Below are 255,190 nucleotides of genomic sequence, written 5' to 3'. Positions count from 1 at the left end.
CCTGATAAAAGCTGTTGATCCGTTTGGTCCCCTATCTTGTCTGCTGAGTGGTTGTGCCACCCCTGCTCCTTATAAAAATGCACTGAGTTCATAGCACGCGAAATGTCCACAAGATGGCGATAGAACCAAATGTTTCACCCTGAGAATGTAACGTAGCTGGGGGTGGTGCCTCTTCAGACGGCTCTCATCCTACTTCTGATGGCTCGCGGTTTGGAGGCTTTTGAAATGATAATGAAATACATTTATGAGTGAGTGAGGGGTAGAGTTAATGAATTCGTGAATCAACTGATTGATTAATGTGATTGTGTATCACATTATATTAACCAACATAAAAAATTTAAGGCAACGCATCCATAAAAAACGTATTGATGAACAAGAATAAAGTTCGTCATTTAATTCATTAATGTTGGATTCACAAAAAAAAAGTGTATCTTATTAGGTTTTCAAAAATGTCCGTTTGTTTATTGGGTATAGAAAATGTGTAAAACGGGATAAAACTGCTGCAGGAAATATATAATTTAAATGGGTGACTGGATTTGAGTATAATCCATTTGCTTGGCATTTTAGTAGTTGTTGGCTACTACAACTTGGTTCCCCTTTCTCGTCAATTCAAAGTTTATTTCAGTGTGAGTTTACTTTAACATGACAGTCCGTGCAACTATTAGGTCTATGGTAAGCTATGCATTTAAACAATCACCGCAAGAATATAGTTAGAATGAAGATATGCATCCGTGAGTGCATATCAATGGGGAATGAGGACTAGTCCACTTCCTATTAGATCACATATCAACAACCACTTGACATTGAGAGAGAGGAAGTACAACACCATGTCATTTAAACTCAGCACAGCTAGGGACAGGCAACCATATGTACTTCATGCTGCAAAGACATGAAGTACATAGATAGCCCGACATATGTGTATGGACAATTCATTTAAAAAAATGTATGGTTTATCTCGCCAATAGTACAAATTATATTATATTCTGTAAAGTGAACAATATTCGATTCCAGATTAGGCGGTTCCTTATTTGTAGATATTTGATGATACTATTTGTACAACCGACATGCATTTCTCTCTTGTAGGCCAAAACTTTTGTCATGATAAATGAGATAAACGGCATTAATTATGTGAAAGTGAATCGATAAGAACCAAAAGCTTTCAAGCAACCCTAACATTGCAATTTCAACGGATATCACAATGTGTAAAAAGTAAGTTAAGTTGTCAAATGCTGCAGAAAATGACAAAATATAGTCACATAAAATGGATAATTGACGGATATAATTACATGTTCCATCTTTCAAAAATAACCCAAATTCGTTACATCATTTTTTTCTATAACCTAGGCTATCTGAATGGGTATGATAGTATAAGGAACATTCTAAGGATCATGCAAATATGGTTTGAGGTACGAATATGGGAGTAATGATATAACCACATCTTCAAGTTAAAATCCACGTTTTTAGTACTCAGCTCATCACTTACAAAACAACTTCTCAGGTGTATGTAGATGCATCCATAATGACATACAGGGGACAAATGAAGGATTAGAAAACTGAATAGCGGGGCTCAAGCAATTCACACATATTTATTTCTGCATTTTAGCAGCTTCAAACCAGGGAGTGAAATCCGGACAGGTTGTTATAGCTACCCAATCCACGGGGGTTCCATGTCTATTTAAAAGACCTCGGACCCTCCCTCTTCTCCTTTAAACAACATTATATATCACACACAGCATGCCAATGCGACCACGTCTTAATGAGCACTAAAACATTATCTTCTTAAAATGGGCTCATTCTTGTGTTTGCGTTCAGCCTAACTGACTCAGGCAAAGAGCGCACGCAAGGGAACGAACAGCGCTCACCAGAATTTCCCCTTTGGCAGTACCTGCTGATTGGGTCCTAAAAGCAAGCTGGTTTTAACTTTTAATATTTGGCTCCTGTGTTCTGCCATGACTAGTCGCAAAATACTGTTTCTCTAACCAAGCACTAGTTTTAGGACAAGGTGAGACATTTTGGTAAGCAGCGCAGATTGTTTCGTTTTTTCTCTCATTGAAAAACGAGTGTGCGCGTATGTGCGCGCGTGTATCTGGTGAAGATGTTTAGCGAAACTTTTTTAAGGATGATATACCTTGGATGTTTCCTGTTTCTTTGTGGGCTTACGCATGCCATACCAAGTTACCCTATCTGGTGGTAAGTTTACATTTCACTCTACTTTTAACTTAAATTCTGCAATATCATATGATTGTTATGCCTATCTGTTATTTCAACAGTATACAGTACTTTATGTTAATTTATTGTTGCTTTCAGTTCGTTTCTTTGAAAGGATAGGCTAATATCAGCATGTGGTTTCCAACACTGGGCACCCTGGCAATTAAGTTGTAGCCCATCATACCGGTCTAATTGACCCTGTCAACGGACAGTTGGTATCGACGTTAACAAGCTGAGACGGAATCGTGAAGATGGGTTACAAAGCTCGTCAAGTGAAATTGTATGAGGAAAAAAAATGCACTTGAGTCAATGACACTATTGATTTCAAAGTGCACACTGCGGAAACAAGGGTATAATACCGACACAGACTGGTTATGCAGAGTAAAACATTTTTTGTGCAAACTAGTTTCAGCATGATTTGATTAACTTAAAAAGAGGTCATGCTCCGTTCTGCTTGATTCAATATTCGATGACAGACATTGGCCTAATGGCAGGTGCAGAACACATTCGTTTATGAGAGAGGCAGTGGGAAAAGGGAAAGGTACATTTTTTGGGGGAACCAAAATGAATTATGTTATTATTTTAATGAGACTAATATCTAAAGAAAAAAAGAAGAAGAATAATGTGGAATCATAACTCAACAAAATACGTGCAGTATTATTATTACTTTAATTAGAAAATGTATACGCAAAATGTACATTTCCTAGTAATCTCAATGATTTTTTTCGATATCATGTAATGAATCCTTTATACACAAATTTAATAAATGGATTTCACTATTAGGAATATTAATTATTTCCCAAGTATTCAATTGAAATTGGCCTATCAGTTATGTTATCCAATGCAGTTGTGTAAACCCATGAGATAGAGGCTATACTACAATCATTTGGATATAGCCTCGGCCACTGATTCAGCCACTTTCAGCGATGCTTCATTAACTACAGTTTTATTTGTTCTCCGTAGCCAAATAATCAAATGACATTTATTGGTCTTCTTATGCCACTGATGTTGATCATTTCCCGAAACAGTCAAATTCCCTTTGACGTCTTATTGTGTTAAGCAGTAGGCCTTAGGAGAATGAGGGATGCCTTCAAGCCTTGAGTTGGGGGCCAGTTGAAAAATGAATGAAACCCAATTGCCCATTCCCAGATTGTGGAAATTAGGGTGGGAGTTTTTCAACTGGAATTTTCTTTTGATTCTAAGTAATCCATCGTTGACCTAATGTTTTATTTTAAAGGTAAGAGCTGTCCGTTGTAATCTCTTGACAAAATATGAACTGTTTTCTGAGTTATTGACTATTGAGTAGGCCTATTGCATGTTATAATATTATCACGATTGAAGTCACATTTGGAAATGAAGTAGATTGACTGACAGGCCAGTAGAGGAGCTTTAATTGATAGATGATTGATTTCTGTTGAGAAAAAAAAATGATGAAAGAAAAGAGTGGGATTTGAGCCAACTGGGCATTAGGTAGTCTGTTGGATAATAATAATAATAATAATAATAATGGAAATGAATAATGGAAAGGTGCAGTTGGAGGATAGGAAATTGGATGCATGTGAATTCCATTCACTCATCTTGAGGATGGATTTCATAGAAAGGCTTGTGGAACCCTCTTGTTGAACAACTCATCTTCCCTTGAGAGGGCAGACATTTGTTGGATTCTGCAGCTCAGAGGCATTAGAGCCTAGTGGGGCGGCAGGGTAGCCTAGTGGCTAGAGCATTGGACTAGTAACCAGAAGGTTCAAACCCCCGAGCTGACAAGGTACAAATCTGTCATTCTGCCCCTGAACAGTCAGTTAACCCACTGTTCCTAGGCCATCATTGAAAATAAGAATTTGTTCTTAACTGACTTGCCTAGTTAAATAAAGGTAAAATAAAAGAGCCAGAGGATAGGGAATGCTACAGAAAAGACACAGTCCTAGATCAGAGATCCTCAGTCCCAAGAAATTCACTACAGGTTTGCATCTCACCAATCACACACTGCATCCTTCAACAAATCAATAATTTCCTATTAAAGATGCTGTGTCCTGCACTTATTTCAGCTAATAGGTCTCCTGGTGGTAATACTGATGAGAATCTAATTACATGCTCAGCTGGACAGAAATCCATCATGAACAGTGGTGGGCTCTCTAGTCCTAGATCAGCACTCCTACTCTTAGACCCAGGGCTGGGAAAGACTGGCCAAAATCAGGATGGGTTTATTCTGTGGGGAGAAATCTAATGGTCTACTTCTGTTTTTCGCAAACCTCTCTTTGAGTATCCCCCAGACGTTCCCCTATTTGATCTATACCAGTACCCGATTCAACTGGTGATAATCATCAAGCCATTTATCAGCCGTTTTTATCTCAATATCAAATCATTTCTGGGTAACAATTAAGTTCCGTACAGTGATTGCTTTCAATTAAAAAAAATTGTCAAAAATAAACAAAAAAATAGCTTTTTAGCAAAGGGCAGTTTCTCAAACAATAATTTTGATAGGAATGTCTCGGAGTGCTCTGAGCGGGGAGGGGAAAACTGAAAATTAACTGTTATTGGCAGAGGTTTGGAACTACCTTTCTTATTGATCTATTAACTCATTTTCTGCATAGTTTTGGGGTGACAGGGTAGCCTAGCGGTTAGCGCATTGGACTAATAACCGAAAGTTTGCTAGTTCGAATCTCTGAGCTGACAAGGTACAAATCTGTCATTCTGCCCCTGAACAGGCAGTTAACCACTGTTCCTAGGTCATTATTGAAAATAAGATTTTTTTTTGACTTGCCTAGTTAAATACTAAAGGGAATTATCACCATTAAACAGTATTATTCCAACCTCATGTTGTGGAAATATATTATGAAAAACACAGGAAATCAAGTTTTTGATTGCACTGGGCCTTTACTGTGCCTTCAGAAAGTAATTACACCATTTGACTTATTCCATATTTTGTTGTGTAACAGACTGAATTAAAAATTGATGTAATAGTTGTTTTTTCTCTCACCCATCTACAGACAATAATGGCATAGTGAAAACATGTTTTTAGAAATGTTTGCATATTTTGCATACTTTGCAGAATCACCTTTGGCAGTGATTACAGCTATAAGTCTAACTAGGTAAGTCTCTAAGAGCTTTCCACACATGGATTGTGCAACATTTGCCCATTATTCTTATCAACATTTTTCAAGCTGGTTGATGATCGTTGCTTGACAACCATTTTCAGGTCTTGCCATATATTTTCAAGTATATTTCAGTCAAAACTGTAACTCAGACACTCAGGAACATTCATGGTCTTCTTGGCAAAGAACACCAGTGTAGATTTGACCTTGTGTTTTAGGTTATTGTCCTGCTGAAAGGTTAATTCATCACCCAGTGTTTGGTGGAAAGCAGACTTTTCCGATGGGATTTTGCATGTGCTTATCTCCATTCCGTTTATTTTTTTATCCTCAAAAGATTACAAGCATACCCATAACATGATGCAGACACAATTATGCTTCAAGATATGAAGAGTGGTACTCAGTAATGTGTTCTATTGGATTTGCCTCAAACATAATACTTTGTATTCAGGACAAAAAGTTAATTGCTTTGCCAATTTTTTGCAGTATCACTTTAATGCCTTGTTGCAAAAAGTATGCATGTTTTGGAATATTTATTTATTTAGAGTATTATGTACAGGCTTCCTTCTTTTCACTGTGAATGGGGTTGGTATTGTGGAGTAACTGCAATGTTGTTGATAAATCCTCAGTTTTCTCTTATCACAGCCATTAAACTCTGTAACTGTTTTAAAGTCCCATTGGGCTCATGGTGAAATCCCTGAGTGGTTTCCTTCCAGCAACTGTTAGGAAGGACACCTGTATCTTTGTAGTGACTGGGTGTACTGCTACATCATCCAAAGTGTAATTAATAACTTCACCAGGCTCAAAGGGATGTTCGATATCTCCTTGTTTCTAAAGGTGCCCTTCATTGCGAGGTATTGGAAAATCACCCTGGGCTTTGTGGTCGGATCTGTGTTTGATATTCACTGTTCGACTGAGGGACCTTACAGATAATTAGTTGTATGTGTGGGGTACACAGATGAGGTAGTCATTTAAAAATCATATTAAACGATATTATGAGTATTATTTGACATTATGGGGTATTGTGTGTAGGCCAGTGACACAAAATCTCAATATAATCCATTTTGCATTGAGGCTGTAACACAACAAAATGTGGAAAATGTCCAAGGGTGTGAATCTTTTCTGAAGGCGCTGTAAGTAGAACTAGCTGTGGCTACACAAGGAGAGGTTTGGGAAACACTGGTCTAATACAATGCTGACAGGGAGGGTTGTTCCCTGAGTTCCACCAGAATCAAAGTGACAGAGTTATGTACAAGCCACAGTACAAAGTCATTCACCCTCTCTTTTTTGATCATAAAAGAGCTGTCTTGTGAATTTCTTTTTTTGTGGGGCCAAGATTGTATCAAAACACCAGAACCAGTCATGATGACTGACAGAAGATGGCAGGCTTCCATTTGGTCACAGCAAACAGCCTCTGGCACCAAAATAAAGTCATCAACTTGTGTGTCTATGATTTGCTATTGGTGGGTGGGTCAGAGCACTGATTCAATCTGGGCAAGAGTGCAACGACGAAAGCGAAACAGAGGCGAGTGTGTCCAAAGACGCCGCTGAGCGTTCTCTGGTCTTATTGTGTCACCCCTACCAATACAAACAACGCTCGGCTGAATCTGCAACACCAGGCTATAAGGAGCTGAAGTGAAGTCACCATTGAACTCTGCATACTTTATGTTATATTGAGTTTTGATTCATTCTGGCTTAATGGAAACTAGATACCTCACTAAAGAGTGAGATAAGAAGCTAAAATATAGGCTTATGTTTCATGGTACTGTAACCTAAACCTCCTGCTGTGTTCCGGTCTAATTGGACCGATTTACAAGTTTTCTCTCTGAAAAATGTAGTTCAATTAATCTGATTGTCATACGGTTCCATGAGGTTCCATGACAAAATTGACCGGTCATTAGAAATGAATGGGTGAGACTACAATTAGTGTATAAAATTGAGTTCAGGCACATGCCCATTCATCAGATGGACACACTTCGTCTCCCAGAACCCCACATCCATGTGTGTTTGAGCACACACACCACACACACACACACACACACACACACACACACACACACACACACACACACACACACACACACACACACACACACACACACACACACCTCACTCCCCTTCTTGGCTTCCATGGCAACCCCCATTGGAACCTTTCCCCAATAGAATCTTTCCCCCACAGGAACCACACCTGTTGGCATTCTCACAATAAATCGCAACATTGTTTCAATAATATATTGAACTTTTCTCGCAGCTCTGGAACATAAAGCTTTTTGAGGCCTTGCTCAGAATTCATTCTGTGGCACAATGACCAAATTCTATACTGTATGTGAGGCTCTTGATCATATCTTTGATCATGACACTGGTGAGGAGGAGAGAGTCCTTGTTAAACTTTGACACAAAGTAGTCTGTGATAAATAGCACAATATGTTTCATCTGAGTATTTGTTATAGTCAAAATAATCCATACGTTATGCTTTTTTTTACTCAAAATTTAGTTGTATGAGCTCAGGTCAATGAGGCCTACGGCCATGAATAGCAAATAGAAGTTCACAAAAACTCAAGTTGATAAAAAGATCTAACACAACATTAGGTGATAATATATGTATTAATATGGATTTATAATCAGCTGTAATGGGGCGGTTATTTTAGACCAGGAACATAGAATTAATTAACATGAAACGAACACAACAGAAGGGTTAAACCAAATTTTTTTACATAACACCTTGCTATTAAACAATACGTGCCTTTTAACTCTTCTCACTAAACATGTCTTTACTTTTGCAAATAACTGTCAATCATCCAAGAACTGACATATTATTATGATGAAAAGTCACTTTGTGCAGGTTTGTTGGCAGAAGCTGGTGCCTGAACGCTGCTTGGAGTTAGAATGGTTAGAATGTACAATGGTGGAGGATTGGTGGAGGATTGGTTGAGGATTGGTGGAGGATTGGCTGAGGATTGGCGGAGGATTGGTTGAGGATGTGGATCTCGACCAACACAGGTTCATGTCTCTCTAACTCCTCGACCTGTCATGGCTCAGCCTGACTACACCCCCCCCCCCCCCACACACACACACACACACCGCACACACACACACACACCACACCACCCCACCTTAAAAGATAAATACCTGGAGGTGAAAGCTTGCCGCACATTCCTTTTCCCAAACGTGCTCTCTTGATGTCAAAGTCGGCTCCAAAGCCCCAGGGCCTGCAAGAGTAAAGTGGTAATTCTACGGTGCCCTGCTTGGGCTTGCTGAAATATGCATTAAACCTAGTCTGGATACATTTAAATGAGAGGTGGAAAGATCTATACTGTCTGAGACTAGAATCAAACATGATATCTATTATTTTCTCTTGTGTGTGTATTTCTGGTGATAACACGCAGCTACTGTTTATGGAGATGACACAGGCAAGGTTTCGATGAATCCTCAATTTTGGTTTTGCTTGAGTTTGTGTATCACCTAGAGGAAATGGTTTTGTCAAGTGGTAAGGAACAGTAAAGGAATATGGTATAAGACACATGATTAATTCTTTACCTTTGAGAAAATAGAAATAACCTTTGTAATCAGAATCCCTTTTATTCGCTAAGCTCATTCACACATACCCAGAATTGTACTTGGTGACATGGTGCTGCTGGCAGTCTACATAACCTGGTCTCAGAGCAAAACAAGTTATATTTGACAAAACTCTGTGCCCCTCCATTTAGTCTGTTACTTTACATTATGTTACATTAGCATTAGCCAAAATGTTAATGTTGTCTGTGATGAGGTTTGAACACCCTACCTTTGGGTTCCTAGAAGTTTGCGTTATACACCCACCCAGCCAACCAAACCAAACACTGAACTTTAGTTTCTAACCTACTGTCTATCGAACATAATATATCATACTAAACAGATCAAATAATGTAACATAATGTAAAGTAACATATCATACGAAATGGAGTAGCACAGATTTTTGTCAAATATAATATGTTTTGCTCTGAGACCAGGCTCTGAGACCAGGCTGGTAGACAACATATTATATTATAGAGACAGGAACAAAGAGAGGAATTTAGTTCACATTAGAAGTTAGATCTATGAATTACAAGGAGGAACAATTTACTAATAAATGAAAACATTTTGCATTCAACTTAAGACCACAAACTCCATATATCTTAAATGGAGTTGTACAGCATGTAAAATATGTATTTTTAGTACTCAATAACACCATGTACTCCATAGTCTACCTCTGAAATAAATCCATAAATCCTATGGTTGAAGCTTTCCCCACTTCCTCTCCTCCTACTTCCTAACAGTAATAGAGGTGACCTGAATCACTCAGCCTGTATAGGACGTCCTCAGAAGCAGAGCCAGTGTGAGGGCCATGGGTCTGACCGCCCTAGGGCCCACACACCTATAGGGGCCCTATAAAGGGCCCCCTGTTCTTGCAAATACAAAAAAAATCAAATAAAGAAAAAATATTACTTAACACTATGAATCATGGCAAAATGGATAAATATTATATCATGTATATATATATAATATAATTTAATCAAATCCTGGAATTTGTCTGAGCGGGTGTTGGTTATTTTATAAAGCAATGTGCAGCTGTGTCTGTCGCTATACCCCCTTGACGGGCCCCCTGCATGGCCTTGGACCAAAACGCAAATATCGGAAATACACCATTCTAAAGCTCAACTGATACGAGTGGTTTCATGTGACAGAGGTGAAAATCTCCATTAGAAACATTGAAAGAGGTGAAGTCTAAAGATGCAACTCGGACGTGTTGCTAATATGACTAAGATTGTGACTTTGGCTTCTGGGCAAAGAAAAAACGTTGGTATGAAAACCAATAGAACATGAGAGAAAGGTTGCCTTCAATGGCATGTCAGGAAGTCTTTATAAAATACAGATTTGCAAAATACAGATAGCTAAAGTTACTGAGACTTCTGCGCATGTGCGTGATTTTTGTTACATAGCTGCTGCCCACTCCATACCGTCTCTCCCTCCTTCCAGATTGTTTTATGTAGCTGAGCTCACAATGCTGACTACGTAGCTGCTGCTTCCCCCTCCTTGATCAGCCATTGTACGCCGTTGTCTGGTGTAGCCTACAAACTCCACGTTGTACACAAAAGACATGGTCAACATGTTCAAACTATCGTAGAAGAGTAGGCTATTAAGCATATGCACGATTTCATGTTATTTTTCAGGAGGGGAGTTAGGCTAAATGCAAAACAAACTTGCCCACTGTCAGACTCTGGTTACCAGTCCGGATACATGCTTGGCTGCCTAGAACCTTCGCTGCCCAGAGGTGGAACAGCTACCGTAGGTAGCCTACTCGTGCTGTACTTCCATGATTATTGAGAAGCTAAATAGCAGTTTAGAGCCTGTGTGTTTCTAAGACACAGATCGTTTTTTACCCCAATGCAAAACTCAAGTGGGGAGTGACACCTAATTAGTGTTGTAATGTTATTTTTTCATCATCATTGCAAACATTCGCTCAGCAGGAGGTAGACAGGCAGTCAAAGTAATAGTGTTCTTTTTTCAGTAACTGTGGCGAGTGGCTACAATATGGCAGCAACTATAGCCTACGTCATCACACAAAACAATTACTGTTTTTGCAATATGTAGGGACTGCTTCCTGCTTGTGCAACTGCAATATTCATTGCAACAGACAGAGAAGGTTGTAGCCTTCATAATGGGCTATATATTTTTTGGAATGTTCATTCAAATTGCCGCAGGGTTTTTTTTTCAGCTGTTTAGAAAAATAAGGCAGACATTGGCTACATCATCATGGTTAAGGAGAGGGCGAGTAAAGACAGAAACGTCAAAGGATTGGGGGAGTGTCAGCAGCTACATATAAAAAAATGGGTGTTTAAATAACACATGCGCAGAACATGATCCGGATCCTTAAATTTGAGAAAGAGGTTTCCGGAGTGGCCACGGCCTATACAATAATCCCCCAAATGTTTCTACGGTTGGATTTTGGCTAAGTCACTTTGAAGCAAGGTAAGACATCCATTGTAAATAGGCTAGGAAGTTAAACTTCCAGGGTTCAAACAGTTAATTATATCTTCTCAACATGCAGACTGCCTTCAACCAAAGCCAACCCTAGCCGTTAGGGGGCCCTCAGTGAAATCTTGTTTGGGGGACCCCCTACCTGGCGGGGAACATATTTTAGTGGCCCCGCCTCGATGGCGGAGGCGAAAACAATTACGTTTTTGAGTTAATTTCCTGCAATACTACACATTTTGCCATGGGGTATAGACAGGGCTCTAAAGTGCGACCAATTTCATTGCATATACAATGAAATATTTTGCTGTGCGACCTGAAGTTTTCATTTGGGAGCAACAGTTTCTAAAACGAAAATCAAATAAATTCAATGAGTAACAATATTTCGCCTCAACAATATTTTCTACTCTGCTCAAACAAGCTGTCACATCATGCTGTCAATTCATTCACTCAACATATTCTTCCAAAACAAGAACAATGCTGCTTTCCACATTGTTTCTGAAGATGAATCCATATGTTCTCTATTATACTATTAGTTTGTGTATCTTACTCTCTGCAAAACGGGAGTTAGTTAGCTAGTCTAAGGAAGCTGGCATGTGCTTAAAATAATGCTAATCGCTAACTAGCTAGCATTTAGCTAAATGCACTAGCTAGGGCAAAGCAAACGTTAGCTCTAATACAAGTTGCTACCAGTGGTGGTGTAGATCAGTATGTTGTCATCGTTGTCTAAATGTAACATCAATTCATATTTGACTAGAGTCCTCTGGGAAATACTGAACAACACTTTGGTTCCTACCCTTTCATAACTCCTACCTGGCTTTTTGATATGTTGTCATGCTAAACACCAACCATAGAATTAGAATAATCATTCTATTTCTATGATTCCAACAGTTCCAACAGTGGCCAATTTGACAGAGCTTGAAGAGTTTCATTTTTTTGTTGCACAATCCAGGTGTGGATAGCTCATAGTGACTTACGCAGAAAGACTCACGGTTGTTATCGCAGCCAAAGGTGCCTCTACAAAATAGTGACTGAGGGGTGTGAATACATATGTAAATTAGACATTTCTGTATTTCATTTTCAATACATGTTCTAAAATTTCTTAAACATGTTTTCACTATATCATTATGGGGTATTGCGTGTAGATAAGTGAGAAAATAAACACATTTTATACATTTTGAATTCAGGCTGTGGAATAAATCAAAGGGTATTGCTTCGTTGAGGTCAAAATAGCTCTTACAATATTTCAGTGGTATAAATACTTGGTAGAACTGTAATGCAGCTACCCTCTGAAAAAAAAATGATTCTATGGAAATTGTTATATAAATACCAGAATTCCTAACCTCCAATATTCTGTATGTGCAACTTGTTATGGTATTTAAGTTGTTTAACATTTGGTTGTTTAACATTGTATATATATATATTCGATTTCCAGAATATGGAAATTAAATGTTTTGGATATATTTTATTTCAGATAACATTATTTACATGTCTAATGATGTAATTTTGATAAAAATTAAGTTTGATATTTTGCTATGATTGTTGCTTTTTCCAATAGTTTATTTTTGGGGTCAAAATTATCCCAGTTATCTATGTATGTAAAATAGGCCCAGTAGCAATAGAAAGGTTGGTTCCTCCTAGTTTTCGCGCACGATTGCACGTAGAAAGGTTTTGCAAAGACTGGGTTTATAAGAACAGATGTTTGAGGAGCTGGGCAGTGTGAGCGTTCATTACGAGACAGGGTTTTTCCAATAGGCTCTGTATGCGATGTGCATGTGATAAATAAGAAACATGACGAACTAACAAAAATACACACATTTAATTCCACAAAATTATGCAAATGAACCTGTAGACCGATAAGCTTGACCAGTCAAATTTATTTTCAGCGGTTAACCAACTAATGGTTAACTGTTGACATCCCAAGTGATGATGCCTAATTTGCATTTATGGTCGGCCATATCAACTATTCATTTCTTTTTTTAATGATTTGGTCAGAATGGCGCCTCGAGAGCACCCCACTCCCTCTGTGCTGAGACTAGCGGCGCTCCTGTACGTCCCGAGACTTATGACTGTGTCTATTGTCCAGGCAGGTTCTGTTTGCCTGTCTGGCCTGTTCTGATCTGATCATCTACAGTATACACTCACACAGTAGTCATACAATACTAGCTTTAACCAGCTCATACATGGTCAAACAGGAATCAACAGGTAACACCTAAAATAGTACAACCATATTACCAGGCATGGGGAACAGCATAATGCACTACAAAAAGAAGCTCAGCACAATGGTGAGATAAAAACATATGCAGCAGTACAGTATCTATGTAGCTAGCTGGATAGGTTGAAACCATGCCGCTGTTTGTTTTCTTACACCTGCTGACCTCACTCAACACCCACAGAGACATTCACAGGTTCTTCCTGGCAGAACAGAACGTCTACAGGTCAAATGAAAAGCTGTGCCACTTGTTTTCCCTTCTTCCTCCCTCAGTCTTTCCCAGACAAGATCTTATCTGCTCACACTTGCGGAGGGGGGCTGTACTTGTGTGGCTGGTTTCACTTGGCATGGTTCAGAAGTCATCACATTCCTGCTCTACATGTTATGGCTATTAGGAGCAAGTGTCTGCGGTGGGTTGTGATGTGGACTCAGGTTTCTGTTGTGCGAGGTCCGCTGTGCTCAGCTTAGCGCCTTAGGGTGCAGATTGACAAGTGCCAAAGAGAGGTCCATTCGGAATAGGAGTTTCCTTGTTTACTGGCGTGCTTGCTTTCGCTCATATGTGTCGCAGACAACATGCAGGCCGTGAGGACTTGATATCCTCTCAGACACTTTTAGAGCCTGTTTCACCCCGTCTTTCTTTTTCGTATTTCTCATATATGATTAACCAGAGGTCTAGTCATGTCTCTGAGCCAAGGAAAATAATATGGGAAAGCCTTTAAAGTGAGCATGACACATTACTCCGCCATTTGCTTGGGGATATACTTTGGAAAGTACTAAATGGCTACACTTACTCGGTAACCCATTGACGTACGTAGGCTACAGACAAGAGGTTGAAGGCAGACGCATGAGACTGGGTGTATTCAGTTAAGCTTCATTTGTTAGCGCAAACAATATATCTGCTACGTTGACTTGATTTGCGACGCAAACGTCTGGTACACAAGGTCATCCTGTCTCTCAGGAATGACCTGGGTCTCGGGTTATCCAGTTGCAACAGTAACTTAATTAAGCGTTGCGATGATCGTACCAGTCGCGTCGTTATTTCCAAGGCAGCGTTTTTAAGTGTTTCCCAGGAACAAGCCCGCAGAGAGAACGATCGCTAAGTGCGTCTTTAGCCGTTTGTCGACACTGGTAGAATCGACAGAAAAGCAACACTGCTCTCGGATCAGCATTCTCCACTCCAATCTTACCTTAATATTAGATTATTCCACAGTACCGACGACGGATCAGCTCTTAGAGACGTATTATAATCTGTGGCTACAAATATTGAGGCGGCTTAACATGCTTACCCAATAATAATGCACTAATTGCACATGTCTTGTCACACATCATGAAGCATATTGAGGCAAAAATGACAGGCAGTAGCCGAGTGGCAAAAATAAAACTCAATATGATTTTAATATGATTGAAATATACTGTATAGGCCCATGTAGCCTATTTATCTTTTAATGTAGTTTTCTCGGGTTTTCATTTGAAGCATTATTTTATCTGTCACTTGTTTGTAGTAATTGAAAATACTTTGGCACTCTGTATTTGTAGTCAACTTCGTTCTGAAGTTATTGGAGCTTACAGTCAGACAGATGCCTAGCCTAAACATCTTGATTATATGTTTAATGGAGATCTTCTGTGAGTAAAGTCATGTGGAAGGGCAAAAAGCATCTAACGATGCACTTTAGCTGCTCTACAAGTGTCTGGATCACTCGTAGATGTGCAAACGTCTTTAAGGGCAAACGTTACTAACGAAGCCTCTGGGAAACAGTTCGGCTACTAAAGATACATCGTAAGATGATTCTAATGATGATCTCAACGCTACGAAGTCTCTGGTAAACCTCTCAGTGTAGAGTGATACGGTTAAATCATCTCTTTTTTAGAGTGGAATTTAGAAATGCCTGGGGTGAGACTCTGGCTCTGTATGTTAATCTCGTTGTTGTGATCACAGAGTGATTACTTCTTTTACATCGTTGCCCAGGTCAATAGATAGTGAGATAATTGAGCTGCACAAGTCCTGCCTGCTCCCACCTGCTCTGGCTTGAGGCCTACTGTCGGAGCCACGTTTGGGAGTGTCAAAAACAGTGAGCGGATATCCCTTCTTTATATGTACTTCATCTTCTTTTTGTCCAGCTCCTGTTATTTTGGATGAGTGTAAAATTCCCTTGTTCTACTGTTGGAGGTTGGAGCAGATCACTGTGCAAACAAACACTGCACTCTCTGTCTCTGTCATAATGGCTAAATCACTCAGACGTGGATCGCCAGATTACTGTCATCAATAGCAGCTTCAGCGAGGACTGAGTTTACTGCAGAAGGAGCTGTTGACTGGAGTGCCAACGAGGAACTTGTTGCTACTATGCAGTAGTTGCCTTGCCAATGACAATAGGAAGTCAGTTATTAGATCAAAGGTTATGTTGCGGTTGTAATATAATACGTTTTTATTCATGGTGAATGGATTAGTATAACAATCCCATTCAGAGAATGAGGTTTATCCAATCCTATCGTCTCTATGAGTTGTAATTTACCTGAGCTGACAATGATGGATAGTAATTGGAATGGAATTAACCCTAACTGTATGTGGTACTCCGGGAGAGGGTGAATGGAAATGAATGCATGGTGGCTAGATGAAAACAATGTGATGGATTATGAGGAGCAGAGCAGAGGAGCAGTGAGTGGGGAGTGAAGGAAAAATACTCTATGTTAAAAGCTTGATGTGGAAGTGCATGAGTGTGGTCTGAGTGTATCTTATTAATAGACTGTAATACATGGGTGTATACAGTTGGATCTCAACCAAGCACCTATGTTGTGAAATGGATAATCGAAGTGAAATATATTTGCTGTCAATGTGTCCAAAATAGTCCCCCCCCCCCCGTGGGGACAATAACGTGTATCAGCTGTGGTTAGACCATAGTGGCCATCATTTAATCTCATTTCATGCTCATGTACATGCTTCCTTTCATCCTCATTGGATGGTTGTCATCCTCCCACTCTCGACCCTCCCACTGACGGTAGTAGTCCACTAGAGTGGTAATACAAACGGACTGGAGCCAGATTGACTGGTGCGTTCTTTAGATCAAACAATTACAATTACAGCATGCTGCCTCAAAAGACTTCTTCAAAAGGACCACAATGACATAACATGGGATGACACAGCACCGAGAGAGTTGTCACGTTTCCATGGTTACGCGCGATGTTAACACCTTCATTGAAAGACACACACACAGACAGAAAGATATTATCAGAGAACAATCAAGTTTGCACTTGTTGCATCCCAGAATATCCGTCCTCAAAGAGAAATGGGGATGGATGGATGGATAGATATGTAATTAATACATCTGTCTGAAGTCTCAATGTACAGTTGTACTCTCATTACCCTAAGTCAAGGACCTGTTTAGCATGTGGACACTTAAAAAAAAGTGTGGTTTTCTGTAATAACAAGGTGGAGTTTCCAAGTTGTCAACCTAGAGGTCTATGAACCACTTTGGGTTCACGGGGGGACTTTCATCTTTCCTCGTGGCGCGGTTACCTTTGTGGAGTATAGCACTGGGACTGCGGTTTCAACCCACACAAACGCCAGGTGGCTACAGAGGGGATAGATAGAGGGATAAGGCATTGATGCTTAATGGTAACACCTGATACACACACAAACACACACACACACACGCACACACACTGCACGTACACACATAAGCACAACATACACACAAAGAAAGAGAGACACACACAAGTAGTCAGTATATCATGTCACTGCCTCCTCTCTCCCCATGCAGGTCCCTAGCGGTGGGCCACCAGTACTCGTCCCTGGGCTCCCAGCCCATCCTGTGCGGCTCCATTCCTGGCCTGGTGCCCAAGCAGCTGCGATTCTGCCGGAACTATGTGGAGATCATGCCCAGTGTGGCAGAAGGGGTGAAGATCGGCATCCAGGAGTGCCAGCACCAATTCAGGGGCCGCCGCTGGAACTGTACCACCATCAACGACAAGGCCATCTTCGGACCAGTGCTGGACAAAGGTAATGTATGGTACTATAATTAGCAGAGAATACAGGATACACTCATAAACAGTGGTGTAAAGTACTCTTGTAAAAACTACTTAAAAGTACTACTAAAGTAGTTTTGGGGGGTGTCTGTACTTTAATATTTATAATTTTGAAGACTTTTACTTTTACTTCACTACATTGCTTAAGAAAATATTGTACTTTTTACATTTTCCTTGACACCCAAAAGCACTTGTTACATTTTGAATGCTTGCGAGGACAGGAAAAGAGTGAAATTCACACACTTATCAAGAGAACAACCCTGGTCGTCCCTGCTGCCTCTGATCTGGCGGACTCACTAAACACACAAGCTTCGTGGTAAACGATGTCTGAATGTTGGAGTGTGCCCGTGGCTTTCTGTGCAAACAAGAAAATGGTGCCATCTGGTTTGCTTAATATAAGGCATTTGAAATCATTTAAACATTTACTTTTGATACTTAAGTATATTTTAAACCAAATACTTTTAGACAAGTAGAATTTCCCTGGGTGACTGTTACTTTTACTTGCGTCATTTTCTAATTGAAGTATCTTTACTTTTACTCAAGTATGACAGTTGGGCCTCCCGGGTGGCGCAGTGGTTAAGGGCACTGTACTGCAGCACCAGCTGTGCCATCAGAGTCCCTGGGTTCGCGCCCAGGCTCTGTCGTATACGGCCGTGACCGGGAGGTCTGTGGGGTGACGCACAATTGGCCTAGTGTCGTCCAATTTAGGGAGGGCTTGGTCAGTAGGGATGTTCTTGTCTCATCGCGCACCAGTGGCGGGCCGGGCGCAGTGCGCGCTAACCAAGGTGGCCAGGTGCACGGTGTCTCCTCTGACACATTGGTGCAGCTGGCTTCCGGGTTGGATGCGCGCTGTGTTAAGAAGTAGTGTGGCTTGGTTGGGTTGTGTATCGGAGGACGCATGACCCTCAACCTTCGTCTCTCCTGAGCCCGTACAGGAGTTGTAGCGATGAGACAAGATAGTAGCTACTACAACAATTGGATACCATGAAAAGGGGATAAAATAAAAACATTTTTTAAATAAAATAAAAAGTATGACAGTTGGGTACTTTTTCTACCACCATAAAACACTGCAAGCTAGCCATTTTTTGGACCAGTGCTTGAGGTAACAACATATCTTGAGAGAAAAAGACACTATAATAAAACAGTGCAGCCTTGGCATTTCTCCTGCTGGGCTACTCATCCACGGAACAGGACGGCTATGGGTGACAGCCTACAATATACATTTAATAACACTTGAGAACCAAGTCTTAACTGTGAGAGCCAAGTCTTCACTGTGAGAACCAAGTCTTAACTGTGAGAACCAAGTCTTAACTGTGAGAGCCAAGTCTTAACTGTGAGAGCCAAGTCTTAAAACCATTTGCTACATTAGAAAAAAACATTACTGTGCTGTATTATACAAGTGACAAACAAATGATTTTCCTGCATGAATTGAATACATGCAGTGAGTGTTTTCCCCGTGCCTGTTCCCAAGTTCTTGAAAGAATACTAGTGTACGGTAATCATTTCCTTGCCTGTCAATGTTGGTAATGCGTGGCATTTCAAATGAGAAACGATACCTAACCCTGTCTTGACTAAAACTCTACCATTCACTTTAATCAGGGCTGCAACTGGTGTTGATATTGAGGGGATAGAATAAGACCATTGTGTTGTAAGTTGTTGTTATATTATGTTGGTTGTTGAAAGATCAAACAAACAACTATTTTAACTCCATCCTGCCTCAGTTAGTGTGTGTGTGTGTGCGTGTGTGTGCGTGTGTGTGTGTGTGTGTGTGTGTGTGTGTGTGTGTGTGTGTGTGTGTGTGTGTGTGAGAGAGAGGAGAAGAGAGAGAGATAGAGAATCATATGCAATTAAAATCCTTGTTCAAATAGACTTGTGAGAGTCATTCAGCTATGAGCTGTTTGAACAGATGAAATGATGTGTATACACAATTTGGGTGGAGAATGTTGTCTTTTGTTGGAATTTTCTCTGGAAGGGAATCCCCTTCAAGGCTCCCCCTCTCCCTCCCCTCGGCTTCTATGTGAGGTGTGTAAAATAGGGATGAAGTCAGACCTTATCAATTAAATTCAAGCAGAAAATGACGTTTTCTCATTTCTGTTCAATCAAGTTAACCCGAAGAAGAAGCACCCATATTTTACTCTAAAAATGTTCATCCTTGTATTATTCAGCTGTGATATCATGAAGCTAGTGGATTCTCTGTCTCCACACTATTGCACTGTGACCCTGGGATTAGTTGCCTGTAGTCAAGGGAAGAGGGATGAGCAGAGAGGAGCATGGAGGGGTAATGGAGAGGAGAGGAGGAAGAGGAAAAAGAGAGGGGGGGTTCTAAACCTGTCAACTGGGTTTGGAAAAGACTGATGTTTACTAGAGTGGGATGTGGGGTTAGTTGGGGCAATTGCTTTTAATAAACTCTTGAGCCAGTTGTTACATTGATGGAGAAGGCTTGAGCTCAAGTAGGTGGGTAATGATAGGGGTTCACAGTCCCTGGCCTCATTGTGGTGTAAATACCTCCACATCACCCCCATGGCTTCTCTCCCTCCTTGTCTAAATTGCAGGGGCACTGGGTGGAAAGGGGAGGTGGGGAGAGATGCAGCCAGGCCAGGCTACTCTTTGGGTCTGGGGGGGGGAGTTTAGTAAATCATTTTGATTGGATTAAGGTCAGTGAAGCCCTTAAAAACGTGAGAGGTCAAAGTGGTTGGATTAAGTGTCTTTGTCAGGGTCCCGGGGAGAGTGACTGGCGGGGCTCAGGGTCTTTTGATAGGGCTTAGTAAGGGAGAAGTTTCTCATTTCATTTGCTTTGATTGATGCTTGTATTTGTCTGTGCATCGGGTCCATTGTCCCCCGGCAAGGCTAGAGTGTCTGTTCTGTTTGTCTGCCGAGCAGACGGATTTGTGTTTGTTTCCTCCTTAGGCTTTTTTTTATTGGGAGAAAGGCTGAAAGGAACCATAGGCCTCAAAAGCTTTGCACCTATCTGTCAGTTAGCCTATTAACACCAATCCCTTGTCTTAACCAGTTTATTGGCAGGCATCCCCCTGTGAACAGCTTCCAGGCAAAGCTGAGGAAAGAGCAGGACTCAAGTGTTCTCCTTCAGATACATAACCTACTGTATATGGCATCACTTAGGTACGGAAAGGATGACTGAAGGCAAATATGTGTGATTTAGAATGGATTTATACACTGAGGTTACAAAACATTGGGAACTTCTTACCTAATATTGAGTTGTACCCCCTTCTACCCGCGGAAGAGCCTCCATTTGTCGGGGCATCGACTCTACAAGGTGTCGAAAGCGTTCCACAGGGATGCTGGCCCATGTTGATTCCAATGCTTCACATTGACTGGATGTGCTTTGGGTGGTGGACCATTCTTGATATACACATGGAACTGTTGAGCATTAAAAACTGTTGAGCGTTAAAAACTGAAGCGTTGCAGTTCTTGGCACACTCAAACCGGTGAGCCTGGCACCTACTATCATACCCCCTTCAAAGGCACTTAAATCTTTTGTCTTGCCCATCCATCCTCAATGTTTGCCCAATCACCCACAAGCCAGACAATCCATGTCTTCATTGTCTCAAGGCTTGAAAATCCTTCTTTAACCTGTCTCCTCCCCTTCATCTACACTGAGTGAAGTGGATTTAAGGTGACATCAATAAGGGATCATAGGTTTCACATGGATTCACCTGGTCAGTCTATGTCATGGAAATGCTTTGCACACTCAGTGTATGACAGATAATACACTTATTTGAATAGACACACAGGTTATACTGAGTGAGTTATTGCTGGTTCTGGCAACAACCCATTGTACCAATCACACCTTCTCACTCACGCTATCTCTCCTTTTGTTCAGTACACATCAAACAAACAGTATCATGCAGATGTGCTGTTATGCAAACGTTCTACATAGTATTCGGGTCTATTTGGGTTTTGGGACAGTTTTCCATCATTTGTTTACATGAATGCATGTGGAACCATCCCTAACCGATTAGCATGACAGAGATTATGGGCAGCCAGTTATCTTTCTCCCTCACGTTAAACGGGGGCACTTCTCTCTCTCTCTCTCTCTCTCTCTCTCTCTCTCTCTCTCTCTCTCTCTCCCGCGCTCTCTCACTGTCTCGCTCTCTCTCCCTCTCTCTCTCTCCCGCGCTCTTTCACTCTCTCGCGCTCTCTCTCTCTCACGCTCTCTCACACTCTCTCACTCTCCTATCTCTCTTTCTCTTTCTCTCCCTCCTCTTTCACTCTCTCTCACTCTCCTATCTCTCTTTCTCTCCCTCCTCTCTCTCTCTCTCCACTCTCTTCTCTCTCCCTCCTCTCTCTCTCTCTCTCTCCTATCTCTCTTTCTCTCCCTCCTCTCTCTCTCTCTCCACTCTCCTATCTCTCTTTCTCTCCCTCCTCTTTCACTCTCTCTCACTCTCCTATCTCTCTTTCTCTCCCTCCTCTCTCTCTCTCTCTCTCTCTCCACTCTCCGCCCGCCCTGCCCTTGTCACAGGGCCTAACATACCTCCAGGCTATGTCTGCGTCAGCACTCATTAATTTACATTAACCAAAGTGTCAAAACATGTGCCGCTGGAATCTGTCTGTGATGAAAGGGGAGGCAAACTGTGCAGGTGTTCTCAGTTTGTGCGCGTGTGCGTGCGTGCATGTGTGTGTGTGTGCGTGTGCGTGCATGCGTGCGTGCGTCGGACAGGACAGGACAGGGACATTCGTTTGGAGAGCTTGTTTGGCGCACTTGGAGTAGGAGAAGTAGCCAAACCCTAGCCTAGTGTGACTGATAGAGTTGCTTAGAACAGGGAAGGCCAACAAGAGAGGACAGACAGTCACACGAACACAGACACAAAAGCTGAGTCTCACAGGTATAAACATGCACTGTTAGTCACACCAGTGGATTAAATGGAGAACGAAAGATATTGAGTGTCTTTCTGATAGGCTAGGTCTCCATTATGTAATACCTGTATGTGATGATATGGACTCACAATTAGCAATAATATGTGGTATTGTCCCGATTGTGAATTATAGTTCAGGTAGTCATTTCACAGTTGGACTTTATAGTACTGCAGTACTCTCGAGAATAATGTGCCACCGACAACCATAGTCACAAGGGTTGGAGAATCAGGATATTTTTACTTGATTGATGGACTGATACACAAAAAAAACTGTCTTAGATGGAAAATAAAGGCGGTGCATCTGCTTCTGTAATCTAGGTGTTCAAATGTCAATGCGTTAAAATGATGCACTTTATATGCTTCTCCTAGGTGCTTAATGCCTCAACTAAACCAAGCAGTGAAAAGGTCAGTCAGGGAATTCAGGTTATGACCCCTGACCTCCGGATGAGAAAGTGTTACAGTTTAGGATGTGCTAAGAGGGCCCTGCTTTTCATAAAGTGCATGTTTCTCCATGCTGGGGGAGGTGAGGTTAGCGCACCATAATATCATTAACTCTGGCTAAGAAAGAAAGAATGGGTGTGGTAAATGGAGTTGATGGGGGGACCTTAGCCCCGCACCCCACTGGGCACTGCTCGGAGCACAATATCTCCACAACCATGAGATTAAGCCGGGAGAGAAAGCGCTTTTCCCCATTCACACGCCCTTTAGATTGTTTTATTAAACCATTTGAATAGGGATTTCCCAGTCTGCCGACATGCGGGGTCTGGCCAACGCATAGTTCTCTGTTGCTATGACTTAACTTGGTCCCCACTAATCACTGGCGAGGGCAGAATTCATATAAAATATCTGGGGCCATTGTGGGGCTAATGCGGCGTGACAGTGGCAGCACAATAGGGGATTCAGCCCCCAGCAGGTCGTTGGGACCACTTGCCATGCCAGGGTCCGGCAAACTATGATAGGGGGGGGTCACAAGTAATCAGTCCACTTAGGCTGGGCACCCCCCGGCACATTCTGTTCCAGGTAAGCCCTGGTCTGTCCCACCCACCACCCACCCCTAGATGTCAGGACCTAGTTCTTTTTTTTTCTCAGTCTCTCCTTCTTTCTCTCATCTTGCCCCCAGAGGTCTTATTTTCCTTTCTTTTGGTCTCATCCCTCCATTTCTCCCTCCTCTCTCCTCCTTTCTTTGCTCCGCGGCATCAGTGTCAGTAAAGCTGTGAGGGTTTGACCCGTGGTTTATTGGCTTCCTGATAATCAAATCGAAAAGACAACCTCCCAAGCTTTCGACCATTCATACCTCCAACTACCAGCCACCACCTAGTGACTGCTTCAGGGTGACGGAACAAGAAGACGGTCAACATCAACTGCGCTGCCATTTGTAAAGTTCTATCTGTACGTTTCAACGGAAGACATTTTCTGATGAGGTCCAAGCAAATAGATTCGCCCTTTATTCTGTTTTTATTCTGTTTTCCCCATCCGCGGTATATATATATCACACAATTTCAAAACATTTTGAGCAAGGAGCAGCGAAGGATATTGGAGATACTGGGCATAAGGTTGGATAACACTTCTTTGGATAGTCCATCTATAGATGCTCAATAAACTCTCAGTAACATGTCAACTGGACTATAGACGTTCAACTAATCTATACTAGACTGTTAAGTGGTCCGCATCCTTCATCCTTCCCATCCGAAACGTTTTGTGCATATATTATGACGACACTTTGGTCACATTTTGTGACACGTTTTGGTATTAGGTCCATTTTTTTTGATGATGTTCGTGCACCCCCCAAATTCTTTTGGAGTACTTTCGGTAGCCGAAGCCTACGCCCCTTCATCGGTCATTGGTCAACAGTAGGGATTCTTCAATGAAGTGATTGTTGTCGTTCAATGATAGACGACTCGTTGTCATGCACATTTTTTCACTTAAGAAATACAGCACCAAGCATCTTAGTTCAATTAAAAATCGCATGAATAACATCTACTGGGCAAAAACATCAAAATGAATGACCGATTTCTTGACTTACTTACGATTAATTCTGACAATGTTGAGGAAGTGTATACTGGATACAGCGTCTCAAGATGGACAAAGTACCATAGGCACTTTTTTCAATTGAAATAAAATTAATCTTGTTTTTCAAGCGAAGGTCTTTTAAGGGAGTGTGTGTGCACGCTCATTCGGTTCGCCTAGCTGAGTTCGTCTAGGCACCAGCCGAACCGAAGCATGCGGAAGCCTTTCGTTTCAATGCTGAGATGCGACATCCCAGAGTAAACTATAATAGTGCTTGGTACAGTCCCGCTAAGGGAGGGTGTGATGGAGAATGGATGCCAGTAAACCTCTGTTGCATCATTGTTCTTAATGCCCCTTATTCCTCAAACTGGTTCAAACCTGCAGCCTGGGAGGAGCTCACACAGTACCTACTCCCCATAGTCATTTACTTATCTCCCCCCCCCCCCATAACTTGTTCACTCTTACTCTCCCCCCCAACTCTCTCCCTTTTTCTCTCTCTTTTTTCCTCCTCTTGTCCAACTCTCTCACTCTTTCTCTCTTTTTCCCTCCCGTCATCCTTTTGCTCTCCTTTTCCCTGTTCCTCTCGCTCTCTTCCCCTTCGCCTACCCTCTCTCCCTGGCTGTCTTTCTGTTCTTGTCATTGTGCAAGACCATACAAGACCTAAGCACATATATCCAGGGAATCCTTCCTGTCATAAGGGATCCTGTAAAAATCAGGGACAGTGGAACGTCAACGAGACCTCAGTGAAACATTGCACCTCATATTAAATGGTTATAGTTTGACAAGACCGACATCACCCCCCCCCCCCCTCTCTCTCTCGGCTTAGTGTTATAGTGTGAGGCCATTTTCCTAACCTTTCAAAAGCTTAATTGAGTCTGTTAATTATAGTCCTGTCAGGCCTGTCTCTTCCTCTCATCTCCCTGGAAGTTTCTGATGATGAGTCATCAGTAAACTATGTCAGACAGACAGAGACCTCCCTCCCTCTATCGCTTGCTCTCTCCCTCCCTCTCCCACCACACGCACACACACCCAAGACAGATGACTGTCCTCGATTGCTCAAGCAGATCAGATTGGATTGAATCGAACTGTATTGGCATGCCAATCAACATAGTCATACATTGCAGATTTTTATGACACTGTCTATGGAATGTATATGGATCGTAGCTTGATGGAGCATTGTTTCACGAACAAGCGTGGTCTAATGATTACGTAAATTGAATCTTTGCCTTGGTAGGGTTGATGTGTGACATTTACAGTATTATATAGCATTATACAGGACAGCACAGAAAAGTAGCAGGTGCCAGCATCATTGTTCGGTAGACACTGATCTGAATTCCTACGTGGTTTTTGAGATACATTAATGGGTACATTCCAGCAAAGTTATTGGTGACAATTTATCATTCGCTGCACTGCCATGGTTTCAGACCTATGGCCCTGTATGTAAACCATATACTGTAGATGGAGGATCTTAATTTGAGCTGGTTTGCTACAGCAGGAAAATAATCCTTCAGCAACAGGAAATGTGGATTATTATGATGGACATTGATGGACATTTATGATGGACGTTTAATGGACATGTTTGTAGGGGTTGATAAATTTCTCATCAGGGCAAATCAAGTCTGAAATTTCAAAGTGGAAATTGCAAACTTTAGAAGACTTTTTAAAACTGAAACACACTACAATTTTGCATTTCCTGCTTTGTGGGAAAATTTGCAGCCACAAAAGAGTGATCAAATTTAGATCCTACATCTGTATGAACTATACTCATTCACAAACAGAGATCCTTCACACAAGAACTGAGCTGCCTACAAGCAGCGTTGCGTAAAGACCTATGTGGTTGTTCACGTCTGTAAGAATGTACCCATACGATAGATATATAAATCTGACATCTACTTCTCCCTCTCTTTACAGCCACGCGTGAGTCAGCATTCGTTCATGCCATCGCATCAGCTGGTGTGGCGTTCGCCGTGACACGGTCCTGTGCTGAGGGTTCGGCCACCATCTGTGGTTGCGACACGCGCCACAAGGGTCCGCCCGGCGAGGGCTGGAAGTGGGGCGGCTGCAGCGAGGATGTGGAGTTCGGCAGTATGGTGTCCCGGGAGTTTGCAGACGCTCGTGAGAACCGGCCCGATGCGCGCTCCGCCATGAACCGCCACAACAACGAGGCGGGTCGAACAGTGAGACTTTTTCTCTCTCTCTCTCTCTCTCTCTCTCTCTCTCTCTCTCTCTCTATCACTGATTATATCCGCCTTATGGATTAAACATTCATAAAGATCCCCAAGTGTTAGACTTAACATTCATTAAATTAATTGCATCCCTGCGTCTATCTCTCCCTCAGTCTCTGAATGACAACATGTTTCTGAAGTGTAAGTGCCACGGCCTGTCCGGCAGCTGTGAGGTGAAGACATGCTGGTGGTCCCAGCCTGACTTCAGAGTGATTGGAGACTACATGAAGGACAAGTATGACAGTGCTTCAGAGATGGTGGTGGAGAAGCACAAGGAGTCCCGTGGCTGGGTGGAGACGTTGAGAAGCAAGTACAACTTCTTCAAACCACCCACGGAGCGAGACCTGGTCTACTACGAGAGCTCGCCCAACTTCTGCGAACCCAACCCAGAAACAGGCTCGTTCGGGACACGCGATCGCACCTGTAACTTGACGTCGCACGGCATCGACGGCTGCGACCTGCTGTGTTGCGGCCGGGGACACAACACCCAGGCGGAGAAACGGAAGGAGAAGTGCCACTGTATCTTCCACTGGTGCTGCTACGTCAGCTGCCAAGAGTGTGTTCGAGTCTACGATGTCCACACCTGCAAATAGATAGGGCCTCTGGCACCACTCTTTCTGCACCTCACCCCAATTTTTTTTTTTTTTAAGACTTCAACATATAAAACAAGAAGCTACTGTATGAGTCGGGCTCAGAGAACTTGAGAGGCTTTGATTTGACTTTGATCAAGCATTAACCGGCTATAGTACAGTCAGCTAATAGGCAAAAAAATATATAGCCGCCTGTCATGCGATGCGGTGGATTCAGCCCCTGTCTTAGAATGCTGAGGTAGTTCTAGAACACAGAGGTGCGCCCATGGAGGCTCCATTCAGACAAACAACATGATGATGTTGATGAACACCATGGCATCGATAGAGGCGAAAGAGGAGACCATTACAGAGTGGGCTGATTGTAGCCAAGGAGGGACTTCAAGTGATTTCCAGAAAGGTGTTTCAAGGTATTGGTTTCCTGACCCAAGAAAAGAGAACTAGGTTCTATACGGGCTATATAAACTGTGCTGTTAACAAGCACCATATTGGTGAATTATCTGTGTACTCTGTGTTGTCATCTTCATGTAGAGCAGAACAGCACTGTCTAAACCTTTGGGACACCATACAATCTATGATGAACATGTCATGTTTTTCTATTCCCACCTGATAGGCCAGCAGCAAAGTAAAAATTGGCTATATTGTAAAAATGTATGAAAACAAAATGTATATTTTTTATTTTAATTCAAGGTTACGGTTAGGCATAAGGTTAGCAGCATGGTTCAAGTTAGGGTTAGGTTTAAAATCAGATTTGAGGAAGATAAATTGTAGAAATTGGAGGGGTTTACGACTTTGCCACTTGCCCAGACAACAACATTTTTTGTGGTACTCTCTGCTCTCCACCCTCATGGTGTTATTTTTTAAATAAAATGCGTATGAGTTTATATATCTACAAAAAAAACAGCATTTCTGAGCTATGTTCTCAACTTTGTATTACCATAACCAGGTTTCCATCCAACAGTTTTAGTTGCTTGAAGTTCATGTCGGATATAAAAATGCAATGAAAGGCCTGATGGAAACAGCAAATTTGCCGGTAAACTTTCTAAATGTCGATAAAACAAAATACTTTAGACAATGTGCAAACTTTTTGTGTTGGTGAAATTAATCAAGCAAAAAAATGGCAGTGGAAATGTTTTTATCTTGGAGTCACGCGATGACTTGTTGCGTGGTCCTTCCAATACGACTTGGAAAATAATGCAATTTATTAGGCTACAAATTAAATCAATTATGATGAACTTCACAGGGGGGTGAAATTGCACTGTGATGAGCTTGATGGACCTTTCCAATAAATATCAAGATACTTATTCTGGTGACATGATGATCGATGCTTGGCTACAGTTTGACAAATAAAAATAATCTTGCTATTTTGTCCATGATAATCTCATCATGTAGGCTATACCCACATTGTATCTGCGAGCTGTTGGCTCGAGCACACGTGCCAATACGTGCCAATACCAGAGTGGTATTGGAGTTGAAAATGTGATGGAAACCAATTTAACTTGTGTGGGAATTCAACCGCGAAAGTATGCTTTATGTGCACTACGTCATCACGTACAGACTTTTATCTGCAACAAGTCAATTAGATGGAAACGCATATCTGGTGGGAAAATGTGCATATTTTATTTATGCAAGATTTTAGAATATTTGCATGAAAATCTTTAGTCAATTGGATGGAAACCTAGCTATTGATACACTCAAAAGCACATGTTCTACTCAACATTTGTGGTATTTAAGTGGAAACTAACTTTTCGACTGAGTGAATGGGATTTTTTTAATGTTAAATATAGATCTAGTGTTAACCTGTTACTAATGTTGGCGTTAGAATGCAATTGTACCTAAGTGAATGTTGGTTTTACATTTCATGTATTCTCAAATCCTCTGGCTTTTTTTATCTGTGGTATTAATTGGGATTATTCTGATCTCAAAAAGCACATGAGCACAAGTCAACCAAACAACAGGTTTGAAATTAAGAATATTAAGAAAGCAATCGACGTTTATCCCTATACAATGTACTATAAATGTCTCATCGGAACTTTGCCGCAAGAGGTTTGGCCACAGTACGGTCGATGATAAACACAAACGTTTAGCCCAAAGACAAATAACTTTCAGCTGGAGGAGCAGTTCGGTCTAAAGTGAGTTTGAAAGTTCAGCACTTGTGTCTAGTTGAAGAGTATGAAGCTTATTCTCCTCGTTTTTATCAGTGTTAGTAACGTTCACCGAAACACGGTGTGTATATCGCCACGTGGCCCGGTGCAGACAAACCCATGCTATTTAGTGTTTGAGAATGAACGTTTGTGAAAGGGAATTGCCCACTAGAATATTTTTTGTTGTTGTTATGCCCAATGAATGCACGTATGCTATGTTATCTGTAAGCTATTACTTATTGTAATCTGAAATGCTCCTCAGTGTATCATTTGTATGTCATGAACAGCAATCTGATGGCAAGTGGCAACCCAGCTGCAGTTGCTGTAAAACATTGACCAAAAACTGTGTATCTGATTCTGATTCCGGCCTTATTCTTTCTCCTCCAACCTTAGAAATAGCGGCATCACTGAAACTATCAAGACTTTTCCCTTTGTATGCTGCTAATTATTAACATGTATGTAGGTGCAGTGCCTTCAGAAAGTATTCATACCTCTTGACTTATTCCACATTTTGTTGTGTTACAGCTTGAATTTAAATAAAAAAAATTCTCACCCATCTACACACAATACCCAATAATCACAAAGTGAAGATATAATGGTTTAAATGTAGCGAATTTAATGAAAATGAAATACAAAAATATCTAATTTCCATAAGTATACACACCCCTGAGTCAATACATGTTATAATCACCTTTGGCAGCGATTACAGCTGTGAGTCTTTCTGGGTAAGTGTCTAAGAGCTTTGCATGCCTGGATTGTACAATATTTGCCCATAATTTTTTTCAACAATCTTCAAGCTCTGTCAAATTGAATGTTGATCATTGTTAGAAACAAATATTTTCGTAAATTCACTGTCTTCTTGGTAAGCATCTCCAATGTAGATTTGGCCTTGTGCTTTAGGTTATTGTCCTACTGAAAGGTGAATTAATCTCCCAGTGTCTGTTGGAAAGCAGACTGAATCAAAGGCAAGTTCAACATGGCTTCTGTTTGCAGGGAACATGTTGCCAGAGTAACAATTTCAGTTGAAAGATTTGAATGAACATTCAAAAATGTTATGGTGAAATATCAAACAGCTACTTTTTGTAAGGATTACTGTGGCTTTTTAGCGACAATATTCAACCTGAAAACGACTTAGCTATTCCTACTAAATATAGTAGAAAGTATACATGGCCTTTTCATTATTTTAGCGGTGTTTTAGACCTGAAACAGACACTTATGTTCGCCGCACACTATCTTCTCAGGCTGTTATCTAACGTTAACAAATGGAATATGTTAGCTAACATTAGCCAACATTTGCAAACTATTTCCATTATTGAGTACACCACAGCTTTTCCTCTAGGAAAACCACTATGCTTGAAAATATGCAGAGTGGTACTCAGTAATGTGTTGTGTTGGATTTGCCCCAAACATAACACTTTGTATTCAGTACAAAAAGTTAACTACTTTGCCCCATTTCTTGCAGTATTACTTTAGTGCCTTGTTGCAAACAGGATGCATGTTTCAGAATATTTTTATTCTGTACAGGCTTCCTTCTTTTCACTCTGTCAATTAGGTAAGCATTGTGGAGTAACTACAATGTTGTTGATCAATGCTCAGTTTTCCCCTATCACAGCCATTAAACTCTGTAACTGTTTTAAAGTCACCATTGGCCTCATGGTGAAATCCCAGAGTGGTTTCTTTCCTCTCCAGCAACTGAGTTAGGAATGACGCCTGTATCTTTGTTGTGACTGGAGGTATTGATACACCATCCAAAGTGTACTTCACCAAGGGGTTGGATACTCATTGGCTCTAGACATTTCAGCTCTTCATTTTTTATGAATTGGCCCAACAAAAAAAGAAGACTTTATTCCACATTGACTTTATGTGGTATTGTGTGTGACAAATAAAATCTCAATTTAATCCATTTTAAATTCAAGCAACAAAATGTGGAAAAAGTCAAGCGGTGAGAATACTTTCATAAGGAACTGTATGTTTATGTATGTTATTATTCTTTCTGTGAAAGAAAGTGTTTAGATTTAGTTCGAACAACAATGTGAAGATTTCTACTAATTCATTTTGCAAATAGACAGCATAGACATGTATGTACATTAACCAAATAGACATATTTTGATAAGTATTGTTTGCTATTCTTTGTTTTGGTTGGGGAATCATGCATTTACTGGTCCAACTGTGGATTCACAATTATGTAGAGCATTTGCTTAGATGAACTACTCATTGCTTGGACAAATCTGACACCTGTTTCACAGGTCTACTGTACATCAGTACACCTATATTATGTGAGATCAAATGCAAAACAATATTCATACCTTTTGCAGAACAAAAATTACACTACTGAACCTTGAATCAAGAGTTATGAAGACCATAAGGAGCTAAGAACTTCAGCAATAGTGTTGCTGGTTCCAGAAGCTCCTGAGAAATAGGAAAGGTTGATGGTTAATGAAATAGTCAACCATATATTTTCTGTCTCAGGCATGTGTAGCTCTCACCATCTCCATCTTCCATAGACTTTGACATCCCTCATACATTGACTGCTGTAATCCTGTTGAAATGAAAGGCCAGCCCCAGAATGACCCTATCACGGGTTCACATTACACGACTTTTTGACTATGATAAACTACTGAGCAACCATTGTTGATACCAGGTGTGCTTTTCTGCATTTATATTTCATTTAATGTTTTGTCTCTGTCTGTCTGTCTGTCTGTCTGTCTGTCTGTCTGTCTGTCTGTCTGTCTGTCTGTCTGTCTAAACAATTTGCTTATAAACGTTTTCTTATGGTCTTTAAATCCAAAGTTTTGTACAAATTAGTTTTTGTGTTTTTATGGATTTCTAAAGTCTGATGTTTTTATGATTATTTATTTTACCGTAAATGTATATATTAGTAAGTAAGTAAGAGTATATATTTGCAGATAAAATCATTTTTTTTCGAGACAGTGTCGTTACTTGTAGCACTGTAGCAGTTTTACCTCAATGTCTGTTTTAAAACTGATTGTACACAGGATACTGTTTGTCCTATTGTCTGTACTAGATTGATAGATGTTAACTTTATAATAACATAATAAAACAACATAAAAACTACAAACATGGAGTCACTTTAAATTCATTTTTTTTCTATATAGGCCTAGTCTCTTAGGGTACACATTTCCATGCAGAATGATTGGTAACAGTGTGGGTGGGGTACTTCCATGTCACCATCCTCTTTCCATCAACCACAAACGTGTTTACAGTGAACAAAAAAAATTATATGTAGCGTGTTGGTCTCATATTTTATGAGCTGAAATAAAAGATCCCAGAAATGTTCCATATGCACAACGTCTCTCAAATGTTGTGTACAAATTTGTTTACATCCCTGTTAGTGAGCATTTCTTCCTTGCCAAGATAATCCATCCACCTAACAGCTGTGGCATATCAAGAAGCTGAATAAACAGCATAATCATTACACAGGTGCACCTTGTGCTGGGGACAATAAAAGATGTGTAGTTTTGTAAACACAAGACATTGCCACAGATGTCTTAAGTTGAGGGAGCGTGCAATTGGCAAACTGACTGCAAGAATGTCCACCAGAGCTGTTGCCAAATAATTTAATGTTCATTTCTCTACCATAAGCCTCCTCCAACATTGTTTTAGAGAATTTGGAAGTATGTCCAACCGACTTCTCAACCACTGACCACGTGTAACCATCCACATCCGGCTTCTTCACTTGCGGGATTCTCTGAGACCAGCCACCCAGACAGCTGTTGAAACTGTGGGTTTGCACAACTAAAGATTGTCTGCACAACCAAATATTGTCTTGCACAAACTGTCAGAAACCGTCTCAGGGAAGCTCATCTGCATGCTTGTCATCTTGACGTCATCTCATCATCTTCCTCACTAGATCTTGACCTGACAGTAGTTTGGCATCGTAACCGACTTCAGTGGGCAAATGCTCACATTCGATGGCCACTGGCATGCGGTAGAAGTGTGCTCTACATGGATGAATCCCGGTTTCATCTGTACAGGGCAGATAGCTGACAGCACGACACATCCTCTTTTCATAGAGTTGATCAGGCTGTTTGTTGATTGTGGCCTGTGGAATATTGTCCCACTCCTCTTCCATGGCGTCGTGTGAGCGACGATTTACTGATGTCAACGTTGTGAACCGAGTTCCCCATAGTGGGGTTGGGGTTATGGTATAGGTAGACATAAGCCATGGAGAATGAACACAATTGCATTTTACCGATGGCAATTTGAATATACAGAGATACCGTGACGAGATCCTGAGGCCCATTGTCGTGCCATTGTTCTGCCACCTTCACCTCATGTTTCAGCATGATAATGCATGGCCCCATGTCATAAGGATCTGTACACAATTCCTGGAAGCTAAAAATGTATCAGTTCTTCCATGGCCCGCATACTCACCAGACATGTCACCTAGTGACCATGTCTGGGATGCTCTGGATACCTGTGTACGACAACGTGTTCCAATTCCCGTCAATATCCAGCAACTTCGCACAGCCATTGAAGAAGAGCGGGACAACGTTCCACAGGCCACAATCAACAAACAGCCTGATCAACTCTATAAAAAGAAGATGTGTTGTGCTGCATGATGCAAATGGTGGATTCTGATCAGGTTTTCTGATCCACGCCCCTACCTTTTTTAAAAGGTATCTGTGACCAACAAATGCACATCTGTATTCCCAGTCGTGAAATCCATAGATTAGGGCATACTGAATTTATTTCAATTGCCTGATTTCCTTACATGAACTGTAACTCCGTAAAATCTTTAAAATTGTTGCATGTTGCGTTTATATTTTGGTTCCATGTAGTTCTAGAGATTATATAGTCCTCACTGTATGTAGATATAGGTAAGAACAGTGAAGGCAGGTAAGAACAGTAAAGGCAGGTAAGAACAGTGAAGGCTGTCCTGTCACCACCCCATTCCTAAAAATGACGTTGACTCATGTAGAGGTGAAATCATGCTTGACTGATGACACCTATAAAAACAGAGAAAATATGTCACGCGGGACTAGGTGGGTGAGGGAGGAGTCAGGCGCAGAGAGCAGAGTGTTCCACAGGGAAAAGGATGCTCTTTAATGCGGCACAAAACAACAAGCCCACAACACAGGGTGCGGACAATAATATGGACCACCCAAAACACAGGGTGCCAGGTCTAGAACACGAACACCTCTACCTAACGCACACACGTAACACAAATTCAATCCCGCACAAAACAAGGGCGGTACACATACTTTAAATAAGGAAGCCCATCAAGCACATACTACAGGACACAGGTGAAACTAATAAGACAAAACAAACAATGAAAAAGTGATCGGTGGTGGCTATTAGGCCGGTGACGACGACCGCCGAGCACCGCCGGAAGAGGCGGGGGAGCCGACTTCGGCGGAAGTCGTGACAAAATAAACAAACAAAAAGACATCTGGCCGTTAAAAACAGATCACACTGTTTTCTTTCTCGCCTAAAATCTTATCATGTGGAGGATGGATGCATCTGGCATTACAAAAACAACCAGACAGGTCTCCAGAATACTGTTTTTTTCATTCACTATATTGCCGCATTGAGCATAGAGATACAGAAAAAAATCCAAACTTTGGAGAGAGGAGAAGATTGATCAATTTTGATGAAATAAAATAAAAAATGGACGGAGCTGAAGGCATCTATATCAGTTCTCTAATACTGGACTACTAAAGGCCCAGTGCACTACTTTTGTGAAAAAAATGTTAACCAAATGTATTTGAGTGTTTACCAGCATCTGTAACTTGAGTCTGATAATTATCAGACTCAACAAAAAAAGTGAATCTAATAATACTTGTAGAATATAAAAATAGTTGCTTGATATATGTTTTCCAGTTTCTTTAAATACTTTGCAAATGCAACTTATTTCTATGTGAAAACTGAAATGGTCTATTTACTTATTTTCCATAGACGCTCTTATCCAGAGTAATTTACATTGAGTGCATACATTTCCTTACTGGTTCCTTCTGGGATTTGAACCCACAACCCTAGCATTGCAAAGGCCATGCTCTATAAACTTATCCACATCATCACAAACCACTTGGTGTCTCAAAGCACTCAATTACTGTACTGGTCATTGTTTTTCTTCATGGTGATGGAAAGTCTGCAGGTACAAACCTAGATGACCAAACTATGAACAATAATGTACATTTACATTGTGGTTTGTAAGGATGGTCAATTAATTCTGCACAAAAAACTGGTTGTTGTCCATGTTATTTGATCGAGACGTTGATGTGGATGTTTTGTGTCTTTGCCCATAACTTTGCACTTTTTGACTCCAAATTGTTTGAAGAAGATTAGTCTCCTTCAAATGTTGCTCTTTGGTCGCGTTGACAACCAAGCACAATTCAATATCACGTTTGAAATGCAGTAAATAGCCTATTAACTTGACAACAAGTTAACAAATGATATGTTGGAGTCACATCTCCAACTCAACTCAACATTTAAGTTAAAGAGTGGGATTAAGCCAGTGGCACAGATGGAGCTATCCAAGCCGTATGTATACACATCTCCTTGAACTACTGCAGTGGGCCAAATGAGAGTCACACAGAGTGTTTCCTGGTAGTCTTTACTTTGAAACACGAGTATACAACCCACACACATAGTTATGGGCTCAAAAAAAGAAGACACCTGTACCGTGTCAGATATAGAGTTGAAATGACTTTGACTTGACTTTGCATCACAAAATTGCACTTCATATACATCACAGAATACTGAAATATAACAAAACCGTTTGACTTAGAAACACCGGATTTTCAGCGTATTATTTTTTTTTTTTTTGGGGGGGGGGTTAATTATGAAATTATGAAAAATATGAATAACATTCCAACCATGAGGCCACTAGAGGGCGATTTGGTCATTTGACTGCATGGAATGACCACATGTTGATATTTGGTTGCGTTGTCAACCAAACACAGTTTGGTTAAGGCTACAAACTGAAGTAGAATGAGCAACATATCCATGGCGACATTTGGGGGCTACTGTAACTATAATGTCATTTTATGTAATCATTGAAAGTATGCATGTTCAACATCGCAGGTCTGTGGGGTTCTTCACAATTGCTTTAATAATCTGCCCAGAATCTTGAACAGCATTGATCACGTGCACCATGTACTCAACTGCAGTTCAGGTACTTTGGTTGTTATTAGATGTGTACGTTCAGTTGTTGTATACATGAACAAAATATATGTCATTGTATTCCCATTTGAACTGTGTTGTGCTTTTAAGTTTTTAAAGTGCAGTGATACACAATTAGGTGACAACTAAACCTAAATAAGCCGGTCTACCACTGTCATGTCATCAGCATGATTGAGTTGGAGTCGTGCGTGGCCACGCAGTCATGGGTGAACAGGGAGTACAAAAGGGGGCTAAGAACACACCCCTGGGGGGCCCCCATGTTGAGGATCAGCGTGGAGGAGGTGTTGTTGCCTACGGTCACCACCTGGGGTCGGCCTGTCAGGATATCTAGGACCCAGTTGCTAACCCAGTTTTTTTGCATGGGCTGCATCTTAATCCACTGCATCCGCCGATGTCGGCCTTCCCGATCTGCGGTGGAAGGTGGCAGAGCAACAGCGGTCTTTGTCAGACCGGGAGACATCCCGAAAATCTGCCTTCTCATGAAAACGTCTGTAGTGACCGAACGGTTTGGACTAGAAACTATTCTCTAAAGCTAAGACTCTCACAAAAGTGTTATCTATTTTGCTCTAAGACACCCACAAGCTTCACAGGACTCACCTCTAGGTAACCTGGCAACAGCCGGTAAAAAATGTATGAAAATTAATAGGATTTTTTGGGACAAGGGTTACGCATGAAAAAAAATCCTGATGCTTTCCAATATCTGTCAGATACATTTCAGACACCTGAAATCATACTTCCTTTTGATAAATATTTTGACTATCTGTTTTGGCGTGTATGAATGTGTTATTAAATGTGTTTCTATGGGCTAAGAGCCGTAAGGCCAAATTCAATGTTTCATCAAATCGTTTTTTTAAATATTTTTTTTTACCTACAGGGATCATAAAATTCAATATCAAATATTGAAAGGATCTTTGGCATGACCATCTTAAAAAAAATGTATAAGTTAGCTTAGTAGACCCCTACACGTCATTTCATAAATATAATTCAATGTGATGCCGTTAAATCAATGTGGAAAACGGATTGTACAGTACACCACTGGGGCCATGCTTCCTGCCATCCAGGACCTCTATACCAGGAAGGTTAGGAGGAGAGGAAGAGGAAGGCCCTACAAATTGCCAAAGACTCCAGCTACCCTAGTTATAGACTGTTCTCTCTGGTATCGCACGGCAAGCGGTACACCCTCACCCCCATTTTTACCCTGCTGCTACTCTCTGTTTATTATCTATGCATAGTCACTTTACCTACATGTTCATATTACCTTAATTACCATGACTAACCTGTGCCCCCTCTCATTCACCTCTCATCTGTACCGGTTCCCGCCTTGTTACTGTTGTTTTATTGTTGCTCTTTAATTATTTGTTGTTTTTCTATTTTATATATATATATATATATATATATATATATATATATATATATATATATATATATATATATATATATATATATATATATATATATATACTGTAAATATATATATATATACTGTATATATATATATGTGTGTGTGTGTTTCTTTTACTTCAGTTTATTTTAGTAAATACTTTCCTAGCACTTATTTTTCTTAAAACTGCAATGTTGTTAAGGGCTTTTAAGTAAGCATTTTTATTCAGCACATGTTGTATTCGGCGAACCAGGCAGGTCCGAGATACTGTTGTGAAGAAGTTTAAAGCCGGATTTGGATACAAAAAGATTTCCCAAGCTTTAAACATCCCAAGGAGCACTGTGCAAGCGATAATATTGAAATTGAAGGAGTATCAGACCACTGCAAATCTATCAAGACCTGGCCGTCCCTCTAAACCTTCAGCTCATACAAGGAGAAGACTGATCAGAGATGCAGCCAAGAGGCCCATGATCACTCTGGATGAACTGCAGAGATCTACAGCTGAGGTGGGAGACTCTGTCCATAGAACAACAATCAGTCGTATATTGCACAAATCTGGCCTTTATGGAAGAGTGGCAAGAAGAAAGCCATTTCTTAAAGATATCCATAAAAAGTGTCGTTTAAAGTTTGCCACAAGCCACCTGGGAGACACACTAAACATGTGGATGAAGGTGCTCTGGTCAGATGAAACCAAAATTGAACTTTTTGGCAACAATACAAAACGTTATGTTTGGCGTAAAAGCAACACAGCTCATCACCCTGACCATACCATCCCCACTGTCAAACATGGTGGTGGCAGCATCATGGTTTGGGCCTGCTTTTCTTCAGCAGGGACAGGGAAGATGGTTAAAATTGATGGGAAGATGGATGGAGCCAAATACAGGACCATTCTGGAAGAAAACCTGATGGAGTCTGCAAAAGACCTGAGACTGGGACGGAGATTTGTCTTCCAACAAGACAATGATCCAAAACATAAAGCAAAATCTACAATGGAATGATTCAAAAATAAACATATCCAGGTGTTAGAATGGCCAAGTCAAAGTCCAGACCTGAATCCAATCGAGAATCTGTGGAAAGAACTGAAAACTGCTGTTCACAAATGCTCTCCATCCAACCTCACTGAGCTCGAGCTGTTTTGCAAGGAGGAATGGGAAAAAATTTCAGTCTCTCGATGTGCAAAACTGATAGAGACATACCCCAAGCGACTTACAGCTGTAATCGCAGCAAAAGGTGGCGCTACAAAGTATTAACTTAAGGGGGCTGAATAATTTTGCATGCTCAATTTTTCAGTTTTTGATTTGTTAAAAAAGTTTGAAATATCCAATAAATGTCGTTCCACTTCATGATTGTGTCCCACTTGTTGTTGATTCTTCACAAAAAAATACAGTTTTATATCTTTATGTTTGAATCCTGAAATGTGGCAAAAGGTCGCAAAGTTCAAGGGGGCCGAATACTTTCGCAAGGCATTGTACCTTTTAACCTAAAATCCAATAATATGCTGGTGTGTTGTGTTGATTTCACATTTATTTCACATCAGCTGACAACTCAACCAAATGTAAATCAAAAATAGACGTTGAGCGGATGTCTGCACTTAGATTCATCATGACATCTCTGATTTAATGATTTGCAAACAGCGACAGTTTTGTTGCAAACAAGACACACTGATTTACAGTGCCTCCAGAAAGTATTCATTCCTCTTGGCTTCTTGCACATTTATTGAAGATGAAATGCAGCAATATCTAATTTACATAAATATTCACACCCCTGAGTCAATACATGTTAGAATCACATTTGACAGTATATTACAGCTGCGAGTCTTTCTGGGTAAGTCTATAAGAGCTTTGCACACCTGGATTGTACAATATTTGGCCATTTTTTTCAGAATTGTTCAAACTCTGTAAAATTGATTGTTGGTCATTGCTAGAAACCATTTTTGACTGTTTTCTTTGTAAGCAACTCCAGTTAACATATGGCCTTGTGTTTTATGTTATTGTCCTGCTAAAGGGTGATTTAATCTCCCAGTGTCTGGTGGAAAGCAGACTGAAGAAGGTTTTCCTCTAGGATTTTGCTTACGCTTAACCGTTTATTTTTTATCCTGATGTCACAACTTCTGCCGAAGTCGAAGCCTCTCCTTGTTCGGGCGGTGCTCAGCGGTCGACGTCACCGGTCTTCTAGCCATCATTGATCCATTTTTCATTTTCCATTGGTTTTGTCTTGTCTTCCTACACACCTGGTTTCAATCCCATTCATTACCTGTTGTGTATTTAACCCTCTGTTTCCTCTCATGTCTTTGTCAGAGATTGTTTGTTTTTTCAGTGTTGTGTTATATTTGGTGCGGGATCGGGTCCTCGTACCCACTTTGTTTAATTTGTTACATTTAGTATTGGAGTTATGTTTTAGTCTGTTATTAAATAACTCCATTACACTCAGTTTGATTCTCCTGCACCTGACTTCCCTGCCACCTATACACACGACTCTGACACCTGAAACTCCCCAGTCCTTAATGATTACAAGCATACCCATAACACAATGCAGCCACCACTATGCTTCAAAATATGGAGAGTGGTTCTCAGTAATGTTTGGTGCAAATCCAATACAACACATAACGCTTCATATTCAGGCCAAAAAGGTTATTGCATTGCCCATTTTTTGTAGTATTACTTTAGTGGCTTGTTGCAAACAGGATGCATGTTTTGGAATGTGTTTTATTCTGCACACCATCCTTCTTTTCACTCTGTCAATTAGCTCAATTTTGTGGAGTAACTACAATGTTGATTCATCCTCAGTTTTCTCCTATCACAACCATTAAACTCTGTAACTGGCATCATTGGCTTCATGGTGAAATCCCTGAGAGGTTTCCTTCTTCTGCGGCATCTTAGTTAGGCAGGACGCCTATATCTTTGTAGTGGCTGGATGTATTTATACACCATCCAAAGTGTAATGAATAATTTCACCATGTTGAAAGGGATATTCAATGTCAGTTTTGTTTTTTTACCCATACGTGCCCTCCTTTGCATGACACTGGAAAACCTCCGTCTTTGTGGTTGAATCTGTGTTTGAATTCATTGCTTGACTGAGGGACCTTACAGATAATTGTAGGTGTGGGGTCCGGAGATGAGGTAGTCATTCAAAAATCATGTTAAACACTATTATTGCACACAGTGTGTCCATGCAACTTATTATGCAACTTGTTAAACACATTTTTACTCTTGAACATATTTAGGCTTGCCATAACAAAGGTGTTGAATACTAATTACCTCAAGACATTTCAGATTTTTATTTTGAGTTAATCTGTAAAAAAATATGAAAAACATCTCACCTTGACATTATGGAGTATTGTGTGTAGGCCAGTGACAGAAAATCTCAATTGAATCCATTTTAAATTCAGGCTGTAACACAACGAAATGTGGAAAAAGTCAAGGGGTGTGAATACTTTCTGAAGACAATATAGATTTGGAAAAATGTGATAAGATGAATGCCTATCTGCCCATTCTAAGACAGTCATTTTGGTAATTTGTGTGGTATTAAAAAAAGATTCTGCTAAGGTCTCCAGACATGTAAAATGACGTAGAATTGCATTTTTCTCTGACCCGCAAATACGATAATAGATGCATCCAATGCAAAGGAGATATTTTTGCCCCTGCTCTTGTCTGTGGTGGTCTGTGAACCCACAACCTTCTGGCAAGCAGCCCTGCACGCTATCAAAATGGCAAATTTGCCCTTAAATGCCTACAGGAAGAATGACATAGCTAAGGCTCTGGTCCAGGGCTCCCCAACCCTGTTCCTGGAGAGCTACCTTGATGTTGGTTTTCACTCCAAACCCAGTTGTAACTAACCTGGTTCAGTTTATCAACCAGCTAATTATTATAATCAGGTGCACTAGATAAGGGTTGGAGTGAAAACCTACAGGACGGTAGCTCTTCAGGAACAGGGTTGGAGAGCCGTGCTCTGGTCTCTCCTAGATGTTCTCTGATGTCCACTTTATGTTTTAATTATTAGTTGGGGTATAGGAGAGGGTCACTTGTTATTTTTTAAAGCATTCAGGGAGGGTTTAGTGAAAGGGCGATCATGGTAAACCTTTATTTCTCATTTCTAACAACGGTGGAAAATGTCTCTCTTCCTCCTCAGCTGTATCTTACCTGGTCAAAGTGACCCCCCCCCCCCCCCCAAGGCTTTGCACAACACTGCCTTCCGGCATGCCAACTGCCAAACTACCTGTTGACTTGTAAATGGGATAAGATGGATAAGATGCCTCACTGCATCGATGCACTGACTGGCTGGACAGACAAATGCAGCCAGCCTCAGTGGGTCCTTCACAATAACTATCTCAACAGGCAGACAAAAGTACATTGAGACTGAATGGACCTAATCTCCTGAGATGCCCTTTCATATGCCTGAAGGTCATTGTATCATCCATGGTCATCTCCTGCTGATGGGGGAGACTATAGACAACACAAAACAAATTAATAAAGCTGAATGCTTAAAATGCCAGAGATTAAAATCCGGATGAGTTGGTACAATTAGAATCTGGGAAAAGTCCACAAGCGGAGGGACAATGCCGTCGTTATCCTTGGCTTTTCACAGGAGAGAGAGAAAAAGAGAGAGGCAGAGAGAGAGAGGCAGAGAGAGTGAGAGAGAGAGAGAGAGAGAGAGAGAGAGAGAGAGAGAGAGAGAAAGAGAGGGAGAGAGAGCGCTTTGGGAGGAGAGAGCACTGATCTGATCTGGGGGTAGATAGATTAGAGAGGGTGATCTGATGAATAGAGCCCACCAGTGCTCCAGCTCAGCCCCGAAGCCCCGACCGGACCCCTGATACTCTTTCATACCCACAACAATGTCACCACCAGAGGCCAGGGCTCAGTGCTATCTAACCCCATTATAAAATAATAAGATTGATACACAACCCCCCTCTGAGAGGAATGGCTACAATATAGCCAGGCAACTATGATACCTATTCCTTTCTGTTCTTATTCATGTGGATTCATTTGTCTCCTAACTCAAACTGTATAGCTGGCTGTCATTCATAAGTTCTTCATAGGCCTGGGGGTCCAGCAATACATTAATTAATGAAGGAATGATGGCAGTTCATGAAGATTCAAGAAAGCACCGTTGTTTGTTTCGTACCATTCACTTGTGTGTGCCCCCTCAAGACGATAGCAGTTTTGCAGCTAGAGACAGAGTAGATTACTTACAGTCCAGACCAGTATAGCTCAGTCATTCCACACACTTTGATTCTTCCACTTTTCACATTGACTGAAAAGGACCCGAAAACCTAATGCAAAACATGAAACATCCAAACAACAGAGAGATCAGAGGACGGACAGAAACTCCCCTTCAGCAACACCGAGGGGGGAAATGGGCCCTTCCCTCCCTTCTCTTCCACCAGAGCCACCTAACTGCATTGTCACCCACGTGAGACGTACCTTGTTAGCAGATAGTTGCCAGAGGAGGAGACAGCGGCTCCAGCTATGAGAGCTGGCATCCTGACTGTGAGAACTTTGACACGGCTAGACCCTCAAGTGGCAAATCCCAATAACCATATAAATGGGAGACAATGGTCCTAATTGCAATCAGTGCCCTCCACCTGATTTGATTTCCTGTTTTTGCTGTTGTCGGATACAGAGAGAGAGAGCGAGAAAAGCCAGGGATTCACAATAGAGGGAGTCCCGTCCCCATCCCATGCATTTCAATAAAGCTGTGGTATTCTGGAGGGGTAGGTAGACTGGGGCATGATATATAGTGGTTGGGGTGCTGTGGTCGTCTGACACAAAGCCTGTCCTCTACAAGTGACATGATGCGAAACACTCCCACTGTCTAAAGTCACACTTTACTTTCAACAGTCCCAGGCCTTGTCTCACTTTTCTTAAAACCTTTTGATGTCCAAACAATGTAGCATGGATTCCTTAATGTCATATTTGCATATAGATCACATTGAGATGTTGTTATTGTTGTTGTGGTTGGCCTGGGGAGGGTGGTCGATGGCTATGGCTTTTGACAATGTTGTATTTATTGTTTTGCTAACACTGTACATCAGTGGAGGCTGGTGACTTGAAAAATGGAGGAGGGTGGGAGACCCAAAGTATTGGCGCGGGAACGCACGGAGAAGAAAAAGTGTTTAAAGAATCGTCAAAGACTAATTATTTTAACCTAAAGCATTTACTAAAGACATTTATAGTACAATGTTATGGGGAATTGGAATGAGAGGGCTACTTACACAGCGTTGGGAAGGGATCACAGCAGAGATTGAATGAGGGTATGAGGCATGAGTTGAGGTATTCAGGGGCTTGACTTCAGTGCAGGACAGGGGTTGAGGTGTTCATAGGATTCAGTGCAGGACAGGCTCATCATAAATGGATGGTGTTGGAGAAGAGGCCAACTCTTCCACTGATACCAGAACAGGATTTGACTGGGAAGACAAAAATTCAATAGCAAAAGACACTACACAGTTAGAATAAAGAGCTAAGAATGAATTAGTCCAAGCAAGGAGTAAAATCATTGGTGTGTAATAATGTGATTGTGTATGTGATTGACTCTACATACAGGAATGAGAGAAAACTAATACGGGTGCTCACAGTGCTTGGAGAGGAAACATTCAATGTGCCAGTGGATGAGCGGACACATGAGACGTGGCTTCAGTTCATGTCAGGAGAGAGTTGACACTGGTAGTGGAGTGGAGTGGTCATTACCTCTTAATCAGGGAACAGGAGGGGACTTAGCTGTAAATACAAATAGCAGATACATTCCATTACAGCAGTGCCATCGTAAGTTTCTCCATGAAGTTCAACTCAGACATCTCAAAATTCACAAAGTCAAACACAGAAAGCTCATCTCATCTTTGTATTGAAGTCAATATACCCAGAGGAGGACAGAAGCTAGCTTTCCTCTGGCTACACCATGGTGCTTCCCCAGAGAGTGCTGTTGAAGTTACTATAGACCTTCAATTATTTGGTGACATATGAGTATATTTAGTATAGTATTATCTAAAAAAGGATAAAAGTGTTTCACAATTTAGTGTTTCACAATTTATTTTAAATGAAATTTCACTGAGGAGGATGATCCTCCTCTGAGGAGCCTCCACTGCTACATACTGTATGTAATAGCTAGTATCCTAGTGTCACGGCTTTCGTCGGAAGAAGAAGAGGAGTCATTGGACCAAAATGCAGCGAGGTACGTGTTCATCTTTTTAGCTTAACTGGTTGAACACTGAATACAAAATAACAAAATAATAGCCGAAACAGTTCTGCAAGGTTCAACCAACACTAAACAGAAAATAACCACCCACAATTAACAGTGGGAAAACAGGCTACCTAAGTATGGTTCTCAATCAGAGACAACGAAAGACAGCTGTCCCTGATTGAGAACCATAACCGGCCAAAACATAGAAATACAAAACCTAGACATACAAACATAGAATGCCCACCCACATCACACCCTGACCAAACAAAAAATAGAAACATACAAAGCAATCTACGGTCAGGGCGTGACACCTGGTGCACTTATAATTCATAAGAGTGTCAAAGAAATGTTCATTTGATCATCTAAGAGCCTCTTCACACTTATTATACTTTTCGTAAAAATACCGTCTGCAACACATATAACTCAAATATAAACTTGCATACTTGCTATGGCGGAAGCGCATGCCACTAGCTAACAATTGCCCCCCTTGGAGCAACGTAGTGTAAACAGTATTGTCTGGTTAAGCCAACACTCCTACCGTATACATGGTAAAAGCAGAGCAAAGTTTTTTGAAACAGCTGAAATGTATTGACATTTTCCTAATACTTGAGACTTGTTTTAATGAGTTTTTACCTGAAATTGCAGTAACAGCCTGTTGCAATCTGAAATTGTCACAGTAGCTACCAGCTGCAATGATCCTCGTAAAACCATGGAAGCTCAGCCCCACCACCAAAAAACTTGTCAAATGTAGATCATACAAACAGGATATGTTTTTTCATTTGTAACACTGTGTGGTGATTTCAGAGGTGGCGCCACAGGTCCTGGGGTGGTGGGGGGAATTGTTTTCCTGGGGCCCAGAGTTTTTCCTGCCTCCGGACCTTAGTTGTAGCATATGACATAGTATTAAATTAGCTATAAAATATATATATATAAATTAAATGTATATGGGCTATGATCAGGTCATATGTTGTTAGTTTGTTTTACTCCTGGACAAATTTACACAGACAAAGAGACAACAACTGTGATTTGACAAAAACAAACAGAGCTTGCTGTTTGCTGGGTTACATCATGTAGGCCTTTGCATCAGCAGTTAAAATGGTATTCATACTGTATGTCATCACTATTGTGTTGTTATTGTTTGATTAAAAATGTCTAGGTAGACTAGCCACCCGAAGAGGGAATATACACCAAATGTGGTCAAATTTACATTTTCTCAGATCACAAATAAATGGGCCTATTTTAGGCTATAAATACATCGCTTAGGTTATAAAAACATGATGGTATGTTTCCCCTGGCCAGGCCCAGATGGGCAGCTGTGGTTGTTATCAGTAGGCTACAGTTGATCAGACTGAAGTACAGACTAGTAGTTGACAAATCACAAGGTATTTTATGTTATTGTATTATTTTGGTGGCGGGAATGAGCTTCCACATAAAACAGCTCCTTGGGGTGAATTCACTTAAACCCATGTTTTCAGCTGCAATTTGCTTTTACCACATGTAATGATTTGCATGATATTGATACAAATGAAGCCTGGTTTGTTGTAATGTTGTCAGGTACTTTTAGAGGGTTAATCGTTCGTGTTTGATAGGTTAATGTTACTTGATGAAGACTTGCTGTTATAGTAACTCTGCTTTTGTCTTGATGCTCAAATGTAATGAGTGTGGCCTTCAGACAGGAAAATAAACCCTTTAATTGTCTGCACGTACTGTACCTGCTTGTAAGTTGTTGCATTATTAAATAGTGTAATATAGTTTGGTTGTTTCATTCAAAAGTGTCATTTTGTTTTCCAGAAAACCTTCTGTCATTAGCTAAATTTCCATCCAATTGGCGACAGATTTTCATGCGAATATTGTAAATCCGCATAAAAACAATACGCGCATTTTCCCACTTGAGATGAGTTTCCATCAAAATGACTTGTTGCAGATTTAAGTCTTTGCGTGGTGACGTACTGCACATAGAAATACATTTTACGGCTATATTCCCACTGACAGAATAAAGAATAGAAGTTAAATGGGTTAAAAACACATTTTCAACTGATGGTTTTCCCACAATTTTGGGGGGAATTATATAGCGTGTGTGCGCTCTAGCAAAGAGTGCTATCGGCGCACTGTTGGCTAGAGCGTATTTATAGCCCACATTACGAAATTATTATTGAAAAAAGAGCGAGATGATTGTTATTTGTCAAATATCAGCCAAGCATCGTTTGATCCTGACACCATTTATTGGAAAGTAGCATCAAGCTCATCACCTTGAACTTTCACCACTCTGTGAAGTTCATCATCATTTATTCCATCTGTAGCCTAATAAACTGCATGTGTTTTCTGATGACTCATAGTGGGAGGACCACACAACATGTCATCGCATGATTATATCAACATTTGCTCATAAAAGCTTTTCCACCAACATTTCCTGCATAATTAATTTCATGGCACAAAACCATCCCACCTTGTCTAGCATATCTTGGTTTCTCATCATTTTGAAAGCTAACAGAAAAATGTTTCTATCAGGCCTGTCATTACATTTTTTTTTAACCCACATATACTTTACTTTCACAAAAGGTTAAGATGAAAACCTGGTTATTGTGGAACAGTTTGTCCTCACTGGCTCGTGGCTACTGTATATAAGGTCAATGTCAGCTGTGGACCAAAAATGTCACTGTATATATATATATATATATATTTTAACTGTGATACAGCCTGAGATCAAACCAGGGTCTGTAGTGACGCTTCTAGCACTAGCGACGCAGTGCCTTTAGACCGCTGTGCCACTCTAGATCCCCTAGTGGGAATGGGGCCTCAGATTGAATCACATCAACAATTCTACCTAACGAGATTAGATTTGGACCCTCGCAGATGGCATTACATAGCAACGGGACCAATTCCTGACATTGATCAGCATGTTGGGAAAGAATGTGTCAGTCAAAGTTCTATTGGTTTATCATATGTCCCAAACATCTGCCACAATGATGGATGTACAGAACAAGCTACTTGAATGTGTGGACACTTCGTTGTGGTTAGTATATTTTTTGATGTGCATGTGTGTTTCAGATCCAGTGCAAATATTGCTCCACATTCACTGAACTTCCACACACCAGCTTGGAGCAAAGCAATGAGTGACACGACGGCATGATTGTAGACTAACTCATTATTCTACACTTGTTAGGTAAACTATGTTGATAATGCTAGATTGAGGTGTGAGTATCATTGAGGCCTACAGTAAATGTCTTTAGAATACAGAAGTGCAAAAGATTATCACTTGCAAGCAATATAAATATATATATATATATATATATATATATATATATATATATATATATATATATATATATATATATCCAGTTGCACCAAGTCAAAGATGTGATTTCAAACACTTCCTTTAGGTTAAACGTAGACATGTGTTGCTTCTCACACAAACCTGATTACTGAGAGTTAACAGTACTTTAAGATAAACAATCAACACAATCACATTCCACCATTAAATATAGACTGTGCCCAGGGCCGAAATATTATAGAAGTATCTTCATATATTTAGGTTTATATGGTAACTTTTTACTGGATGGGGACTCAGTTGCTGATACAAATGCTTCTGTTCTGTTGCTGTGAAATATCTTATAGCTTTAGTTGTGGCAATCACGGCCCTAGCCAATTTAGTATTTTACAGCCATGGAGGGGAAACATGAGAAGTGTGTCACCTGCCCTGAATGAGCTGGTTGGGGCTATCCTCTGGCTTTCTACAGATGAGAGCAACAATCAGGAGAGCTGTGGCACCTGTAGACCATTCTTCTTTCTTTTGAAGTGCTTGTTGTGAACAAAGGAATTTTGCCACCTTTGTACTTTACAAATGTGGAGGATAATAGCAGGGCAGATGCTAATGATGTGAGATGTGTGTGTGTGTGTGTGTGTGTGTGTGTGTGTGTGTGTGTGTGTGTGTGTGTGTGTGTGTGTGTGTGTGTGTGTGTGTGTGTGTGTGTGTGTGTGTGTGTGTGTGTGTGTGTGTGTGTGTGTGTGTGTGTGCTACTGTAAAGGCAGTCTGAAGTCTGGTCAATGTGTGTGTGTATATGTATGTGGGGGGGTTGGGGGGGGTGACAAAAGGTCAGCTAGAACCAACGTAGGATGCAGAGCAGGGAAGTGGGAGCAGACATGATCAGTCACCTTTTCACCCCCTAACCTGAAGCAGTTCAACAGGTATGACTTGCATGGACAGGGTTGGGGATCAACTGATTGCATGTAATCTGATTACATGTTTTTTTACTGCAGTCAGTTACAGCATGTCACCAGCAAAAATATTATAATCAGATTACAGATACTTTTGAAAAATTAGATCACTACTTAATTTAGAAAGGATGTTTGCAAAAAAAAACACCATTCTGTTTTCTCAATGACATTAAATTCAGCATTGAAAAAAAGTGCAAGTTTAAGTTTGTCTGACCACAAGTCAGAGACCAATATGATGAAACACCAAATGTGTTGGATGGATCATTTTAGTCTTCTTCTAATGCCTTTTAAGGGGGAAATAATCAGATTACAGTACTGAGTTTGGATAATCCAGAAGTTACGTTACTGATTAAAATTTTGGAAAGGCAACTAGTAACTATAATGTATTACATGTATAAAGTAACCTACCCAACCCTGTGCATGGATTTCCTCTCAGTTGATCTTATCAATGTGGGACAACATGGGTTCATTCATGTTTTCAGTCATTCATTGAACAAGGACCCTGTACTGCAGCTCATGGCAGAGACGTTTCCTATTAAGATCACTTGCATCTGTAATAACTGGACAGGTTCAGATGTAGGATCTCTTTTGTTGATGATCATTTTCAGGCAAAGCAGGAAATGCAAAGTTTAAGTGTATTCAAGTTTTTAATAGTCTTGTAAAGTTTGTAATTTCCACTTTGAAAATTCAGACTTGAATTGCCCTAACAGAAAATGTATAAACATGTACAAAAATGTCTATTAATTATTATCCATATAATCATTCACACGTTCTGTTGCTGCAGGATTATTTTCCTGCTGTACCGAACAGGCTCAAATTAAGATCCTACATCTGTAAACCAATCAGTTACAAAAAATACACTGCGTAAAACACAACTAATATAGACATTTTCTGTGCTCTAAATCACCATACGAGACTACTTACAATACTACAGCAGGATTTATGTCAATTTATGTTTTAAAATGTCGTCAACACTGATTGTGTGTGGGAGCGTGCATGTGAGCGCGCACGACTGTCCTTACGGCTGTGCATAAAGTGTGTGTGCATGTGTGCATGCGTCTGTGCGTGTGTGTCCCCGATAGGGTGTATCAATGACAAGGTGACTAGCATGGGGAGTCCCCCAGTAGAGGGGTTATCATTAGCAGGGACTGGCGCTGGCCTCTGCTAGTTCCAGTAATTACCTCACAAAGGGCGCTGCCTGCCTTCCCACTGCTTTTCCCACACAGGCTCAGAATTCCAAGCTGCCCCAGACCTGCAATCTCCTTGGTTTTAGCCAGCAAATTACTGACAAGTCCCATTCTTCACAGCGCTGTAATTGCATTTTAGTGCTGTTTTTATTGGGGTGCTCCCCACTCCCAACCCCCCCCCCCCTCACCCCTCCCGTGCCCATCGGGGTGTCCCCCCTCCGCAGTCCCCATTGAGGAAGGGGGGAGGGGTTAACATAGATTGCATTATTTCTCATATTGGAAAATCTAAGAATGGAGGGAGGTACATAACCAAAAAGAGTCTTCCTTTTCTATTTCTCTCATCTCTTCTCAATGTCCCATTATCACTGATTGTCTTTCCACCATTGCCGGTTCTGACATTATGACATCACTGCTAAGTTAACTATTCGTCAGTTGCATATTTTCTGTCTAGAAAGTAATTGAAATGGTCATCATTTTTACATGTGTTTTTTTTTCAAATAAACTTTTTGCCCTATTTAAAATTGGCATTTAAATGTTTATGTCCTGGAAGTGTATGGGTCAGTCTGCTATTGACTGACTTCTTGTCTCATATCAAGCAATATAGTAGTAGCCGAGCATCTTGGCTTGTCTACAAGTGTAATCACTGCATGTTGTCTTTCCCAACCCTCCACATTATTCCCTCGGTGTTTTAATGTGTGGAAATCATTAGTCTCCATGTCAATACAAGCTCCGAGCAGAGAAAACACCTCATTATCACACTTAAACAGATCCAGTTGCATTCTTAGCTCTGCCGAGCTGTTCCTCTCCTTTCCCCTTTTTTTCTCTTCAATATAGTTACTTTTCTTTTCTTGGAAGAGGGGACAAATTCTCAACGTTCCAATGCCGGACAACCAAACAGTGGCTCGTTTTGAAATGAGAAAGGAGAAAGGGACGGAAAATGGCTAGAGGATTAGAGGATCTAGACAGGATAAAAGAATAAGAGATTCTTGGTGTGATCCAGTTTAGTTTGAAAGATGGAGGGTCTTAACAAGGATTTGAGACTTTAGACTGCTTTGTGCCATTATTTCCATCCGATGCAGTTTCATCTAAATTGTCTGCAGTTTGGTGGTCCGGACCGTGCAGCACACACACGGCCTCTTGTCATACCTGAAATCATATGCTAATTAGTTGCTCATTTTCACTCTTAAATAGATTGAGAAAAAAAACACACACGCACGCACACACACAGTTGCAAATATGTTTGCATTCCTTTTTAATTTGCTGTCCTTCTTTTGAGACGCAATTATAAAGGATAACAAAAACAACAACAACAGGAATGTAAAGGCCACGTTACACTGCCCTGTGTTCTAAGTCTAACACTTTGTAACACTGTAAGTATTGTATGACCTTGCTTTCCATTTTTCCATGCCAAAAAAGTGGAATAAAATGTGATACAAAGTATGTCCAGCTCTCCCGATTGTGTGCCGAGGTGCCCCAGGGTAGGAGCTGGTCATTGACTTAGGGAGCAGACCAATTCGTCTGTGTCATAATCTGTCCATCCCTCCCTCCAGCCACCCTCTGTCTATCAGTCAGAGCAGGTTGACACCTCTGACCCTGCTAAGTGTCTAATGGGTTGTCAGAGGGCTTCAATAAAGCAAAATGACAAGCCCTCTAATGCATTACTACTCGCGGAGCCGCAGTTCCAGCCAGCAATGAGAGGCTGCTCACCGTGGCCTATTTAGCCTTGAGGTACACAGGTGTGCTCCGCTCTGGAACAACACACACACATACAAAGTGGGGAAAATGCATCAAGCAACAGAATTCATGGGGTTTGGGAGAATACAGGTGGGAGAGAGAAGTCCTGTCTTGATAACAAAGAGTTGTGGTGCTGTTGATTCCACAAAATACACTGGCTGGATGACATGTTGGGAAGAAATCCCTGATTCAACTTCTGTCAGATGATTGTAGGTGTATTTTCTGCACTACCGCAACTATTTGGATTGTTTTAGAAACGACACTAATTCCAACACGGTGCACTGTCCAATTACCAAGATGACATACCAGATGTACTAAGGCTACACAATTGGCCCAGCGCCGTCCGGGGTTTGTCCGGTGTAGGCCATCATTGTAAATAAGAATTTCTTCTCAACTGACTTGCCAAGTTAAATTTAAATATATATATACACAAACAATAATCTCTCTCTCTCTCTCTCTCTCTCTCTCTCTCTCTCTCTCTCTCTCTCTCTCTCTCTCTCTCTCTCTCTCTCTCTCTCTCTCTCTGTGCGTGTGTGTCCAGACCCACTCACATTCACCCTGTCAGTCTGACGGAGGCTTGAATGAGGGTTGGTTACAAATCATTTGGCATTGATGTTGTTGAAGGCAGTAGGTACCTTTGATGCCACAGGCTTTCAATTGGCACGGGGTCTCTCTGCCCTCCTCAGTCTGTGAACTGACATGCTATTACATTCCAACAAATGATCTAGCCCAAGGTGGAACAGGTTAAAATCTTACCTTTGATGCCTCCTCTACAGAGTCTTTGATTGAATCATGGCAAACTGAAGGTACAGGGTGGGGCATCCTTTGTTCTTTCTCTAGTCATCATTCAGGTACTGTTCATGGCAGACGAACAGGGACAAACTTCAAACGGAGACCACTGAGAAGAAAAAACTAAATTCTCCCTCCCTCTTTGATTAACCTCAACTATTGTTGATAGTTTTGTCAGGTTTATGAATATTGGCCACACGATGACCTGAGTGCATGTTCTCAACTCAGAAAAACAGCCTATTTCTGCACACTGCAGCGGAGGTCAAACGGAGTCTGAAAAACGACTCCAAGAAATCTGACCCCTTTGGCCAAGAAATCTGACCTCTTTGGTAATGACACAGAGTGCCATGTGAACTCTCACACATTGCTCGCCAACACACACATCTTACATCATGGCCCACAATGCCCATGGTATGGTTGATAATACATGGCCCCGCTTCTTCCCGAGGAAGTGTATCATTGAAGCACTTGTCTCAATCATCCGTCACACATGTCCCTAGTAGATATCCCCCATGGCTCCAATGGCCCACACAATCACCCCTCATTTCCCCCATTCAGAACCGATGTGGAATTAATGTGGACCAAATTAGCGCCAACAAGAAAATGTTACTGATTAGTAGATACGTTCTACATGATATTATTGCTTCCTCATATATTCACAGACGTTAGGGTGGAGAATGGACTGCTTGCTGTCTTCAGTCCCCAAACATGTTCTAGAATAGGTGCTATTGTTTTATTGTCCTGTGTGGTCTGCATTGGCTTCTTGGTATAACTGTGAGAATCTTATCCAAACCCCTAAAGACCCAATTACTTTTGATGACGGTATTGCATTTATGGTGATACTTGTGTCCAGCAATCGGTTTACTTCATCATGTCTTCTTCTTTGCACAATTCGTCATCAAAATCTCATCGAAGATGAGGGTTCTCTGTGCAACGGAGCACCCTCAACGTGGTACCACACATTTTGTTACGCACCCAAGGCGGAGTATACTAAATGTTATGTAAATCCCCTTAACGACCTTTTCAGGCCACCGACAATCGCCACACAAAGGTGATTGGCAGCCGACACCATGGTTCACATTTATCCTTTACCCCGCACCGCCTCTCTCTATGGCGCCCCCTACTGTGAGAGGCGTGGGGTAGGGTGCCCAGTGGCGAATGTTGCCAACGGGGTAAAGCCAGCATGGATCCTCTCACGGCAACCATGTGGGTCGTGGTAATAATGTTCGGTTTGTTTCCTGTCCCACACACCCCATTCCCTTTTGGCCCGGGCCGATATTCCAGCACATCAGGCACAGAGGGAGGCATCCAATGCCTGTTCGTCTGTATTCCAGCATGGACTGGCCTTCTCTCACTCTATTCTACGGCTCACAGGGAAGCCTATTGGTGGCCCCATCGGACCACTCCACTCCATAATGTTTCTATTGTCATCATTATTATGATTTTAATTATTTGCCCCAACCTCCATCCTTGAACCCATGTCTAGCCCTCCCAGAGAGGGATATGCATGGGCTCCATCCATACACAGACTGTCTCGCTTCTCTAATGTCTCAAACTCTGAAGGACCGCTATGCATCTGCTGATGACAAAATACCCCACTGACACACACACACACACACACACACACACACACACACACACACACACACACACACACACACACACACACACACACACACACACACACACACACACACAAAAGTCCACTGTTCCCAAGCCCCTTACTGAGATTGTTTATTCTCTCCAGGCCTCATCTCAGAGGGGAGTACGGCTGCCCCCTACTGAGTCCCATACCCACTTCCTACAGCGAGGGAAGCCTGTTCTGTTCAGCCCGCTGGCCACCTTCCTCCATTCAGACACTGCTGACTAGCCCTGCCGACTCCCTGCCTGGTCACCCATAAATTTGCTTTGATTTGGGCATGAATGACTCAGCTACATGAATAACATATCCATGGTTGGTGACCTAAGCTGAAGACGCTACTTCAACGTTTCCCATGGTCATATGTAGCCTACAGCGGGTGTAATAGACAGTAACTCTTGGGGGCCTTGCTGTCCTTGCTGGGGCCCAGTCTCCTGTCACAATAGGATGATATGGGGAAGACATCGACGAGCGTGTGTGTGTGCGTGTGTGTGTGTGTGTGTGTGTGCGAGCGTATGTGCGTGCGTGTGTGCGTGCGTGTGTGTGTGCGCAAATTCGTATTTGTTTGTGTTTGTGAGTGTGTTTTTCCCGAAGGGCGGGTGTAAGATATACGCCCTGTGTTATCTCAAGTTGTAACAGGCTGTCCACACATCTGAACTGTCACTCTTTAGACAGCTAGGAAGCGATGAGGAAGAACCCCAACATATGGATGCGACCGCTCTTATGGAGCTGTATGACCGGACGATGGGAGGATGTCTGCAGGATCTCGCCTACTGAAACCAGGTCGTGGTATGTCGAAAATGAGCATTTATAAACTTTTTTTTATCTTACTTTCAGATGACTGTGTATATATGACAGGAATAACTTTTCTCCCACATACAGTTTGAAAATTAATAGATTTTACCCAAACAAAATAAAATAATTTAGCACTGCCTGTGGCATTTTGGTATTTCTATTCATGATGCAGTGAGTAATATTGATAAACATTGTTGATACACATGTTTTGATTGAGCAATTGATTGAGGGATAATATTAGATTGAAAAATCTATTTTCGAAAAAGTTGTCATAAATTGAGAATGAGGCTCATGCAGAATGAGGCACCAGTGGTCCTTTGGAGCTCAGTTGGTAGAGCATGGGGCTTGAAACACCAGGGTGGTGAGATTGATTCCTGGGACCACCCATACATAAAATGTATGCGCGCAAGACTGTAAGTTGCTTTGGATAAAAGTGTCTGCTAAATTACATATATATTATAACATACATAAATCCCCAATTCATATACTAGCTTTACAAAGACTATTTCAAGCATCAACTGCAGCTTGTTATTTTGTTATTTCAAAACCTGCAGGGAAATAGTGATTATCTGCTCTCACGTCCGTCCTTGTGGCATCTTGGCTTATAGACAAGATGAAAAAAATAAATATGTATATTTGACTGGATGCCATGCAGTTGTTTCCCCCTAACCCGACCTGTCAGACGTCATCACCTGCCCCTGTGCTCTGTCTTACTCACCGTGTCTGTAGATCAACTGACTGGGGATAAACAGTGAATTCGGTATTCAGTATTCAGACCCCTTGACTTTTTCCTAATTTTGTTATGTTTCAGCCTTATTCTAAAATTGATTCAATTGTTTTTTCCCCTCGACAATCTACATACTGTCCAAGCATAATATCAATTTTTGTATAATGTCACATTTACATAAGTATTGAGACGCTTTACTAAGTACTTTGCTGAAGCACCTTTGGCAGCGATTACAGCCTTGAGTCTTCTTGGGTATGATGCTACAAGCTTGGCCAACCTGTATTTGGGGAGTTTATCCCATTCTTCTCTGCAGATCTTCTCAACCTCTATCGGGTTGGATGGGGAGCGTCGCTGCACAGCTATTTTCAGGTCTCTCCAGAGATATTCGATCGGATTCAAGTCCGGGCCACTCAAGGATATTCAGAGATTTGTCCCGAAGCCACTCCTGCTTTGTCTTGGCTGTGTGCTTATGGCCATTGTCCTATTGGAAGGTGAACTTTTACCCCAGTCTGAGGTCCTGAGTGCTCTGGAGCAGGTTTTCATCAAGGATCTCTCTGTACTTTTCCCCATTAATATTTTCCTTGATCCTGACTAGTCTCCCAGTTCCTGCAGCTTAAATATATTCCCAAAGCATGATGCTGCCACCACCATGCTTCACTGTAGGGATGGTGCAAAGTTTACTCCAGACGTGACGCTTGGCATTCAGGCCAAAGGAGTTCAATCTTGGTTTCATCAGACCAGATAATCTTGTTTCTCATGGTCAGAGTCCTTTATGTGCCTTTTGGCAAATTCCAAGAGGACTGTCATGTGCCTTTTACTGAGGAGTGGCTTCCATCTGGCCACTCTAGCATAAAGGCCTGATTGGTAGAGTGCTGCAGAGATGGTTGTCCTTCTGGAAGATTTTCCAATCTCCACAGAGGAACTCTGCAGCTCTGTCAGAGTGACCATAGGGTTCTTGGTCACCTGCCTGACCAAGGCCCTTCTCCCCCGATTGCTCAGTTTGGCCGGGCGGCCAGCTCTAGGAAGAGTCTTGGTGGTTCCGAACTTCTTCCATTTACGAATGATGGAGGCCACTAAGCTCTTGGGACCTTCAATGCTCCAGAAATGTTTTGGAACCCTTCCCCAGATCTGTGCCTCGACACAATCCTTTCTCCGAGCTCTACGTACAATTCCTTTGACCTCATGGCTTGGTTTTTGCTCTGACATGCACTGTCAACTGTGGGACCTTATATAGCTTGGAGTGTGCCTTTCTAAGTAATGTCCAATCAATTGAGTTTACCCCAGGTGGACTTCAATTAAGTTGTTGAAACATCTCAAGGATGATCAATGGAAACAGGATGCTCCTGAGCTCAATTTCTAATCTCAAAGCAAAGGGTCTGAATACTTATGTAAATGTGATATTCTGTTTTTTATTTTCACTAGATTTGCAAAAACTAAAAAATTTGCTTTGTCATTATGTTGTATTGTGTGTCGATCGATGAGGGGGAAAAACTACGTAATCCATTTTATAATAAGGCTGCAACGTAACAAGATGTGTAAAAAGTCAAGAGATCTGAATACTTTACGAATGCACCGTATGTGGAGGGTGCGACTGACTGACTGACTGTCATTGGTTCCATTTGGAAGCAATCAAGACAAACAGTGTTTTGTTGCTGGGTGTGCTAAATTTGGCCTTGGGATGGGAATTAAGAAATCAGCCAAACTCTACCGGCTAGGAAGATATAGGAGTCACATAGCATACATTACTGTTGAGACCTCTGTTCGGTTCCTTCCCTACTGTCTGTCTAATCATACTCCTAGACCAAGCATTGACTTGTTGTTCAAATGTAAGCATTGTGAAATTCAAGCATTGCGATAGTATTCCTTATTCAGCCTGGTTTGGTTAATTAGAACCCCAATAACTGAATCATAGTATTGATGAAAGTTGTTTGCAAGACTGTGTAAAAGAACACGCTATGTTCCACAAAGAAACATAGCCTTCCCCCTATGTATAAACTTGACTTGGTGGACTTTTACATGAACCGCATTGTAAAGAGGAATGTTGGCGCCTTTTCGTGTCTATAAATATAGCCGTTCTGTTCTGGCCTTACAGCATGTTTGGATGTAACGACCGCAGTAATTGTAACTAATTAAAGCTGAATATTTGACTTTAAAAATAAACACAGCTATGTCAGAAACCAAAAGTAATGACAATGTTAAATCACCGTTTACTTGTATTGCACAGACCTGTTTGGTTGGAGATGTTTTGTATAAGGGCATTTCCATTTCCATCGAAAACGACACATGAGCACCATCATGTGATGTCAAATGAAAGCAAAGAGTCTATATTTTAGCATAGATACATCTTTCAACCTTTTTCCATCTTAAAAAGTAGGCAAGAGGTTAAAGGCTTTGATTTCTGAATAAACAGATGGATAAGAGGTCTTAGAAAACATCCAGCAGAAAGTCTTAAAATGTATTAGAAATACATTAGAGCACAATAATGTTGAAGCAAAGACCCCTGTTAACAAATATCAACACTTATATTTAGTTTTGGAGAAATTGTTTACCTTATGTAAGTTTATGAAATAACACTATTGCCTTGTGTCTTGTAATTCCATTACCAAAAAACACACATATCTTTAAGATACAGTTGAAGTCAGATGTTTACACTTAGGTTGGAGTCATTCAAACTTGTTTTTCAAACACTACACAAATTTCTTGTTAACAAACTATAGTTTTATCAAGTCAGTTAGGACATCTACTTTGTGCATGACACAAGCCATTTTTCAAACAATTGTTTACAGACAAATTATTTCACTTATTATACACTGTATCACAATTCCAGTGGGTCAGAAGTTTACACACACTAAGTTGACTGTGCCTTTAAACAGCTTGGACAATTCCAGAAAATGATGGCATGGCTTTAGAAACTTTTGATAGGCTAAATGACATAATTTGTGTCAATTGGAGGTGTACCTGTGGATGTATTTCAAGGCCTACCTTCAAACTCAGTGCCTCTTTGCCTGACATCATGGGAAAATCAAAAGAAATCAGCCAAGATCTCAGAAAAAAATTGTAGACCTCCACCAGTCTGGTTCACCCTTGGGAGCAATTTCCAAATGCCTGAATGTACCACATTCATCTGTACAAACAATAGTACGCAAGTATAAACACCATGGGACCACGCAGTCATTCTACCGTTCAGGAAGGAGACGTGTTCTGTCTCCTAGAGATGAAAGTACTTTGGTGCGAAAAGTGCAAATCAATCCCAGAACAACAGTAAAGGACCTTGTGAAGATGCTGGAGGAAACAGGTATAAAAGTATCTATATCCACAGTAAAACGAGTCCTATATCGACATAACCTGAAAGGCCGCTCAGCAAGAAAGAAGCCACTGCTCCAAAACCGCCATAAAAAAGCCAGACAACAGTTTGCAACTGTACATGGGGACAAAGATGGTACTTTTGGAGAAGTGTCCTCTGGTCTGATGAAACAAAAATAGAACTGTTTGGCTATAATGACCATCATTATGTTTGGAGGAAATAGGGGGATGCTTGCAAGCCGAAGAACACCATCCCAACTGTGAAGCACGGGGTTGGCAGCATCATGTTGTGGGGGTGCTTTGCTGCAGGAGGGACTGGTGCACTTCACAAAATAGATGGCATCATGAGGCAGGACAATTATGTGGATATATTGAAGTAACATCTCAAGACATCAGTCAGGAAGTTAAAGCTTGGTCGTAAATGGGTCTTCAAAATGGACAATGACCCCAAGCATACTTCCAAAGTTGTGGCAAAATCGCTTAAGGACAACAAAGTCAAGGTATTTGAGTGTCCATCACAAAGCCCTGACCTCATCCTATAGAACATTTGAGGACAGAACTTAAAAAGCATGTGGGAGCAAGGAGGCCTACAAACCTGATTCAGTTACACTAGCTCTGTCAGGAGAAATGGGCCAAAATTCACCCAACTTATTGTGGGAAGCTCATGGAAGGCTACCTGAAAAGTTTGACCCAAGTTAAACAATTTAAAGGCAATGCTACCAAATACTAATTGAGTGTATGTAAACATCTGACCCACTGGGAATGTGATGAAATCATTCTCTTTACTATTATTCTGACATTTCACATTCTTAAAATAAAGTGGTGAGCCTAACTGACCTAAGACAGTGAATTTTTACTAGGATTAAATGTCAGGAATTGTGAAAAATTGAGTTTAAATGTATTTGGCTAAGGTATATGTAAACTTCCGACTCCAACTGTATGTTCTAATTTCTTCTCCCTCATGAGGGAGGTTAATGAAAGTTCACAGAAGTAACAAGTAAAGGTTGACCTATCAATTAGTTTGTGTTTTTACTGATTTAAATCATTAAGTGATTAAAACTCGTAGGATTTACCAAAAAATCATTAACGGAATTACTGCAACTGACTTGGCTACAATGTCAAATAATAATGGTCACAAACTACAGTTTGATCACCTGCTACTGTCCTCTCTTCCACTGTTTTCTTTCTCTTTCTGTCATCTCGTTGTCAAACCAAGAGTGTAAAATTGTCTGGACAACTCCTCCCTCTCTTCCTCCCTCTCTTCCTCCCTCTTTCTCTCTCTCTCTCTCTCTCTCTCTCTCTCTCTCTCTCTCTCTCTCTCTCTCTCTCTCTCTCTCTCTCTCTCTCTCTCTCTCTCTCTCTCTCTCTCTCTGCCTTTCTCACTCTCCATTTATTGTCACCTCTCCCAGCTCTTAGTGACACCTACCCATGAGACTCCTCTTTTTCAATTTACTTTAACCAGCATCCTCACCCACTGAGCACTGACTGACACTGGACGTCCATGGACATTGAAAAGTAGTTGAAATTTGGTCAGCACACCCTGGCCTTAAAGTTAACATCAACAGACCGACCGGACTAAATCTGAACCTACTGTATCATAGACGTAGATTTCACAGGTTTGGATAGTACAGTACAGTACAGTACAGTACAGTAAGTAGATCAAAGTAGGGTACAGCACAATACAGTGCAATACAGCATAGCACTGAGTACAGTACAGCACAGTACTGTACAGTGAATAGAGTATGGTATAGTACAGTACCACACAGCACATAACACAATACAGTACATTACAGTACAGTACAGTGAGTAGAGAACAGTAGTATATCGTCCAATACAATACAGTAGTGCAGTACAATAAAGTAGAGTAAAGTAAAGTAGAGTAGAGTATAGTACAGTACAGTACAGTACAATATATTTTACTGTTCTCTGCTGTACTGAACAATAATCTACTGTACTGTACTGTACTCTACTGTACTCTGCTGAGCTCTAATCTGCCCTACCATACTCTACTCTGCTCTGCTGTGCTGTATTGTCCTGCACTGTACTCTGCTGTGCTCTGCTGTGCCACCCTGTGATGTCCAAACTTGTGACACATGAGGAGAATGACATTCATATCCATTAAGCATTTCTGTGTTGTACAGATCAAGGACCCATGATGTAATTCTGTTACCGTAATTGCATTACAGGATGTAAATCCACTTCACTTATTGTAGTTCAATAACCTCAAGGTGTCATGTCATAGCTGACTCCCCACTGTTTCTGCAGGAATCTAGGAATATTCATTTGGAGGAGATATTTAACAGAGTCTTTGGAAAACGTGGTCACATAAAAACCTGAGGGACATTTTACCATAATTGATTTTCTAATGTTTGCATCTGCACAGTTCTTCCACTAATTTCATTTTTTTCTCCAATTTTGCATTGGAAATTGTTCAAAGTAGTCCTTGTGCATTGAGTTGTACGGTTTGTTAAACTTTGAAATCAAAAAATGTTGTTTGGCACAAAGTGTAATTTCATTATCGTGGAATTGCCAATAAGCAGTCAGGAAAATACTAAATCATTTACTTGATTCAGTGTCTCACAATAAAAATAAAAAGAGCTCATTGCCCAGTAGTCTTAGCTAGTATTGTTAATTTTAAATAAGTGTGCTTTCCATTTTTTCAACTAGGGAGTCAACAGTAGCCTATTACCCAGTCACTTTTGAAGACAATCACTTATGTATGCAGTGCTGGGTTTATACCAGTAGGCTGCCTACAGCAGAAGAATTTACACTGAGTGTACAAACATTAGGAACACCTTCCTAATATTGAGTTGCATCCCTTTTTGCTCTCAGAACAGCCTCCATTTGTCGGGGCGTTGACTCTACAAGGTGTCGACAGCGTTCCACAGGGATGATGGCCTAAATCGACTCCAATGCTTCGCTCAGTTATGTCAAGTTGGCTGGACGTCCTTTGGGTGGTAGACCATTCTTGATACACACAGGAAACTGTTGAGAGTGAAAATTCCCAGCAGCATTGCAGTTCTTGACAGACTCAAGCCGGTGCGCCTGGCACATACTACCATACCCCATTCAAAGGCATTTTGTCTTGCCCATTCACCCTCTGAATAGCATACATACACAATCCATGTCTCAATTGTCTTAAGGCTTTAAAATCATTTTTCAACCTGTCTCTTCCCCTTCATCTACACTGATTGAAGTGGATTTAACAAGTGGCATCAAAAGGGAACAAAGGAAGGGAACATCACCTGGATTCACCTGGTCAGTCTGTCATGGAAAGAGCAGGTGTTCTTAATGTTTTGTACCCTCAGTGTATAGACAATGTTTTTCACTTGTTGTGATCTTTAAGATTTTCCAGTGCCACTGCCAAAATTAGTTAGCAGCATCATCTGTCAAAAACAGATACGTTCTAATTACAAACACTTGTGATGCTAACAACTGAAATCATCATGTTTGTTTTTGATAAAAGCTTTAGGCCTAAACCTGATCTTAAAGCATTTAGATTTGACCTACTCCAGTTTGCAATTTATCCTGTTGAAAAAAATCCAAAATTCAATATATAAGGCAAATAGATATTATTATTAGTTGGTCACTAAAGAAAGAGATACCTTTTTGAACATATTAGTACCCCATTTGAATGGGAATACATATAGAGGCTTAATTGTATAAAAAATGGCAGAGAGTGGACATGTCCCTGAAATAAATAGTGATGCTCTTGATCTTGGTCTCAAAAATAAAACTGAGATAAAGTGGGGCAAAAAAAGTATTTAGTCAGCCAACAATTGTGCAAGTTCTCCCACTTAAAAAGATGAGAGAGGCCTGTAATTTTCATCATAGGTACACGTCAACTATGAAAGACAAAGTGAGAAAAAAAATCCAGAAAATCACATTGTAGGATTTTTAATGAATTTATTCGCAAATTATGGTGGAAAATAAGTATTTGGTCACCTAAAAACAAGCAAGACTTCTGGCTCTCACAGACCTGTAACTTCTTCTTTAAGAGGCTCCTCTGTCCTCCACTTGTTACCTGTATTAATGGCACCTGTTTGAACTTGTTATCAGTATAAAAGACACCTGTCCACAACCTCAAACAGTCACGCTCCAAACTCCACTATGGCCAAGACCAAAGAGCTGTCAAAGGACACCAGAAACAAAATTGTAGACTTGCACCAGGCTGGGAAGACTGAATCTGCAATAGGTAAGCAGCTTGGTTTGAAGAAATCAACTGTGGGAGCAATTATTAGGAAATGGAAGACATACAAGACCACTGATAATCTCCCTCGATCTGGGGCTCCATGCAAGATCTCACCCCATGGGGTCAAAATGATCACAAGAACGGTGAGCAAAAATCCCAGAATGACCTGCAGAAAGCTGGGCCCAAAGTAACAAAGCCTACCATCAGCAAGGGCATTGAAGATGAAATGTGGCTGGGTCTTTCAGCATGACAATGATCCCAAACACACCGCCTGGGCAACGAAGGAGTGGCTTCGTAAGAAGCATTTCAAGGTCCTGGAGTGGCCTAGCCAGTCTCCAGATCTCAACCCCATAGAAAATCTTTGAAGGGAGTTGAAAGTCCGTGTTGCCCAGCAACAGTCCCAAAACATCACTGCTCTAGAGGAGATCTGCATGGAGGAATGGGCCAAAATACCAGCAACAGTGTATGAAAACCTTGTGAAGACTTACAGAAAACGTTTGACCTCTGTCATTGCCAACAAAGGGTATATAACAAAGTATTGAGATAAACTTTTGTTATTGACCAAATACTTATTTTCCACCATAATTTGCAAATAAATTCATTAAAAACCCTACAATGTAATTTTCTGGATTTTTTTTTCTCATTTTGTCTGTCATAGTTGAAGTGTACTATGATGAAAATTACAGGCCTCTCTCATCTTTTTAAGTGAGAGAACTTGCATAATTGGTGACTGACTAAATACTTTTTTTGCCCCACTGTATGAGGAAAGGAACAAAATAAAATGAAAGGCCAAGTTAGACAAATATTAGATATATTTGGCTCAGTCCTGCATAATTACAACAGTCAAACCACAACCATTTGGAAGAAAAACATATTGCAGACAAAACACAGCACTCCTTTCCAAGTGAAGACTACGGTGGTTGCCTGCGAAACCAAAATATGCTGAAAGGCTTTCTTCCCCAGGCATTTGGCAGGGCAAAACCACAAATTAAGGTTCCCGTAGTGAGAAAGCATTATGAGGAGGCTTCGCTGTGTGGTCCTCCACCAACCACAGACCCACTTTCTCCCCTGCTGCTCCCTCCCTGAGTCCCAGGCGCTGCCCTCTCTATTGGGGAAGAGGCAGACATGGTTGACCCTGGATATATGACCGTGAGTCTGAGGAAGTGAATTTGAAATATTGTTGGGGGCCACATTTTTGGAAATCCTGTCACATAAATACAGGCCTACGTGGAATGAACAACAAACTACAATCACAATAGTGTGAACTGAATTGTCTTTAGCAGACCTAGAGAATATCCCTATCCCGTCCCTTGGAAACCTTCAGCCTGAATGTATTTTATTTGATCTAATGCGTTTGTTTGGACAGGGGCAATGTACAACAAAAACATATGTCTCAGAATTGAGAAGTGTTGCATTGCACCAGATTTAGTTCATGTGAAAATGACTCTTTCCTACAACATACTTCCGTGTTCATGTCCTTGGTCTTTTGAATGGGCTTGATGATTATATGAAATTCATGAAGACGCGGTAAGATAAGATATATAAAACATTATATTTGCGTTTGTGGATGAATTTACTTCTGCCAGATGCCTTTCATTACGTTTTCCGCTGAAGAACAATGCACTACGTTTTTGCCCATTGAAGACCATTAAAAAAGTACAGAAAATGCAAAAATGACAAGGCTACTTGCCACGTTACTTGCATAGCGTATTTACATCTGCAGTCCCCAGTCCCCAGGAATTGGTTGCGCTACCCTACTCAGATGTTGCATGCATCAACCAATGGTTGCGTGCCACGTCATCGATGGTGTCATCGACTGACACTTGATTTTTATTTGGATTTCATGTAATGGACATGCACAAAATAGTCTAAATTGGTGAAGTGAACTAAAATAAAAATATTGTTTCAAATTTTTTTGAAGAAATAAAAAACGGAAGTGGTGCATGCATATGTATTCACCTCCTTTGCTATGAAGCCCCTAAATAACATCTTGTGCAACCAATTACCTTAAGAAGTCACATAATTAGTTAAATAAAGTCCACCTGTGTGCAATCTAAGTGTCAAATGATCTCAGTATATACAAACCTGTTCTGAAAAGCCCCAGATTCTGCAACACCACGAAGCAAGGGGTACAACCAAGCAAGCGGCAATATGAAGACCAAGGAGCTCTCCAAACAGGTCAGGGACAAAGTTGTGGAGAAGTACAGATCAGGGTTGGGTTATAAAAAATATCAGAAGCTTTGAACATCCCACGGAACACCATTAAATCCGTTAAAAAATGGAAAGAATATGGCACCACAACAAACCTGCCTAGAGAGGGCCACCCACCAAAACTCACAGACCAGGCAAGGAGGGCATTAATCAGAGAGGCAACAAAGAGACCAAAGATAGCCCTGAAAGAGCTGCAAAGCTCCACAACGGAGATCGGAGTATCTGTCCATAGGACCACTATAAGCCGTACACTCCACAGAGCTGGGCTTTATGGAAGAGTGGTCAGAAAAAAGCCATTGCTTATAGAAAAAAATAAGCAAATGCCAAAAGGCATGTGGGAGACTCCCCAAACATATGGAAGAAGGTTCTCTGGTCAGATGAGACTAAAATAGAGCTTTTTGGCCATCAAGGAAAACGCTATGTCTGGCGCAAACCCAACACCTGTCACGATCGTCGTCTTGAAAATGACCGGACCAAAGTGCAGCGTGGTGAGCGTACATTCTTTCTTTATTTTGAAATGTCGCCAACAAAGCAATAAACAAAAAAAAGGAACGTGAAGCTCCGTAAGGCTATGCATGCATTAAATGAAGACAACAACATACAAATGAGAAAATGAACAAAAGGCTGCCTAAGTATGATTTTCAATCAAAGACAACGATAGACAGCTGTCCCTGATTGAGAATCATACCCGGCCAAAAACAAAGAACCAGAAAGCATAGACTTTCCCACCCGAGTCACACCCTGACCAAACAAACATGGAGAATAAAAAGGATCTCTCCGGTCAGGGCGTGACAACACCTCTCATCATCCCGAGGTCACCATCCCCACAGTGAAGCATGGTGGTAGCAGCATCATGCTGTGGGGATGTTTTTCATCGGCAGGGACTGGGAAACTGGTCAGAATTGAAGGAATGATGAATGGTGCTAAATACAGGTAAATTCTTGAGGGAAACCTGTTTCAGTCTTCCAGAGATTTGAGACTGGGATGGAGGTGCACCTTCCAGCAGGACAATGACCCTAAGCATACTGCTAAAGCAACACTTGAGTGGTTTAAGGGGAAAAATTTAAAATGTCTTGGAATGGCCTAGTCAAATCCCAGACCTCAATCCAATTGCGAATCTGTAGTATGTCTTAAAGATTGCTGTACACCAGCAGAACCCATCCAACTTGAAGGAGCTGGAGCAGTTTTGCCTTGAAGAATGGACAAAAATCCCAGTGGCTAGATGTGCCAAGCTTATAGAGACATATCCCAAGAGACTTGCAGCTGTAATTGCTGCAAAAGGTGGCTCGACAAAGTATTGACTTTGGGGGGTGAATGGTTATGCACGATCAAGTTTTCTGTTTTTTTGTCTTATTTCTTGTTGTTTGACAAAAAAATATATTTTGCATCTTCAAAGTGGTAGGCATGTTGTGTAAATCAAATGACACAACCCCCCCAAAAAATCCATTATAATTCCAGGTCAAGGCAACATAATAGGAAAAATGCAAGCAAGCCACTGCTAATAACACGTTCACAATTTACTCTCTTTTGAAATGGAACCAACTCACACTTGAAAATGGGGTTATGAATAGAGTTGCAAGTCATGGAAAATGAACTCATAGATCTATTCTCGCAACCAACCCTGTCGTAGAGACATTATGTTCTCATTGCTTTTTCCATTGACACCATGACATCTTTTTGCTTGCTCACATTAGCCTCTATTGTCAGTGCATGCACACCTGTCTCACAGGCACACAGAGGACATTGTTTCGTAGTAAGTTAGTAAGTGGACAAGGTCTTGCCATGACAAAAAGAGAGGGGCAATTCTGGGCTGGGTTGGCTGGCTGGGCCTCTGTACTCCACCCCCATAATGGCAACAGCTGAGCTACCCTGGTCTCACCCTGAGACCGTGAGAAGACAGGCGTGATGAAAAGCCAAGTGTCTGGAAGACAGCCCTCAAATGCCCCCGATTGGCATTGCAGATCTGCCCACATGAAAATGCCTATGTGCCATTGTATTGTAAGCAACAGTGCTGGCAATATCAAGGGTAAAAGTGAGGTTCATTTCTCTACTCACTCCAACACCTGGGAGGCAAAACAGCGAGGGCATGTACAGAAAGAAACAAGGATGTTTTGTAGCGACAGCACCACCACCCAATGGCCTTCTTCTGAAAGTGCTTACATTATTATTTGTACACTAGAGTACTAGGAAAACCAACGTCCATCGGTCTGACAATGGAAACTTTGAATTGGAGTCATATTCATGTGTTTTATAACTGTATATGTTTTATAAACAGTGTATGTCTTGGTTAGCGCTACATAACTGCGTTCTGCCTTATCAGACATGTCCGTGTTGTATTGCAATGGCCTAGAATGGAAATATTGAAACAAAACCTGTTAACACATGCACAAACGGAAAGTCTTGCACTGTGCTTGGGTGTGAATAAAGATGAGCTGGGTCTCAGGTATGTCTTTTTAACCGTGGTCTGGATCTTGAGAGCACAGTAAGGCCTACAGAACTTCAAGTGACTTCACCTAAGGCCAGATAGGGTCTGTAGGCCTAGTCTACGGAAGTCTACGGCAGAATGAATTATGTCAGAGTCACAGGGGGTTGGTGACACCTTAATTGGGGAGGACAGGCTCATGGTAATGGATGGAGCGGAATGAGCGTAAATGTATCAAATACATCAAACACATGGGTTCCATGTGTTTGATGCCCTTTCGTTCACTCCTTTCCATCCATTATTATGAGCCGTCCTCCCCTCAGAAGCTTCCACTGGTCCGAATTAATTATTGCCCAATGCACTGAATGCAAACTTATTCTTGAGTATGACCCTTTTCAAAGTTGATGGGGTGCTGGTGTTATGTGCATAGTTATAAAGAAAAGGTTAGCTAGTAGCACTAGCAGTCCAGGAAGAGGACTTGTTTATAAAATAAATCTAAACACTTCTAAAATGGCACATCAATAGGTCAAAAAAATGTGGTTCAATACAATCCATCACAACCTATATTGGGATAGTTCATCCAAATTATAAAATTACATATTGGTTTCCTTGCCCTGTATGCAGTCTAGTGACAAGTTGGAATGGTAATTCCATGGTTTAGTTTGCCTGGTTGCCAAACGCTAACTGTTATGATATGGGGGGGTGTAGTTTAGTGAGGGAGTTCTATTAACCTAAGCCGCGGTGCACAGGTCTATGGCCCGTGACATGAACTGGCAAAAGTGGTGAGGGAGGAGTGCCCTTCTCAAAGTGAAAAGTAATCTGCGCCACTTGGTCCTGTTACCAACAAAACCGCATGGTGCATTGTCCAGAAAATGTATGTTTGAATGTTTTCTTTGGGTAGGCAGACATAGTGTTTTTTATCAAAAGCAATCACTCTTGCATGTGAAAACACAGAATCCAACTCATTACTCCACGTTCTTAAACTAACCTAGTCTACGTAATTTTTGTTTTGAGACAGCTTTGCTGCAGGCTTTGAACGGGGCACCTTGCTCAGGCATGGGAGGCAGCCCGGTTCCAAAATGAATGCAATCACCCAGTGAAAACTCCTCCCACCCAGTGGCGGCGTGTATTCATAGCTTTCAGAGGAAAAAAAGGGTAACACTTTACTTGACACCCAGCTTCATAACACATTATGGCAAGGTCATAACCATGTCATAATATGTAATAACAGCTGACATAACGTCTCAAAACATGTTATAATTTGGCCATAACACTGTCATGACACATATATTTAGATCTGTTGTGACATACATTGCATTATTTTATGGCTGGTTATAACACCTACATAAGAGTGTCAAAACACACAAAACTACCTCATAAGGCAAAACATTCCATTAAACCACAGCCTACGTGACAACAGTATGTTTTTTCTATACATTTAAAAAAAAATGACCATATTAAATTATCATTTTAATTGCGTAGACTGATGTCAGACATGCACCCACACCAGTGCTCTGTTGCTGATGGCTTTGACGAATGCAGGAGAAGATTTCATAAGCAGGACAAGACACCCTCTTTTTGACTGATGACTGATATAAGGGCTTGTACATGATAGGCCCATCTGGCTTTTATGATTGTGATGGACATAATGCTTCTTGACAGTGTAATAAAGTGTATTTTCTTAGTCCAAGTAAAGTGACACAGGATGGTCATAACGATTCATGACAGTGTGATAAAGTCTATTTTCTACAAGTTATTTAAAATATGATGAAAAAAACACGTCTGTAAAGAATGTTACAACAACGACAAAGGATTTAAGAAACAAACTTTTAAACTTTTAAAAGGAAACTTCTTGGCATGGAAAAAACTACTTTGAATAAATGTGTGTTTTCACAGTCTTATGTAGGTGTCATAACCAGCCATAAAATAATGCAATATGTGTCACAACATCAAATCAACTCCAACTTTATTTGTCACATGCGCCGAATACAATAAGTGTAGACCTTACCATAAAATGGTTACTGACAAGCCCTTAACCAACAGTGCAGTTCAAGAAAGAGTTAAGAAAATATTTACCAAATAAACTGAAGTAAAAAATAATTAAAAGTAACACAATAAAATAACAATAACGAGGCTATATATAGGGGGTACCGGTACTGAGTCAATGTGCGGGGACACAGGTTAGTCAAGGTCATTTGTAAATGGGTGAAGTGACTATGGATAAACAGCGAGTAGGTAGCAAAGAAAACAGTCTATGACTTGGGTGACTAGAGTCTCTGACAATTTTCTGGGCTTTCCTCTGACAACGCCTAGTATATAGTTCCTGGATGGCAGGAAGCTTGGCCCCAGTGATGTTCTGGGCCGTACGCATTACCGTCTGTAGTGCCTTACAGTCAGATTCCGAGCAGTTGCCATACGAGGTGGTGATTCAACCCGTCAGGATACGCTCGATGGTGCAGCTGTATAACTTGATCTGGGGACCCAAGCCAAATCTTTTCTGTCTCCTGAAGGGGAAAAGGTGTTGTCGTGCCCTCTTCACAACTGTCTTGTCTTGGTGTGTTTGGACCATGATAGTTTTGTTGGTGATGTGGACACCAAGGAACCTGAAACTCTCGACCCGCTCCACTACAGCCCTGTCAATGTTAATGGGGACCTGTTCGGCCCGCCTTTTTCTGTAGTCCACGATCAGCTCCTTTGTCTTGCTCACATTGAAGGAGAGGTTGTTGTCCTGGCACCACACTGCCAGGTCTCTGATCTTCTCCCTATAGGCTGTCTCGTCATTGTCGGTGATCAGGCCTACCATTGTTGTGTCGTCAGCAAACTTAATGATGGTGTTGGAATTGTGTTTGGCCACGCAGTCGTGGGTGAACAAGGAGTACAGGAGGGGACTAAGTACACACCCCTCAAGGGCCCCAGTGTTGAGGATCAGCATGGCAGATGTGTTGTTGCCTACCCTTACCACCTGGAGTCGGCCCGTCAGGAAGTCCAAGATCCAGTTACAGAAGGAGGTGTTTAGTCCCAGGGTCCTTAGCTTAGTGATGAGCTTCGTGGGCACTATGGTCTTGAATGCTGAGCTGTAGTCAATGAATAGCATTCTCACATAGATGTTCCTTTTGTCCAGGTGGGAAAGGGCCGTGTGGAATGCAATTGAGATTGCATCGTCTGTGGATCTGTTGGGGTGGTATGCGAATTGGAGTGGGTCTAGGGTATCTGGGAGGATGCTGTTGATTTGAGCTATGACCAGCTTTTCAAAGCATGTCATGGCTACCAACGTGAGTGCTACGGGGCGGTAATCATTTAGCTTGTCTGGTAGGCTCACGTCACTGGGCAGCTCGCATCTGGGTTTCCCTTTGTAGTTCGTAATAGTTTTCAAGCCCTGCCACATCCGACGAGTGTCAGAGTCGTTGTCGTAGGATTCAATTCAATCTCAATCCTTAATTGACACTTTGCTTGCTTGATGGTTCGTCTGAGGGCATAGCGGGATTTCTTATAAGCATCCGGATTATTGTCCTGCTCCTTGAAAGTTGCAACTCTAGCCTTAGTTCGATGCAGATTTTGCCTGTAACATTTGTATTTTGTATTTATTATGGATCCAGCAGCTACTCTTCCTTGGGTCCAGCAAAATGAATGCAGTTTAGACCATTTTACAAAACATTACAATACATTCACAGACTGTGTGCCCTCAGGCCCCTACTCCACCTCTACCACATATATACAGTACAAAATCCATGTGTGTGTATAGTATGCTATCGTGTGCGTGCGTGTGTGTGTGTCTACATTTGTGTTGCTTTACAGTCCCCGCTGTTCCATAAGGTGTTTTTTTAAATCTAATTTTACTGCTTGCATGATTAACTTGATGTGGAAAAGAGTTCCATGTAGTCATGGCTCTATTTAGTACTGTGCGCCTTCCATAATCTGTTCTGGACTTGGGGAATGAGAAGAGAACTCTTGTGGCATGTTGTGGTGTATGCATGGGTGTCCGAGCTGTGCGCCAGTAGTTCAAACAGACAGCTCTGGGGATTCAACATGTCAATACCTCTCATAAATACAAGCAGTGATGAATTCAATCTCTCCACCACTTTGAGCCAGGAAAGATTGACATGGATATTATTAATATGAGCTCTCTGTGTACATCTAAGGGCCACCCGTGCTGCCCTTTTCTGAACAAATTGCAATTTCCCTAAGTCCTTTTTTGTGGTACTTGACCACACGGCTGAACAGTAGCCCAGGTGCAACAAAACTAGGGCCTATAGGACCTGCCTTGTCGACAGTGCTGTCTAGAAGGTAGAGTAGCACCTTATCATGGGCATACATCTCCCTATCTAAGCTACTGTTGTATAAATATGTTTGACCATGACAGTTTTACAATCCAGGGTAACTCCAAGCAGTTTAATCACCTCAACTTGCTCAATTTCCACATTATGTATTACAATATTTAGTTGAGGTTTAGGGTTTATTGAATGATTTGTCCCAAATATAATTATTTTAGTTTTTGAAATATTTAAGACTAACTTATTCCTTGCCACCCACTCTGAAACTCTTTGTTAAGTGTTGCAGTCATTTCAGTTGCTGTCGTAACTGACATGTATAGTGTTGAGTCATCCGCATACATAGACACTCTGGCTTTCATCAAAACCAGTGGCAATTCATTAGTAAAGATTGAAAAAAGTAATGGGCCTAGACAGCTGACTTGGGTAATTCCTGATTCTACCTGGATTATGTTGGAGAGGCTTCCATTAAAGAACACCCTCTGTGTTATGTTAGACAGGTAACTCTTTATCCACAACATAGCAGGGGGTGTAAAGCCATCACATAAGTTTTGCCAGCAGCATACTATGATCGATAAAGTCAAAGGCCACAATGAAGTCTAACAAAACAGCCCCCACAATCTTTTATCATCAATTTCTCTCAGCCAATAATCAGTCATTTGTGTAAGTGCTGTGCCTGTTGAATGTCCTTCTCTATAAGCATGCTGAAAGTTTGTTGTCAATTTGTTTACTGTAAAATAGCATTGTATCTGGTCAAACACAATTTTTTCTGGTCAAACACAACTTTTGCTTCCCTCCAAGCATGAGGGCACACGCTTTCTAGTAGACTTAAATATGAGTGGCAATATCGTCCGCTATTATCCTCAGTAATTTTCCATTCAAGTTTGACTTTTTTCCAATAATTTAATTTGGGTGTTGCCTGTAATCCATTTGTAAATATATGGGTCATGACAGTTTTATAACCATATTATGACAGGTTATGACAAGTTATGTCAGCTGTTATGACATATTATGACAAGGTGATAAAGTGCTACCAAAAAATGTATATATTAAATAATTAATCTTTCGTGTCTCTGTGTTTCATAATTTTCCTTCAATTTGCAAGAGGTTGAATGTATCTCACAGGAGAAAGCACCAGAGTGAGTGAAATAGTGCCTCCCTGTCTCTGTATGTGTAGGCCATCTATCTGATGCTGTCTGGTCAAAAAGAGTATGACATTGTTGCCGCCCGTATCATTGAATGCAAGAGAAGCCAGTGAGCATTTGGCCTCACTTGATAAAAAAATATAAAATAATAGCCAATCAGCGTTGTGCTAAACCGAGCGTGCTCAGCTGTGAATGGTCCTGGCGCACCGAAAGAAAGTTTGGATTTGGCTTCACTCCAATCACATCACATCGAGACGAGAGCAACATGTCGTAGACAGAAACAACTCGAATTGTAGCATCTTGTGTTGTTGTCCACCAGTGGCTAGCCAGCTAAAATTGGTAGTTTCCTAAATTATCCATTGAAGGAGATAGGAACTTAGATTTAGACTTGTGGTTTTACTTCATTCTCAGTACTGGCCAATGACTATAATGGTGATTCTGATCCAACCATAAATTCTTACATTGTGCCCCTAGCCTGAGAGGATGGAAATTCAATTCGTAGCTAGCTAACGTTGCCCATAAAAGGAAGTTAAGCTAGCGAGCAAGCATTTTAGCCAGGTAGCCTAGGACAACAAAAATAAAAGTGTGTACTGTATGACCGAGTCATAGACTGTTTAATCAACATGAAAGAGAGAGAGGGTGGCATTGGCGTTTCTCTACAAGTAGGGTGAGTCAACAAGTTTTTTCTACTTCCACGAACGAACGCACGCACGCACACATACACACACACACACACACCACACACACACACCACACACACACAGAGAAATCCGAACTATCACGGCTCAGGAGAAGACTCAGATGCAGACAGTAAAAAAAAAAAGTTTATCACAAAAACAGGGGGCAGGCAAACAACAGGTCAAGGGCAGGCATAGGTCAGTAATCCAGAGCAGAGTCTGAAAGGTACAGAACGGCAGGCAGGCTCAGGGTCAGGGCAGGCAGAGGTCAGTAATCCAGGTCAGTGTCACAACGTACAGAACGGCAGGCAGGCTCAGTAGTGGAAAAACGCTAGTAGGCTTGACAAGACAAGGCGAACTGGCAACAGACAAACAGAAAACACAGGTATAAATACACTGGGGATAATGGGGAAGATGGGCGACACCTGGAGGGGAGTGGAGACAAGCACAAAGACAGGTGAAACAGATCAGGGTGTGACAAGAACCATCGACAGCCACATCATATTTAGCTTACATTGATTGAACTAAATTGTTTTTGGTATCTTTTAGTTGTCACTGTATTAGACTAAGCATAGGTGATTTGATGATGTTTAAATGGTGAAGTTGAACTGATGCTGGAATCATTCTCAGTGGTTCTAAATCAATAGTTTTTTAGTAGTTGGAAAATGTTGGAAACATTAACTTACTTGACCATGCTGTAGGTCATGTAGCTGTTTGTTACATGCATTATGCTTTGTGAACTTCACTGGACAGAGGTTGCTCTACCGTTTTGTGATGAAATAAAGGTTGCATTTATTCTGCCACTGGGTCTTCTTATTGTCAAGGCCTTTAGGCCTACATATGACGGTCGCAAGGAATATGAACTAGCAGGATTTATAGAGCAAACAATTATCACAACACATATGTTGTAACATTGCTTTTTTTGAGTGGCTTGGCTTCCCTAGTGATTTTACACACGCACCGCTACTGCTCCCACTGGGGTTAACCGTGGCCAGATAATCTAATCCCTCACTGTTAGCATACAGTTCGGCAAATCATCATCTCAGCTGGCATAGCCATGAGGCTGCTGGGTTTTTTTTGTGGTCATGAGGCCTTTCATTTTTTTTTTGAGTCTTTAGTTTGTCCATGCCTTCTGTATTTTTCCTTTCTATACATATGTATGTTTCATCACCATCTGAACAAATAACAATCCGTGTTGGGGAAGCTACTCAGAAAATATAGTTCAACAAGCCTCCAATTACTTCACACTGGAAGAAGTTTAGCTATACTAAAGCTACCCTTAGGTAAAATATACTGTAGTTTAAATGTAAATTATTTATGTAAATCTGAAATGTCATAGACTACAAATTACACAACAGAATGTGTAATTTAGCCTATGAAACACAAAAACTATATTTCGAGTGAGAATTAGGCAGGTCTGATGCAGGCGCCCGGCCTGCCACAAGGAGTCGCTAGAGCGTGATGGGACAAGGAAATCCCATCAGGCCAAACCCTCCCCTAACCCGGACCATGCTGCACCAATTGTGCGCTGCCTCATAGGTCTCCCGATCGCGATCGTTTGTGTTAGCAGTAGGCTAGTGGCTAACTTTTGCTATGGTTTGTAGCTTTTGTACATGGCATGCTGGTTTGTTTTTTGCCAGGAAGGAGTGGTTATCTCTGGGGCTTGGAGCGAGTGCATGTATTCGTTGCTTAGCGGTGAGCTAGTGGCTAACTGACTTTTGTCAGTTGATTTATTGGTTCGGTTTGGCTTACTGATTTTTTACTATGGGGGCGTTTCAGCCAACAGTGTTTTGTGCTGAGGTAGAAGATAGTTGGGGTTTTCTCAACGTAAAGAGGGATCAGTTAGATCAGGCGGCAAAAAGGATGAAATAGCAGAGGAGTTGAAAAAGTTAAATGTTGCAATGCTTTTGGGTGAAATGGAGTGAGTTGTTGCCGCCAGTTCTGGTGGATAGCAGTCAAGAGGAAGAATACTTGTTGGAAATAGCCAATTTAGAACAGGGAATGGCACTTTTAAAACAGAATGGAGTGAATGCCATAGAATGCCATAGAGCATAAAGGGGAGAAAGTTAGTTTGCCAGTCAGTCAGACAGTCGTGTTACGAAACCAGTTTCCAACTGTTGTCAGAGTGATGAGCTAGTTTCCCTAAGTGATCAGGTTTGGGTAGTCCCAGTGACAAGTCACAAAACACTGTTGGCTGAAACGCCCCCATTTGTGGGTCAATGGGCGGAGTCTCTCAAGGAGCGTTTTGTGGTATCCCCAGTGTGTGTTGTTACTCAGGGTCTGATGAGTGCTGATAGCAAACCAGATAGGGAGGAGGATGATTTGTGTCGGGACTTGGGGGTAACATTCTTTGCCAAACTAAACAGTGGTTCCAAGGAAATGTTTCTCGCTAGTGAAGGTGGTGATTTTTGTGTCTCTAACTGAGACCTTCTGGGCAAATATATGTGATGTAGTGTGCCCTCTGCAGGTTGAGGAGGAGGTTGATTCGGGTGTCAATTTAAGGGAGACATTATTTTTGGGGTTGAGTGACACTGGGCCAATAGGTTCTATTTGTGGTCTGAAAAAGGAGTTGGTTCCCCCAAGTGATCTGTTGAAGTCATAGATTGTCAGTGAGTATTTTGTTCTTTTATCTGAGATGTTATTTTCCACAGTTGAGGAGGTTGTGGTTACTCAGCAGGCTGAGCGTAAGATTGTTTGAGTGTCAAGTTTTGATTTACCTGACACGTTTCACATTGAGCTATGAGAGGGAGGAGATTCTTCTCAACCATGTTGTGAGGTCACGTTCAAGCTGACTACCATTGTCATGCTGAGTGAAGGAGGGTCTCATTTCATACACAAGCACATTTTCTTTCAGGTTTCCTCTGCTCGCCGCCTTTCCTCAATTACATTTTACATTTTTCAAAAGTAAGAGGGAGGACGCATGAGGTAAGCAAATGTAATTGAGAAAATACCCTAGTGTGGTTTCTGTTAAGGTGGAGGAAATTGAGGAGGATATGGCTAACAGTTCCCCTCCAGCGAGTGCTCAGGGTTGGAGAAAGGTTGTGGTCAATATTCACTTGTCCCTGGTGGTGGTTGCTCCAAGTCTCCCAGCTAACACATTTGGTTCCTTGGAAGTTGTGGGAATTCACGTTTCTGGTTTGCCATTGGTTCTGGGAATTAATCCATAAGTTTACTTTCTGGGAACGTATATTTTTAGGTTGCAAGGATGTTCTGAGAACGTTTTACTCTAGTTGCTTGAACGTTTACCTGGGAGGTTTTATTAAAGGGCAACTTAAAAATTGTTCAACTTCATATTCATCATCTCCAGCACCACCCCAACATCAACATACTGTATGTGAAAATGGTGAGTTTCTATGTTTTGTAGTAAAAAAGATCATTGGTGTGAGTCGTGTGATTTTAACCAATTGTGAGAAGGCATTACCTACTTAATTGCCGACCAATTGTCTACTAATTGGTTGATGATGTCATTGGAATTTTCACATAGAGTATGTTAATGTTGGGGTGGTGCCGGAGATGATGAAGTTGAACATTTTTTAAATTTCCCTTTAATTTACTGAGAATGGAAAATATAGGTTATTTAGATTTTTTTGTTTATAAGTTTCACTGAATGTTTCAATAAGACTTGTAATAACACTGCTAGCTAATCCAATGTTTACCCGGGATATTTGCATTGATCCCATTATTTTATTTTATTCTTATCTATTCTAATTTTTTTGCACTGACTCTCTGACACAGGCTTGATGTACACTCACTGGACTCTAACCACACACCATCACAAACTACACTGACACTCCAACATACACACACACACACACAAAACTATACAGCCAGCTGGTTTTTCAATACATTGTGCGGATAAGAATAAAGAACTCTCCGGGAAGAAAAAAGACAGAGGTGTATGTTTCATGATTAACTACTTGTGGTGTGATTGTAGTGTACAGGAACTCAAGTCCTTTTGACAATCGACCTAGAATTCATCACAATCAAATGCCGACCGCATTACCTCCCTAGAGAATTTTCTTCGGTTATCGTCACAGCCGTGTATATTCCCCCTCAAGACGATACCAGGACAGCTCTCAAAGAAATACACTGGACCAAGGGAAACTGCATATCCTGAAGCCACATTTATTATAGCTGGGGACTTTAATAAAGCAAATCTGGGAAAATGCTACCGAAGTTATATCAACACATCGTCTGCAGTACTCGCCCTTCAAAAACTCTGAACCCTTGTTACTCTCCCTTCCAGGATGGTTACAAGACCCGCCACCAACCTCCCTTTGGTAAATCAGATTACAACTCCATTTTGCTCCTCTTAACCTATAGGCAGATTCTCAAACAGGAAGTATCAGTGCGAAGGTCAAAACAACGCTGGTCTGACTATTTGGAATCCATGCTTCAAGACTGTTTTGACCACACGGACAGGGACATGTTCCAGGTTGTCTCTGAGAATAACATTGAATTATAAACTGACACGGTGACTGCGTTAATCAGGAAGCATATATGGGATGTTGTTCCCACTTTGACGATTAAAACCTATCCAATCCAAAAAACGTGGATATATTGCAGCATTCACACAAAACCATCACATTTAACCATGGCAAGGTGACTGGGAATAGGATCGAATACAAACAGTCCAGTTGTTGTCACGCACTGACCTTAGAGATCCTTTAAATTCTCTATTTGGTAGGTCAGGGTGTGACTAGGGTGGCAAATCTATGTCTATATTTCTTTGTTGGCCGAGTATGGTTCCCAATCAGACGCAGCTGTCTATCATTGTCTCTGATTGGGGATCATACTTAGGCAGCCCTTTTTCCCACCTTCAGTTGTGGGATCTTGTCTTTGGTTGTTGCATGTGTTGCACTCCTAGCTTTACGTTTGTTGAGTTGTTTAATGGTTTTTGGTGGAACATTTCAAAATAAAGAAAATGTACGCCTACCATGCTGCACCTTTGTCTTCATTTAATGACGAGAGTTACAGTTGTACCCTCCATAAGGCAATCAAACAGGCAAAATGTCAGTAAGGAGACAAAGTGGAGTCGCAATTCAAAGGCTCAAACACAAGACGTATGTGTCAGGGAATCCAGACAATAAGCGGATTATAAAGGAAAAAACAGCTACGTCGTAGACACTGCTGTCTTGCACCCGGACAAGAAAAACATCTTCTTCGCTCTCTTTCAGGATAACACGGTGCCACCGACACGGGCCGCCCCCGACGACTGTGAGTACTCGTTCTCCATGTCCGGCGTGAGTAAGACAGCTTCGAGACAGGATTGTGTCTAGGCACAGATCTGGGGAAGGGTACCCGAAAGATTTCTGCAGCATTGAAGTTTCCCAAGAACAAATTGGCCTCCATCATTCTTAAATGGAAGAAGTTTGGAACCACCAAGTCTTTCTAGAGCTGGCCGCCCAGCCAAACTAAGTACTTGGGAGAAAAGGGCCCTGGTCAGGAGGTGACCAAGAACCCAATGGTCACTCTGACTGAGCTGCAGTTCCTCTGTGGAGATGGGATGACCTTCCAGAAGGACAACCATCTCTGCACTACTCCACCAATCTGGCCTTTATGGTAGAGTGGCCAGATGGAAGCCACTTTGCAGTAAAAGGCACAACAGAACACTTGGAGTTTGCCAAAATGGACCTAAAGGACTCTCGGACCATCAGAAACAAGATTCTTTGGTCTGATGAAACAAAGATTGAACTCTGGTCCTGAATGACAAGCGTCACGTCTGGAGGAAACCTGGCAGCATCTCTACGGTGAAGCATGGTGGTGGCAGCATCATGCTGTGGGGATGTTTTTCAGCGGCAGGGACTGGGAGACTTGAATGATTGAGAGAAAGATGAACGGAGCGAAGTACCGAAATCCTTGACGCTCCAGAGCGCTTAGGACCTAAGGCTGGGGCGAAGGTTTACCTTCCAATAGGACAAAGACCCTAAGCACACAGCCAGGAAAATGCAGGACTGGCTTCAGGACAAGTCTCTGAATGTCCTTGAGTGGCCCAGCCAGAGCCCAGACAGAGCCCAGAGTTGAGCCCGATCGAACATCTCTGGAGAGACCTGAAAATAGCTGTGCAGGGACGCTCCCCATCCTGGATCTGCAGAGAGGAATGGGACTAACTCCCCAAATACAGGTGTGCCAAGCTTGTAGTGTCACACCCAAAGAAGACTCAAGGCTGTAATCGCTGCCAAAGGTGCTGAGTAAAGCGTCTGAATAATTACAGTACCAGTCAAAAGTTTGGACACACCTACGCAAGGGTTTTTATTTATTTGTTACTATTTTCTACGTTGTAGAATAATAGCGAAGACATCAAAACTATGAAACAACACATATGGTATCATGTAGTAGCCAAAAAGGTGTTAAACAAATCAAAATATATTTAATATTTGAGATTCTTCAAAGTAGAATGCCAAGAGTGTGCAAAGCTGTCATCAAGGCAAAGCATGACAACTTTGACGAAAATATATTGTGATTTGTTTAACACTTTTTTGGTTACTTACATGATTCCATATGTGTTATTTCATAGTTTTGATTTCTTCACTATTATTCTACAATGTAGAAAAGAGTAAAAATAAAGAAAAACCCTTGTTGCCGGCGTGCCAGGAGGGAGATTCCAAAATGTGGGAAGTGTGCAGGAGGGCATGGTACAGATGAATGTGTAGTTTCAGTGGAAAACGTTGTGTCAACTGTAGGGGTGCCCATGTTGCTGGAGATCGGAAGTGTCCGGTGTGAGAGAGGCAGAAGTCGAGGAGGATGGTTTGGTCAAGGGACCCTAAGAGGATCCTTGTGAGTAGTAGATCTGTGTTGTTGGTGGCGGTAATGCAAGATAAATTGGATGCCAACTGCCGTTAACCCTCACAGAAGAAGGTAAACCATTCTAGCCAATGAGAGGGCAGATACATGTTTGAACAACCACAGTGGTTATTGCTATCAGGAATCCTTGGGATGCCCCTACCCCCATTGAAGTTTTAAATGGTTAGGTAAGGCTTATGGCTAAGCTTGAGTTTAGGGTAAAGACATCTGAGGGATCCAGGGTTGCTCTAACAGGCATAACTCTGATATTTCTTTAATTTAAGTAGGCAAGTCAGTTCAGAAAAAAATCTTATTTTCAATGACAGCCTAGGAACAGTGGGTTAATTGCTTTGTTCAGGGGCGGGACAACAGCCTTTTCCTTTGTCAGATCGAGGATTTGATCTTGCAACCTTTCGTTAACTAGTCCAACACTCTAACCACTGAACTACCTGCCACCCCTCTAAAAATATAAGTGATTAAGTGTTTTTGTCTAAATGATGGCAGGATGTCACGTGTCCTACTTATATCAGTACACTCATAACAACCTGAGCATTACAACACGTATTTTTGATCAAATAACCCTCTTGTAACAAATAAGCCATTCGATATTTTGTTGACCAAATTCGACTCATTGATCTCCATACAAAAACTCCTTGCTTGGTGAGCGAAAAAAGAAAGAAAATCGCCATCTGCTGGAGAAGACAGACTGTAGCCCGAGTTTCCCCTCTTCCTCTCTGGCCATGTGCCAAAGGCTCTGTTTCGGCGGTTTCACGGAAGTAATTCCGGAAGCTCTGACGTGACCAAATAATAATCGCCATCTTGAGGAAGGAAACGCCTTGAAGAGGAAAGAATTGAAAACAACTGTAATTTATACTCTTGATGTTTGAATATGATAATAGTCATATTTTGCATGGTTTTTATTTGCTAAGTAGCCATATAACGTAAAATGGATTAATTTCATGGCGTCTAGCTAGTTAAAAAGTTCTGGAAAAAACGTGCCAGGTGGCTGGCAAGGCAAACTTAGCTGGGCTCCACTTGCTAACAAAACATCCAGCTAGCTAGCTTAGCTAAGTAGAGAGCTAATTTATAGCTAGCCGTGTATCTAATTTCAAATCACTGCAAGACAGTTTTGTACACGATGCTTGTCTTCCTTTACTCAACTGGCTAGTATATAAATGATTTGTATAACGCTAGATAGTTAACGTTACCTAACTGAAACAGTTGACGCTACCTACATGGTTAGCTAGCTCATTACCTTCATGTTGGAACTTTATCTTGCTTGCTTAAAAAATAACTTGTCAGCAAGTTTATAAACTAGGCATATTGAACAACTCATAAATGCTTCAAATATGGGTTAATCTATAATTGGCAGCGCAAAAATACACTGACTGTTTCGAAGCTGATTGTTTTTTCTCTTGTTCTCTAGTTTTCCTTCTGACAAAGTTGAGTCCCTCATCTTCACTATGGGGAATTTATTTGCAAGTCTCTTTAAAGCATTTGGCAAGAAAGAGATGAGGATCCTCATGGTGGGTCTCGATGCTGCTGGTAAAACAACTATCCTGTACAAGTTAAAACTTGGAGAAATTGTAACTACCATTCCAACTATAGGTAAGTAGTAGTACTGGTGTTATGTAGGCCTAAATGTTGTCAGCCCCGTTTGTATGTCTATAGTTTGTGTAACATTGAGACTTAATTCATTCCCTCTAGACATGTTCATGTGTTGCCTCAATTAGGTTGTACAGGTTATTCATATCTTCTCTCCTCCACTCAGGTTTTAATGTCGAGACAGTTGAGTACAAGAACATAAGTTTTACAGTGTGGGATGTAGGCGGTCAAGACAAAATTAGACCGTTGTGGCGTCATTACTTCCAGAACACACAGGGTAAGTTATGTGCAGACAGCAAGTCATTTCACTCCTGTCAAAGGGGTGAACAGACTAGAGCAGGGCATGGCATTAACTTTTTAGCCACTCAAGACTGATTTTTTTTTTCTTCCAAAAGCTCAAGTCACTTACCCATTGTATGATGCAAGGAACCACTTTACAAAATAAAATGCATTAAACTTGTTTAACATACAGAATCAGACAAAAATGTATGCTATACTCTGCCTTATGGCTTCTTTATTTATTCAAGCCTGTCTCAAATTACAACAATGCCCCTTTAAGGCTCTCCAGGAGGATGGTTCGCCACCCTTGGTAGCCTATAAAATATTGCAACATTACAATTCCAACCAAATACCAAATGTCTTTATAAAATAATTCCCTCCAGGGCTCGAAATTAAGTGTGCCTGGACATCCCTAGGTTCAACAGACTCTGGAACAGTTATGGGACGGCTGATCCAAAATTCTTACAACCACTTAAAAAAATGTAAACGCAATGAAGCTGTTGCAACAGATCAGACCATTTAGCTTTAAAACGTTGATAGTTTTATTTCTTTGTATTATAGGCTAAACAATGCACACATGGCTGTAGACTACATGCAAATGTTCCAAAATGCAATTAGCGGGAATACACTTGTTCCCAAAAGCACGCCGCACTGGTGAGTGGGTTCATCTGACCAGGATGAAAATATCACTTTGAAATTAAAAGGGTAGATATAAAGATACATCAACTAGTATGGATTACTAATATGACTAGGATTATACCTTTGGCTGCTGGACAATAAAATAATGTTGATTTGAAAACCAATAGAACATGAGAAAAATGCAGATTTCAATGGCATATTAAGTGTTTATAAAATAATTCCCTCAGCATTACTATGGTGATATTTTGGCTGGGCTACTTTGAAACAAGGTAAGACATGCTTCATAAAATTACATAAAATGTCCAGGTTTTAAGCAATTAAGTTTGTGGTTAAATAGTTTCAAAATGCTGACCACTTCCGCTCAGATTCAAGGCAGGTTATGTGCGATGTGCAACAAGGCAACTGTCCTTCACTCTCCAGTCTTGTGACCATTTGATCTGAATTAACTGTGCCTCGAGTATGTCAACAGAATCATACCTTTAGACGTTAATGTTAATTATTCTTTATTATATTTGAATATTTAGCATCGGTTTGAACATATCACCTATATTTTGACATGTAGACTTTTTTATTGATGTACATGGTAAAATAGATTTGAATAGTATTCCAATGTTAGCCCCTCTGATCAAAATAGGCTAATTGTTTGATATTGTGATTTTTGTGTTAAGCTGTCCGAATGGACAAGTAATTAAATCTATATACTTCTTGTCCGACAATAAAAAATAAAAAAAATAAAAACTTGGCCTGGACAAGAGGGCAAGCATTAATGTTGACCCTGTAGAGGCAAGTCAGGTGACTCAAAATGTCCACATTTTTCAGGTCTTATCTTTGTTGTGGACAGCAATGACAGAGAGCGCGTGAACGAAGCCCGTGAAGAACTGATGAGAATGTTGGCAGAGGATGAACTACGAGAGGCAGTCTTATTAGTATTCGCTAACAAACAGGTATCCTACTTTTTTTTTCATCTCAACTATCCAGTGTATGATGCCTAAAAGCAGCTGACTTGCATTTTTTTGTATTAATAGTATAGAAATGACTATATATACACCCCTGTAATATACTTTGGATGTCCTTCCCTGGCTTGGCTTTTGTCTCATAATGGGAAAATGTCTCTTTTCAGGACCTCCCAAATGCTATGAATGCGGCCGAAATCACAGACAAGCTGGGACTGCACTCCCTCCGCCATAGAAACTGGTACATCCAGGCCACCTGTGCCACCAGCGGAGACGGTCTCTATGAAGGACTGGATTGGTTGTCTAATCAGTTAAAAAACCAGAAATAGGCCTAATCATCCGCTGTCCTTCTCAACTCACATATACCGTTTTCACACTATCCTGCCGACCCAAACCGTACAGTGGCTCGCTCGGATGATTTCCTATCACATTTTCCTTTCCAGCAAGGTTCTAGCTACTGTGGTAGATGAGAACCAGGCCGATGCAGTACAGCTCGGCGTAGTAGTGTGAAAAAGGTAACACTATCTTCTCTCTTCACTTGTTTTTACTCTTTTGATGTTGCAAATTGAGCTACTTTTGTCAAAACGTACCTACTGGAAAGCTGCCCTCATTTCTCATCTCCAGTTACAACAATACACCATATGGGCCAGGGGGGATAATAACCCAATCTTGGAAAACTGTCAGGGTTTCTTATTTAATGTAAATAGTCCATTTCTGGGCGGGGGGTTATGAGGCAGCTTATTGCACACTTACAAAAATCAACCTTGGTTATTTCCTCTTGGCCGTTGGGCAGACATACTCGTGTGTAGTAAATGGAAAAGGGAGGCAAAAGAATAATTATACCAGCTATCATGGGACCCCGTGTCTCAACCTAACATTTAATGACTGCATTATACATCAGCTGGTAATTTGTACTGTAAGAAGGAGCGTTTCATTTTTTTTGGGGGGGGGGGGGTTCTGAATAATGCATATATACAGATGCACTACTTGAAACAATTATGGTTTAATACCTCAATGCTACAATGTCCTGCTCTCCCAAAATACCATTCATCAAAACACTGGCATTAACTAGTTGTACTGTGAGAATGTTCTTGAGATGAAGCCTAAAACAGAGCTCTTGGGTTTCAAAGTCGAAAAGTCTTGTCAACACTTACCAGCTTTTTTTGTGCCATATCATTTTGAGAAGTGGCTGCCATGCAGTCTGTTCCTCTGAGTCTCATCATTCACCTGTTTTATGATGAACAGAGGTGCAGAGGTGTCTGTTCAGCATTGTTTGTTTGATAGCGGCTTAGGTTATTAATCATGTGTACTGCCTTTGTCGCAATGAACCTGAATTTAATAGCAAAAAAAGTGCAGGATGTGCTCCATATGTTGGTCTTGTTGGCGAGCAACACGTGCATGTTAGAGATTCACAGATTCTGCAGAATTCCTTCCTGCCTAGCCATTTGCTATAATAGTCCCATATCCTTTGCAGAATCTATCTCAAACGCACTTTGATTGTCAGCGGGACTAGCCAATTGATTGTTTACATTTTTAGTCTGCACAAGCATTCTGTCGTTACGCCTCCTGTCAACTGCAGGTGCTCAAGGGTTGGGATGCCTTGATTTCCTCAACATCCTCATCACAATGACTTAGCGCCACAACAACCCTATAACTTAAGGTGTATGCTATGTGATGCACTGGTTTGACAACAGTTATAGGCCTACATTCTGATGTACTGCATTAGCCTCCATTATGACCTCAATATGTTGTTTTCGTGCCTTTTTATTGAAAATGATAAGTATATTAATTGTTTTGGAATGAGGCATGTATCATGTGTCAGTAGCAATAAGAAATCTGTATGAGCTCCACATTTTTGAAATTAGTGCTAGTATCTTCTCTCCTTTGCAGCTCATGTTGTCCTTGGCAAGTTCTGAGGTATACTTTTGTCCTCATGTCAAAGAAACATGCTGTTCCATTACGAACCTTTGAGCTTCTTATCAAAAGGTTTTGGGTGTTATTCCACCAGCAGGGCTGGGATTGAATTGAAGGCAGTCAATTCAGGAAGTGAATTTGAAACTTGATTGTAATACACTTTCAAAACGCTTCTACTCCACAGTTTAAGTCATTGAAAATATATGCGTTTTATTTAATTTTGCTTCCTGAATTGACCCCAGCCCTGTCCACCAGAGTGCTATGGAAATGTCTTTGTGTTTCTTTTAAAGGCGTTGGATTAAAACAACTTCTTGATTTTAAACTGATTGCTTGAACCTTTGTTGAAAACATTGTTAATATCTTTACCAAAATGTCTACAGGTATTTTTTAAATGTAGAGTTTTTATTTTATTTTGTTTTTTAGAAAAGCACTAATTAAAGCAATTAGATAATGTTTACATGTTCTGTCTCTCTTTGTGCAGTTAAGTGAAATGTAAATTGTAATGTCAGCATAATCAAATCCATCATTAACCTCTTATCTCCTTGGACTCAAGGCAACATGTATCTGAATGAATCTACCAACTGTCACGAAGCAAAGTGTATTTCAGTTCACATATTAAATATTAACTTCCAAGTTAGAAACTGTCCCTACCCCATGCCTACAAGTTAAATCAAGCCTCTCCCCATTGACTGTTTGAATTCAAAATGACTTCACATCCTCTAAAAATGGACATGGCCTGTACTTTGGTGTGTCAGCCTCCTCCACTCTTACCCCAACTACTCTCACCCCATGACCTGGGACTAAGGGAGTAGGTTAGTCAAAGGTGATGACAGCCAACTAACTACCCAAAACTGTTGTTGAATAAGTGACAAATGGAGATAGTGGGGCCTGTCCGTCTATGTTGGGGTCTGCACCAGGGGAGGCAGGCAATAATTGGGGAGCAATCCAGGACAACGCTCTTTCAGGTTGATTAGGCTGCCATGGTTAACGCAGCCAAGCCTATAAAACATGGCAGGAGAGTATGGTAGAAGAGGGAGGGGCAGGACTCTCAGGTCCCTTAGAGGATGGCTTTGTCTCTGCCTCCTCTCCTGCTGGTCCATCAGCTTGGTTTGTGTGTGGTGGTCCTAACGGTACTCGGCCATATAAAGGACCAGCCTGGTTTTTTGCACTTTCCTTTGTGAATGCCTTGCTCTTTTTAGTGCACCCCCAGGTGCCAGCCAGCAGAATGCCCCTTTCAGAGCCAATTCAAGGCAAACGCAAACACTATACTCCATTATGACCACTGGAGTGCATTCCAATGGTATCTCACCACAGCCAGAGAGGCAGGGAGCTGAACCTAGAACAGAATGGAGGGATGGGGACAAAGGAGTTCTGGCTTGATTGAAGAAAGAAAAGGAGCAAAGCTGCTGAGTAGTGCAGGAGGCACAGTGGGATGGAGAGGGGTATTGGAGACTATAAGCATCGGAATGAGAGGATTTTCAACAGATGACCAAGGGCGACAAACCAAATAGGTGACAGTTGTTGGCCCACATTTTTTTTTTTTAGCTGGTGGTGGTATGGGCAAGTGTGAAACCAGAATTAAATATTTTGAATAGCAATAGTTTTTATTGACAGTAACTTAATTTCAGCACCAAGTACACATCTACTTATCTTGCGTTCAGTACTTAACTAGTCCCTGATTTACTTGCATGAATAGTGGCAAAATGTCCTTCAATTTTGGTAGCTAGATCATAAAATACATTTGTACTGGTTCAGAATAAGATAACCAAGACACAAATTCAACAGATAAAAACGACAATCAGTTCCAACAAGGCCACAAGCCTGCGGGTGGTTTGAGGAGTAGCCTACAGATTGACACACTGTTCTCAACCACAGCCCACTGAGTCCAGTCCAGAGGTACATGAGGACAGTCCATAGACCAGTCAAGCTGCTCTGCTGTGGACTAGAGGGCTCCTCTCCCTCTGCGTGTGTCTGATTGTGGGGTTAGGGGGGAACTTAATCGTCCGAGTCTGTGTCATGGCGCCGCCTGTGGCTTTGTGTAGGAGCAGCAGGGGCTGCCTTGTGGCTAGCACGGTGACGAGGGACAGGGGACCCCCTGTCGGAGGAGTCTGTGTCATGCCTCTGCTGGCGTCGTTGGGAGGAGGAGGGGTGGCGCTCGCCCTTTGGCCCCCCCCTTGAATGGCTGTCATGGGGTCTGGCTCCAGTCTGACTGAGGCATGATGGATTATGATGATGGTGGTCCTTTCTGTGCCTGAGGAGCAAAACACACACACAGAGTCAATGATTGGGACTAGTAGGTGGGGGTCGAAGTAAGCTGTTGTGAGAGCTGGCTGAGGAAGATAAAGCAGAGATACACTTAATGTTATGATACAAATCTTTACCTATCTATGAGGATGATAACTATCTGGGTTCCATAAGAGAATAATGAATAAGGTCTCCCCCGCCCCACCGCCCAAAAAACAAGATAAGCATTACAATGGGCTGGATGATGCATTCACTCAGTTCAAATCAACCCTACACCCATTTTAGAATTTCATAAGACTACCGCTTCCTGTTGCTAAACATCCTAAGACTCCTTTTTCATCATTGTCCTGTAGTACCACCTAATTAAGCAGCTGGACACATTAACTGACACATCCTTAGTAAGGGTAGCTACAACCTGTTCTATATTTTGACAAAGCATACAAAGTTTAATGGTTGACAGAACTTTTGAAGTTTGCCACAAAAACCAGCTTTACCTTGAGATGGAACCAAAAACCAGCTTTACCTCCCCCTGCAACAGTGATTTAGCGCCCTCTAGTGCAAAGACTTGTCTTGTATCATTATTAGGACTTTGGTGTCAAATCAAATCAAATTTTACTGGTCACATGCACATGGTTAGCAGATGTTAATGTGAGTGTAGCGAAATGCTTGTGCTTCGAGTTCCGACAGTGCAGTAATATCTAACAACTTCACAACAACTACATTATACACACAAGTGTAAAGGAATGAATAAGAATATGTACATAGAAATATATGGATGAGCGATGGCTGTGCGGCAAAGGCAAGATGCAATATATGGTATAGAGTACAGCATATACATATGAGATGAGTAATGTAGGGTATGTAAACATGATATAAAGTGGCATTGTTTAAAGTGACTAGTGATACATTTATTACATCCAATTTAATTATTAAAAGTGGCTAGAGATTTGAGTCAGTATGGTGGCAGCAGCCACTCAATGTTAGTGATGCCTGTTTGACAGTCTGATGGCCTTGAGATAGAAGCTGTTTTTCAGTCTCTCTGTCCCAGCTTTGATGCACCAGTACTGACCTCGCATTCTGGATGATAGCGGGGTGAACAGGCAGTGGCTCGGGTGGTTGTTGTCCTTGATTATCTTTTTGGCCTTCCTGTGACATCGGGTGGTGTAGGTGTCCTGGAGGGCAGGTAGTTTGCCCCCGGTGATGCGTTGTGCAGAACTCACTACCCTCTGGAGAGCCTTACTGTTGTGGGCGGAGTAGTTTCCGTACCAGGCGGTGATACAGCCCGACAGGATGCTCAAGATTGTGCATCTGTAAAAGTTTGAGTGTTTTTGGTGACAAGCCAAATTTCTTCAACCTCCTGAGGTTGAGGAGGCGCTGTTGCACCTTCTTCACCACGCTGTCTGTGTGGGTGGAACATTTCAGTTTGTCCGTGATATGTAGGCCGAGGAACTTAAAACTTTCCACCTTCTCCACTACTGTCCCGTTGATGTGGATAGGGGGGTGCTCCCTCGGATGTTTCCTGAAGTCCACAATCATCTCCTTTGTTTTGTTGACATTGAGTGCGAGGTTATTTTCATGACACCACACTCCGAGGGCCCTCACCTCCTCCCTGTAGGCCGTGTCATCGTTGTTGGTAATCAAGCCTACCACTGTAGTGTCGTCTGCAAACTCGAGGATTGAGTTGGAGGCGTGCATGGCCATGCAGTCATGGGTGAACAGGGAGTACAGGAGAGGGCTGAGAACGCACCCTTGTGGGCCCCAGTATTGAGGATCAGCGGGGTGGAGATGTTTCCTACCCTCATCACCTTGGGGCCGGCCCGGCAAAGTCCAGGACCCAGTTGCACAGGGCGGGGGTCGAGATCCAGGGTCTCAAGCTTAATGGCGAGTTTTGAGGCTACAATGGTGTTAAATGCCGAGCTGTAATCGATGAACAGCATTCTTACATAGGTATTCCTCTTGTCCAGATGGGGTTAGGGCAGTGTGCAGTGTGATTGCGATTGTGTCGTCTGTGGACCTATTGGGGCAGTAAGCAAAATGGAGTGGGTCAAGGTTGTCAGGTAGTGTGGAGGTGATATGATCCTTGCCTAGTCTCTCAAAGAACTTCATGATGACGGAAGTGAGTGCTACGGGGGCGATAGTCGTTTAGCTTAGTTACCGTAGCTTTCTTTGGAACAGGAACAATGGTGACCCTCTTGAAGCATGTGGGAACAGCAGACTGGGATAGGGATTGATTGAATATGTCCGAAAACACACCAGCCAGCTGGTCTGCACATGCTCTGAGGACACGGCTAGGGATGCCGTCTGGGCCGGCAGCCTTGCGAGAGTTAACACATTTAAATGTTTTACTCTAGTTGGCTGCGGTGAAGGACAGCTCGCCGGTTTTGGTAGCACTGTATTGTCCTCAAAGCGAGCAAAGAAGTTGTCTTGCTCCCAGACAAACTAAACGTTGGTGTCCGCGACGGGGCTGGTTTTCTTTCTGTAATCCGTGATTGACTGTAGACCCTGCCACATCCGCCTCGTGTCTGAGCCGTTGAATTGTGACTACTTTGTCTCTATACTGATGCTTAGCTTGTTTGATTGCCTTGCAGAGGGAATAGCTACACTGTTTGTATTCGGTCATGTTTCCGGTCGCCTTGCCATGATTAGAACCAGTGGTTCGCGCTTTCAGTTTTGCGCGAATGCTGACATCAATCCACGGTTTCTGGTTGGGGAAGGTTTTAAAAGTCACTGTGGGTGTATCATCACAGATGCACTTGCTAATAAACTCACTCACCGAATCAGCGTATACATCAATGTTGTTGTCTGAGGCTATCCGGAACATATTCCAGTCCATGCTTAAAATCTTGAAGCATGGAATCAGATTGTCGGACCAGCGTTGAACAGACTTGAGCATGGGCGTTTCCTGAATTATTTTCGGTCTATAGGCTGGGAGCACAAAATGGAGTTGTGGTCAGATTTGCAAAAAAAAGGGCGAGGGAGGGCTTTGTATGTGTCGCGGAAGTTTGAGTGGCAATGATCCAGAATGCTGCCAGCCTGGGGTCTCGATTTCGATATGCTGATAGAATTTAGGGAACCTTGTTTTCAGATTAGCTTTGTTAAAACCCCCAGCTATAATAAATGCAGCCTCAGGATATGTGGTTTCCAGTTTACATTGAGTCCAATGAAGTTCTTTCAGGGCCGTCAAGGTGTCTGCGTGGGGGTTGGACTAGAGTTCCTGTATGTTGTTATGATCACACCACGACTTGTTAATCATAAGGCATACCTGCCCTTCTTACCAGATAGATGTTTCTGTCTGCGCGATGCGTGAAGAAACCGTGTGTCTGTACCGACTCTGATAACGTATCCCGAGTGAGCCATGTTTCCGTGAAACAGAGAATGTTACAATCTCTGATGTCTCTCTGGAAGGCATCCCTTGCTCGAATTTAATTTACCTTGTTGTCAAAAGACTTTAGTACTCGCCAATGTCCACTCGGGAGCGGTGAGCGATGTGCACGTCTACGGAGTCTGACCAGAAGACCGCTCCGTCTGCCCCTTCTGCAGCGCCGTTGTTTTGGGTCAACCTACTGGGATCAATCCATTGTCCTGGGTGGTGGTCCAAACAGAGGATCTGCTTCGGGAAAGTCGCCATTCCTGGTCGTAATGATGGCAAGTTGACATTGCTCTTATATCCAATAGTTCTTCCTGACTGTATGTAATAAGACTTAAGATGTCCTGGGGTAACAGTGTAAGAAATAATGCATAAAAAAATTAAAATACTGCATACTTTCCTAAGAACGCGAGGCGACCATCTCTGTCGGCGCCATGTACAGTTCACAGTTTGTGATAAATGTTGCATTATAATTTTAAAAAGGCATAAAGATAATATGTACACATGACCTGCAGGTTAAAAAGGCAGAAACATGCTAACCTTTTACTGTCATTGTCTGAACCTGAAGAGGAGGAAGAGTCTCTTCTCTGCCTTTTCTTCTTCTTCTTTTCCTTTTTTTCCCTCTTTTCCTTTTTCTTCTTTTTGCTGCTCTCATGTCTATGATGGGAAAGTATAACAGACAAGTCTTGACTATAATCTTTTTTGTTTGGACAGTAATGGAAGAAATGTACCTCAGGGAATCGATTGTCAACAGAATATGTGATCAATAAGACGTTACCTTTGATCCATGTCCTGTTTCTCTGTGTTCTCAGACATCTTTCTGGCGAAGGCTTCCAGGCTTCCAGACTTCCCTTCTGTTTTATGGTGCTGTGAAAATAGTGCTCTCCATTATGACCATAATCATGCAACGTCTATTACAGCATCAATTCCCAAGCTGTATAAATCATGTCGCTACACCAGTGGCGGCTCCTCAGAGGAACAAGGTGACCATCATACTCAGCGAATTTCATAAAATTTCAAAGTGATCATTTTTAGATACAACTATAATAAATATATTAACGTCACCAAATAACTGATTAAAAGACTGTTTTACAATTTATGTCTATAGTAGCCTCAACAGCATCTTTTCGGATAGTTCAATAGTGTAGCCGGTGGACAGCTATTTTCTGTCCTCCTCTGGGTACATTGATTTCATAACAAAACCTAGGAGGCTCATGGTTCTCACCCCCTTTCATAGACTTACACAGTTATTATGACAACTTCCAACCTATCAGAGCGCTTGCAGCATAAACTGACATGTCTATCCAATCAAAGGTTCAGAGAATTAATCCAATACTGAAAGCATAAGCTATAGCTTGCTACCACTGCAGTGCATAATGTGTAGTGAGTAATTGACTCAGAGATAGTTTAGCAGTTTTGAACAAATGCATTTCTAGCTATATTTAGTATTTCTCTCTTCTTCTTAGTTTACCTTTCACTTAGCTAATGAAGCTAATTTATCCTACTCAACAACCAGACAGAGAATAATGCTATTAATGTTAGCTAGCTGGATGAAGGCTATCCAACACTGCAACTCATTCAAGTGTATATGTACATTCTGCCAATTCTGTTTTAAAACGTTTATTTTTAAAAATCTTTAAAAAAAAACACAATATCCAAAACATACAATATACTTGCAGTAAAGCCGCTCAATATCTACACCACACCAGTCATCCAACAGACTCCCATTCAGAGCGGCACACAGAAGCATCCAGGGTCAACGCCCTGCTCAAGGGCACGTCGACAGATCTCCCACAAGGCCAAAATAACCAGGGACGCGAACCCTCCAAGATCCCCCACAACTGTCCCACAAACATCCGAGACCGAGATTTAAAAAAAAAAATCCATTCCCCACCCCCAAGAACCCTCCCCCCATGCACCAACCAAAAATATGAACAAGCAAGAACAAAGAAAAAAAGACAAGAAAAAAAAAACAAAGGACAACAAAGATGACTAAAATCATAACAGCAAGGCAAACTGTATATGTTTGAGTGCATGTCTGGCACCATTTACATGTGTGTGAGTGTGCCCGTGTGTGTGTGTATTTGCAGCAACTCCACTCCCACTTGTCTCTAATTCCACATCCCCAACACTCAGCTTCCCTCAGCCCATCCCACCTACCTCTGCTAGCCACTCTCTTTGGATTTTTACGCAACATATATCTTTCAACTCTGCTGTTTAACATAGATTTAAATCTATCTAATTGAATAGAATCCACAGATTGCGAGTTGAAGATAAGAGTATCAGTATATTAGTAATTGACTGACCCGGTCTCTGCAGATCTCCTAACAGTACTATTTCTAGGGTCAATTTTGGATCAATGTTACGCATTTTCAGCCATTCCTGAACCTGAGACAACAAAATCTGCCGAGCTTCGATGATTTTATGCCCCAAATATTCAACATTTTGTTGGTGGCAAGAATTCTACATAATAATTTTAGCTGAAAAGCACAAAGTATTGAATCTTGAGTCGTTTCATATATCAACTCAATAACCCTGTACCATGGAATCAGTACATCAAAAATCTCTTCCCAACTATTTTGCAATCTGTATGGCACAGTTGTCAACATACTGGTCCTCAAATGAAACTGGTATACTTTCCTAATTATGCTAGTTTTATTCCTCTGCTAGTTTTGATCCTTAATTTTGGGCAGACAGACCAGTTCCCTACTTCCTCCCGCTGCCACCTGCCTCCTCCATTTTTTAGGTAACGCTGTAATCAAATTGGTTGTACTCTTGGATTGAGCAGACCTTCATGTACAATTCTGATAACTCCATGAAAGATATAACTCTACCATTCCAATTTACAACATAATTTTAGAACAAAATACCCTTTTCAAACATATTTCCCATAAATACAGGTATTTTAACAACCAGCACATTTGAGTTCTGCCATAATATTTGTTCTATTTTTTCAGGGGGGGGATGAAATTAAATTTGTAGCCAGCGCTGCAATGCTTTGAAAAAAAGTCTAATTTTCAATGAATCTTAAATGAGACATTGCAATCTGCACAGAGGCCATTTTTAAACAATGGATGAGCTTTTCTTAGTAATCTACTTGAGAACCATTTAAGGTTCAAATAAAACTTTTGAATAAGTGACGCTTTTAGAAAGAGGTTTAGTGCTTTTATATTTAATAAACTCAACTCACCCAATTCATATTCATTATATAGATAGGCACGCTTTATTTAGTCTGGTATAGCATCCCAGATTAAGCAAAATATTTTTGCTTATATGATTTGAAAAATGAACCATCAGGAGTAGGCAGTGCCATAAGAAAGTGAGTAAACAGATTTGACTATGGAGTTAATCAGGGAATTTTTTCCATAAATACAGGTATTTCTATTTCTAAGTTTTCTATTGAAATTCATTGTGGAGAGCTTATTTATATATTTTGTGATATGAATACCAAATATGTCTACTTCACCGTCTTCCCATATTATAGGTAAACTGCAGGGTAATGTAAAAGTTGTATTTTTTAAAGATCCATTACGTAATATTGTACACTTATCATAATTAACTTTTCTGGACTAAAACCTATCTTCAATGAGACATTGCAGGGATCTAGCTTGCGGACTTAATTTAAAAATTGAGTCATCGGCATACATGGACACCTTTGTTTTTAAGCCTTGGATTTCTAATCATCTAATGTTGTCATTGGATATGATTTTAATAGCTAGCATTTCGATGGCCATAGCGAATAGATATGGTGACAGCGGACACCCTTGTTTAACAGACACCCTTGCATTTCGTTAGTATTTTGCATCACAACATTGAAGTGTAAGGGGCCTCCAGTTTTTTTTATAGATAGACTGGGTCTTTAGATTTGTCATCTGGGCCTTGTTTGAATAATAGTGAAATCAGACCATCCTGCTGAGTACCTGACAGACTTCCATTTATTTCTATAGGAGCTGTTAAAACAAGCGAACAATGGAGTATATAAAAAAAGGCTTGATATACTTCTACCGGTATGCCATCAAGCCCTGGGTTATTTCCAGACAAAGGATTTAATAGCCTCAAAGTTCTCTGTAATTTGGCCTTCGCACTGATCCTTTTGTACAATTGTTAATTTTCATTTTTTAAATATTTGGAAAGAATTCCTAACCGTAATCTTCATTCAGTGGGAGAGGATGAGACATTCTCTTTTCCATCTGCTTAAAATATTTAGCTTCCCCTTTAAAAAACATCATTTGGAGAATCATAGATGACTCCATCTTCAGTAACGAGTTTCTGCAGATTATTTTTGTTAGCGTTCCTGTGTTGGAGATTCAGAAAGAATTGTGTGCATTTTTCAACATATTCCATCCAGTTTCCATCCAGTTTGCTTTATCTGGGCGGCAGGGTAGCCTAGTGGTTAGAGCGTTGGATTATTAACTGGAAGGTTGCAAGTTCAAACCCCCGAGCTGACAAGGTACAAATCTGTCGTTCTGCCCCTGAACAGGCAGTTAACCCACTGTTCCTAGGCCGTCATTGAAAATAAGAATTTGTTCTTAACCGACTTGCCTAGTTAAATAAAGGTAAAAAACCCGACTTTGTAATAGATTATATTAGATCGTTCTTGAATAAGTTCAAGTTCTTTTTGATTTACCTATAACTTATTTTGTATCTACCTGTCCTATTAGTTCATGTTAGTCTTGTCTCTTTTGCCAAAAACGACTTTTATTATTATTGATGAATATTGAATGACCTCTGAAGGTACATTTAAAAGGTATCCCAAACAATAACTGTATTTGCTGTTCCTATGTTATACTGGAAAAATTGTTAAATTATTTTGTCTTAGTTAAAAATAAGTTGTTCTCCAGTAAACTTGGATTAAATTTCCAATATACCCGTCAACATGGAAATTCTATAAGAGTTATGTGAAGGCCAATTAGATGATGATCCGATCGCATTCTGTCTCCTATTAAAACTTTTTTAACCTTTGATGCAAGAGAGAAAGAGACAAGAAAGTAGTCAAGACAACTAGCTTGATTAAGTCTCCTCCATGTATATCTCACTAGGTCTGGGTTTTTTAGTCTCTGTGATGATAGTTTGTAAAGTGATTTCCTTTACAATCCATTGAGGATATCTATAAATATTTTCGAAGAAGTATGGATCATCCTGATTTGGAACATATAGATTAATGAGCCAAATCTCTTTTTCATCCACTTTCATATTCAAAAAGATCCACCTTCCTTTCGATTCATTCCTAACTATTTGCACATTCATTTTTGTTAAATGAATATCATCACACCTTTTGAGTTGTCCATGACCGAAAATTATTTCACCACCCCATTATTTTTTCCCACACAACTTAATGTAAGGATGTAGAGTGAGTTTCCTGTAAACAGTATATGTTATATTCCTTTTAGCCACATAAAGACAGATCTTTTTTTAGTAATCTGCTAAACCATTACAATTATAACTGGCTATACTTATTTCACCCCTTACCATAACTAGATACTATTCTCAGTGAAAAGTGACCATAATTAGGTTACTGCCATCAGAGGTATTATGAAGGTCAAAACTAGAGCTTTCAAATATCTGATATCTAGAATTTAAAATAAAATTGGTTCCAGCAATATATGTTTTATGCCCTTGTCTGTTTGCCTGTGAGGCAATGCCACAGATGTTAGAAAATTGAGACAAGATATGTGTGTAGTAAATGAGTAAATTGATGTGTTTATTGGATATTGTTTAGTGAGTGTGTACAATGTCTGTATAAGAGTAAGACTATGTGTGATTTGCATGGTTGAGTGTCTATGTGTGTAACATGTAGTGTGTATAGTCTTAATATTCAAGATGATAATTGTAATCCATATTGTATCACCATCATAGTTGCATCATAATTACCTTTAACATCATTGAAAAACACATCCCAGCATTTCCATAGCAATTGACGTTTCACATGATCATGAAAGAGACCTTGCATTACTATAGAGACGGCTTCACTACAGTACAAATGTATCCCCATACAATGTTATTATTCCCCAAATGTCCCTATTCTGAGATCTTCCCCTTGCTCGTTGTAAACATGTAGATAAAGACAGAAAAGATAAACAAGAACCATATTAAATTATAGAACAGTTCGACAATCGAGTGAGGTGAGGGAGAAAAGAGAGAAAGAGAAGAGAGCGAGGTCAAGTGTATATGTATGTGTAAGTGAACATGTAATTGAATACGTGTGTGTTCATATCCACTTCAGTGTTCAGATATTTTTACAGTTCCCATAACGTTACTTTCTTTCTTTTTCGTAACCTGAAGTCACTGTAGAATTTAGTACAGCCATGGTGTTATGGAGCTGTCTCGGAATAGCTGTCCATCTATAAAGCATTTGTCCACAATGAGAAAGGCACGCTTACCCCTCTCCCCCTGTTGCCTCTGTACAGGATACAGTCTCTTGCGGTGTTCATTTATTTCCTGTAGAAATTGGTCATCGAGACCGAATTTGCTCCCTTTAAGCCCCTGCTGTTGATCAGCTCCTTTTGTTGGTGGTGGTCAAATTTTGCAATGATCTTGGTCTTGTTGCGCCGAACTCAAAGTCTGTGTCCATGGTGAAAAGCCACCTTGTTTACAGTCTCTAAAGGAAGTTGCAAGGTGGATTCCATTAATTCTCTGATCCTGCCCTCTGGATTATTGGATGCGTCCTCAGGAATCTCCGAAAATATTAGATTTTCATGCATGGTACGACTTTGTATGTCTAGCTCCGACTACTTCATCGCCCTGTTATCCCTGAGTAGACAATACATTTTAGAATTGTGGATTTCTTAAATGGAAGCAAACGGAACGAAGCGGGATGGACCAACCCAAATTTGTCCAATAGAAACTCCAATTTTAGTTGCAAAACTGAACATTTTGCAACTGTTTGTACTAATGATTACGCCCCAGATCAGCTAGATACAGGCTAGGTATTGAATGTGTCACCATCTGTCACCTTGATTACACCAATTTGTCTCTCAAACTTTCATTTGAAGGCTAGGTTGTAACAACCTCATGACGGATAAAGGGCAAATTCAAGTATTATGTAGTAGCCTAAACCCATCGATGATCCATTGAGCTGGGTGAATGGAATATGAATGACAGTCATCCAATATGCTGTAATAGAAATACGGTCATGTTCATAATAAAAAAATAAAGTATCCTCCCTGATCTTAAAACGCCACTGGGCCACAAATGTGTAGCTAACACAAATGGATTAACACACCAACACGCTGTTGTGTACTATACTGTATAGCTAAATTGAGTTTGGATGTTCTACACAGAGAGCATGAAAATAAACTTACTGTGAAGACTGACAAGCCAATTTTGGCAGCTTCCTTCTCCTTTTGGGAGAACACCATTTTCCGTGACGTTGCACTGATGACAGAAAACATATGAATAATTACTCAACTAGTACACTCCAATCCAATACGGCAAGCACCTTTTTTCTCCATTTGTAATTTTAAGGGGAAACTCTGCCATGGACTCACCTATGTTCCTACAAAAATAGTCTAATGAGCGATAATGCTTAGAAAATAAACATCTCTAAACTGAGGATACATAAACAACTCAAGAGCCATAGTGGCTCCAAAACCATTAATCTTTTGTTGGTGAAATCTCTGACTGTAATACAGAATCAGAGCCTAACAGTTACCCAGAGCTTCCAAGGCCTGAGACTCTATCCACATCTCTGTCCTCAGCTTCCACATCCTCCCTCCTGCACACATCTGCAAGGTCCTGTTGGGCACATTGCAATTGGAATTAAAGAAATCATGTTCTCACCCCTAAAATGTATGATCAAATTTGATTGTAAATGGATTATGCTTGCTATTTGGGATCTGGTCTAGTTACTGTAAATCACTGTGACAACTGCAAAAAAACCAACATCTAAATAAATGTGATTTATTGAAACGTTATCTTCAATGTTCTAATGCTGTTGTGATACTATAAAACAAAGACATGACTGTGATCCAAAACATGCAATCTAGCACAGAATACAAATGTGTCTCAAAAACACTACGAAGGAAAAAAAGAAGCACCTCTTTGGTCAGGCCAGTTGGTTGTCTCTTTATATTCTTGTGGCCTCTGAAAACACAGAATAAGACATAAGCTTTACATTTTATTCTAATATTTCTGTAAGGTTCTTATTTTTGGGTGATGTTCCTCTTACAGGGCAGCCATCAGTGCCTCTTGCTCTGCTGCTTTCACAGTGGCAAGCTCCTCTTCTCTTGACATAGGCTTGACAACGCCTTTTTTGTCTTTAGCATACCACGTCAGATCTTTGCCTTTCTGCCATCGCCCCACCGGTGCCATAAGAGAGTTCCCTGGGGATGATACAATAACGGGGATGTAACTATACTTAAAATGCAAGCATGCATGCCCAAATCAAATCAAAGGTTTATTTGTCACGTGCGCCAAATACAACAGGTGCAGACCTTACAGTGAAATGCTTACTTATAGTGCAAAAAAGGTATTAGGTGAACAATAGGTAAGTAAAGAAATAAAAAACAACAGTAAAAAGACAGTGAAAAATAACAGTAGCAAGGCTAGATACAGTAGCGAGGCTATAAAAGTAGCAAGGCTAAGTAAAGACACCGGTTAGTCAGGCTGATTGAGGTAGTATGTACATGTAGATATGGTTAGAGTGACATGGTTTTAATAATGAAGTTATACATAAAGTTGAATTATGTTTGATTTTCAAAACACAGAAGTGATTATCATAACTATTCTTACTCAGGGTGATATCTAAAAATCTAAGATTTTGCAACAGGCTGCAGTGTTTTAAAGCCTTAGAAAAATAGTTATCGTGACCAGTGTATTAATTTGGAGAACATCTCAAAATTGTACAGCATTTAAAGTCAGTCAATTCATACATATATACATGCATACATTACACAGACATACATACATGGCCAGAAGTACTTGTATGTGGACACCTGCTCGTCAAACATCTCATTCCAAAATCATGGACATTAATATAGAGATGTTCCCCCCTTTGCTGCTATAACAGCCTCCACTCTTCTGGGAAGACTTTCCACTAGATGTTGGAACATACCTGCGGGGACTTCCATTCAGCCACAAGAGAATTAGTGAGGTCGGGGACTTATTTTGGGTGATTAGGCCTGGCTCACAGTCAGTGTTCATCCCAAATTCACCCCAAAGGTATTCGATGGGGTTGTGTGCAGGCCAGTCAAGTTCTTCCACACTGATCTCAACAAACCATTTATGTATGGACCTTGCTTTGTGCATGGGGGCATTGTCATACTGAAACAGGAAAGGGCTTTCCCCAAACTGTTGCCACGAAGTTGGAAGCACAGAATCCTCTTGAATGACATATGTTGTCGCATGAAGATTTCTCTTCACTGAAACAAAGGGGCCTAGACAAACCATGAAAAACAGTCCTAGACCATTATTCCTCCTCCACCAAACTTTACAGATGGCACTATGCATTGGGGCAGGTAGCATTCTCCTGGCATCTGCCAAACCCAGATTTGTCCGATGGATGGCCAGATGTTGAAGCATGATTCTTCACGCCAAGGAAACAAGTTTCCACAGCTCCAGAGTTCAATGGCGGCGAGCTTTACACCACTCCTGTCAACGGTTGGCATTGCGCATGGTGATCTTAGGCTTGCATGTGGCTGCTCGACCACGGAAACCCATTTCATGAAGCTCCCGAACAGTTATTGTGCTGAACATTCTTCCAGAGGCAACGTCAGTTTGGAACGCAGTAGTGAGTGTTGCAACCAAGGACAGACAATTTTTACATCAGCGGTCCTGTTCTGTGAGCTTGTGTGGCCTACCACTTTGCGGCTGTGTCATTGTTGCTCCTAGACATACCCACTACACAATAACAGCACTAGCAGGGCAGACATTTGATGAGCTGACTTGTTGAAAAGGTGGCATCCTATGACGGTGCAAAGTTGAAAGTCACTGAGCTCTTCAGTACAGGCCATTCCACTGCCAACATTTGTCTATGGACATTGTATAGCTGGGTGCACGATTTCAGGTGTGGCTATAGCCGTATCCACTCATTTGAAGGACTGTCCACATACTTTTGGCCATGTACACCGAACAAAAAATATAAACACAACATGTAAAGTGTTGGTGCCATGCTTCATGAGCTGAAAGAAAAGATCCCAAAAATGTTCAATACGCACAAAAATCGTATTTCTCTCAAATGCTGTGCACAAATTTGTTTATATCCCTTTACGTGAGCACTTGTCCTTTGACAAGATAAATAATCCAACTGACAGGTGTGGCATATCAAGAAGCTGATTAAACAGCATGACCATTACACAGGTGCACTAAAATGGCCACTACAATGTGCAGTTTTGACATAGAACACAATGCCACAGACGGGCTCAAGTTGTGAGAGTGTGCAATTGGCATGCTGACTGCCCACCATAACTTTTGCCAGATAATTGAATGTTAATTATTCTACCATAAACCGCCTCCAACACGTTTCAGAAAATGTGGCAATATATCCAATCTGCCTCAACCTCAGATCACGTATATGACCGAGCAGATTGCTGATGTCAACCTTGGGGAAAGATTGGGGTTAGGGTATGGGCTGGCATAAACTACGAACAACAATCAAGATTGCATTTTACAAAAATACCGCGACGAAATCCTGAGGCCCGTTCTGGTAAGGTACTGTAGCTGACCAACATATGCATATTTGTATTCCCAGACACGTGCAATCCATAGATTAGGGCCTAATGAATGTATTTCATTTGAATGATTTCCTCATATGAACTGTAACTCAGTAACATCAATGAAATTGTTGCGTATATATTTCAGTATAGTGTGTGTATTTATGATTACTTCATATCTCATAGCAAGCTATATCTGTGCGCCTACTAGCTACGTAGCTGGCAGCATCACATTCCCAGGCCAACTGCAGTACAGTGTGCGTGCCGCTCTCCATGGACCTTGCCAGTATTCAATACTGGGGTCAGCTGTGTGCGTTTGACTTTCTCAAGCTCGACATAACTAGGTTTACCAAAGTTTCAGGCAGATACTGAGTTACACACAAGCAATGTAATGAGGGACTACAATAAGGAAAAAGGTAAGAACGTGGCATTGAGAAATGTTTACAAGTTGACGTTACTATTGCTAGCTACATTGATTATACATTGGCACTTACACGCATCTAACTAGTGTATAAAATGTACCTATTTAACATTTGGCTAGTACTTCGCAAGGCGAATATAGTAAACTAGACAGCTACTGTAGCACCGCACTGTCGTTGACGATGGGTGGATGCCCATTTTACTCCACTTACCGAGGTAGTTTTCCCTGTGTTTGTCGCCTTTCACATCGTCCCAGTTGAACTGGTCTTGCCCTCCCCTTACACCCCCAGATCTCGAGGCACCAAACATTATTTCAGTTGTAATAAAGCTAAACGATGAAAGGCTTGTTTACACGTGCGCGCTAGGCCCTGTTTTGATCTGCATCCAGGTTTCCTTCTGACTGTCCTGCCAGGTTGGTTCTCTTCCACGTTCGCCTCGGGCGAGAAAGCTAGCACTTGGATTATATAGCAAGCTAACGTTAGAAGCACGTCGAGTAGCCTTTTTAGTATTTTGAAGAAATGTAGCTAGCTAAACTTTTGAAAAACTAAGTACACAACACCGTTGCAAACGGCTTTTTCTCTGGCGTTTGCACGATCCGCATGCGCGCAGATGGCTAATTTAGCTGGGGGCGTTCATTGCGCACAGTTCGCAATGCTAAATCTGCTACCACTGTAAAACACGTTCATCAAACAATTCGATTATTTTCTATGTCAACTTTAAACATGGATTTGGTTGCAGATTGCCAGACGAGCTGTGGAAGTCTTATGTATAGCATGCGGTCAAACGCTCACGAATTACTCGTTTGTTTGGCTCGTGATGATGACGTCAAACTCGATCTGTGATGGCTCTCACACAAGGTAGACAGAATATGGAGAAGACGCCTTGGAGACATTATTGAGATCTTGGACCGCAGTCATTGCAGATGTATATGAGGCATTTCTTCAGGCTCTTCTCAGGTAGGATGATATACCCTTTTGACCGCTAGTCTATAAAAGGTGTCAATAGCCCTGCTGTTTCTCTCTCATCACCTTAGAAGGTAGCTAGCCAGTCTGTCACACAGGCCATAAACATTGGTCAATCCGTGTTCTACTTGACAGAAGTGGATGTTTGCTTTCTAATTCTAAAGTTTAACATGTCTTGTTTACGTAATCATCTATCCTCTCCCACACAGCTATTAGAAGTCCAACCTGCTATATATATTGTAAGTGGTGCCTAAATTAGGTGTCAACGTTTAGCTGGCTTCAATTTGGATGTTTCTAGAAAGCCAGCATGCTTGTGATTTTATTATAGGGGACAATATGGTGGGAAATTTAAACTGCATAAAATATGGATTCTAGGACCATCTCATGCAAAATGGTTTTTAGATTGTCAGGGGTGAAAATAAGATGGAGCGGTTTGGTATGAAGTACTGGCAAAAGCAATAGTGGGGGTATGCTGTCTACAGTTCTCTTGGAATCTATTTGACTTTATCATTTTTTAAATTCACAAATAGATGTGGAATATGCTCCAAAATGTGGTGTGGTTCAATGGTAACACAGACATTTTGCCAAGGCAGAGAGAAGTGTGTGGACAGCAGTGTACGCATCAATTCAGATTACAAGACTTGTTTAGGCCTAATGAATGAGTGAAATACCATAAGAAACATGTTGGATACGTTTTCACATCTTTTCAGTTCCTTAAACTGTCATTTGGAAATCTCCCTGGTCCCTAAATTCCCCTCGCTCCGTGAGTGAAGAGGAAATGGAATCACTTTTCCGACGTCAACTAGGTTGTTGATGATGCATTAATAATTCTATTGATTTATGACATTCTGGTGAGCAAGGCTTTATTTAGTATTCTAGACCGGGGTTTCCCTAACTTGGTCCTGGGGCCCCCGCTGGGTGCATGTGCTAGGGCAAAAAAAAACTAAACTACACAGCTGATTCAAATAACCGTCTCATCATCAAGCTTTGAGTATTTTAATCAGCTGTGTAGTGTTCGGAGTTCAGAAATTAGCATTTTCAAAATGCAGACCTTCATTTGAAACCACTTCGCATGCATATTTTCCTTAACAGAAAATACAACACGTTCGGCAGAAAATAGCTATATTTTCATGAAAACAGAAGTGCAATGCTATTTGGCTAACAGCCGCACAAGTAAATGAGCATACAATGAAAAAGCAATGCATTTTTTGCATTGCCATATTTCTGTTTATCATAGAAACTGTAGTTGGTTACGTTCTAAGTTAATATTACCTGAGAAACACTGAGAAATGTAGCCACATATCAGTCAGTGCTGTCTGATGATAGAATGCCAGTTTGTGACTTCTCATCCAAGTAGAGAAGTATAACTGAAGCACAACATTAGTCTGACGCTGAGCAGAAATGACAATAAGAAGCATTTTTTTTTTAAATCTGGCTTTACAAAATGCAGCAAGATATCTTATGCATTCTTTTTTTTTTTTGCATGAAAAACGCAGAATTCTGCATTAACGTGACTCCCGGGGGCCCTAGGACCGAGTTTGGAAAACCCTGTTCTAGACGAGCATCAAGTAATGACAGCGGATAAGCTGAATATATCTAATTATAGACAAGTTGATTTAAAAAAAAAAATCCTACCAAATGCAATACATTATGAGCAGAAATCCCGCCGTCCCTGAGTAATGTGTGCAGGTAGTCTACATGAGCCTATTGAAGTAACTGTTTGACTATCAGATGAAAACATCATGAATGGTTGTGTTTGACACATTAAAAGGTAGGCTAATACATTTTAAAAGTTAAACAACAACGTCTAGACTATTAGGCCCATAGCGATCCTATTAAATTAGAGATTCTATATGTAATTCTATTAGGCCCATAAAATGTTTAAATAAAAGCACGTGCACACATAGGAAGTACCCTGTACTGGGAAGAAATTACATATAATTTCACCCCTGATTTTAAAGTTAAGCATATCCTCTGTGGTGGAATTATTCTAATCAAATGAGAGAGACTTTTAGATTTCTTCAAAACAATGTAACTTTATTTATTACTGCGGTAATGGAGTGTTAACGGTCACCCAATGGTGTAGACTTCAAGTCCAAACAAACAGGGTTAGGTTACAACTTTATAGTGTTCCTGAGTCCTTGTGACAAAGAACAGATATAGAAATGAGACAAAGGTACATTGTAATCTCATGCAACAAACATCAAGATTTACATGCCGCCAAATATCTGTCTCTAGTTAATTTACTGCTTTGTTATACAGAAATACTAATGTAACCAAGGACATGAGGTCATTCCCTCAAATTATTAAGTCCAGTGTTCATCTTCCATATGGGATAAATAAACTAGAGATTGGGTCTCCCTGGCACCAACACAGGCACACACACTAATCATAGAATGGAATGCAGTCTTTAGGTTATCACCAAGCCATCGTAAATCTGTCAGCGTTAAGACTCATGATAGTTCTCAGAACCCAATTCTGTTTGCCCTCAGAAAAACAGACCGTGTGAATGTACTAATATAGGAATACATTAATATAAAAGTCATTTGATTAACATAATGTTGTAATTCTACGACACCTCCCTTTTTTGGGGCGGCAGGTAGGCTTGTGGTTAGTGTTAGGCCAGTAACCAAAAGGTTGCTGGATCTAATCCCCAAGCTGACAAGGTACAAATCTGTCATTGTTAACCCACTATTCCCTGGTAGGCCGTCATTGTAAATAAGACATGCCTAGCTAAATGTAAAAAAAAAAGAAAGTATAGCCTACACATGTGGAATCTCTTACGTGACTGAACACTTTGTTCATATTGCATTAACTACTAATCAGTAGCCTAATGAAATTAAGAGCCAACTGATTTTACATGATGAAAGGTTGGTCACTGTCTAGCAAGGACCAATCACATGCTGTGGAACGCATATAAGGGCCAACTGTCTTAGTAAACCTAATGCTAAATCTGTAATGGCATGCAGACTGTTTCAAATGTAATTAGCTTTATCCCATGCCTGTAGTCAACTCGCATGCACCCCTTGTTTTCTGTTACATTTGAAAAGTGGTGCCTCGAGGTGTTACGGAAATCTTATAGGCTCATCCTATGTATGGTGATGTTGTAGACCCAATTATTTTGGAATGTGTTACGGATGCACAGATATTACATTTTTGGCCAATATCCGATATTCTCCTTGCCCCCCCCCAAAAAAAACTATACCGATAACCAATTATTTAACATTTGTGGCCTTTTTAAGCATTCTAGTACAGTTAAATAGTTGAAACACACACTGACCAAAAAGTTATTGTTGGCGTTTACGTATGTCCCCATTACCAGTAAAATATAAAACACATTTTTATTTTGCTTACTTGCTGTGCTGTTTCATTGTTCAGTCCCAACCAGGATTTCATCATACATTTCAAGCAGTGAAGTTTCAGCTCTGTCTGTCCGTGGCCTCTTCCTCTGTGCGAACTGTCACACTGACCATTTCCATCTTGTCCAGCTGTGTCTAACATTTCACGTAAAACCTGTTTCTTGTCTGCATCGAAGTAGTGGTCCTTGTACCTAGCATCGAGCATATAGTGGCAACACGGAGGCTCAAAGAGAATGCCACTGAATCTCTTGTTCACAGCCTCGAGTACTTTTGCAAGTTTTAATCCCAAGGTCTGTGTCGGCAGTTTTGTTGAAGGCGTTTCAATGCCATGACAGAGGGTATCGTGTCTGCTGCAGATGCATTTGATTGGCTTATTTCTTGAGTCAGTTGTTCAAATGGCGCTAGGAGTGTGTTCATGTTTCAAACATATTCTCAAATGCCATTTGAAATGGCAGCAGCGGTATGAAAACCAGCACATTCTTGAGCATGCGCTACGGCTTTCCTCAGTACGAAGTCCTCGTCGACCCACTGCTGTCAGACTCAGCATGCTCATGGGGCTGACATCGCTGGTCCAAATGTCAGTCATGAAGCTAATAGCAGTGACGCCCATAGCAAGTAGCTCATAGATGTGTGTTTCAACAATGTTTAACTCCAGTAGGGCAACATCTGAAAAATAGCACCTACCTGGCAGTGTGTACCGGGGCTCGAGGTGCTTGACCAGTCGGCAAAAGCCAACATCATCCACGACAGAATGGTTTGTGCGCTAAGTATTTTTCTGCTTTTGTTCTACAGTGGGCCCACAGTTCGGTATGCATCACGATTTGTGGGACACGGTAACGGTACGGTTATATATTGCGTCCCATATATATGGGATGCAATCAGTGGCATGTGAAAGTATTCACCCCCTTGGCATTTCTCTTTTGTTGCCTTACAACCTGGAAATAAATAATATTTTGGGGGTTTGTATCATTTGATTTACACAACGTGCCTACCACTTTGAAGATGCAAAATCTGTTTTATTGTGAAACAATCAAGAAATAATAACAGAACTTCTTCAATACTTTGTAGAGCCACCTTTTGCAGTAATTACAGCTGCAAGTCTCTTGGGGTATGTCTCTATAAGCTTGGCACATCTAGCCACTTGGATTTTTGCCCGATCTTCAAGGCAAAACTGCTCCTTCAAGTTGGATGGGTTTCGCTGGTGTACAGCAATCTTTAAGTCATACCACAGATTCTCAATTGGATTGAGGTCCGGGCTTTGACTAGGCCATTCCAAGACATTTAAATGTTTCCCCTTAAACCACTCTCTTAAGTGTTGCTTTAGCAGTATGCTTAGGGTCATTGTCCTGCTGGAAGGTGAACCTCCGTCCCAGTCTCAAATCTCTGGAAGACACAGGTTTCCCTCAAGAATTTCCTTGTATTTAGCACCATCCATCATTCCTTCCATTCTGACCAGTTTCCCAGTCCCTGCCAATGGAAAAACATCCCCACAGCATGATGATGCTGCCACCACCATGCTTCACTGTGGGGATGAGAGATGTTGGGTTTGCGCCAGACATAGCGTTTTCCTTGATGGCCAAAAAGCTCAATTTTAGTCTCATCTGACCAGAATACCTTCTTCCATATGTTTGAGGAGTCTCCCACATGCCTGTTTGGTGTACACCAAGTGTTTGCTTATTTTGTTCTTTAAACAATGGCTTATCTGGCCACTCTTCCGTAAAGCCCAGCTCTGTGGAGTGTACGGCTTAAAGTGGTCCTATGGACAGATTATCCGATCTCCGCTGTGGAGCTTTGCAGCTCCTTCAGGGATATATTTGGTCTCTTTGTTGCCTCTGATTAATGCCCTCCTTGCCTGGTCTGTGAGTTTTGGTGTGCGGCCCTCTCTTGGCAGGTTTGTTGTGGTGCCATATTATTTCAATTATTTTTAATAATGGATTTAATGGTGCTCCGTGGGATATTCAATGTTTCGGATATTTTTTTTATAACCCAACCCTGATCTGTACTTATCCACAACTTTGTCCCTGACCTGTTTGGAGAGCTCCTTGGTCTTCATAGTGCTGCTTGCTTGGTAGTGCCCCTTGCTTAGTTAGTGGTGTTGCAGACTAGGCGGCCTTTCAGAATGTGTGTGTGTATACTGAGATCATGTGACACTTCGATTGCACACAGGTGGACTTTATTTAACCAACTATGTGACTTCTGAAGGTAATGGGTTGCACCAGATCTTATTTAGGGGCTTCATAGCAAAGTGGGTGAATAGATATGCATGCACCACTTTTGTTTCTTTTTTTTTCACTTGGCCAATTTTGACTTTTTTTATGTCCATTAGATGAAATCCAAATAAAAATCAAGTTCAATTACAGGTTGTAATGCAACAAAATAGGAAAAATGCCAAGGGGGTGAATACTTTTGCAAGGCACTGTATACACATGCACGCACACACTACCAGGAAAAGATTTTAGAACACCTACTCATTCAAGGTTTTTCTTTATTTACTATTTCCTACACTGTAGAATAGTAGACATTAAACTATGAAATAACACAAGGAGTCATGTAGTAACCAAAAAAGTGTTAACGTCTCTGGGGTGTGTGGGACGCTAGCGTCCCACATGGCCAACATCCAGTGAGTTTGCAGAGCTCCAAATATAGAAATACTCATGATAAAAATTCTGAACAGATACAACTATTTTATATTGGTTTAAAGATTAACTTCTTGTGAATCCATCCACGGTGTCAGATTTCCAAAATGCCTTACGGCGAAAGCATAGCTTACAATTATTTGAGAACATAGCCCAGCAGACAAATCATTACAAACAGTAACCAGCCAAGTAGAAGGGTTACACAAGTTAAAATTCATCCCTTACCTTTGATGATCTAATATTGTGGCACCCCGAAGACATTCATTTATTCAATAAATGTTCCTTTTGTTCGATAAAGTCTCTCTTCATATCCGAAAACCTCCGTTTTCTTCACATTTTCTTCAGTAATCCACAGGCTCAAACAGTCACTACGGAAACAATTTGGATTTGTCTGCCTGTTCATTGAATATAAACATCGTTTGACATATTTCTATCCTCAGGTTGTTTTTAGCCTAAATAATCTATCTATAATATTTCAACCGGACAATAACGTAGTCAATATAAAAGGTAAACCAGAAAGGCACTCTCTCTGGTCGCATGAAAAAGCTCTGTGACCCCGGCAGGGTCCACTCATTCAGACTGTTCTTACTCCCTCAAGCCTGAAACAATTTCTAAAGACTGTTGACATCTAGTGGAAGGCATAGGAACTGCAATCTGATTCCTAAGTCAATGGATACTGTAATGGCATTGAATAGAAAACTTAAAACAAAAAAAATCCTACTTCCTGAATGGATTTTTCTCGGGTTTTTGCCTGCCAAATCAGTTCTGTTATACTCAGACATTATTTTTTTAAACCTTTTTGGAAACTTTAGAGTTTTCTATCCAAATCTACTAATTATATGCATGTGTAGAAAGCTGTTTAATTTGGGCATGCTTTTCATCCAAAATTCCAAATGCTGCACCCTACCCTAGAGAAGTTAAACAAATCAAAATATATTTTATATTCTTCAAAGTAGCCACTCTTTGCCTTGATGACAACTCTGCACACTCTTGGCATTCTCTCAACCAGCTAAACTCTGCTGTCCAGCTCATCCCAAACCATCTCAATTGGGTTGAGGTTGGGTGAATGTGGAGGCCAGGTCATCTGATGCAGCACTACCCCACTCTCCTTATTGGTCGAATAGCCCTTACACAGCCTGGAGGTGTGTGGAATCATTGTCCTGTTGAGAAACAAAGTGTAGTCTGACTATGCGCAAACCAGATGGAATGGCGTATTGTTGCAGGATGCTGTGGTAGCCATGCTGGTTAAGTGTGCCTTGAATTCTGAATAAATCACCGGTGTCACCAGCTAAGCACCATCACCCCACCTCCATGCTTCACGGTGGGAACCACACATGCAGAGATGATCTACTCTGCGTCTCACAAAGCCACGACTGTTTGAACCAAAAATCTCAAATTTGGACTCATCAGACCAAAGGATTGATTTCCACAGGTCTAATGTCCATTTCTCATGTTTCATGACCCAAGCAAGTCTGCTTCTTATTGGTGTCCTTTGGTAGTGGTTTCTTTGCAGCAATTCAACTATGAAGGACTGACTCGTGCAGTCTCCTCTGAACATTTGATTTTGAGGTGTCAGCAATTTCTGAGGCTGGTAAGTCTAATGAACTTATCCCCTGCAGCAGAGGTAACTCTGGGTCTTCCTTTCCTGTGGCGGTCCACATGAGACCGTTTCATCATAGTGCTTGATGGTATTTGCAACTGCACTTGAAGAAACCTTAAGTTCTTGACATTTTCTGGATTGACTGACCTCCATGTCTAAAGTAATGATGGACTGTTTCTCTCTGCTTATTTGAGCTGTTCTTGCCATAATATGGACTTGGTCTTTTACCCAATAGGGCTATCTTCTGTATACCCCTCCACACACACACACCTTGTCACAAGACAACTGAATGGCTCAAATGCATTAAGAAGGAAAGAAATTCCACAAATTAACTATTCACAAGGCATGCCTGTTAATTGAAATGCATTCCAGGTGATTACCTCATGAAGCTAATTGAGAGACTGCCAAGAGCCTGCAAAGGGGGGTGCTCAAGATGGCGGCATGAGAGGGTGTAACATGTCTAGCTGAGGAACAATTTTAGGGTTTTCTCACAAAGTTGATAGTTTTAGACTGCAGTTGTCATTTTTTGTGAAAAAACAAATTGCATCTAACCATACAATTTAGCTATTTTGAATAATTTTGTAATCAAACCATGGAAATATAGTTTTGACAATTTCCAACTAACAAGCTAGCTATCAAAGTTTCAGCGTGTGTAGTTAAGTGTAAAAAAAAGGGGGGGGGGGTGAATGGGATTCATACCCAAATACCCCAACCAAGGAGCAACTTCCAAAGAAGCTGAGAAGTGAACCATCAATGAGCCAGCTACAGGACAACATCGTCCGCATCCTCACGGCTAAAATCAAAGAGAGCGCAGATGGCATCATGGATACTGTCAGTATCGTAAACCTGAAGAAATCAATTGATTTCAATGCTCAGGAAGTAGAAACTCTGAAGCAGCAGAAGACAACATTGAAAACTCAGGTTGCAAAGCAGGAGAAGAAATTAAATGGAGTCAAAGGTAAACGAGAATGACCGGTATAGTTGGAGATGGAATATTCTAATTTATGGAATAGCAGAAAAATCTGATCTGACGAGAACATCAAAGCACGCGTGAAAGATGGGGCAATGGTCCCGGAGGAGGAGCGAAATGTTGTTGCAAGTTCTCTGGATGTAGTGCACCACCTGGGTAGGCAGAGTGATGGGGAAAACAACCAGCCACCACGACCAGTGATCATAAGATTTCTCTCCAGGACAGCGAGGGATATGACATGGAAAAGTGCAAAGAAAAATTACTATTTAAAAAAGAACAACCTGAGGTTCAAGGAGGATCTGACAGCATTTGATAAAGAAGTTCGGAATCGTCTGGCCGACGATTGAGAGAGCAAGGAAGGGAAAGTGCATACTTTGCGGGAGCCAAGGCGTTTGGTAATGGAAGGGAAATTCATGCTGACGCCTAGCTTGTTGACTGATGGATTTATCAAGTGAGTTGTGCAGGAATTAGTTTTATTTGCATCTGATAAAACATATTTCTTGGGGAAAGAGCATTATTTGTGAGCCAAACTTTATATATATATATATATATATATATATATATTTATTTCTTTTTTTGGCGGGGAAATTCACACTAACATTTAATGTTAGCTTGGTGGCTATTCATTTTACCAATCTATGGTACAATTTGTGTGATATATAATTTAGGGCAACCACTTGCATGGTGCAAAGGACTTTTCTTTTTGTGAGAACCCGATTTAATGTGAAAGTATACAAGTTTAATATTCTTCATATATTCATTGTGGTATTAAATGTCCATTTCTGTTTTTTTCTATTAATGCCAGGGGAATTCGTAATATTTTGAAAAGGAAATCTTTATTTTTGTATTGTAAGAGTGCCAACATTTATTTCATTCAAGAAACTCATGCCTGTTCCACAGATACTGCGTTTTGGAAGTGTCAATGGGGGATCGATATTTGGTACGAATCGGTCAGCAGGTGTCGCTATTTTAAAAGGCAACTTTAAGGGTCATGTATTGAGTCATGAAGCAGATAATACCATTGGTAGATGTCAACCACGTTCAATTCATTGTTGTAAATATTTATGCTTCCCATAACAAGTCAAGTAACTGTACTTTATTTAGAGACATTGAGAGGAAAATAAGTAAAATTGTCTACATTCCCATTGGCCAAAGTAATATGGTGTGGAGATTTTAATACAGTATCACATGATAATCTCGATAGATAGCCTCCTAAGGATAGCAATTCTGTTTGTGAGATAAGAAATATAAGGTCAGAGGTGTTCTAGATATTTGGAGACATAAGAACCCAGATAATCTTGTGTCTATTGAGTATCAAAGATTTATCTATACAATCCCGTATTGATTTCTGAAGATATGGCTGACAAGGTTGATAGTCTGAATTGAACCATCGATTTTTAACAGATCAACAAAGGGATCTCAATAAAGATAAATATGCATGGTTTGTCAACAAAAAAAGTGTGTTACTGGAACATGGACAAGACTCTAGAGAATGAAGTATTTAAGAAGGAAGTAGCAGGAATTATTAATAAATACTGGAATAGTGCCTGTTATAAATACGTTTGGAAATTTGATAAGGTTTTGGGGTATTTCACTGGGGAAAGGAATTGCTCGTGTCAAGAGAAATAATATGACATAAAGGGAATAATGGATTATACTAAAAAACTATCTTCATTGCAAATGCAGATAGACTGTATCTATAAGGAAAAGGCCCGGGGAGCATTTGTAAGAGGGAGGGAGAAATACAAAATATTTCTTTAATTTAGAAAAAGGGGGCAAGTGAAAATATTTCCTAATGATAAATAATACTCCCATTGAAAATCCAAAATAAATCTCTCGGCATGTATAAAGATTCTGATAAAACTGGGCAACATCAGCCCAGTCAACTTCCAATATGAATCTTTTCTTAGACAATGTAGCAGACATTGCTAAGAAGATAGATAATGATTTTTGATGAGTTATCTGAAATTCAGAAGACTATTAAAAGGCGTAAGGACAATAGGTCCCCTGGAAATTATGGTTTAATAAGCGAGTTTTATAAAGCATTCAATGATTCTTGCTATGTTTGCTACATTCTTGCTATGTTTCAAGAATCAATAGAAAAAGGGTTGCCAGCTTCCTTAAAGCAAGGTGTAATTACATTGATTCCCAACCCTAATAAGGATACTCTTTTTTTCCTGACACTGGTCATAGACCCATACAAGATTACTTTGAATATAGCCAAAGGGAGCGTGATAAGATCATTGTTTCGGAGTCCCTTTTTGACATGCCGGGAGGTAATTCTGACCTCTTGAAAGAACTGTTGCTTTCTCGTCTGGCGCTTAGATAAATGTATCTACATATAGTCACTCTTAGTGATTTATGTGCGTCAAGGCATTATTCCACAGGGACTCAGGTGGCAAAAAGAACCATCATTGGGACAGCGCACAGATGATTTCTGTGAGTGCTGGTGTGCCATCCTGAACAAATGCTCTATTGATTTAATGACATTGATTGTTGACCAGCTGAAAGGGGATTTTATTGAAATGGATAACACAATTAAAGACAAACGCACAGCTCTACAAATAGCTGTTAATGATGATGGTATATTCAATGAACTGATGACAACTAACCAAGCGCTCCAGGACAAGTTGTCTACAGAAATAAAGGAACTTAAAATCAAGAAATTCAACCAAGACAAAAAAGACAAGGTCGAGGATAGTCTACTTCTGGAGAAACCCTGACGAGGTCCTGCTCCTCCTCTCCATGACAGACGCAGGAGGAATGACGCTTACTTCTATCCACCTCGTCTGACCAACACTCTACAACCAGCGGCTCATCGGCTTCCAGTGGCAGTTCTTTTTTTATTGAACGAGAGACTGGGCCGACAGAAGGGCGGAGGTGGCCGCAGGCACGCGCGTCAACGAGAGGCCTCACCCGACTGGGTAAGACGAAACGACTATCTGAGGCAGAGGGGACCATTCACACTGTCCCAGAACCCACGGGACTGAGTGTCTTTTAATTTATCAAGCAAGATATTGAGCCCTGCCCATGTCTCCTTGCTTAACCCTTTATCTTTTGTGCCTACAACCCAGTGCAACAATTTTGATGTTAAGGTAGACATGTTTAAGTTTTTTTTTTTTTTTTTTACTTTTGTTTAATGGAATACTATCGCTCCCCTAATCCTGACATTTCTATTGAACCAGTAGGTTGCTCACCTGCACATACTCAGACTCCTTTTAGAAGCAAGAGTTATTTTATACCTCCATCCAATCGCAATCACTCTATCGAGACATATTGCAGACTTGTTGAAAAAGATGTTGCTCATCTCCTTAAGAACAAGCAGGAGTCCAAATCTTTTCATAATTTACCTAAGGATGAAAAACAGGCTTTGCTTGATTTACAATCCGAGATGTCAGTCCTTACCCGCCCTCCTGATAAGGGTGGGTCAGTTGTACTTATGGGAAGGACAGTTTATATAAATGTGTCATGGACTACTACATGAACTACTTAACACCTTTTACAAGAAACTCAGAAGTGACCCCACTTTCCAATTTCAGAATACTATCTTTACTGTCCTAGAATGGTATTTTAAGTTAACCAAAAAAGAACACAACTTTGGCTATTCAACACCCTAAAATTGCCACGTTTTATACTATACAAAATTACACAATGTTACAAAACCTCCAGGGTGCCCTATTGTAGTGGGCATTGATGCGGTAATGGCCCCTCGATCTACTTTTGTTTACTTTTCTATTAAGACCACTCGCAGAACAGCTCCCCTCCTTTGTAAAGGACACCAGCAGTATGATCTCTATCATTGAATCTCTTGATCCTCTCCCTGAGAATACCTTGTTAGTTACTTTTGATGTGAGTCGTTATACACAAATATTGCACACGAGGGCGGTATTGAAGCTATGGAACATTTTCTTCTGCAACATGACCCTAATGAACTACTTTCCAGTCCCTGCATTATAACATTGGCTGAAATAGTACTCACACACAACTACGTTATCTTTCTAAATTATTTCTTTATTCAGACGAAGGGTACTGCTATGGGATCCCCCATGGCTCCTAACTACCCTAACTATGCTAATGTGTATGTGGGTTACATGGAGAAACAGTATTTTTCAATCCTCTCAAAAAAAAGTTATTATTTGGAAATGGTATATTGATGATATTTTTGTTCTATGGAGGGGTGACGCAAAACAGCTCCAGGCGTTTTATGCTTTTCTTAACTCCTGTTACTCCTGATTTACTATGCAATCTGATACATGTCAAATCAGTTTTTCTGATCTTGTGTGAAAATAATGTTCTATACACTGATCTTTACAGTAAACCTACTGATTGTAACAGTTTGTTGGCTGACAGTTGTCACCCACTTCCCTTGAAAAATAGTTTGCCCTACAGCCAATTGTGTCGAATTAAAATAATTATCAAAAAACAATCAGATTTAGACAAAAATATGGTTGAGACGCATAGAAAATTCAAGGAGAGGGGTACAAAAATCAGATCAATATTGCCATTGAGAAAATCCAAAACAAAGTGAGACATGACCTTTTTCAAGGTCAGTCTCGCAAAAAGACACATTCTTGCGTTCTAAATACCCGCTATTCAAAGTGCTCTGAACAAATTAAGGGAATCGTTCACAAACATCGACACATTCTAAAATCCGATGATAGTCTCGGTAATGTGTTTTCGGACCATCCCTTGGTCGTATTCTCGCGCGGCAGAAATCTCAGACCAATTGGTAAACTCTGATTTACCACCCCAAGATATTCCTGAACAACGTTTATTTGCGCCCCTACTGGATGCAAATTACAAGTGCAATGGCTGTGCTCAATGCAATGGTACCTATAAATGTAGATCCTTCAAACACCCACAAACAGGGAAATTGATCCCAATCAAAGGTGTTATTACGTGCTCCACTAAGGCAGTTATTTATCTTATAACTTGTCCTTGTGGTAAAAATTGTGGGTAAAACAAAGCTCGAATTAAAAGTACGTATCTCAGAGCATCGTAGCACCATTAGGTGCAAAAACTCGACTTACCCAGTTGCGGCCCACATTTTGGAAGCAAACCAATCGTTTTCGTCTCTGCGTTATATTGGCATTGAACATGTCACCCTCCCTAGGAGAGGGGGTGACCTTAATAATTAGAGGCTGCCTGGATCTTTAATTTTAAAGACCCTTGCTCCCTTTGGTCTCAACGTAGACTTTGACCTTAAGCCATTCTTGTGACTTTTGCCATTGTAATTGTTTTGTAAGCTTGTGTAGTCTAAAATGAATCTATGATTGTATGCTCTCCATTTGTTTTTTGTATGCCATTTTAATATTTGAGAATTAGCCAATGATATTAGGCCACACTTGGCCATGATTAGACACCTGTGTGTCTTTGACAATATATAAATGAGTCACCCTACAGTGTTTGTGATTTATACCCTGATGAAGACAGCTTGCCTGTCAAAACGTTGGATATTAAATGTTTTGCATCTGAGCTCTTCTTTAGTGTGCGGCTCCTTTGTTTTCTACTCCATTAGCCAGCACTTCGCCTATATAGGTGTGCTTTTCTTTTTCTTCTAGATTAACACATTAGTAATAACATCAGGTTGATCTTAGATATGATTGACTATTATGACCTTATGTTTGTTGATTTTTATAAAGCTTTTGACACTGTAGAACAATGAGTATGTTCAAAGCAATATGTATTTTGGGGATTGACTTTTTTTGAAGCAGTCCAAACTTTATATAATGGTTGTACAAGCTCTATAAAATTAGCTCACGGGACATCCCAAAGATTTGATATTGGCCTTGGCATTAGGCAGGGCTGCCCGATTAGTCCATTTGTATTTTTATTGGTTACTCAAATTATGGCTCTTCATATCAAGAAAGGGAATTTAAGATGTTTCAGCACTTGGTAATGAATTTAAACTATGTCGACTGGCTGATACCACCATATTTTTAAGAGACAGGAATGAGGTTTCTAAATATGTTTCCTGTATTGAAGACTTCATTAGTTTCGGGTTTGAAAATTAATATCAATAAGTCAGTCTTATTTCCACTCAAATTGTGTTTTACAGGAAGTATATGGTATCCAAATTAAAGAAAAGGTTACATATATTGGAATTGTTATATGCAAGGATGAAAAACAAAGGAGTGAATTGAACTTTAACGCCATTATAGAGAAAACATAGAAGAAATTGAACCTCTGGTTGAGAGAGATTTCGTTATACGGTCGGGTTTTATTGTCCAAAGCTGAACGGTTATCCAGATCAGTTTGTGTCGTTTATCACTTGACTTACCCCCTAAAATTGTAAAGGACTTAGATCAGATTTTTTAATTTTATTTGGAGGAACAAGCCTCACTATCTACGAAAGGATATTCTCATTACTCATTACTCTCATTACTCTAGATTTCAATACTCTAAATAATACTTTTAAAATAAATTGCATTCTGAAGTATGTTAAGAACCATAATAGTATTTGGAATGTCTTCCCTAAGTATTTATTTGACACTGGTGGTGGTTTACAATTTTTGCTTCGATGTAATTTTGATATTGATAAAATCCTGGTAAAGTTGGCCAAATTGCATAAGCAGGTAATTTTAGCTTGGATGTTAGTGTATAAACACAAGTTTCCCCCTTACAGATACTTTATATGGAACAACAAAGATATACGATTTAAAAATAAGTTTTTCATAACTGGTTTGAGAATAAAATGATTTTGGTTGGTCAGTTACTGAATGAGGATGGATATCTACTCTCATGTGGAATTTCTTGATAAGTTTAAAATTCCAATAACCCCAAAAGAATATGCACGATTCCAATGGGGAGTTTTATCTCTTTTTAAATTCCTCTGTGGTTGATGTGAGTAACACAGATTTACATGAAAATATAATATTGCGAATGAATATCATCAAAGATAAATGTAGTAATAAACAGATTAGGAATATTGTTTGTGATACTACAATTCCCTCAGCAAGATTCTTTTGGTCAAATATCTATGGTGATATACAATGGGGGGGGGGGGCATGGAAAATTGCGAACAAATATTGTATCAATAACAAAGTAAAGGAAGTTTTCATTTCTGGATAAGAGCGTCTGCTAAATGACTTAAATGTAAAATTTAAAATGTTTTAGTCAATATTCAGCGTGAATCGTTCTCTGATTTCTGTGGAATGGAGAAGGAGACCATTTTGTGTTTGTTTTTTTGCCTGTATTTATAGTAGATTGTTTTTGGATTGACAAAGAAAATAGGACCGGTTCCGAGGTGAATTTATCAAACTTATCGCGGTGAAAGTGTTTTGTTGTTAGGAGCTGTCAAATAGCATGTCATTTTTTTGCAGTAATAGCTAGTGTAAATAGTGCAGTTATATTAACAAGAATTTAAGCTTTCAGCCAATATAAGACACGTATATGTACCGACATTTGTTGTTTCTCTGAAATCTGCGATCTTGACATAACGCGCTGCATGATTTACAACTGTCCCGTTGATGGGATGCAGACCACCATAGTCCCTGTGCCCAAGAACACTAAGGTAACCTGCCTAAATGACTACCAACCCGTAGCATGCACGTCTGTAGCCATTTGAAAGGCTGGTCAATGCTCACATCACAACCATTATCCCAGAAACCCTAGACCCACTCCATTTTGCATACCGCCCTAACAGATCCACAAATGATGCAATCTCTATTGCACTCCACAGTGCCCTTTCCCACCTGGACAAAAGGAACACCTATGTGAGAATGCTGTTCATGACTACAGCTCAGCGTTCAACACCATAGTGCCCTCAAAGCTCATCAATAAGCTAAGGATCCTGGGACAAACCACCTCCCTCTGCAACTGGATCCTGGAATTCCTGACAGGCCACCCCCAGGTGGTAAGGGTAGGTAACAACACATCCGCCACGCTGATCCTAAACATGGGGGAACCTCAGGGATACGTGCTCAGTCCCCTCCTGTACTCCCTGTTCACTCATGACTGCACGACTCCAACACCAAGTTTGCTGATGACAACAGTGGTTGGCCTGATCAATGACAAGACCGCCTATAGGGAGGAGGTCAGAGACCTGGCCGTGTAGTGCCAGGACAACAACCTCTCCCTCAACTTGATCAAGACAGGAGATTATTGTGGACTACAGGAAAAGGAGGACCGAGCACCCTCCCATTCTCATCGACGGAGCAGGTTGTGGACACCAAGGAACTTCAAGCTCTCGTCACTAACATGGTCCAAGCAAACCAAGGCAGTCATGAAGAGGGCATGATAAAACATATTCCCACTCAGGAGACTGAAAAGACTTGGCATGGGTCCTCATCCTCAAAAGGTTTTAAAGCTGCACCATTAGGAGCAACCTGACTGGTTGAACCACTGCCTGGTATGGCAACTGCTCGGCATTCAACCGCAAGGCACTACATAGGGTAGTGTGTGGGGCCCAGTACATCACAGGGGCCAAGCTTCCTGCCATCCAGGACTTCTACACCAGGCGGTGTCAGAGGAAGACCCTACAAATTGTCAGACTCCAGTCACCCAAGACATAGACTGTTCTCTCCGTTACCGCATGGCAAGCGGTACCGGAGTGCCAATTCTGTGTCCAAGAGGCTTCTAAACAGCTTCTACCTCCAAGCCTCCTGAACATCTAATCAAATGGCTACCCAGACTATTTGCAAACTGCATTGTTGGTCAGGGGCTTGTAATTATGCATTTCACTAAGGTCTACTCAGGTTGTATTCGGCGCATGTGACTAATACAGTTTGATTTGATAGAGCTCTAGAGTTCCTCTGTGGAGATGGGAGAACCTTCCAGAAGGACAACCCTCTGCAGCACTCCATCAATCAGGCCTTTATAGTAGAGTGGCCAGACGGAAGCTACTTCTCAGTGAAAGGCACATGACAACCCGCTTGAAGTTGATGAAACCAAGTTTGATCTCTTTGGCCTGAATGCCAAGCATCACGTCTGGAATTAACCTGGCACCATCCCTACGGTGAAGCATGGTGGTGGTATCATGCTGTAGGGGATGTTTTTCAGCGGCAGGGACTAGAACCTGATCGAACATCTCTGGAGACACCTGAAAATAGTTGTGCAGCGACGTTCCCTATCCATCCTGACAGAGCTTGAGAGGAATTGCAGAGAAGAATGGGAGAAACTCTCCAAATACAGGTGTGCCAGGCTTGTAGCGTCAGACCCAAGACCTGAGGCTGTGGTCGCTGCCAGAGGTGCTTCAACAAAGTACTGAGTAAAGGTTCTGAATACTTATGTACATGTGATATTCCAGTTTTTTATTTTATATACATTTGCAAAAAATGTCAACCTGTTTTCACTTTGTTATTGTGTGTAGATTGAGGGGTGGAAAACAATTTAATCAATTTTAAAATAAGGCTGTATTGTAACAAAATGTGGAAAAAGTCAAGGGGTCTGAATACTTTCTGAATGCACTCAAATAATGGCCCAGGTTCGTCTGTTTGACACCCCTGTCCTACAGACAACCTAGGGATTGGCTTCTTTCAGGTATGTCACAAACTGATGGCCAGGGTTTAAACTGTGTACTGAAAGGTGATTGGAGGGATCAACGATTTGGTTTCACTATGTTTGCGCGTGCGTTCATACAGTCTGCTACCACAAACACCACATTTGACTGGCCCCAGGTTTCAGCATATAATCGTGCTGCTCAATTCACTTTCCTATTCTGTCCTCACACATCCTGTTGCTCAGCCAGCTCCCTCACTCACAAATCTACTGACGGTGACCAAAGGTAAGGAGGAAGAGCGATTTTAGCCGATATGGTTAATAACTAAATAGTTTGCATAATTTCAGTTTGAGACTAAACAGGCAGTCATTATGTAGAGATTAGAATAATTGTGCCATCGAAACCGCATCTTTCATAACTAAAACATTTTTTGTATTTTCAGCTGTTTGAATCTGGTGTTCAAAACCGAAAGTAAAATATGCAAAAACTAACCTTAAGAACGGGAAGTATAGAAATTAGGGTTGGGCTGAGTACTCGGACAAAATGAGTATCATAACTGATATGAGGAATTTTCCGAATGATTTTGACACGAGTATTATTTGTAATTTATTTGTAATTTAACTGTGATCGGGAAACTTTTTTTCAGCTGCCAGCATTTCTCGCTCTCACTCAAACTGTAAAGGGCTGCGTGTTCTAAACAACTATTGGCTAGTCCTTCTGTCTGTAAAGAAACCGGCGGGGTATCGATTGAGCCAGCTGCAACGATTGGATTACAACAAACTGCTCTCAATTCCCAATACGGACACGCGCAGCTCAGTTTCACTCACTCGTCTCCGGGCACAAGTTTTATCTTCTAACATCGTGTACGATCTGTAGCTAGTCATTGTTCAATTTAATTATTTCCAGACGACTATGGTTTTTGTCTGTCTACTTGGCGTTGTTTGGTAGGCCTACCTTGTCTGTCCATATAATTATTCCACTGCTGACGACGTCTGTCATTATGTCGTGATCAAAGCCCATGCTTGCTTGCTATTATTTATTCTCGCATAGCCATTTTTGGGACATGTCATTTGGACATTGGCAATTTTTTGCATTTAAATGTTGGTGAGGCAAACACCACTTTTTTTATATACATTCCAGCAAAGCCACTAGACAAGACACGACACTAAATAATACATTTATTACACTATAACGGTGACTAACTGTGCCCACAAACTGTTAGGGCCTACTTAAAGTTGTCCCAACAGCAGAGCTTTTTTCTTCAGCGGTGCCTTGTCTGGCAGTGAAACAGTTCATGTACTGCCTTAAAAAAACAGCTGATATTGCTGACTTGCCTAAACAAATGTGGTTTCTACTGACAATTGAGATGTCCCTTTATGCCATAGTTTGTACGACTAGTGGAAAAGACAATTTCAATTAATCTACTTTCTTAGCTACAGTATGTATACATATCTCCCTGGCATATTGCAGCATACAAGACATTTTTTGGACTCACGTTGTTGTGCTGTGCTCACTTGAACAGGAAGGTGGTACGTCGGTCCTTTGTGGCAAATCTCATCAAAGTCTGGCATTCTCTGGATTAATGGTGCTTTCAGAGAACTGGGTACTCTGGAGGGGGGGGTTGAACAAGGTTGAATCATGACATCAGTGATCTTCAGGTCAGAGCTCTAGAAAGAGGCCTGGGTTCCCGACCGTTCAAAATTATATTTTCCCAGTTTGATCTTTATTTTTCTTCTTTGGACTTTCCAGTTGCCTTGAACTCACTGAAGTCTGAGATTTCTGAGTTTCCAGTTTTGAACTGTGCCGAAGTCATTCTGGATTGATAGCATGGCCAATATTCAACCTTTTTTTTTTATGGCTCAATTAATGTTTATCCTTTTATGCTTGGACAATGACCCGTAAACCCAGACTAGGACCACACACCCACTCCACTGAAAAACAGGCTAGTGATTTGGTTTGCAACGCTTGCAGTTAACCACTGATTCCTTCCAAACCACTCACTGTTGAATGTGTTTTCCAACTTGTGTAATGTTTATGGCTGACGAGCACAATACATTTTATCTATAATTTCTCTTCATTTGCCAGTAGATTGTTGACTTGGTTCATGATGACTGCTAGCTAAGATTTTGAAAGTATGTTGTCCAATCAAAGCAGCGGTAGATCTAATGTGATTTAATGTATTTTTTTCTGTGGACAATGACCTTGAGCCTTCTTGGATGGGCACTTCTAATGTAACTCTATGGCAACACCCAATGGGCTTGGATTTACGAACTCTTCCTGTAGATTTTGCGGTGACGTAGTGTCCCCATGAGTGACAGAACAATGAGCCAATCACGGCACGAGAGAATATTACCAACCCCTACGCTCCGTATTTTTCGCTGGCTGCCGCACCACCACAGAAATCACTGAGCTAGGCTGAAACATATGCATTTTGCAGCTGCCTTTTAAGGTGAACAGAGACCGTGTTTGTATGCGTTTTATTGATTTAAAAAAATGTTTTACTTTACATGTATTAATGCCAAAATAACATGTAAAAAAATATATATACAATTATAAAATGGGTGATCAGTGTTTTATGGCCCTAACAAAATAGTTTATTTTTTATTAGCTAAACAGATGGGGTTCAAAAGAGGTGGGGCTCTAACCCACCAGTCCTGCATGATGGGTCGCCACTGAAAATGACAAACAATATACATATATCTTGATTTACAAGTGTCAGGAGAGAAATGTTGCTCTTGTAAGTGAAACAATATATGGGTCAAGTGAATTTGCTTACCTTCATCAAAATCTCTGTCTGGAATAAATGTAGGCAGTAGCCAGCCATGCATCCGGTTCATAAATAGCCGATCTTGTTGATAATTGAATAGGACTAATTAAGTAAATTGTGCATTGTCGTCTGATGGGGTTGTTTTAACAATGTGTGTGTGTGTGTGTGTGTGTGTGTGTGAATTATTTTTTATTTTGTATGAATTATTTTTTTGTCAAATCGCCAATTGGCAACCCATCCCTTATGGGTTTAATTGACACATAAACAAACAATACATTAATTCACGTGGTGATAATTCTTCTGGTGTTTTCTGCATCGCATAAAGAGTGAGAAAATGTAAAAATCAATACATAACCTTTTTTACTCTTACCCAAACAATAAATATCACTATATACAGAAATTGAAGGCTTTTGAACCCAGTCTAGCACAAATAGAAGATTCATATGGGAGACGAGCCTATACACAATCTATACACACGTACCATTTACTTCATAGACGCTAAATATTTTTACAATTTAATTATAGGCAGCACTTTTTATTTTATTTCAGGCTTTATCTAAACATTCCTCAAACAGAAATGCACAATGGACAAACATTTCAGTTTCTCCTCATCACTCAGCCACACAATAACAGGTATATCTGGTGTGCTTTCTGGAATAAGAGCTATTGTTTATAGTGGTAGAAAGGGCTATGTAACTTGAAGAAATGGAGGATAAAATGGGTATTGTGACCTTGAAGAAATAGATAACAGCTGTTCCGTACAGAAAAGTAATATGTTCATCAATCAAAAGACCCAAAATATTTATTTCTAATAAACTCAAGAATGTTTCCACCAAAAAAACTGAAATACTTCTCAGTACCTGGTTTTCTAAAAAGCATTCTGTGTTTTTGTCTGGTTGATCACGAGTCTCCATTTTTATATTTTTATTTTTTAGACATTGACTGCACATAATAACATGTTCTTCAGGTCTTGTTCAGTTTCTGCCATCGAAAATAATATCAGCATATAAAAGGATACTTAGCATTTTATGTCTTACTCCAATATTTAACTGTAGCATTTATTTTGCCAAATCATTACTAAACATAGCAAACAAAGTCGGTGATAAGGCGTCTCCTTGTTTTACACCCGAGGTTATGGGAAACCAATCTGTACGATAATCATTAACAAGCACACAAGCAATTGGTACTTTGTAAAGAGACTGGATTGCGTGATAACATCAACCCGTCTTTAACAAGCTATGGGCAAAAAGATCCCTATTTGCGAAATCAATGAAACATGCAAAAGTAGTCTTTGTGTAATCTATTTCTTATTATTGTACCGATCGAGAAGATATGATCTATACAGGCTCTGGATAAAAATAAAAAAAACATTTTGTTCTTCCACCAGAATGTTTTGATCCTCCTAAAAGGTCATTAGCCTATTGGTTGAGAATGAATGAATATAATTTATAAACCGTACTCAAACTTATGCCCCTATAAACAAGTGGCACTCTGGTCTTTTTTGAAGATTTGGGAATGGGATTCACTATATCAAGGAGATGGCAGTATACTGTACTCAAAGCAAATGTGTAGCAAATCATATATGACATCAATTAAGGAGATTTAAAACCTCATTAGGCAGTTTATCAATGCCAAACGCTTTCCCTTTGTTCGCTGCGTCAATCACCTTAACTTCTGCCACAGACAGCTCCTCGTGTGTGTATTTCAACTGTACACACACCTTAGCCGAATACATTTAAACTCAGTTTTTCACAATTCCTGACATTTAATCCTAGTAAAATTCCATGTTTTAGGTCAGTTAGGATTACCACTTTATTTTAAGAATGTGAAATGTCAGAATAATAGTAGTGATTTATTCTGGCTTTTATTTGTTTCATCACATTCCCAGTGGGTCAGAAGTTTACATGCACTCAATTAGTATTTGGTAGTATTGCCTTCTAAATTTGTTTAACTTGGGTCAAATGTTTCAGGTGAGTTTTGACCCATTCCTCCTGACAGAGCTGGTGTAACTGAGTCGGGTTTGTAGGCCTCCTTGCTCGCACACTCTTTTTCAGTTCTGCCCACACATTTTCTATTGGATTGAGGTCAAGGCTTTGTGATGGCCACTTCAATACCTTGACTTTTTCTTGTCTTTAGGTAATTTTGCCACAACTTTGGAAGTATACTTTGTCATTGTCCATTTAGAACACATTTGCGACCAAGCTTTAACTTCCTGACTGATGTCTTGATGTTACTTCAATATATCAACATAATTGTCCCTCCTCATGATGCCATCTGTTTTGTAAAGTGCACCAGTCCCTCCTGCAGCAAAGCACCCCCACAACATGATGCTTCCACCCTTGTGCTTCACGGTTGAGATGGTGTTCTTCAGCTTGCAAGCGTCCCTCTTTTTCCTCCAAACATAACGATGGTCATCATGGCCAAACAGTTCTATTTTTGTTTCATCAGAGGACATTTCTCCCAAAAGTACGATCTTTGTCCCCATGTGCAGTTGCAAACCGTAGTCTTGCTTTTTTTATGGTGGTTTTGGAGCCGTGGCTTCTTCCTTGCTGAGCGGCCTTTCAGGTTATGTCAATATAGGACTCGTTTTTACTGTGGATATAGATACTTTTGTATCTTTTTCCTCCAGCATCTTCAAGGTCCTTTGCTGTTGTTCTGGGATTGATTTGCACGTTTTGCACCAAAGTATATTCATCTCTTGGAGACAGAACGCGTCTCTTTCCTGAGCGGTATGACTGCTGCGTGGTCCCATGGTGTTTATACTTGCGTACTATTGTTTGTACAGATGAACTCGGTACCTTCAGGCGTTTGGAAATTGCTCCCAAGGATGAATCAGACCTGTGGAGGTCTACAAAAAAAAATCTGTCTTGGCTGATTTTATTTTGTTTTCCCCATGATGTCAAGCAAAGAGGCACTGAGTTTGAAGGTAAGCCTTGAAATGCATCCACAGGTAAACCTCAAATTGACTCAAATGATGTCAATTAGCCTATCAGAAGCTTTTAAAGCCATGACATAATTTTCTGGAATTTTCCAAGCTGTTCAAAAGCACAGTCAACTTAGTGTATGTAAACTTCTGACCCACTGGAATTGTGATAGACTGATTATTTCACTGCAAAACATTGTTGGAAAAATGACTTGCGTCATGCATAATGTAGATGTCCTAACTAACTTGCCAAAACTATAGTTTGTTAACAAGAAATTTGTGGAGTGATTGAAAACGAGTTAATGATTCCAACCTAAGTGTATGTAATCTTCCGACTTCAACTGTACATACGTGTGTGGGTTCTAACATTGATTTCCATTTTAGTTCTCAGGGAAAATGTCTTCATAAAAAAATCTTCCTCAAAATATGCCACATTTTCGTTACCTAAGAACTAACTAGCAAACCCCTTCTCCCACTCCTTAAGTACCTGTGTAATATCAGAGTTCAGCCCCTCTGACTTCCATTGGAATTTTCTAATGTTGTTTTGGTCCTAACTTGTTTATTTGGCTCAAACTGTTGAGGATTTCATGTCTGTATCTCCTCAAGGGTGTAATAACTGCCCTCTCTCTGTTTGAATAGGTGTAATGTTTTATCAAACACATGTTTTTTCTTAAATGCCTTGCTAAAATGTTCTCTTGTATTCCTATTTTTACACTGTAAAAATAAGTACTCAGCCTTGTGCATTACTGACAGTATTAATGAATGCGTGAAGCAACATAATGCCCTCTGAGTGATGGCGCACTTGAGGTACAGGCTTTTACCGGCATTTAAAGCGCACTTCTGGGTTTTCCGAATTACCAATATCAAGTGTGATAGAACAGATACAATTACGAGGATGAGGAGATCGGCACGTAGAACAGATTTACCGCTTCTTAGGCTTGCTTTCAATGAGAGAGACAGATCTCACATTTCTATGCAAATTTGTTTGGGTTATATATTGCAGCTTTTAAAGTCGTTCCAGACTGAAAAGCTGTACTGAAATCACTTCTTCTGCCTTGCAATCGGAAGCAGCATTTTAGAGTCATTTTAGTCTCTCCAATTAGATTGTTCCATGGGGGTGCCGTGGTAACCACTATTGGGGTTATTTGGTCCTACTAGTCTTGCTTACGATGTCTACTACAGAATCACCAATTTGTCCGTTTTTATAGGATACCTGGTTCGTCATATCCATGTCATATTCAGCCCTTGGGCCTATTTGTGGTGTTTAGACCAGGTGTATTACACCACTATTTGAATATAGGCAAATAGAGATTTAGTAGTTTTGTCATATGAATAAAGGATAGGCCTAGGTATGTTTTTAGTCTCAAGAATGACAGCTGCTGCGCCGGGCCGTTTCTCCTCGTGACACCAGTTCCAACCATTTGTCTCGTTACATAACTCATGCCATGAAGACATGTAACCACCACACCCTGTGCAGTGAGGAATTCCAGACTCTGTTGGATTCTCTCATCTTACCCTCTCTCTCCTCCTCCTCCTCCTCTCCCCCAGCTATGGCAGGACCCAGGCCAGTGGTGCTGAGTGGCCCGTCAGGGGCTGGGAAGAGCACGCTGCTCAAGAACCTGCTCAAGGAGTACGAGGGCGTGTTTGGCTTCAGCGTCTCGCGTAAGTGTGCTCTGCACCAGTCCCCTGTTAATTGTGTAAAATGTCAGGGAGGTGTCAGTTCCAGAAATAAAATATCTAATTGTGTGCTCTCATCCTTTAGATACAACAAGGAGCGCTCGTCCTGGTGAAGAGAATGGCAAAGGTAGATAGGGTTTTTAAACTCCACGATAGACACTTGTGCAAATCCTCCTGTTGCATCACTTTTTAAAATTAGGTCGCCCAAAGATGGTTGAAGCTATGCTGTCCCCTGTGTCTTTATTCCTTTCAATAACCAACCTTTTTAACATGAAATTGTTGTTTCAGATTACCATTATGTTACAAGGGAGTATATGCAGGCCAGCATCGACAAAGGGGAGTTCATTGAGAGCGCAGTGTTTTCGGGGAACATGTACGGGACGAGCAAGGCCTCGGTGCAGGCCGTTAAAGACAAGAACCTGATCTGCATCTTGGACATCGACATGCAGGGCGTTAGGGCTGTCAAGACGACAGACCTCAACCCCATCTACATCTCGATCCAGCCTCCGTCCATGAACATACTGGTGAGAGCCAGGAGGGATTATAAAATGGTGTACCAGGGTCATTTGTGTCTTGTTTAACTTGTGTACAATTGGTTATATAAGTCCAATAAATCCTGATCTAAAGCTAACCCACCCATGATGATCTCCCTCTGACATTTTGGCATTTTAGGAGAAACGTTTAAGGGACAGAAATACTGAGTCAGAGGAGAGCCTCCAGAAACGTTTAGATGCTGCTCAGGTGGACATGGAGATAAGTGAGTCCTGATTCTGGAGAGGCTTTGGCCTAAAACAGAGTTGTATGTGTATAAATGAAATGTTGAGAACTTCGTTAAGGATGCTGTCTAAAACGGTTCCCCTGATCTTTCAGGCAAGGAACCTGGCATATTTGACATTGTCATTGTCAATGATAATCTTGACGATGCCTATGGGAAGTTGAAAGACGCCCTTATTGAGGTGAGTTTGTAGCGACATAACAGAGCTGGGTATGACGGACTGGGACATATGCACCATTTTAACTTAATAGATATTTGTCAGTAAATAATTTATAGATATGTCAGTGTTGATTTTCACCATCTCCAAAATGTCATCCTCAAACCTACTTTCTTTCTTCAGGAAATCAAAAAAGTTCAGAAAAACAACTTGTCTTAAGCGACGAGAAACCTGACAGCCACCCTGGCCACTCCTTACAAAATGGCAGCCCTCCTATTCCAATCCTGAACATTCCGTCAGATACCGGTGTTAGAAGGAACTACAGACAACCTGCCTCGCCCCGAACCAGAGATGGTAGCCTTCTGAGTGCGCAGGAATATCTTTTTACATATTTGAAAGATAGAAATTAACTATTTTGCTGTATTTATTTATTTGCCTGGTGGTCAGCTTAAAAGTTGTTGTATTTTGATCCACAAAGAAAAATACTCCATTAATGGTTAACCTGGGACTACCTTGTTTTATTTTACAATGAAGGAGTACTGCACACAGGAGTTTCTGCCGCCAAGTCATTCTGATGTGCATCTACCAGTATTATAGCCCCTAAGCATTCTATTTGTATTCACCCTGACCATAATAACAAGACTCATTCTACCTAGTGCTCAGCAAGAGTGGAGACTTGTATGGTATGTTGGCAAATGTCCTGGTTTGCCCCGAAGTCTAGACCTGTCGGTACAGCTTTGGAACATTGCTGTTCTGTTCCTGTCTAGCAGAACTGACCTGAAAATGTGTTTGTACGGAAATGCGTTGGTTGTCATTAGCCACAACACGGTTCCACAGCTATAGCCAGAAAGGTAAAGAGTAGGGAGAGGCCCAGGCCTTTCATTCCTTTTAAGAAGGATTGTTGACTAACAGTATTGTCAACATAGAGCAGCTAACAACCAATCACAATGCCAGGGGCTTGGGGATTAGCTAACTCTGGCCCTTGCATCGTCATACAGGGAAGCACCATCCATTCATATACATTCATAGCCGATCTCAGGAACTGACTGTAGCCTAGCTGCTGTTTGCTAGGGATCCTAGTCAACTTGTGTGTGTGAGGCAATCTGTTTGAAGTTTCCCTGTGGATTTGACCATACTATTGAAATTATAGAATTACTTAATTTACCAATAAAACAAGATTGCCAATTAGGATTTACAATCATGTTAATCACTAGAACAGCTATACAGGAAGCTGCACTTTCTGAGACCACGACTTACCCCGAATAGATTTTTGTTCACTGTTGTACAGGCGTGAAACTTTTATGTTTTGTGTTCATCATTATTTTACAAATCTCACCTGTAGTATAATATGCAGTGGGTTCTTTTGGACAGAAAACAATTGAATGAGAATAAAAGATCAATGGCATATTTAAATAACTGGAGCAAGTAGTGTCAGTCCTTAAAGGAGAATAAAGAAAAGCTTAGAACTAAGCACACGGAACATCGGCTTTACTTGAAACTGGCGACATTGAATTGCACAAACCGGTCTTAAAGGCTAGTGTTTCAGCAGTTTTTGATGACTTTTAAGTTTGTACTTTGACATGCCTTGTTTCACAAGGCAACTTCCATTCACAACCCAAATTGAGTGCATTAGTAACTTTTTTTATTTGACATAGGCTACTGTGGCCCATGACTAATGCGCCACTGCTTCTTGTCCTTTTGTGTTTGATCTCCCTTTGAACATGAAATTCATTACTTTGCACAAATGACTTAATGAAACGTGTTTGACTAACCAACGTTTCAATTATTGAAGCCTTGATTCAGTCTAAAGCTGAAGCTTTATATTCATTTGATAGAATTTACCATTGAGCCGACATATGCAGCGTTTACAGTGACTGCAGTCTCCACTAAAGCGAAAACATTGCCTTTAATTTTAAATCACTCTATAAAGCTGAACTTCCCCGATGCAGATTGAAGCCCTGCTTTGCATGTATACTTGTTTTCATTGGCCAGATATTGACAAGTCACCCAGCCTTCAAGTCCTTGTTTTACAAATATGTGTGTGTTTTACAACTGTAGTAAAGTCAAATAATGAAACTATATTGCCTGGATATCTTATTTTATACACGTAGTGATCCAGTTTTCAATCAGTAACTGAACACCGCCAATGATTTGCTTAACATTATAGCAGGTTGAAGGCCACGCACCTGACCTGAAATATGGAATCAATAGTTAGAGCTACCATTGTCGACTCCTAATTCTGGCTAGTATTTCTTAGCCCTACGCTTTAAACGTCTGAAGAAAAAAAGACATCCTCGCTGTCAACTGTTTATTTTCAGCGAACTTAACATGGTTAAATATTTGTACGAACATAAGATTCAACAATTGAGACAAACTGAACAAGTTCCACAGATGTGATGAACATTAATGGAATAATGTGTCCCTGAACAAAGGGAGGGGGGAGGGGGTCAAAAGTGAGTATCTGGTGTGGTCACCAGCTGCATTAAGTACATTTCCTCATGGACTGCACCAGATATGTTCTTGCTGTGAGATGTTACCCCAGTCTTCCACCAAGGCCCTCCGATCCAACAGGTCCCAGACGTGCTCAATGGGATTGAGATCTGGGCTCTTCGCTGGCCATGGCAGAACACTGACATTCCCGTCTTGCAGGAAATCACACACAGAACGAGCAGTATGGCTGGTGGCATTGTCATGCTGGAGGGTCATGTCAGGATGAGCCTGCAGGAAGGGTACCACATGAGGGAGGAGAATGTCCCTGTAACGCACAGCGTTGAGATTGAGCTGGTTGTCAATGCAGGCAGTCTAATGCTGTGACACACCGCCCAAGACCATGACGGACCACCCACCTCCAAATCGATCTCGCTCCAGAGTACAGGCCTCGGTGTAACGCTCATTCCTTTGACGTTAAACGTGAATCCGACCATCGCTACTCGTCAGTGAAGAGCACTTTTTGCCAGTCCCGTCTGGTCCCGTGACTGTGGGTTTGTGCCCATATGCGACATTGTTGCTGGTAATGTCTGGTGAGGACCTGTCTTACAACAGGCCTACAAGCCCTCAGTCCAGCCTCTCTCAGCCTATTGCGGACAGTCTGAGCACTGATGGAGGGATTGTGCATTCCTGGTGTAACTCGGGCAGTTGTTGCCATCCTGTACCTGTCCCGCAGGTGTGATGTTCGGATGTACCAATCCTGTGCAGGTGTTGTTACACGTGGCCTGCCACTGCGAGGGCGATCAGCTACCCGTCCTGTCTCCCTATCTTGGGCGTCTGACAGTACGGACATTTTATTGCCCTGGCCACATCTATCGTCCTCATGCCTCCTTGCAGCATGCCAAAGGCACGTTCACACAGATGAGCAGGGACCCTGGGAATCTTTTTTTCAGACTAATTTTTCATAACTGTGACCTTAATTGCCTACCGTCTGTAAGCTGTTAGTGTCTTAACGACCGTTCCACAAGTGCATGTTCATTGAACAATCATGGGAAACTGTTTAAACCCTTTACAATGAAGATCTGTGAAGTTATTTGGATTTTTATGATTTCTTTGAAAGAAACACCCCTTTTTCAGGACCCTGATTGGTGTCACACTTTTGCTCCAGTCCCAGCTAACACACCTGACTCCAATAATCAACTAATCATGATCTTCATTTTAATCAGCTGTGTTTGCTAGGGATGGGGATAAGTGTGCACACCCCTCTGGTCCCGGGGGAATGGAGTTGTCCATCCCTGATATAAACCAACCCACACATTCACCAGGAGTGAATAAAACAGGCCAATCATGTTCATCAGTTGCAATTCATTTATTAAGGGTTATTCAACATTTATTTTCATTAACTAGACATGTGCAGACAGTCAAACCTTATTTGTGCTTTATGTTGAATTTCTTACAGCAAACAAGTATTTAAATGCTTCTACAATATTGTTTTATTTAACACAAAACACTTAATTTGGGAAACAGTAATTCACTATTTAAAACATATTGCAACAAATCCAGTGTGATCAATGACTCACACCTAACTATGCAACTGCTCTCACCTGAACCGAATAAAGGATTGAAATGACAGTGTTCATCCGATAAACACTCAAATCAGCTAATACATATCATGCAGTCACTTTTCTAAACATATTTTAATTACATTTTACTCCAAAGTAATCACAAATACTTTAAAAAAATGGTCTAAAGTCAATCCCCTCATTGCTCTCATACTGATAATGAAGACTTGGCTTTCTATAAAACAAATGACCCAGGACAAGATTAATTATCCTATATAGCTGCATGTTATGGATGTATGTAACCTGAAGTAAATTGATACACTTATATGAGACCTGTATAACACAATCGTAGACCTAGATCTTTCCACAGTCCAAACCACAAGTGATATACAGTTCATGTAAATGTATCAACTCTGCACAACATGTAATTGACCATTTTAGAAATGTTTAAAACATTTGAGACTTTATTCTGCATAGGAGGACAGACTACCCAATCTGAAGTAAAATTCAATGATCCATGTGTCTACATTCTCAAGGGACTGCTATTGAGAGAACATTGTCGACGTGTCACACAATTCAGCAACTTCAGTAATCAATGCTCTTATACTTCTATCATCTTGTCAAAGTTATTCTTTTTGGGGTGGATTCCAGAATTACAACTCCTCTGTAACATTTCAAATCTGACTGCTCTTTACTGTTGCTGAAGTCATTGGTTTGGTCAGTTACTGTTTGAGAACACAAACAGTTTCTCCTTCCACAGGAATTAGCCTATGTACAAACTGATATGCTACAATTCAAGGTGGATACTCTTTGTTCATTAAACTTCAGCTGGAAGCAATGAACAGAGAGACATACACTGAGTGTACAAAACATTAGGAACACCATGACAAAGACTGATCCCTTATTGATGATGTCAGTGTCGATGAAGGGGAGGAGATGGGTTAAAGAAGGATTTCTAAGCCTTGAGACAACTGAGACATGGATTGTGTATGCGCGCCATTCAGAGGGTGAACGGGCAAGACCAGAAGATTTAAGTGCCTTTGAACGGGGTACGGTAGTAGGTGCCGGGCACACGTTTGAGTGTCAAGAACTGCAACGCTGCTGGATTTCATGCTCAACAGTTTCAGGTGTGTCAACAATGGTCCACCACCCAAAGGACATCCACCCAATTTGACAACTGTGGGAAGCATTTTGGCCAGCATCCCTGAGGAACTCTGTCAACACCGTGTAGAGTCCATGCCCCGACAAATTGAAGTTGTTCTGAGGACAAAACGGGGTGCAACTCAACATTAGGAAGGTGTTCCTAATGTTTTGTACACTTCGTGTACAGCACTTTACACTGATGTTCTCCTACAGGACAGAAGTTTAACATCAAGGAGCTAAAATTATAAAAATCTGTCGCCCGAGGGTAAAGCAGTTGGAGTTTTGAACTTAAATAGTGCCAGTCCATGTCGCAACAACTCATAATTATTGTATTTTTCAGTACATGAAATTTGTGGCAAGAAAGGCAGCAATAAATTGAAGGCTGGATAGTATACAATGGCGTTCGGAAATAATTTAGCCTAAACATATCCAGCCCCTTTGGATGTTTGTCCTTTAAAGTCCACTTTGTCTGACCAAAAGACTGACTTCCTGTGTCTGCATTTTACTTTTAGCCGGGTTGCTTGAAAATGGAATGATTCGCCATTTGCAGTAAAATGCAATGTTAGAATATGCTTTTTAACACTTAACTAGAAAGGTTCCCATTTAACACTAAAAGGGCTATTGTACGTATCACAGAATAACAACAATCTGCTTGGTTCTAATCCAGCTACTTGTTTTCACACACTAAATTATTTGTTTTGATATGGGTTATTCTTGCTAATCTGAAGAGTAACTGACTTGCCCACTGACGTGTAGACTTTAGTTTTGTAGCTCTGCTGCACTCCCTCCACTCTCTGCACCTCAGAGCAGTACAACGGCTTGACCTCTAGCTTGGCGTGGCTGACCTGGATGGGAATCTCCCTCCTGGACTGACCTCCGCTGGGGTGGTGGTTGTGGTGGGGGCCGGCCGGGGAGAACATGCTTCCTGAGAGGTGATCTCTAAAGCGGCTGAAGAAGCCCGGCCTGGGCCTCTCCCTAGGCATCCCCACAGGCCTCCCTACGTTGAGCAGCACCGGCTGGCCCACAGCAGAGCCCCCAATCTCCCTCTGGAGCACTGAGATCTCGCAGGGCCTCTCGGGAGGTGATGAACAGGTGTTGGAGGAGCCGTAGGTCTCCCCCTCCCTGGGGACGTAGTCCTCCAGGTCCTCCAGGGTGAGAACGCGACTGCCCTCGGTCAGGATCTTAGGCTCCAGCTTCCTGGGTGTGGTGTCATCGTCATCCGGTTCTGTGATGAAAGCCTCTTGCTGCTCTTCTAGCCAGGCCTCGTCCTCTTCGTGTTCATGGTCGTTAGGAATTAGAAGCGAGGAGACCTCGTAGGCCTCTCCACTGATTCCAGGGGCGACCTCGGACCCATCCACAGCCACGTCACCATCCTCCTCGTCATCGTTCCAGTACAGAGGCTGTGCCCCCTGTAGCTCGGAGTGGTTCTGCAGTTCTACAAGGTTGTTGTTGGAGTTGTTGGCGTTAGGGTTTGCGGACCTCTGTGGCCGGGTGGAGGAGGGGGTGTGTGCCCGCTCCGACCCGGCTGGGGAGACACCTCTCCTGGAGGGCCTGGGCGACTTGTTGACCTTGTACTCAATGATTTCCTCTACCTCCACCCACTTGTTCTCCGCAGCCCGGGCCCCGGCGGCCCCCTCGGGCTCCGTGACGTACAGGGTGGGGATGGTGGTCTTCCTGTTGGTGGAAGCCTGCCTCCTCTGCCTGGCCGTGGGGGTGGTCTGGTGATCTGGGGTGGAGGTTTGGGAGCGGTTGAACCCAGATGGAGACAGGCCACGACGCTTCATACGGGTGTTCTTCACCACCGTGGTTATGGTCTCCTCTCTGGAGGGAAAAGGGGATACCTAGTCAGTTGTACAACTGAATGCATTCAACTGTTAACGTGTCTTCCGCATTTAACCCAACCCCTCTGAATCAGAGGTGCGGAGGGCTGCCTTAATCGGCATCCACGTCTTCGGCGCCCGGGGAACAGTGGGTAAACTGCCTTGCTCAGGGTCACAGCACAGTGGGTATGAGAGAGGGACAGATCAGAAGGTACGAGAGGAATAGCACAGAGGGTATCAGAGAGACAGCAGAGAAGGTGTGAGAGGAATAGCACAGAGGGTATAAGAGAGACAGCAGAGAAGGTGTGAGAGGAATAGAACAGCTTGTTTGACACTAGGCCTACATAGGCAAGGTGTTAATTAGCATGTACACACACACACAGAGCATAATGGAGTCTTGCCTACTCATACAAATGAGAGGCTTTGCCTGCGATGGTACATGAGTTAAGGAAAACGACTAGACACAAAAAAGATTAATGACAATTCTTTACGCATTCATTAAATGCCGGCTCCTTGGAAGTTATATTTGGGGTTGAGTCCCTCTCACACTCAGGGTTCAAATACTGCATGGCCATGCATGCAGAGGCCAACGGGGGACACGCACAAATATACATGCTTCTTCTAGCCTGCTTCATAAGCTGGTCACACTTACATGATGATGGTTTTCTTTGGTATTTTAGTCTCCTGCTCGGTGACTACAAGGAAAGCAGGATTGGGCTTATGGAGTTAGCCAGACAAATAAATAGCCAGCTAATGTTTATGACAAAAGACTACAGTATCTAAATTGTTGATGAACTGATGGTACGTCTTTTTCTTTGAATTATTGTGGCATAAGGCATACTTCATCTGTAGAGAATGTATCTGGTCAAATAGGAAAATGGTTAAACTAATGCACCACGGTACATGTATGAAAGGGAGTATTCCTACCTTCGATGGTGATCGCCTGCTCTCCTCTCCGAGTCACAGCAGAAGGAAGGCACAGATCAGCTGCACACCTCGCACTGCCTAGTCGATTAGACAACTGGGATGGGCAGGGAGGAGGATACATTAGGCTCACTTAACCAATGGCTTCATCTTATCATGGTAATTTCTCATGAAAATGCAATTGGATGCAAAACATCCAAATCATGTAAACACTGTTACATGTTACCTCTACTATTTGTCTCTATGGTTTTCATTTATATTGATCATTCACAAGTTCATAACTTAGGTTGGCAGCAATTCCGGTGAGGTGGCTTGCAAGTCCAGTGTTTTACAACTGTATGGAATGGTTTCCTGGACCCAGATTAAGCCTAGTCCTGTCACGCCCTGACCTTAGAGAGCCGTTTTATTTCTCTATTTGGTTAGGTCAGGGTGTGATGTGGGGTGGGCATTCTGTTTTCTGTTTCTATGTTTTGGCCGGGTATGGTTCTCAATCAGGGACAGCTGTCTATCGTGGTCTCTGATTGGGAATCATACTTAGGCCGCCTGTTTTGCCACCTTAGTTGTGGGTAGTTGACTGTTAGTGGCCTGTATAGCCCTAATAAGGTTCGTTCGTTCGTTGGCTGGCGACAGTCTTAATAAAAAGAACTGTACGCTCACAACGCTGCACCTTGGTCCAGTCATTTCCCTGACGATGTTCGTGACAAGTCCTGAATTAAGAATGTCTATTGAAAGTACATTCCAGTCCAGTACTAGGCGTTATCTGCCTGGGGAACCGGCCCTATATTCTTTAACTGTTATAGGCCTACCTCACATTCGTAATGTCCCAGGTCTCTCTCCGTAGGGCCTTTAATGACTAGGACCAGTACTCCACTACGGGACTCACTGTAGGTCTGATACTTCTCCTGGTCAGTCAGCAACCTGCCCTCCTTGAACCACCTGGCCAGAAAACACACAAAACGGTTTATTGAGAGCTCTCAAAAAGGTTTATTTCAATACTTATTCATTATTTTATGTATACTTATTAACCATTAAGAATGGGTAACATAATGACGGCAGTAAGAAGAAACAAATGCCACAGTCCGATGTAATTAAAAAAGTTTGAGGGGTGAGAGAGCCTATCAGAGGGGTGTGGTGGGGTGTACTTGTACCTGATCTTGGGGCTGGGAGCGCTCTGAATGGTGCAGGAGAACTGAGCATCCTCACCAACGGTAAAAACAGCATTCCTCATCTTGTTCACAAAACGAGGAGGCACTACAACACACACACACACTCTTAAAAATAGTGTTCTTCTCTCATAAGAATGATAATTATCATCCTGGACAAGCAAAGTATCCCTCACTCTAAGCTGCTGGGAGGAGCTATCGGAGGATGGGCTCATTGTAACGGCTGTTATAGAATAAAAGTAACGGTATCAAACATATGGAAACCATTTATTCCATTCCAGCCATAACAATGAGCCCATCCTCCTATAGCTCTTTCTTCCCACCAGCCTCCCCTGATGAATAGCCATGATTCTCATGAATAGTCTGGGCTTGAATTTGCGAAAGTGAATATGGCAATGTTAGTGTCATATCCCCTCTGTAATGGAGACTGACCTTGGACAGTGATCTTCCCCAGGGTGCTGGCGTTGCCTGCGGTGCTAGTGGCGAAGCACATGTACTGTCCAGAGTCATCCACTGTCATGTTGTCCAGGATCAGGGTGCAGGAACCGTCAGGGTCCTCGATGATGATGTGGTGAGGGTCAGCCTCCACCGCATGCCCATCTGTCATCAGAGAAGGAAATAGTGTGAACACGTGAGATGTTTCTACATTCATGCAGTGTGACCACAGTATGTGGAGAAAAACAAACGTCATGTATGTTACTGTATGTAGTTCATTGATATTCTAAAACTCCACACGCACCTATTGCGTATGCACAGTGGTCTCGCTGGTGCGTCTCTTACCCTTGTACCAGGTGACCACAGGTTTGGGTACTCCAGTAACCTTGCAGGCCAGTTTCACTGTCTGTCCCAGCTCCACTGTGCAGTCAGCCAGAAGCTCATCAAAGTCAGGCATACCTGGACAGGTAGAGGCATGAATTTACACATCAATCTAACCTGAGTGGAGGGATGACACATTTTATTCAATGACCGGTCAAATAATGGTATGCAATTTTAAAATATAGTTGTTCGATGGTAAAGGTCAAACTATGCCTCTCTGTTTGTCTACTGTGCGTGTCAGGTGGATCTGACTGAATGTGTGTGTGCGCATGTGCTGTGTGTGTCGGGGTGGATCTCAAATCAAATGCTATTCGTAACATGCTTCGTAGACTAACAGGAAGATAAAAAAATGTAACAAAAAATACAAATAGTGACAGTGAATAACAAATAAAAATAATGAGTAAAAAATAACATGGCTACACTGATCCGAGTGAATGTGTGTGTGTGTGTCGGGTAGATCTGAGTGAATGTGTGTGTGTCGGGTGGATCTGAGTGAATGTGTGTGTGTCGGGTGGATCTGAGTGAATGTGTGTGTGTGTCAGACTCACTCCAGCCGGGCATGGTATAGCGCTGCTGCAGGTCCCTGAGGTCTCGCAGCCAGGAGTTCTTGATGATGACGGTGCGAGCCTGAAGCGTGTACTTCCTGACAGAGTCCTCGCGCTCGTGCCAGATCTCAAAGGCCCGGTCGTCACCCTCCACTGTCTCATTCACGTCTATGTTGTTCAGCTAGAGAGGAAGACAGACAGACAGATAAGCAGTAGTCATCATCGAGACAAATTATTGACTTTATTTATTTGTTTGTAAATCCTTTCTATGTCATAGGAAGAGTGACAACGACGATATATTCTCTCCACCAGCAAGAATCTTTTACTATGTCAACCCTGAATACCTGATTGGAATTTGATGGTATTTCTTTAGTGCCTTGCTTCAGTGGATGGCCATGCTGAGAGATCTGAAGTATAACAGAAAGAGCAATAAACAGAATCGTACCTTCATCATGTTCTTAAAGACGTAGCCCTGGGTGTCTGTGTTGGAGTCTCTCTTGGATTTGCAGATGACGACATAGTTTTTGAAGAGGAACGCGTGTCGACGGTGGCCTCTGGAGGAGGACCTTACACCAGGTGCACCCTCCCACATCATGAAGGGTCCCTGTCACAAAACACAACATCACATCTCACCACATATCAACTCAAGCCAAGTTAGACTATTTAGGCCCCAACTGATACAGTAGCTCTAATACGTAAGTCCATAGTCAAAGACTCCAATTCCCAAAGTGGGCATCATTCAGTCTATGGTTTAACTGGGGCTGTCCTTTTGGTCACGTTTCTCTTGTAAAAGAGGTATTCTGACCTCAATAGGACACTCGTGACATTGTTTCCAGATGAGTCACCTGTCTGATGGGCTCCCCCAATACATCCAGAGTGGCAGGGTAGTTCTCTATCATGGAGACGTGGTGTGTGTTCTCTGAACGCTGAGGCAGTGATGAAACCATGGCATAGGCCTCCTCCAGCAGGCAGCAGTTCTGACCGTTCCGGGCCTTGTTCCTGATCAGCTCCTACAGTCACAGGAATGGGCACAACGATTTAAGATGAATACTGGCAGTAATATTCCAACCAGGTTCTAATGAGTACATTTTCCTATTATAAAAACATGGTAATTCCAGCTCTGGTGCATTCATTCATACTGTTTGGAATTGTGCACGTGTGGTAAGAACAAAGAATAGGGATAGATTCACTCATTTGGGAACGGGCAATAGTGAAATGTGATACATTAAATATAACTGTGTAAAACAATAATTGACATTGAAACGCTAGGGTTGTACAATAACATTATGTGCGACCCTCAGGGACCTTGGACATTAAGGGGATGTGAGTATAGGAGGGACGGCTATGTAATGTGGAAGGGAGGGGTAAGATTCCTTAATTAAAACTTCTTTGGGATCGGTGTCCCTTCCACAGGATGGTTGAGCTAACGTAGGCTGTTGCGATTAGCATGAGGTTGTAAGTAACAAGAACATTTCCCAGGGCACAGACATTTCTGATATTGGCAGAAAGCTTAAATTCTTGTTAATCGAACTGCACTGTCCAATTTACAGTAGCTATTACAGTGAAATAATACCATGCTATTGTTTGAAGAGAGGGTATAATTTTGAACATGAAAAGTTATGAATAAACAAATTAGGCGCATTTAGGCAGTCTTGATACAACATTTTGAACAGAAATGCAGTGGTTCATTGGATACAATGATGCCATCTAGTGTCCAAAATCTAAATTGCACTTGGGCTGGAATAATACATTATGACTTTTCTCTTGCATTTCAAAGATGGTACAATTTTTTTTACAAAAGAACAGTTGTTTTTTTCTTTGTATTATCTTTTACCAGATCTACTGTGTTATATTCTACTACATTCCTTTCACATTTCCATAAACTTCAAAGTAATTCCTTTCAAATGGTACCAATAATATGCATAACCTTGCTTCAGGGCCTGAGCTACAGGCAGTTAGATTTGGGTATATTATTTTAGGCAAAAATTGAAAAAAAGGGGCTAATCCTTAATAATCTGTCATTCTTGTTTTGTTTTTTCATGAATGTGTATGTTTGATGTTGTCTGGCCTATGCCATGTCTCTTACCATATCACAGTGCATCTTATTGTACATAAAGTAAATATCTGTGAAAATCAGACTAAAGAAATACCTAATTCCCTATTTACAGCATTAAAGGGTGATCGCTCACCTTGAGCGAGGCCTTGTACTTCTGGATTCTGTCCAGGGGTTTCTGTAGGTAGGCATTAATGCTCAATACAGGCCCTTCAGCAGGGTCGGCACTGGCCTGCTGTTTGTCTGTGTACTTCTGTGACAAAGACAGACAGCAAAGGTTTAGAAATGTGGCCATTACTAGCCTTACATCAGCAAGCCATTATATTGACAAAGATGACAACACAAACACATTTATGACCATTTGTGTTAACAGTATTTGTGAAGGGTTGACTTGCCTTGAAGAAGTGGTGTACGGTCTTGTCACTGATAGCGGCCTCTGCCTTTTGCTGGCCTATGAGGTACTGGAGGTATTTCTCAAAGCCCTCCCCGCTCCTCAGGAAGCGCATGGCCACGTCGTCATCAGTGTCGCACTCGCGCAACTTAGGGAACATGAACCTGCACAACACACATTATGGGGTCAATTCATTTAGCAGCATAACGGTAGTATATAATGGGTAAAACGTCAATACAATATAACCAGCTAGGTGATTTCTATACAGGTATTATAAAGGGTTTATGAAATCTTCATCGGGATAAGGGGCAGCATTTTCACTTTTAGATAAATAGCGTGCCCAAATTCAACTTCCTGCTACTCATCCCCAGAATATAAGATATGCATATTATAAGTAGATTTGGATGGAAACACTCTGAAGTTTCTAAAACTGTTTGAATCATGTCTGTGAGTATAACAGAACTTATGTAGCAGGCAAAACCCCGAGGACAAACCATTCAGAATTTGAGGTCACTGTCTATTCAAGGAGTTTTCATTGGGAAACCAGATTTCTAAGGGACTGGTTTGCAGTTTCTACCACTTCCACTGGATGTCACCAGTCTTAGAAATTGGTTGAGGTTATTCCTTTGTGTAATGAAGAAGTACGGCCATCTTGAACAAGTGTCACGTAATGTTTACTGTTTGATAGTTGCGCAAGACCAGAAAGCATGCATGAGTTTGTTGTCTTCCTGTATTGAACACAGATTATCCAGTCTTCAATGTTATTGATTATTTACGTTTAAAAATACCTAAAGTTGTATTACAAACGTAGTTCGAAATGTTTTGGCAAAATTTACAGGTAACTTTTGAGATATTTTGTAGTGACGTTGGTCAAGTTGGAACCAGTATTTTTCTGGATCAAACGCGCCAAATAAATGGACATTTTGGATATATATGGACGGAAGTAATCGAACAAAATGACCATTTGTGATGTTTATGGGACATATTGGAGTGCCAACAAAAGAAGCTTGTCAAAGGTAAGGCATGATTTATATTTTATTTATGCGTTTTGTGTCGCGCCTGCAGAGTTGAAATATGCTACTCTCTCATTGTTTACTGTTGTGCTATCATCAGATAATAGCATCTTATGCTTTCCCCGAAAAACCTTTTTGAAATCTGACACTTTGACTGGATTCACAACGAGTGTAGCTGTAATTTGGTATCTTACATGTGTGATTTAATGAAAGTTTGATTTTTATAGTATTTTATTTGAATTTGACGCTCTGCATTTTCCCTGGCTATTGGCCAGGTGGGACGCTAGTGTCCCGCCTATCCCAGAGAGGTTTTTAATTAATCCATAAAAAGTTGCTGTTTATAAACAGGCCAGCTGTACTTACTCGCTATGGAAGGCCTTGATCTCGTGGATGTTCCTGAATATGGCCTCCTTCTGGCTGGTGATGTCAGTTGGGGCGTCAGGGCTCTCCACCTGCTTGACGTGGTGGGAGGTGAAGAAGTCCATCTCTTTGACAAACTCTGCCTCGCTGTTGATCATGTCCTGGATCAGTTGGCTGGGGGGAAGACAGAGCATTATGGATATATTATGGTTTGCCCTTGAGTGTGGTGGTGTTTCTTGCTTGTGCACAACACAGGCCCGAATCCTCATGATCTGTGAATGTAACAAGCATTTATTTGACACGAGTTATCTCATTGAGTTCATTTACTGAGTGTCTTAGTCACGAAAAGTCGAGTCTCAGGTTAAGTTTGGGGACTAATAGAAGATTGCGTGAGAAGGTCTAGACTCACAGTAGTCTTCTTTTGTACTCTCCTTCTGAGACCTCTTCTCCACCTGTCTCTGGGACATCACCAGCATCAGCAGACGGCTAGCCCACAATAGTTTAAATAACATTAAGAACACAATAACATTTAACAAAAATAGGAAACAGGGAGCGGTAGATGCACAATATTGGTACTAAATCAATTACTTAGATCTTGAAACAAACCTTGAGTTTCTTGTCCAGGTAGGCAGGTGACACCCAGCCCTGGCGGGATGGGGTGGTTTTGGTTGGTTTGGTCCGGACCAGCCATTTGAGTGGATGTGCCGAATCCAGAACCTCCACATACTGGCCCTCTTTCAAGGAAATGGTCTCTTTGTTGGGGATGGTGGGGTTGTAGTCAGCAGTAGCCACATAGATGTCAAACATCTGTAGGAGGAGGACATCAGACAAAGTCTATAACTAGCATGCTTATAAGTGCTCACATTGGCAGAGTGACTTTTATCAGTGGATTGAAGCACTGAGATATCTGAAGCACTGAAAGAGATTTGCCCAGAACTGGGTTCGCTGGAGGTGCAGGCCAGTTGAGGCTCTTTGCTGCACTAGGAGCTAAAAGGAATAAGTCAAGTCTGTATTCTATAGCCAAATCCAATCAAAAATATCAGAAAGAGAAAAAACTTGAAGGAAAATAGACCCATTCCAGCGTCATTAGAGAGGACTGTAATGACAGCCATGAACTGGAATGATGGATTCTCTTTCTATGGTTCCATACCTCTCCCCTGGCATCAGGGTCGTCAGACTCAGAGGAGGAGTCTGCGAGAATGGAGCTGGGGCGAGAGCGGCCGTGATGGGGCGAGGCGGAGGGTGTTTTGGTCTCATCGTCGCTATCGCCTCCCGGGACACGTAGTGAGGCTGGGGGAGGAGGGGGGTTCAGAGGGAGACAGCCAGGAGAACATACAATACACACACACACACACACACACACACATAACACAGTATACACATAGGCCTATATACTGTACACAAATTCACAGAAAGGGGGAATTGGCCACTGAAACACCCACAGACCACCTGGAATGCGTAGCTTTCGTGACCCCGAAAATAAGGTGGATATTTTATATATTTTATTATCAATGTCAAAACTGTATATTTTTGAGTCAGTACAATTAATTATTAAGATTTCCCAAAAGGTTAGCTAAGCTACACATTAGTACCATCAACAGTTTTGCTGCTACTGCACAAGTCATTTGATTCAATAGTTCACTATTACAAACGAGTTAGTTTTCCAGATGCATGCATAAGATGCTGTACAAATAAGACGTGTGGTCTTAAGGACTGGCCATACATGTCTGAGTGTCGGCATATATTCCAGCTACGGTATATGCTTTGCCGAGTATCAATTTCAAAGCCATTTGAATCATATGCTCAGGTAATCACAGTTACCTGCTGAGCCAATACAAAACATATTCTACTCATGCATCAAATAAATATTATGGAGCGCAAAAACATAAAGGGAGAGATATTTGATCACGTGTATATATACACACATTCATCATATATACTGAGAATGATGGAACTGTTTTGATGACAGCTTTGTCCACCACTTTACAATGGAATCCTGGCCGTTTTGTCTCAAAATATGTTCACGTGTAACTGTCTTCGACTGTGAAATACTGTATCTTACTTAATGCCGTCTTAGACAAAGAATAATACCAGTACATTATTTCCACAAGTCATCGCCTCAGGCGATAGCCAAGATATCCTCACTGTCGTGCAGCATGAACAGAGGGACGTCACTTTCTAACCCCTTTGTGGTTTCATACTCCTCTTTTCAATGAAACAATTCCGAGTAAGACCGGTGCAGAGGAGAGAACAGAGCATAAGCTTCAACGTCAAGAATCAGATCAAAAGCGACACTGACTTACTTGTGGAAAGAATGTATATGGCTTTCAGTGAGAGTAACTGAGATCTTAATGTACTGTGGATACATACTGGAGGCTTTGGGCCATGCTTCAATCCACTGGAGCACTTGATGGTTCTGTGCGCTGTCTGAATAACAGATTAACGATTGGATGAGAGCACGTGAGTGAATTAATGGATGGGATGGATGGATGGAGGGGGGAAGGATGATGAAATGAAGGCAGGACAGTCGTAAGAGAGGAAAGGGTGTAGGAATCCACACGTTGCTCAAAACACACGCAGGACAAGCATTGGTGAGTGCAAGGAAAGAGAAAAAGGCATCGTTGCTTATATAGAAACACACAAAGGAAATTGCGAGCAGCAAGACAGTGCATGACATTTTCCTTGAGCTGTTCATTCATAACGCCTGCCCCAACGATCTATTAGGAACTGACATATCCACAAACGCAGGAGTGCAGCTGTGGCATTGTTGGCATTGTTAGCTGGCCCTGTGGCTAATGAACTGCATGTGGGATAAGAGTAACATGTCATAACATGACAAACTGTTATGAAGTGTTATGACATATAGCTTGTAATGTTTGACAGAATTGCAAAATAACAAAGGCAATGCATATATACAATTTCAATTTAGACTTCTTCAGTGACAATGTATATATTTTTATTATGCTATAAAACACTATAAGAACATACTCTGTATTACTAGAGATGTACAGATGCAAATGTTTTTGCCAGCAATAAAAGCACACACACAGAAACCTTTTCCAATACATCAGGACTATTCCACCATTATTTCCCAGATATTAAATTGGAAATATTCATTTTAAAATGACCTATTCTATAAGTAACTAGAGGCAAATGAAAGGTAACACATCAATTCAAAATAAATTCTAATCAAATCGCAAAGTGCATTTACTTTACCTTAAATACACATGAATAGTGGAAGAACATTTATTAAATGTCTCACTGTCCTCTATTTTGGAGCTTTGATGGAACAGTCCGTGACACATTTCTACTCACCTTGGCTGATCTTGGCAGATACCATCTCTGTGATCTGAGAGGTGAGTTTCATAAGAAACTCTTCTGTTCCAACTTCACCTAGATAAGGCATTCTTCTGCCAGCATCCTCCACTGGTGGGCTGATAGTAATACCCAGAGGGATTTTGGTCTCTTCCTTTGGCCGTGGCGCTACGACAGAAAGCAGATCATACATTAGGAATGTTTCACATTAGAACTCGCTATCTGCCACGTACCTCATTATTATGTATATATTATAATGATTAAAAAAGCATGTATCATTATGTTTTCCTATCCCATAATATGTATTGGGGACCCCAAGGAAGACTAGCTGTTGCTATTGTAACAGCTAATGGGGATACAAACAAACAAGTACAGTATAGTCTTCCGTTTCTTACCATCCTCTACCTCAAAGTGGGCAGTGCAGATGGACTGGCCGGCCCTGTTGGTGGCAATGCAGGTGTAGGTGCCGGCGTGCTCAGAACCCACATCCATGAGGATGAGGCTGTGTTGGCGCCCAGACCTGGCCACCTTATATCCCTTAGTGTCTGGCTTGATCCACAACACGTCCTCAGCAGACTCCTCTTTCAGCCACGTCACCATGGGGGTGGGAGAACCTTGGAGAGGTGAGAAACACAGTGGGACTTGGGTATTCACATGCATGTTGTATGATGAATAGTCTCTCCTAACAGTGGTCTGTGGACTGGCATGTACAGTGCCTTGCGAAAGTATTCGGCCCCCTTGAACTTTGCGACCTTTCGCCACATTTCAGGCTTCAAACAAAGATATAAAACTGTATTTTTTTGTGAACAATCAACAACAAGTGGGACACAATCATGAAGTGGAACGACATTTATTGGATATTTCAAACTTTTAACAAATCAAAAACTGAAAAATTGGGCGTGCAAAATTATTCAGCCCCCTTAAGTTAATACTTTGTAGTGCCACCTTTTGCTGCGATTACAGCTGTAAGTCGCTTGGGGTATGTCTCTATCAGTTTTGCACATCGAGAGACTGAAATTGTTTCCCATTCCTCCTTGCAAAACAGCTCGAGCTCAGTCAGGTTGGATGGAGAGCATTTGTGAACAGCAGTTTTCAGTTCTTTCCACAGATTCTCGATTGGATTCAGGTCTGGACTTTGACTTGGCCATTCTAACACCTGGATATGTTTCTTTTTGAACCATTCCATTGTAGATTTTGCTTTATGTGTTGGATCATTGTCTTGTTGGAAGACAAATCTCCGTCCCAGTCTCAGGTCTTTTGCAGACTCCATCAGGTTTTCTTCCAGAATGGTCCTGTATTTGGCTCCATCCATCTTCCCATCAATTTTAACCGTCTTCCCTGTCCCTGCTGAAGAAAAGCAGGCCCAAACCATGATGCTGCCACCACCATGTTTGACAGTGGGGATGGTGTGATGAGCTGTGTTGCTTTTACGCCAAACATAACGTTTTGCATTGTTGCCAAAAAGTTAAATTTTGGTATCATCTGACCAGATCACCTTCTTCCACATGTTTGGTGTGTCTCCCAGGTGGCTTGTGGCAAACTTTAAACGACACTTTTTATGGATATCTTTAAGAAATGGCTTTCTGCTTGCCACTCTTCCATAAAGGCCAGATTTGTGCAATATACGACTGATTGTTGTCCTATGGACAGAGTCTCCCACCTCAGCTGTAGATCTCTGCAGTTCATCCAGAGTGATCATGGGCCTCTTGGCTGCATCTCTGATCAGTCTTCTCCTTGTATGAGCTGAAAGGTTAGAGGGACGGCCAGGTCTTGGTATATTTGCAGTGGTCTGATACTCCTTCCATTTCAATATTATCGCTTGCACAGTGCTCCTTGGGATGTTTAAAGCTTGGGAAATCTTTTTGTATCCAAATCCGCTTTAAACTTCTTCACAACAGTATCTCGAACCTGCCTGGTGTGTTCCTTGTTCTTCATGATGCTCTCTGCGCTTTTAACGGACCTCTGAGACTATCACAGTGCAGGTGCATTTATACGGAGACTTGATTACACACAGGTGGATTGTATTTATCATCATTAGTCATTTAGGTCAACATTGGATCATTCAGAGATCCTCACTGAACTTCTGGAGAGAGTTTGCTGCACTGAAAGTAAAGGGGCTGAATAATTTTGCATGCCCAATTTTTCAGTTTTTGATTTGTTAAAAAAGTTTGAAATATCCAATAAATGTCGTTCCACTTCATGATTGTGTCCCACTTGTTGTTGATTCTTCACAAAAAAATACAGTTTTATATCTTTGCAAAAGGTCGCAAAGTTCAAGGGGGCCGAATACTTTCACAAGGCACTGTATTTTTGTATGATGAGTGACCATATCCTTTATGGACGCATATTGTATCTCACACATGACCCTGATTCTTGTCCTGGCAAAAGAGAAGAGTGTTGCGGATACAGTACCTTCCACTCTGACTGACAGGGTGACACTGGCTCCCTGTTTCACCTTCCTGTTGCTAAACTTCTCCAGGAACCGTGGCGGCACCAGAGGCACCTTGGGATCTAGGAAGTAAAACATGGATGCAGATCAGTGTGACAAGTTATTGGGGCGGCAGGTAGCCTAGCGGTTAAGAGCATTGGGCCAGTAACCTACGGTCACTGGTTCGAATCCCTGAGCTGAACTAGATGAAAAATTGCTCCAATAAGTTGCTCTGGATCAGAGCGTCTGCTAAATGACTAAAATGTCAAAGGTAAAAAAAAAAAAAAAATAGGTAGCAGCGTAAGAATCAATCAATAAATTAATCAATTGGTATTATTTAGTGATAATTACATACCGTGCTCTTCTACAGGTGTGAGCTCTCCTGGACCTATTGAAAGAGGGTCATCGTGAATTCGGTAAACACAAGAATGTTGTGTTGTGTATAAAATAACATGCACATCGCAATGTAGACTAAAGACATTATCCAAAGTAGAAGACAGGGATCCCTCTCAGTATAAACCTTTCAGTCATGAGTAGACCTACCCAGAACCAGTATCCTAGCAGAGGAGTATGCTGATCCAGCAGCGTTGCTGATGTAGGCAGAGTACTCTCCTGCATCCTCCCTCTTCACCTCCAGGACCTCCAGACTGTGGACGTCTCTCTTGTCCAGCAGCAGGATCCTGTCTGAGGAACGCAGCGGGATACCGTCCTTGAACCAGTACACTCTGGGCGCGGGGAAACCTGGGAAATATCAATGGAAAGTAAACAACTAACCTCCCCTGGGGGGGGGGGGGCAGTAATTCCTCTTTATTTTGACTTATGGAACGGACCTCTGACGTTCCCGTGCAGAGACAATGTAGTCTAGCAGGGTCTTGGTGTGATTAATACAGAAGTGGTGGAGAGTACCCCACAGGCCAAACCTTTGACTTTCAGCTGCATCTTAGCGATGGGTGAGCCTGGGCTGACGTGCACATCATGGAGCTCATCCAGTACTTGTGGTATCTGCTCATCCTCTGCCATAGACTCAAACGCTTCAGTTTCCCTGAGGGGAGAAGATAGGCAGAGAGTAAAGGCTGTCAGTTGTTGGGTTCGTCATTTTGAACACTGAGATATGAAATAAATGATAGAGACGAAGCATGGAATCAAAGGAGAAAGTTAAGGGCTCTCCGTAGGAAGCCAGAAGGCTTTGGAATGTGTTTGATGAAGGAGAGGAGAGCGACGTGTTGATATAGGGAAGACAGATGGACATCTGTGGATTAGGTGAAGGAGGGGTTGAGGTCAGCAAATGAGGGGTGAGATCAGTTCCCCTTAAGGGAGTAATCAGGGTATAGTATCTGGTTACGTTCTTCCTATTGTGCATAGATAGACTGTAAGGATTGGAGAGTGGGAGTGTCTTAAGTGGGATATAAATATCTGGATGGGACAAGTGTTGGGTTGTCTTGATTACAGCTGTACAGAACCTTTAGGAAGAATTATACTTGGTTTTAGCTTCTCTAGTGTCTGTGGGTTATTTACTCTGAAAAATAAGAACCTAACAGGGTAAAGGAGTAACACGACCAGTGAAACGTTTCAGGTACTATTAGGAATCAGGTTTGAATTGTAAAGAAGGTTGAAGTCAAAGTCAAAGGCCTTGTTCGCTGGTTCTCTCATTCACCTAGACATGTAGCCCTTGGCGCTGATGTAGGAGCCTGTCTCAGTGGCATCAGCTGCAGTATCGTAGTCTGAGCTGCAAGACACTGAGGAAAGAGAGATGTATTACACAATGACTCGCAATCAATCCATCAATTAAGCAAGCAAGCAACCAACCAATCAATCTAATATGTTCTATACTTACTGTCAACCCTGAGCTCAGCCTTAGTGGCGGCGATGCCACTGGTGTTCTCGGCCATGCAGCGGTAGACGCCCATGTCAGAAGGCAGCACGGTGGTGATGATGAGCTGGTGGCAGCCCTCGTGTTCCTCGTTGATCATGTAGTGGTCATTCTCCTCCAGGAGCTTCCCGTCCTTGAACCAACGCATGCTGGGTGTAGGCTTTCCGATCACCACGCAGTCAAAGCTGACCGGGTAACCTTCAGGCACGTCCTGGCTCTGGAGTTCGGTCAGGAAGACTGGGGCCGCTGTGGGAGAGACAGGGACAGGGGAGAGGGGTAATCAGTTAGGCACAACAATAGGTTAGGAGTTTTTATAATTATGCAGGAGTTTAAAGTAACTGTCCAGTGTTTCAAGATTTCTATAAAATAGTGTATGCCCTATAATTAATTACAATAAGAGTGACATACTTTCAAATGTATCAAATGTATACTTTTGAAATGTTTAATTAAGTATCTTAAAAAGCATATTTTCTGTGTTGGAATGGTGTGGGCATACCCCAACAACAGAATGGTTTGGGCGTACAGTGCCTTCGGAAAGTATTCAGGCCCCTTGGCTTTTCCCACATTTTGTTATGTTACAGCCTTATTCTTAAATTGATTAAATCGTTTTTCCCCCCTCATCAATCTACACACAATACACCATAATGACAAAGCGAAAACAGGTTTTTCAAAAACTAAAATACCACATTTACAAGTATTCAGACCCTTTACTCAGTACTTCGTTGAAGCACCTTAGGCACCGATTACAGCATCGAGTCTTCTTGGGTATGGCGCTACAAGCTTGGTACACGTGTATTTAGGGACTTTCTCCCATTATTCTCTGCAGATCCTCTCAAGCTCTGTCAGGTTGGATGAGGAGTGTTGCTGCACAGTTATTTTCAGGTCTCTCCAGAGATGTTTGATTGGGTTCAAGTCCAGGCTCTGACTGAGCCACTCAAGGACATTCAGAGACTTGTCCTGAAGCCACTCCTATGTTGTCTTGGCTGTGTGCTGAGGGTCGTTGGCCTGTCGGAAGGTGAATCTTTGCCCAGTCTTAGGTTCTAAGCGCTCTGGAGCAGGTTTTCATCAAAGATCTCTCTGTACTTTGCTCCATTCATCTTTGCTTCGATGCCGACTAGTCTCCCAGTCCGCTGAAAAACATCCCCACAGCATGACACTGCCACCACCATGCTTCACCGTAGGGATGGTGCCAGGATTTCCATTCAGGCGAAAGAGTTCAATCTTGATTTCATCAGAGCAGAGAATCGTGTTTCTCATGGTCTGAGAGTCTTTAAGTGCCTTTTGGCAAACTCCAAGAGGGTTGTCATGTGCCTTTTACTGAGGAGTGGCTTCCTTCTGGCCACTACCATAAAGGCCTGAATGGTGGAGTGCTGCAGAGATGGTTGTCCTTCTGGAAGGTTCTCCCATCTCCACAGAGGGACTCTAAAGCTCTGTCTAAGTGACCATCGGGTTCTTGGCCACCTCCCTGACAGAGGCCCTTCTTCCCCCGATTGCTCAGTTTGGTCAGGCGGCCAGCTCTAGGAAGAGTTTTGGTGCTTCCAAACTTCTTCCATTTAACAATAATGGAAGCCATTGTGCTTTTGGGGACCTTCAATGCTGCAGAATGCTTTTGGTACCCTTCCCCAGATCTGTGCCTAGACATAATCCTGTCTCGGCTGTGTGCTCTACGGACAATTCCTCCGACCTCATTGCTTGGTTTTTGCTCTGACATGCACTGTCAACTGTGGGACCTTATATAGGCAGATGTGTGCCTTTCCAAATCATGTCCAATCATTTGAATTTACCACAGCTGGACTCCAATCAAGTTGTAGAAACACCTCAAGGATGATCAATGGAAATAGGACGCACTGGAGCTCAATTTTGAGTCTCGTAGCAAAGGGTCTGAATACTTCTGTTTTATTTGTATATAAACTTGCAAAAATGTGTTTTCGCTTTGTCATTCTGGGGTATTGTGTGTAGATTGCTGAGGAAAACATTTATTTATAAGGCTGTAACGTAAGAAAATGTGGAAAAAGTCAAGGGGTCTGAATACTTTCCGAAGGCACAGTATACCGCTCATAAAAAATATTCATGTGAGTAGATAGCTGATTGGCCAGCTCAACCAATGAGGCAGGATGACATCATCCAAATAAAAAGGATGATAATATTACGGTGGAAAAATAAATAACTTTTTTAAATGGTCTTTTGGAGATACAAGTTTGAGGTGAGTTTTTCTAAGTGTTTTTTCTCCAATTTATGCTTTGGCCACAAACATGAGAATAAGACAAGTTAACAACATTATGAGATTTTCACTCTACAGTTACTTTAAATCCACTGTTATTCCATGCGTAAGTCTTACTGATAGTGTTTTTTTTCTGTATGAAAAATGTGCTTTTACAATACAGCAACAAAAAGCACACATAATGAAAGGGTGTGATGGCAGGCAGTACAACATGAGGATAAATGGACGGAAAGGATTGTGTCAATACTGGAATGAAGTGGGTAAAGGAGAGTTGAAAGCAACCATAACATCACAGAAATATTTCAAACGGAGGACTATGTCGGGCAGCACAACATGATGAGAAATGGAAGGAAAGTGTGAAAAGAAAGATAGAATGAATGGATATGGTGTGTCAATACTGGAAAGAGGAGGGTAAAACGAGAAATTGTTGGAGAAAGTGAAGCAACTATTAAATTACAACAAAGACAAACAAACATAAATGTTTGGGACAAAAATAGAGGACATAAAAACACTCCATCCAAAAACAAACATATCAAATAAACCACACACTGACAAGACTTAAAATACATACTTTCTGGTAAGAGAAAACTAACATTAAGCCACACACAAAGCAAACACGGTACTGTAGTAATCACACGGAACACACAAGGAAAAGCAGGAAGAAAGGCTGGATGAGGACAATGTGAACATTCATTTAGCAAACAAGCAAAAGCTCCCATTCATGAGCAATTTTTAGGGGAATTAAAACGTGGATTATATTATTTAAGCAAAATAAACACTACTTCAATGTCATACATTGATTGAAGCAAAATCAATATGACCTTCCCTGAATTACACATTTTTGTGATTTTACTTGTTCATTTTTCATACTGAATGGAATGGGCTACAAAAGTATTTCATTTAATAGACATTAAATTACTATTTAATTCCAAATTATTTTCAAACAATCTAATACAGTATATACAGTGAGAGTAGGAGAGAGCCGGGATGAAAGTAACACGGCCATTTTCTCAGATAACACAGAAGCTAAAATGAGGTGAAATCAACACGTTCTTAATGCAGAGGACGTGCTCCCTGCAAATAAAACTGCCCAGTCCGACCATGTTTCCTCAAGTTATCAACAAAAAGTGGTTTTGAACAATGTAAGTTAAAAAACATTTGACATCAATAGAATTATGCCTTAATCAATTGACTTGATGGTCAGCTTCTCACATAAGATTTTTATCGACGGGTTTCTGGTTAAAAATAAATATATTTATGACTCTGGGGTTCAATTGCCTCTTGCCAAGCCATTGAAATGTGATAAGCATATTGAGTTTACCCTTTGTGAAGAGAATAAAAACAATCATTTTATCAAGACACGAGGAGTGCGCATGACAAGGACATCTGGAACGCACCTGATTGGTTGCTCACCATCCATCAGCCAGTGCACCTTGTCAAGCTTGCCCTCCGCCACACACTCCAGGTGGATTAAATGATGCATAATATAGCTATTATATGATCCATTGTAGTCCGATTTAATATTGTAAAGCAAAATACTGTGTTTGTGCAACATTGCGATGTCGACGCATGGTACATTTTCATACATTTCAAACCTAGAGCATCAATTATTAAAATCGATACAAACATTAAATTATGGCTGATAGTACATTTGTTGAAAGGAAGAGCATTACAAACCAGAAACATGTTGATAAGAAAGATTGTGTTCCTCCCGCCCTGCCGGCAGGTATAAAAGTAATGCTTGCGGTAGTTCAGTTCGGTGTCTATTTAATTTAAACTTACATACCCTAGAAATCAAATTACAATTGCTAATGCTAGAGGACATATATAAGTTGTTTGTAATAAGATATGGTGTCTCTAGGTCTATCGAACTCTGAGTAATTTGGAAAAAAACTGTTACTTTTGTCCCCTACTCTCCTTTTTTCCTACCGGGGGCTCCTGTCATGAACGCGGGCAGCTGCTTCTCCTGTGTGGGTGTTGCAGAGCCATCTTGGGTGTATCCCATCTTCATGATGCGCAGCTCCACTTTGAGAGGTCCAGCCTCCTGGATGGTGGTCTCCACAGGCATCCCCTGGGCCGTGAACATCTCCTGAAAGTGCAGCGACGCCACCTGGGCCTCAGACCGCGTGTCAAAGCGGATGTAGAGGTAGCGCTCGTCCTCACGGTACGATTTGGGCTCGGGGGCCTTCAGCTCAGCCTCGTCGTCACAGCTGACGAACGACTCCTCCTCCGACGTGGCCGGCAGCCGTGTGCGGAGGAGGCGGCGCAGCCGTTTGCTGGCCTGCCTCAAAGACTCGTCCATCTCGCTTTCTGCAGACGAGCTCTCCGCCTCGCTGTCGGCGCTGTAGCCCATGGTCAGGGGCCTCCTTCCAGATGCCTCCCGTGCCGAACCTACTGTCACCTTGCCGCTGTGGATGGTCACGCCGAACTTGTTGGTGACCTCACATGTGTAGATGCCCGTGTCCTTGGTGGTAACGGCGGTGATTACCAGAGAGCAGGTGCCATCGTTGTAGATGTCGATGTGGTGGTGTTTGCTGTCCACAAGGGGCTCGCCGTCCTTCAGCCAGCGCACCTTGTCGGGCTTTCCCTCAACCACACACTCCAGGTGGATGGTGCCATTGGGCTCCTTGGTCTGGTCCTTGAAGACATCCTTGAAGACTGGACACATGTCCTTGCAGGACTTGTAGCCCTTGAACGCAGCCTGGATCTTGACAGCAGCATCCAGCAGCCCCTTTTCTTCATCCTCCTCATTTCCACACCCAGTGATCTCTGTGGTCTGTGCTGTGATCTGCTGTCCCGAAGATGAGGTCTGTAGGACTGTGGTCTGTTGCACTGAGGTCTGTGCATAGAACTTCTCAGTTGAGATGGACTCTGTCTGGTCAGATGCAGAGGGGGAAGACTTGCTGCTCTTCTTCAGGTAGGACACCAGCGTTGGAACCCTGGACTCATCCTCAGAACTGGTGTGTAGATTGGTATCCAACTCCTTCTTCTTTGTGATGATGACAGGCTCCACAACCTTCTCCTTTTCGTTCACCTTCTCTGGGGCTTTCTTCTCCTTGACTAGCTCCTTGGGTATTTTGGGCTCCTTGTCGTCCTCATCAGGCAGCTCAGAGATTGAGTCGAGGGTGGGCTCTCGGCTCATGCGGCGTTTCTTGGCCAGGGCCTCCCACAGCGCATGGACATCACCCTCGGAGGCAGCCTCAGGAGGCAGGCTGGGCTGGGCCCCCTCCAACTTAACCCCATCTCCACCTACAACCAGGGCACAATGGAATGTTTTATGCAGCAAACTGACACCTGTAACATCTATAGTATAGCAGCCCCAAAACACACACACACACGTAAGAACTTCATCTATGTTGATCATGTAGTGGTAAATAACTGTGGGACTAGAATTTTTGTTTCTGATAGGAGAAGTGTCCACACCACACATCTTTTTCAGGAATGAGCTCACCATCACTATCTGCTAGAACTAGCTAACCAACTTACCTTAACTTGCCCCTCAAATAACAAACACCTCTCCACCAAGATTCCAGTTTGGTTTGAGGAAAATAGCATACAAGTTTCACAATAAATATATGTCAGCAGATGGAAATACCAAGTTGCATGGTATAATATTCTGTCTTGTTTGGGAGTCTGTACCTGTTGGTAAATTGAGATTAATGGAGCTTTCTGCCTCTTCTGAGGCCACACAGGTGTACACGCCCTGGTCAGCAGACTCAAAGTCTTTGATCAGCAGCACTTGTGTCTTGCCCTCGATGGTGACCTGGTATTTGACCCCAAACTCCAGCTCCTTGTTGTCTCTGAGCCAGGTGACCGAGCTGCCCTCAGCAGAGAGCTGGCACTCTACACGGGCCATCTTACCCTCCTGCAAGCCTGGACAGGCCAACTGCTGGGTCACTGTGATCGGAGCCTCTGTGGAACAAAACAATTGAATGATTGATCATTTTTTTCCCCAATAAATGGGACACTACATACACAATTCATGCCAATGTAAAATGTATTGCACTCACCTGAGTTGTATGCAAATGATGTAACTAACACATACATTATCTAGGACTAGGTTATAAGTATATTGTTCAACATGCTGGGCTTGAGACAGAGCCATACAGACATATAATTGTTCTGCTCAGGTTTGAGCGCATCATATAGCCAACTCACCCAGCTGAACGGTCTGAGGCAGCTGGACTGGTTCTCCAGTCCCAGCTCTGTTGATGGCTGCCACCCTGAACCTGTAGCCGCTCCCGGGGATGAGGTTATCCACAGAGAACTCTGTGTTACACACAGGCTCTGCATGGCACGGAAGCCAGAGGGCGCTGTCCGCCAGCCTCATCTCCACCCTGTAACCCAGAATGGGGCTGCCTCCATCGCTGAGAGGTGTGAACCAGGACAGGGTCACCCCCTGTTTATGCTTACTGACCAGCTCTGGGTCCTCCGGGGGGTCTGGAAAGGCTATATAAGGAGGGAGAATGGGTCAGTGGTGGGTTTGAAGAGTGATGAATAGGAGAAAGAGAGGGGAATGGACCTGAAAATATTACATTTCGCTTCCCTGGAGAAAGCTACAGTCCGGTCCAAAATTATTGGCGCCCTTGATAAAGATGAGCAAAAAAGACTGTATAAATATAAATAATTCAATTCTGAGCTATATTGTATGCTCAAAAAAAAATACAATATTTACAGTGCATTCGGAAAGTATTCAGACCACTTGACTTTTCCCATATTTTGTCATGTTACAGCCTTATTCTAAAATGGATTAAATAAAAAATGTCCTCATCAATCTACACATAATAAAAATAAAAACAGAAATCCCTTATTTACATACGTGTTCAGACCCTTTGCTATGAGACTCGAAATTGAGCTCAGGTGCATCCTGTTCCCATTGATCCTGCTTGATGTTTATACAACTTAATTGGAGTCCACCTGTGGTAAATTCTATTGATTGGGCATAGAAAAGGTACTCACCTGTCTATATAAGGTCCCACAGTTGACCGTGCATGTCATAGCAAAAACCAAGCCATGCGGTCGAAGGGATTGTCCGTAGAGCTCCGAGACAGAATTGTGTCGAGGCACAGATCTGGGAAAGGGTACCAAAATAATTCTGCAGCTTTGAAATTCCCCAAGAACACAGTGGCCTCGATCATTATTAAAGGGAAGAAGTTTGGAACCCACAAAGACTCTTCCTAGAGCTAGCCGCTCCACCAAACTGAGCAATTGGGAATCAAGAGCCTTGGTCAGAGAGGTGACCAAAAACCTGATGGTCACTCTGACAGAGCACTAGAGTCCCTCTATGGAGATGGGAGAATCTTCCAGAAGGACAACTATCTCTGCAGCACTCCACCAATCAGGCCTTTATGGTAGAGTGGCCAGACAGAAGGCACTCCTCATTAAAATGCACATGACAGCCCGCTTGGAGTTTGCCATAAGGCACCTAAAAGACAAGATTCTCTGGTCTGATGAAACCAAAATGGAACTCTTTAGCCTATATGCCAAACATTACATCTGGAGGAAACCTGGCACCATCCTTAAAGTGAAGCATTGTGGTGGCAGCATCATGCTGTAGGGATGTTTTTCAGTGGCAGAGATACTAGTCAGGATCGAATGAAAGATGAACGGAGCAAAGTACAGAGAGATCCTTGATGAAAACAAGCTCCAGAGTGCTCAGGACCTCAGACTGTGGCAACAAGACAACGACTCTAAGCACACAGCCAAGACAATGCAGGAGTGGCTTTGGGACAAGTCTCTGAATGTCCTTGAGTGGCCCAGCCAGAGCCCGGACTTGAACCCAATCAAACATCTCTGGAGAGACTTGAAAACAGATATGCAGTGACACTCCCATCCAAATTGACAGAGCTTGAGAGGATCTTCAGAGAAGAATGGGAGAAACTCCCCAAATACAGGTGTGCAACGCTTGTAGCGTCATACCCAAGAAGACTTGAAGCTGTAATAGCTTTCAAAGGTGGCTAAACAAAGTACTGAGTAAAGAGTCAGAGTTTTTAAAGTTATTTTTTGTAAACATTTCTAAAAACCTGTTTTGGTTTTGTCATTATGGGGTATTGTGTGTAGATTGATGAAAATTTAAATAAGAATAAGGATGTAACGTAACAAAATGTGGAAAAAGTCAAGGGTCCTGAATACCTTCCTAAAGCACTGTAATACTAATACAATTGCTCGGAAATATATATATTTTTAACAAACACCCCTAAAGATTTTATAAATAAAATGAAACCATTCAACTTTTTAAGTTAATCTCAGTTTAAGGAACTATATTGTGGCTTCTTGTTTCACTGGGGGTATAAAAATGAGTTGACAGGCATGTAAAATTCCTTTGTCATTCATCAGCATGGGAAAAGGCAAAGAGCTCACAAATGAAGAGACAAATGGTTGCTGACCTTCACAAATCAGGCAATAGGTACAAAAAATTTGCAAACATAATAAATATACCACTTACCACCATTAGGGCAACAATTAAGAAGTTTAAAACCACTGGAACAGTGGTACATTTGTCTGGTATTGGACGCAGGTGTTATCTAGTCCGAACACACAGTGAGGAAGATCAGCTTTAATATTGCAGATAGATTATGGGTTCTTTGCGGGCGGCAGGTAGCCTAGTGGTTCGAGCATTGGCCCAGTAACCACAAGGTTGTTAGATCAAATCCCTGAGCTGACAAGGTAAACAAATGTGTCGTTCTGCCCCTGAACAAGGCAGTTAACCCACTGTTTCTAGTCTGTCATTGTAAATAAGATTTTTTTCTTAACTGACTTGCTAGTTAAATACAGTTACAATACATTAAAAAAAAAATATATGTAATTGTAGGCATAATTTCCAATCCCCCACATATTTGGGGGAAACAATACTTAGACTTCTGCTTCCAGTTTATACATACTATATACATTTTATAGACACAGTATAATTTACACTAGTTATCTCCTTTTATTTGTTTTTAGTCCCCCTTTGAGCTACCCTCAACCCCTCCCCTTATCTCTGAAAACCATCCAGTTTCCTAATTGCCTGAATCAAATTCTGAATCATTCTCGTAGTTTCAACAGATTGTAAATGAAAGATGACATTTTTTTACTCAGAGTATTATTATATTATTGATCGATTGACTATTTCTTTTCAAGTCACCCAACAGTGCTATTTACAGAGTTATACTCCAGGAATATTTTGCATTTCTTCAGTCATTCCTGAACCTGTGGCCAAAAAAACAAGCTACATATGGGCAGAACCAAAACAAGGGATCTAATGATTCTGTCTCTTCACAGCAACATCTGCAGAGCGAGAATTGTTGTATCCGCCATGTACACAACATTCTATAAGCTGGAAGAATCCTATGCATCAGAGGTAACTCTGAGTCCTCCTTTCCTGTGGCGGTCCTCATGAGAGCCAGTTTCATCACAGCGCTTGATGGTTTTTTGCGAATGCACTTGAAGAAACTTTCAAAGTTCTTGAAATGTTCAACATTGACTGACTTTCACATCTTAAAGTAATGATGGACTGTCATTTCTCTTTGCTTATTTGAGCTCTTCTTTCCATAATATGGACTTGGTCTTTTACAAAATAGGGCTATCTACTGTATACCACTCCACCTTGTCACAACACAACTGATTGACTCAAACGGTTTAGGAGTGAAAGAAATACGACAAATTAACTTTTAACAAGGCACACCTGTTAACTGAAATGCATTCCAGCATTCCGCTGTTTGAAAGAATGGCAGGAGTGTGCAAAGCTGTCATCAAGGCAAAGTGGCTACTTTGAATAATCTGACATTTACAATATATTTAGATTTGTTAAACACTTTTCAGGTTACTACAAAATTCCATATGTGTGATTTCATAGCTCTGATGTCTTCACTATTATTCTACAATGTCGAAAATAGTCAAAATAAAGAAATACCCTTGAATGAGTAGGTGTGTCCAAACTTTTGACTGGTACTGTAATTAGGCCAGTTTAATTTTGTCTGGCTTGCCGTTTCAAATAAAGTTGACATGTTTTAGTTCATATAATTTCAAAACAAAGTTGTTCGGTGTAGGCAGAGCAATAAGTAAATAGGTAAACTGGGATATTAATAAATAATTAACCAGGGTGATTTTTCCACAAATAGACAGGCATTTATCTTTCCATGGTAGCAAGATCTTACGTATTTTTGCAAACTTTCTATTCAAATGCATTGTAGTGAGACCACACACTTACTGATGACAGTGAGCTTGGCCATGGAAATGGCGTCCCTGGCAGCAAAGGTGATCTCCTGTGGTGGCATGGCTGGGGCCTGTCTCAGCACCAGTTGGTAGAAGCAACCGTCAGCCTGCATGGCCCAGGTGTTATCATTCTTTAGCTCGGCTCCGTTAGAGTACCAGGCTACCTCCGCCTCAGGCACAGGCTCGGTCAGCACGCATCTGAACTCTACTTTCTCTCCCACCACAGCTACCTTATCCTCCAGACCGCTCACCACATCCAGCTGCCAGCCTACGCACACAAAAGCCACTTCATATCATATATGGCAGTTCTTCCTTATTTTCAGCTGTAGTATGTCACTGTATATTTCACCGTAAGACCAGGCCTTCGCAAAAACAATAACTAACTTACTGACAAACAAACAAACAAACCTTTGACGTTGAGCATGGCGGAGGTCGCTGCGGTGCCCGCCTGGAAGGTCACTTTGCAGTTGTCCCCGACGTGCAGGTCCTTTAGCAGCAGCAGGTGGCGGCGGCCACTCTCGAAGGACACAATCTCAGTGGTTGGCGAATCCTTCACCGGCTTGCCGTCAATGAGCCAGCAGCTGTCTTTGATCTCGCAACGAGAGATCGAGCACTCGAACAGGGCCTCGCCGCCGTCGATGGTGTCCATGTTCTCCAGGCCCTGGATGATTTCAATGGGTTTGGCTATAGGGGAGAAGAGGAGAGCAGGGTTTACTGTAAGATAACGGCTTTATCTGAGAGGGGAGAATGTGTCATAAAACAAGCCTTTCCCCCACTGTTGGTGGGGATTTTCTGTTCACGGTGGCCTATAGGACAAGTGGATTTTTATTGCTAGACACTTGCTACTATTCAAGCTGAAACTCACAATGAAAACCTGCAAAAACTGCATGAAATGGGGAGGGTAGCTAGGTGCTCTTTCCTAAGAGAAGAGAAGCTCACCTTCCACCTCCAGGGACGCGACCACGCAGGTCCCCTCTGCCTCACAGGAGTATGTCCCCCTGTCCTCAGTGGACACGTGGCTAATGTACAAGCGAGCCACGGTCCAGTCCTGCTCCACTACCACCCTCCTGCCGTCAGGCTGCAACGGCCGCCCGTTTCTTTTCCACTGGGCCTGGACCGGCCGGGAGTACTGGCAGATGAACTCAGCCGGCTGGTCCTCAGCCACACGGAGGTCCTGCATCTCGCTCACCACCTCTACTGTGGGTTCTGAGAGTGGGGGCAGTGGTCAAGGGTCATATGACAAGGTCATCATGACTGACATGCACTCTCTCCACATGGCGAAGAACGACACCTGGGCTTTATAAACACTCCAGTACACCTTGGAGTAATTTGGTTTATTTTACTTTTAATTGAATTAACTTTATTTATCCCCAGTGGGGAAATTGTATACATTATAGATTTACTGGTGGTATCAGAGGTGGCTTAGTATTTTAGTAATGTGCATAGAGTTGCCTTGATCCACAGTACATCTTATGGATGCAGCACTCAGAGCCCAAATACAGTATGTACCTAGATACAGAATGTGAATGTTTACACTGTGACAGTTGTTTTTGCAACTCCAAACTGAAGGGGGAGTGAAAAGCCTAAATGTCTCAAGAGGCAGAGGGAGTTGGACACAACTCCTGCACACTAACCAACCAATGAGAAAGGGGAAATATGCCAATGGGTTGCTAGAGATGCAATACAGAGCAAAGGCAGGAAGGGTTAGAGAGTTTTAGTTTTAGGCAGGCTAGGGGCGGTGCCTTGCAGGGTAGAAGTGAGGCTGAGAGTAATTAAGGGAATGTGGCCGGCCAGGGTGGATGGGTGAAGCAGCACTGCCCAACTACTGCTGCTTCTCTTCTGACCTGTTTGTTTACAGGTCAAATCTCTCCTACTGTAGCCACAGAACTACAAAGTCAAAGCCAAGCTCAGTTAAAATACTCTGTGTGACACGTTGTCTTTTATTATTTTTGAACTACCCGTGTGCACACATGACTTCTTAGCAGCAATCATACATCACACATACGGCCACAAAATGACTAAAACGACATCATATGCAATCTATTTCAATGTAAATATACTACAGTAGGCAGATAAGATTTTAATAATTCTGAATAATATTATAGTGGATGCTTGCTAGAACTGTACATTATGACTAAAATATACTGAACAAAAATATAACATATAATAATTTCAAAGATTTTACTGAGTTACAGTTCATATAGGAAATCAGTCAATTTAAATCAATTCATTAGGCCCTAATCTATTGATTTCACATGACTGGGCAGGGGCGCAGCCATGGGTGGGCCTAAGGGGGCATAGGCCCACCCACTGAGGAGCCAGGCCGAGCTGATCAGAATGAGTTTTTCCCCACAAAAAGGCTTTATTATAGATAGAAATCCCAGGGGTGAAGAAGCCGGATGTGGAGGTCCTGGGCTGGTGTGGTTACACGTGGTCTGAGGTTGTGAGGCCGGTTGGACTTACTGCCAAATTCTCTAAAACAACATTGGAGGTGGCTTGAACACTGAATTCTCTGGCAACAGCTCTGGTGGACATTCCTGCAGTCAACATGCTAACTGCATGCTCCCTCAAAACTTCAGACATCTGGGTCATTGTGTTGGGTAACAAAACTAGACATTTTAGAGTGGACTTTATTTCACCCAGCACAAGGTGCACCTGTGTAATGATCATGTTGTTTAATCACCTTCTTGATATGCCACACCTGTCAGGTGGATGGATTATCATGGCAAAGGAGAAATGCTCACCAACAGGGATATAAACTCGTTTGAGTACAAAGTTTGAGAGAAATAAACTTTGTGCTTATGGAACATTTCTGGGATCTTTTCTTTCAGCTCATGAAACATGGAACCAACACTTCATATGCTGCATTTATATTTTTGTCCACCAGTCCTACTCTATTCCGATTACTGTAGATACTGTGTATCTGTAAACCACAACTGTTAGGTACCATTTGCCATTATTAGCTAAAAGTATAGCTACACAATTGAACTAAGGGTGTGAATCCTCATTGACTAGCATAGCTCTTGCTGCATATCACTAAGAAACTGGTGGAAACCTCATCTAGTGCTGTACCATCCGGTATGTTTTGGTCCCATCAAAAGTACACAGCATGAAAACTCTCATTCTAATTCTATTAGTGAAATGACTCAAATGTATGCTCCTGCATGGAAGCATGCATGGATGAGGAACAAAAAGTAATTAGCTACTGATCTAGTCATTCCCACTACTGAGGAGTTTTGAACTATTTTGAGAACACCTACATGAAACTGGACAAAACATTAGCCTTGGACAAAACGTGTGAAAAGAGTAGACATTTTTAGTGTACAACCAATGTGGTTTCCTAATAGCTGTAATTAATCGAAATTGCTCTGGTGGTCACTCTGAAAATGATATAAATATCAGAATTTAAAATGGCATCTAATCACAATTTTCAGTGGGTATTTTTTTTTTTATAGAGGGAAAGGTATACCAAAAGTATAACAAAAATAATTCATTGACAGTCCCCCAGTGTGTGCGTATAATGAGCATTGATGCTTTGCGATAATAAAGATTACTTCGACCTTGACCTGTCTCATTCCTCATTTAAACTTGGACTTTAAGTAGGCAAGCATTCTTACACACTTCATTGTGTTATTTATTCCCAACACATTCCATGATACAATCTATAGTTTATTCAGCTGATGTGACATAATGCGCGAAAAATGCCAATGGGATTTATGCCACAAATGCTTAAATGTTAGCATGTGGAAACGGTGCCAGGGAAACTAAACCAAAGCATGGATTACTGTTATACCATATCATACCATGCTTATAGGCTAAGGAAACCAACGTGTCACTTTGTAATTTGGTGAACTATCCCTTTAACCATATGTATTCCATCAAGACTGGAAACTTCAAAATGGCATCCTACAACTGATCATCTTTAACTTGCTGACGTGACATACAGTACACTTGTTGAAACCACCACGACTATCTAAAACCGTTAGGAATGAATTCCTTCATCCTTGAGAAAAGAAAAGACCAGACCATACAGAAATGAACCCTCTCAGAGAGAGACGGTGTAGTGACATTATACCTTGCACTGCCACTAATGCTGTGGTGAGCTGGTCTCCAGCATCACAGGTGTAGTAGCCGTTGTCCTCTGGCTCCAGGTTGCGAATGTGGAGCTCCTGAACGCAGCCCTCCTGCCTCATCTCGTACTTCTTACCAGCCTGGAGGACTGCGCCTCCTTTCCTCCACTCCACGTGAGTGCCCGCCTTGGAGAGCTCACAGTGCAGAGTGATATCATCACCCTCCTGGGCTTCCTGGTTCTTCAGCTCCTTCTGAAAGAATGCCGGGGCACCTGGTGGAAGTAAGAGACATGACATATGCGTTGGACAGAGGACGTAAAATAGTGTAGGTGACAGTGGCCGACGTGGACAGGGGAGTAAGATGGCTCTGTTAGTGTATGTTGATGGAAGACTGGGTGCATGGTAGTTTGTAGAGGGCAAAACAGTCAAGAAGAGTATTGTGGGGGAACTCATCCTGAGTTTATCTTGATCCAGAGCATTCACTGTGAGGATTGGGCTGGTAACTAATTTGTGGTATTAGATGCAGTGTAGAAGGTCCAGACTTTTATAGTGCCGGCACCATTCTTTACCTTCCACAATCAAGGTGACGGTGCACTGTGCATCCCCGGTATCGCAGCAGTAAGTTCCAGAGTCCTCCATCTCCAGGTTGTGGATGCGCAGCTGCAGGAGAGCTCCATTCTTCCGCAGGTCGTACTTGAGTCCTGCTTTGATGGCCACATCATTCCTGCTCCAGGTGATGGTGGCCGTGGGGTCGGAGACAGTGCAGGACAGGGTGACTGTCTCGCCCTCCAAGGCCACTGTATCGTGAGGCTTCTCAAGGATTAAGGCTGTAGATATGGGAAATCCCAAGCTAAGTACAGTGTAATGCACTTTGAGTGTCAAGAGTCATAGGTCAAACTTGTATGGTTTTTATATGTGCAGTATTTAATGTGTCTCTTTTTCCACAGGTCTACAATCTCTTTTATGTACTTACAGTAGCATGCCAATGATAACCACAAAGACTATGTCCATTAGGCATGCATCACTTCACTGATAGTCAGCAAAGTGATATGTTAATATCAGCGACAAACGTCTTGTTGTCAACTTCATTTTATAGTATCTTTGAAGACAGATATGCTATAAAAAGAAAAGCCAGGAGGATGACCAACACACGTCTAAAGAAAGGCTAGGATGGAATGGATGACGCCGCACAGCAGAGGAACAAAGAGTGTTCTAACGTGCCAAGACAAAGCTGTTTGATGGAAGACAGAGATGGAGAGATGGAGATGGGTGAGGACTAGGAGGCCATCTTCAACATCTCCGTTAACGTCTCTGTTACCTTTGGGCTTCTCTTCCACCAGTAGGCAAGCAACGGTCTTCTCCTCGCCCACCACAAACGCCACGTCCCCTGATTCATCGGGGGTGACCATCTGTAGTGTCAGCCGGTGTACCCGGCCCTGGCAGGCCATCTGGTTCAGGTCGTTGTTCTGGAGGAGGTTATCGCCCAGCCACCACTCTCCGTTGGTCACGCCCTCCTGGGACAACTCACACGCAAAGACAGCATCCTGCCCGGTGGTCACTGTGATGTCGTGCAGCTCCCGAGTGATGCGCACAGACTCTGGAGGTGAATGAATGTGATGACGGGGGAGTGAGAGATCTAAAGGTTCCCAGGGTCAGGGTTTCCCAGGGGATTCATTAAGGTGAAACACTCAGGCATTAGAGCACCACCATTGGTATCCTGATTTAAAAGTGAGATCGAAAGAGGATGGACAATTGCACTCCGGGAGACACCAGTTCCTGGAGTTTGCTGAGGTTATTTATGTCTACTCAATGTTTAGGATTCTTTCTCAATTAAAGAGTACAATATTACACAAAAACACATTTTCACTTCCTATGTGATGGCTATCGTGTATGAAGGTAGACATAAGTACAAAAAATTATCTCTGACAAAATACATAGTATAGGTCTGAATATGACAACAAAACCAAAACAAACTGCATACTGCAGTCCCCAACATGGCAAATAGATTGCGGTTCAAATGTAAAAACACATTGATTATGAAACCTATATTTCATGATCAACTACAATGTTATTGTTGCCCCTGTGAAATAATAGATAACGTGCTTACTCACAGATTACCCTTAAAAAACGGGTTACAACAAGTTTGGCGACAACAATATCTAAGTAAAAGAACATTAAGAAGGACGTTCTTAGTATGTCGGCACACAGAATGAAAGCAGTGGATAATGTAGAGTGACAGCAAACCAGTAACGACAGACATGAATACAGCCACGTTTCATTACCTTTGACTGTCAGGGTGGCTGTGCTCTGCTTATCCCCGGCATCGCAGGTGTACTCTCCAGCATCTTCAACCTTTAACTTGTGAACCATCAGGATGTAGGTAGAACCTGTGTGCTCCATGGAATACTTCTCCCCCTGGGTGAGGAGCACGGAGCCCCTTCTCCAGGTCACCTTGCCATCAGCACTGATCTCACAGGTCAGGGAAACACTGCCTCCCTCCACTGCTTCCTGGCTCTCCAGCTCCTTCTTGAACACCACAGGGGCCCCTGCCCGGGAAACAGCAAGATGGATACAGACCGCCACAAGGTTAGGATGGATGGAGACGTTAACCTGTTTCGTGAGTGGACACGGACGGGACGGACATTCAAGCACCTCCAATATCTTGAAAGGAAACATTCAATACAACATTTAAAAGCATTTGCTAGGAAAAACGTTTATCCACTATAGGTTTCAAATAGCATAGGTCTCAAAGGACAAAAACAGGGAGATTTCTTGTTTCTTGCTATTTTGTAATGTGAGTGAAATTAACAAGTGGCCTACCAATGGCATGCACTGCTATACCAATCGATGTCCACAACAAGATGACCATGAATTGAGAGATTCAGAATGGGTTGCTAGATCAAATCCCCGAGCTGACAAGGTGAAAATGTGTCGTTCTGCCCCTGAACAAGGCAGTTAACCCACCAATCTGAGGCAGTCATCGCAAATAAGAATTTGATCTTAACTGACTTTCCTCGTTAAATAAAGGTTAAATAAAAAATGGTTAGGCCTTGTAAAGGTGAGTGATTAGGAGACATACATGATATAACCCCTTACCTCAGACTTGATAGTATAAGTGCCCTTTACTTTCATTTAATGGGTATAAGCAACTCTTACCTCGGACAGTCAGGCTGTAAAATGAGTTTGGAATGGACTCTGGGTATTGAGGTAAAATGGTTAGGTCTAGTAAAGGTGAGTGATAAAGAGACTCATATTATACATATATTATATAACAGCTTACCTCAGACTATACAGTATATGTACCCTTTACCTTGGAAAGGTCAGGCTATAAAACGGGTGTGGAATGGACAAAAGGGATCCAGGTATCGGGTACAATGGGAGAGGATAAGAGGTGATCAACAGACTTGTACCCCTTACCTCGTAAAGTCAGGTCATACAATGAATTCGGAATGGCTCCAAGTATTGGGAAAGAATGGAAAAGGGTTTGTACTGATCAGTAGACTCATACTGTACACTAGTCTATATATAGTATTATAACCCCTTACCTTAGACTATATAAAGTTACCATTTACATAAGATGATATACAATTGAAGTCGGAGGTTTACATGCAATTACATTTAAACTCAGTTTTTCACAATTCCTGACATTTAATCCAAGTAAAAATGATCTGTCTTAGGTTAGTTAGGATCACCACTTTATTTTAAGAATGTGAAATGTCAGAATAATAGTAGAGAGAATGATATATTTCAGCTTTTATTTCTTTCATCACATTCCCAGTGGGTCAGAAGTTTACATGCACTCAATTAGTATTTGGTAGCATTGCTTTTAAATTGTTTAACTTGGGTCAACGTTTTGGGTAGCCTTCCACAAGCGTGCCACAATATGTTGGGCGAATTTTGGCCCATTCCTCCTGACAGAGCTGGTGTAACTGAGTCAGGTTTGTAGACCTCCTTGCTCGCACACGCTTTGTCAGCACACACATTTTCTGTAGGATTGAGGTCAGGGCTTTGTGATGGCCACTCAATACCTTGACTTTGTTGACCTTAAGCCATTTTGCTACAACTTTGGAAGTTTTCTTGGGGTCATTGTCCATTTGGAAGACCCATTTGCGACCAAGCTTTAACTTCCTGACTGATGTCTTGAGATGTTGCTTCAATATATCCACATAATTGTCGTGCCTCATGATGCCATCTATTTTGTGAAGTACACCAGTCCCTCCAGCACCCCCACAACATGATGCTGCCACTCCCAATGACTTAAAATCATACAATGTGATTTTCTGGACTTTTGTTTTAGATTCCGTCTCTCACAGTTGAAGTGTACCTATGATAAAAAAATTACAGACCTCTACATGCTTTGTAAGTAGGAAAACCTGCAAAATCGGCAGTGTATCAAATACTTGTTCTCCCCACTGTGTGTGTGTGTATATATATATCTATACATACAGTGCCTTGCGAAAGTATTCGGCCCCCTTGAACTTTGCGACCTTTTGCCACATTTCAGGCTTCAAACATAAAGATATAAAACTGTATTTTTTGTGAAGAATCAACAACAAGTGGGACACAATCATGAAGTGGAATGACATTTTTTGGATATTTCAAACTTTTTTTAACAAATCAAAAACTGAAAAATTGGGCGTGCAAAATTATTCAGCCCCTTTACTTTCAGTGCAGCAAACACTCTCCAGAAGTTCAGTGAGGATCTCTGAATGATCCAATGTTGACCTAAATGACTAATGATGATAAATACAATCCACCTGTGTGTAATCAAGTCTCCGTATAAATGCACCTGCACTGTGATAGTCTCAGAGGTCCGTTAAAAGCGCAGAGAGCATCATGAAGAACAAGGAACACACCAGGCAGGTCCGAGATACTGTTGTGAAGAAGTTTAAAGCCGAATTTGGATACAAAAGATTTCCCAAGCTTTAAACATCCCAAGGAGCACTGTGCAAGCGATAATATTGAAATGGAAGGAGTATCAGACCACTGCAAATATACCAAGACCTGGCCGTCCCTCTAAACTTTCAGCTCATACAAGGAGAAGACTGATCAGAGATGCAGCCAAGAGGCCCATGATCACTCTGGATGAACTGCAGAGATCTACAGCTGAGGTGGGAGACTCTGTCCATAGGACAACAATCAGTTGTATATTACACAAATCTGGCCTTTATGGAAGAGTGGCAAGAAGAAAGCCATTTCTTAAAGATATCCATAAAAAGTGTTGTTTAAAGTTTGCCACAAGCCACCTGGGAGACACACCAAACATGTGGAAGAAGGTGCTCTGGTCAGATGAACCCAAAATTGAACTTTTTGGCAACAATGCAAAACGTTATGTTTGGCGTAAAAGCAACACAGCTCATCACCCTGAACACACCATACCCACTGTCAAACATGGTGGTGGCAGCATCTTGTTTTGGGCCTGCTTTTCTTCAGCAGGGACAGGGAAGATGGTTAAAATTGATGGGAAGATGGATGGAGCCAAATACAGGACCATTCTGGAAGAAAACCTGATGGAGTCTGCAAAAGATCTGAGACTGGGACGGAGATTTGTCTTCCAACAAGACAATGATCTAAAACATAAATCAAAATCTACAATGGAATGGTTCAAAAATAAACACATCCAGGTGTTAGAATGGCCAAGTCAAAGTCCAGACCTGAATCCAATTGAGAATCTGTGGAAAGAACTGAAAACTGCTGTTCACAAATGCTCTCCATCCAACCTCACTGAGCTCGAGCTGTTTTACAAGGAGGAATGGGAAAAAATGTCAGTCTCTCGATGTGCAAAAACTGATAGAGACATACCCCAAGCGACTTACAGCTGTATTCGCAGCAAAAGGTGGCGCTACAAAGTATTAACTTAAGGGGGCTGAATAATTTTGCACGCCCAATTTTTCAGTTTTTGATTTGTTAAAAAAGTTTGAAATTTCCAATAAATATTGTTCCACTTCATGATTGTGTCCCACTTGTTGTTGATTCTTCACAAAAAAATACAGTTTTATATCTTTATGTTTGAAGCCTGAAATGTGGCAAAAGTTCAAAGTTCAAGGGGGCCGAATACTTTCACAAGGCACTGTATATATATATATATATAGGCCTAATGTCCCCCTTAACTTAAACAGGCAGGGTATAAAACGGATTTTGGCCCCTTACCTCGGACGGTCAGACTTGCGGTGGAGGTATGGTGACCCACGGTGAAGGTGACTGTGCCCGAGTCGGCCTGCGTGACCCCTCTGAGGGTGAGGCTGTGGACCTTGCCCTGGGCACGGATCAGGTTCATTTCATTGTTCTGCAGAGGGACGTCCGCAAGCTTCCACTGGACCTCCTTGGCGTCATCGTGGGACAGATGGCACTCAAAGTGGACATCCTCCCCCTCGTGCACCGAACAGCTGTTCAAGACCTTCACTATGGTCACCTCCACCTCTGTTTGATAAAGCCAGTCATGTGTTGTTACTGGCTAGATGTGAAGCTTACTCTAAAGGACAGATAATGTCTATATAGGTGTTAATGGTTAGGTGCCAACAGAAATAGGGCACCTTACCATGTACACTCAGTACAGTTACAGTACAGAGACAACGGTTAAGAGTACGGTTGTGGAAAAGACACAAGGTTGCACCTGTCAACACAGAAAACAGACGAAATGGAAGTGTGAGACAGTCCGTTGCCCTTAACAGTGGAATGGAATGGTGGAAAGGTTATGACGGTAGACGTGTAGAGGAAGATGCGTGAAGGACATGAAGGACATAGGAAGTTTGAAGTGACTGAAGAAAAGTATGAAGATCACCAAGCATTAATTCGGTGCCCTTTAAGGCCTTTGGTCCTCTAAAGCCTAGCGTGACATTAGTCTTGTGGGAATCACTCAGGATGGAAAGTGGTTGGTAGGGATTGAGTGAATTAGAAGATAAGTGCCATGAGGTGTGATAAGTGCCATAAGTTCAAGAGGTGTGTAAGAGAGAGAATGATTGAGAAGAATGGCAGAGGACAATAGCAGACTTTCATCTTGTTCCCTACCCTGTACAGTGAGCACGGAGGAGGTCTTCTGGTAACCTGTGTCACAGATATACTCCCCAGAGTCAGCCCCTTGTAGGCTATAGATGATAAGCTTCACAATGGCCCCTTCCTGTTTCAGCTGATACTTGTTGTTAGACTCCAGGACCCTGTCGCCACGGCTCCAGACAACGCTGGCCCCAGGCTTGGTGATCTCACAGCGGAGGATGGCAATCTCACCTGCGTCCCACTCTAGATTCTGTAGTCGAGTTTTGAAGTAAACGGGCAGGGCTAGGTAGGAACGGTAGAGGTTGGGAGAGGTGAGATGGTGAAACGTTTTGAGAGCACAATTATGCCCCCAAACCACAATTAATACACAAGGAAATGTTTTTTCACAACAGCACAACTGCTAAAACAGAATACTTTTTTCTCAGCCTACCCTTCACAGAAAGGTGTGCTGTGGTTTTCCAGTCACCACTGTCACAGGTGTAGCTGCCTGAGTCTTCTGGGTCTAGGTTTTGGATGACTAGCCTAGCGCTGTGCCCTTCCTGGATGATGTTATACTTGGCACAGAGGCAAAGACCCACCTCCCCCTTCCTCCATTCCACAGGGACTCCAGGTTTTGAAAGCTCACAGTGCAGGGTAACACTGCCCCCCTCCTCAGCCTGTTGGCTCTGCAGCTCTTTAGTGAAAATGACTGGGAGAGCTGACAAATAAAAATCCCAAAAGATGAATTGTAAATCTACAGATCCAAAAAGCTTTAATGAACAAAATGGTAGGCATCATTCCAAGGAAACTGTTTTGTTACATAACTTTAACTTTGACTAACTGTTTATTGCATTTCTGTTAATACATGTGGAGCTCCAGTTTAAATGTTGTGCTAGTGATGAATGGAGCAGCAGTGACAAGGTCTTCATCATCCTACTGTACCATTGACTTTCAGGCATGCTGAGCTCCCTGTGTCTCCAGTCCTGCACTGGTAGCTTCCTGTGTCTTCGGGTTTCAAATCACAGACTTGGAGGTCCACACGGCAATCTTTCTGCTTCATCTGGTACTTTTCTCCAGACTTCAGCACCTGTGTTCCCTTCCTCCATTCCACGGGGACCCCAGGTTTAGAGAGCTCACAGTGCAGGGTAACACTGCCCCCCTCTTCAGCCTCCTGACTCTGCAGATCTTGTTTGAATATGACTGGGAGAGCTGAGAAATTAAAGGGTTACAAAAAGGTATCTGCAGACTGCATTCACTGTTACAATGCCTCAATAAGAGATATTGCTAAACCATATGGTGAAGAAGTTCCCAATGGAACGATGTCTCTATGTATGGTGAACACTTTCAAGGACCATTTATATATGCACTCTCCTCTGCTTGGTGTCCGTCCAGACCAGCAGCTGTAAAAAGGATTTGCTGTGTGACCTACCAACACCACCACCACCACCACCTGAAAGTGAGATATTAACTATGGGTTTACACATAACCAAGATGATTTGTGCACAGCACTGCATGAAGAATCCTGGTCTCTGAACTAAATTTGACATTTTGTATGCAGAATTCCATTGGAATATCATCATCAAGCTACAAAGAATCTACAACAAGTACACTCCTGCAAGGTCAACAATAGACAACAAAGCTAGATCTATCCTGTTGTCTCGTAATTTACCCCACTTTACCCCTACCTACAATATACCGTATGTACATAGTTACCTCAATTACCTCGACGCCCTGCACTTCAACTCAGGACTGGTATTCCCTGTATATCGCCATCTTATTTTTACTCGTTATTCTTATTCGTTATTCACTATGTATTTATTTACACTATTTCTTTTTTGTTTTTGTTTTTTTTAATCTTTGTTTAGCTCTGCGTTGTTGGAAAAGTAAGCATTTCACTGGTAGTCTACTCATGTGGTTTATGTAGCATGTGACAAAAACATTTTATTTGAAAAGACAACAAAATAAAGACCTACTTCCTGCTTCTGTAATACACCACAACGGCAAGCTACTGAAAAAGAAAGCTTGTCCTTTCATACCACAAGCTTTTACCACCGTTTCCTCTTCAGTCTCTGGTTTTTTGGGGGGTGCCAGGAGCAACTGGTGTCTCCACAACTACAAACATGACAAATCAAATTGAATATCTATTCATTATAACATAACTTTAAAATTGCGCACTTGAGCGAACCAGACGGAATCGAAAAAAGCCCATTGTCCACATCTTACCTATTCACATGGCAACCGTCAATGTAGGCTCCTTTCTATCGACTATCATTTAGAAGCATTGCAAATAATCCAATCAAAACAATACTTGTAGCAATGTGCCAAATTCAGCAGAATATCTTTTCAATAAAGAGTGTACTTTGTCGACTGAAGGATGGAATGAATAGGAACTATTACAGATACAGTACGAGTTTAATAGCTTTTGCATTTAGAAATGCACATGAGCAAACACGGCCCAAATTCAACAAATTCTGCCCGCTCATTATGAACAATGCACTTGTTGACAGATACAAACTATAGGCTACAGCAGAAGGAGCCCTGTTGTTACCTCATATCACAGCGATAATGCCGTGTATTGATCCTGGGAAGAAAACACTTCAATTTGCTCAACCAATGGCTCAACTTAACCCAAATGCAAACATTTTGACTATATTAGCCCACACAGCTACAAGGATCCACTTCCATGTTTGGTTTAAGATATTGAAGCTTAAAGAGACACCAACTGATATATAGAACCATCTTAAAATGATTGACTTTGGTTTAGATACAAGCATCATGAAAAAGGGTAACTTAACTTAATCCTCTGGCTCAATTTACCCCAAAACCTCTACCTTAACCGTTACGTCAAGAGGTCAAACTCCTTGAGGAGGTCACTAGGTGTTGGGTTAAAGGAAAAATCCACCCAAAACCACTAATTTCTAAATTTTACAATGTTAAATAACAGTAATATGTGATTATTTTTTTGTGAAACATTGTTTTATTTTGTCGTTATAATAGCAACATGTGAAAATCATTCTGGAAATCTGTTGCAGCTCAAGTCGACTATACAACCAACAATGCAATGCTCTCTTTATGGGCTGGCTGGCTAGCTAGCAAGCAAATGTAGCTACACACAATAATACCAAAGTAAATATCAGCATGTGAAGTAGCTAGTTGTAAAATCGCCTAAAACTGCACTATCAATTTAGGAGTCTACAATTTCACCGTGTTCAACCAGCAGGATGATGTGTCACACAGAGTGGAGCCTGACATTCACAACGGCCATGCCACGACACCATGAAATGCACCCTGGACTGAAGAGGCAGACAAATACTGTAGGAGAAATGTGGTGGACCATCTGTTAAATTTACATCTCTCGAGGCAGGAATATCAGAGAAGTATGATCAATGGCTCGTTTAAGAGAAGACAACCTCCCGCATTATGACACTGGCCAGTATTGACCACTGGCCACTGGTCGTATTTCTATTAACTTCCAGTGTGGTGAAAGCAGTTTTATTGTAGTGCTACGTCATACTGGTCGAATTTCTACCTGCTTGAACGGCAATAGCTCAGATACACGTGAAAACATGAAATGACCCTGGGAATCGATAAAACATCGCTCAGAGACATACATTTAAAAAATATATATATACATTTAAAAATATGAATATATCCTTTGAGGTCGCTACATTACCCCTTTCCTTTGGGAGAGTGTGTCCCCACGTTTCTCTATACCCCTCACGTGTCCCTCACGTGTACACACCTCTCCAATGGCCTCAGGGGTGCCATCGCACTTTGGACACCAATGTAGCGAATTTGGGGGGTAGCCTTAACTTAACTTCAACACCTGGACAAGACCACAAAATGAACCAAAGACCTAGAAAATGAGCCACAATGATAAAACAGTGTATTTAGTTTGCCTGAAAAGATTGGCCTAAGAGCACCAGATCCTATATAAATGCGACACAATGCACCCGGTAGATTATGAGCTCAACAGGCAACAGATCTGTCTTTTTTTGTACCGGCTAAACAGACACACTAGAAAAAAAGGTATGAGCTCAACAGACACACTAGAAAAAAAAGGTATGAGTTCAACAGACACACTAGAAAAAAAAGTATGAGCTCAACAGACACACTAGGAAAAAAAGGTATGAGCTCAACAGACACTAGAAAAAAGGTATGAGCTCAACAGACTGACTAGACTAAAAAGGTATGAGCTCAACAGACCCACTAGAGAAAAGAAATGTGAGCTCAACAGACAACAGATAGTAGTAGAAGGACCTGGTAGGAATATGAGCTGTCTTCTTTTCTACTGTCTCCTCCTTTTGGGGCTACAGTTTGGGGACAGCAGTAGCAGCAGGCTTCACAGCTATGGCAAAATACCAAAATGACTACCGGTATATGATTTAACTTCCTTATCTGTCTAGTAAGCAGAATGCTAAACAAAAAGCATGAGAACATGAACATAAACGTGTCATACAACAGTACTCAAAGAGAGAAACCAGTGACACAGACTACCAAAACAATTGCCTACACTGCAAGTGAGGGACAAAGATTAAACAAAATAAGATTTCTGGACACACTAACACGACTACAAGATTATGCAGAGACCCAAAAATGTGTCATACAATGGAAACCAGATGTTTGACTCAATTCCATTTATTCCATTCCAGCCATTAGAATGAGCCCGTCCTCCTATTGCTCCCCCCACCAGCCTCCCCTGTATGACGCAATATAAATTCCTGTTTATGCTGTCACATGATTCATTGCGTTATCTGCTTTTATAACAAAACGTTTTTTAAACAAACACCCCCATTCAAATCGAGGGAAAATGAATCAGACCAAGAAAAAACACATTGGTATACGTCAAGTAAAGAAAACACTCACTTGACATATACTAAGAGGATCACAAGATGACGCACAGACCCCACAAATAAGCCACACCGTGCTGAAGCCACAAACAATGTCCGCTTGAACAGATAGGAACTGCTGCTCGTTGGCCTATCTGACTGACATTATCCACCAGATTCAAAAACACATAACATACAGAAACACCAGAATACAGTATTGAAATTGCTGTGACATGCATGAGCTATGAGCTCAACGGACAAGAGACACACGACATGATCAAAAGTATGTGGACACCTGCTCGTCGAACAGCTCATTCCAAAATCATGGCATTAATATGGAGTTGGTTCCCCCTTTGCTGTCATAACAGCCTCCACTCTTCTGGGAAGGCTTTACACCAGATGTTGGAACATTGCTGCAGGGACTTACTTCCATTCAGCCACAAGAGCATTAGTGAGGTCGGGCACCGATGTTGGGCGACTCGGCCTGGCTCGCAGTCGGCTTTCCAATTCATCCCAAAGGCGTTCGATTGGGTTGATGTCAGGGATCTATGCAGGCCAGTCAAGTTCTTCCATACCGATCTCCACAAACCATTTTTGTATGCACCTGCCTTGTGCATGTGGGCATTGTCATGCTGAAACAGGAAAGGGCCTTCCCCAAACTGTTGCCACAAAGTTGGAAGCACAGAATCATCTAGAATGTCATTGCATGCTGTAGTGTTAAGATTTCCCTTCATTGGAACTAAGGGGCCTAGCCCGAACCATGAAAAAGAGCCCTGCTCGGCTATGGAAACCCATTTCACGAAGCTCCCGACGAACAGTTCTGGTGCTGACATTGCTTCCAAAGGGCATTTAGAACTCTGGAGTGAGTATTGTTTAGCACTCGGGGGTCCCAGTCTGTGAGCTTGTGTGGCCTACTGTACCACTTCGCAGCTGAGTTGTTGTTGCTCCTAGATGTTTCCACTTCACAATAACAGCCCTTACAGTTGACCCGGGCAGCTCTAGCAGGGCAGAATTTTGACGAACTGACTTTTTGGAAATGTGGCATCCTATGACTGTGCCACGTTGAAAGTCATTGAGCTCTTCAGTAAGGTCATTCTAATACCAAGGTTTGTCTATGGAGATTGCTTGGATGTGTGCTCGATTTTATACGTGTCCGAAACGGGTGTGGTTGAAATAGCCAAATCCATTAATTTGAAGGTGTGTCCACATACTTTTGTATAAATAGTGGAGCTCATATTTTTCTACCAGAGGCTTCTACCACGGTCTTCTTCTCTACAGTCTCCTTCTGAGGCTCCGTTTTGGGCGTGGCAGGAGCAATAGGGCTGCAGGCTTAGAGACTATTACAAAACACCACAATAACTAAACATTCTTCAACAAGTAACCAGAAATATTTATCTGTTCAACTGTCTCTTTCTGGGGTTCTGGTTTGGTGGCAGCAGGAACAGCAGGCTTCAAAGCTTCAAAATTCATTTTTCAGCTCAACAAACAGTGGCACAAACAAACCACAAGAAACTTGCAGCATAGTGACATATGCACTCACTGTAAAAGGACGTCGAAGACTATCAACATCATTTACATTTAAGTCATTTAGCAGACGCTCTTATCATCATCAGGACCAAGCAGCAAGACAAAATGCACATATGGCAAGTGAAAGCAGACAACCAAACCGTTCTCCATGTCCACTCCCCTCCCGACCTTCTTCCAGTTTGGTATCCTGCTTTAGAGGCTCTTGTTTGGGTGAAAATGGGGTAGCTGGGGGCTTCACAGCTATGATAAAACATCCAACTTTGAACGGCAAAGCAAACCATACATCTGCAAGTCTACTAAGAATACAGCTGGCTTAACATTCACCCTTTGGGCTATGATGGTGGAAAGCTTTTCGCAATATGATGGGATTCAAGTTGACCCATATAGCATCCCATATGAATTGACGTTGAGGAAGAATACATAGAGATAACAGTGCTTGTACTCATCAAAGGAGCTTGCTCATTAAATGAACGGCAAATCATGTCATCGGAGTTCAAATATGGAGCCCAAACACAACTGTCGTTCAAATGCATCAAGGTGATATGTAGCATTTTCCTGAATATTTGTCCTTATTTTTGTAAAACGTTATTTACTTCACCATTCCTCCATTTCAGAACACATATAAAATGATAGAAACAAACGGAAACAATTAATGAATTTGAAGACAACATTCAGTAGAGTACAACAAAGGTTACACCTGTGAACATAAGAACATTTTTGTGATATTCAATTAAAACTTATGAAGTGACAAAAGGCACTTCTGAATATATCAATTTTCTCTTACCCTTAATCTTGAGACTGGCTGTAGTCTTCTGGTCTCCACACACACAGCTGTAGTCTCCACTGTCCTCTGGTACTACTTTGCTGATCAGGAGTTCACTCACAGATTCTTTCTGCTTCATCTGGTACTTTTCTCCAGACTTTAGCACCTGTGTTCCCTTCCTCCATTCCACAGGGACTCCAGGTTTAGAGAGCTCACAGTGCAGGGTAACACTGCCCCCCTCCTCAGCCTCCTGGCTCTCCAGCTTGTGTTTGAAGGTCACAAGTTGGGCTGTGGAACCGAACCATTAGGTGGTTAGTTTTGAATTAAATTATTTTTTTAAACGAACAACTAAAATCACCGTAGCATAGTCAATGGAACACCGACAAAGGAGCAAGGGACAAAGTAATACAAATACAAACAAATTATAGAAACAACCAATCTGTAACACCATGACTCAAACCAATATAGACAAAAACACACAGACAACACTGAAACAGACTACCCACAGACACAAAGATACAACCCAGAGATACAAACAAAAAGACAGACATGGTCACGCCCTGACCTTAGAGAGCCTTTTTATTTCTCTATTTGGTTAGGTGGGGTGTGATTTGGGTGGGCATTCTATTTTTTCTATTTCTTTGTTGGTCGGGTATGGTTCGAAATCAGAGGCAGCTGTCTATCGTTGTCTCTGATTGGGGAACATACTTAGGCAGCCCTTTTTCTCACCTTTGATTATGGGATCTTGTTTTTGAATAGTTACTGTCTAGCACTGCAGAACTTTACGTTCGGTTTTTTGTATTTTATTGTTTTGTCGGAGTTCAGTATTAAAATTCATGAACATTTTCCACGCTGCGCTTTGGTCTCACTCATCTAACGACGAACATAACAGAAGATCCCACCACAAACTGACCAAGCAGCGTGGTCAGGAGGAGAGGACACGACAGAAACAGATGACGTGGGCGTCGGTGCTGAGGGGTGAGTCCGAGACCGAGGAGGAATTCTTGGACCGTTTGAGCGAGGAGTGGTTGGCAGTGGAAAGGGACGAAAGAGTTTGGAGGGGTTGGAGTCTGGAGCAAGACAGTCGCTTTGAGGAGCATGTGACTCTTCAGGCACCATGCTTTGCGGTTACACATACTGTGTCTTCGGTACGCATCCACAGCCCGGTGCGCTCTGGGCCAGCTCCCCGCATTTGCCTTGCTAGAGTGGGCATTCAGCCAGGATGGGTTGTGCCGGCTCAGCGATCCTGGTCTCCACACACACAGCTGCCTCCTCTGTCCAGGATATCCTGTGCCGGCTCTACGCACTGTGTTGCCAATGCGCCTTCACAGCCTAATGCGTCCTGTGCCAGGTCCCCGCACTTGCCGGGCTAAAGTGAGCCTCCAGCCAGGACGGGTTATGCCAGCTCTGCTCTCCAGACCTTCAGTGCTCCTCCACGGTCCAGTATATCCTGTGCCAGCTCCATGCACCCGGCCTCCAGTGCATGTCTCATGCCTGGTACGTCCTGTGCCTGCTCCACGCACGAAGCCTCCAGTGATGATCCATGGCTCAAAGCCTCCAGTGATGATCCATGGCTCGAAGCCTCCAGTGATGATCCATGGCTCGAAGCCTCCAGTGATGATCCATGGCACAAAGCCTCCAGTGATGATCCATGGCCCAGAGCCTCCAGTGATGATCCATGGCCCGGATGCTCCAGTGATGATCCATGGCCCGGAGCCAGCAGTGATGATCCATGGCCCGAAGCCTCCAGTGATGATCCATGGCACAAAGCCTCCAGTGATGATCCATGGAGAGGAGCCTGCAGTGATAATCCTTGGCAAGGAGCCTCCAGCGACGGTCCCCAGTCCGGAGCCTCCAGCGACGGTCCCCAGTCCGGAGCCTCCAACGACGGTCCACAGTCCGGAGCCTCCAACAACGGTCCACAGTCCGGAGTCTCCAGCGACGGTCCACAGTCCGGAGTCCATGACAACGATCCACGGTCCAGAGTCCACGACGATCCACGGTCCGGTTCCTCCAGTGCCGATCCATGGTCCGGTTCCACGGAAGCGGAGGGATCAGCGAGCAGAGCGGGATCTACGTCCCGAGCCGCCACCGAGGATAGATGCCCAACTGGACGCTCCTCCATGGAGTCAGGTTTTGCGGCCGGAGTCCACACCTTTGGGAGGAGTACTGTCACGCCCTGACCTTAGAGAGCTATTTATTTCTCTATTTGGTTAGGTCGGGTGTGATTTGGGTGGGAATTCAATTTTTTCTATTTCTTTGTTGGTCGGATATTGTTCTCAATCAGAGGCTCCAGACTGGATCTTGTCTATCATTGTCTCTGATTGGAGATCATACTTAGGCAGCCCTTTGTCCCACCTTTGTTTGTGGGATCTTGTTTTTGCATAGTTACTGTCTAGCCCTGCAGAACTTTATGTTCGGTTTTGTATTTTGTTGTTATGTCGGAGTTCAGTATTAAAAATTCTGAACACTTTACACGCTGCGCTTTGGTCTCATTCATCTAACGACGGACGTAACAGACATAACATTTCCTAAAACATGCCAAAGTCAACCAAAAAATGAACATCATAATCAACAATTGCTGGACACCCATACGTATAAAAAATTAAAAAACATTCTGCTTGACAATACACTGAACCTCCATTTGAAACATTGCATAAACTAGTAACAGGGCATTGCAGGGATGAAAGCACAACAGCTTTGCATATACATTATGATAAATAGTTAATAACATGTCTTCCTCCTACCCGTAATCTTGAGACTGGCTGTAGTCTTCTGGTCTCCACACACACAGCTGTAGTCTCCACTGTCCTCTGGTACTACTTTGCTGATCAGGAGTTCAATCCCAGATTCTTTCTGCTTCAGCTGGTACTTTTCTCCAGACGTCAGCACCTGTGTTCCCTTCCTCCATTCCACAGGGACTCCAGGTTTAGAGAGCTTACAGTGCAGGGTAATATTGCCCCCCTCCTCAGCCTCCTGGCTCCCCAGCTTTTGTTTGAATGTAACAGGTAGGCCTGGGGATTCAAAATAAACCATATAGAATACATTGAAAAACAATATGCCTAACCAATGATACGAGGCAATCAAACATGAGTGTATCCTCCAAAACCATGAGAAGGCACAGTTTAAAAAGCAGGTACTTGAACAATGAACCCGAAACACAGAAACAGAGACAGAATGATCACTAACAAAGACTAACAACATGATCAGCACAATGAAGACACACAAGACTACAAAGACACAAAGATCAACTGAACAGAGACAGATAACACACAGAGAGAGTTAAAGAAAAATGTCTGGGAATACTTCTATGCTTAAAAACCTCTTGGTGCTAGGGGGCAGTATTTTCATTTTTGGAAAAAAAACGTTCCCGTTTTAAATGGGATATTTTCTCAGGAAAAGATGCTAGAATATACATATAATTGACAGCTTTCGATAGAAATCACTCTAACATTTCCAAAACTGTAAAGATATTGTCTGTGAGTATAACAGAACTGAAAAATCCAATCCGGAAGTGCCCCAGGTTTTGAAAGCGCTGCGTTCCAATGACTCCCTATTCGGCTGTGAATGTACCATCAACGAGCAAACACTTTCTACGTATTCCCCAAGGTGTCTACAGCATTGTGACGTAGGTTTATGCATTTCTGTTGAAGAATAGCCGTAGTCACATGGTGGCTCCGAGAGAGATTCTCGCGTAAAATACAGAGCTAGCCATTACTCCAATCGGTCCTAGTGAAAAACGAATTGTCCCGATGGATATATTATCGAATAGATATTAGAAAAACACCTTGAGGATGGATTCTAAACAACGTTTGCCATGTTTCTGTCGATATTATGGAGTTAATTTGGAATATTTTTCGGCGTTGTGGTGACTGCAATTTCCGGGCGATTTCTCAGCCAAACGTGAAGAACAAACAGAGCTGTTTCGCCTACAAAGATAATCTTTTGGGAAAAAATTAACTTTGGCTATCTACCTGGGAGTCTCGTGAGTGAAAACATTCGAAGTTCATCAAAGATAATAGATTTAACTTGATTGCTTTTCTAATTTCCGTGACAAGGTTGCCTGCTACTAGCAAGGAATAATGCTATGCTAGGCTATCGATAAACTTACACAAATGCTTGTCTAGCATTGGCTGTAAAGCATATATTGAAAATCTGAGATGACAAGGTGATTAACAAAATGCTAAGCTGTGTCTCAATGTATTTCATTTGTGATTGTCATGAATAGGAATATTTTCTAGGGATATTTATGTCCATTGCGTTATGCTAATTAGTTTCAGGCGATGATTACGCTCCCACATGCGGGTTTGGGAGTCACTAGAGGTTTAAGCACTGGGTTTTCAGAACTTGCAGAACTTGCTGCTGACACTGAATCATAAAATATACAAAATGAATCTCAGGGATAGCCCCATTTTTTTCAATTTTCGCCTAAATGACATACCCAAATCTAACTGCCTGTAGCTCAGGCCCTGAAGCAAGGAAATGCATTATCTTGGTACCATTTGAAAAGAAACATTTCGAAGTTTGTGTAAAAGTGAATTGAATGTAGTAGAATATAACACAATAGATCTGATAGAACAAAATACAAAGAAAAAAACAACTCGTCTTTTTCTACCACCATCTTTGAAATGCAAGAGAAAGGTCACAGTTCTAGCCACCACTCTGGTCGTAATTCCAGAAGTAGCCACAAGATGGCAGCAGTGTATGTGAAAAGTGTCAGATAGATAACTTGAAGTATGAGTGAACTACAAGACTTTTAGTGTGAAGTCCCCAGGTACATTTGGGCAAATCATTAAGGAGACATTCACATTCATATTACATTTCTCTGCAAGAAAATCTTCAAATCTGTTTACTTGGACTTTGATTTAGCTTTCCAAGTATTAGTAGCCATATTACAAGTTCAACATTCCCAAAACAACCAGCACTCATAACTTCATAACTCTGAATATCCTTATAATTTTTGTCCAAAATGAAAAGGCATGCTGTCGTACAAGGTTAGTATCTACATGTTACGACATATACATGGTTTCAGGACACTCCCATAAAACCCTGATCATTGGCTATCTATCTAGCTTTGTTTGACCCCGATTGGTGCTTATTTGACAAAGATACAGTCGTTCAAGTGATTACCGCCCGCGTCATCGGCGCGCCATGAAGGCATCGCTCTCTGACCAAATATGGTGTCCTATAGGATATACTACACCCCTAATGATATAGTGAAGTCTTGTTACCTTCTAGGATCTCTGAGGAATACATAAGAACATGATTTAACTCGTTGAAACAACGTTTAGGGTGAGATTTTCACAGATTCCTTACTTTGCAAATTGAACAATTGGAAATACAAAATCAATCATGCATGCTATATGGACCTTTATAGGATATGAAAAATGATTTTATCGAACAAAACTTCATGTTATCTCTGGGACCCTTTGGAGGATAAATCAGAGCAAGATTTCAGAATGTAAGTACACATTTCACCTTCATAGGTGAATGTATAAAACCTATCGAGGTGAAAAAAGTGTTTTGTTGTTAGGAGCTCTCCTCAAACAATAGCATGGCATTTTTCGCAGTAATAGCTACTGGAAATTGGACAGTACAGTTATATTAACAAGACTTTAAGCTTTCAGCCAATATAAGACACTTATATGTACCGACATTTGTTGTTTCTCTAACATCTGCGATCTTGACATAACGTGCTGAATGATTTACAACTGTCCCGTTGACGGGACGCCGATCCTTAAGGCATGATGACAACTACTCAACACAATCAAAGACGTTATACCAAACCAACTTCTTGAAAATAATCTAATGAATCACACTTGAAACTTGATAATGGCAGTGAGAAAGACAGTACAGAACAACTTCAGCGGAACATACAGTAGCTATTCAATGACATCAATCTGCCTCCTACCCTTAATCTTGAGGCTGGCTGTAGTCTTCTGGTCTCCACACACACAGCTGTAGTCTCCACTGTCCTCTGGTACTACTTTGCTGATCAGGAGTTCACTCACAGATTCTTTCTGCTTCAGCTGGTACTTTTCTCCAGACGTCAGCACCTGTGTTCCCTTCCTCCATTCCACAGGGACTCCAGGTTTAGAGAGCTCACAGTGCAGGGTAACACTGCCCCCCTCCTCAGCCTCCTGGCTCCCTAGCTTTTGTTTGAATGTAACAGGTTGGGCTGGGGATTCAAAATAAACCATATAAAATACATTGAAAAACAATATGCCTAACCAATGATACGAGGCAATCAGACATGAGTGCATCCTCTAAAACCATGAGAATTGCAGTTTAAAAAGCAGGTACTTGAATAATGAACCGTAACACAGAAACAGAGACAGAATGATCACTAACAAAGACGAACAACATGATCAGTACAATGAAGACACACAAGACACAAAGATAAACTGAACAGAGACAGATAACACACAGAGACAGTTAGAGAAAATGGCTGGGAATACTTCTAAGCTTCAGCACTGGGTTTTCAGAACATGCCAAACTTGCTGCTGACACTGAATCATAAAACATACAAAATTAAACAAAGCCATGATGACAACTACTCAACACAATCAAAGCCGTTATACCAAACCAACTTGAAAAGAATCTACTGAATCACACTTGAAACTTGATAACGGCAATAAGTAAGAGAGTACAGAACAACTTCAGCGGAACATACAGTAGCTATTCAATGACACCAATCTGCCTCCTACCCTTAATCTTGAGACTGGCTGAAGTCTTCTGGTCTCCACACACACAGCTGTAGTCTCCACTGTCCTCTGGTACTACTTTGCTGATCAGGAGTTCACTCACAGATTCTTTCTGCTTCATCTGGTACTTTTCTCCAGACTTCAGCACCTGTGTTCCCTTCCTCCATTCCACAGGGACTCCAGGTTTAGAGAGCTCACAGTGCAGGGTAACACTGCCCCCCTCCTCAGCCTCCTGGCTCTCCAGTTTGTGTTTGAAGGTCACAAGTTGGGCTGTGGAACCGAACCATTAGGTGGTTAGTTTTGAATTAAACTATTTTAAAAAACGAACAACTAAAATCACTGTAGCATAGTCAATGGAACACCCATAAATGAGCAAGGGACAAAGTAATACAAATACAAACAAATTATAGAAACAACCAATCTGTAACACCATGACTCAAACCAATATAGACAAAAATACACAGACAACACTAAAACAGACTACCCACAGGCACAAAGATACAACCCAGAGATACAAACAAAAAGACAGACATTGTCACGCCCTGACCTTAGAGAGCCTTTTTATTTCTCTATTTGGTTAGGTCGGGTGTGATTTGGGTGGGCATTCTAGTTTTTCTATTTCTTTGTTGGTCGGGTATGGTTCCCAATCAGAGGCAGCTGTCTATCATTGTCTGATTCGGGATCATACTTAGGCAGCCCTTTGTCCCACCTTTGATTGTGGGATTTTGTTTTTGCATAGTTACTGTCTAGCCCTGCAGAACTTTACGTTCGGTTTTGTATTTTGTTGTTTTGTCGGAGTTCAGTATTAAAAATCATGAACACCTCCACACTGTGCTTTGGTCTCATTCATCTAACGATGGACGTAACAGATATAACATTTCCTAAGACATGCCAAAGTCAACCAATAAATGAACATCATAATCATCAATTGCTGGACACCCATACGTTAAAAAAAAACATTCTGCTTGACAATACACTGAACTTCCATTTGAAACATTGCATACACTAGTAACAGGTCATCGCAGGGATGAAAGCACAACAGCTTTGCATATACAATATGATAAATAGTTAATAACATGTCTTCCTCCTACCCTTAATCTTGAGACTGGCTGTAGTCTTCTGGTCTCCACACACACAGCTGTAGTCTCCACTGTCCTCTGGTACTACTTTGCTGATCAGGAGTTCACTCACAGATTCTTTCTGCTTCAGCTGGTACTTTTCTCCAGACGTCAGCACCTGTGTTCCCTTCCTCCATTCCACAGGGACTCCAGGTTTAGAGAGCTTACAGTGCAGGGTAACACTGCCCCCCTCCTCAGCCTCCTGGCTCCCTAGCTTTTGTTTGAATGTAACAGGTTGGGCTGGGGATTCAAAATAAACCATATAAAATACATTGAAAAACAATATGCCTAACCAATGATACGAGGCAATCAAACATGAGTGCATCCTCTAAAACCATGAGAATTGCAGTTTAAAAAGCAGGTACTTGAATAATGAACCGTAACACAGAAACAGAGACAGAATGATCACTAACAAAGACGAACAACATGATCAGTACAATGAAGACACACAAGACACAAAGATAAACTGAACAGAGACAGATAACACACAGAGACAGTTAGAGAAAAATGGCTGGGAATACTTCTAAGCTTCAGCACTGTGTTTTCAGAACATGCCAAACTTGCTGCTGACACTGAATCATAAAACATACAAAATTAAACAAAGCCATGATGACAACTACTCAACACAATCAAAGCCGTTATACCAAACCAACTTGAAAAGAATCTACTGAATCACACTTGAAACTTGATAACGGCAATGAGAAAGACAGTACAGAACAACTTCAGCTGAACATACAGTAGCTATTCAATGACACCAATCTGCCTCCTACCCTTAATCTTGAGACTGGCTGAAGTCTTCTGGTCTCCACACACACAGCTGTAGTCTCCACTGTCCTCTGGTACTACTTTGCTGATCAGGAGTTCACTCACAGATTCTTTCTGCTTCATCTGGTACTTTTCTCCAGACGTCAGCACCTGTGTTCCCTTCCTCCATTCCACAGGGACTCCAGGTTTAGAGAGCTCACAGTGCAGGGTCACACTGCCCTCCTCCTCAGCCTCCTGGCTCTCCAGCTTGTGTTTGAAGGTCACAGGTAACGCTGACAAACCATTGGATTAAATATGCAATTATACTGTATTTACAATAACATAACAAAATAATTCTACCAACACATAACATTACATATATCAATTTTGACTTGCTGTGCCCCTGTAAACACTAACTTCCCAACATTCCCATTGACCAAGACTATGTATCCATACCATTAACGTTTATAGTCGCTGTGGTCCTCTGGTCTCCACACTCACAGGAGTACTCCCCACTGTCCTCAACATTCAGATGCTTTATTTGAAGCTCGCAGGAGGCATCTTTTTGTTTCATCTCATATTTGTCTCCAGCTTTGAGATGCTCAGTGCCTTTCTTCCACTGAACCTTGGCCCCAGGTTTGGATAACACAGAGCAGAGAGTGACACTCTCCCCTTCCTTGGCCTGCTGGTTCTTCAGCTTTTGTTCAAAGCTGGCAGGCAAGGCTAGAAAAAGACGAACACGCCCAGATTCATTAACAAGTAGGCAAGACGTTCTCTTTAAACTCCTCAGTTGTGATGGAAGTGGAACAGAAACAATATGGAGGAGAACAATGGGTAATGGATGATGATAGTGATCCAGATTCGTTCATGCTGTCCTTCGGAACCTAAATATGATTCCAATGATTGGGTTGGTCAATGAAACAGACGACTTGTTAAACAAAGGTGGTAATCAAACCAGTACATGCAATAAACATGGCCTTCACAGCTGAACACAACCCCAAAACAAAAGTAAATGCTTCCAAAGTACACAAAGGATCAGCAGCATACAGAGACAGGCATTTTTTAAGCTTTTGGCAGAACTTTGCATTGAGGCACCAATCTAAAAATGAACAATATTCAGAACAGTTTTCAGATAGGAATCATTTCTTAGTTGATGACCCTGCAGTATTTTACAGGACACAATAGAAGCATACTCATTACCTTGGATGTAAAACCGAGCCTACATGCTAACACAACAGAGTGACTTCAAATCAAATTTGATTTGCCCCGAATACAACAGGTGTAGACCTTCCCGTGAAATGCTTACATACAAGCCCTTTGTCACGAATATTACCGAAGGTCACTCCCCTTCTTGTTCGGGTGGCACTCGGCGGTCGTCTCCGGTCTACTAGCTATCACCAATCTGTTGTTCTGTGTTCCTTTGGTTTTATCTGATTGGTATCACCTGTTTCTTGTTTGGTTGTTAGGGTAGGGTTATATATAGTTTGTTCAGCCCGCTTCTGTTTCGTGCGGGCTTGTTGCTCTGTTCTATGTTTGAGTGTATTTTGTTTGTATTTTGGGTTTCGCGCTGTCCATTTATATTTCTGATCATTTGTTTTTCTACTTTTGTTTATGTCATTTTTCCGGGACTTTAAAGCGTGTTTTTTCCCACATCTTTTGCTCTCTGCGCCTGACTCCACACCTCCTCACTCATAATCCGTAACAGAAGCCCGCACCACGATATGGAGTCAGCAGGAGCAGCGACCACTCCTCTTCCCACTATGGAGGAGAGAGTCCTTCATCACACGTCCATCCTCCATCGCCTAGGATCAGTGATGGATCAAATGATGGAGAGAATGGATCGTTGGGAGAGGAATGGTCTCTCTACTACCCCACCGACCCTCCCAACAGCAACTCGACCATCTCCCCCATCTGGATCCGGTTCCAGCGCTCTGCGCATTACGCCTCCGAGGGAGTATGATGGAGCAGCGACGGGGTGCCAGGGATTCCTGCTTCAAATAGACCTCTACCTGGCCACCGTTCGGCCGGCTCCCTCGGACGAGGAGAGAGTGTGGGTCCTCATCACATGCCTTACGGGTAGAGCCCTGGAGTGGGCTAATGCGGTCTGGAACGGGCCCGACTCAGCGAAAGACAATTACCCGGAGTTCACCCGCCGTTTCATAAGGTCGAGCGGCGGGTGAGAGACTGTTCCATCTCAGACAGGGGATGAGGAGCGCGCAGGACTTCGCGCTGGAGTTCCGGACCTTGGCCGCTGGAGCAGGGTGGAACGACAGGGCCCTGATAGACCATTACAGATGTAGCCTGAGAGAGGACGTCCGCAGGGAGCTGGCCTGTCGGGACACTACACTTAGCCTGGATGGACTGATAGACCTGTCGATCCGGATGGACCATCTGCTAGCTGCTCGCGGACGTTCTGAAAGGGTCCTGTCAATTCTACCTCCTGACCCTCCTGCTCCTATCCCGATGGAGCTAGGAGGGACCGCGTCTAGGGAGATCGGAGGAGGAAGCTCCTCCTGTACCAGTTGTGGCCGGAAAGGGCACACGTCTGGTCGGTGCTGGAGGAATTCATCTGGGAATCGAGAAGGTAGGCAGAACACTCCTCGGTCACCCCAGGTGAGTAAGCACCACACTCTCCCAGAGTTTCCTGTTGGTCACATGTTCTTATTAATTTGTTTCCTTAATTATTCTCCTTCTCTCCAGCATAAGGCACTGGTAGATTCAGGCGCAGCTGGAAACTTTATAGATCGCGGACTCGCTCAGAGGTTGAGGATTCCTGTAGTAAAAGTAGACCCCCCTTTTCCCGTGCACTCTTTAGATAGTCGACCATTAGGGTCAAGGCTGGTGAGGAAAGCCACAATTTCGTTGGAGATGATTACGCAGGGGAATCACAAGGAGCGAATTAGTTTGTTCCTTATCGATTCACCTGCGTTTCCAGTGGTGCTGGGGATTCCCTGGCTAGCTATTCATAATCCTACGATTTCGTGGAAACAGGGAACTCTCCAGGGGTGGTCCGATGAGTGTTCAGGCAGGTGTGTAGGGGTTTCCATCGGTGCGACAATGGTGGAGAGTCCAGACCAGGTTTCCACCGTGCGCATTCCAGCTGAGTATGACGATTTGGCTATCGTTTTCAGTAAAAAGAAGGCGACCCAATTACCACCCCATAGGCAGGGGGATTGCGTGATAAACCTCTAGGGTAACGCTGCACTCCCCAGGAGTCATGTGTATCCTTTATCCCAGGAGGAGACGGTGGCTATGAAAACTTATATCAACGAGGCTCTGGGACAGGGGTACATTCGGCCCTCCATGTCACCTGTCTCTTCGAGTTTCTTTTTTGTGAAGAAAAAAGATGGTGGTTTGCGTCCGTGTATTGATTATAGAGGTCTAAATTCCATCACGGTGGGTTTTAGTTACCCACTACCTCTCATTGCTACGGCAGTGGAATCATTTCACGGAGCGCAGTTCTTCACTAAACTGGATCTCAGGAGTGCTTATAATCTGGTGCGTATTCGGGATGGCGATGAGTGGAAAACTGCATTTAGCACTACTTCTGGCCATTATGAGTACCTCATCATGCTATACGGTTTAAAGAATGCTCCAGCTATATTTCAATCCTTCGTGGATGAGTTTCTCAGAGACCTGCACGGACAGGGTGTAGTGGTGTATGTTGACGATATTTTGATCTACTCCGCTACACGCACTGCGCATGTATCTCTGGTGCGCAAGGTTCTTAGACGACTGCTGGAGCATGACCTGTATGTGAAGGCGGAGAAATGTGAGTTTTCCAAATGATCAGTTTCCTTCCTGGGTTATCGCATTTCCAGCTCTGGGTTGGTAATGGAGGGTGACCGCGTAAAGGCCGTGCGTAATTGGCCGACTCCGACCACGGGAAAAGGAGGTGCAGCGGTTCTTGGGGTTTGCCAATTACTACCGGAGGTTTATCTCACTGCTGAAGGGGGGGGCCGGTGCGTTTACAGTGGTCAGCAGAGGCGGACGGAGCTTTTCATAAGTTGAAGGCGATGTTCACTGAGGCGCCGGTGTTGGCGCATCCGGACCCTTCTTTGGCGTTTATAGGAGAGGTGGACGCATCCGAGGCTGGGGTTGGAGCGGTGCTCTCACAGCGTTCGGGTGCGCAACCGAAGCTCCGCCCCTGTGCCTTTTTTTTCGAAGAAACTCGGGCCAGCGGAGCGGAATTATGATGTGGGGGATAGGGAGTTGTTGGCTATGGTTAAGGCCCTGAAGGTGTGGAGACACTGGCTTGAGGGGGCTAAGCACCCTTTCCTTATCTGGACTGACCACCGTAACCTGGAGTATATCCGATCAGCTAGGAGACTGAATCCTCGTCAGGCAAGGTGGGCCATGTTTTTCACCAGATTTCGTTTCACTATCTCGTATAGACCAGGTTCCCTCAACACTAAGGCCGACGCGCTGTCAAGACTCTATGACACTGAGGACAGGTCCATCGATCCTACTCCCATCATTCCGGCAGCTAAGCTGGTGGCACCAGTAGTATGGGATGTGGACGCGGACATCGAGCGGGCGCTAAGGGAGGAACCTGCGCCTCCACAGTGTCCGGAGGGTCGTAGGTACGTGCCGCTGGCTGTTCATGATCAATTGATTCGATGGGCTCATTGTCTACCCTCGTCGGGTCACCCAGGTATTTTTAGGACAGTGCGAGGTCTTCAGAGGAAGTACTGGTGGCCCACTTTGAGGAGGGATGTGCGATTCTATGTCTCCTCCTGTTCGGTGTGCGCCCAGAGCATGGCTCCTAGACACCTGCCACGAGGTAAATTACAACCTCTTCCCGTTCCACAACGGCCGTGGACCCCTCTATCGGTGGATTTTCTTACTGACCTTCCCCCCTCCTTCCCCCCTCTCAGGGTAACACAACGATCCTGGTCGTTGTGGATCGGTTCTCTAAGTCCTGCCTTCTTATCCCATTGCCCGGTCTCCCTACGGCCCTACTACGGGGTGCCCGAGGATATAGTTTCTGATCGGGGCCCCCAGTTTATCTCCCGTGTTTGGAGGGCATTTATGGAACGTCTGGGGGTCTCGGTCAGCCTGACCTCAGGGTATCACTCGGAGAGTAATGGGCAGGTGGAGAGAGTGAACCAGGAAGTGGGTAGGTTTCTGCGGTCGTATTGCCAGGACCGGCTAGGGGAGTGGGCGAGATATATTCCCTGGGCAGAAATAGCCCAGAACTCACTAAGCCACTCCTCTACCAACATGTCACCATTTGAGTGCGTGTTGGGGTACCAGCCAGTCAAATTCAAATCAAATTTATTTATATAGCCCTTCGTACATCAGCTGATATCTCAAAGTGCTGTACAGAAACCCAGCCTAAAACCCCAAACAGCAAGCAATGCAGGTGTAGAAGCACGTCCTGGCACCGTGGCATCAGAGCCAGACTGAGGCTCCTGCGGTGGAGGAGTGGGTGCAGCGCTCTAAGGAGACCTGGAGGGCTGTCCAAGAGTCATTACGCCAAGCAAGTGAAAGGCAGAAGAAGAGCGCTGACCGTCACCGCAGTGAGGCCCCCGTGTTTGCACCTGGGGACAGGGTCTGGCTCTCGACCCGAAACCTGCCCCTCCGCTTGCCCTGTCGGAAGCTGGGTCCGCAGTGTATAGGGCCATTTAAAGTCCTGAGGAGAATAAACAAGGTTTGTTATCGATTATTACTTCCTTCGTATTATCGTATTAACCCCTCGTTTCATGTGTCTCTTCTCAGGCCGGTGGTAGATGGTCCCATGCAGGAAGGTGAGGTTCTGGAGGTTCCTCCGCCCCCTCTGGACATCGAGGGGTCCCCGGCGTACAAGATACGAGCTATTCTGGACTCGAGACGCCGGGTGAGGGGCTTGCAGTACCTCGTTGACTGGGAGGGGTACGGTCCAGAGGAGAGGTGCTGGGTTCCGGTGAGGGATATTCTAGATCCATCTATGTTGAGAGAGTTCCATCGCCTCCGTCCGGATCGCCCAGCGCCTCGGCCCCCGGGTCGTCCCCAAGGCCAGCGTCGGCGCACTGCGGGAGCTGCGCGTCAGGGGGGGGTACTGTCACGAATATTACCGAAGGTGACTCCCCTTCTTGTTCGGGTGGCGCTCGGCGGTCGTCGTCGCCGGTCTACTAGCTATCACCGATCCATAGCTCTGTGTTCCTTTGGTTTTGTCTGATTGGTATCACCTGTTTCTTGTTTGGTTGTTAGGGTAGGGTTATATATAGTTTGTTCAGCCCGCTTCTGTTTCGTGCGGGCTTGTTCCTCTGTTCTATGTTTGAGTGTATTTTGTTTGTATTTTGGGTTTCACGCTGTCCGTTTATATTTCTGATCATTTGTTTTCCTACTTTTGTTTATGTCATTTTTCCGGGACATTAAAGCGTGTTTTTCCCCACATCTTTTGCTCTCTGCGCCTGACTCCAAACCTCTTCACTCATAATCCGTAACACCCTTAACCAACAATGCAGTTCAAGAAATAGAGTTAAGAAAATATTTATTAAATAAACAAAAGTAAAAAATGTAATAAAAAGTAACACAATAAAATATTAACGAGACTATATACAGGGGGTTCCGGTACCGAATCAATGTGCAGGGGTACAGGTTAGTCGAGCTAATTTGTACATGTAGGTAGGGGTAAAGTGATAAGATAATAAACAGCGAGTAGCAGCAGTGTAAAAACAAGGCGGGGGCATTTGATTCATTGTACTGCGGTCTTATGGCTTGGGGGTAAAAGGTGTTAAGGAGCCTTTTGGACCTAGACGTGGCGCTCCGGTACCGCTTGCAGTGCGGTAGCAGAGAGAACAGTCTTTGACTTTGGGGACTGTAGTCGTTGACAATTTTATGGGCCTTCCTCTGACACCGCCTAGTATATAGGTCCTGGATGGCAGGAAGCTTGGCCCCAGTGATGTACTGGACGGCAGTTGCCATACCAGGCGGTGATGCAACCGGTCAGGATGCTTTCGATGGTGCAGCTGGAGAACTTTTTGGGGATCTGGGGACCTATGCCAAATCTTTTCAGTCTCCTGAGGGGGAAAAGGCATGGTCGTGCCCTCTTCACAACTTTCCTGTTGTGTTTGGACCATGATAGTTTGTTGGTGATGAGGACACCAAGGAACTTAAAACTCTCGACCCGCTCCACTACAGCCATGTCGATGTGAATGGGAGCCTGTTCGGCCATCCTTTTCCTGTAGTGCAAGATCATCTCTGTTTTTTTCTTAGCACCACACTGCCAGGTCTCTGACCTTCTCCATATGAAGGTGATCAGGCCTACCACCGTTGTGTTGTCAGGAAACTAAATGATGGTGTTGGAGTTTTGCTTGGCAACTCAGTCGTGTGAGAACAGGGAGTACAGAAGGGGACTAAGCACTTACCCCTGAGGGGCCCCCTTGTTGAGGATCAGTGTGGCAGATGTGTTGCTGCCTACCCTTACCACCTGGGGCGGCCCGTCAGGAAGTCCAGGATCCAGTTGCAGAGGGAGGTGTTTAGTCCCAGGGCCCTTAGCTTAGTGATGAGCTTTGAGGGCACTATGGTGTTGAATGCTGAGCTGTAGTCAATTAACGGCATTCTCACATAGGTGTTCCTTTTGTTCAGGTGGGAAAGGGCAGTGTGGAGTGCGATTGAGATTGAGTAATCTGTGGATCTGTTGAGGCGGTATGCAAATTGGAGTGGGTCTAGGGTTTCGGGATGATGGTGTTGATTTGAGCCATGACCAGCCTTTCAAAGCCCTTCATGGCCACCGACATGAGTGCTACGGGGCGGTAGTCATTTAGGCAGTTTACCTTCACTTTCTTGGGCAGAGGGACTATGGTGGTCTGCTTGAAACATGTAGGTATTACAGACTCGGTCAGGAAGAGTTTGATAATGTCAGTGAAGGCACTTGCCAATTGGTCCGCACATGCTCTGAGTTAACATCCTGGTAATCCGCCTGGCCCCGCGACCTTGTGAATGTTGACCTGTTTAAAGATCTTGCTCACATCAGCTATGGAGAGTGTGATCACACAGTTGTTTGCTGGTGTTTGCATGCATGAGCTGGTGCCCTCATGCATGCTTCAGTGTTGCTTGCCTTCGAGGCGAGAATAAAAGGCATTTAGCCCATCTAGTAGGCTTGCGTCACTGGGCAGCTTTGTAGTCCGTAATAGTTTGCAAGCCCTGCCACATCTGACAAGCGTCAGAGCCGGTGTAGTATGATTCATTCTCTGTCCTGTTTTGACAGTTTGCCTGTTTGATGGTTTGTCTGAGGGCAAAGCGGAATTTCTTATAAGCATTCGGATTAGTGTCCCGCTCGTTGAAAGCGGCAGCTCTAGCATTTAGCTCGGTACGGATGTTGACTGTAATCCATGGCTTCTGGTTGGGATATGTACATATGGTCACTGTGGGGACGAAGTCGTAAATGCATTTACACGGAACCCAAACCGGCTGAGCGCGTGCGCCATTGTGTGCATAAATTTATTTTGTCTCCCCACACCAAACGCACGACATGCAGGTCAAAATATCAAAACAAACTCGGAACCAATTATATTAATTTGGGGACAGGTCTAAAAGCATTAAACATTTATGGCAATTTATCTAGCTAGCTTGCACTTGCTAGCTAATTTGTCCTATTTAGCTAGCTTGCTGTTGCCAGCTAATTTGTCCTGGGATATTAACATTGAGTTGTTATTTTACCTGAAATGCACAAGGTCCTCTACTCCACCAATTAATCCACACATAAAATGGTCAACCGAATCATTTCTAGACATCTCTCATCCTTCCAGGCTTTTTCATCTCTTGACTTTATATTGTGATTGGCACCTTTCATAAATTAGGTGCATTACCACCACTGATCTCGTTCATCTTCAGTCATCCACATGGGTATAACCAATGAGGAGATGGCACGTGGGTACCTGCTTCTATAAACCGATGAGGAGATGGGAGAGGCAGGACTTGCAGCGCAATCTGCGTCAGAAATAGAACTGTCTTATATTTTAGCCCTTGGCAACGCAGACACTCGTTGGCGCGCGCGAGCAGTGTGGGTGCAATAATTGAATAATATAGATTTCTAAATTTATTTTGCAACGCTCGTGCATGCGAGGCGAGCGGTGTAGTCAGCCTGTTATTGATGAAGCCGGTGAATGAGGTGGTATATGCCTCAATGCCATTGGATGAATCCCGGGACATATTCCAGTCCGTGCTAGAAAAACAGTCCTGTAGCGTAGCATCCACGCCATCTGACCATTTACGTATTGAGTGAGTCACTGGTACTTCCTGCTTTAGTTTTTGCGTGTAAGCAGGAATCAGAAGGATAGAATTATGGTCAGATTTGCCAAATGGAGGGCGAGGGAGAGCTTTGTATGCACCTCTATGTGAGTTTTTTTCCCTCTGGTTGCACGTGACATGCTGGTAGAAATGAGGTAAAACAGATTTAAGTTTGCCTGCCATAAAGTCCCCGGCCACTAGAAGCGCCGCATCTGGATGAGCATTTTCTTGTTTGCTTAGGGCCTTACGCGGATCTGATGGTATGAATGGTGCCACAGGCATCGAGGGCACCAGCCGTGGTCACTTGTGATATTGCATAAATTGTGCATTTGACAATGCACACTGCAACGACAAATCTAGATGAACGTTAAAAGTCAAGCAAGTAGAATTTCAATTTCAGAGAAACTAAAGAAGAGGGAAAATGCAGTGATGCACTTCCATCTCTGGTATCTACTACAGCTATAGATCTGCTAGATAGGACAGGGGGGGCAGGATTGTTATGAGAGTGCCCAGCCCCCTCTAGCCTCCATATAATTCGAACCATGGCCCCGGCCATGGGAGTTACCTTTGACCATTAGCGAAGGGTACGCTCTCTTATCCCCAATCACCACATAGACGGTGCCTGAGTCCATAGGTGTCAGCTCGCTCACGGTGAGAGAGTAGAAACCCCCCTCAGATACCTGGATTTCATTGAGGGGGGTGGGCTGCAGAGGGATTTGGTCTAGATACCACTGCGCCAGATAGGGCAGGTCCCCTTTGAAACACTCAACGTCCTGGGGTGGCTCCACTATGAACACGGTCTGACCTGGATGAAACAGATCTTAGACCATAACGGAAAGCAGAGACAAGGGCACATGCTGTTCTGAGCATAATGTGTGTCCTGTCCACCAACCAGAATGGGATTAGACAGTAGGAAGGAATGATCTCCCAAATGTTAAAACATTCAGCATATAGTAAGGCAAAACAAAGGGACATGAATAATGCTCAGTCAATGCAGTTGCATCGTATGAATGTTGTCTGTTCAAGAAAACAAGCAGGAGAGTCAATCTTACTAGATGTTAAAATGTCAGCTCCAAGATACCAAAAACAAACTATTGCTCATATAACCCCTAGTATTATTCAAGTACCGATCAATAAAAGTTGACAGAGACAACCTAATCGCTCACAAAACATTTTTGCGGAAGCATCTAAATTCTCAACATTAATTCAAAACTCTCTGCCCTGCTATGCACTGCAGTCAACATGTCAGCAAATCTTTCATTTTCAGTGTCTGTAACTACTACATTAAAAAAGTTATTAACATACAGTATGAATGTGCAAAACCATACAACAATTTCAGTCAAAGGTAATATCAATTCACTATAAACGGTTTGGTGATCTCATAGTAATTGTAAGCACGATAAAGAAAAGATCTATACTGTACAGAGACCAAGGTCTTACCTTTGACTGTCACCTTGGCCATCATCGTGGCAGTGCCCACGTCACAGGTGTAAGTGCCGCTGTCTTTCTCCTCCAGCTGTTTGATAGTGAGGTTGAGGACGGTCTCCTTCTGACTCATCTCATAGCGTCCCCCGGCCTTCAGCTCCACGCCCTCCTTGGACCAGGTAGCCTTGGAGGCAGGCTGGGCCGTCTCACACTGCAGGGTCACTGAGCCCTCCTCTTCCACCTCGCTGTCCTTCAGCTCCTTGGTAAACTTGTGGACTGGCTCTGAGGAAAGGTACATCCAGGTAGGAGCCCAGCGGAGAGCATTGAGGTCGGAGAGGAAACATTTTTTTTGTTATTTAACATTAAAAAGCAGTCACAGTTTAAAAGTGGTAGCTCGTGGTCGATGATACATGAATATCCTGTAATCAACAACCGTTAAACAATTGAAGGTGTCTGTGAAGGGAACTGGTCAGACATACCTTTGATCTCCAGCTTGGCCTTGGTAGTGGCTCCTCCGATGACCTCACAGCTATATTCCCCAGAGTCCTGAACAGTGACACTGTGGACGGTCAACTTCATGACCCTCTCCTCTTTACTGATCTCATACTTCTCACTCTTCCTGATGTCCTTCCCATCTTTGGCCCACTGGACGGTGGCCCTGGTCTGTGTGACCTCACAGATGAACACAGCATCCTCCCCTGAGACTACACTAATGCTCTGCAGCTCCCGTGATACAGATTGAGCTTTGCCTGGAACAAGTCACAATTATTCGTTTTAAATCTTAGGATGGCTCAATTTCCTTTCAATCACATGCAACAAACAAACTCAGAAATGTGATATATTTTCTCTCAATGGTCTACATACCCAACTTTGCGATAACCTCAGGGATCAGTTGATCAAAGTCTCAAAACCATGAACGCTAAAACCCATGCAGATTGATGTTAGAACCTCAACTGGTAAAGATGTCTGACCTTCAACAGCTAAGGTAGTCTTGGAGTACAGGTTCTTTATGTTGAAGACCACCTCACCAGCATCGGCTGGCGTCACATCCTTGATAACCAGCATGTACTTGCGACCTGTACTGGACACCTGGAAGCGTCCTCCGTTAGCCACGGTCTGGCCATTCAAGGTCCAGGAACACTCGTCAGTGCTTTCCCGTGACAGAATACACTGAAAGCTACATGTCTCTCCCTCCATCGCCTCCACAGACTTCAACTGCTTGGTGATACCTATGCTCAGGTCTACATAAAGGGAGGAGAGAGGAGTTTTTCTTTCAAAAACATGATGACACAATTGCTGCCTCAGCACACTATACTTATTTGTTTGCAGTTATGCAGCTTTGTCATACACACCTCTCACAGTGACCTTTGACTTGGAAAGCTCAGTACCCAGGTCGCAGCTGTACTCCCCTGCGTCTTCCTTGGTAACATCCTTGATGATCAGACCCAGGGACTTGCCTGTGTGCAGGACCTCATACTTAGAGCCAGTGGTCAGGAGCGTACCATCTTTCCTCCAGGCGGGGGAGACCCTGGGCTTGGAGGCCTCACACGCCAGGGTGATCATACCTTTCACCTCTCCCACCACGTCATCCAGAGACTTGAGGAACACTGCACGCTTCTCTGGAGGAATGCAAATGGAGATCACAAGCACCAGTTAAAGATGTTTAACATATTCTTTAGTCCCACTTCTACACTACAGTATTTTCACTTGGACCAAATTAGCTCATGAGTCTTTACCTTCGACTTTTAGGGTCACACCCTCCTTGATTTCCCTGACCTTGAAGATGATGGTGCCCCCATCCTCAGGTGCCAGATTCTTGAGTGTGAGCGTGTGCACTTTGCCCACGTGTGTGATGGTGTTGACCTCATTGGAGAAGAGTGCTTTTTCATTGAGTAGCCATTGCACCTCCTCATCCGTGTAGTTGATCTCACAAATGAACACTGCATCACTGTCCTCATCCACCTCTGTGTCCACCAGGTGTTTTGTGATCTCCACTTTCCGAACTGCAATAACCCACAGCACACATCTCATTTGAACCATCAACGCTCAGCAAAGCAATCAGCATTGAAGTCAAATCAACACCAAAATCTGATACAAAACGTACCCTCTACAGTGAGAGTGGCTTTGGTCTCGGCAGCAGCCGACTGACAGCGGTACTCCCCGGTGTCTTCTCCAGTCAGTTTATGGATGGTCAACTGAGCCCTCACAGCGTCCTGTTTCAGGCTGTACTTGTCTGAAGCATCCAGGAGGGTTTGCCCTTTGAACCAGCTCACCTCTTTGGGTGTGGCGGAGAACTTGCAGCTCAGAGTGGCTGAGCCCTTCTCCTTGACTGTCACATCTTTAATGGGCTCTACCACCTCAAGAGGACGCCCTGTAGTTGAGAGAATAAGAAGAAAAAACAGCTCTGACCATAGGCAAGTCATATAGCATGCTCCTAACCCACTTTAATCTGGTTATGATAACGTCATTTCAACCAGCTATACCCACTGAGAACATGGTAGTCTGACCATTTGGTTTCACGCTCTGTGTATGAAGAAGCCTCTGACCTTTGACAGTAAGCTGGGCCACAGACTTGCTCTTGCCAGCCATGAACTGGACAGGTCCTGTCATGGAGGCCTTGGTCTTCTTGAAGGTGAGGCGGTGCATGGAGCCCTCCTTCTCCATCTCCACGTCAGCGCTCTCCTGCACGGCCACACCATTCAGGGTCCACTTGGGGGGCTTGACTGAGTCGATGTTGATCTCCACCTCGAAGAAGGCGGCAAAGGGCTCGGTCACTTCCACGGCACTTAGCTCCCGTACGACGCTGATGGCCTGCTCTAGAGGGACCACAGACACAGAGTGTTTAGGTCATACTTGAGGTAAAATCACTCTTAATTGCACTCTTTAGGGATCTGTTAAGAGTGCTATTTCCATTCACTCATTGACGGGTAGTCCTGTGTCCTGAAGTATTGATATGTGCTAAAAGAGATTCTGAAGTATATTTTGATAAAGCCACATCATACTTTATAAAAACACACTTCATAGAAAATTCTTACATGTTTACAATAGACACGGTCCTGGATTTTCTCCTGTTACCTTCCACAAGAAGTTTACAGGATGTCTTGTCGTCGATGGCGTCACAGGTGTAAGTATCCTCATCATCCGAGCCCACGTCGTTTATGGTGAGTTTGCGGTATATACCCTCGCTGCTGATCTCGTGCTTCTTGCTGGGCTTGATCTCCTTCTTGTTCTTGTACCACTTGACCTTGGCGCTGGCCCGGGACACTTGGCATTCCAAGAACCCACGGTGTGTATACAAGGCTAACTTATCCCTGAGTTTCTTCACAAACTGGACAGGGAGCTCTACAGTAACAATAACAACCGTATCAATACAAGGAAGCCATACTTAGCAGTACCAAAGAAACATATCAAAACACTACCACACATCAAAGCAGTAAGTAGCACTAAACTAAGACAGGGAACAGAAAGTACTCAACAGGGATCAGTACGCCAAAGAAAACAACTCCACATCTCCCTGTGCAATTCACATCCACAGGCTCTCCCAAGGAACAGTGATTTATCGTGTTCCTTCATCCATCAACTCCAACATCCTGATGGGCTCAGATAGCCACTGCATGGCCTTCTCATTCCTGGCCTGGTACAGAGGGATCGCCATGAACAACACGAGAGACAGTTCCCGAGGGTAGTCAGGTCACCCTAGGATCTAGGTTCTGTGGTTCAGGTTCCCCAGAGGATGTATAGCAGCCATGCGTCAAAGACAGACAGCACCATGGATTCTCAGAGAAACCACTACAAATCGTTAAGGATATAGCACTCTGGCCGGGGATACAAAACACCAATATTCCAGTCTAAAAGAGGCCAATGCAGTATCATCCCCACAGACGATTGGCTGCTGAACCAAAATAAAACCTCAGGGAAATAACTCTGAAGACACAGAGGACCGGCTGACTGGCTGAGCAATTGACTAACTGGATCAGTTGACATAATATTTTTCAGATTTGAGTTATGGATCGGGAACTGCATTCACCATATGCATGTTTAATGAGTGCTTGTGAATTCGTTGAATTTGTTACGTACCGTATGTTGTGATGTGCTGACCTGAATATGTTATTATATCATGTTGCTTAGCATATCATGCCATAAATACCATGCTATAGGGAGAGCATGCTGGAAATAGACTTTACCTTTCACTGTCAGTTTGGCTGTTGAAGAGGCCTTTTCAGCTGTGAATTTAATCTCAGCAATGTCTTCTGGGGTCACCGACTTAAACAGCAGCACATAGATTTTACCTTTAATTGAAAGAAGGCAACTTATAAGAACAGTACCGAATATTCAAACACTGAAATAGTACATTTGTCCTTCAAAAACGGTGTATTACTAAAATGCATGAGTGTTTATCACAAATATGAACATCTAAACATGTATTTGGAAAGTATGGCAAATGTGTGTATTCTCCTCACCCTCTTGTCTCATCTTGATGTTGTCACCGACTTTGAGTTTGGTGTCGCCTTTGAACCACTGGCAGTCCACTTCATCGTGAGAGATCTCACAGAAGAACGAAGCGCTCTCCTTCTCCATCACCTCCACGTCCTCAAGCCTCTTCACTATTTTAATGTCTCGGGCTGTGGAGAGAGAAGCACAAGAGACAATAAAAAGAGACATTAGAAAGTGGGGCGGCAGGGTAGCCTAGTGGTTAGAGCGTTGGACTAGTAACCGGAAGGTTGCGAGCTCAAATCCCCGAGCTGACAAGGTACAAATCTGTCATTCTGCCACTGAACAGGCAGTTAACCCACTGTTCCCAGGCCATCATTGAAAATAAGAATGTGTTCTTAATTAACTGACTTGCCTGGTTAAATAAAGGTTAAAGTCTTCAACATATCTAATGCTGAATGGACTATGGCCATTCTTTTACATAGATTTTTAGCTATGTATAGTGGGGTCTGAAATTATTCACACCCTTGATAAAGATTAGCAAAAATGGCTGTATAAAATAAATAATTGAAATACTGTGCTATATTGGAGCCTGAAAAAAAATGGGAAAGTTATATTATTTTATACTAATACAATTGCTCAGACAAAGAGATTTTGTTTAACAAGTAATATATATTTTTTGCAAAAAGTTAGAGGTCAAAATTATTGACACGTGTTTTCAATACCTCACCTTGCAAGGATAACAGCACTGAGCCTTTTTATGAGTTGAAGAACACATTGGATTTGTATTTATTAGGGATCCCCATTAGCTGCTGCCAAGGCAGCAGCTACTCTTCCTGGGGTCCAAACACATTAAGGCACTTATCACACATAAAACAAAAGATTAAATAGTACATCATATAACATTATCTCACCACTACATATCTACAATACAAAATGTATAATACCACCATACACCAATATTACAATATACTGTACGTGTGTGTAGAGTGAGTGTGATAGCGTGTGTGTGCGTATGCGTGTGTCTGTACCTGTGTGTGTGTGTCTCTTCACAGTCTCTGCTGTTGCATAAGGCACATTTTTATCTGTTTTTTTATCTGATTCTACTGCTTGCATCAGTTACCTGATGTGAAATAGAGTTCCATGTAGTCATTGCGTTATGTAGGAATGTGCACCTCCCATAGTCTGTTCTGGACTTGAGGATTGTGACGAGACCTTTGGTGACATGTCTTGGGGGGTATGCATGGGTGTCCGAGCTGTGTGTTAGTAGTTTAAACTGACAGCTCGGTGCATTCAGCTTGTCAACACTGCTTACAAAAACAAGTATTGATGAAGTCAATCTCTCCTCCGCTTTTGAGCCATGAGAGATTGACATGCATATTATTCAATGTTAGATCTCTGTGTACATCTCAGGTCCAGCAGTGCTGCCCTGTTCTGAGCCAATTGTAATTTCCCGAGGTCCCTCTGTGGCAGGTGCCAAGTGCGACAAAATTATGGCTTGTAGGACCTGCCTTGTTGATAGTGTTGTTAAGAAGGCAGAGCAGTGCTTTATTATGGACAGACTTCTCCCTATCTAAGCGACTGTTGTATCAACATGTTTTGACCATGACAGTTCTGCATGGAGGAATGTGTCTAAGATCCCTGTCAATGTATTCTCACGGAAACAATTTTGAACAAGCTTCCGTGCCGTTATCCTCACAAGGTGAGGCATTGACAGTTATTGAGAAAAAGGGGTGTCAATAATTTTGACCCCCACCTTTATGAGATTTGTTTGAATCACTAGCTAAACAAAATCAATTTCTCTAAGCAATTGTATTTGTATAAATTAATAGAATTTCATTTTTTTTGGAGCATACAATATAGCTTAATATTGAAATTATTTATTTTATACAGTCAATTTTGCTCATCTTTATCAAGTCTGTCAATAAGATCGGACCCCACCGTATCTGGTAAGAAGAAGGTCTGTTATTTCAGTGTGACACACACTATTTTTAACTACCTGTACAACAAAGTTGTCAGGATTTGGCCAGGGTTGTTCCGGGTTTTGGTCACTAGATGCCCCCATTGTGCTTTTTGACCTTATGTTTTTTCCCTTGTTCCCCATTATTATTTGCACCTGTGCCTCGTTTCCCCTGATTGTATTTAAACCCTTAGTTTCCCTCAGTTCTGTGCTCTGTGTTTGTATGTTAGCACCCAGCCCTAGTGTTCTGTGTATTCTTGTCGATTCCGGTGGATGCTCTTGTGGAATTCTGTTTTTGTTTTTGAGTATCTCTTGAGGCTTTTTTGTGCTATTCCTACCACCTTTTGGATTTGCCATTTTTTGTATTGAAGGACTTCTCCTTTTTACTTTATTAAATACACCGTCTTAAGTACTGCTGTGTCTGCCTCATCTTCTGGGTTCTGCTGACTATTCGTGGCTCAGTTGGTTAAGTGACTGTTTCTCACTCCGGAGACCCAGGTTCGTAACCGGGTCCTGACAAAAGTACTGTACAAATATCCTTGACAAGCCTAATACATAATTAGATTTGATTACACAATCAGTATCATTGGATTGCATAACATACAGTGTATTGTATCATGTGAATAACATGTGGGGACTCATACCGTGAATAGTGAGTTTAGCTGATGTGTTGTCATCAGACGTTTGGCAGACGTATGTACCCTCATCCTCTTGGGAACATTTGTGGATTAGCAGGCTGCGTGTGCGCCCCTGGGAGTGGATGCGAAAGTTCTTCCCTGGTTTCAGTTCCATGTCACCCTAAGAAACAGTGGTCTTTTAGTAAAAATGATTTCATTGTATACACAATTATGCAAATAAAATAGCTGACAACTACAGTTCCATGATTTACTGGAATATGTTTTCTCACCTTGAACCACTTGACCTCAGCGTTAGTTCTGGACACCTCACACTCAAGCGTAGCCTTCTCCTTCTCTGGGGCTTTGACATCCCCCATGGGTTTAGAGATCATTGCCGCAGGTTCTATAAAAACCCCAACACCAATAAGCACAACCTTCAAATAACAGCTTCCACCCCAATTAGCACTCAACTTAATGAATAGTTTACTGTTCGTCGAAAATTGATATAACCTACCTGTAACAATCAGTTTGGCAGAAGTTTTGACTCCCTCTGCTTGGAAAGCAATTGTTCCTGCGTCCTCCATCTTAATTTGGGATAGTGTGAGGGCATGCTTCTTTCCCAGGGCTGTGATGCGGCAGTTGGACCCTGCCTTGAGCTTGACGCTGTCCCTGGTCCAGGAGCCCTCCACGTCAGCCTGGCTGAGCTCCACCTCAAGGGTCACTGTCTCCTTCTCATGGGCCTTGACCTCCGGCAGCAGGCCGTTCACCACCTCAATCTTCTTCACTGTGAAACACAGACAGAGGGAACGTTTAGGTGTGCTGGAATATGCATAGAATTATAGGTTACACAACATCATCAGTAAGTGTCCTGTACATCTCTTCTTGGCACTGAAACGGTAGATATAAATAGTCTGAGTATCTGGGTGGGGATCAAATGTTCTATCAAACTACATGTAATATTAGAGAATACTGTTACTATACTCAATAGGGGCTAGTTACTGTATACTGTACAGTACCATCAAAGTATTCACGCCCATTGACATTTTCCACATTTTGTTGTGGGATTCAAAGGGATATAATTGTCATTCTTTTGTCAACAATCTACTAAAATACTCTATAATGTCAAAGTGGAATAAAAATTCAAAAATGTGTTTAACCCCCTGAGTCAATACATGTTAATAAATCATGCATTTATAAAGCCCCTTTTTTTTTTACATCAGCAGATACCCAGCCTAAAACCCCAAAAAGCAATCAATGCAGATGTACAGTAGAAGCATAGTGGCAAGGAAAAACTCCCTAGAAAGGCCGGAACCAAGGAAGAAACCTAGAGAGGAAGGAGGTTCTAAGGGGTGACCAGTCCTCTTATGGCTGTGCCGGGTGGAGATTTTAAGAGTACATGGCCATTAATGCCAGATTGTTCTTCAAGATGTTCAAACGTTCATAGATGACCAGCAGGGTCAAATAATAATCACAGTGGTTGTAGAGGGTGCAACAGGTCAGCACCTCAGGAGTAAATGTCAGTTGGCTTTTCATAGCCGAGCATTCAGAGGTCGAGAGAGCAGGTGTGGTAGAGAGGGCGAGAGAGGGAGGGAGAGCTAGAGAGAGGAAGAGAGAGGGACGAAAAAGGGTAGCACATCTGGTGAACAGGTCAGGGTTCAATAGCCACAGGCAGAACAGTTGAAACGGGAGCAGCAGCATGACAATGTAGCACGTCCGGTGATGTTAGAATCACCTTTGGCAGTGGTTACATGTGAGCCTTTCTGGGTAAGTCTCTAAGAGAGTTCACACTGTGCAAATTACAGGTGAACCAGGGGGGCCTTAGCTTCTCGAAATGCAACAAAAGTCAGACTTTAGGTGGGGTCTCTAAATAATGCTAATTTAACCATTCTCCTATTTGTTTAAAATGCAGTGGTAAATATGTTGCACAGTGGTAAACATAAAAATAAAACCGTCCAATGAAACGAACACCCCCACCTCTCTGTCATGGTTTAAACCAATTATTTATATGTGGCAGCGCTGGCAGTCTCAGCTGCATAGATTTTCCTTTGTACTTCCTTATTTTCACCATTTGTTTGCCATGCATCCTCAATAAAAATAGCCTATGCCTTTATTCCAATGCATTAGCTTTATCCGTTGATGTATCATTGTTTGCTGTGGTCAGTCAGCTTAGCTGTTCAGAGCACTCATTGCTTTGTTTCACAGGTGTGTGCTGGTACTGGTGTTCTCCATTCTCCTGTAGTAGTAGACCATTTATTTAGCGTTATTATTTTCTATTCATATTTGTTTTCTTTACTGCATCACCTAATGATGGTCAACAATATCACTAGACAACTAGCCTACAGCTAGACATCAATGCGCATCCAACAAGTATACGTTAATGACAGTAGGCCTATAGTTGACCCTCGTTTAGAAGCATTCGATTTTGCAGTGGGATAGGCCTACATTATTTTGGATTTGTGTCCCCATGGGAACTGTTTTAACGGTGAAACATAATGAAATGTTACGTTGGCATAGTTACACTTACAGTGCATTTTCACAGATCTCCAAGATCCATGATAGGTACAGGTTTTAAGATCAATATTCTATTTCAATTGTTAAACGCTAAATAACAAAAAATAACACTGTCATTGTAACGGTCTTCTTCCTCCCCTGACGAGGAGTAGTAGGAAGGATCGGAGGACCAATGCACAGCGTGGTAAGTGTTCATGATACTTTTAATAGAACACAGAAAAATACAAAAATAACAACGTGAAATAACAAAAACCGAAACAGTTCCGTGTGGAACACACGGACACAGAAAATAATCACCCACAAATCAAGGGTGAAAACAGGCTGCCTAAGTATGGTTCTCAATCAGGGACAAAGATTGACGGCTGCCTCTGATTGAGAACCATACCAGGCCAAACACAGAAATACCAACTCATAGAAAAACAAACATAGACAACCCACCCAACTCACGCCCTGACCATACTAAAACAAAGACATAACAAAAGAACTAAGGTCAGAACGTGACAGTCATAAATGTAAGGAAAGAAAGGTTGTGTTATATGTCACACGATGTCACGCCCTGACCATAGAGAGCCTTTTATTCTCTATTTTGGTTAGGTCGGGGTGTGACTAGGGTGGGTTATCTAGGTTATTATATGTCTATGTTGGCCTCGTATGGTTCCCAATCCAGAGGCAGCTGTTTATTGTTGTCTCTGATTGGGGATCATATTTAGGCAGCCTAAATATGTGGAACTCTATGCACGCTGCGCCTTGGTCTGTTAATTCTACAAACGAACGCGACAGAAGATCCCGCCACTCACGGACCAAGCAGTGTGCACAGGAGGAGAGGGTATCCTGGGCCTGGGAGGAAATCCAGGAGGTAAAGACATCCTGGACTTGGTAGGAGATAATGGCAGGAGACGAAGGCCTTCCTTGGAAGCAGATGCAAGCGGTGAGGGAAGGACAGCGACAACGCCGGGCTTCGCGGCCACGACGCAAGCCCAAGAAGCAGCCTCCAAAAAATGTTGGGGTGTGCTAGCTCCCTGCACTCACCGTGTGGAGCGTGTCATTGTTCCGGCACCATCTGTGCCAGCTCTACGCACCAGGTCTCCAGTGCGCCTCCACAGCCCAGTACGTCCTGTGCCTGCTCCTTGCACTCTCCCTCAAGTACACCTTCCCAGTCAGGTACGTCCTGTGCCTGCTCCTCGCACTCTCCCTCAAGTGCGCCTTCCCAGTCAGGTACATCCTGTGCCTGCTCCTCGCACTCTCCCTCCAGTGCGCCTCCCCAGTCCAGAGTTTCAGGCGACGAGTCCCAGTCCAGAGCTTCAGGCGACGAGTCCCAGTCCAGAGCTTCCGGAGACGGTCCACGGTCCGGAATCTCCTGCGACGGTCCACGGTCCGGAACCTTCAGCTCCATGGCAGGAGCCTTCCTCTGCGACGATGTCCAGTCAAGGCACGGGGTCCAGTCCTGTGCCAAGGCAGTAGCCTCCAGCGAGGGTTCCTAGTCCCCGACGTTAGATGCCCACCCGAACCCTCTCCTATTGAGTTTTGCGGTCGGAGTCCGCTCCTTTGGGGGGTTACTGTCACGCCCTGACCATAGAGAGCCTTTTCTTCTCTATGTTGGTTAGGTCGGGGTGTGACTAGGGTTGGTTATCTAGGTTGTTATATGTCTATGTTGGCCTGGTATGGTTCCCAATCAGAGGCAGCTGTTTATCGTTGTCTCTGATTGGGGATCATATTTAGGCAGCCTTTTCCCACTGGGTTTTTGTGGGATCTTGTTTGTGTGTAGTTGCCAGTGTGCACTGCATTTGACTTCACATTTCGTTTTGGTTTTGTATTGTTTTGGTGAGTTTCTTTAATTAAACATGCGGAACTCTATGCACGCTGCGCCTTGGTCCGTTAATTCTACAAACGACCATGACACACGATCCGTGAAGACTCCAAGCATGAACTCATGAATTATAGACAACTCGTGAACTAGCGTGTAAAACATGTTTTGATTCAACTCATGTATTATATTGAATGTTGGCTACCTGTTCTGCGTGTGTTCATGTGTTTAAAAATGCGTTGGCTTAGAGGGTAGGCTACAGACTGTGGTGTAGGCCTAGTGGAGGGTAAACGCAAGTAAACACCATTTACCCAACTTTAAAAAAAATGTAATGCATTAAAAGCATAGGGAGAGTGACTTTTTTCACCGCGACCGGCAATCAGAGTTTACTCACCTATAATAAAAATGTAAAAATTACACTACGTCACTTTCTAATGGTAGGCCTATTTGAAGTTCATGGTATGACACATTGTAGCCTAGCCTAGTAAATTGGCAGTGTGTGTCAGGGTGACCATCCCGCTTTTTCACCGAGACAGTTTCAGACCCATTTCAGGTGTCCCAAATTTTCAGCCCCCCCCCACCAATGTCATGGTGTAATTCACACTCTGGTTCCACACCTGGATTGTGCAACATTTGGCCATTATTCTTGTCAAAATTCTTCAAGCTCTGTCAAATTGGTCATAGACAACCATTTTCAAGGTCTTGCCATAGATTTTCAAGAAGATTGTAAGTCGCTCTGGATAAGAGCGTCTGCTAAATGACTTAAATGTAAATGTAATGTAAGATTTAAATCAAACCGTTAACTCGGCCACTCAGGAACATTCTCTGTCTTCTTGGTAAGCAACTCCAGTATAGGCCTTGTGTCCTGCTGAAAGGTGAAATCATCTCTCCTAGTGTCTCGTGGAAACCTGGTTGAGTCTGCTTATCTAGGATCTTGCCTGTGGTTAGCTCAATTCCGTTTATTATTTATACTGAAACTCCCCAGTCCTTAATGATTACAAGCACATGATGCAGCTACCACTATGCTTGAAAATATGGAGAGTGGTACTCAGTAATGTGATGTGTTGGATTTTCCCCAAACATTACACTTTCTAAGTTTACTGCTTTGCCACAATATTTGCATTATTACTATAGTGCCTTGTTGCAAACAGGATGCATTTTTAAAAATATTTTTATTCTATATATATTTATATTCTGTACAGGTTTCCTTCTTTTTACTCTGTCAATTAGGTTAGTATTGTGGAGTAACTACAATGTTGATCCATCCTCAGCTTTTTTTCTATCACAGTTACTGGCCTAATGGTGAAATCCCTGAGCGGTTTCCTTCCTCTCTGGTAACTGAGTTAGGAAGGACGGCTGTATCTTTGTTGTGATTGGGTGTATTGATACACCATCCAAAGCATAAATAATAACTTTACCACGCTCAGATGGATATATTCAATGTCTGCTTTTTTACATTTTACACATCTACCAATAGGTGCCCTTTACGAAGGATTGTAAAACCTCCCTGGTCTTTGTGATTGAATCTGTGTTTGAAATTCACTGTTTGACTGAGGGGCCATACAGGTAACTGTACTGTATGTGTGAGCTAGAGATGTAGTCTTTCAAAAATCAAACCTGTTACGGCTAGACGTTCCGCTGGAAGCCATAAGAACTGCAACCAGGTGCCTCATAAATCTAGTTTCCCATAGAAAACCAATAGAAAACACAAAAAATTCCTGGATGGTTTGATCTTGGGGTTTCGCCTGCCAAATACGTTCTGTTATACTCAGACATTATTTTAACAGTTTTGAAACTTTAGAGTGTTTTCTATCCAAATCTATCAATTACATGCATATCCTAGCTTCTGGGCCTGAGTAGCAGGCAGTTTACTTTGGGCACGCTTTTCATCCACATGTGAAAATACTGCCCCCTATTCTTTTATTGCACACATTTATGTTTTATTTACCTTTATTTAACTAGGCAAGTCAGTTAAGAACAAATTCTTATTGTCAATGACGGCCTAGAAACAGTGGGCAGAACAACCTTGTCAGCTCGGGCGTTTGAACTTGCAACCTTCCAGTTACTAGTCCAACGCTCTAACCACTAGGCTACCCTGCCGCCCACATAGTGAGTCCATGCAACTTATGTAACTTTTTAAGCATATTTTTACTTCTGAACTTATTTCGGCTTACCATAACAAAGGGGTTGAATACTTATTGACTCAAAACATTTCAGCTTTTCATTTTTAATTAATTAAATAAATTAATTTGTCAATATATTTATATATTACATTACAGGGTATTGTGTGTAGGCCAGTGACCAAAATCTAATACATTTAAAATGCAGGCTGTAACACAATAAAATGTGAAAAAATTCAAGGGGTGTGAATAGTTTCTGTAGGTACTCTACATAACCACAAAACCACCGCAGCTGTAAATAGGACACCATTCTTACTTACCATCCACTGTGAGTTTGGCCTGGGTCTTGTCGTCCAGGGTCTCACAGGAGTAGTAACCACGGTCGGCCGTAGTCACACTCTTAAAGACCAGAGTCTGCTTGGCTCCGTCCACCCTGATCTCCATGTTGCCTCCAGGCTGTAGCACCACGCTGTTCTTCATCCACCTGACCTCTTTAGAGGGCTTACTCAGCTCTACCTCCAGCTTCACCTCCTTCTGTTCCTCCACCGCCATCACATTCTCCAGCTTCTTCTTGAACATCACCGGCTCCACTGTCAGGGCACAAAGAAAACACAGATATTAGAACTCCTTTCCGAAAACTGTAGCCCTTCTAAGCAAAATTGCTTAGAAGGCCTCTACATTTTTGTAAATAATGGCTGTAATTGTATATCAATCAATGAAGACAATCAGAGGATTTTACAGAACAGAAGCATATCCATGGGAAATGTGTATATTTTTTATATCGTAAGTGCAATATGTAACTTTTTGGGCAACCTGCTCAAATTCACATAGAAATGTGCATTATAGATGTCATTCTCATTGAAAGCAAGTCCAAGAAGCAGTACATCTGTTCCGTTTCTATGCTTCTCGTTCTTAAGTTTAGCTTTTGCATCTTTTACTTCTGGTTTTGTACACCAGCTTCAAACAGTTGAAAATACTATATTTTTGGTTATGGAAAAGATATTTCATAGTGGTTTAGATGGTAAAATGATCCTCTACACTATACTTGCTCTTTTGGTCACAAAAAACTGAAATTCGGCAAACTATTCGAATTTTAGCAAACAGGAGCTATTTCTCCATAGTGCACCTTTTAAAGCGAATTGTGACGGCCCTGAATTTTTCTGAACCGTCTCAGTGCAGCTAAATCCTCATTCCCTCCCAAACTAAAAGGAGAAACCAATGTTTTCTCTGGTAGGCACAATCTACCTGGCACCCCTATAAATAATAACCTCAAGTCAAAACCGTTACAGAATGGAGGTTGGTTCTTACATTGCACTTGGAGGGTAGCACTGCAGGTTTTGCCCTCTGCATCAATGCTGATCTCTTGAGCATCATCCTGACTGACTGAGGAGACGGTGAGGGAGTGGCTGGTGCCCCCATGCTCAATCTTATATTTGGGCCCAGCAGTGATGGGCACGTTGTTGCAGAACCATTTCACGTTGACGTCAGCTGGGGTGACACTACACTTGAAGATGGCCTCCTTCCCCTCCACAGCAGCGACATTGCTCAGCTTGGAAGTCAGCTTCACCAGTCTGGGCGCTGAAAAGGACAGAAAATAATAGATTACTTGGAGACATAATTAGACTCAGGAACACAGAAAATGGGTTATTATGGAAATGAATGGCTTAACATCTCGTGCGTTTGACTGTATGTCTGTAACTACTGTATGCTGTATCTTGTATATATCTGTAACTACAGTTCATCTTGTAGTAGTCAGTGACCAAGTTGTAAATCTAATGAAAACAAAGCCTCAGCTACCTTTGGTGGAGACCTTGGCAGAGGTCTTATCATCTTTGCATTCACAGCTGTATTCTCCCTCATCCTCTTTTGCCATTCCTGTCACAGTAAGGACCCGCTTGGGACCATCAGTGCTGACACAGAACCTGCCGCCGGGTTTGACCTCACAGCTGTTGTGGCGCCAGAGCACGTCCCCTAAGGCTCGGTTCATTTCACAGGTCAGTGTCAGTGTACCACCCAGCTCTGTGGCTACAGGCTGCAACTGCACCACAAACTTCAGAGGTGAGTCTAAAGGGAAACATGGCCAGCATTTCAATAGCTAAATGGAATATGTAGGATCTTCATAGGTATTGACTATGCTCACAGAAACATACAACACTAGCCCGTCAATCATTTGTTCTGACGAATGAAAAGCAAACTAACCTTTGACTTGAACTTTGAACTCAAGCTTGTCGTCAGCAGTGTGGCAAGAGTAGGTGCCACTGTCTTTGACTTCAGTGGACTTCACAATCAGGGTGTGAGAATGTCCCTCTCTCTTCATGTCATACTTAGAGCTCTCCTTCAACTCCACACCGTCCCTGAACCACTTAACGCTGGCACTCTCCGAAGTCAACTCAGTGGTCAAAACAATCTTCTCACTTGCTTGAACACTGCATGCACTCTTCACTGCAGTTTTTTTAAACTTGGCAGAGGATTCTAGAAACAAAAGAGAAGACTTGTTAGTATAGAGGTGATTGCATTTGGGTACAACAAATATTGTTGAAAGTCAATGACATCCTACCTGCCACCTCTATCTTGAAGGCCAGTTTCTCCACTCCAACCTCACAGGTGTACTCTCCAGCATCCTTCTTCTCCACCTTCTCTATCACCAGCTGACGAGTCTTCTCCTTTGTCTCCATGCAGATTGTCTTACTGGAAGTCAGCAGCTTGCCATCCTTGTACCATTTCACCTCTGTCTCGGTATCAGACACCTCACATCTCAGAGTGGCTTTCTGGGAGAGAGTAGCTTTCACCTCCTTCTGTACAGACTCCTTGTTGGAGAAGGTAGTCTCTGAAGGAGAAATCATGAAATGGCACAGTAATATTAGAAACCCTCCATTTAGGGTAGAACACAAAAAATACAGGACGCATATCTCTACATGGGATATACATGGGACTGGGAGTCAATAACCAGCAATACAAATATAGTTTTAGATAGACACAAATATGCAACCGAGAGACAGAAATCTACAACAAAAACAGACATTCAGAGAACATCGGCTTATGTATATAACATTTTTTTTTGTGGGGGGGGGACCATTCAACATCCAAAGCCTTGAGAGAGATATCAATATAGACAACCAGCTTTCATATCATCCATACCTGCCACCTGTATCCTGAAGGCCAGTTTCTCTGCTCCAACCTCACACGTGTACTCTCCAGCATCCTTCTTCTCCACCTTCTCTATCACCAGCTGACGAGTCTTGCCCTTTGTCTCCATGGAGACTGTCTTACTGGAAGTCAGCAGCTTGCCATCCTTGTACCATTTCACCTCTGTCTTGGTATCAGACACCTCACAGCTCAGAGTGGCTTTCTGGGAGAGAGTAGCTTTCACCTCCTTCTGTACAGACTCCTTGTTGGTGAAGGCAGCCTGGACCTCTGAATGGGGATCAATTAAGGGTATGGTAAAATCAGAAACCCCCAATTCAGGGTAAAACAATCCCCACCCCAAATCAGAAACCATTAACATAATCTTGTACATGACAGACAAAGGAGACATCAAGTGGTATTGCCAGAGTAAGTTAAAAATCAACATTTCTCAAGCATTATGAGACAAAGACATTTCAACAATCAAAAGCAGACAAGTCTTATATCAACATGAACAAAACAATCATAACAGACAACGGTATAACATCCCTTTGCTTGGGAGAAAACACGTGTTGACAATGTAGAACACACACGGTATATTCACAACCATTCACCCACCAAAACCTTGAGAGAAACATCAATAGACAGCCAGCTCTCATATTGTCCCTACCTGCCACCTGTATCTTAAAGGCCACTTTCTCTGCTCCAACCTCACAAGTGTACTCGCCAGCATCCTTCTTCTCCACGATGTCCAACACCAGCTGACGAGTCTTGTCCTTTGTCTCCATGTGGACTGTCTTACTGGAAGTCAGCAGCTTGCCATCCTTGTACCATTTCACCTCTGTCTTGGTATCAGACACCTCACAGCTCAGAGTGGCTTTCTGGGAAAGAGTAGCTTTCACTTCCTTCTGTACAGACTCCTTGTTGGAGAAAGCTGCTTGAGTTTCTGAGAAAACAATCATGGAGATGCATGGCAGTACCAGAAACATTACATTCAAGGTCAAATAATCCCAACAACCAAACCAGATACCATATCTTACACACAACAGACCCCGGGGACATAAAGAGATACAATTGCTAGATAAATTAACCACCTGCATTTCTAATGCAGAAGACAATGAAGCAAAAAAGAAATTTCAAGACAATCAAACAACACAACAGTATAAGATCTCTTTTCTTTAGGGAAGACATTTATAGGCAATGTAGAGAACACACTGAGTGTACAAAACATTAGGAACACCTTCCTAATATTGAGTTGCACCCCCTTTTGCCCTCAGAACAGCCTCAATGCGTTCCATAGGGATGCTGGCCCATTGTTGACTCCAAGGCTTCCCACAGTTGTGTCAAGTCGGCTGGATGCCCTTTGGGTGGTGGACCATTCTTGATGCACACAGGAAACTGTTGAGCGTGGAAAAACCCAGCAGCGTTGCTGTTCTTGACACACTTAAACCGGTGCGTCTGGCACCTACCACCATACCCCAATCAAAGGCACTTAAATATTTTGTTTTGTCCATTCAACCTCTGAATGGCACACATACATAATCCATGTCTCATTTGTCTCAAGGCTTAGAAATCCTTCTTTAACATGTCTCCTCCCCTTCATCTACACAGATTGAAGTGACATCAATAAGGGATCATAGCTTTCACCTGGATTCACCTGGTCAGTCTACGTCATGGAAAGAGCAGGTGTTCCTAATGCTTCGTACACTCAGTGTATATTGACAACTATTTAGCCTCCAAAGCCTTCTGGGGAACAATAATAGACAGCGGCTTTATGTCCTTACCTGCCATCTGAATCCTGAAGGCCAGTTTCTCCGCTCCAACCTCACAGGTGTACTCTCCAGCATCCTTCTTCTCCACCTTCTCTATCACCAGCTGACGAGTCTTGCCCTTTGTCTCCATGGAGACTGTCTTACTGGAAGTCAGCAGCTTGCCATCCTTGTACCATTTCACGTCTGTCTTGGTATCAGACACCTCACAGCTCAGAGTGGCTTTCTGGGAGAGAGTAGCTTTCACCTCCTTCTGTACAGACTCCTTGTTATAGAAGGCAGCCTGAGTTTCTGAAGGAGGAACCATTGAAGGATATGATGGAAATGAAAAACCTTCCACTCAATATAACATCAAAACAGGAACCATATCTGTAGACTGGACAAATACGGGAGGTATTTGACATTGAGCCGCCTTCCAAAGTCAACCATTGGAAATTCAAATGTTTTATGGAGACGGACACACACACACACACACACACACACCAGAACAACAAACAAGGAAACAGAGCACTCAGATATCCCCATGAGCAACATCAGTCAAACAAGACACACTATTAAAAGGACATTGTTGTGAGGAATCAAAAACAACCAATTAAAAAACTAGATAGAACTTACAAATTATATGGTCCCAATTACACTTTGAAAATACCAAAATAGCTGTAAGTTTGTAAGATAAAAACAGAACTGAAAGTGTAACTGTGTCTGTCCCATAACATCTCATCAGACCTAGGTACTGTAAATCTCTTCTTGAAATAAGAATAATACAACTTGAATTCGTAGGACAGACAAATGGGCAACCATTCCAGCAACAAAAGCCTAAATGGCATCACAGAGGGCATGTAACTAAAAAAATAACTCCTCCTTACCTCCAGTCACGTGTATCTTGTAGGCCAGCTTTTCTGTTCCCAACTCACAGGTGTACTCTCCAGCATCCTTCTTCTCCACCTTCTCTATCACCAGCTGACGAGTCTTGTTCTTTGTCTCCATGGAGACTGTCTTACTGGAAGTCAGCAGCTTGCCATCCTTGTACCATTTAACCTCTGCCTTGGTATCAGACACCTCACAGGTCAGAGTGGCTTTCTGGGAGAGAGTAGCTTTCACCTCTTTCTGTACAGAGTCCTTGTTATAGAAGGCAGCCTGTTGTGCTTCTGATGGAACAATCATCGAGGGGCAAAATGGCAGAAATGTTTAATTTAGGGTCAAACAGTATCAACACCAAACACAGGACACATCCCTTACTGTCCTGTACAGACCATGGGGACAATGAACTACAGAACGTACACCGGGAGTCAACAATTCTAACATGATACGGAGACAAACAAACTATGCAACAAACATGGAAACAGACTTTTTCAGACATAATATAAGGTAGAGCAGCGACACAGATTGCAGGAGACATCGACTTGGGAAGACAACTCAACAAATGAAAGAACCTTTTTCAACCACAAGTTTTATTGGATAAATATCTGTAGGACAGGCATATGGACCACCATCCTACCCACTATAAGCCCTATAGCAGACGATAGACGGACAGTAAATCCAATAGTTGCAAAACATCCATACCTGCCACCTGAATCTTATAGACCAGTTTCTCTGCTCCAACCTCACACGTGTACTCTCCAGCATCCTTCTTCTCCACCTTCTCTATCACCAGCTGACGAGTCTTGTCCTTTGTCTCCATGGAGACTGTCTTACTGGAAGTCAGCAGCTTGCCATCCTTGTACCATTTCACCTCTGTCTTGGTATCAGACACCTCACAGCTCAGAGTGGCTTTCTGGGAGAGAGTAGCTTTCACTTCCTTCTGTACAGACTCCTTGTTGGTGAAGACAGCCTGGGCTTCTGTAAATCACCCATTAGCAATTCAAATATAGAATGGGAATAGACACACAGCCCCAAAAGGGACAGAGACCAGTGAGACGTCCCAAAAAGCAACAATGGCAAGCCAGAAGTCAAAACAACCAGAGCCATATCAAGCAAAGAAACAACCTTGATGCAGGATAATCCTGCAGCAAATAGTAAATGGGAATTGTTTGTAGGGGTTGCTAAAATTTTCGTAAGGCAAAATCAAATCTGAAATGTCAAAGAGGAAATGACAAACTTTAAAAGCATTTTTAAAATTCAAATACACTACAAGTTTCACATTTCCTGTATTGCAGTAAAGTTGTCCTGCAACAGGGTGATCAAATTAAGATCATACCACCTTGTCTGATAAAATCGCAATTTTAGGATTAGTTGATTCTAACACTACGGCAACAACAAAATAGGCATTGGTTTCTGACTGAGACTAAATCTAAATGTAATTTAACAGTACATTTGCCAAAGCTTCCCAGAGGAGAGATAAATATAAAACAGTTATATTTTCCTAAGATAAACATGTCAAATGTGCATATCAGACAACCATTCCAGCAAAAGCAGACCAGACAGCGAGTAGATCCTCCTTACCTGTCACCTGAATCTTATAGACCAGTTTCTCTGCTCCAACCTCACACGTGTACTCTCCAGCATCCTTCTTCTCCACCTTCTCTATCACCAGCTGACGAGTCTTGCCCTTTGTCTCCATGGAGACCGTCTTACTGGAAGTCAGCAGCTTGCCATCCTTGTACCATTTCACCTCTGTCTTGATATCAGACACCTCACAGCTCAGAGTGGCTTTCTGGGAGAGAGTAGCTTTCACCTCCTTCTGTACAGACTCCTTGTTAGAGAAGGTAGTCTCTGACGGAGAAATCATGAAATAGCACAGTAATATTAGAAACCCTCCATTTAGGGTAGAACACAAAAATCACCTCCTGTACAAACTCCTTGTTGGTGAAGGCAGACTGTTGGGTTTCTAAGGGAACAATGATGGCGGTACAAAGTTGCATCACAAATGTTTAAACACTAAAAACATGATCATGACTCTGGACATCTGTCTCTTTCTCTCCCTTCCCGGAGGACCTATGCCCTAGGACCACGCCTCAGGACTACCTGACGACTCCTGGCAGTCCCGTTACCCAGTCCACCTGGTCGTGCTGTTGATCCAGTTTCTGCTGTTGTGTCTGCAGCCTTTGAACCCTGACCTGTTCACCGGATGTGCAACCTTGTCCCAGACCTGCTGGTTTTTTTTTACCCTCTCTCTCCCTCTCCTCCTCTCTCCCTCCCTCTCTCCCTTCCACATCTGCTGTCTCAACCTCTGAATGCTCGGCTATGAAAAGCCACCTGACATTTACTCCTGAGGTGCTGACCTGTTGCACCCTCTACAACAACTGTGATTAATATTTACACTGCTGGTCGCCTATGAACGTTTGAACAACTTGAAGAACGGTCTGGGATTAGTGGCCATGTACTCTTATAATCTCCACGTGGTACAGCCAGAAGTGGACTGGCCACCCCTCAGAGCCTGGTTCCTCTCTAAGTTTCTTCCTAGGTTCCTGCCTTTCTAGGGAATTTTTCCTAGCCACTGTGCTTCTACATCTGCATTGCTTGATGGTTGGGGATTTATGCTGGGTTTCTGTATAAGCACTTTGTGACATCTGCTGATGTAAAAAGGGCTTTATAAATGCATTTGATTGATTGAATGATTGATTGACATGGGTAGCATTGACTGATAGTTAAGCATGTCAACCACCTATAACTCTACTATTGCAGAGACCGAGACAGCGCGCCATTGAAGTGTCCTGAGAAGCCATGATATTCACCCAATGAAACAACTTCTAAGCCCAAATCTACAAACCATGATCAATCTGATAAACTCACCGATTTCATTCTCAATTATAACATATTGAAACTAACAAAACAACCATACATTTCTAAGATAACAAGCAGAGCGGAAGCAATTCAAATGTACATTTTCCAAACCATCTCCAAGGACTGATAGGGAAAATGTTCTACATTTGAACGACTGGCCCATGAACAACCACTCCAGCAACCTTTGTCAAAAGCAGACAATAGATAGTCAGAATATTACCTGAAACATGTATTTTAAAGACCAGCTTCTCTGCTCTAGCCTCACAGGTGTATTCTCCAGCGTCCTTCTTCTCAATTTTGTCTACTACCAACAGACGACACCTGCCCTTTGTCTCCGTGGAGACTGTCTCAGTGGAAGTCAGCAGCTTGCCGCCCTTGTACCATTTCACCTCGGTCTTGGGGTCGGACACCTCACAGCTCAGAGTGGCTTTCTGGGAGAGAGTAACTTTCACCTCCTTCTGTACAGACTCCTTGTTGGAGAAGACTGCCTGTTGGGCTTCTGTGGGAACAATCATAGAATGGCACAGTAAAATCAGAAACCTTTATTTTAGGGTTGAACACTAAAAACAGGAACAATATTTGCACAGGCAGTCTGGGATTCTGAAGGTTTGCCTAGGTTATTAAACAAACTGAAATGCAATGATCCTATTGGTCCAGTGTGCTCGACAGACATTCCCTTCTCTCTTACCTTTTATCTTGACCTGGAATGTGACTTTGTCCACGGCTGTCTCGCAGGAGTAGTGTCCCTCGTCACTCTTCTTGGCATTCTTGATGACCAGTCTTCTCTGTGTCCCTTTGGAGACGACGGTGATTCTTTGGTCCTCAGTGACCGGTGTCTGATCCTTCCTCCACACCACCACCCCGCTTGCAGACGACACCTCGCAGTTCAACTCCAGGTCCCCGCTGAGGGCAGGCGCCACCTCCATGGGACCCCTGGGCTTGTTCAGGAACTTGGCTTCATCTGGAAGAGAAACAGGGATGGGATTTGTCATCAAGAACAAAAACCTGAATTGTCCACTTTTTTTCACTCCTAGAAATGTGGCAGCAATTGATACCTTAAGGTTATAATTAAATGTTAATAAAGAACCATATGGAATTGAATATTTTAAAAATGAACGCAATGACAGAATTTATCTGTGATGAGTTATTCGCTTTTTCAAATACTGGATTTTTCTATTAGAACCAAACAGTTACATTTCATACACCATCATATGATAGGTGGGTGTCTGCCTGTGCGTGGTTGGAGGATGGGGGACGGTACCAGTGACACATTGGACTTTATTACAGGATGATAGAGTGCCCTTTTCCATGCTAGACGGCTCACTACCACCTGGTGGTAGCTGTCACAGACCAGTCTGTCCCTGTGTGTCACGTGGTGTGAGAGGGGCTTTCTGTCGGCAATGTAGGTTAGAGGTTGCATTTGATACACTGTCACTTTAAGACTCGGGGTCTGACTAACCCACTGGATTTAGATTTTTAAAACATGTCAACAAAAAAAAATGGTGTTCAGTGAAAGTATACAGCATTTTGCTATTCCGAGAACTCTAATAAAAGGATATGGGGATCTGAGGTACCAGGTTTCCACTTCCCACCGGGTGCCAACAAGTTATTAATAAGTTGCATACATGTGCCCATTGAAGTGCTTTCTTCTTTCTAGCGTGACATATTACTACAGGAGTTGAGGTGAATCTTTTTTTCTTGAACTTCCGACTGTCCTGTTGTACCTTTTAGAGAAAGCTGCAGGGACATTCGGTCTTCATTTAAGACACACTCATAGATGCCCGTGTCCTCTTCGGTGACGTTGTGCACCATCAGGATCCTCCTGCGGTCGGTGCTTATGCACTCGTACTTCTTGCCCACCTTCAGCTCCCGTCCATTCTTCATCCAGACCACCTACAGAGTTAGAGGAAACGTTCAAATTCGGCAGAACACACAACCCACATAAGAGTCAGCCTAACACATTCATTAACACAGTGAATTGAATCGGAACAATTCTAAAGAGTTACGTTATTTTGGTATTTATTACACTACCCCTTTTACGTTTCCTAACCCTAACAGACCAATAAAGCATGACTTTGTTCATTCATTCATTCAGTCATCTGGACTTTTCCCCACTACGCACCTGAGCATCATAATCGGACACCTCTGTGGTCAGCTGGGCGGAGGACTGGGCGCTGCAGGTCACCACCTCGGTGTGAGCGGACTTACTGGTGAACCGGACAGCTGGAGCTACAAATAGAGGTTTCACCTGTAGCTGTTGTTTGTGGAAAATCCCATGGAACGATGAGGACTGTCTACCAACATAAATCACCTGAGGAACTGAACTTACCTGAACCTGAGGTTCCTAACTACTTATATAAAATAGCATGAATACAAAAGGACTCATAAAGACACTGCATATAGAGCCTCTATACAGGCAAGTCTCAGCATCAATCTAATAAAGACCTGCACATTCAACCCACAGATCTTATACTTGGCATTGCTCTCTATTCCAGTGCTTACCCTTCACGTGGAGTATACAAGTGCTCTCGGAGCCACCGCCCACAAATTTGACCGTGGCTCCATTCATCTCCATCGAGACGGTTCGGATCGTCAGCGTATGTGTGGTCTTTTGGCGTGTGATGAGGTAGTCAGCCCCACTCCGCAGGAGGCGGCCGTTGATAGACCAGGAGCCAGAGCACACGGCAGACAGGTCCACGGAGAGGGAGGCCTCCTCGCCTGAGATGGCTGTGCTGTTCATCAGGCCTGTCTTCACCTCTGCAGAGGGCTCTGGAAGAAAGGGTGAAATAAACCACGTCAATATGCTTCATTCAAAAGCAGCGTGCTGGGGTTTTACTGAAGTGATCAGCTCTGGGGAGGGCGTGGGTTATAGGACGTATTGTCTCACCGCTAGGGGTTTAGAGTTGATTATTCTTATTGTTAAGCCAGAGACAGAGAGAAAGAAATTACACATGGGGGAGTGATGATAATGAGATGTTTCTCTGTCTCACCGAGGTAGAAGGTCCCAGGCACCTCCATATGCTGGCTCTGGCCGTAGTCGTTGACTGCGGAGATGCGGAACTGGTAGCTGGCCTCCTCTGTGATATTCTGGATCGTGATCTCAGTAAAGGGGCTGACTTCCATGCCATTGCACCTCTGCCAGGTCTGGGCACCCACCTTCCTCCTCTCTACCATGTACCCTTTGATGGGCACGGGGCGGTCACTGTCTGGGGGAGACCAGTGGAGCGTGATGGACGAGTCGGTCTTGCTACGCACCACCACGTCGATAGGGGGATCTGGAGGGTGCTTTCTGGCAGCTGCGGAGGGAGGTGTTGTTCGATTAGGCTCATGTATGTATGATACATCCTGAGACAATTCTAAGTGATATGATGTATCTGCAGATGGACATAAGAGTCAACCTGTGTGGTGGGATTATTGAAATGTGTGTTCTAATTGAGGATCCCCTTATTTAGTGTCGTGATAGGAAAAGGGCTTTGAGTCTGTGTTTTTTTTTTGGGGGGGGGGTTGAGTCTGTGTTCTACGTATGTAGGTCTATGTCTGTAGCTCACCCGCGACTGAGAATCGTGTGGAGGTCTTGCAGTCTCCAGCCACAAAGGCCACCTCTCCTGAGTCGTCGGCCTGGCAGTGGCTGATGGTTAGCGTGTACTGTCTGAGGGTGCACGCAATGGATATCCGTGTGTCCGGCTTCAGGCGCTCGCCGTTGCGTGTCCAGTAGGCGTCAGAACTGGGGTGCTCCAGCTCCACGCAGAAGATCACTGTATCACTCAACGACACTACAGTCCTCCTGGGAAGCTTCTTAGTGATGTTCCCTGGAAGTAACAAGCACAGGGGGTCACCAAAGGGCAGGTGTAGTGTGGTCTACAACGCTGCAGCACTAGCACTGTATAAACTAAATACCAAAGTTATTGTCCCCTGGGGAGGTCATAAATGAAATTGGATACCCCCTTTGCGCCGTTAAATGTTTTGACAGCATTTTCACAGTATCGTTTGACAGTAATATGCAGTAATTCCTATTACATGACGAAACTGCACATGTCATTGTAAACTAGAGCAATGTTAACTTCTGTCTTACATGTTCCCCATCAAAGTATATGTAGGGACAATCTCAATGTTGATGATGTTGCCTTATCTGTTAATGGATGCATCAGAAGGTTGTCAGAAGACTAGAGAGACAAGAAAATGGCTCTCGTACCGAGCACAGTGAGCTCGGCTACGGTGCGGCTCCCCTCCTTCATCTCGCAGATGTAGACGGCATCATCATTAGTAGTGACATTGCGGATGGTGAGGCGACGCATGGTTCCTTCCTCCTCCATGCAGTACTTGGAGCTGTCCTCCAGACGTGTCTCCTCCATGAACCAGCTGGCCTGGCTAGCCGAAACGGGCACCTCACACAGCAGCATGGCCGTCATCTTCTCCTGGACCTCCACATCCTGCAGCTTCCTCCTGAATGGCACCTTGGGCTCTGAGGATCATGGGAAGAGCGCAGAATAATTCTCAAAAGGTGAGGAAAATATGCATATTGGTAGATACTGTTGGGGTAGGTTCCTTGTTCGTCGTCAATCATTTGCTTATTGGTGCAATCAGACAATATCTTTAAGTAATTCAATCATTAATTTATTAATGTAATTGCAGACAGAAGTTGACAACGGGAACATAGCACGCATGTTTCCGAGGAAGTTCTGCAAAATAGAAAAGGGTCCAAGTTGCTTTAATATGCTTGCAGTCCACCCCTAGTGATGTAACTGCCTATGTCAACACCTTCTACTCATGAGACCAAGCCCATGCATCAGGAGAGACAATAGTTCCAGTGTTTTCTAAGGGCTCAGCAGTAATATTCCACTCCCCAAGTTGCTTTATAGTGGTATGTCTGACTAGTCTCTTATCTCTTTTACTCCCCTGCAGGGTACTGTGTCTATGAATCTCTATAAGCACAGGGGCGCTTTCTCACAGACAACCTATTTTTACTGCAATAGCTCACACATCTCTCAGACTGTTTCGTATAAGGAGCAGAGACTAGAAAAGAACTGTGGAACAATATGAAACCTTATAAAGCATATATATTGCTAATCTGTAGTCGAGGACCCTATAAATGTAGTGTCGGAGGGGCCTTATGGCCCTTCCCCTTCTATTAATACAACATAAGCATAATCAATTATTATAATACATCAATCATTTGGTCCAGCCCCTATCATGACCCAAAGGTGAACCCCATCAATACGTAAGTCAATCTCTTTTTGTTTTTGCCTATTCAATGGTGTCTTTCTTTGAATACACTGTGCCATACAATGCCTTGGGCTCTGACACAGGAAGATCACAGAAACATTTTCAAAAGGTGAGTGACATCCAGTAATTAAATGAGCTAATACATCTACAGTATCTCTGAACACTCCATGCACCCCTTTAAACAAGTATGTGTACAGTAGTAGAGCTTCAATCACTTATGTATTTAATCTGTAATCCATGGACAACCCAATAATCTCCAACCAATCCACCCCAGGAAAGAAGTGTAAAAACGTGATACACACACATGATTTATGACTGTCTATGGGCTCCAATAAATTACTCAGGGTATAAAAATAACATGTACAATCGTTAGAGAGCAGATTACAGAAACAAAAGGAATCTTCTCCATTTAGGCTTAATAACACTGGTGTAAAGTACTTAAGTAAAATACTGTTTGAAAGTACTACTTATGTCGCTTTTTAGGGTATCTGTACTTTACTTTACAATTTATATTTTTGCCAATTTGAATTGGTCCAATTCACACACTTATCAAGAGAACATCCCTGGTCATTCCTAGTGCCTCTGATCTGGTGAACTCACTAAACACAATTGTTTTGTTTGTAAATTGGTGTTGGAGTGTGCCCCTGGTTATCCGTTAAAAAAAGTAAAAAATAATTGTGCCGCCTGGTTTGCTTAATATAAGGAATTTGAAATTGTTTATACTTTTACTTTTGATACTTAAGTACATTTTAGCAATTCCATTTACTTTTGATACTTATGTATATTTAAAACCAACAACTTTTAGACTTTTACTCAAGTATTATTTTACTGGGTGACTTTCACTTTTACTTGAGTCATTTTCTATAATGGTATCTTGAGTGGGTTGAGTCACTGACGTGATCTTCCTGTCTGGGTTGGGGTTTTAGGCTGGGTTTCTGTACAGCACATTGAGATATCAGCTGATATCAGCTGATATCAGGGCTTCATAAATACATTTGATATCTTTACTTTTACTCAAGTATGACAATTGAGTACTTCTTCCACCACTACTTAATAATGCTTTAGTTCTCCACGATGTAACTGCCTATTTACTTTATCATGGAATGAGTTTACAAGGCAATTTTTACAATGGGTTCAAAATAGTGGCTTATGCTTTTGGGGAAATCATATTCACTTACATTTTGGGTAAGCCTTTATGTGCTGCTCTCATCTTTCCACATATCCTCTAAATGTGTGTTTTGAATGTTTGGCTGGGACTTTGACTACTGAGTAGGTTTCTATTATGACCTTTTCCAACGTTGCTTCTTGCGTCCCAGAGGGGTTATCAAATTATCTGGTATTAATAGGAACATTGGTGCATACAGGGCAGAGGGATACAGCCCCTCTCCTTTGCAAATCCCCCGACAAAATCCTATAAAACAACAAGGCAGGCATGTCGAGTATCCATTATCTGGCGTCAATTATAACCAGACACAACCAAATGCCAACCATGGGCTCTGCACTCACTGTCAAATTGAGACAGAGATTAACAACCGCCATTGATAATCCATGCTCCAGGCTTCTAGCCAATCAGGGGTGCCTCATGGAAAGTCACCCTATCTCTGGCGCTTGGGGGTAACAGTGGGCCAATAGCCACTGTGAAATACTCATCACCGGCAGAAAATAGATGAAACACAACACTCCTCCTTCATATCGCTGCCAGCATTCCACCACTTAGTTGCGCAGTTTAAATCTACAGTATGTTGGAAAAAAGTAACACTGTGCTCAGGTGAACGTTTTAGCTTACTTTGGTTAATTCTGTTAGTGTAGACCAGGGGAGAACGACTGCCCCCTCTCATCAAGTCATGAAATTCAAGGCTGACCGCGGTACTGCAAGCATTGTTAGCAGAAAACAGGATTCCCCGTTATAGTGAATGGGGAAATGGCAATCTTTGTTGCCAATCTAACTCAATGAAAAGTGGCAAAACTGAGTTTGCCTGCAACGCCACTACCTGCACTAGCTCAAACTGCGCATGTTATGTCTTCATAAGACGCCATCTTAAATGCGCTATTGTGTCTTCACATATGAATGTCACATGATCGATGGTTTTGTCCATTCATATATACAGTCATTGGGGTAGACAGATTTGATGAGATTCATTTCAGCTATATTTAAAAAATATATATATTTATAATATATATACTAGTCCAGTATCAGCAATTCATATCTCTATACTAGTCCAATACATATCTCTATATGAATTGCTGATACTGGATTGCTGGATTGCTGATACTGGACTAGTATATATATCTCCCTTCATTAATCATTTTACGTATCATTTTATGTAAAAACTACACTCACTTTTTCCTCAGCAGCCAAGTGATGAACTAGACTTGGGAGTATGGCAATGCGAGATATGTAAAAACTAATGCTAAATATTTTATTTTAGAATGGAGAAATTGATATTATCATAGAGTAAATTCACTATTTTACATAATTTTTCTGTTTACCTTTATTTAACTAGGCAAGTCAGTTAATAACAAATTCTTATTTTCAATGGGGGCCTAGGAACAGTGGGTTAACTGCCTGTTCAGGGGCAGAATGACAGATTTGTACCTTGTCAGCTAGGGGGTTTGAACTTGCTTGCAACCTTCCGGTTACTAGTCCAACGCTCTAACCACTAGGCTACCCTGCCGCCCCATTTACAGTGTAAATGGAATACTGTACCAACATAACAGCATATTCAGTGGCGTAGCTCATTTTAGTGGGGCCCCCGCAAGGTCCGAGCAAAGGTCCCCCCATTGCAAAAAAAAGAAAACAAAAACATTGTACTTTTTTTTGCAATGGGGTATAGACCAAAACAAATCCGTTTAATAGCTAATCTCGTGCTATTTTACACATTTTGCCATGAGGCTGAGAGAAAAATATGAAGTTTTAAAGCTAATTTCCCGTCATTCCAAAAAATGAAATCATGGCTTATGACGTATTCATATGCTATCTGGGGGACCCGACATCCGGGGGAACCCCAACCACGAGGGCTGCGGGGGCGTGTGCTACACCAGTGAGCATACTGTATATCAAGCTTGTCAAAAGGTTTCAAAAAAGCTCTTCCTACCTTTAACAATCACCAGCACAGCGCTGTAGGTTTGTCCAGCCATGTTGGAGGCATTACAGGTGTACAGGCCGTTGTCGCTCTGCTTGCAGTACAGGATCTTGAGGATGAAATTCTCGGCCTGGTCCTCATACATGATGTGCCTACGTCCCTCGCCGATGTTCCCCCCATCCTTCCTCCAGATGATATGAGGCTTGGGGTGACCCGTCACGAAGCAGCTGAGCTTGGCATGCTTGCCCTCAGTCACCGTGCAGGTGCGGGTGAAGACGCTTTTGGGTAGCTGGCTGACCAGTGCTGCTCTGCCGTGGTCCAGACCCAGAACGCTCAGCCCGTCTGTGACCATAGTGGTGGCCGTGGACGAGGTGGTGGTGGAGTTGTGGGTCTCTGCTGTGCGGTAGATGGAGATCCCTTCTTTACGCTTCTGCATGTGGGAGAGGAGGGAGGTGCTCTTGTCCTGGCCCAGGTGACGGGAGTCCTGCGTGTCTATGACCAAGACGGCGGCAGAGTTCGAGCGGCCCACCGAGTTCTGGGCGCGGCAGGTATACGTGCCGCTGTCTAGGCTGCGCACGCTCTGGATCCTCAGGGAGCTGCTGTCGCCGTCCGAGGACACCTTGATGCGGTTTGTCTCGGCTAGGTAACGCCCATCCTTATCCCAGTCAAATTTGGGCTCTGGGTAAGCAGCAACCCGGCAGTGGAAGACCACATCGCCCCCCAGGCCCACGCGTGCAGAGGTGGGCTTGACCATGAAGATGGGGGCCCTGTCCACCATCTCTTGTGGAAGGCCTACATGAAGGGTTACACATGCGTATGCCTCCCCGACGTTGTTCTTGGCCCGGCACATGTACTGGCCGCTGTCTTCCAGGGTTAGATCGTAGATGGTGAGGCGGTAGACATTACCATCATCCACCGTCTTGAAGCGGCCACCGGAGGTCAGACGTAGCTTCTCCTTTTCCCAGGTAATCAGTAGGGTGGGGTTGCCCACGATGGTGCAGCTTAGAGTGGCATCCTTGCCAACGCACACTGCGAATGCTTTGGGCCGCGTGAGGAATCTGGGGGCCCCTCCAAACAGGTTCTGGTCCATTACTGGTTCCTAGATTACCAAGGAAATAATGCCAGTTAGAATAGAAACACACAATTGAAAGGAATCAATACATGAGTATAGAAAATATATCCAGTAAGTAATATATCCAGTAAGATACATTATAGAATAATACTAAGATATATCAAGATCATAAGAGAAAAAAAGTAAGATGTCCTTCTATTGTTGATGTCAATCATTTAAATCACTTGCCTCTTGAACTACAATGTCACACACGTATGACACTACAAGACGTCTAGTGTCTCATCCTTCTTATGCCTGACACTAATGCCTAACATGATCATGTAATAACACTACACCAGGAAGTAATGACTTGAAGGTTTGGTAAGCCTTGTTCTCACATAGATGCATAATGTGTTTGAGTGGGCCACTATGGAGTGAATTGATTGCTGCAAATTGAGAGTTTTCATAGGGACTTGGAAGAATGTGTTAATATGTCTCACACACGGCTCAGATATTTTTAGTGAAGTCTGTCTGTCATGGAAGTCAACCAAATGTAAGATATGCATTGATGACTGATAACTACGGTTCAAAAAGGACATGCTAATTTAAAAAAACAAACATTTATCTTGTTATGTTGAGATCCCAACTTATTTATCTCATGATCACGACATAACAAATATTGTTTTGTCGAGATCACGAGATAAACTCTGTAAATAGGAGTGGACGCAATTGATGATAGATTGACTGTATGGCTGGGGTGGCAAAGCCCCCAGCGGATCAGCGCATAGGTTTTCATTGATTGCTACACTAAAGGATGGTGCGTTTCATGCTAACTTGAGCTAAGTAAGAGCTCTTGGGGCATCTAATCCCTCGTGGGGCATTTAAACCCTGAATGATGCCTGACAGGTAACTCTGAGTCTGTATGCCACCCCCAAGACCACAGTCAATCGCAAGCAACAACGCAGCTAGCATGACTAGTCTTGTAAGCGAACTATCTAGCTAGTTAGTAGATTTTTTTTACAATGTTTGCAAACTTAATGACGAAATAACATGAAAAACAGGCAACAACAAAAATATATACATATAAATAATAGAGTACCAGTCAAAAGTTTGGACACACCTACTCATTCCAGGGTTTTTCTTTATTTTTGACTATTTTCTACATTGTAGAATAACAGTGATGACATCAACACTGTGAAATAACACATATGGAATCATGTAGTAACCAAAAAAGTGTAAACAAATCAAAACATATTTTGTATATGAGATTCTTCAAACTAGCCACCCTTTGCCTTGATGACAGTTTCGCACACTCTTGGCATTCTCTCAACCAGCTTCATGAGGTAGTCATCTGGAATGCATTTCACTTTACATGTGTTCTTTGTTATAAGTTCATTTGTGGAATTTCTTTCCTTCTTAATGCGTTTGAGCCAACCAGTTGTGTTGTGACAAGGTAGGGGTGGTATGCAGAGGATAGACCTATTTGGTAAAAAACCAAGTCCATATTATGTCAAGAACAGCTCAAATAAGGAAATAGAAATGACAGTCCATCATTACTTTAAGACATGAAGGTCAGACAATTTGGAAAATGTCAATAACTTTTAAAGTTTCCTCAAGTGCAGTCTCAAAAACCATCAAGCACTATGATGAAACTGGCTCTCAAGAGGACCCAGAGTTACTTCTGATACAGAGGACAAGTTCATTAGAGTTACCAGCCTCAGACATTGCAGCCCAAATAAATGCTTCACAGAGTTCAAGTAACAGACACATCTCAAAATCAACTGTTCAGAGGAGACTTGTAAATCAGGCCTTCATTGTCAAAATACTGCAAAGAAACCACTACTAAAGCACACCAATAATAAGAAGAGACTTGCTTGGGCCAAGAAACACGAGTATTGGACATTAGACAAGAGGAAATCTGTCCTTTGGTCTGATGAGTCCAAATTTGGCATGTCTTTGTGAGACACAGGGTAGGTGAATGGATGATCTCTGCATGTGTAGTTCACACCGTGAAGCATGGAGGAGGAGGTGTCATGGTGCTTTTCTGGTGACACTGTCTGTGATTTATTTAGAATTCAAGGCACACATAACCAGCATGGCTACCACAGCATTTTGCAGTGATACGCCATTCCATCTGGTTTGTGCTTAGTGGGACTATAAACCAACACACCTCCAGGCTGTGTATGGGCTATTTGACCAAGAAGGCAAGAGATGGAGTGCTGTATCAGATAACCTGGCCTCCACAATCACCTGACCTCAACCAAATTGAGATGGTTTGTAATGAGTTGGACCGCAGAGTGACAGAAAAGCAGGCAACAAGTGCTCAGTATATGTGGGAACTCCTTCAAGACTGTTGGAAAAGCATTCCAGGTGAAGCTGGTTGAAAGAATGTCAAGAGTGTGCAAAGCTGTCATCAAGGCAAAGGATGGTTACTTTGAAGAATCTAAAATCTATATATATCTGAATCACCGTGACCCCAACCAACCTCACTACTCACTGGACCCTTATGATCACTTGACTAAGCATGCCTCTCTTTAACCAGTTGGATTTAGGGGGCGCTATTTTAATATTTGGATGAAAAATGTTCCCGTTTTAAACAAGATATTTTGTCACGAAAAGATGCTTGACTATGCATATAATTGAAAGCTTTGGAAAGAAGACACTCTGACAATTCCAAAACTGCCAAGATATTGTCTGTGAGTGCCACAGAACTGATGTTACAGGCGAAACCCAAATACAAATCCAACCAGGAAGTGCCACATTTTTTGAAACCGCCTCATTCCAATGACTCCTTATATGGCTGTGAATGAGCTACGAATGAGCTTACGTTTTCCACGTTTTCCCCAAGGTGTCTAGAGCATTGTGACGTCTTTTTAGGCATTTCCCTTGAAGAATGGCTGTAAGGGACCATATATGGCATGTTGTCACATGTTGTCTCCTGCAGAAAACCTTGCGTAAAATACTGAGGTAGCCATTTTTCCAATTGCTTCTTATGAGAAACTAACTGTCTCGATGGATATATTATCGAATATATTTGTTAAAAACACCTTGAGGATGGATCCTAAAGAACGTTTGCCGTGTTTCTGTCAATATTATGTAGCTAATTTTGAAAAAAGTTTGCCGTTATAGTTGTAGCATTTTTCGGTTGATTTCTCAGCCAAGCATGGTGAAGAAACGGGAGCTTTTTCGCCTACAAAAATAATATTTTGGGAAAAAAGGAACATTTGCTAGCTAACTGGGAGTCTCCTGAGTGAAAGCATCCGAAGTTCTTCAAAGGTAAATGATTTAATTTGGTTGCTTTTCTTATTTTTGTGAAAATGTTGCCTGCTGCCAGCAGAGCCTAGCATAGCATTATGCCATGATAAACTTACACAAAGGCTTGTCTAGCGTTGGCTGTAACGCATATTTTGAAAATCTGAGATGACAGTGTTGTTAACAAAAGGCTAAGCTTGTGTTTGAATATATTTATTTCATTTCATTTGCAATTTTCATTAATAGGAAAAGTTTCTAGGGGTATTTATGTCCGTTGCGTTATGCTAATGCATTGAGGCTATGATTACACTCCCGGATACGGGTTTGCTCGCCGCAACTGGTTAATGTCAATATGCCTTGTCCATTGCTGTTCTGGATAGTGTTTATTGGCTTATTTCACTGTAGAGCCTCTAGCCCTGCTCACTATACCTTATTCAACCACCCACACAGTTCCACCACCCACACATGCGATGACATAACCTGGTTTCAAGAGACAATATCTCACTCATCATCACTCAATACCTAGGTTTACCTCCACTGTATTCACATCCTACCATACCTTTGTCTGTACAGTACACCTTGAAGCTATTTTATCTCCCCCAGAAACCTCCTTTTACTCTCTGTTCCAGACGTTCTAGACGACCAATTCTCAGTTTTTAGCCGTAACCTTATCCTACTCCTCCTCTGTTCCTCTGGTGTTGTAGAGGTGAATCCAGGCCCTGCAGTGCCTAGCTCCACTCCTCTTCCCCAGGCACTCTCTTTTGATGACTTCTGTAACTGTAATAGCCTTGGTTTCATGCATGTTAACATTAGAAGCCTCTTCCCGAAGTTTGTTTTATTCACTGCTTTAGCACACTCTGCCAACCCGGATGTTCTAGCCGTGTCTGAATCCTGGCTTAGGAAGACCAACAAAAATTCTGACATTTTCATCCCTAACTACAACATTTTCAGACAAGATAGAACGGCCAAAGGGGGCGGTGTTGCAATTTACTGCAAAGACAGCCTGCAGAGTTCTGTCTTACTATCCAGGTCTGTACCCAAACAATTTGAACTTCTACTTTTAAAAATCCACCTCTCTAAAAACACCACCTTCCTGCGCCACCTTCCTGTTCAAGTGAGCACAACACAACAAGGTAAGTCCAAAAATGTCTTGTATGCTGCTGCATAAATGATGTAATATGCCAGGGAGATATGTATAATGTAGCTAAGAAAGGAATACTAAGTCTATGTTGTGTAGTAAGCTGTTGGTAGCCCATGTGCTTCACCCTAATAATTTGGTCCCTTTCTCCCTCATAATTTAGCCTACTGTTCTGACTTGGTGGTGCACATGTAGCCTATAGCCTGTTTTAGATAAATGTAATTATCAAATATTGTAAGAGATTTTATTGTCTGCTTATATGCCCCCTTATCCTACGTTCTGACTTGGCTTACAGGGAGAATACTGTAAGAATGGCCCATGTTCTGAATTCTGTCACTGTACATTTCGAAAGTGCTGAACAAATAGTTGTATTGAATACGTCCATCCTAGCTTGCTCATCAATGTCTTAATCAAAATGACTGATTGCCTCTTATGCGCTTGTCATTCCCTTATGCCATAGTTTATACATCTCAATTGTCAGTGGAAATCACATTTGTTTAAGCAAGTCAGCCATATCAGCTATGTTATTTTAAAAGGCAGTAAATGAGGCTGAATGAACTGTGTCGCTGCCAGACAAGGCTCCGCTGATTGCCAGGTGTAGTGGTGGTAAGGACTCACTCTATGGTGCTGAAAAGAAAGCTTTGCTGTTGGGACAGCTTTATGTAGGCCCTAACAGTTTTTTGGGCAACGTTTCTCACCATCATCGTGCAATTAATGTATTGTTTAGTGTTGTGTCATGTAGTGGCTTTGCTGGCATGTATCCCCTAAAAATGTTAGTTTTCCCCACCAAGATGTTCATGCTAAAATCGCCACAGCATTCTTTCCAAATATACTTTTTGTTGTTGTTGGAAGTAGGCTACAGTGCATATTTCATAGCTAGGTTTTTTTGCCTACGAGTTACACTAGCCCACTGAAGTGTAATATTTTGATTATTTGGTGTCATACTGTTCTTCGATTCTGGTACTGGAAACTGTTGGGAAAATTATGATTAAATGTCTGAACAAATAATTTTAAATGGAACTGTAACTAAGTAAAACTTATACTCTGTTTTATTATATCTGATTAACAATATGAGTTCATAAGAAGGGATTGTGTGACACGGACAAGGAGTAATTAAAGTTAATGAACACCATTCCAACTAGGAAGAAACGAATGGGTTGGGGACTGTGTAAACACATAAGGTCATTAGCCTATGGTTGACCCTACAGAAACTTAGCTCTGGGGTTTTTTGATAAGACAGTGAGTATATTCCTAAGTTTTCTGTTGATTAGAACTGTCAGCTCAGTGGTGATCGATAATGTTGAGGGGTCAAAAGTTATCTGGGAGTGTGTTAGTAAGTTAGAATGAACTTTTCACCACACTTTGTCCCGGTCGAGAGGAGGGGATTCTGTTAAAGCAATGAAATGACGTCATGATCTGTATATAAACTTTTGCTCGTGGTTAAGTGTCAGCGCGCTCCGAGAATAAATTGTTACCTATTATTGAAAGACTGGTCTGCGTCTATTTTATGCAAACAAGAATATTATAAATTCTCATAAAATAGATTAAGGGTTTTCAATTGATGAAAGCACATTGGCATAATTCAATTACAGTAACAGAAACCCACAGGGTTTACAAGTCCAGCACTAGCATACCTGATTAAACTCGATTAGTAGCCTAATCATCAAGTCATTGAAAAAAGTTTATACCACTTGAGTCCCCAGGACCAGACTTGAGGAACACGATTGCAGTGTGACGTAGGCCATCAACCAGACCCCTATCACTATCAAGGTCAAATAACACCTACAGTACACACTTCCATATAAAGGTGCATCGAAAGGGGAGCAGTTGGATTCCCACTGGGCACAAACTGGTTGAATAACATTTTTTCAACGTAATTTGTCAACAACAAAAATGTAATCATCATAAGCTGTTGTTTTGAGGGTGAAATTTCAAGCACATGATTATGTTATCATGGTAACCAAATTTCAACATAAATGACTTTTCTATCCACAGTTTTCATTTTAGTAAAGTCATACAGTATAAAAAGAAATCACGACAGCTGTGATGGAAACAGGACTTTTCGGTACAATTGTACAAATGCTGGCAGATAATTTGTTCGTTGGACATGGTGGGATCTTTTTGTGACTAAAATTTATTTTGCGAGAAATGGCAGCGGAAATGCCTTTATGCACAAATATTGATATAATAATCATCATACTGAAGTAAACTTTAGAGCCGCGTGATAATATGGTGTGTGATCCTCCCACTACGACTCTGAAAACCATGCAGTTTATTAGGCGACGGAAGACATAAATTGTGATGAACTTCACAGGGTGGTGAAAGTGTACGGTGATGAGCTTGATGCTCCTTTCCAATAAAAATTGAGGATCTTATTCTGGTGACATAATCGATGCTTGGCTGCCGTTTGACAGATAAAAATATTCTCGCATTTTATCTATCATAATCTCATCATGTAGACTAGCCAACCTGCACAGCAACTCACACTGCATCTGGGAGCTGTTGGCTGGAGCGTACATGCCAAGACCAGAGTAGGCACATTTGCTATTTAACACAAACGTTTTTGCGCAAAAACTATCGGTAGAGTTGAAATGTGATGGAAACACAATGAACTTAACATTTTTAATCGGTACATGAAAACTCAAAAGTCATTAAGCACTGACTTTTATCTGCAAGAAGTCAGTTTGGTGGAAACACCACTGGTGGGACAATGCACATATTGTCTTTATATGGATTTTTGAATATTCACATGAACATATGTTAAATTTGTACCTTAAAAACAACGTCAGCTCTTCAACGTTATATCCACTATCAGAATAAAAACCTATAGGTTGAGCAGCACCTACTGCTGGAGAATATATCTATATAGCACTACCCTTTGGTCTACCATTCAGGGTTTTATTTTCTATTTGATTTTGTAATTTCCCCCCCTTTTGATGTTGTAATTCCCCCCGCACTCCACCAATCAGGCCTTTATGGTAGAGTGGCCAGACAGAACCACTCCCCAGTAAAAGGCCCATGACAGCCCACTTGGAGTAAGCCAAAAGGCACCTAAAGAATCTCAGACCATGAGAAACAAGATTCTCTGGTCTGATGAAGCCATAATTTAACTCTTTGGCCTGAATGCCAAGGATCACGTCTGGAGGAGACCTGGCACCATACCTACAGTGAAGCATGGTGGTGGCAGCATCATGCTGTGGGGATATTTTTCAGCGGCAGGAACTTGGAGACTAGTCAGGATCAAGGTAAAGATGAACAGAGCAGGGTACAGAAAGATCCTTGATGAAATCCTGCACTAGAGCACTCAGGCCCTCAGACTGGGCCGAAGGTTCACCTTCCAACAGGACAACGACCCTAAGCACACAGCCAAGACAATGCAGGAGTGGCTTCGGGACAAGTCTCTGAATGTCCGTGAGTGGCCCAGCCAGAATCCGGACTTAAACCCGATCGAACATCTCTGGAGAGACCAGATAGGCTTGAGGCTGTAATCTCTGCCAAAGGTGCTTCAACAAAGTACTGATTAAAGGGTCTGAATACTTATGTAAATGTATTATTTCAGTTTTTAAGTTAGCAAGAATTTCTAGAAACCAGTTTTTGTTTTGTCATTATGGGGTATTGTGTGTATACACACACACACACACACACACACACACACACACACACACACACACACACACACACACACACACACACGGACACAAAACACTGTTATATACACACATCACAATTGCTGTTACCAAACTCATATGTACTATTGCACAATTTAAACACGTGCAAATCCCCATTTTCTCTGATACAAGTAATGTGTAAATATTGGACTATAAATTGTACCTTCCTGTATTATACTAAAATGTTTATTCTATTCTACTGAACCATTTACTTTATGTTCCTATTCTTATCTTTTAATATTTCTTATTGTTGTTGCATTGTCGAGAAGGAACCTACAAGTAAGCATTTAGTTGGATGATGCATACCACATGTATCCTGTACATAGTACCATCAAAATGTGAAACTTGAAACAATATCACTTTTGAAATACAATAAATACCCTATAATACATATCCTATCAACTATTAAAGTTAACAAATGATATGTTGGATTCACATCTCCAACTCAACAAAAAATACAAGTTCAAGAATGGGATTAAGCCATTGGCTCAAATGAAACTTTCCAAGCACTAGATAGATCTCCTTTAAACGTTGATATTTGGTTGCATTGTCAACCAAACACAATTCAATATTACTTTTGTAATCCGATAAATAGCCTAAAGTTAATTCCATTTTACAAACTAATGTAACAGTCAACTATACATTTCTTCTAATGTAATCATATAAAGCGTGCATGTTCAAGATAACATGCATAGGTCACAATTTCTGTAATAATCTGCGCAGAATATCACACTTCATTGTGATACATACTAGTATTATGTACTTTTAATTTCGTCTAATCTCAATTGCAATCCAGGTCATTTGGTTCTGCTATTAGATTAACCACAGTGATAACACATTCATCTGTTATATAAAAAAATAACCTATCTGAGATTGAATTCCCATTTTAACTTTGATTTTAAATGATTGAAAGCGCAGTGATAGACATTTGGCGACAACTAAACCAAAAATTGTTTTTCCATTGAAATTAGGTTGTGCTTTTAGAAGGTTGAAAGCAGAGTGATAACACATGGAAATTCAACAAACGTTTGGCTGTCTTTTTGAGAGGGTGAATATAGGTTGACGAAGGTAAACTGACATCAACGCACTGCCAGATTGGGACAAATTAGGTTTTAACACGGTTAACAGATATGTGTCTTTGAAAGGGTGACATTTGCCATCTTTGTCACCTCACTCCCCTGAGCTGCCTGTACCCAAAATAACCTCAGCTGTCGGGCCGCGTCTCTGTCCATTGCCATTTGTAGAAGCATAGAGGGATCAACTGTTTTGATAGGGCACCACAACTGAAGGAAACGCTTCTTTGTTCTATATTGTTTAATAAACTTGCCAATACCATTAGCCAATGCAAATTGATCATACATGTTTTATGTAGTTGGTTTTGTGTATTGTGTAGGCTAGATAGTCGGCAAAAACGTTTTACTGACAGTATTTTCGGACCAACAAAGTTGCTCATTGTAATTAAATAAATAAGTCATGAAAACATACTTTTTGGTGAAGGTAAAACTGCCACCACAAACATAAAGCACATTAATAAACATGACTCCTCTAAAATGACAACACTCGATTCCCATTCAAAAATATGACTCATGCCTTATTAAATTAGAAATTATGTTGATCAGGAATTGCAAATTGAATGTCCTTTTAGGTTATTTAAACTGGGAACTGGGTTAGTTCAACTTCAGCAATGATTTGCTCACCTTGAGTCTTCAGCCACTCTGATAAAACAAGCGCTGAAACATGTGAACTAAAACTTCAATAAAGTTTTACAGTCCGTAAAATAATCCAATCTTTGCTGCTGAGATCCAATAAATGTATGTCCGGTGCGTATCAATATCCCTACAATGGTGATTGTGTATCCAGGAAAGTGTAACATTCCCCCAGTCTCCTGCGGTGGGTGGTTGACTACGCTTTCTTTTTTCTAATGTGGTACCTCATGATGCCAAATAGCTAACATTCCTATTTTGGTACAGCCTCCGTTCCAAAATAGACTTGTCATTTAATGTAGAGATAGCTTAGGTGCTGGAGCATGGATCTGGACTAGAGGCCGACTGATTATGATTTTTCAACGCCGATACTGATACCGATTATTTGAGGACAAAAAAAGCAGATACCGATTAATCAGCTGATTTAAAAAGAAATGTATTTGTAATAATGACAATTACAACAATACTGAATGAACACTTGTTTTAACTTAATATAATACATCAATAAAATCAATTTAGCCTCAAGTAAATAATGAAACATGTTCAATTTGGTTTAAATAATGCAAAAACAAAGTGTTGGAGAAGAAAGTAAAAGTGCAATATGTGCTATGTAAGAAAGCTAACGTTTCAGTTCCTTGCTCAGAACATGAGAACATATGATAGCATGCAGAGCAAGGGAAACAACTACTGGAAGGCTCAGAGCGAGTGACGTTTGAAACGCTATTTGTGTGCGCTAACTAGCTAGCCATTTCACATTGGTTACACCAGCCACATCTCAGGAGTTGATAGGCTTGAAGTCATCAACAGCGCAATGCTTGACGCACAATGAAGAGCTGCTGGCAAGACGCATGAAAGTGCTGTTTGAATGAATGTTTCTGCCTACCACCGCTCAGTCAGATACTTAGATACTTGTATGCTTGTATGCTCAGTCAGATTATATGCAACGCAGGACACGCTAGATAATATCTAGTAATATCATCAACCATGTATCGTTAACTAGTGATTATGATTGATTGTTTTTTATAAGATACGTTTAATGCTAGCTAGCAACTTACCTTGGCTTACTGCATTCGCGTAACAGGCAGTCTCCTTGTGGAGTGCAACGAGAGAGAGACAGGTCGTTATTGCTTTGGACTAGTTAACTGTAAGGTTGCAAGATTGGGTCCCCGAGCTGACAAGGTGAAAATCTGTCGTTCTGCCCCTGAACAAGGCAGTTAACCCACCGTTCCTAGGCCGTCATTGAAAATAAGAATGTGTTCTTGACTGACTTGCCTAGTTAAATAAAGATTAAATAAAGGTATATAAAAAAAAAAATTTAAACATCGGTAAATCGGCGCTCAAAAATACAGATTTCTGATTTTAATGAAAACTTGAAATCGGCCATGCCGATTAATCGGTCAAACTCTAGTCTGGACAGGCGTTTTCTCTACCTGACTATCCTGAAACATTGCTCATGCCATATTTATTTGATATCGGAATGAAAGTGACTAACAAAATCAAAATCAACCCTGTGCGGTATTTTTGTGAATACTACAAGTTTAGATAGCTGGCTAGACAAATTAACCGATAAAAAAAATGGCATGGGCTAATTGAGTGGCTGTCAGTGAGTGACATAAAAAAAGAGGAAAACTACTGATGGACAACCAATTTTCGAAATGGCACTTTGTATACTCTACTATTCTAACTATGAACAGTAATTTAAGACACCGACTGAGTTCCAGAAAAAAAAATGAAAATATAAAAAACTACAGAGGCATGCATTGCCTAGAGCACTAAATTCTCTTGTCTCCAAATGGAGCAGTTTATCTAAACTCATTCAAATCAACCCACAGATCAACCCACAGAGCAATTCAAAGAATTGGTATAGAAATCAGAGGAAACACCATTTCATTGGATGGAAGTAGCTGTCGAGCCCTATTCGGAAGGGATCTTTTGGGCAGGTCGGGTAATACCAGCCAGAATAACCTACTGTTTTTTGGCAAACTCCAAGATCCTTAGATAATACTAGTCCCTTGCAAATCATCATCCCTGTTTTTTTGTTACACCCCTTTTCGTGGGGGTAATTGCTGGTAGTTACTGTCTTGTCTCATCACTACAACTCCCACACAGACTCGAAGATCAGGAGCCATGCTCGGCGAAGGTCGGGAGCCATGCTCGGCGAAGGTCGGGAGCCATGCTCGGCGAAGGTCGGGAGCCATGCTCGGCGAAGGTCGGGAGCCATGCTCGGCGAAGGTCGGGAGCCATGCCCGGCGAAGGTCGGGAGCCATGCTCGGCGAGGGTCGAGAGCCATGCTCGGACCCAGAGTCTCTGGCTGCACAAAGTGCATTAGACCACTGCGCCACCCGGGAGGCCCCCCATCCCTGTTTTTTGAGAGAAATGTCTGAGTTTGACAGGTGTTACTCGCGGTTTGAGCAAAAAAACAATAACTGGTTCGATACATTGAACGAAGTTCTGCGTGTAGCCTATATATGAAGGGCCTAAATTTATCAACTTGTGTTGCAAGATTGTGTTGCAACTTTCACAGTGAAGGCTTTTGTTTATACGTTTTGTATGCATTAAAATTATACACCGCCAAATGGATCATAAAAAAATGGGATTTCACTGTTTTATTCATAGCCTAAAGACGCATATCAAGTGCAAGTGCGCTGTTTAGCTCACATGGCTGGGGGGCATTTAATATGTCTTCTACTATGTATCGTTAGAATATCCTAATTATTATGATCACACTTCCTCAATTCAAAAAACATTGGGACACTATACCAAAGATGGTTTCGAAATGTGGGAACTCCAGTTATCAGTGTAGCCAGTTTTCGCCCTGACTTGTTGAGATATCTTTAGGCCTAGAAAAAAACCTGGATGCTTCCTTCATAACTGTCCATTTATATATAGATAAATAAAAAAGAGCATTACAGGGGGTAGTTTGGAAAAAACGAATCCCGTCCAAATCGTCCTCTGGAATAATTTACATTCTGGGATATTACACAACTGGTGGGTCTAATCCTGAATGCTTATTGGTTAAAATCGCATTCCAACCAGTGTCCATTCCACAAATTACCACCGGCTAAAGCTATGACATTAAAATGCTTATTTACTCTGTTCAATCTGACTGTGCAATCACGCTGTCTCATCAGCCCAGCCAGGCACTTTATAAACTTGATCTCTACTATAAAAAGCATCTAGACATTATCTCACATTTCTGTTTTTAGTTTTCAACTATGGAGATTTGTATAAATCTTGCTGTCTAATAATCCAACATTTGCAACATTGTTTCAATATTCAAATTGGATCTCCAGCTGTCCCATAATAAACTTGTCTGGAGTAGGGAAGAGACAGACAGGCAGACAGTGTTTCTCAGCCAATGGAAACCATGAATCAGATGGCATCATTTTCATGGATATATACAAAGAATTGTCCATTGAAAAAAGGTAAAATGAAACGAAGTGCAGCTAGTTTGCAGTCTTTCCAGCTTCAGATTGATGTTATTGTGTTAGCTGTGTTGTTGGCTAGATCCTCTGAACAACAGTGTCCTGACGAGTGAGCAGATTTTCTATGCCAGGCCTCAAGCAACCAAACAGATAGAACAAACTACCATCCGGCTTGGGTAGCAACCCTAGATGTGGAAGGATTAAATAAACTCAGCAAAAAAAGAAACGTCCCTTTTTCAGGACCCTGTCTTTCAAAGATAATTCATAAAATACAAATAACTTCACAGATCTTCATTGTAAAGGGTTTAAAAACGAATGAACATGCACCTGTGGAACGGCCGATAAAACACTAACAGCTTACAGACGGTAGACAATTAAGGTCACAGTTAAGAAAACTTAGGACACTGAAGACGCCTTTCTACTGACTCTGAAAAACATCAAAAGAAAGATGCCCAGGGTCCCTGCTCATCTACATGAACGTGCCTTAGGCATGCTGCATGGAGGCATGAGGACTGCAGACGTGGCCAGGGCAATAAATTCCAATGTCCGTACTGTGAGACGCCTAAGACAGAACTACAGGGAGACAGGATGGACACCTGATCGTCCTCGCAGTGGAAGACCACCTGTAACAACACCTGCACAGGATCGGTACATCCGAACATCACACAGCGGGACAGGTACAGGATGGCAACAACAACTGCCCGAATTACACCAGAAATGAACAATCCCTCCATCAGTGCCCAGACTGTCTGCAATAGGCTGAGAGAGGCTGGACTGAGGGCTTGTAGGCCTGTTGTAGGGCAGGTCCTCACCAGACATCACCGGCAACAACCTTGCCTATGGGCACAAACCCACCGTCGCTGGAACAGACAGGACTGACAAAAACTACTCTTCACTGATGAGTCGCAGTTTTGTCTCACCAGGGGTGATGGTTGGATTCGCATTTATCGTCGAAGGAATGAGCGTTACACCGAGGCCTGTACTCTGGAGCGGGATCGATTTGGAGGTGGAGGGTCCGTCATGGTCTGGGGCAGTGTGTCACAGCATCATCGAACTGAGCTTGTTGTCATTGCAGGCAATATCAACGCTGTGTGTTACAGAGAAGACATCCTCCTCCCTCATGTGGTACCCTTCCTGCAGGCTCATACTAACATGACCCTCCAGCATGACATTGCCACCAGCCATACTGCTCGTTCTGTGTGTGATTTCCTGCAAGATAGGAATGTCAGTGTTCTGCCATGGCCAGCGAAGGGCCCGGATCTCAATCCCATTGAGCACATCAGGGACCTGTTGGATCGGAGGGTGAGGGCGAGGGCCATTCCCCCCTGAAATGTCCGGGAACTTGCAGGTGCCTTGGTGGAAGAGTGGGGCAACATCTCAAAATAAGAACTGGCAAATCTGGTGTAGTCCATGAGGAGGAGATGCACTGCAGTACTTAATGCAGCTCGTGGCCACACCAGATACTGACTGTTGCTTTTGTCCCCCCCCCCCCCTTTGTTCAGGGACATATTATTCCATTTCTGTTAGTCACATGTCTGTGGAACTTGTTTCGTTTTTGTCTCAGTTCTTCAATCTTGTTATGTTCACACAAATATTTACACATGATAAGTTTGCTGAAAATAAACGCAGTTGACAGTGAGAGGACATTTCTTTTTTTTGCTGAGTCTAGTATTCATTAATTTATCAAAATAATGTTTTTAATTAAAATATTTCAATTATTATTTGAATATGTCGGTAACCAGTTGTATAAAAATGATAATTCTCTCAAAGCTGGTGTTTGGAGGATATATTGACACGGTTTGCCAACCCTCGACGAACACCAATGCCAATATATCCTCCAAACACCGACTTCTCTGACATTATATCTTAAATAAATACCAACACAGCACATATACATAACCAATGTTCTCTAGGAACACTAGTCAAGTGCAAAAAGGGAATTATTCTACAAATATCGGATTAAAGATACAGCTGAAGTCGGAAGTTTACATACACTTAGGTTGGCGTCAATTACACTCGTTTTTCAACCACTCCACAAATTTCTTGTTAATAAACTATAGTTTTGGCAGGTCGGTTAGGACATCAACTTTGTGCATGACACAAGTACATTTTCCAGCAATTGTTTACAGACCAATTATTTCACTTATAATTCACTGTATCACAATTCCAGTGGGTCAGAAGTTTACATACATTATGTTGACTGTGCCTTTAAACAGCTTGGAAAATTCCAGAAAATTATGTCATGGCTTTAGAATCTTCTGATAGGCGAATTGACAACATTTGAGTCAATTGAAGGTGTACCTGTGGATGTATTTCAAGGCCTACCTTCAAACTCAGTGCCTCTTTGCTTGACATCATGGGAAAATCAAAAGATATCAGCTAAGACCTCAGAAAAAAATTGTAGACCTCCACAGGTCTGGTTCATCCTTGGGAGCAATTTCCAAATGCCTGAAGGTACCACGTGCAAACAATAGTACGCAAGTATAAACACCATGGGACCACACAGCCGTCATACTGCTCAGGAAGGAGACACATTCTGTCTCCTAGAGATGAATGTACTTTGGTGCGAAAAGTGCAAACAAATCCCAGAACAACTACAAAGGACCTTGTGAAGATGCGGGAGGAAAAAGGTACAAAAGTATCTATATCCACAGTTAAACGAGTCCTATATCGACATAACCTGAAAGGCAGTTCAGCACGGAAGAAGCACCTGCGGCAAAACCACCATAAAAAAAGCCAGTTTGCAACTGCACAAGGGGACAAAGTTCTGAATTTTGGAGAAATGTCCTCTGGTCTGATGAAACAAAAATAGAACTGTTTGGCCATAATGACCATTGTTATGTTAGGAGGAAAAAGGGGAAGGCTTGCAAGCTGAAGAACACCATCCCAACGGTGAAGCACAGGGTGGCAGCATCATGTGTGGGGGTGCTTTGCTGCAGGAGGGACTGGTGCACTTCACAAAATAGATGGCATCACGAGGAAAGAAAACTATGTGGATATATTGAAGCAACATCTCAAGACATCAGTCAGGAAGTTAAAGCTTGGTTGCAAATGAGTCTTCCAAATGGACAATGACCCCAAGCATACTTCCAAAGTTGTGGCAAAATGGCTTAAGGACAACAAAGTCAAGGTATTGGAGTGGCCATCACGAAGCCCTACCTCAATCGAATAAAAAACGTGTGGGTAGAACTGAAAAAGTGTGAGCGAGCAAGAAGGCCTACAAACCTGACTCAGTTACACCAGCTTTGTCAGGAGGAATGGGCCAAAATTCCCCCAATTTATTGTGGGAAGTCTGTGGAAGGCTCCCCGAAACGTTTGACCCAAGGCAATGCTACCGAATACTAATTGAAATAAATAAAATCTGAAAAAAAATAATTCTCTCTATTATTATTCTGACATTTCACATTCTTAACATAAAGTGGTGATACTAACTGACCTGAAACAGGTGATTCTCACAAGGAGTAAATGTCAGGAATTGTTAAAAACTGAGTTTAAATGTATTTGGCTAAGGTGTATTGTAAGGGGTACGTAATTGGTGGCAGTGAAGTCAAACGCAGGAGAGCAGGACTTGGTAAATAGCCGGAGACGTTTATTAAACATGACTACCGGCATACAAAAAACAACGAACACATGGGCAACAAAACCCGTATCGCACCAGTCACGCAATGCACACGTACTTACAATAAACAATTCCCGAAAAGCACATGGGGGAAACAGAGGGAACATATACAACATGTAATTAGGATATTGATACCAGGTGAGTGTGAAAACAAGACAAAACAAATGGAACATGGAAAATGGATCGGCGATGGCGAGAAGATCGGTGACGTCGGCCGCCGAACACCGCCCGAACAAGGAGAGGAACCGACTTCGGCAGAAGTCGTGACATGTATGTAAACGTCCGACTTCAACTGTATAACCCCATCAACTATAATGCGGGTAACATACAGTATGTGCTGACGTGTCAGCCAATGGAATTGTATTGTGCCTCAAAAATTGTACAGCACCAATGCACTGATACCACAGGGCATTCCTCCCATAAATCAAGGCTAAAGAACCCTTTTGGAACCATTTTTCTAAGAGTGTATCCCTCCCACTGTGGGCTTTCCCCCATGGCTGCTCTGCTTAGCTTACTGTATGACTGACAACAGCAGCAGGCCTCCCATTTAAGCCTCCTTATTTAAGCTCTCTGAAACTCTAGCGGAGGGTAATCTTAACATTACTAACTCTCTGTTGCCACGTACTACTTGAATTCTGACTTCTGGTCTTTACTGCATGTCCTGAGCTCACTTGAGAATAATCTGTCCTATAGGACCCTGTAATATAGAGAGTTAATACTCATGTTGAGTATTAAACCAGAGTCAGTCATATTGTAAACTGAAAGTCATGCTTTTGACAAACCATGGAAAGGCTAATACTATGCTTCGGTGACAAGGCAAGATGTATACATTTTTATGCCAATACTGTACCTGATAGGGGTTAGGTGAATTGGATAGGGTCACATAAACTAAATACGTTTGCACTATATCTGCTTTTAGAATGACAGACTGTCAGCACATGAACCGTTATTATTTATTATCAATGAGACCGACACTTCAATGTCATGAATCTTTTCCTTCACACAGACATACATGTGCAGCATTGTAAAGAAACAAATGGCACCTCAGTTGCTTGAGAAGGGGTGGTCGCTTGCTGGTGAATGCTTTTCGGATATTTACTGAGGGGTGTGGAAAAGATTTACAATGCCCCTCCAGACCGGCTGGTTTTATAAGCAAGGCCAGCTCTGATAGCATTCCCAATCATAACAACTCAAGATGGACAGTGAAAGTTGCACAATCACAATCATGCAAACCGATTGTGGGTCACTTTATGTGGATTGTTTTTAGACATGCAATGCTTTGGATAAAAGTAATACTGTAATAAGTGTCAGCATATTATTACAGTAGATTGTCAGAAGCAATCTGTTTGACATTTTAGTCATTTAGCAGATGCTCTTATCCAGAGTGAATTACAGTTAGTGCATTAATCTTAAGTAGCTAGGTGGGACAACCACATATCACAGGCATAGTAAATACACTAATCTTTAAGGTAATATTACATTATGATTGTGTGTGCATTAAGCAAGCACAACCATCGCTACAGCACTCCACCAATCAGGCCTTTATGGCAGAGTGGCCAGACGGAAGCCAAAAGGCACCTAAAGGATTCTCAGACTATGAGAAACAAGATTTTCTGGTCTGATGAAACCCAGATTGAACTCTTTGGCCTGAATGCCAAGGGTCACGTCTGGAGGAAACCTGGCATAATCCCTACTGTGAAGCATAGTGGTGGCAGCATCATGCTGTAGGGATGTTTTTCAGTGGGAGTGACTGGGAGGCTAGTCAGGATTGAGGGATTATGAACGGAGCAAGTACAGGGAGATCCTTGATTTAAAAAAAACTTCTCCAGAGAGCTCAGGACCTCAGACTGGGGCGAAGGTTCACCTTCCAAAAGGACAACAACCATAAGCACACAGCCAAGACAACGCAGGAGTGGCTTCGGGACAAGTCTCTGAATGTCTAGTGGCCCAGCTAGAGCCCGGACAAGAATCCGATCGAACATCTCTGGAGAGACCTGGAAATAGCTGTGTAGTGACACTCCCCATCCAACCTGACAGAGCTTGAGAGGATCTGCAGAGAAGAATGGGAGAAACTCCCCAAATACAGGTGTGCCAAGCTTGTAGCGTCATACCCAAGAAGATTGAAGGATGTAATCGCTGCCAAAAGTGCTTCAACAAAGTACTGTTTTTGCTTTGTCATTATGGGTATTGTCTGTAAATTGATGAGGGGGAAAAAAACTCCTTAATCAATTTTAGAACAAGGCTCTAATGTAACCAAATGTGGTAAGGTCAAGGGGTCTGAATACTTTCCGAATGCAGTGTATTATCTACTGAGTGTGACACCTCCAAGCAGAACTTACTACAGCATGTAGTTGCCTACAGTATCTTTGTGTCCTTTTTTCATTGTGACGTTTTTACCATGAACTATATTGAGTGACTGTTTATTTGTAATGACACATCTACATGTGTAGATTACGACATAATGGGAATGTGTGTGAAAAGAAATAGATTTTTAAAAATGTATTATCATTTTGTTTTAGACAAGAAAAAAGTGTTCTCCAAAAGACACAAAGTGGTTGAAATGCCTTTGTTGCAGAGGATCTGACCCTCCTCTGGCCTTTCAAGCGACCTCACTGTAGATGGCTGTATCATGTTGGCTGTTCAAAATGTGCACCGTGCACGTGTTTTTAACAAGATAACAGGATTAGATATTTCACTGCATGCCCAGGATGTGGCGAGAATGAGACAGTCCCACGTGATGATCCAGCAGTATACTATGCAGGAGTACTAACGTATATACACTGAGAGTATAAAACATGAGGAACGCCATCCTAGTATTGAGTTGCACCCCCCTTTGCCCTCAGAACAGCCTCGATTCGTCGATTCGTTGATGATGTCCCATGTTGACTCCAATGCTTCCCACAGTTGTTAAGTTGGCTGGATGTCCTTTGGGTGGTGGATCATTCTTGATACACAAGGGACACTGTTGAGCGTGAAAAACCCAGCAGCGTTGCAGTTCTTGACACACTCAAACCGGTGCGCCTGGCACTTACTACCATACCCCGTTCAAACGCACTTAAATCTTTTGTCTTGCCCATTCACCCTCTGAATGCCACACATACACAATCCATGTCTCAATTGTTACGAGGCTTAAAAATCCTTCTTCATCCTGAGTCCTTCCCTTCATCTACACTGATTTAAGTGGATTAAACAAGTGACATCGATCAAGGGATCATAGCTTTCACCTGGATTCACCTGGTCAGTCTATGTCATGGAAAGAGCAAGTGTTTGTAATGTTTTGTACGCTCAATATAGAACCTGCCGTTAAGAGGAGGCTTGACACAGTTACATAGGTGACAGTAATGTGCAAATCTGAAAACCTTGTGGAACTTTCAGACAGGGAAATAAATGTTCCAGCATGGCTACTCTGTACAGTCAAAGTAAAGGTAACAACATAACATGCATATAGGCTTACTGTTATGTACAGTATAGATGCCCACTAATTGATATAAAGCCATTTATAAATGTGTGACATTCAAACAGAAGATCCAATTTACCCACATTACCAAATTAATATGTGAAACAGCATAGTTTCCTAACATTCTTCTCCTTGTCAGTTCAAAATGATACAAATCAGTCAAATGTACAGATAAGCTAGATATAGAAATCAAAAGTTTCTGTAGCTGGAAAGTTTTATGGTATGTGCTTGTGAGTTACGAGTTTGTATATGTGATCTGGTGGTTCCTCGACCTAGTGGCAGACAGGCATGGGAATAAAAGGTCTTTCAAACCAGAGTTGCAACACACATTTTGATTGACGGGGGGGGGGAACATGAATCATGAGACGCTTCACAACTTTCCTGGCTGACGTCTTCCTATTTCTAATTGGCCAACACCTTCAGAAACATTCGTCACTCAAGAACACTCAACTCCGTATGTCAATGAAGTGCACTTTTGACAAACTGTGTCAACAATATTGTTTCTATTGTCATCATAGTAACAACAACAATATAGTTAACCCTGAAGCGTATTTAAGGTGTGATCAAACAGATTGAACATAGTTGTATAGATTTGAGGATCAAATCTATGCTTGCATTTCAGTGCAAAGTATAACAGTGGACAGTAACAGCTGCAAAAGTTACATTTGTTGTGTACAGAATGATTGTTCATTATGCTGTTTAAAATAAATATATATCGAATTTAGCAATAAAGTTCTATTTTGGTTTCATCTGACCATATGACATTCTCTCAATCTTCTTCTGGATCATCCAAATGCTCTCTAGCAAACTTCAGACGGGTAGGCCAATGCTCTGATTGATCTATTGAGCAGACGAATTAGGCTTTGTTGAAACATGTAGAAACATTTCAGGAAACAGATTAGGCCAAGTTCTGTATAAACCATGACGACACTTCAGGCGTGGGTTCCCTAGAAACCTGGATTGCTCAACCCTGGATTTCATTGTAAGAACAACAGACAGACTATAAAAGAGCAGAAGTTGGAAGTAGGAATCAGACATGAAGATGAAGGTCCAGGTGAGATCTCTTATCCTGCTCGCTGTGGCTGTCCTGCAGGTCAGATCTCAGAACCAGACTGAGACCAAATATGAAGACATCATCTCAGTTGCTTTGCCTCAGCTACTTCCTGGGGAAGAGCAGGCTTTCCGTCCAATTCTGAACCAGCTCCAAGTTGAGACTGTGAGTATTCTGACAGTATGAATGTGTCCTTCCTCCAAAAAAAGTTTGTGTCATGTTTTATTTAATATTTTTCTTTCAGTCAAGTCAAGGGATAATTGTCTGTTTAATATGCACCATCGTGTACACATTTTCCAAGTCCTTTATTGTGGAAAAGAAACAGAATCAATGTGGGGGAATGACAATTGAAATGAATGACAATACTATAAGTCGCAGTATTGTCTTTGTCTCTCGGAAATCAGTTGAATACAGAGGATGTGGACCAGTCTGAGGTGTCTGTAAGGCTGACCTTCCCCATGCAGGAGACTTTCTGCAGTAAATCACAGGGGCAGCCAGGCAAACCATGCCCTCTGAAGAAAAATGGGGTAAGAACAATTGGATTTTACAGTATTGTGGGGGAATAAAAATCATGGGAAGCAGGAAATGACAAATAATATGCTGAGGTTAACAAATGGCTAATTGTCAATTACTCCTTCCTCTAGAAACTAATGATGTGCAGCATGAAGGTCAGACATCCGATTCTGGAGGCTAGCAACAACCTGAACACTGACCTGTCTACATTTGTTTGTGAATCCATGGACGCAGAAGATGCTTTGCAGGTACTGAGCAATGCAAGTTATTTCTCAACACCCCCGTACCGACATTAGTTAGGATGTCATGATAATGGTAGCCTAACAGTGTCAGATCAGTTGGTCTGCAATCTATAAATGTAGATGTGGAAAGTGCATTATCTGCTTATGAATTTAATGGAGGTTGAACTTCATGTTCCTTGAGATAGTAAACATGCACCTTATTTTACTGATTATACTTGTCTAATTATTCCGATTTTTCACGCCAAAAAAATGCAATTAATAGTTTTCATGATTGCAGCAGAAGATTCAGACAAGAAGAAGCAAAGACAGAAAATGCTCCAGAGGCAAAAATTGTGGCTCTCGTCCTGGGGGTGGCTCCTTAATTGGTCGTCCTGGGGGTGGCTCCTTAATTGGTCGTCCTGGGGGTGGCTCCTTAATTGGTCGTCCTGGGGGTGGCTCCTTAATTGGTCGTCCTGGGGTTGGCTCTCCTCCTGGGGGTGACTCTTTCAATGATGAATTTATCAGAGATCACAGTGATGGAAATCGCTTTGCATAGATCAGCACGCTACAACCTCTGGATAACTGCAAAGAACCCATCTATCAAAGAAATGTCATAAGGTTATTGATCTTTTTTTTTGTATCAACGTACCGTACCTACTCATACATGCCAATTGTTGAATATTATGAAAATTACTTCTAGATTATGTTTACGCCAATAAACTGCAAAATAAGTTTACAAAAGATAATGTCTGTAAAATGTGTTATTTATTTCATGTTTCATAGCAGTTCAGGAATTCAGTTTTTTCAATGTTTTTGTGTTTATTGTTCATTATGCTGTTTCAAATAAATATCACTCAGGCACTCAGGGAAGAGGCTGGATAGAACAGAATGTTGAGGCAGTTCAATGTTTAGTTTTGATTTACATTTGGTTGAGATGTCAACTAGCGTGAATTCACCATGAAATTAACAACAAATGACACCATGTCATTGGATTTTGCTTCAAATTTAGGTGAAAAAAAGACAAAATGCCCTAAAGTTGGTGACTTTTTGCGAATCACTTTTCCACATAGATTCAACTTCATTACATATATTTCTTTGGTTGAAATTATGTGAAACAACATTGATTCAACTAGTTGTTCCTAGTGGGTCCCTTTTATAAGAATAATTATTGTTATTTTAACGGAATAAAACTATATTAACTAAAAAAAAACTACTAAAAAACCTATTAAAAACCTACTTTGTCAAATCAAGACACCTGAAAACAACAGTTTGAAATCATGTTAAAAACCTACTACTTTGAACTGTGTTTCCCTGTGGATTTTTGATCTACGGTCAAACTACCATACCACTATTCACAACCTTAAACATTAAAGGGATGTAAACATGCAGATGTAGGATATTCATTTGACCTACAGTATATTGTCACAGCAAAATAATCTTGCAGCAACAGAATTTGAACGCTTAGTCCATAACGTTGCTTTATTTGTGGTTAGGCTATTAGCTGGCCTAAAGTAAGCTACAGACCCTGGTTCGATCCCGGGCTGTATCACAATTGGTTGTGATTGGGAGTCCCATAGGGCGGCGCACAATTGACCCAGCGTCGTTCGGGTTAGGGTAGGGTTTGGCCAGGACCGTCA

General features: G+C 42.1%; 6 protein-coding genes across 11 annotated transcripts; 4 read left to right on the top strand and 2 right to left on the bottom strand.

The window, feature by feature from the left end:
* Window positions 1–2,095: 2,095 nt before the first annotated feature.
* LOC135558198 (protein Wnt-3a) lies at window positions 2,096–27,418 on the top strand. The gene is made up of 4 exons (XM_064991929.1): window positions 2,096–2,190; window positions 17,256–17,494; window positions 26,313–26,578; window positions 26,740–27,418. The coding sequence occupies exons 1-4, from the start codon at window positions 2,096–2,098 to the stop codon at window positions 27,217–27,219; spliced, it is 1,080 nt and encodes a 359-aa protein (XP_064848001.1). The 3' UTR covers window positions 27,220–27,418.
* A 54,506-nt stretch (window positions 27,419–81,924) lies between these two features.
* On the top strand, window positions 81,925–86,987 carry LOC135558845 (ADP-ribosylation factor 1). Its single transcript, XM_064993014.1, has 5 exons — window positions 81,925–82,007; window positions 82,571–82,752; window positions 82,916–83,026; window positions 84,487–84,611; window positions 84,788–86,987. The coding sequence occupies exons 2-5, from the start codon at window positions 82,608–82,610 to the stop codon at window positions 84,947–84,949; spliced, it is 543 nt and encodes a 180-aa protein (XP_064849086.1). The 5' UTR covers window positions 81,925–82,007; window positions 82,571–82,607; the 3' UTR covers window positions 84,950–86,987.
* Window positions 86,988–88,117: 1,130 nt separating this feature from the next.
* LOC135558842 (multiple myeloma tumor-associated protein 2 homolog) lies at window positions 88,118–123,979 on the bottom strand. Of its 3 annotated transcripts, XM_064993009.1 has the most exons (9): window positions 123,676–123,978; window positions 110,397–110,539; window positions 100,313–100,466; window positions 100,182–100,227; window positions 99,797–99,879; window positions 99,447–99,519; window positions 92,924–93,012; window positions 92,686–92,802; window positions 88,118–88,785 (listed from the first exon to the last, which is right to left on the bottom strand). In XM_064993009.1, the coding sequence occupies exons 3-9, from the start codon at window positions 100,453–100,455 to the stop codon at window positions 88,530–88,532; spliced, it is 807 nt and encodes a 268-aa protein (XP_064849081.1). In that variant the 5' UTR covers window positions 100,456–100,466; window positions 110,397–110,539; window positions 123,676–123,978; the 3' UTR covers window positions 88,118–88,529. The 3 variants fall into 3 exon arrangements, with proteins under 3 accessions (XP_064849081.1, XP_064849079.1, XP_064849080.1); XM_064993007.1 differs by lacking the exon at window positions 110,397–110,539 and having other exon boundaries at window positions 123,676–123,979; XM_064993008.1 differs by lacking the exons at window positions 110,397–110,539; window positions 123,676–123,978 and adding an exon at window positions 103,427–103,971.
* LOC135558844 (guanylate kinase-like) lies at window positions 103,055–132,558 on the top strand. 3 transcript variants are annotated; one of them, XM_064993011.1, is made up of 7 exons: window positions 103,055–103,210; window positions 129,419–129,532; window positions 129,633–129,674; window positions 129,836–130,071; window positions 130,220–130,304; window positions 130,418–130,503; window positions 130,663–132,558. In XM_064993011.1, the coding sequence occupies exons 1-7, from the start codon at window positions 103,186–103,188 to the stop codon at window positions 130,696–130,698; spliced, it is 624 nt and encodes a 207-aa protein (XP_064849083.1). In that variant the 5' UTR covers window positions 103,055–103,185; the 3' UTR covers window positions 130,699–132,558. The 3 variants fall into 3 exon arrangements, with proteins under 3 accessions (XP_064849083.1, XP_064849082.1, XP_064849085.1); XM_064993010.1 differs by lacking the exon at window positions 103,055–103,210 and adding an exon at window positions 104,041–104,170; XM_064993013.1 differs by lacking the exon at window positions 103,055–103,210 and adding an exon at window positions 122,326–122,465.
* A 1,711-nt stretch (window positions 132,559–134,269) lies between these two features.
* Window positions 134,270–231,545, bottom strand: LOC135558252 (obscurin-like). Its single transcript, XM_064991973.1, has 77 exons — window positions 230,468–231,545; window positions 226,342–226,611; window positions 225,698–225,958; window positions 225,140–225,445; window positions 224,652–224,918; window positions 224,272–224,378; window positions 223,874–224,042; window positions 222,838–223,110; window positions 222,370–222,648; window positions 221,323–221,331; window positions 220,869–221,138; window positions 219,990–220,265; window positions 219,293–219,574; window positions 218,442–218,717; window positions 217,328–217,603; window positions 216,673–216,948; window positions 215,734–216,006; window positions 215,332–215,598; window positions 214,843–215,112; window positions 213,855–214,124; window positions 207,614–207,883; window positions 207,390–207,502; window positions 207,127–207,280; window positions 204,552–204,713; window positions 204,276–204,380; window positions 203,167–203,433; window positions 202,638–202,907; window positions 202,196–202,462; window positions 201,828–202,094; window positions 201,444–201,710; window positions 201,063–201,332; window positions 200,571–200,840; window positions 200,107–200,373; window positions 189,907–190,173; window positions 189,477–189,743; window positions 188,680–188,946; window positions 187,592–187,858; window positions 186,796–187,062; window positions 174,708–174,983; window positions 174,217–174,483; window positions 173,802–174,068; window positions 172,944–173,213; window positions 169,076–169,339; window positions 168,112–168,390; window positions 167,363–167,620; window positions 166,799–167,065; window positions 163,663–163,929; window positions 163,132–163,407; window positions 162,719–162,991; window positions 158,689–158,979; window positions 158,170–158,442; window positions 156,460–157,779; window positions 152,274–152,555; window positions 152,094–152,175; window positions 151,360–151,481; window positions 150,983–151,180; window positions 150,795–150,827; window positions 150,424–150,522; window positions 148,407–148,625; window positions 148,012–148,179; window positions 147,067–147,123; window positions 145,847–145,986; window positions 145,303–145,503; window positions 145,106–145,182; window positions 144,700–144,870; window positions 143,328–143,487; window positions 143,069–143,185; window positions 141,725–141,889; window positions 141,325–141,483; window positions 140,883–141,060; window positions 140,299–140,412; window positions 139,951–140,118; window positions 139,504–139,606; window positions 139,162–139,291; window positions 138,359–138,452; window positions 138,084–138,126; window positions 134,270–137,432 (listed from the first exon to the last, which is right to left on the bottom strand). The coding sequence occupies exons 1-77, from the start codon at window positions 231,543–231,545 to the stop codon at window positions 136,301–136,303; spliced, it is 19,299 nt and encodes a 6,432-aa protein (XP_064848045.1). The 3' UTR covers window positions 134,270–136,300.
* Window positions 231,546–252,764: 21,219 nt separating this feature from the next.
* LOC135558197 (uncharacterized) lies at window positions 252,765–254,446 on the top strand. 2 transcript variants are annotated; one of them, XM_064991928.1, is made up of 4 exons: window positions 252,765–252,984; window positions 253,224–253,346; window positions 253,464–253,580; window positions 253,855–254,446. In XM_064991928.1, the coding sequence occupies exons 1-4, from the start codon at window positions 252,805–252,807 to the stop codon at window positions 254,107–254,109; spliced, it is 675 nt and encodes a 224-aa protein (XP_064848000.1). In that variant the 5' UTR covers window positions 252,765–252,804; the 3' UTR covers window positions 254,110–254,446. The 2 variants fall into 2 exon arrangements, with proteins under 2 accessions (XP_064848000.1, XP_064847999.1); XM_064991927.1 differs by having other exon boundaries at window positions 252,766–252,984; window positions 253,852–254,318.
* The last annotated feature ends 744 nt before the right edge of the window (window positions 254,447–255,190 follow it).

This window comes from Oncorhynchus masou, chromosome 17 (assembly GCF_036934945.1).
Source record: "Oncorhynchus masou masou isolate Uvic2021 chromosome 17, UVic_Omas_1.1, whole genome shotgun sequence".
NCBI classification, from domain to species: domain Eukaryota; kingdom Metazoa; phylum Chordata; class Actinopteri; order Salmoniformes; family Salmonidae; genus Oncorhynchus; species Oncorhynchus masou.
The sequence above is the reverse complement of the archived record's forward strand: the minus strand, read 5'-3'. Positions and strand labels throughout refer to the sequence as shown.

What these genes read in the sequence shown, in the direction of transcription:
- LOC135558198 (XM_064991929.1), top strand. Translation starts at nt 2,096, where the DNA reads ATGTTTAGCGAAACTTTTTTAAGGATGATATACCTTGGATGTTTCCTG. An exon ending in CGGACCAGTGCTGGACAAAG is followed by an intron (nt 17,495 to 26,312) that starts GTAATGTATGGT and finishes CTCTCTTTACAG; the next exon opens with CCACGCGTGAGTCAGCATTC. An exon ending in ACAACGAGGCGGGTCGAACA is followed by an intron (nt 26,579 to 26,739) that starts GTGAGACTTTTT and finishes TCTCTCCCTCAG; the next exon opens with TCTCTGAATGACAACATGTT.
- LOC135558845 (XM_064993014.1), top strand. Translation starts at nt 82,608, where the DNA reads ATGGGGAATTTATTTGCAAGTCTCTTTAAAGCATTTGGCAAGAAAGAG. An exon ending in AACTACCATTCCAACTATAG is followed by an intron (nt 82,753 to 82,915) that starts GTAAGTAGTAGT and finishes TCCTCCACTCAG; the next exon opens with GTTTTAATGTCGAGACAGTT. An exon ending in TTACTTCCAGAACACACAGG is followed by an intron (nt 83,027 to 84,486) that starts GTAAGTTATGTG and finishes CACATTTTTCAG; the next exon opens with GTCTTATCTTTGTTGTGGAC.
- LOC135558844 (XM_064993010.1), top strand. Translation starts at nt 104,137, where the DNA reads ATGTATATGAGGCATTTCTTCAGGCTCTTCTCAG. An exon ending in GTTTGGCTTCAGCGTCTCGC is followed by an intron (nt 129,533 to 129,632) that starts GTAAGTGTGCTC and finishes CTCATCCTTTAG; the next exon opens with ATACAACAAGGAGCGCTCGT. An exon ending in TGGTGAAGAGAATGGCAAAG is followed by an intron (nt 129,675 to 129,835) that starts GTAGATAGGGTT and finishes TTGTTGTTTCAG; the next exon opens with ATTACCATTATGTTACAAGG.
- LOC135558842 (XM_064993007.1), bottom strand. Translation starts at nt 123,820, where the DNA reads ATGATTCAACCTTGTTCAACCCCCCCCTCCAGAGTACCCAGTTCTCTG. An exon ending in GAGGCACTGATGGCTGCCCT is followed by an intron (nt 100,228 to 100,312) that starts GTAAGAGGAACA and finishes CTGTGTTTTCAG; the next exon opens with AGGCCACAAGAATATAAAGA. An exon ending in TTGGCTTGTCAGTCTTCACA is followed by an intron (nt 93,013 to 99,446) that starts GTAAGTTTATTT and finishes CTATTTTCACAG; the next exon opens with CACCATAAAACAGAAGGGAA.
- LOC135558252 (XM_064991973.1), bottom strand. Translation starts at nt 231,545, where the DNA reads ATGGACCAGAACCTGTTTGGAGGGGCCCCCAGATTCCTCACGCGGCCC. An exon ending in AGCATGGCCCAAAGCCTCCA is followed by an intron (nt 145,987 to 147,066) that starts GTATGTATCCAC and finishes CTCCTCCCCCAG; the next exon opens with CCTCACTACGTGTCCCGGGA. An exon ending in TGTGGTCACCTGGTACAAGG is followed by an intron (nt 140,119 to 140,298) that starts GTAAGAGACGCA and finishes CTCTGATGACAG; the next exon opens with ATGGGCATGCGGTGGAGGCT.
- LOC135558197 (XM_064991927.1), top strand. Translation starts at nt 252,805, where the DNA reads ATGAAGATGAAGGTCCAGGTGAGATCTCTTATCCTGCTCGCTGTGGCT. An exon ending in ACCAGCTCCAAGTTGAGACT is followed by an intron (nt 252,985 to 253,223) that starts GTGAGTATTCTG and finishes CTCGGAAATCAG; the next exon opens with TTGAATACAGAGGATGTGGA. An exon ending in GCCCTCTGAAGAAAAATGGG is followed by an intron (nt 253,347 to 253,463) that starts GTAAGAACAATT and finishes TCCTTCCTCTAG; the next exon opens with AAACTAATGATGTGCAGCAT.